The sequence below is a fragment of the Pristis pectinata genome, chromosome 5 (assembly GCF_009764475.1).
Source record: "Pristis pectinata isolate sPriPec2 chromosome 5, sPriPec2.1.pri, whole genome shotgun sequence".
Taxonomy (NCBI): domain Eukaryota; kingdom Metazoa; phylum Chordata; class Chondrichthyes; order Rhinopristiformes; family Pristidae; genus Pristis; species Pristis pectinata.
The window spans coordinates 98,566,655-98,826,016 of NC_067409.1; the positions used below are offsets into that span (position 1 = coordinate 98,566,655).

The 259,362-nt window shown below is 41.0% G+C and overlaps 1 protein-coding gene across 4 annotated transcripts; it reads left to right on the plus strand.

Moving 5' to 3' along the window:
- Window positions 1-80,803: 80,803 nt before the first annotated feature.
- Window positions 80,804-233,814, plus strand: LOC127570751 (cadherin-20-like). Of its 4 annotated transcripts, none has more exons than XM_052016558.1 (14): window positions 80,804-81,154; window positions 167,393-167,463; window positions 170,225-170,378; window positions 171,729-172,172; window positions 175,561-175,855; window positions 183,790-183,909; window positions 187,024-187,191; window positions 195,724-195,911; window positions 200,975-201,228; window positions 211,315-211,451; window positions 214,677-214,798; window positions 219,274-219,391; window positions 226,225-226,476; window positions 231,678-233,814. In XM_052016558.1, exons 4-14 carry the CDS (start codon window positions 171,969-171,971, stop codon window positions 232,172-232,174), a joined length of 2,355 nt encoding a protein of 784 aa, XP_051872518.1. In that variant the 5' UTR covers window positions 80,804-81,154; window positions 167,393-167,463; window positions 170,225-170,378; window positions 171,729-171,968; the 3' UTR covers window positions 232,175-233,814. The 4 variants fall into 4 exon arrangements, with proteins under 4 accessions (XP_051872518.1, XP_051872517.1, XP_051872520.1 ...); XM_052016560.1 differs by lacking the exon at window positions 80,804-81,154 and adding an exon at window positions 81,909-81,936; XM_052016557.1 differs by lacking the exon at window positions 167,393-167,463.
- The last annotated feature ends 25,548 nt before the right edge of the window (window positions 233,815-259,362 follow it).

Genomic DNA, 259,362 nt, shown 5'->3' on the forward strand with positions numbered 1-259,362 from the left:
GCATCCATGCTGGTTCTTCATGAAGTAATCCAGGTGGCAAAGTGAGATAAACATATGAGGAAAAAAGGAAATATGCTGATTTTATGAGATGAAGAGGGTGGGAAAAAGTTGGTGTGGTGTAACACAAACACCAGTGGGGAACTATTGGACTGAATAGCCTGTTCTGTGCTGCACACTCATTGAAATATTCAGTGGCAAATCCTCCAGCGATACAAGTTTTCCTTCACAACAATTACCTTTGCTGCTACAGGTTTCAAAAATGTTTAGGAAATGGCTGAAAATGAGAAACCTGTCTGAATTGGAAAAATCATCATTCAGAAGTTCAAAACTAAATTCAAAAGTTGCACCCATGTGTTGAAAATTCATTCCCCAAATAACCACACAATTATTAAGCCTTTTCCTTTTCACTTCAGCTGGAATAAGTATGAAAACACTAGGCATTTCTTTTTTGTAGCTTTGCATTACTTCTGTAGCTCAGTGTATAAAAGTCTCATTTTTCAGTTGGACTGCTTTTGCATTTAAGACTTATTCTAAAAACTTAAGCACAAAGGGAGGAAGTTCTACAGTGTCAGAGATGTGGCATCTCAGATGATATAATAAACTGAGGCCCAGTTGGTCTGTCAGGTGGATGTAAAAGAGCAGGAGGTTTCTCCCTGATGGCCAATATTTGGAAATTCCAACAACTTGGAAATATACTACTGTTCATTCATCATCACTGGATCTAACTCTTGGAATCTTCACCAGAAGGTCGACAGTATTTCAAGAAGGAGTTCACCACTACCTTCTCAAGAGAAATTAGGGATAGGGAATAAATGTTGGTCTTGTCAGTGACACCCACATCCTGTAAATAAACAAAAATAGATTGAACTAGAAATCTGCCTTTGGATGTCACATTATTATAAAATGGGCAGTATAACATAAGCTGCCCTTTGTACTGCCTTTCTGGCATTCAGTTACTTTGAACGTCAGGAGAGCAATATAATGGGTGGCTATACTATAAGACTCCTCAGCAGCTAGCACCCAAAGGTGAATTTCTGTTCCATTCTCTAGGTATTAACATATTCCATAAAATTGTCTGTTTGTCTTTTGTATTATAACAATCTTTCTACTTCAGAAAGAAGATTGAATTGACTGTAAAGTTCTTCATTTCATTCTGAGCTTCTGAAAAGTGCTGTGGAAATAATTTTTTCTTTCATAGATAATGAGATGTATGTTAACCATAGAACTGCCTACAATTGGACACCTAACACGTGCAGACATTAAATATATTGCCCATTGAGCAATGCAAACACAGACACACACACATGCACATACCAAAGCAGACCAACACAAAAGCAAGGTAAAATCAAAAGAAACAAAATTCTGTATCTCTAATGAATTATATTGCTTTATATTTCATCAATAAAAGGGAATGAACTAAAATCTTTGAAATTAGATTTGTTTGTTCAAAACTGCCAAATTGTGGCTTTGTTCGAACATAGTCATTTACTTTTGGTCTTCATCTCCAGAATCTAATTAATATAACTAATGAAATCCTGATGGATTTGCCCACAAAGCAGTTAGTTCAAATCTGATTCCTCTACAAATTGATGTATTCTAATGCAAAGTTGGCTCTTACTCAGTCCCACTACTGTGATTTGAATGCACAATGACAGATCTGGTTTGCTATAGCCCTTTTCACAAGTACGTTCTCATGAGCAGAAGTCAGTCTTGTCTGCATCACACCATGGTGCTGAGAGTCTCTGTAAACAACAACAGAAGAATTCTTACCACCCCCTGCCAACCCCCATCCTCAACCACCCACCTCTCCCACCACACCCCTCACCCTCCTCCCTTCTCCAACTCCCCACTAACTGCTGTGTTTGAACATTTGGCCAAACATTCTCTGTGGGTGCAAAGGTAAATATTAATTCAGCTCGAAAGACACATCAGCAAGGGAGCTTGTTCTCAACAACTTCTAACACGGCCTGCTGGGCAGGGAGTGAAAATTACCTTGCCAAAAGTCACATCTCCATGAAATGAGGCAAAACACATAGCCCAATCCACTGGAGCCTGCAAGTAACTCACTTGATTAGATAGCTCAGCACAGGGGCCGAAAGGTGAAGTTAAAATGCTCCTATGTTCCAAGTGGTACATAGGTTGGCTGCAGCTACATATTCAGACATATATACCAGTAAAAGAAAGAAAGCAAGTTTTGGTTATGTGATTCTGCTGAATTTGCTTTGATGTTTCATTACAGGGAAATGGGTATTGAGATAAAAGGTATGTGCAGTTTTATGATGAGGTGAAGCAGCTGTTGGAAGAACAATGACAGCCATTCTGAGGTGTTCGCAATTCTGAATTTCTCCTGAAATTAAAAGAGCACCCAATGCACTGAATATCAATGTTTAGGAATGCCTGCTTTCCATTTCATGCAGATGCTAGAGTGATTCATCACAGCTTAAAGAACTTGTTGTCAGACAGCTTTAATAAAGGGGATATATCATTCACACAAGGAAAGACTCCAAGCTCAGTGTCAACATTTGTTCTTGTGAATCAGGAGCTGATGAACCAGGGGTGCCACAGTGGCACAGCTGGTAGAGCTGCTGCTGCACAGCCTCAGAGACCTGGGTTCGATCCTGACCTCTGGTGCTGTCTGTGTGGAGTTTGCATGTTCTTTCTGTGACTTCTTGGGTTTCTCCCTGGTTCTTCAGATTTCCTCCCACATGTGGGTTGGCCACTGTAGATTGCCCCTAGTGTGAAAGTGAGTGGTAGAATCTGGCATGAGTTGATGGGAATGTGCGGGGAATAAAATGACATTAGTGTAGAGCTGATGTAAGTAGGTACTTGATGATCAGCATGGACCTGGTGTCTGCAGGACCCGTTTCCATGCTATGTGACTCTGTGATTCTAATAGTTATCATTGGACGCATTTCAGGAATTTTCATCATGTAACACTTCAAACATAGAACAGTACAGCACAGCACAGTAACAGGCCCTTCGGCCCACAACGTCTGCGCCAAAGACGATGCCGAATTAAACTAAATCTCTCTGCCAGCACGTGATCCATATCCCTCCATTCACTGCATATTCATGGGTCTAATAGCCTCTTAAACACCATTATCGTATCTGCTTCCACCACTACTCCTGGCAGCCCATTGCAGGCACCCACCACTCTCTGCATAAAAAACCTGCCTCGCACATCTCCTTTAAATTTTCCCCCTCTCACCTTAAGTGCATGCCCTCCCGTACTTGACTATGTGACCCCTGTCATTTGACCTTGTACCTCCTGTCTACTGGAATTACTGTCACACTAGACAAGCAATAGTTGACCAAGCAACTTCTGACCACATGGTACCACACTAATCAACATCCAATCATATGCAACCAGACCACAAGAAGTTTGATCACATGATGCATGACCAAGTGACACCTGACCACGTGTGCATGACCATTTGGTGCCCTAACACGTAGCAACGGAGCTCATGACACCTGATCATGTGACACCTGACCATGTGACAATTAATCGTGTAACAGCTGACCTTGTGATGTCTGTGCACACAATGACTGGCTATAGGTCATCTGTAAAAAATATCATGCCTGCAAATGTGATTGCTTTACCTTCCCTTTGGCCTTGCTTTGACCGCGTGAGGTCAACAGCGAACAGGGGGCTATAAACAGAGCTGCCTTTGCATAACAGCAGCCAGAACTGGTCAGCACACGGTAGACTGAAGCATACAGGTACAGAAGTCTGAAGTCCCACACCACCAAGTTCAAGAACCAACCGGCACAACCCTAATCACTACAGTTTAGCAACACTGTGACCCCTTTGATCACTTTGCACTAAAGTGGACTTTTTTTTTGCTTTTGTGTTCTATCTTGTAAAAATTGTGTATAATTTATGTTTAATTCATGTTTTTTCTTGTGAATGCTGTTTATATGATGTCATGTGCCTGTGATGCTGTAGCAAGTAAGCACTTCATTGCACCCATGCACACATGTACTTGTGCAGATGACAGTAAATTTGACTTTGACTTTAACTGAAACAAATGGAGAGAACTACAAAGGGCTTGGGTTTGGAAGGGTAGGGGGTTCTCAAAGGACAGTCATTGGAAACACAAGACAATTTTGAACCACTCACTTGACTCAATAAAGGAGTTTCATGAAATAGCATAAATTAACAAGAACAAAGCCATTCAACCTTCAGTGTCCATCCTTCCGCTCTTTGTGTTCTAAATAGTGCAGTGCCAGATGAACAATCACTGCAATCGGCTTCAGATGTTGTGTACTGATTAAACATAACTAGTTTACAAATATATAGGAAACTTAGGTAGAAGCAGGAAATATCCAAGAATGTGTTGCAGCAGTCTTTTGTCTGCAGATTCCCCTTTACCTAACCACCACTTTAATCACAAATTACATTCTCTAATGTTAGTACAAGATCACTCATTTTCTTGACACCTCAATGGCTTCAAGCCAAAGCATTACTTTGAAATTACTACTGACAAGGCTACTTCAGCTTTTATCCATTTGAAATTGTTATTCACTCCATCTAATTACCTTCATCATCTCCATTTGTTTGTGATTGGTAATAAAGATACATTCACAATAAAAATATAATTCATAGACTCTAATTTAGTATAATGTATTTACTGCACATATTGGAAAGAACTGATAATGCAGCAGCTTATTATTAACTTATTCCTGCCCTGTTTATGTGTGCTGTGTTCTCAACCACGGGCAAGGGGTCACAGCAAGAGTGAGTCAGATCTCCCCCAAGACACTGCTGCTCCCTTCATTGTACGACCTGAAGATGATCATTTGTAACTGATGACACAAATAACATGACGTTTCAATACAAATAAAATGACGTTTCAATATCTTTACACGTCGCTGTATATTCTCATTATCTCTTTGCTAAAGTCACAGAGGAGTCTTGGAAGCACTGGAGTAGGTGCAAAAAATTAAGTTCAGAATCAGAATCACGTTATTATCATTGACATACGCCGCAAAATTTGTTGTTCTGCGGTAGCAGTACAGTGCAAGGCATAAAAATTACCAGAAGTTACCATAAATAAATAGTGCAAAAGAAGAATAATGAGGCAGTGTTCATGGGTTCCGCAGTGTTCATCAGAAAAATGATGGCAGAGGGGAAGAGGCTGTTCTTAAAATGTTGAGTGGGGTAGTCAGGTTCCTGTACCTCCTCCACGATGGTAGTAACGAGAAGAGGACATGTCCCAGATGGTGAAGGTCCTTAATGATGGATGCCACCTTCTTGAGGCACCGCCTCTCGAAGATGTCCTTGATGGTGGGGAGGGTTGTGCCCATGATGGAGCTGGCTGAGTCTACAACCCTCTGCGATTACAAGGGTGATACCAGAACTGAGAAAGAAGAGCTTTCAGCAAGGACTGAACAGCCAGTTATTCTGCTTTCTGGAACATAAGAAAGGCTGAGGTAGTCAGCTAATAGAGATCCTTCCCAATTTTAAAGGGGTTTGACAGATAGACCTTGAGGAGTTACTTCTGCTGATGGGGAATTCCAAACTAAGGTTAGAGACAGCAATAAAATAGAAAAGTATGCAGCACTTTTAATGCAGTAAAACATTCCAAGGTTCTACCAAAAGACTGTCACAGTGTTATCAAGCTGCCCTCAAGGCATTGTCAAGTAGATGTTTGAGAATAGGGAAACACAATGGCAGATAGTCAAAAGTTGGTCAATTAAGTAGGTTTTAATGAGCATCTTAGAGAAAGAGAGAGAGTAAATTGGCAGTGAGATTTAGGAAGGGAATTCTAGGGCTTAGGCTCTTGGCAGCTGAAGGAACAGTTACCATTGGTGGAGCAACTGTAATTGGGGGCATGCATGAATCGAGAACTGGAAGAACATAGAGATCACAGGAGATTACAGGAAAGGAAAGTCTAAGGCCATGGAGGGATTGGAAAGCAATGAACAATATGTGACTTAATGGCAGCCAACTTTGGTCAATGAGCACAATGGCATTTGCTCTCCAGAATTGTAATATAAGGCAGAAATACTAATCACAAACCACCCAAACACTGGCTGGTGTTTTCTGACCATTTAAATGAATGGTCTGAAAATTTCACAAGCAGCACCCTAAGATTTCGTAGCCAAGCACAAAGATATCAATTTGCAGAAACTCACCCTGTTTTATTTTTGCTTTTAGTTGTTTTTGGAGATTTTAACATTAACTCTAACAAAAGCAAAATATAGCAAAAAATTTGAACTGAATACAGGAAGTTCTGGAATTACCCAAATAGGTCAGATGGTATCAATGTAGAGAGAAAAACAGAGTAAACTTCAGTGATCCCTCATCAGAACTGTAAAACTGACCATGAACTTGCCAGGAAATTCAGGCAATGCCGTGTCATACATAACCCAACCTGTCCACCCCCAACTCCACACAACCACCACCACCCTCCCGACATGAAATTTGGGATATCAGTGCTGGATTTGCTGAGCAGATTCACAGTTACACTCTGGCACTGAACTTCTCATGGGGTCCAACAGCAGAGTATAAACATTGTAGTCCCCTAGCCCTTACCATGGGAAACGTCTCACTGAACCCAAATTAGTTTAGAAATGGCAAATGCTCTCTCGAAATATGATTTGAGTATGAAATACAGGCTAAAAGGGAGAATTGTAAATATTAGCCCATTTAACTTTTTGTAATTAATTGAGTTAGCTTTAACGCCTTTCAGGTGTTTTAAATGCTATGAGTTTTTTTACTTTTTAATAACTTTTTTTCAATCTTTAATTGATATTTGATAGTTATTTTAATGTTTCTGATGAGACATTCAAAAGCAGTCAAAGTTATTGGGGAGAAGGCTAATTAGGAGAAAGCTAATTTCGATGGCATCAGACAGAAACTCACAAAAGATAATTGAGGCTGTTTGCAGAAAAAAGGGATATCTGGCAAGTGGGAGGCTTTTAAAAGTGAGATAAGAGCTCAGGGCCAGCATGTTCCTATTACAGTGAAGGGCAAGGCTGGCAAGATTAGCAAACCTTAGTTGACTAGGAATATTGAGGGTCTGGTCAGGACATATGACTCCTACATGTCAGGTAAAGACAGCTGGGATCAAGCAAGTCCCTTAATGAGTACAAGGGATGTAGGAGTCCATTTAGGAAAGAAATCAGAAGGCAAGAAGAGGCCATGAGATATCCCTGGCAGATAAGGAAAGGAAAATCCAAAAAGATTCTCAGAGTATATTAAGAGCTAAAAGTTAGCTATGGAGAGAGCAGGTCCATCTATGTGTGGAACCAAGGGAAAAAGGACAATGTTTTAAATGAATGCTTCTTGTCTGCACTTACTGTGCATAAGAACATGGTAAGAACATGGAAGCTAACAAGTTCAGGGGAAGGAATAGTGATATTCTAGAGAATATCAACAATATGAAGGAGGAGGAGTTGGAAATCCTGAAACACATAAAGGTGGATAAATCCCCAAGACCTTACCAAGTGTATTCTAGGATATTATGGGAAGCAAGGGAGGAGATTGCTGGGGTCCTGGCAGAGATTTTTGTAACACTGTTGGTCTCATGTGAGGTACCACAAGACTGGAGCTGATGTTTTGCCTTTATTTCAGAAGGGAGCCAGGATAAGCCAGGGAACTAAAGGCCAGTGAGTCTCACATCAGTGGTGGGAAAGTTATTGGAAGGGATTCTGAGGGACAGGATTTATATGTGTTTGAAAAGGCAGCATGCATTGGTGTGTGGGAAATCATGGCTCAATAATTTAGTTGAGTTTTTTGAAGAAATGACCAAACAGATTGATGAGGGTAGGGGAGTTGATGTTGTCTACATGGAACTAAGCAAGGCCTTTGATAAGGTGCCACATGATAGGGTGGTCTGGAAGGTTAGATGCCATGGGATGCAGGGTGAGGAAGCCAATTGGATACAACATTGGCTTGGTGGAAGGAATCAGAGGTGGTGGTGGAGGGTTGATTATCAGATTGGGGGCCTGTGACCAGCAGTACCAGAGGGATCAATGTTGGGTCCTCTGTTGTTTGTCATGTATATTAATGATTTGAATGAGAATGTAGGCGGCATTATTAGTAACTTTACAAATGACACAAAATTTGGTGGTTTAGTGGACGGTGAAGAAGATTGTCTAAGTTTACAACAGATGAAAAACACTCTAATGCTGGAGGAACTCAGCAGGCCAGGCAGCATCCATGGAGAAAAGCAGGGGGTCAACATTTCGGGTCAGGACCCTTCTTCAGGACTGAAGATAGGAAAAGGGGAAGCCCAATATATAGGAGGGAAAAGCAGAGCAGTGATAGGTAGACAAAAGAAGGGAGGCACAGTGGGCACAAGGTGGTGATAGGCAGATGCAGGTAGGAGTTAGTGATAGGCAGATGCGGGGCAGGAAGGGAGAGCAGATCCACTGTGGGATGGGTCAAAGGTAAGGAGAAAAAGAAGAAAAAAGCTGGAAAAAAGGATGCTAGGAGAGGGAAGAAGAGAAGAAGCATGGTGGCGGGGGAGGGGGGTATGAGGAAGGGGGGGTGGGGATTACTTAATGTGGGAGAATTCAATGTTCATGCAGTTAGGCTGCAAGGTTCCAAGATGGAAAATGAGGTGTTGTTCCTCCAGTTTGTACTTGGAATTCTCCTGGCAGTGGAGGAGGCCGAGGACTGACATATCTGTGGTAGTGTGGGAGGGGGAGTTGAAGTGACTGACAACGGGGAGATGTAGATCACAGTTACGGACAGAGTGTAGATGTTCTGTGAAATGGTCACCTGGTCTGTATTTGTTCTCACCAATGTAGAGGAGGCCACACTTGGAGCACCGAATGCAGTAGATAATATTAAGGGAGGGGCAGGTGAATCTCTATCTCACCTGAAAGGACTGTTTGGGTCCCTGGATGGAGGTGATGGAGGTGGTGTAGGGGCAGGTGTTGCACCTATGGCGGGGCAGTGGAAAGTTCCTGGGCTGGGAGTGGGATAGGTGGGTGGGGGGGGAGTTGGGGGGTGGTGATGGGAGGAGTGACTGAGGGAGTCGCAGAGAGAGCAGTCCCTGAGAAACACAGGAAGGGGTGGGGAGGGGAAGATATGCTCGGTGGTGGGGTCCCATTGCAGATGGCGGAAGTAACAAACTGCTTTTCTCCGCGGAGGCTGCCTGGCCTGCTGAGTTCCTCCAGTGTCATCGTGCTTTTCATCTAGATTCCAGAATCTGTACTCCTTAGTTTCTCTTAATTTACAACAGGACTGGTAACATCAACTGGAAAAGGGAGTAAAGGAATGGAAGATGGAATTTTAACAGACAGGTGTGAAGTGATGCATTTTGGGAGGTTAAACCAAGGCAGGACATACACAATGAATAGCAGGGCCCTGTGGAGTGTTGTTGAACAGAGAGAACTGGTGATACAAGTACCTTGTTCCCAAAAAGTGGCAAGGTGGTGAAGAAGGCATATGGTATGCATACCATCATTAGCTACAACATTAAGTAGAACAGTTAGGGTGTCATGTTACAGTTAGACATAATGTTGGTTGGACTGCACTTGGAGTAGTGTGTGCAGTTCTGGTTCCTGCACTACAGGAAGGAAGTGATTAAGCTGGAGTGGGTGCAAAAATGATTCGCAGGAATGTTGTCTGGACTGGAGGGCTTGAGTTACAAGGAGAGATTGGATAGGCTGAGTCTATCTTCCATGGAGCAAAGGATGCTAAGAGCTGACATGATAGGGGTTTATGAAGTTATGAGAGGCATAGATTGAGGAGATAGCCAGAATCTGTTTCCCACTGTAGGGGTGTCCAAATCTACAGGGTATAGTTTTAAAGTGAAGGGAGGGGTTTTGACAAGGGATTGGAGAAATACATTTTTCACGTAAAGAGTAGTTAGTATCAGGAATGAGCTGCCAGAGGAGGTGGTGGATGTACATAGAACACAGAACACTACAGCACAGTACAGGCCCTTCAGCCCACAATATTGTGCCAACATTTTATCCTGCTCTATCTAACCCTTCCATCCCCATAGCCCCCTATTTTTCTATCCTTCATGTGTCTATCTAAGAGTCTCTTAAATGTCTCTAATGTATCTGCACCCACAACCTCTGTAGGCAGTGCGTTCCACAGACCCACAACTCTCTGTGTAAAAATCTTACCCCTGACATCCCCCTCATACCTTCCTCCAATCACCTTAAAATTACGCCCCCTCGTGTTAGCCACTTCCGCCCTGGGGAAAAGTCTCTGACTGTCCACTCGATCCATGCCTCTTATCATCTTGTACACCTCTATCAAGTCACCTCTCATCTTCCTTCTCTCCAAAGAGAAAAGCCCTAGCTCGCTCAACCTATTCTCATAAGACATGCTCTCCAATCCAGGCAAAATCCTGGTAAATCTCCTCTGCACCCTCTCTAAAGCTTCCACATCCTTTCTACAATGAGGCAACCAGAACTGAACACAATACTCCAAGTGTGGTCTGACCAGAGTTCTTTAGAGCTGCAACATCACCTCGCGGCTCTTGAACTCAGTATCCTGACTAATGAAGGCCATACACCTTCTTAACAACCCTATCGACCTGAGTGGCAACCTTGAGGGATCTATGGATGTGGACCCCAAGATCCCTCTGTTCCTCCACACTGTTAACAGACCTGCCATTAACCTTGTATTCTGCCTTCAAATTTGATCTCCTGAAGTGTATCACTTCATACTTATCCGGGTTGAACTCCATCTGCCACTTCTCAGCCCAGCTCTGCATTCTATCAATATCCTGTTGTAATCTACAGCAACCTTCTACACTATCCACAACACCACCAACCTTTGTATCATCAGAAAACTTTCTAACCCACCCTTCCACATCCTCATCCAAGTCATTTATAAAAATCACAAAGAGCAGGGGTCCCAGAACAGATCCCTGCGGAACACCACTGGTCAGCGACCTCCAGGCAGAATACTCTCCACATACCACCACCCTCTGTCTTCTATAGGCTAGCCAATTCTGAATCAAGTTTCCCTGGATCCCATGCCTCCAGACTTTCTGAATAAGCCTTCCATGAGGAACCTTATCAGACGACCTACTAGGAACAGTAATAACATTTAAGAGGCATATGGACAGGTACTTGAATGAATTGGACATAGAGAGATATGGAATTAATGTAGGATTAGTATTGTTAGGCATGATAGTTGGCCAAAGAGCCTGTTTCCATGCTATGCAGCTCTATGACTCTATGACAGCTTTAACATCCAGCAAGTCCCACAGACACGTTTCCCGACTGTTAGTTTCTGTTGTGATTTTGTGAGCGAGCTCATTCTTGACCACCCTGGTGATAGCATTCTATTGCATGACCTGCTGCCACCACTGCAGATTGAGATGACATTTACTAGTGGGAAATTGACTAAAGGTAAGCCTTTTGTCTGCATTTATGTCTGCAGCTTTCCAGCAGAACAGGTTCTGGCCCATTAACCCTTCATTGGTATTTAATTCAGAAGTGAGGTCTTGGATAATGATAGAATAATGATTAAGTCACGGAATGAGTACCCTGAGGTTATGACCATTGATCAGGAGCCAAGAATTTGAATCTCACCACAGCAGCTGGGAATTTAAAGTGCAGTAATTAAATCTGGAATTCTTAAAAAAGAAAAAACCTCTCTCAGTAATAGTGACCATGAGATTGCTGGATTGTCATAAAAGTCCAGTTGACTCTCACTGATCCTTTCGGGAAAGAAATCTGCCATCATCATTCAGTCTGGCCTACATGTGACTCCAGGCCTTCAATGTGATTAGCTCTTATCTGCCCTCTGAAATAAGCAATCGTGGATGGTCAACACAGCTTTAGTCAGTCACAGAAGCTTTGTCAACAATGAAAAATAAACTTTACACAAATTCATTAACAATCCCAGGAACTCCCAGGATGAGGTAGTTCAAAAAAAAAGCTATCTATGTATGATCTGACTTTTTTGAAATAGGAAAACAACCTGATGGACAATTGGGAAAGAAATCAAGGTGAGGATGATGGATTGCACATGAGGCATTGTCTTGCAATGGAACTCCACTTAATTCAAGGGATTCTACAATGCACACAATGAAGGGTTCACAGATGATAAACATAGCACAGAAAGAGGTTACTCACTGGATCACGTTTGTGTTAACCAAGTAGGAATTCCCGCTTTCCTTTCATGGGTTATGATCCACCAGCTGCCCATCCAAATACCATTTAAATACAGTTACTGTTCTAGCTTAACCTCCATTTTAGACAGTGAGTTCCGAACACTCAACACTGTCTGGGTGAAACTAAGTTTCCTCAACTGATTCTTTTACCAATTATTTTAAATCAGCTTATTGTCTTCTATAAGGGAAATCGCTTTTTTTCTTTCCACTGCATCTAGACACTACATCATTTTAAATATTTAAGTTAAATCTCCTCTCAGACCTATTTGGAAGAAACTTAACCAGGAACCAATCTTCTCTAATAGTTAAATTTCTTCAGCAATATTCTTGTGAAGCTCCACTTTCCCCTCTCTACATCCTTCGTGTAATGTCACTAACTCATCAAGGTATTCATAGTTAAATGTTCAGGCAGCAAAGGCTTCTATAAAAGCTATAAGCCCATCACGACCCCTGAAGAATTTCTTTCACAGGTGAAGCATGGTGCTGTGAGCACAAATTTATAGCATTGCCTACAAATTGTCTCTGTCTTTCAGATCAGGACTGATTTTGTTACATCCTCTTTCGACGTGTTCCACTTTATCCATAGTGCAAAGATAAAGTTGATTTTCATTATTTATCACTGACAGTCACACATTCTCACCACATTGCACTGTTTATTTTGAAACATTTGGGAAGAATCACTGCAAGCAGGCATCAGAATCATGTAATTAATCCCTAGAATCATAATTAACCAGATAATAATAACTGTTCCCCATTCACTTGAAGGATAACTAACGATATTCCTGAATGTTAACCAGCCATCCACTAAAATGATAATTAATTATTCCCAAATGATTCTTATTTTGATGCATAATAATTAACTATTCCCCAGAATGATTACAAACTATTCCCCATAATCATCACTGACTGTTCCCCTGAAGAATGATAACTAACTTGTCTATTTCATTGTGCCATGGTCACTAAATTGAAGGCTGTCAGTGCGTCATTTCAAATTGGTTATTATTCTGGGATGTTTAATGTTTCAAATAGTTTCCAATATTACCTAGGATACAAATAAAGATTGATGTTTTAATAAAAGGGTTATTGGAGTGAATATTGTTTATTTTGAATCATCATTTATCTTCACAATTAACCCAATGAATTGCCAAAGATCATAACACTTCGTATGAATAATTAAGCTAGAATATAATATTTAATGATAGAATGTAGTACTTAGTATAAACATTAAGTAGCTGTCGCAGAAATTCTATTTAATCTATAATAAAGACAATAACTCCGAGTCTCGTTCCAAGGCTTTATTTAATGCATGGTACCATTGAGAGTGGGCAGCGATCTCCACCATCACCCAGACTCTAAATTACAGCTGGTTACAAGCACGGTAGCATAGGGGTTAGCACAACATTATTACAGTGCCAGCAATCGGGGTTCGATTCCCGTCACTGTCTGTAAGGAGTTTGTACGTTCTCCTGTGTCTGCGTGGATTTCTTCTGGGTGCTCCAGTTTCCTCCCACATTGCAAAGACGTATGGGTAGGTTAATTTGGGTTTAAAATGGGCGGCGTGGACTCATTGGGCCAAAAGAGCCCGTTACCACGCTGTAAATAAAATAAAATTTAAATAATATTTAAAAAAATTTAACACCTTATCCTGTGATTGTTTTAGTTACAGTTGTAACATACTTAATTCTTAGTCAATGTGTTACAAAAGATAAGATCTAGCCAGTTCCACTTCTCAACGCATCCAAGACAGGATTCACATCCTGTTTCTACGAAGGATCTAGCTTCAGCTGTTTCTGCAGGACTGCTGACTGTAGACCCAGTTCCCTCAAACAATGTCAAGTATCCCATCAGCCCCAGCATAGTCAAAGAAGGCTATTTTATTCTTTCACAGTAGCACTTTGCTGCAGACAATATATATTTATTCTCCCTATGATGAATCAGCTTAAGTCATTTGCCAAGATTCTGAAAGGATAGATGCTGACTCTCAGGATAAGTAGTCCACCACTTAGGACTGAGAAGAGAAATTTCTTCAGCCAGGGGGTTGTAAACATCTAGAGTTGTCTCACAGGTCTGTGGATGCTCAGTAGTTGATATCTCACAAATCTGAGATTGGTAGAATTTCAGACACTAAACGAATTATAGAATATGATAGTCAGGCAAGAAAGCAGGTTTGGGATGTAGGATTAGCCTTGATCTTATTGAATGCAAAAGACTCAAGGTGTCCCATGGCTTGCTCCTGCTTCTACTTCTCATGTTCTTAGGTTCTCACATTCTGTAGAGTCAGAGACCGATGGGGAGCAAACAGAATCTAATTTAATGGCTTTTTCCAAAGAGATGGCACAATATTAATGAAATTAATGGTTTTCTTTTGTGTTGTATGATCTTATAATAGGTTCTGAGCCTTACTTCCAGGGTGAGAGCAAGCGGCACTGAGGGAATGCCACTTGCTTACATGTTTCATAAGGAGTTCTAATTGCTCTTCAAACACTGATGAAAATGAAAGAGTGTCACTACTGTCAGAGTGTGGGTGCACAGTACAGGAGACAACAAGGGTGAAGTCTAGGTATGTAAAGTTGCCTAGATATCTTCTTAAAAGAAGTGGTGAGTAAGTTAATTTTTGCATTGGTTTTAGTTTTTCAAATTCTCTAGATAGAACATAGAACATAGAACAGTACAGCACAATACAGGCTCTTCAGCCCACAATGTTGTGCTGACCTTTAAACCTCACCTAAGACTATCTAACCCCTTCCTCCCACATATCCCTCTATTTTAAATTCCTCCATATGCTTATCCAGTAATCTCTGGGGAGAATTCCATTCATTTGGAAAGCAGCAAAGGCTACATTTTTGTTCAAAACCAAAGGGAGAGAGAAAGTGAGAAACTGCAGGCCAGTGAGTTTAGCATAGAGACAATGTTAGACGTTATTATTAAAGTCATTAGAGCAGAGCACTTAGAAAAATTCAAGGTAATCAAGGAAAGTCAAGGAAAGCCCTGTGGAAAGGAAATCATGTTTGACTAAGTTATTGAAGTTCATTGAAGAAGTGCTGTAGGCAAAGGGGAACTGATGGATACACTATACTTGAACTGCCAGAAGGCATTTGAAAAAGAGGCATATCAATAGTTCTTTCCAAAAATAAAAGCTCACAGCATAGGAGGTAACATGTTATGTTGTTAAATGAAAAGGAAGTATATTATCGAAATGGTAAGAGACTGAGATGCTGAGGGATCTGAGTGTCCGAGTGCATGAATTACGACAGGCTCGTATGCAGGGACAAGTTATTAAGAAAGCTAGTTTATCACGTGTGAAATCATATGCTAATGATTCAGTCATATGGGGCATTGGTAAAACCACAGTTGGAGAACCGCATAGATTACTGGACTCTTTAGTTAAGGAAGGATTTAAATGCATCGCAGAAAGTTCAGAGAAGGTTTACCAGGCTCATCCTGGAATGGATAGGATGTCTTCGGAGGAAAGGTTAGACAAGCTAGGCACATATACACTGGAGTTTAAAAGAGTGATAGGGGTCTTGATTGAAGCATAAGATTCTAGGCATGTTAACAGGCTGGATACTCAGAGGATGTTTCCTCTTGTGGGAGAATCTAAAACTACACTGATCAATGTAATGCACATCTAAATCACTGATTTGAATGAGAATGTGCAAGGCGTGATTAGTAAATTTGCAGATGACACTTAAATAGGTGGTGTCATTGAGAGTGAAGATAGTTATCAGGATTTTCAGAGGGACCTTGATCAGCTGGGTAAGTGGACTGAGGAATGGCAAATGGAGCTGTTGTCTGCAAGGAGTTTGTGCGTTCTCCCCGTGTCTGTGTGGGTTTCCTCCGGGTGCTCCGGTTTCCTCCCACATTCCAAAGACGTAATGGTCAGGAGCCATGGGCATACTATGTTGGCACCGGAAGAGTGGCAACACTTGTGGGCTGCCCCTAGCACATTCTCAGTAACTCAAAAAGAAGCATTTCACTGTGTGTTTCGATGTACATGTGACTAATAAATAAATATCTTATCTTATTTGGATAAGTCCGAGGGGGGTTACTTTTTGGGAAGACAAATGAGGGTAGGACTTTTACAGTGAATGGCAGCACCCTGGGGAGTGTTGTAGAACAGAGGGACCTAGGAGTACAAGTACATGGTTCCCTGAAAGTGGCATCGCAGGTAGGCAGGGTGGTGAAGAAGGCTTTTGGCACACTGGCCTTCATCAGTCAGGACATTGAGTATAGAAGTTAGGATGTTATGTTGTAGTTGTACAAGATGTTGGGGAGATTGCATTTGGAATATGGTGTTCAAATTTGATCACCCTGCTAATAGAAAGATGCCATTAAGCTGGAAAGAGTGCAGAGGAGATTTACGAGGATATTGCTGGGATTCGAGGGACTGAGGTACGGAGAGAAGTTGAGCAGGTTGGGACATTTTTCAATGGAGCATAGAAGAATGAGGGGTGATCTTACAGAGGTGTATAAAATTATGAAGGGCATAGATAGGGTGAGTGTGCACTGTCTTTTTCCCAGGGTTGGGTAATCAAGAACTAAAGGGCATAGGTTTAAGGTGAGAGGGGAGAGATTTAACAGGAACCTAAGGGGCAACTTTTTCACCTAGAGCGTGGTCAGTATATGGAACGAGCTGCCAGAGGAAGTGGTTGAGGCTGGTACATTAACAACATTTAAAAGGTACTTGGACAGATACATGGATAGGAAATGTTTAGGGAGATGGGCCAAACATGGGAAAATGGGACTAGCTTAGATGGGAATCTTGGTCAGCATGGACCAGTTGGGCAGAAAGGCCTGTTCCCATGCTATTTAACTCTATGACTCCATGAGTCTATGATTACAGGTCACCCATGTAAGTCAAAGATGAGGTCACATTCGTTTACTCAGAGGGTTGTGAGTCTCTGGAACTTTCTTCCCCGAGGGTAATAAAAGCAGAGTCTTTGAGTATTTTTTAGGTAGAAGTAGATAGAAACTTGATACCCAAAGGGATGAATGGGGAGATGGGAATGTGGAGCCATGATTTTGTTCAGTGGTGTCGCAGATTTGAGGGGCTGAAGGCCTACTCTTGCTCCTTTTTTGTGTGTCCATATGTTCTTCCTTTTCTCTTATTCCTAATTTTCTCAGTCATGGTCTGCCAGAAAGGACTTCAATGCAAAAGTTAGAGATCTAGCACTTAAAAGAAAGGTGATGGCTTGAATTGATAGCAAAAGCAATGATGCTCATTGCCATTACTCCATGAAAATGACAACAACTGCACATGCTTGGCTTAATGCAGAAAATCACTGACAGCAAGTTAATTCAACCCTGCAGATTCCATTGATGATGCATCCAATGTTTAAATTCACATGGAGCTCAATGAGGCAGTGTGAACTTGTGCTTATTTCCTGCTGCTTATGAAGATAACTCACTTGAAGATTTTGCACCAGGTTTGAATTGCTGGATGCAATTTGCATTATGGATGCTTTCATGTAAGAGAATAGCTGACAGTCCTTGGCAGGAACTTTTAAATGGCTTGCTGACTTAAAAATAACTTTACAAATCTCTCCAATGGCCTGTAATCTTATATTCAATTTAAACTTTCTTGAAGTTTTTAAAGGTTTTTTGAATTTTCAGTAAGTTTCCCAGAGATTTTAAAACAACCCAGGGTGACAAACACAAGTTCTTGCTGTTGTCTTGCCACCAATGGCAGAACCCATACTAACTTGTGCATACCAGCAATCCCAAACATGCATCTGAATTCCTGCAAAGAGCTTCCAAACCATGACAGAGAGCTTGGAAGAGCCCAGTATCATCTTGTGTACACATGGCATTGATATCTGGGACCAGCAAAGGAACATGCATTCTCCTGCTGAGCAATCATTGCAGTTCTTGAAGACATGGTGTCTGTCTGGAAAAGCTTCCAGAATGACTTTCCTGCATCCCTCTCTGGATTTGTGATCTCAGAGACTGATCCTGCTTCTCCCAAAGAGCAAGGGTATCACCCTCTGGGCAAACTATGTCCATTGGCAGGAGGGTCAGTTGCAATGACATAGTGATAATAGTGATTATCACTTTTTTCGTGATCACGACTATAGTAATTGTGAACAGAATCAGAAGCACTGGGCAAGATTTGTTTTTATGTGTTGAACTGTTGTGAAATGGCTGAAAGACCAGTAGGCGGAGAATCAATGGGAATTTTCAACAGGGAATTGGATATATATTTGTATGCAAAGTATATACTGTATAAGAATGTGGGGAAAGACCAGGGAAATGAGATGAACTAGGTAGCTTTACTAAAGAGAAAAGGCCACGTGCTTTCTTTCTAGGATGGATCACTTGTCAATTTCAGTGCAGTATTTCCTCCACCAATCATGGAATCAGTCATGTACTTAATCCTAGTGAGAACTGAATTCTGACAACGACTGATATGCCCTATGGCATGTTGAAATGAGCCAGAGGCAAAGAAATTCAAGGTTGCAATGACTTTAACTGTATTAGGCACTTGACTGCAAGTTTGAAGATAATAACATTCTGTTACTTCCTTCTTGGAGGAATGCAGTCTCCTCATGCATGCTTATGATTGTGGACCTCAGGAAAGGGAAGTCAGGAGAACACACACCAGTCTTCATTGAGGGGTCAGCTATGGAAAGGGTGAGAAGCTTCAAGTTTGGCTTCTACATCTCAGAGGATCTATCTTGGATCCAACACATTGATGCAATCACGAAGAAGGCACGCCAGCAGCTCTACTTCATCAGGAGTTTGAGGAGATTTGGTACGTCACCAAAGACTCTTTCAAATTTCTACAGATGTACACAGCATTCTGACTGATTGCATCACTGCCTGGTATGGAGGATCCAATGTGCAGGATTGAAAGAGGCCGCAGACGGTTGTAGACTCAGCCAGCTCCATCACGGACACAACCCTCCCCACCATTGAGGACATCTTCAAGAGGCGGTGCCTCAAGAAGGCGGCATCCATCATTAAGGACGCTCACCACCCAGGACATGCCCTCATCATGTTACTACTGTCGGGAAGGAGGTACAGGAGCCTGAAGACCCACACTCAACGTTTCAGGAACAGCTTCTTCTCCTCCGCCATCAGATTTCTGAACTGTCCATGAACACTACCTCATTATTCCTCTTTTGCACTATTTATTTATTTTTGTAACTTATAGTCATTTTTATGTCTTTATATCTTGCACTGTACTGCTGCTGCAAAACAACACATTTCGCAACATAAATCAGTGATAATAAACCTGATTCTGATTCTTCAGGGAACTGCAGACTGAACTTGGCTTCCACACATTAATGGAGGCTCCAAGTCCTGCAACCTCCTCAGCTATTTTCCTGCTTTAATTGAGTGTCAGCTGTGGTCTAGTGGGTAGCAACCTCAGCTCAGAAAGTCATGGTTACATGTTCGCACACCACCATTTTGAGCATAGAATCTAGGTTAATGCTCCAAGTACTGAGGGAGAACTGCACCATTGGAAATGCTGGTTTCCAGATGAGATGTTAAATCAAATTTTTCTCCTGCCTCCTCAGGTGCATGTAAAAGATCTCATTGCATCATTTTTAAGGGAGAGCACTGAACTTATCACTGGTTATCTGAGTAAGATTAATCCCTGACTCAACATTACTAAAGATTGCTGTGGGGGCATCCTGCTATGTACTACAGAAATAACTATGCTTCAATAATTACTTCATTGTCCTTAAAACATTTGGGGATGTCCTGAAAGTTGAAAGTATCCTGACTGGTTGCATCATGGTCTGGTACGGCAATTCGAATGTGCAGGAACGTAAGAGGCGGCAGAGAATAGTGGTCACTGTCCAACACATCACGGGCACACCCCTCCCCACCATCGGCAGTATCTACAGGACGCGCTGCCTCAAGAAGGCAACGTCCATCATCAAGATCCCCACCATAGGTTCCATCTATGGAAGTCCCTCAAGAGTTCAATGCATTCTGTAGCAACGACTGGGCAACCACAAGGAATTAAGCAAAAACAAGGCCAATGTTTCCTAAAATCTTCCAGCATTTTACCTGAGGGTATCTGAAAATGGCTGCATCCTGGCTCATAGGTTTTGCCTCAGTGAAAAACAGGCAACAGCAAATTGGACAGACAACATGATTTGATTCTTCTGCATTCTCAAATTTGTTTTGAGACCGAGCTCTGACCCCCACAGAACTGCCTAAAAAATCAGAATGGGTAGAAATGAAGCAGAATGGTCCTCTTATAATAAATAACCTCTCACTTCTCTCCTTTTGTGTTCTCTGATCCTAATTTCATGACATACTTTGGAAGTCATTATTAAGGAATGTTAGGTGGTGTTTTGATGGGCTAGCTGATAAATAACTGAGAATGGCCTGCAGTTTAAAAATAAATAAGCATTATATTTACAATAATTGAAATCAATCAACAGAAGAAAGAACAAATTACCTTGGTCCTTTATCTCGTCATTGTTTGTGGGATCTTGCTGCCATGTACGCAAACATTTCTAAAAGTGCTATTGTCCAGAAAGTATTTTGGAATGACCAAGGGCATGAAGTGTGCAGTATAAACATTATTTTTTTTTGCATCTAATCACTTTTTGGCAAAGGCTCTTAAATGTATACCTTGGCATGACATTTTATGTTAAATATTAGCTGATGAATACACAGGTTTTCTCCACACATTTAGATCTCTTGCATTTATCTTATTGCATTTGACTTATCTGTCATTATCAATCAGTATCAATTCAACTATTAACACTGAAATAAGTGCTGGTGGTAAGATGTCTGTGGTGTTATTCAGTCCCAAGATCTGTATTTCAACTATAAATAAAAAGTTGATATATAAATGGGTAAACTCCACAGAAACTGTGGCAATAACAGCAGTAATATTCTTCTCCGTTAATCGATTTATCAACTTCAGGTCAATTTCATATATTCTAAGTGAGCCAAGCCTAAGTAAATATGAAGCTAGAATAGGCTAGTCATATCAAAGAGTGAATTATGGTAATAAAATATAAATATTTTAAAAGCTTAATGATGACAAAAAAGTAACCCCAAGAAAATTAGAGAACACAAGCCAGACATCTCCATTCATAAATCTGCCTGTTGTGACAACAGTTTTATTATGATGTGCCCTTTACCGAAAGTTGAAACAAAAATAAACATCTTCATTCGAGTAGCCTTGCAGGTCAAAGACAGAGCAGCCAAAGTGGGAGCCAGAATAAGAAAGTGAAGTTACAAGCAAGAGGGAGCTTACATATGAAGTCAGAATGGAGGTGACCACTTAAACTGCATTTGTGTTTGACATGGAAGAAATCTCATTGTCACTAGTGAATAGATTAAACTAGATCGAGGCAACTTCAATTATTCAACAACTTTATGTTCTGTCATTTTAAGATTTTGTTCCTATACTATTATTTGAGTGAGTAATTTATCATTTTTATTATATTGTCCAATAAATATTGTGGTGCTCAGATATAGCACATTCTTGTTCCAACATTTTAAATTTGCATGCATCACCTGCAACATATTTTTTCGTTAACTATAAAGCCCTAACATACAGCACTGCAGACAGCAAATATCAATCAACCAGTAAGTAGTTAAATGAGGTGTCACTGTTCATACTGATATTTGTTTTGAATTTTAACCTGCTTTTTCCAGAGCCTTTCATTTTTTTTGTCACAGATTTATTTCCAGTGACTTATTTAATAATGGTTGAGCATGCCAGCTGTGTACGACATAGGTAGCTCTTGGGTAACAACTGTGCTCTTGGTGTACCATTCCTATGTCCATGGTCATCACTTTTACATTAACTATATAAGATGCCATGAGGAGAATTTAAATTCAACCCTTAGCCAAGCAATTGTGTGTAAGTTGGTTTGTATTTCTATTATTTGCTTGCATTGATGTATTGGAATTGGTTTATTATTGTCACTTTTACTAAGGTACAGTAAAAAACTTGTCTTGCATACCATTTATACAGATCAATTCATTACACAGTGCATTGAGGCAGTACAAGGCAAAACAATACAGAATGCAGAATAAAGTGTCACAGCTACAGAGAAAGTGCAGTGCAGGTAGACAATAAGGTGCAAGGTCATAACGAGGTAGATTGTGAAGTCAAGAGTCCATCTTATTGTACTAGGGAACTGTTAAATAGTCTTATAACATGTACATGCTTTCAGGCTTTTGTATTTTCTGCCTGATGGGAGAAGGGAGAAGGGAGAAGGGAGAAGAGAGAATGTCCAGGGTGGGTGGGGTCTTTGACTATGCTGGCTACTTTACCGAGGCAGTGAGAAGTATAGACAGAGTCCATGGAGGGGAGGCTGATTTCTGTGATATGCTGAGCTGTGTCCACAACTCTTTGCAGTTTCTTGCGGTCCTGGGCAGAGTAGTTGCCATACCAAACCATGATGCATCCAGATAGGATGCTTTCTATGGTGCATCAATAAAACTTGGTGAGGGTCAATGGGGACATGCCATATTTCTTTAGCCTCCTGAGGAAGTAGAGGTGCTAGTGAGCTTTCTTGACCATGACGTCTATGTGGTTGGACCAGGACAGGCTATTGGTGATGTTCACTCCCAGGAACTTGAAGCTCTCACCCCTCTTGACCTCAGCACTGTTGATGTAGACAGAAACATGTGCACTACCTCCCTTCCTGAAGTAAACGACCAGCTCTTTTGTTTTGCTGACATTGAGGGAAAAGTTGTTGTCATGACACCACGTCACTAAGCTATCTATCTCTTTTATGTACTCCGACTCATCATTATTTGAGATCCGGCCCACTACAGTGGTATCATCTGCAAACTTGTAGATGGAGTTAGAGCAGAATCTGTCCGTGCAGTCATGTGTATAGGGAGTAGAGTAGGGGACTGAGGATGCAGCCTTGTGGGGCACCAGTGTTGAGAATAATCGTGCCAGAGGTGTTGCTGCTTGTCCTTACTGATTGCCATCTGTTGGTCAGGAAGTTAAGGATCCAGTTGCAAAGGGAGGTGTTGAGTCCCAGGTCTCGGAGTTTGGCGATGAGGTTGCTTGAAATTATAGTATTGAAGCCGGAGGTGTACTCAATAAACAATAGTCTAGCATAGATGTCTTTACTGTTCAGGTGCTACAGAGATGAGTGTAGGGCCAGGGAGATGGCATCCGCTGTAGACCTGTTTCGGCGGTAGGTGAATTGCAGTGGGTCAAGGTTTTCTGGGAGGCTGGAGTTAATGCGTGCCATGACCAGCCTCTTGAAGCACTTCATGATGATGGATGTCAGAGTCACCAGGCAGTAGTCATTAAAGCACGTTACCTTGTTTTCTTAGTCTGTTACACAGTTTGTATGCAGTCTGTTGTCCATATCCAAACTCAGAGTGTTTCATTCACCCATCATCCACATCTTTGCCAACTGACAATGACTCCCAGTGTTATGACAATTCAACATTAAAATTCTCATCCTTTTGTTTCCAACTTCCTGCATTACCATTCTCTCCCTTCCTCTACAAACTTCTTTTGTTCTGAGATATCTATTTTCCTCCAGTTTTGGCATGCCTAATTTAATAAAACCATCATAAGCATTTGTGCTTTCAGCTACCAAGGCCCTAAACTCTGGAATTCTCCCCTTAAACTTCTCCACCTCTCTTCCTTCAAGAAGATCCTCAAAACCTGTCTATTTGGCCAAAATTCTGCCCCTTAGTCCCCTTTGAACAAACTGTGAAGAGCCATTGGGCATATCGCTACTTTGAAAGAAATGGGATTTATTATTGTTGAAAATAATCTCATTTAAATATCATACGAGACAAACATTACTTCTCTTGCTTAACCATGTTGCATTTCTTTATTTAAAATGCTTTTTTCAAATATACTTGCTCTAATGGGTTATATTTTTATTTATCGGCTGTTCACAATCCAAGCTCCTTCAATTTGATGAGGTCAAAATGATTACCTTAATAAAAACAGAAAAAGAAGGTTGAATTGCCCAGTAGATCAGGCAGCAGCAGTGGAGGTGGAGACCCAATTAATCTTTAATAATTATTTATAACCTGTTATGTCCTTTGATGAAAACTTGTCAATTTGTAATATAAACTGATTTCCCTTCCAACAGATGCTGCTTGACCTGATGACTATGTAAGCATTTTCTTTTCATATTTCCATTTCACAGCAACTGCAGTATTCTGCATATGGAGTGAATTACTTGTACATATTTTTGTAGATATGTATAAATCCTGAAGATATTGTGCATTGTCCTTTGGTTCTGGGCCAGAGTCATTCTATACAATGGAATATATCACATGTATATCAATCAAATGTTTGAGAAACAAAGGACTGCAGATGCTGGTAGCTAGATGAAAAACACTATGATGCTGGAGGAACTCAGCAGGCCAGGCAGCATCTGTGGATAAAAACAGGCTTGAAGAAGGGTCTTGACGTGAAACGTTGACTGCCTGCTTTTCTCTACAGATGCTACCTGGCCTGCTGAGTTCCTCCAGCATCATAGTGTTTTTTCAATCCAATGTTTGTCTTTCATATCCAGAGTACTGAAGCAGCAAATGAGCAATCAATATTGTTTTGCAAAATATCTTTGGATTGTTATCCACCTGTTCCCACAACTCCAATTACAAAAGTTTTGATTGCCCTATATCTTCTTTACCCACCACTTCTGGCTCAGAACTAATTAGCTATCCCCTGCTGTTTGTTGCCTTCTGTTCTCTGATAATTAAATGATAATTTTGCTTGCAACCATGAAGATCTTTTTCTCCCTTCTGTGTCTGGGTGGTGGGGCTTTTTTTTTAATCTTTGTCTTGATGAAGTATATCAGATGGGGAATGAACCATTTCCTACTTTTGAGACTCAATTACCAGGATCAACCATTGAATGTGAGAAGGACCGTGTGGAGGCTCTGACAATGTGCGCTCAATAAGACCAGAGAAAATTCCACCCTCCCGCTCTGTGAGACATTACTAATTCCCGGATCTGGCATCCTTGTGCTTAGTTTCAGTAAGATCGACAACTTCAACTCCAAGTTTCAGGTATCTTAATACTGTAAGGTTAAAGTGAGTCCATTGCATCTTGTGATGAGTCCAAACAACCAAGAGCGATGGCGAAGAGAAGTAGAGAGCTGGTACTATCAAATGAATCTGAAGCCTTATGGGGGGGGGGGGGGCGCTGGTGGTACAGAGGTGCAGCTAGAAGTGCTGCTGTCTCACAACGCCAGAGACCCAGGTTCAGTCCTGACCTTCTTGCATGTCAAATCTTCAACCACATTTCAGACCCAAAATAGGATATAAAAATAAACTCTAAATTATTGGGAGCAATGTTAATCCACAAATGATTGCCAAATTGACACCAACCAAAATCCACTGTAGGTGCTTGTGTTTGGTTTTGATGCTTTTACATCAAACCTATGGTCCAAGATTCTCATGGATGGTGATCCATGTGTTGATGGCAGGATTGTGCGCACTGTACCCATGTCTTTACCTGGACCCCAACAGAATGGGTATGCAACAAGTAGCGTGCGTAACTTTCGAATCACACTTCTCCCTGTCCCAGGGGCTGCTGAGAACTTCACCCTTCCTGGCAGCTCAGACAGAAGTGAGCTTCTAAAATACATTCTCTGTCATAAGGAAATCCTTCCACTTCCACAAAATAACCCAAAACCAGTGGAAGTTTGCCATAAATAATAGTTTATAAAGAAAATTTCCTTTCAAATTATCCATTTCACTGTGACTCCCACTTAACAGCTTCCAATTTTACAGGGCCACGCTTTAGGCAGAAGACATGACTCTGCCATGTAGATAGCCCATTTTGACAAAGGAATATCCTTGTGAGGGGTGGACAGAATGGACTAGGGCCCAGTGTACCCAGATGTCCAAGATAGAGTGCACCTGATTCCACACCCAATATAATGGTATTTGGGTCCAAAGCTTCCTTCGTCATTTTGGCAGATTGGACTAAAATCAGGGTTGATATCTTGGCACAAAAGCTCTCATGGGTCATGGAAGGGGAAAAAAATAATGTTTGTGAAATAGTTCTCTTCCTCCTCCATGACCTTTAAATGTCCTCAATCCCCATTGATTCTGATTGCCCGATTGCCAAGACGTTCCAAACCTTCACATGTCAGGAGTTTGCTTGCAGGTTTGTCTCCTCAATCCTTATGTTTTTGTTAAATTCCCTGCTCATTTCACAAGCGAACTTTCAATGTCTGAACCAAGCACAATCAGAAACAGGAATAAGATAAAATCAGTTAGGATCACAAATAAGGAGGACATTTTGCCCACTGTTCCTGTTCTGGCTCTCTGAGAGGCCCACTTTGTCCCATTCCCCAGATGCATCTATTATGGCCCTAGCTTGGAGGACAGGGGTGACAGAATAAGCCAGTCAGATTTAAGAATGAGTGAAATGTGTCCTAAAATACCAATGCACCTTTTATATCTCCTACAAGCCCAAAACACCCATTCCTTTTCCATTATGATGTGCCACCCAATGACTGCTCCACCGATGTTGATATTTGAAAATTAAGCTTAATTAAATGAAACTGCATTCATCTATTGAGCAGGATGGCTTATGTTCTTCAAAGTACTAAAGAAATGGTAAGAAAAACACTTTAATTATATGCTTTTCAAAAAGAATTATGCAGCGGTAACTAGCACTTTTCACCAGCATTATACTAGTTTTTAGCTCCGATTTACTGCTAGAAATAAATGATTGAACTGGGATATGTATGGACCTTGGACATTACCATGGACTAAGAAACCTAATTTACAAATACACAACAGGATCTAAGGACATAATATAGCTCTGCTTCAGAGCCTGGTTTCCTGACCCAAACCAAATGGGACCCAATTATTTGTGTCAGGTTTGGGTCAGGTCATGTATGAAAAAAATGAAGAGTCCTCAGGCTCATACTTGAGTCAGATCTGGTCAGGCCAGGTCAACTCTGTATTTTATGGTTTGGCACCAATTTCTCTGCCACCACGCAGGTGCAGTGAGATGGTTTCCCTGAAGTAAGGGATTTTTCGGAACATACGTTTCCAACCAGATATTGTAAGGGGAGCAATTTGGGAGGAGATGCAACTTGGGCCCAGGAGGCCCCTGGGATGGCTAGCCAATGAGATTGACCAGAAGAGAAGAGGAAAAGGAAAAAATGTACTTGAGGCATTCACATGGGGATGAACATAAGGACATAAGAAACAGAAGCAGATGTGGGCCATTCAGCCCTCAAGTTTGCTCCTCCATTCAAGACTATTTTCCTACCCTTTCCCCATATCCCTGGATTCCTCTAATATTCAAAAATCTATAGTTCTCTAGTTTTCTGACTTGAATGAAATCAATAATTAAATATCCACATGCCCTGGGGTTGAGGATTGCTTGGGTGGAGCAATTTCTCACTTCAGTCCTAAATGGCCTGCCCTTATTTCGAAGCTGTAACTCCTAGTTCTAGAAGTCTTAAAGGCTGGATGCTTATAGGTGGTCTGCAACCTTGAGTCAAAAACACAGGTGCTCTATGCCTGGAACAAGAGTCTGGAGCTTGTTTGAAGTTTTAATATTTACAGCTAAGATTGGGTTGGGTCATCAGATCAGTTATGATATATAAATTTTTGGGCTCAGTTTGATTTCAGATTGGCCATAGATGGGTTGGGTTTTAATCTCTTACTCAAGCAGATCACTCCTCTTTACTCTGATCTGGATCATTTCAGAATACATTTGCTTCTTGGTAATCCAATTGCATTGTGCAACATGCATGTGTATTGACTTTTGATGGGCGGGGAGGGTGAGTGGACTCTTTGAAAAATTTTTTTTCAAGATGCACTTGACCATTTACAAAGTTCAGCTTTGACAGGTTGAAGAATGGCAAGAATTATTTCTTATTTGTTCAGTGAATGTGGGCTTTGGTTGGTAAAACCAACCTGCTTCTTTGTCAATTAGCACAACGCTATTACAGTGCCAGCGATCGGGGTTCGATTCCCGTCGCTGTCTGTAAGGAGTTTGTATGTTCTCCCGTGTCTGCGTGGGTTTCCTCCGGGTGCTCCGGTTTCCTCCCACATTGCAAAGATGTACGGGTAGGTTAATTTGTGTTTAAAATGGGCGGCGCAGACTCGTTGGGCCAGAAGGGCCTGTTACCACGCTGTAAATAAAATTAAAAAAAAAAATTTTTTAAATTTCAAAGGGCAATTAACTGTTAACTACTGTGGCTTGGGAACCATGTGTAGGCCAGACCAGTTAAATTCCCTTCCTTAGAGGTATAGCAGTTAACTACATGGCTTTGTTTTTACTACAATTGCATGGTCACCATTACTGATAGAACTTTTTGACTGTAATTTAAATTATATGTGTAGAGGCGAGATTTGAAGTCAAATTGCGACATCATCAACCCAAACCTTTGGATTATTTTTCCTGTAGTATAATCATGATTCTACCATATCAATAAATTTGTACTCTCAACAAAAGAATTTCAATACCTCTGCAAAATGTTGTATTATGTACAACTGCAAGTGATATAGGACAGTGTACAAGTATCATGGGAGAATCAGTATCAGCCGTGGTATTTCAAATCAAAAGAAAACACTAGATCCTCAGCATGTCACCAGGGTAAAATGTGACCTTTGATTTAACGTGGATTTCTTGCAGCTCACTGTAACAGAAAAAACATATAATTCATGCCTTGTTAACAGCATGTTTTGACTGAAATCTTCCTGTTGCAACTAAAGTGAAATACAGATTTTAATGGACCACTTATGCAAAACTCCAGGTAGCAGATGTATAAACTGGTTGGATCTGCCCAGAAGGCAGAGGCTTTTCATTCTACAGAATGTTTCTTTTCTCCTTATTTAACAGTCCAGCCTTTTGGCTTCCTAACAAAACCTGGTGAGATTTATTTTGAGAGAGAGGCAGATCATTTTGACAAGGAAACTTGGGTGGATAAAGTCTTCCTGTGTGATTTATTTAAACAACAAAATCAGATTGGCAGGTCTTTAATAGCAACATTTCTGCCAGTAACCTTTCTGACAGCTAAACCATTGTCAGAAAGGTTACCAACAGAAGTTTTGTCATTAAAAGCTTTCCACTGTGATTTTGTTATTTATTTCTTGTATAAGAACATTGCTTTTCCTTTTGTTCTAAGCTCTCTATCTCCACAAAATTTGCTCAAACCTTTTGACACTCACTACTTTTGAAAGGAAAGGATTGTAATTGGAGTGCATGTTTGGATTAAGTGCACATAAATGTTCTTATCTTGAACAAATTGTTGCCACTCTTCCATCTTTCTTCCTGGTCAAAGGCTAAAGAATGTATGGGAATTAATCAATGAACAATCAAATAGTTCCTTTTGACATTTTCATCATCAGAATGCCTACTAACTGATGTACACTTCACAAAATATGTACAAAGCTTCAAATAAGAAGCTGATATCATATAATATGCCTAATTCAGTGGTAATTATTAAACTATACTTATCAGCATTAATACCAATTGCTAAGCTTTACCAATGGCCATCTGCCAGGTAGTGATATCAGTTTCTAATGATTTCAAGGCTGCTGCTTTATTGAAGTTATGAACTTAATGCAATTAAGTGTTACTTAACCTTGTGAGGGGGATAAAGAATTTATCACCTAAAAGCAAGATGTGCTCATATAATATTGCCAGATATTTATACATCTGTCATCCCTGTGCTTGTCAAGAAACCACCTTCCAGTAGAAATGAATTTCATGACATTACTGCCTGAGTACCCGAGGGACACTGAGCATTAGAGTTTCAATATTTCAAACTACTCAGAAAATGACACAATTTTCTATATAACAGATACAGGCATATTATTTCATTCTACTGGGAGGTACTTTCCTGACAAGCGCACAGATACCAAATGCATTATTATCTGACACATAAGTGCATTTTATCATGCATTGTGGGTGAGAAATCTTATTGCAGTCTCAAAAGGTTAAGTAGTTTTTAATTATAATAAGATCACGGCCCATACAAGCCAACATTCTGTAAAATTTAATGTTCTGTATGAACGCATATCAATTCCCATGGAATAATGCACAGCTCATAATATTGATTTTCTTCTATCAGTTTTCCACTTATGCATCAGGCAATCCTATCCAAAGTCTAAATATAGTGGCTCTGACAATCTGTGCAGAGTAGCTGATCCCTGTTTAAGTGAGAAATAGCAGAATCTCCAGAGAAAAATAGGATAAATACCAATGAACACTTTTTTCCCAGGGTCTTGTCAGTTGTCCAACAAAGATAAAGCAAGGAGATCAGGAAAAAGTCCACTGAAATCATAGTCCAGTGGAAGCAGTCATGAAGCAGCAGATTGGTGTTCCAACAGACAATGCCATGCCATCGCTCTCTGCTGTGCTCCAGGATTTGACTGGATTCCCCAACGTTTCAAAGCTGGAATAGCAAATGAGAGGGCACACATCCAATGCCCGATTTTTCTGCTGTTCTGGTGAATGCTCCCAATCACCATGCTAGACAATTCATGCTTGTATGGAGTTAACCCTTTGTGAACTTAATTGACCCTCATTTTCTGTAACATAAACCAAAACAATAGATCTTACCAGGCAAAATAAAATGTTGCAATATATTACCAGCAATCCATGGAACATAATAGACTATGAAGCAAAACTGTTCCAGCAGATACAACTCACCTCAGCCATGAAATTGCTTTTTGTTCATTAAGTCCTTCCTTCGAATCTTTTTATTACATTAAAAGGTGATCAATGATTTAAAGGCACATGTGTAAGACTCCAGCAGAGAGGTCTTACGATCACTACCTTCCCTTATGTTTCAATACTACAGAGTACTTATTACAATGTTAGAAATGGAAGTCATCATAAAAATAAGACAATGTACTTACATATCAACTTTTACTATCTTAGGATGTCTCAAAGAACTTAACCTTCACTGAAGGACCTTTGCAAGTATAGTCACACATTGAAAGAAAGAAAATGCAGAAGCCAATTTGTGCACAACAAGTTCCCACAATCAGCAATGACTGGATAATTATATTGTTTGGGAATAAATATTGCCCAAGTCACTAGGTAGAACTATCAACTTTTAACATACGGGAAATGTTATGTCCACTTGCGAGAGCAAACAGGGTTTTAGTTTAACATCTCATCCAAAAGACACTTGCTTCATGCATCTCTGCAGTATCAGCCAATTTTTTTTGCATTATTCTTTAAACTGAGACTTTCTGACTAAGAAATGAGAATACCATTTACAGAATAACAATTGGCACAGATATACTGCATTGAAATAGGTGGAATTACCTTGAGTTTACAACAGACGACTTGGCCCAATAACTTTTATGAGGGCCATGGATAGGGTGAATGCGCACAGTCTTTTTCCCAGCGTTAGGGAATCAAGAACAGAGGACATAGGGTGAGAGGGGAGAGACTTAATAGGAACCTGAGGGGCAACGTTTTCACCCAGAGAGTGGTGAGTTTATGGTATGAGCTGCGAGAGGAAGTGGTTGAGGCAGGTATTTTAAGAACATTTGAAACATACTTGGACAGGTACATGGATAGGAAAGGTTTAGAGGGATATAGCCCAAACGTGAGCACATAGAACTAGCTTGGATGGGAATCTTGGTTGGTTTCCATGCTGTATGACTCTATGACTCTTTGAAATTCAATCGCATTTCCCTCATTAATCCCCAATCTCCCCGGTCATTAACATCTTAGGGGTCACAATTGACTAGAAATGTAGGTGGATCAACCAAATAAAAACGTTAGCCATTAGAACAGGCCAAATGCAGTATATTCCAGAAAATTGAGCACAAAAGTCTAGGCACTGAGAGAGTGCTATATTATCAGTGATATAATTTTTAGTATGTGATATTAAGCCAGAGACCCACCTACTGTTCAGATGGATATTAAAGATCTCCTGGTGATATTTTGGCGAGGAGTGACAAACTCATTATTGTAGCACTGTTCATGGAAGCTTCCAGTGCCCAAATTGGCTACGTTACTCCATAGTCTTCATTCAAAGTATTCACACATCTATAAGGCACTTAGGAACAGCCTGAGTAGAACATGAAAGTTGGTACCCAAATACACCCCTCTCTTTTATTTTGCAGTGAGTGACTCAACTCCTGACTCTCCAAAGTCTTTCCACCACCTAAATGGCACATCACAAATGACAATGCCCAGATAATGTGATTTAGAAATGTTGAAACGATGAATGAATATTGCCCAGGTCACTGGAAAGAACTACCAGCTCCTCCTTGCTTCAAAATGCATATGATCTATCATATCCATTTGTGAGTCCAAACAGGTCTTCAGTTTAACATCTAATCCAAAATTCAGCACACACTGTCAGTGAGAGTACTATCTATGGAATCAGAATTGGCATCTTGCTTAGGATATGAGATAGTACCTTGAATTTATAGCAAAGAAACAAGTTATTTCTAAGTTGAGCAGTTCCAACAACTCCCAGGAACCTCCACACTATCCAGACCAAAGTAAACTGGTTGCTTAGAACCCAATCCAGCACTTCAAACATATTTCTGTCCATCACAGAAACACTGGAGTATGGCATGTAGTTTCCTCAAGATGTATTATGAAAGCTTGCCAAATCTTCTTTGACAGCACCTTCTAAACCCACAAGACAATCACCAAAAAAGGATAAGGGCAGCAGGCACATGGAAATGCCACTGTCTCCAAGATGCCTTCAAATAACATACCATCTTTCTTTGTCACTAAGTCTAAATGGAATTTACAATCCCAATAGTAGTATGAGAATACCTACATTAGATGATGGCTCACCATCAACTTCTCAAGCAGAACTAGAAATGGGCAATAAATGTTGGCCTTTCTAATAGCGCTCACATCCTACGAAGGGATTAAAAAAAACACAATCTCACACAGTACATTTATGTTAAAAATATTTATCTCTGCTCTAGTTCTTTTGGCAATTATCATAATGCTTTGTCTTTTGGCTACAGATCCTCCTGACAGTAAAAATATTTTCTATTTTTCGTCTTATTATCAACATAATTTTGGAATAATCTGCCCTTTACTTTCTACTCTGAGCAAAACAATTCCAGTTTCACTCTGTCTTAGTTTGCTGGTGAACTCTGCATTCCTACCAAAGCCTTGGTGGCTTCCCAAAACTTTGACGTGCAGAATGCACCAACTGAGAAAGATCTAACCATTAATTGAGAATAATTTTGCAGAATTTCCTTTCATATTTACCAAAAGCACCATGCTTCTTAACAACTCTTGTCAAGCCATCTTTAAAGACTTGTCTACAGTGTATTTTGGTGCAGAAACATCATCCCTAACCTGAACTTTAAACAACTCTTTTGATCTAATATGATCTAAAGCCTATGCATAACTTTTCATTGCGACTATGTTAGTAAAATAAGAATAGAAGAACTTGGGAGCATGAACAGGTCCAATGGCCCCTTGCACCTACTCCACCATCCAAGAAAATAATTCCTGAAGGTTTACCTCAAGTTATTCCTCCCACCCATTCACCATATCTCTTGACTCCCTAGTTGTATTACTTTATGCAACTCACCAATCAAGCATCCACACTCTTCTGTGCCACAAAGCTTCCTGAATGAAGAAATGTCTCTTCATCTTTGTTACAAGTGGCTTCCCTCTTATCATAAGGCTACACCTCCCTAGTTCTTGAATACCATTATGCTTCTCAAAATGAGTGTCCTCTACAATACACATCCAAAGAAGCTGAATAAAAGTTCAGTCAAACAAAGAGAATAAAAGTAAAAGTGGAGAAAATGTTTTATCTATTCATTCACATGACGTGGGATTCACTCATAATGCCAGCATTTCTGGCCCATCCCTAATTACCCCTGAACTGGGCAACTTTAAAAGGTGGCAAAGAGTCAATCACACTTATGTGGGTCTGGAAGCATTACTGGACAGAATGAATAAAAGCAGTAGACTTCCTTTGCTAAAGAACATCAGCGAATAATTTGGATTTTGACAACAACCAGTGGCTCCCTCATCACCATCTTTGATTTTAGCTTTTCATTCCATTATTTAGATAATTTAATTTAAATTGTCCCAGGTTGCCATTGTTGGATTTGAACTCATGTCCCTGAATCATCAGTCAAAGCCTCCGGATTTACAGACCAATAACCACTCTGCCACCATAAAAGAAAACTAACTGAAGATGTGTAAACTTAACTTAAAAAAAACTGGAAGGAAATTATAAAGTCAAATTAAATCCAAACTGGGAACATTGCAAGATGCTGAATTGGTTCTCCAGGAAAATATATTTTTGGATGCTGAGCAATGACTAATTAGTTTTCCAAAAACAGAGAGTGTTTGGATGAAAATTAAGAATTTGCAATTTTTGCACTTCAGTCCACTTAATCACTATCACTGCACTGAATCCTAACAATACAAATACCACTATCTCCACATGAGGCTGGCAGCGTACAGAGAATGAGTGGTGTATATTGTACTGACAATATTTAATGCATTGAGCCGTAAAGAACACAGGAATAGCTAATGCTTTAATAGAGAGAGCTAATTTAAACAGGAAACTAAATTCAGGAATATTGTGAAAACCAGAATGAGTAATGAGTACGACAAGTACTTATCTCAAATCAACTCCCTTTAATAACAGATGAACCTATCAGTCATTTTATGCAGAGAAAGGTTACACTGGCTGAATGGATTTTATTCCATACAAATTAACATAAAGGACAAGGTGGCTTTGTTAAAACAAATGAAACACGTCACATAAATTTTCTAATCTGAAATTCTTCTCTTTACTTTTCTAACCAAGGCAATAGCCATTTCCAAGGTGGGGAAAGATGGGTTAACAATTCAATTGATGGAAAGGAGCAATTTTTGATGAACTATATGCATTAGTAACCCAAGGACAGATTCTTGTTCAGTTTTCAGAACAGGGCAGCGAAAGTGATAGTGCTCTACTGACAGCCCTGTTCCTCCTCCTATTCCACCCACTGTTGTTTCCATTTATTCATGACAGTGTAATTGACAGTCTCAGGCAAGTGGCTCCTTAAGGTATGCAAATTAAGCAGTGGACATGGAAAGGAAGAGAATACACAATGAATGGTGGGATACTGAGAAACAGAGGGAGGAACAGAGAAAGCCTAGTGTGCATGTCTTTGAATGTAGATAATGCACACATAAATGGCATAAAATATACAGCAAAGCCATGCAAGAACAGAAGTAGTTAAATGACAAATGGAGTGTTTATGCACTCCTGGTCACCACACAACAAGAGGAAATTTACATGGACATTTCCAGGGCTGGAGAGGCAAGACTGGATAGTTGTGTGTTTTTTTTTGGAACAAAGGAGGCTGAGGGGAGATTTAATTGAGGTGCGTAACATTCTGAGAGGACTAGAAAAGGATGACGAACTTATTTCCCTTGAGAGTGGCAAATAATTACTGGACATGAAACTTAAGATATCTGGCGAATGGATTAAAGGCCAATTAGAGGAGTACTTTTCACCCAAAGAGTGGTAAGGGTTTGAAACTCATTGCATGCTCACACCTGGAGAAGCATTTGATGTGCCCACTATAGGGTTGAGGTCTGGGAGGTGAGATTAGGCTAAATAACCATCTTTTGGCTAGCGTGTACCCTGTGGGACAAATAACCTCCTAACTTGCTGTAACTTTCTAATAGACAACCATTCTACAAACCAATATTAAAGCTATCAATGGGAAAAGGAGGGAGGGACAGACAGACAGACAGACAGACAGACACACAGACAGACACACAGACACACACACACACACACACACACACACACACAAAAAGCAAGTAAAAGCTTTACAAATGAATCATTAATCTTCTTGCTGCTTCCAGAAAGATTCACTGCTCTATCAGGTTTCCAACTTGGAACTGCAGTAGAAATGTTTCACCTCTGTGAGTACTTTCCAGAACTGATGGAAGGTTATTGATCTGACTCCTTAACCCTGTTTCTCTCTCCATGGATGCTGCATGACCTGCTGGTATTTCCAGCACTGTCAGTTTTTTTATTTCAGCATTGTGAGTAAATTGTTTCACCTTATTGTAAAACACACAGAAAAACATCACACAAAATCAGAGCTTTGACACTCTCAGCAGGCCTTATGACATCCCCTAAAATCTTTCTCATCACGTTTTAAAACCCTTTCAAATATGTCCTAAAATATTAATAACATATCCTAAAATTCCTTTCAACACATTCCCAAATGTATAGTTACAATCTAAATATTTGACTATGTATGTTTTGCTTGAGAAACTCTCAGAAATATCTTAAGATCTACCATATCACTGCTTGGTGTAAGAGAGAGTTAAAATGAGGATGACGTGAGGTGGAAACACTCTTCACCATCAATCCATTTTTAGTGCACCATCTTCTGGCATATACTGGGCAGCAGTTAATAACACAGCGAGTGATGTATGTCACCTACAGAGCTTGTGCCAAGCTTCGTTTCCATGTTGCAAGTGTTGTTGAGATTCAGAATGATGTCAAGAGGAAGAAGAATTGTATAATAAAGCTCAGCTTGACTGTTATCTACCAGCAAATCCAGGTGGGTTGGAGACTGGAGTTTTCTTTGCCAAAAAAAGATCATGTGTCACAAGTAGTAATACAGGGAACAAAACAGTAAAGCTCTGTCTCTATTCATGCCTTCTATTGACCCGTGCCAAGCCAGTGCTGTGTAGCACTATTGTTTGCCTCCAAGAATGAATATACCATTTATTTTGTAACCATTTGATTTTCTGGGTGTTACATTGTCCTAACCTTCGTATCCCAACATCATTGTTTTGTGGATTGGATTAAAGAAAACTTAATGGGACAGATTTTGCGGGAAAATTAACTGAGAGGCTATTAGCAACAAGCAGAGTTAAATATGTAAATCAGGAAGTTTTTGTTTGAGATCCCTGCTTACCCCAGAAGCTGCAGCATCCTGCTATCTCATTGAGAGGCTGGCCATTCAAAAACCTTTAACAGCATGGAGTTTCTATTCTCACACTAGAGTACTGGCTGTGCTACTGAACTAGTAATCCAGCAATGCCAATTTATGCTCTTAATTCATGTGCTCGGAACAAATCACAGCAGTTGTGGAGTTAAAAATCGGTCAATTAAATAAATAATCTGGAATGAGATTTCTAGCATTAAGAAGACTATGAAACATCCATCTGTTGTCCCTAACCTTGACTTCCCTATGTATTACTCCAGAACAACAGCAATGCTGATGAGACTTTATTTCCCCTCTGAAATTTCTAAGCAAGCCACATAGTTACACCAAAACCGCCCTGTACAGTTGGAATATCTTCACCGCTTGGACTGCATTGTTTCAAGAAGGTGGATCATCACCAGCTTTTTAAGGGCAATCATAGAAGGACAATAACTGATGGCCTGACCAGTGATACCTAAATTGCATCATGAATTTTAAGAATAGCCTCATGGATTGTATTTGATAAAAATGGATATGCCACAAGTAAGGGACTTATCATTTCAACCTACAGCAGAATCATACATCTGTATCCTTCCACCGATCCTGTTGTCACGTTTGATCATACTTTGGTTCTCCAGGCAAACTCTTAAGCAGAGCTTTATACATAACTTCCACCCCTTAGTTTTCCACCTAAGTTGGTGAAGAAACCAGAGCTTGATGTAATTTTTTAAAATGAATTCACAGGATGTGGACATCACTGGCATTCCCTACATCTCAATTGCCCTTGAATTGAATGGCTAAGTAGACCATTAAGAGTCAGAAGTTGCTCACACATATGGAGTCATCAATATAAGGACAATGGATTTCCTTCCTGAATGGACATTGGAAGCAAAAAATCCTGCCGTATTGCTGTCACTATTATTGATGGTTTAATTCCAGGTTTATTTTATTGAGTTAACTGAATTTAAGTTTCCCCAGCTGCCGTGGTTGGGTTTGAATGTATCATCAGATTAATAATCTAGATCTCTGGATTACTTAACCAGCAACAAAACCACATAACCACTACACTACCATATCAGCACGAAGTAACATGTGTTGCATTCAACCAGAAGGAATGAAAGCACTTACGGAAAAACAGGACACAGTTTGTGGCTAGACAAGGATTTCAAACTGAGGAAAACTCTGCTCGAGGTTTTTTTCCACAGAAACATCCTCCAGGAATTATAATGTTTTATGTGCTGATCTATATATGTGCTGATGTTTTATGTAGGAATATGCAATTTTTAAGGACTATAAAGGTGGCTTTTGTCAACAACTTGTCAGAACTATAAAAATGTCAAGGTACTGACTTACACTGCTTTTGTATGGTTAGGGCAATATTGAGTTATTAATATACAAATATACAGACACATAAACTAGGAGCAGAAGTGGGCCACTCAACCCTTCAAACCTGTTCCACCATTAAATAAGATCATGACTCTTAGTGCAAACTCAGCTCCAAATTCACATCTATCCATGTGAACCATTCACCTGCTTGGTAATCCAGAATCAATACACCTTGGCCTTAAGATGTTCAGACTCTGCTTCCATCGTCCTCTGAGGATGAGAGTTTCAACTGTTGGATTCGACTGTTTTAATTAGTTTTTTTAACATGTATAGTGTTTAATACACCTCAAGTGGCTGCACAAGGAATGGCCGCTTACTAGCTTATTGGTTCATCCATCAGGTGAATATGTGGTTGTTTCATTGGTTGGTTTGGCTACAAGTATCTAATAGGTTTCCTGACTGGACTATTGTTAGCTAAAGAGTACCTCTTATCTCAGGTATAAAAGGTGTCACTTTTTGTTAATCTTTCTCTTGCTCTTCCTCCCCCCGGCCCGAGCTTTCTTTAGTTCCCTTGGTCTTGGCTCATCAAATCCAGTGCCATGTGCTCTGTGACTGTTCCTTTGTTTTAAACTTTTCCAATAAAACTTTGTGAAGCACCGAGTTGTTTTCAACTCATTCCTGGACTCCTGAAAGAACCTGTGGATTCGAAAATAACCGGATCTGACACAACCTATTTATTTCCTCCTGTGGTCTCCTTATGTCCTCTTCACAACTTACTTTCCTATCTATCTTTCTGTCATCAGCAAATTTAGTCATAGTAAATTGCTAAGTAGCAAAAGTAAATAATAAGTTTAGCAAATTGACCAAGTTGATAAAATCATGATGGGCATAGGATAAGATGAATGGTCACAGTCCTTTTCCGAGGGGAGGGAAGTCTAAAACTAGAGGGAATGGGTTTAAGGTGAGAGGGGAAAGTTTTAAAGGGACCTGAGGGGCAACTTTTTCACACAGAGGGTGGTGGGTACATGGAACGAGCTGCCAGAGGAAGTGGTAGAGGCAGGTACAATTACAATATTTTAAAGACATTTAGACAAGGACACGGATAGGAAAGGTTTAAAGGGATATGGGCCAAATGCAGGCAAATGGAACTGGCTCAGTTAGGCAACTTGGTCAGCATGGAGAAGTTGGGCCGAAGGGCCTGTTTTCATGCTGTATAACTCTATGGCTCTATGACTCTATGATTCTAGTACCTTTGGTACTGATCTCTGTGGCACAGCACAATCAAAAGAAGACCCATTCATTCATTCATTCTCTATTCCATGTTTGCCAGCTAATTGACATCTCCACTAATTCATTACCTTGTGTTCCATGAACTTTTATTTTCCATAATTACCTTTGACGCATGCCTTCTAGAAATATAAGTATCATACATCCTCGTAAAGATGCAGTTTAAAAAGGCATGTCGAGGTATGATACACAAAATGCCGGAGGAACTTAGCAGGTCAGGCAGCATCTATGGAGGGAAATAAACAGTCGACGTTTCGGGTCGAGACCCTTCATCAGGACTGGAAAAGACGAGGGCAGAAGCCAGAATAAGGAGGTCGGAGGAGGGGGAGAAGCACAAGCTGGCAGATGATAGCTGAGTCCAGGTGAGAGGAGGCTTCTTGTACTCCTCCCCCTCCCCCACTTTCTTATTCTGGCTTCTTCCTTCTTTCTTTCCAGTCCTGATGAAGGGTCTCGACCTGAAATGTCGACTGTTTATTTCCCTCCATAGATGCTGCATGACCTGCTGAGTTCCTCCAGCATTTTGTGTGTGTTGCTCCAGATTTCCAGCATCTGCAGAATCTTTTATGTCTCTGTTGAGGTATGATAGCAGGTTGATGACATCAGGGTCATCTAAGTGGACCACTTCAATTCTTCCATGATGTGCAAATACGAGGCAGGAGTTTGGAGTGAGGCTTAGTGACTGCATCTCACTGTGTATGCAAATTGGCAACTTGTACTGCACCATGTGTTCAATTAATATTCACCGCATCCAGTTCCCAGCTGAATTTGATTCAATATGTTCTGCTATTTAGGTTGCCGAAACCCAGAAGCTCTGCTATTGTAGACTCTAAAGTCATCAAGACTCACAAGATTCTTAAGGAATTTGACAGGCTAGATGTAGGGAGCATGTTTTCCCTGGATGCAAAGTCTGGGACCAGGTGCACAGTTTCGAAATAAGGCTAGGTCATTTACAACCAAGGTGAGGAGAAATGTCTTCATTCAGAGTGCAGTGAACCTTTGGATTCCTCTATCACAAGGGGATGTGGGGACTCACTCATTGTGTTCTCCCAACACAGAGATCGATAAATTTGTGGACATTGAGAGAATTGGGGGTGGAGGGGCAGCACTGGAAAATGGTACTGAGGTAGAAGATCAGCCAAAATCACAATGAATAGTGCAGCAGGCCCAAAGGGCTTTATGGCCTACTCCTGCTCCTGTTTCCTATCTTCCTAGTTCTTAGGTTCTTATTAATCAGATCTTTAACCATTTTTCTTGTTGAATACCTATGTTGCCAACTAGATTCCATGTCAAAGGCCCTCAACATCCAAAGTGTTTGATGAAAAGTTGAGCACCTATGAACAGAAGTTGATTTGTTTACTTCGTGGTGGGTAGTGAACAAATTATGTTCTTGTCAAACTCTTTCCTTCATGGACCGGGTGTTTAAAGTCAGCCAAGTGCAACTGAATCACTTGTCAGAGAACAAGGAGAAATAATTGATAACATTGGAAGTTTTAGAGTATGACATATCGCTCACATGGCAGCATTTACCTGTACACCAATGTATCTGGTCTGAGAACTTTGGCATCAGATGAGCACAGGACTCAGCTGAGTCTGTCCATGGAATAGGTGGATACATTTCCCAGGATATTCCAGCAACATTCTCCATAATGTGAGTTTGAACTGGGATATCTTTCATCATTATTTGGGTAGAAGATGACAAGAGCCTCACAGTCTTCCCTGCATTGCCCAAATACACAACAAATATTGGTCCAGCAGCTGAACTTTGATCTTCAAACTCAAAAGCACACAAAGAACAATGACAGTGGATCTGTTCGGGACCAAATAGATCATCGCTTTGAACCCTCACTCTGGGTTGTGTTGGGTCACACTAAGTTAACAAAATTAGTTGAATGATATGATGAGCTGCTCCCTACCCTATGCCAATTTGGAATTGATTAAGAAAATATGATACCATTTCTTTTGGTTACTCATCTTTTCCCAACTGAAAATTGATCTGTTGTGATAATTTGATTAAATAACTCAATCACGACTATCCTTAACAAATAGTTCTGCTGCCTATCCCCTGTTGTTGTCCAGAGTAATGCTCTTTTTGGATGCGGTCAACCATTCCATAGTTACTGGCATAACCCTCTCTGCCTTGGGTAAAAATCTTCTCAGCTGAGAACATAAGGAAATTTTGCTAGTCACTCTTTTGTTTTGATGGAAACTTACCTCAGAATTTTCCTTCACTCATTGAGGTTCCTTTAAGTCAGTAAGGGGAGAAAGGGGAGTTCTTAGACCTGAAACATGAACTCTATTCCTCTTTCCACAGGGGCTGCCAGACCTGCTGAGTATTTCAAGCATTTTCTGTTTTTTAGTAATAAAAAATAAGACAACAAAAAAGGGGAGAGAGGACCTCAGGATTTCAATAAGGTTTCAGGACTGGAAGATGGGGGAAATATGATAGAAACGATATAAATGACAGAAGGTGACTGCACACACCATTTTGCTTCCATGTTTTTTATTGCTGTTTAGGAGGAGACACAGAGGGAAAAATCACAGCTGCCCTCTGGAAATTTACCCCGAGGAAATTAATGCAAGTACAAATGGCAACATCTAGTGAGACACATTGACGAAGCTGCATTTTAAACATATACTGGCAATTTCCTGGGGCCTGTAAATTTGAAGGTTGATCAGCAGAAGTCCATTTCAGAATCAGAATTATGTTTATTATCACTGACATAGGTCGTGAAATTTGTTGTTTTGTGGCAGCAGTACAGTGCAAGACATAAAGACATAAAAATTACAGTAAGTTACAAAAATAAATAAATAGCTCAAAAGAGGAATAACGAGGTAGTGTTCATGGGTTCATGGACTGTTCAGAAATCTGATGGTGGAGGGGAGGAAGCTGTTCCTGAAACATTGAGTGTGGGTCTTCAGGCTCCTGTACATCCTCCCCAATGGTAGTAACTTGAAGAGGGCATGTCCCGGGTGGTGAGGGTCCTTAATGATGGATGCTGCCTTCTTGAGCCACTGCCTCTTGAAGATGCCCTTGATGGCGGGGAGGGTTGTGCCCATTATGGAGCTGGCTGACTCTACAACCCTCGGCAGCCTCTTTCAATCCTGTGCATTGGAGCCTCCATACCAGGCGGTGATGCAACCAGTCAGAATGCTCTCCAGCATACATCTGTAGAAATTTGCAAGAGTCTTTGGTGACACACCAAATCTCAAACTCCTAATGAAGTAGAGCTGCTGGTGTGCCTTCTTCGTGATTGCACCAATGTATTGGGCCCAAGATAGATCCTCTGAGATATTGACGCTCAGGATCTTGAAGCTGCTCACCCTTTCCACTGCTGACCCCTCAATGAGTACAATGAGTATGTTCTGCCGACTACCCCTACCTGAAGTCCATAATCAATTCCTTGGTCTTGCTGATGTTGAGTGCGAGGTTGTTGTTGTGACAGCAGTCAACCAGCAGATCTATCTCACTCCTGTATGCCTCCTGATCGCCATCTGAGATTCTGCCAACAACAGTGGTGTCATCGGTGAATTTATAGATGGCGTTTCAGCTGTGCCTAGCCACACTATCATGAGTGTAAAGAGAGTAGAGTAGTGGGCTAAGCACATCTTTGAGGTGCACCTGTGTTGATAGTGAGGAGAATATGTAACTACTGATACGCACTGACTGTGGTTTCCCGATAAGGAAGTCAAGGATCCAGTTGCAGAGGGAGGTACAGAGGCCCAGGTTTTGAAGCTTGTTGATTAGTACTGAGGGGATGATGGTGTTGAGTGCCAAGCTGTAATCGATAAACAGCAGCCTGACGTATGTTTTGCTGTTGTCTAGGTGCTCCCAGTCAGAGTGGAGAGCCAGTGAGATGGCATCTGCTGTAGATCTATTGTGGTGGTAGACAGATTGCAGCAGGTCCAGGTCCTTGCTCAGGCAGGAGTTAATTCCAGCCATGACCAACCTCTCAAAGCACTTCATCACAGTAAATGTAAGTGTTACCGGGCGATGGTCGTTGAGGCAGCTCACCCTGCTCCTCTTGGGCATCCATCTGGATACTATGGTGTCAGATGGAGAGACATGCCCCTGACTCCTCCCAACAAGAAATCTTCCAATGAGGTAATCCAAATTGGCATGTCCATGTTCAAACAAAATGCACACAATAGATTTGCAGCAATACCACCTTAATAAATTAGCCCCTGTCCTACTCAGAGAGGAAATAAGATTATTTCCCCAACTAAGACTCAGCTCATTTGTGCAGAACCCTTCATTAACACCTTTTCTTGTTTAGGTTAGACTATTCAAACACACTTCTGGCTGTCCTCCCTCATTGCCGGACCCCGGATCCCACCTCCCAAAACAAACTCATCCAGAACATTGCTGCCCAAATCCCAGTCACATAACCCCTGTGCTGCACTAGCTTGTGGTCAAGAAAATATCAGTTGTAAAATCCTTGCCCTTGTTCTCAAGTCTAAAACACTCCTTAAGGCTTATCGCTTTGATTAGGCTTTTTATTCATCTGCCCGAATATCGCCTTTACATGTCTTGATGTCAAATTATACTTGATAACACTCCTGTGACATGGCTTGAGACATTTTGCTAAATTAAAAGCACTATATAACTACAAGATGTTTTTACAGAGGAAGAAAGCATTTTAATTTAAAATACAATCACATTCTAAAATTGAGCTATAAAATAGATTCACTCCTTTGCACAGCATATTCAAAGTTTTGGGACAGTGCTTAGAATGATTCCATAAATTAAGTCATTCAGGAGTAACTCCATCTGCCGTTGATATGAGATTGGGACAGTTCTGAAAGTGGCAAAGCTCCAAATAATTAGGCGCCAATCCAAATGCATCCACACAGGTAACTTACAGCTTCATTAATTCTCACCAGGACGTCTTGCATCCCAAATTCACCTTAATGAAAAAACATATGATCAAACAACAATCTGTCTGGAGATAGATGCTTAATTTTGTTTGTTCAAGACATATTGCAAATGCATGAGAGAATAACTAGATAGGGAAAAATATGCACCTGTCACAGCAAATTCACCAACTTTGGAGGAAGTGCCTATAATTTGCACCTAAGACTTTGATTCATGATATTAACATTTTCAAAATCAAAGAGTGGCTGCAAGTATTTGTTTTCATAAATAACACAATGATTATTAACTAATAACAAATGTTATTCATCTTCATAATGACGGGACGACAGTCCATTTAAAATAACTAATCACAGCATCACATTGGATATTGCAGGGAGAAAATGACCTTCGCATCTTGGAGCCAAACAATTGTTCTTGTCAGGCTCTTCCTATGGCTCATTAATTGACAGCTTTGGCATTCTTTATCTTAAGAAAATGTAAAACAGACTGGACTCTGCCTGTTTGTTTACACCCCAGGGATTTAGCAGATGACATTTCCTCTGACTGATCACTGACATCCTTTACTACCTAGAACCAGGATGGGAAGCATTCACTCATCTACAGAAAGTCGAAGTCACCCTGGCCACACGTCACCACTAAAGGCCCCAATTAACATAGAGACTTCAATATTTGATTGATAATGGAGCAATGCAATATTTTATTAATGCTTATTTTTGTAGGTTACCTCATTACTTATCCCTGTTCATGTCATTCACAGGCAATGGATGTGTGTGATAATCATTTTAAAAAAATTTTCTGATATGCATATGGCATTTGTGATACCTGCCGTGTACCAATGGAAAGCTCCATTGAGAGGCATAACCTTCAGATTAAATCAAGACCCTTTAGGAGTGAAATTACACAAAGTGAAGCAGAAATTTGGAACTAATTTCCCCAAGATGTCCGTAGGTCAATTGAAATTTTCATGATAAAGATTGCTAGATTTTTATTAGGCAAGGGATACAGAACTAACAAGGTCAAATAGAGTTTAGGCACAAATCAGCTGTGGTCCAACAGCATGCAGAAGAAGTTTTAAATATTAAAATCCCGGGTTCTGTCCTTACCCTTCTTTTTCCATTGGTGGACAGCAAAGGAAAAATCTTACATTTCTAAGGTTAGCTAAGAGAGGCAGAGTGCTTCATTGTGAACCCTTTATTGTAAGATATTTAACAAGACCAAGGATATTTTAATGCTGTGTTCATAAAAGAAAGGTTTAAAGTAAATAAAATTAATATAAATCAGGCATGAATTTAATATTAACATGATAATAATGCAAATGAAAAATTTCTTATGCAGTTTTTTTTCTTAGTATCGTACAGATATCATGGTTACAGTCAGTAATAACCAACACTGCAAATGAAAATCAAAAAGCTGCAGATGCTGGAAATCTCAAATGAAAACAAAATGATGGAAAGATGCAGGAGGTAAGTCAGCATCTGTGGAAAGAGAATCAGTTAACATTTCTGGTCCAGCACCCTGCGGCTTTCAGAATTCAATACTGAATTCTCCAAGTTCAATTAACTCACTCTTGTTTTATGTCTGTATCAGAATTGACTATTTCTGCTTGTCATCAATTTGATTCTGTTTCTCTTTTTCTATTTTATAAGGTCTGGCCTACTGAACATGAGCCACAATCTTACTATTAGCAGATTACACGGATAAAGAAATATAATCCGATCCTAACTGCTATACTTAACTCTTTTGGTTTCACCCTATCAGAGGTATTCCCTTTGTTCTTCCCATTCCTCCCCCATCTTCTCTGTTATTGAAAACTAACTTGTTCCCTCTCTTTCCCAGTTCTGACAAAGGCTCCTGGATCTGAAACATTGATTGTTTCACTTTTCACAGGTATTTAAATTGAGTCTCATCTTAAAGTAAGAAACCTCTGACAACATAGTGCAGCAATCCCTCTGCACTAAGGTGACATCTTAGATTTCATGATTAAATTTCCTTAGTGGGGTTGAGTTCACAAAGTTGACATTATTGCCCACTGAGCCATAGCTGGCACTCAGCCCGGTTAATTTGATATAACCTACCCTTTATGAATTCATGCTTCCTCTCACTAATTAATTCACATTTAGCTGATCACTCAAAAATGTGTTGCTAACTAGCAACACCAAGTAATGCCACAGGAGAGAGTCCTATGTCCCAATGTCAGGTTCCAATATTGAAAGAGTATTTACAGATAACTGGAAGGAAGCTGACAAGCAATCTTCCTTGTCAAATAGGCAAGGACATCTTCCTGAAAGTGTGGTAGATAGACCGGACTACTCAATATGCAGAATGAATGGAACTTTAACAATTACTGGCCTATCAGCTTCCTCCTTTTCACCAATAAATTAATGGAAGGAGTTGTCAAAAGTACTGGAGCAAAACGTACTCAGCAATAATCTAGTCATGACCAATGGTTGTACTCACGTCGGCATACTTAGTCATATTGACTTCAATGGAACAGAATGGGGAGAAGTGATTACAACAGGTAGCCAACACTGTCACACACATTTAATGCCGACAACCATAAACAAATTCCTTCCCTGGGCAAATTCTTTCCTATGTTATAAATATTTTATGCATTTATGAAAACTCAGTTTATCTTGAAAGATTTCTTATAACAGACAACAGAGCAGCTATCAGATGGCATCATAATGCAAGTAATAAAATTTAACTCAACGGGATGTTAAAAGGATATTTTCAGGGAAACTTAGTAGTGTGATATACCTTTGATCTAATGTACTACGCAGAGCTATATTTCAATGGTTGTACAGAAAATTAGTTCTTGTCTTCAACCATGGCACTGCTTAATTCATTGTGAGTACACATGTCAATGAGAAGTAGTCTTAATATCAAAGGAGACCTTCCCGGTGAGTGGAAGCATTCAGTTGCAATGGAACATAGTAATGTATGCCTCAACGTTATTACTGTATCTCCAATTCTTACTCTCTTAAAGCATGGCACCTCACAGAGAGTGTGGAATAATTGGATTTATTTTTATATTTACTAGATGTAGAGCTGGAAGGCAGACAGGGTTCTCAATCATATTGCAGTTAGATTGGCTCACTTGGGAAGACTGATTACAACAACAACACATTTATAGTCCCCTTAACATCAAAAAAGTTCCAAGGTGCTTTGTAGGAACTTCAACAAAAAAAAATAATATTGCACAGGATACTGAGATGTGAGATCAAGTGGCAAGGGAGGTTTGGGAGTGACAGAGACAGACAGACAGACAGAGAGACAGAGAGAGACAGAGAAAGGCATAAACCTTTGGAGGGGGACAGAGGGGAATTAGCATGACATAAGGGTGAGGGATGGGGTTGGGTGGTAGCTGGCAAGGTTTGTTGGGTAGCATTGTTGCTGGGAGGTTTTGATAGACTGCTGTTACTTTTCTGTTATATCTCTGATTTCTCCACCAGGCTCATGGATGATGAAAGTGTGGCCCTTCTGCCAGCAGGAGTGGGCATCATTGTCACAGCAGAAGCGGTCTTGGGAAAATATTTCCAACTGTAGGACCTATATCCTAAACTAAAGGGAAACTCAGCTGACAGAGCAGCTACTCTTGACCATCTAGAAGAAAATCAGTGCTTAATTGAGTTAGTTTATGTCTGCTTACGCAAAGCTTAGGAGAGGTAGGAGAACTGTGACACTGAGCTGATCTACAAGTAAAGTCATAGAGTCATGAAGTTAAATAGCAATAAAACAGGCCCTTTAGCCCATTGAGTCCACACTGAACATCAATCACCCAGATACATTAATACTACATTAATCCTGTTTTTTTGTATTCTCCCCACATTCTCATCAACTCCCCCAGATCAACGTGAGTAAAAATAAAGAGCTGATTGTTGACTTCTGGAAGGGGAAGAAGGGCCAACATGCATCAGTCTACACTGGGGGTCGACGGTGGAGAGAGTCAGCACCTCTACATTCCTGGGCATTAATATATCAGATGACCAATCCTGGGCCCAGCACATAGATGCAATCACAAGGAAGGTGTCCCTATACATCTTTACTTTCTTAGGAGGTTAAGGAGGTTCAGCTTGTCACCAAACACTCTAACAAACTTTTACAGATGTACTGTTGAAAGTATCCTGACTGGTTGCATCATGGTCTGGTACAGCAATTTGAATGCACAGGAACGTAAGAAGCTGCAAAGAGTTGTGGACTGAGCCCAGTATATCACGGGCACATCCCTCGCCACCATCAGTAGTATCTACAGGAAGCGCTGCCTCAAGAAGGCAACATCCATCATCAAAGATCCCCACCATCCGGGCTATGCCATGTTTTCACAGCTACCATCGGGCAGGAGGTACAGAAGCCTGAAGTCCCTCACCACCAGGTTCGAGAACAGCTACTTCCCTTCAATCATTTGGTTCTTGAACCAACCAGCACAACCCTAATCACTACAGTTTAGCAATGTCATGATCACTTTGATCACTTTGCACTAAAATGGACTTTTTTTTGTTCTAGTTGTGCTCTTTCTTGTGAAAATTGTGTATAATGTATGTTTAATTTGTGTTTTTTTTGTGACTGCTGCTTATATGATGCTATGTGCCTGTGATGCTGCTGCAAGTAAGTTTTTCATTGCACCTGTGCATACCTGGACTTGTGCATATGACAATAAACTCCACTCTGACCTTGACTTTGAGATTTTACCACTCACCTACACACCAGGAGCAATACACAAAGATCAATTAACCTACCAACCCGGGCATCTTTAGGACATGGGAGGAAACTGGAGGATCTAGAGGAAACCCACAGGGGTACAAGGAGAACATTTAAACTCTACACTGACAGCAGCTGAGGTCAGGATTGAACCCGGGTCTCTGGCACTGTGAGGCAACAGCTCTACTGCTGAAAAACTGTGCCATCCATAAGGTTGCAATGATTTACATTAACTCATAGAATCATTAAGAAGTTATGAATGGAAGATTGTCATTGAGATGTCCAATGAACTTATTAAACTTTAGACTTCCATGCATGACTCTGCTACCTTGCAGCAGCTCATTTACAGGAAATTGATATCTATTTCTGTCAGTTTAGATTGTTTACTCAGAGAATGTCAATTGTTGATCCTTGAATTTATATTAGTAATACTGTATTGGTCACGATGCATTGACTTGCCAAATTATTTATTGGGAGAATAGATAACATTAAAGTTAAAGCAGTCAATTACTTTTGCAATGAGCTGTGGTAATTTGGGATTAAAATTGAAACAAATGAAGAGTGTTTTGCAAAGGTATGTATCGATTGGAGAACAGTTGATAAATTCCCTTATCTTGAAGGTGAATGCTAAACTAACAAATATCTGTCATAGTAGCACACAATCCATTGAAGTTGTCATTAAAGCAAGAATACTAGTCAATAAACTAATCAACAGCAAATGTGTTGATGCACACTGACTTTCTGCAAAAAGGATCATTGTGGCCAATTTGATATCGCTGAACATGGCGTGTTTCAGTTTTGGAACCAATGAATATACAATCAGATTTTATCAACAGTGAACACTCAAGATCTTATCTTAATGTTTGGAAACTGTGCCATCATGCAGAAATTATGACCATGCAGGTCATTTCTTCAGGAGCTGAGTGTATTTCTTAAAACTGCCCAAATTTGGATGACGGCATTTTGAATGGAGCCATAAAGATAGCAAGTTGCAGAAGCAATTTGGATCAATGGCATTACCATAAAGTTTCCTTACAAATCAAAAGGAAATGGAAGACAAAAGAAATTCTTTGGATCTGAGAATGCAGGCTCAAGAGTGTATTCGGAACGTTCCAGAAAAAGATCTTCATTCTGACAGCATCAGAAACATGCTCATGAAAGATTTTCTGAGGTCACAATTTCAGGTGAGATTTTAAATAAGTATATCTTAAAACAAGTTCATGGTCTTGTCAGAAAAACTGAAATCTCAGCCTGAGGTTATTACAGGAAAGCCACTTGCTATGCAACTGAAGCAATTTTCATTCCGCTCTTTCCAAGCTTGTTGGAAGATGTAGGTTTTTTATAATACAAATAAGACTGAAGTGATTCAGATGAAATTCATGTTTTGGATTTGGAATGATACTTGCATTGGGTGCAAGTGAGGAAATGACAGCCCCATAAATGTGGTTTACTAACCGTTAGTTTCCTTGGTGTAAATATCTCAGCAATACCTTTAAGATGAGTCATTAAAATGAACAGGCCATTTACCTGTTCATGTAAAAGATCTCATAATACTATCTGAAGAAAAGCAATGATTTCCCTTGGCGTTCCAGCCAATATTCTTACCTCAATGATAGCATCAAAAACACATTATGTGTCAGCTTGCTTACTTATTGCAGGTCTTTTTGAGTACAAACTTGTTATTTCATTTGCCTATGAAACAAAAGTGACTGCAGTTCAAAGCGAGTACATTGGCTGATGCTTGTCCTGAATCTAGGGAAGGTGCTAAATAAATACTCGTCTTTCTTTTTTATTGTCTTTTTTTTCCCTTCCTTTCTGAGAACACAACAGGCCTATTATTTTTAATATATATTTTCTAAACTTTCCGTTTATATTTTTATAAATAAAATTCCAAATTCACAAATGAATTTCCTTGGATTGACAAGTGAAGTGCTGTTTCTATATGGATATAAAGGTAGTACCTACATTAAAACTTCATCCATTGTAATTCATATGACTCTAATGCTAGACCAGGAACTTATGGAATTAAACTCTGTCATGAAAGTTAGAAAACCAAATTCAATATATCTAGTTTCTTGTACACTAGCCTCAGGAAGAATTGCCTTTAAACTACAGTGTTAGCATTACAAAAAAGTCTCAGTTGGCTCACTATTGTACTTCAGAAAAGTGAACTGGGCAGCTGGCCTGGCCCATCTGTGATTCTGGGTTGATACTAATTTATTGGACTCAAGCCTGAGTTTTAAAATTCCCATCCTTGTTTTCAAATCTCTCCCTGGCCTCAGCTCATCTCAGTCTCTCTAACCTCCGTCATCCTCAGAAACCTACGGAACCTCTGAACCCTGCCCTCCTTCTCGTACTTTGTTTTAATTGCTCCGTCATGCCTTCAGCTGCCTGAGCCCTGGAATTCCCTCCCTAAACTGCCTTTCCAATCAAACCTCATTCTCCCTCACACACCTCCTTTGGCTACTCCTTAAAATCTTCCTTTTGGATCACACTTTATGGGCAACTGCCGTGGTATCATCTTAGGTGGCTCAGTGTCAAACAATGGTCCATAGAGGTGTCAATCAGAAAGCATCACACTGAGTTTATCATTTTAAGTGTCCTGTTGTTTATCCGTAAATGCTCTGAAGAGATCATATCTGCTGTTCCATTAAATGAAGAGTGTTTCGTCTCTTTCTCCGGGTAATTAGGGATGAGGAGAAAATAAGGCCTTTGTCAGTATTTGCACAACCTAAAAACAAAATTAAAAATGAATGTCTCATTATCAGTCAATGCAACCCACAGATAGTCCTCCCAAGCACAATACGAGTCCTGATACATTGATATCCATTTACATTTAGTTGTAATTAGTAAACTCCCTCCAGCACCACAAAGCATCAAAACTATTAAACAGCACTTTCTTACATCAATTCCTTCTCAAGGCAAACAATGCAAGGTATCCAAAAATTCATAACAGAGCATTAAAGTTGTGCCCATTTTAAATTAGCATTATTAAATCTTTGGCCAAAACAATTTTCCAACTGTGACCAAACTCAAAACATATTAAAATCCTGGTAGGAATAGGAATTTCTCTTTTTCTATTTGTGCTATAAATTTGCTGATGACACCACTGTTGTTGGCAGAACCTCAGATGGCGACGAGGAGGTGTACAGGAGTGAGTTAGATCAGCTGGTTGAGTGGTGTCACAGCAACAACCTCGCACTCAACATCAGCAAGACCAAGGAACTGATTGTGGACTTCAGGAAGGGGAAGTCGGGAGAACACACACCAGTCCTTGTTGAGGTGTCAGCAGTGGAAAGGGTGAGCAGCTTCAAGTTCCTGGGTGTCAACATCTCAGAGGATCTATCCTGGGCCCAACACATTGATGCAATCACGAAGAATGCACACCAGTGGCTCTATTTCATCAGGAGTTTGAGGAGATTTGGTATGTTACCAAAGACTCTTGCAAATTTCTATAGATGTATGGCGGAGAGGATTCTGACTGGTTGCATCACCGCCTGGTATGGAGGCTCCGATGTGCAGGATCGCAAGAGGCTACAGAGGTTTGTAGGCTCAGCCAGCTGCATGACGGGCATAACCCTCCCCACCATCCAGGACATCTTCAAGAGGCGGTGCCTTAGGAAGGCAGCATCCATCATTAAAGACCCTCACCATCCAGGACATGCCCTCTTCTCGTTACTATCATCAGGGAGGAGGTACAGGAGCCTGAAGACCCACACACAATGATTTAGGAACAGCTTCTTCCCCTCCGCTCTCACCTGGACTCACCTATCACCTGCCTGCATGTACTCCTCCCCCTCCCCCCACCTTCTTATTCTGGCTTCTGCCCTCTTCCTTTCCAGTCCTGATGAAGGGTCTCAGCCTGAAACGTCGACTGTTTATTTCCCTTCATAGATGCTGCCTGACCTGCTGAGTTCCTCCAGCATTTTGGGTGTTGCTCCAGATTTCAGCAACTGCAGAATCTCTTGTGTCGCCAGCAGATTTCTGAACGGTCCATGAACCCAAGAACACTGCCTCGTTATTCCTTTTTTTTGCACTATTTATTTATTTTTGTAATTTATTCATTTTTATGTCTTGCACTGTACTGCTGCCACAAAACAACAAATTTCACGTCATGTGTCAATGATAATAAACCTGATTTGCTCTCTGATTCTGAAATTAGAAGTGAGAGAGGAAAGGGAAAGGGAAGAAGAGGAATGCAAAGAACTGGTGAGTTAGACAAAATCAACGTATTAAGGCCAAAAAAAGTTAATAGTCATGAAGTAATTAATCAATAGGTCCAACATAATATCAACAAACCATTACATGTCAATACAAGCTGGATAAAGACTAAGATAGAATATTGTGTGGATTATTTTAGGACAAAGCAATAAATAGGCTAAACATAATATTGATAGTCTAAAATTCTAAAGGATAACATTACTCATTACATTAACCTTTTTTTATTCAGTGTTTGTTACTATCATTTTCTGGTTTTGTGCAGCATTTCCAGTACTTGGCACTTTATTGTTGTAACTAGTCTCGCCAAATCTAGTTACCTAGTCTCATCAAATCACATTATCCCATGTGGTACTTCATCATATCTAACAGGAGAGTAGAACTTGCATTCCCTGCTCTGTATCAAATGAATATATCTGAGTTGGGGTACACAGTGTTCATTTTTTGGCCTCGATTTCCCTGACTCTAGAAGAGGAAGACTGAGCAGAATTCCCATTTCTGGTTGCAATCTTTTCTGTTAAAGCCCATGCATGTGCATGTGTTTTATTCGTTCATCTGCACGTGTTTGTATTGCATGTACATGTGAATGTGTAGATGTTTGTATGTAAATATGTATCTGTATGGGTTAAGGCATGTGTGTCTTTAAATGTCTAAATACAATGCATATGTGTTAATGTGTGAATTGATATTCCAAAGTTGAGTGTGAATGGATGTGTGTGTGTGTATGAGTGTCAGAAAGTGAGTGTGATTGTATTTGTGTGAAGGTCTGTGGGTAAATGCTAAAATACAAATTAAATGAACATTTGGAAAATAAGCATTAATGATAAGGAATCAGAAACTAAACCACGAACTGTTATTTTCTCTGTGTCTATTGAGGGGCAGTATAAGGGAGGGTTGCGTTCTTTGTGGTAAGCAGGATTTTCTTGGATTTGTGTCCAGAATGCCTTAACTGTCTGGAAACAAGAAATAATTATACTTTAATTTTATTGATTATGTCCTTTTAGAGGAATGTTCTGAAATACAGTGCACAGTGTGCCCCACAGTATGATGTGCCTGGAAGACAGTGCTGGAAACCTCCTCTTGTCCTTCGCTTGTAAGTGTAGGGAGTATTTCTACCATCCAGTACCTGAAGTGGGGAGTGAGCACGCTCAATGCACTCTCCATTGCTGTTCCATGTTGAGAGCATCAGAGCATGGAATCATCGCTTACATTGAAGTGGTTTATTTGCACATTTTTTCTGGACTCCCCACATTTTACCTTCTATACAATTTACTGCATCACTTCTTTTATTTATAGTCAGACGATAGGAAATGATAGGGCATAATGTAGAGTGCATTTACAAGGTGACAACAAACCAAGGGTCAAAATAATGTTATTGGTTATGAAATTAAAGCTTGAGTGGTTTATCAATCTAATATGACTTGGATAGCAATTATATCAATTGTTTTATTTTGCATCATGCATGCTGAAGCTAATAAATAAAGATGTGTAATGTTCCTAACATGGGGCCTGCACATGAAAAGGTAATTTGTTGATACCAAAACCCTTAGGATGTCCTGAGGTCAATAAAGACGCAATAAAAATGCAAGTCTTTCTTACCTAAAGGCTGACCACAGTAAATCTCAGCAATGCTACCTCACAAGATCAGATGAGTTATATTCACTTACATTTCCAAGGAAATTTTACATAACGAGGATCCTAATTCCCTTAAGTATGAGATTCTTGAGTTTAATAATTTCTAGGAAACTATTGTCTGTAGTTCTCCCTTCTGTTCTCTTTTGTCTTGTCTGCCTGGGCTTCTTTATGGGAAGTTGTAGCCATTCACAGGTTTCTAGCTTACACAAACATCCCCCTGAAGAAAGCTGAGCCCTTGGCCAGCAGCCCTATTCAAACATAGATCACTGAACTGATCTGAATGGTCCCTAATTCCTCACTCATGCCCCCCGAAAGCAAAGCTGACAGCTATCATATCATGCATGGCGGACATCAGTGACTTGCCATGTTCAATACAAACGTTCCTGGGAGATGCTTTTCACGCCATGAGAGGTTGCGATAACTCACTGGTGCAAAGTAGTCGCCCACAGACAACCATCTCCCACTTCACACCCCCTGTTAATAGAATCCAAAAGAATAGTTAATCCAATTTGGGAACTTGAAAGGAAGGCGGCAAGTTGGAGCTCAAGCGGACCTGAAAGGGTGATGGCCTAGCGGACCGTGTAGGGTGAACCGGGAATGGGGATGGACGGAGCGAAGGGGCGACTCAGCGAGGGATGTGCAACAGTAACCGGCTGCAGGGTGAGTGGAAGCGGGCGGCGGGAAGTGAAGAGGTGCAGGGTGACGAGCCAGTGCACCAGGTCGGGGGAAGACAGAGCGAAGCGAGAGAGAACTTCGAGGGCACGGAGGTGGCGGGCGGCGGGGGAAAGCGCAGAGGCAGCGGGATGGTCCGGGGTGGAAATGGCGAAGTGGGTGCGGGCCCGGCAGGATGTGGCTGAGGCGGGCCTGAAAGGAAGAAGCGGGAGGGGGGGAGGGGGAAGAGGTGGAGCTCAAGCGGACCTGAAAGGAACACGGCAGGGTGGAGCTCAAGCGGACCCGAAAGGGCGGTGGCCCAGCGGACCGTGTAGGGTGAACCGGGAGCAGGGATGGGCAGCGAACGGGCGACTACGCGAGGAACGAGCAACAGCAGTCAGCCGCAGGGAGACTGGAAGTGCACCGGGCACTGAGAAAATGGTGCGGACACGGCAGGGTGAAGCACAAATCGATGCGGGTAAATGGGATTAGTGCAGCGAGGTGCATGGGCGGCACGGATATGATGGACCGAAAGGCCTGCCTCTGTGCTATCGAACTCTAGTATTCAGTTTTCTGGATAGAAAATGATTGGATGGGGATGGGGGATGGTATTGCAAGGTAGGAAATAACTATTTCCGATGAGTATAACAAAATCTGCAGTTTTGGGCCCTTGCAGCCATTGAAAACCATTGAAAGAGAGATTCAACGGGATGATTTTAGGGATAGGAAATCAAAAACTGGATGCAGAAAATCTGAAATAAAACAGAAAATTCTGTAAACACACAGCAGATCAGACAGTATCTTTGGAGAGAGGAACAGGGTTAACCTTTCGGGTTGCAAACCCTTCATCAGTTCTGACCAACAGTTTTTAGTTCATATTAATATTATATTGGGACTGTTTCCATTGGAGCAGAGGAGGCCCAAGGGAGGCTAAATAAACAACTTCAAAATGTTCCAATAGAATGATCAAAGAAAAGTTATCTCCTCTGCTTATGAAACTTGAAATGGTCAGGTTGTTCATTTCCAAGGGAGTCATTGTACATGGGAGTGGGTAAGTTAAAGATTTTAAGGGAAAAATGATCGGACTAGCATCTGAAGCACAGAGGATAACTCAATCCCATAGGGCGAGAGCAGGATATTGGGATCAGAATGGCACAACTGAAGCAAAGAGCTGGGCAGCCCTGATGGGCTAATGCCCTTCAGTGGTGTTATTTTTTTGCCTGTGCACACAAAAAAATTCCTGAAACCTGCTCCCAGTCTAAACTCTGTGGGTGGTAAAATTACCAGTAATGCACAAGGCAAATACTGATTGGTGCTTGGGTTCACAATTGCATACCTGGGCAAGTGCTCTGACTCTGTGCAGTGTGTTTTGGCGCACCCACTTTTTCTTCTTGAGCTTTCTCATCCAAATCATTAATCTCTGCAAAGTTTAGTTCCTTGCATTTTTGGTTGTGTCAAGCAGTAACATTAGTATTTGACCAAACTACAAAACAGATATTAACAAACAAGCAGCATAATACTCCACACACAATTTTACATTGATTCAGTATCAATCAGTTTATAGAACATAGAACAATTACAGCACAATTCAGGCCTTTTGGCCCACAAAGCTGTGCCGAACATGTCCCTACCCTAGAAATTACTAGGCTTACCCATAGCCCTCTATTTTATTCAGCTCCATATACCTATCTAACAGTCTCTTGAAAGACCCTATCGTATCAGCCTCCACCACCATCTCCGGCAGCCTATTCCACGCACTCACCACTCTCTGAGTAAAAAAAACTTACCCCTGACATCTCATCTATATATACTCCCCAGCACCTTAAACCTATAACCATCACTGGAGACCAAATTCATCCCTTATGTGCTGCTCTGAAGACCTTTCCTCAGAGATACCATCCTGTGGCTCTTGGGACCATTGGGCAAAAGGAAAATTAGAAACAGCAAATAGGAATTGGATAGGGACCGGCAAAAGAATAATTTACAGGGCTATGGAGGAAGTGCAGGGGATTGGGACTGACAGGATTGGTCATTTAGGAATTAGCGGAGATTTAATGGGCCAAATGTCCTCCTCCCATTGCGGAAAAAAAATCCGTGATACATTGAAAAACAAAGATAAACATTCCAGTGCACCACTAATGGACTACTACATTGTCAGAGGAAACACTTTAAGCCTGGATCCCATTTCCTCTCTCAGGTGGAAATCAAAGATCCTATGCCAGCTATTCAACAAACAGCAGAGGACTTATGCTCAATCTCCTGGCCAGGCTTATTCCACAACCAATTTCACCATAAAACAGATCACCACATTGTTATCACATAACTGATTGTGATGCTTGCTCAGCATAAATTGACAACTGCATTTCCACAGGATAGGATTGACTACACTTCGAAAAGTACTCCATTGGCTGTAATGTTCCTCTGATGCCTGAAGAATATTGTTCTTTCTTCTTTCAACATCCATGGTGTATTGTTAGCATCGCCACGTTTCCAGCATCTCGCTGTGGACCTTCACTGTGGGAGGACAGTGTTGAGTGGGTTTCCTCCGGGTGCTCCAGTTTCCTCCCACATTCCAAAGACGTGCAGGTGAGGAAGTTGTGGTCACGCTATGTTGGCACTGGAAGAGTGACAACACCTGCGGGCTGCCCCCAGAACGCTCCACGCAGAAGATGCATTTCACTGTGTGTTTCGATGTACATGTGACTAATAAAGATGTCTTGTAATGGGGGCAGGTTGAGGACTTTTGTTCTCCAGATGTTGAGTGTAAGGCCCACCCTATGCATTAGGGATTGAGTCAATCATAGCTTGGAGTCTGACCTCTGAGCACACACAAACGCAAGCATCATCTGCATTTAACAGTTCAGCTCCTGAGTGTCATCACTAATATCCCAATTGGCCCAAAGATAAGTTCCAATCCTGCAAAAAGTGAATGAGAGGTGAGATGCAACATTGTGCCGAACGAGAATGGGAAAAGAGTTGGAGCAATTGCTCAGCCTTGCTTGTCCCTGATCTTCACTGAAATTGGCTTTGTTGTAGACCTGCTCATTAAAATCATGGCTTGCATGTCATCACAAAGTAAAGATAAAATGGTAATGAGTTTCTGTGGGCAGATGAATTTAAGGAAGGCGTTCCATAGTCCCAGTTACTTTTGTAAGGTTGAGAAAAGCCACGTATAGTGGAAGGTGCTACTGTCTGCCTTTCTCTCAGAGTCATCATGCAGTGAAGGTTTTGTCCATTTGCCTCAAGATGGACAGCTTCCATATCTTAGGACCCGTCTCTTGATGAAGGCAGACATCTATGATGAAATTATGCACCCGCCTTACTCTTTTCATCAAGGTTGCATAACCACATGTGGAACAGAGCACCATTCATCCTGACTAAAAGCAAGAATTTATATGGCAACTTTCATGGCCTTCTTAGGAAATTTCATACACTTCACAACCAATGAATTACATTCACTGAAGGTGAATCTAGTCTGTGGTAATGTAGGAAAAACATTAGCCAAAGTTAGCTCCTGTAACCAGCAAAAGAACAATCATCTGTTTTAATGGTATGTTTTCATGGGATAAATGTTATCTAGGACACCAGGAGAGCTTGTATGGTCTTCTTTGGAAGGCAAATCCTCTGTTCTTCTTCAAAGTAGTGCCATGGGGTTTTTATTTGCCAACTACAAAGGCCAGACAGGCCTTAATTTAATATCCTGTTGGAAAGCTGACACCCCTGACCATGCAGGGCTTCCTCGGTACCTCACTGAAGGGTCAACTTAGATTTTTCTGGCCAAGTGTCAGGAGCGAGACTTGATCACACATCCTCTGACTCAGTGGTGGGATTCCAGTCAACTGATCATCCCTTAGTATTCCTTTCAGTTCAGTTAACATCATTTTCTTCAGCACCCATCCAGCCATTCATTTATTTTTAATGTTATTTTTTTGAACAGGACCGAATGCAGTTAAATATCCAGAAGGCAAACAAACCTCTCTGACTTTTCAAAACAAAATGTAAAATGCAACGGTGAACTTTTCATTGACGGATTTCCTGTACACTAAAGGTTAATTCTCTAAATTTGTACTCTGGGGATAGAGCTGCTACTTCTTAGGTAATGCCTCAGAGTCAAGGATAACAGATAACCTGCTTCCACTTCAGTGCTGTGGGTTCCACCATGGCAGACACCACCACATGTGGGGCAGGAGGTGCTTGATGGATGGGCCAGTGAGTGAGTAGTTTCTGTGTGCTCCTGATAAAGGGACTCAAGGTTCTCAACGCCAAAATGGGCGCTTCCTCTCCATTTGGAGCAGTTGTGGGCCAGGGATTCCCACCAGGAAGGGTGAGGTTGGTGAGGGTGTTACACATTTTCAAGGAGGTTTTCGGAAGCTCCTTGAATCATTTCCTCTGTACACCTGGTCATTTTGTACCATGATGGAGATCTGAACAGAGTGTTGGCTTCAGGGGTCAAGTGTCAGGAAAGCAAATGTCGTAGCCTGCCCATCGGAGATGCCTGAGTCTAAGTCTCAGCATTTGGACTTTTTTCTGGGAAAGGCCACTACTGTTATTTTGCTTATCCTGCAGGTGAATTTAGAAGATTATGCAGGGAAAGAATTGATGGTGTCACTCCAGTGCTTTGAGATGTAGGTTGTCCATGCCTTAGAAATGTACAGGTGGCCGAGGATCACTGCTATCCAGCGGACCAGGTTTAAGGCTTTGATCTCCAAATACTCCTCCTAAGACAACCAAAGGCTCTGCTGATGCATTGAAGGCAACGATGAATTTCATCATCGATATCTGCTTGCATTGGGGAGTGGTTCCTGGCATGTGGGAAGCTGTCCACGTTTTCCAGGGTCTCATGATGGACCTTGATTGTTGGAAGCAGGTCTTGTAGAGTGAGGGCAGGTAGGTAAGGCTGTCAAGTGGGAGCACATTCTCCTGCATGTGTCATTGAATGAGTCAATGATGACTTGGAGATTGGCCTTCTGAACATGCACACAAGCAAGCACCATTTGCTCACTGCATCTCACTGAGTTAGGGCGATCTTGGTCTGAAGCAGGGGTGAGTAGGATTGAACACTTCCTCATTTGTCCTACAAATCCACTCCAATGGGAAGTCCATGGGAGGTAAGGTGCATCAATGTGACTGGAAGGGTTAAGAAAAACATCGGGGTGATCAGGCAACCTTGCTTGACACCAGTCTGCACTGGTTTTGGGTCCTTTATTGACCTGTTGGTTAAGATCATAGTTTGCATGTCACCATGTAGTGGAGATGAGATGGAGACAAAGTCAACTCTCGACTGACAGTCAAAAGCTTATGTGCAATAACCAAATATAATTTTTGTTTATTCAGTAGGACATGGGTACCTCATTAAATCAAGAAGGACTTGGAATTAGAAAGGAGCAATCAGCAACCCAGCCAATACCACTCAGAGATTGGGTGTAATCTGTTCCACCAAACATAGACCCACTGATTTAGTTCACACAGGGGAGATATTGCATTACTTATTTTGCTCAGGGCCCTCCCTCGTCTTGAATGAAAAATGCAGAAAACGCAACATCCATCTAACTTTACATCCCGTTGAGAAACTTTCGTGAGTTACCACGCAGTCAAATGTGACCTTGCCTGACACCACATATTAGAAAATTGTGCTATTTATTCCTGCAGTCATTTAACATGCACACAGAGCAGCAGAGTTGCTGGCTGTCACAGTATTATCATGAATGTTCGGCTTATCTGTCCCTGTGCAGTTGCCATCCTGTGGCATGAGATTTCTGTGATTCCAACAGCTCAGGAGCCTTCATGTTCCATATCGCATTCAATTATTTTTCTTCATTTCCACCCATATATCTCTCAATCCCATTTCCAACTGTATGTTCATGCAATTCCTTTTTTGAAAGCAGTTGATCATCTACTCTTTTAGCCGACTGTCTGTACCATGCATCTACTGCAGTACAGAAAGAAAACTGACCTGAATTTAAATAAAGTTGGTTAACTTTATTCTCAGCACGCGATTTGAATTACGTGGTGGGAGGAGGGAGCTGATTTCAGGGAGAGAAGAGCTTGGTGTGGTGGGGGGAGAGTGCAGTGATATAAAAGGGTGAGGGTTTGGGAGCGCTGGGGTGGGTGCAGAGAAGATGATGGAAAAACTTCACATAAATATGCAATGGAAATCTGTAATCTTCTCTCCCAAAAACCTATAGCTGTCGGCTTGGGTGAGGAGTGTGGGTGAATTGTTATTTTCAAGACTGGCATCAATGGGCTTCTGTAAAGTCAGAGTGTCAAACATCAAAGAGATGAGGCAGAATAATGAGGCTGAGAAATGAATCAACGTTCATGAGTCTTGAGGAGTTAATTGGCCTTTGTATGTTCTCATTATCGTATATTCTCAGGGTTACAACAGTTCCACATCTCCACACGACCATTCCACCCATGGTTTCATTGCTGGAGGTGGACCAATGGCATCCCTATGTTTTATAATTTGAAACAGCAACTCTTCCCTATCAACATCAAGCCCAGCCTTCTTCCCAGCTTTCTTAGGCCCTCTTCCTAAAGCTTGCTTGACACCCTCATTCAGTGAGTCCTTTAAAAAGAGAAACTATGGCCAAGTTCTACTCCCTTGATTGTCTGGGTCCCTGGTCCCACTGGCACCATTTTAAGTGGTTGATGCTGGAATTTCCAACAACAGAGCATTTGACTTTTTTTTCCAGCACAAGGCACAATCTGTCCCATTTATAACACCAAATCAGAGACACTGACGTTTCCAGGTGTGCATTATAGGTAAATGGCATGGGAGAAGCTGTGCAATTTCATAGCAAGGGAGTCACTGGTCTAAGTGTCTGAGTACACCTGTCTGCATCCAGTAACATCATCTGGATTTTTGTGACCAATCTCAGAATGTTCAAATATTGGAAGGTATTCCCTCCAGACAAGATTGGCGAACAGATAGATGAACAGTTTGATAAATGAATGAATAATGGGATGGTGTGATGTATGGATGAATTGAGGTTTGAGGGATGGGTGGACGGAGAGATGAGTGGATGAGGTTTAGAGGGATGGAGAGTTGTTGGATGGATGGATGGATGAAAGATTGGGTGGGTGCAGAGACAGTGGAGGTTTGGATTGATCGATGATGGGAAGTACGGTGAGGGATGGATGGAGGGTAGAGGGAAGGATGTTTGAATGATGGGATGGATGTCGGGAAGTGTGATGGAAAGATTGGATGGGTGCTTGGATTGTGGGTGGATGGATCGACGTGCAGTTAAACTCATGAATCAATAATTGGATGGAGGGATGAAAGGACAAGTGGAGAGATGGAAGAATGGATGGATGGATTGATGGAGGAATATTTGGATGAGTGGATGGAGGAACAAATGGAATAATGAAGGTATAATTGAAGGGATGAATGGATAGATGGGGTGAAAGACGAATAGATGGACATCTTCAAATGCTGCAAGCAATTATTTTAAGTTTTGCTCCACAAAGTATGCCACAGTTTCCTCTATGCATGTAAATTAGCTTCTAATGCACTCTATTACTGAAATCAAATGAGAACACAAAACCAGGTGTCTAATTTCATGAAACACCTCATCCATAAAAGGTGGTCACAAGCTAAATAGAAATGAGTTAGATGAACAGTGGCCTTAGTAATTTTGGGACCTGTCACATAACATGAAAGAAAGCTTTGAAAGCATTAACCATGCAGTCACATCCTAAACTACTGTTGTACAGTGATGCATTTCAGATTTTGTATTTTCATTTGCTAAAACTGGGACCTAAAAGCAGCTTCAAGATCAACCAGTCACCCAGTAATATTCATGCTAAATCGGCTCTGTGGATCAAACTGTCCAGATATACGGATCACACTATAGCTTTGAGCTTTCCTGTTTATTCAGCTTGAGAATGCTGCAGAGCTACATAAACATTGATGCTAATACTTCACATGGTTACATTGTAAGTGAATATCATTGGAACATCTCATGCATCATAAGGGAGGCACCTATAATTTGGCAAAGGTCTGAAGCCAGAAACCTCAGGTCAGTTTCAAATAGGAATGGATCTGTGGTATGAAAATTAAATAAATGGGTTTTGGATTTTAACAATTAAATAACAAAGATGATACAAGCTTCTTAGTAGTCAAAGTAACTTGCTGTTTAAAAAACCACAGAGGCTTTTTATTCATATTGCAGTAACTGCATGATCAACATTTGAATACATTCTCCCTGTAAGTATTTTTAATTATTCTTTTCACGTGTAGATATTGCTGGCACAGCCAGCTTTTATTGCCCATTGATAATTACCCTTGAGAAATGGTGGTGAGCTGCTTTCTACAATGGCTGCAGTTCGTGCGGTGAAGGTGCTCCCATAATGTTACGGAGCAGGGAGTCCCAGGATTTACATCCAGTAGCAGCAAAAGAACAGTGATGTATTTCCAAATCTTCAAGCACTTCCTTGTATGTACAATCAAATAGATTAAACCGTGTTTCTAAGGAATAAAAAAAAATCTGCAAACTTTACCCACACACTTAATCACTGATGAACTATTTGGTAAACCCGCATCACCCTTTAAGAATCCTAAACAAGAGGTGGATTTTATTCAGAAACACTTCACATTTGCAGGTGCTGTTGGAGTTGGGAATATTGGGAAGTAAGGGAGGGGAGTGAGGCTCCTTACTGAAACCTCCTTCTAAGATATCTGGTGTTACTTTTCACAGACTCTAATGCTTGTTCACTCTTCACAAGCAGTTGGTGGGGAGAAGGGTGTTTGTGCTGGACTGTTGAATCATCTCCTCCCCAAAGCATTGAGAATGGGCCACAGGATCTTCACTTAGACATTGGTGTGAGCTCAGGAAGTGGTGCCCATTCTCAATCCAGATACCTTAACTCCATTTGGACTATTCAGAGTTTGCCCTGCATGGTATTCTGAGTCTGAGGCTGCATAAAGAGTAGTTATTAAAGAAAACGTTGAAGGATTCTCAAAAAGAAAGTCCAAATTGCATTGCTAGCAGGAAGAAGTGTCTCTGTCAACACTATGGGTGCACGTTGAGCTGAAGTTCTGCACAGCCAGTACCTTGTAGACTCCATAGCATTCCTCAGGATCTGGCCTCTGTTTCCCAAGAGACCTTCCTTGCTGCTCTGGTAACTACCATTTCAATATAAACGAGATGTCTGTCTCACTTCACTACAACTAATAAACAAACTCAAATAAATAATTAGCCCTCTCTTCCATTACCACACTCTGTCAACACTCATTAAGGTTACGATCTTTTGTAATATTTTCCAAACATGACAATATCAGAACATTTTTCAGTGTGCTCCCATAATGGTTTAGAACAAAATAAGATGAGATAACCATCAATCAGCCCAGGGAGTTGAAATAACAATGGATTCTTTTTCCTTAAATACACATGCGCGGTAGTGTAGCGGTTAACTTAATGCTATTACAGCACCAGCGACCCAGGTTCAATTCCCGCCGCTGTCTGTAAGGAGTTTGTACGTTCTCCCCGTGTCTGTGTGGGTTTCTTCCGGGTGCTCCGGTTTCCTCCCACATTCCAAAGATGAATGGGTTAGGAAGTTGTGGGCATGCTATGTTGGCGCTGGAAGCGTGGCGACACTTGCGGGCTGCCCCCAGAACACTTTACGCAAAAAGATGCATTTTACTGTGTGTTTCAATGAACATGTGACTAGTAAAGATATCTTAATCTTATCTTAAGTTGCTTGTAGTTTTGAAGTACTAAAACATGGCTGTGAAATTCCTGACAGGACCTCATCTGATTCACACATTTCCCTGACACGTAGCTGTGCAGCATCAGAGAAGGGAGTGAGCTCTTAAAGGCACATTCCCCATGGCAGACACACAGTGGCAACCCACACTCTGGCTGCCCAGGAAGGGGCAAAGGTTACAGAGAAGAGCTCCGCTCTCCACTCAATAGCTCCACTATTCACAGGTAATCCTGGTCAACAAATACATGTATTGGTATTGGTATTAGTTTATAATTGTCACTTGTACCGAGATACAATGAAAAACTTGTCTTGCATACCGATCATACAGGTCAATTCATTACACTGTGCAGTTACATTGAGTTAGTACAGTGTCGGGAGGAAGGAGAAGCCACAAGACCAGCCAAGCCCTCCATAATTAAAGTCTGGCAGCAAGTGGCTACAATGATCTCCTCCAGGACCAGGAGACCCCACACAATGGAGCAATGTTGAAAGACATTTCAAAAACTCACAAGGGAAATCAAGGTTATCTGCACACCACTGTTTACACTGCAAAGTGGAAACTCTCAGCGAAAATGTATTTTATGCAGGGATCTGAGTTCTTTAAGCAAGGTATCACACATCAGGCATTTCAGAGATGCTGCAGCAAATCCATAAGATAGTAGAAGCAGGTATTCATATGTTACATTCTGTTCAGGTGGGCCTGCCCAGCAGGATGTGAGAGGATTTATGCTCTCCCTGCTGATGATTGGTGTGCCGATGTTCAGGAATATAATTTGGAGAGGATCACTTGGTTGGCATGGCGACTTTTATATTGCAGTTTCATTAAGTATCTCTTTGTTAGGGAGTCTCTTACATTCCATACACCCATTTTTCCTCCTCTGTTCAGCTGGGAGATGAGGCTGTTGACACAGAGCAAAAACATCCTACAGTGGCCTTCCTGTACCCTGTGATGCTCTTGCTGGTGCAGTTCTCCGGGCATAGCCTCATAGCCCTCAGGTTCTGAGTTTCCTTGATCTTTCTGCCCACTGTTTTCTATCAGTAAGCTTGTCTAGCATGTTGGAGAGAATAATGAAGTCTCCCTCAGCAAGGTGGTTCCAGGCTGATGCAGGCGATAAAATCTCACCTGGATGAGACCAATGCCATTTCCCATTATCATCCTAATACCTTCATTGCTCTTGCTGTATCGCTGCTCAGCTGCTGTAGTTGGAGGGTGAACTAGTATGAGTCAGAAGAGTAGAGGGTAACCCTTGTGCCCCAGGATCCATCCCTTCGGGAAGCACCAGTAGCTGATGATATGGTACTGCACACTACCTGAGTGTGAGGGAGTTATGTGGATTTCCAGTTCATGTTTTATAATGAGGAAATTCTTCTTCTGACCCACAATGAGCTGGATGTTGAGGGAGTGGAATTTCTTCCTGTTTACAAAATGGTTTGGATTATTAAGAGAAACCCTTGAGGGCAGATGAGTGCAGTAATTGCTGCCTGCACACATAGGAAGCCGGCAATGGCAGCAAATCCCAACCTCTGAGATTCACCCATTCATAGAAAATAGAACAGCACAGCACAGGAACAGGCCCTTTGGCCCTCCATCTTGCCAATCTAACTAACCCCATCTGCACATGGTCTGTATCCCCCTATTCCCTGCCTGTTCATCTGCCTGTCTAAATGCTTCTTAGACATTGCTATCATATCTGCTTCCACCACCTTCCCTGGTAGTGTGTCGTAGGCACCTACAACCCTCCGTGTAAAAAACTTGCCTGGCAAATCTTAAAACTTTTCCCCTCTCACCTTAAAGCTATGTCCTCTCTATCTGACTTTTTCCACCCCCGGGAAAAAGACTCGATTGACCCAATCTATGCTTCTCATAATTTTATATACTTCTATTAGGTCACCCCTAAGGCCTCTAACACCCCAGAGAAAACACTCCAAGCTTGTCTAGCCTCTCCATACAGCCAGTACTCTCGAATCCAGACAACATCCTGGTGAACCTCTTCAAAGCCTCCACATCCTTCCTGTAATGGGGCAATCAGAACCGCACAAAAAACTCCAAAGTTTTATATGGCTGCAACATGACTAGCCAACTTTTATACTGAATGCCCCAGCCAATGAAGGCAAGCATACCGCATGCCTTCTTTACCAGTCTATCCATTTGAGTTGCTGCTTAGGGAGCTATGGATTTGCACCTCAAGACCCCTTGGTAATTCATTGCTTCTAAGGGTCCTGCCATTTACTGTATACTTCTTACATTTGACCTCCCAAAATGCTATACCTCACACTTGTCTGGATTAAACTCCATCTTCCATTTCTCTGCCCATATTTCCGACTGATCTATATCCTGCTGGATCCTTTGACAACCTTCCTAACTATCCACAACTCCTCTTTCACATTGTCTATTCCTCAATTAAATCAAATAATACCTTTGGTAATTCAGCACCCAGGCATCCTCTCTGATGCAACAGTGAGCTTGGCAGTGGATGTTTAGAGTCAACATATGCAGAAAAGATTCACGAGAATGTTTCCCAGACTCGAGGGCTTGAATTGTAAGGAGAGGCTGGATAGGCAGGGAGTCTTTATCCAGGAGCGTAAGAGGCTGAGAGCTGACCTTGTAGAGGGTTATAAAGTCATGAGTGGCATAGATAAGGTGAATATCACAGTCTTTTTCCCAGGGTTGGGGAGTCTAAAACTAGAGGGTAAAGGTTTAAGGTGAGAGGGGAAAGATTTAAAAGGGACCTGAGGGGCAACTTTTTCACACAGAGGGTGGTGAGTATACCGAACAAGCTGCCAGAGGAAGTTGTAGAGGCGGGTACAGTTGCAATGTTTAAAAGACATTTAGACAGGGACGTGGATAGGAAGGGCTTAGAGGGAGATGGGTCATATGTACAGGGAAATGGGACTAGCTCAAGTAGACAGTCTGGACGAGTTGGTCTGAAGGGACAGTATCCTTGTTCTATGACCCTGTGACTCTGTGACCATAATCCCCATGAAGGGAGCATTCCAGACATGAGAGCAGAGATGAAAATCTTCCCACAGAATTCCACATTCAAGACAGCCTTTTGAATCCTGCAAATACATTGGTCATCACAAAGGTCCAGTAGGACGTGGTGTCTCTGGGTCTGGGATCTTTGCTGCTGGGCATGTGTTTGCCTCTTGTCCTGAGGTCCCTACCTCACCCTGAGTGGCCAGCAATGCCCAGTAATCTGCCTCCGGTAGGGAAGTGCTGCCATTGATGTCACCACTGACATACCCCAGTGGCTAACTGCTGGTAAAGTCACACTCTACAGACATTGCAAGATGTGTGCAGTCCAGTCAACTCTCTCAATGTCAGTAGAGTCTCTCTTCTAATAGCAAAAAAAAGCAACCAACTAACAGAACGTGCTCTTAATTTTACTGAGACTATTCCACCACAGTCAGCGTGTGGAGCTTTCTGCTCCAGTTTATGTTGGTACAGGCAAAAATGAGTAGATTTGAATAATGATGCCATTTGGTACATGGCTGTTGCTACAAAAATATCAGGCTGCTACTAAAGGTGCCCAGTACAATTTCATTGATTATTTTGGCTTTGGATTCATTTCATTCCATTAAGCTATACACTGGTAACCAGCAGACTTGGTTTAAGTATATAACGTAAGAGAGCAGGATATTGTGCTACATCCAATTTTGTATCTGGCATGATTTCACCCAGAAATGAGCTTCAGCATGCTCTCTGATCACTGATGATTGAGGCTGCTGGATGACACAAAGGTCGAGAGGGTTTAGGTCCCAGTGGCATGGTGAGGGACCAGCTTCACTGGTCAGTGGCACTTGTAAGCACTGGGCTGGCTGGGGAATGGTACCTCACAGGATACAGGTTAAGCTAGGAAAACACTAAAGAACGAGCCATTGTCTATGGACCCACTGCAGACCTGCATTAAGTCCCAAAGAACAGAGCAAAGATAGAGCCACATGTTTACGAGAAAGGCACCATTCAGCTCCTATTACCCAGAGCACAAGGCCAAATAAGGTTTCTTTCTTTTAGCATCTTAATCCCCAATAACAATTTTCATTTATATAGCACCTTTAATGTAGCACAATGTCCTGTTTTTTATGGGCATGAAGTTTATTTATTTCCAACATACAGCTTATTGGAATAAAAAAATCAAAACAAGGATAAGCAATGGACTTTGCTCTATTAAAGATGAGATGTTAGGATTTTGAACATCTTATGTTTTAATGGATGCCATACAGAGGAAAGCAGTTTTAGGCTGAGCCTGATATAATTTTCCCCATTGATAGAAATCATATTTGTTAAAAAATTCAGATACCTGTCAAAGGCATTGGACTTAATATAAGACAAGGGCTAGTTAGTTAATTATAGTGGTGCTTTGAAATTACTTCCATGGTCTGACAAAGTAGATGAACCTTTTATAATCTTTTATATATCTGTCAAAAGCAGGGAACCATGACATTTGATCTTGATTTCAACACTTTGGTGTCCTTGGTTAGTTAAAAGGCTTCTTCTAATTACCACAGAAGTAAATCAAGTCCCATTCCAGGAACATGAGGACAAAATCTAAGCTGGCATTCTAGAGCAGTAGCAAGTAAGCTCTGCCCTGTCAGAGACAGGGCCTTTTCTATGAGGCACTAAACCAAGGCCCTGCCTGTGCTTTCAAGTTCAGTGAAGAACAGGAGAGTTATCTGTGATATCATGTTCAACCTTTATCCCTCAGCCAATATTTTCAAAACAGATTATCTGGCTATTATCACATTTGTCGAAGTTTGTTAGCACATTTCTTATATTACAACAAGGACTATACTTGAAAAGTTCTTTATTGACTGTAAAACATGTTGGGGCATTCCGAAAAGGAAATGAAATGAACCATACAAGCTGGCAGTAGTTGTAGACGTCCATCTTACATTCAAACGGTTTGAGCAGTAATTAAATGGATAATAGTTCGTAAGTGCTTTTGGCTTTGTAGCTGCAAGTGCATCAGTGTCAATCTGGAGTTTAATGAATATTTTTGGAAACAGTTGTCATTCCCCCAACTGTTAATACTCTTGGTTGGCAGCCCCTCACAATTCACTGCAGTGCTTATATGATTTTAGGCTTGTCATCGGCAGTTTATCTGAGCATTTGGGCTTATTATAATGGTTTGTACTTTCTACACATATATCTTGTGATACGATTTTCTTCTTGCTATGCCTGTGTTTGATTAATTGTGTGATACAATTTTCTTCTTGCTATGCCTGTGTTTGATTAATTGGTTGCAATAACTTTAGGATCCTTTAAACCTATCTTTTCTGGAAAATATCTTGTTTTCTTTTATCACTTTATCCACCTTTGCAAGCTCATACAGCTTATAGAGCCTTATCGGCACCTATCTATGTAGCTCCCAGCTAGTTAACATTCTAGATTTCATATTGTCAATGTTTCTCAAGTAAGAATTGGCATTGGTTAATTTGGACATGATATTTGAACTTGATTTTTTGTCATCTCATTGTCTGGTAACATGTTGAAGATTTGAAATATTTATTTATTTGTTTAATTAAATGGCATGGCAATGTTTTCCTGTGTTGTTACCTTAGATTTAAAAAACATTTCAATATTCTGGGGATTCCAGTAAGGATTAACACCTGAAACATTATGATTTTTTTCTTTATAGACTCTGACAAATACTTAGTGAAAGTCAAAGAAACTGCAGATGCTGGAAATCTAAAGTAAAAACAGACAATGCTGGAAATACTCAGCAGGTCAGACCGCATTTATGGGAAGAGAGACAGAGTAAATGTTTTAGGTTGAAGACCCTTTGTCTGACAAATGGTTTTGAACCGAAAATATTAACTCTGATTCTCTTCCCACAGATGTAGCCTGATCTTCTGATAAACATGTTGCACATTTGATTTCCGTTTTAAATCACTTCAACTACTTTTTGCAACTGTCTTCTGAGGTGTTGTGCAAGAGCCAAAATCCTAAAGCATTTCATGGGATGTTATCGGGCAAGATCTAATGCAAAGTCATGAAAGCAGATCAAAGGGTGGGTGGCCAATGAACCTTGTTGAAGACCTGGGTTATAAGGAACTTCTTAAAGAAAGATAGAGAGATAGAGAAGCACAGTGGTTGCGGGTAGAATTCAGATGCTTATGGCCTCAACTGCTAGTGGTGAGAAGGTGAAAATTGGTGATGCGTTTGAGGCCAGAAATGGAGGACCAGAGATATCTCCAAGGGTTGTAGGGCTGGAGGAAGTATTGATGGTGAAATTAGTCTTACACATTGCACAAAAGAAAGTTAAGCCAGTCATAAGCTGAAATGCTGATTTTCTTTGGCCCGTTAAGTTCTGCAGCATGATCCAAGGCCATATTCTACCTTATATTTGTAGTTCATAAACTTAAGCTAAAATCTCCAAGTTGAATCTTTTACTCTGAGCTTCTCTGAGCTCAGTTTTTCACAATTTGGATTTCCTACTAGCTAGATGCATGTTAGCCTATGCATCAGCTTGCAGAAATTGACCAACTGATGTTGGTCAGAACATCAGAAATTGATGAATTTCACAATGTCTTTTTCCCATTGTGTGGTAGATTGATCTGAAACATGAAAATGCTGAGATCTGTTATCACAAGTACTTTACTGTAAGGTTTAGAAATTCTTGAACACAGAAACATAGCTCTCTGTCCAAGAAACAGGAGGAATCTAAAACAAAACTCGTTTCTACGGGTATTTCACTCTGATTAAAAAGCAGCTTTAAATTCTTGTATGTGGCAAGTATTGAAGGGTTTATGATGGGGGTGTGGATGGGTCTTTTGGCTGTTATCAGATACGCAAGTTTTAAAAGACATTCAGAACTCATAGGGTTAACCTGTTCCCCTTTCTCCTGGTGATACGTGCCAATGGCAAAGCATTTGATGTGTTTTTTCACTTCAGTTCATTGTAATTGTGACTTTGAACATCCTTCCTTTTTGTGAATCTGATTGCATATTAGCATGTCAATGCATTGAAGGTGTGGCCTTTCCCTTTTCAATTACTCCAAATACCATTCAACAGTCTGGAGCACGGAGAGTTTGCATGCAACATGTTTGAGACTGCCACACATGATTTGCAGGGAATAATTTCAAATGCAGCTTTGGTTGTTTTTGCTCATGTTTTATTTCCATCAATGGAGTGCAAACTGAAGATCTATTGGTTTATTATTGTCACTTATACCAAGGTACAGTGAAAAACTTGTCTTGCATACCGTTCGTACAGATCAATTCATTACACAGTGCATTGAGGTAGTACAGGGTAAAAACAATAACAGAATACAGAGTAAAGTGTCACAGCGATAGGGAAGTGCATTGGATGTAGACAATAAGGTGCAAGGTCATAACAAGGTAGTTTGTGAGGTCAAGAGTCCATCTCATCGTATAAGGGAATTGTTCAGTAGTCTTATTACAGTGAGATAGAAGCTGTCCTTGAGCCTGGTGGTATGTGCCCTCAGGCTCCTGTATCTTCTGCCTGATGGGAGAGGGGAGAAATCTCTTTCAATGGGAAATGGCTCAATGGCAGTAACAGGAAACCTGTTGGTGAAACAGTTTTTGGTACTAGAGGTAAGAGCAACCTCAGATAGAACAGTCCCCAACATGCAAAAAACAGCAACAGGCTCTGTATTGTACCCTAGACAGGATCACTACAGACTTCTCCCCCTAGGACCAGAAAGAAAATCCAGACACTTTAATAAAGGGAACTAAATGCAATGTTAAAAAGTAAATATTGTAATAAAGTAGGATCCCAAAAAGAGATGAAAATTTGGGATTATAAGATATTTGCAAACAATTTTATACAAACAGCAGGGGTATAGATACTGTAGAAGTAAAAAAAAGGGGATTGTGAGAAAAAGTAGCTTTACCCTTAATGGTAGACTAAGTATTTTGCAACGGGGAGGTTTGAATGGTTAAATCATCATATCCGAAGCCTTATTATGTTTCAGGAAGAAAACTGCCACTTATTTAAAGGCAAGAGGATGTAACAGATAATGGACAATCAACCTCTGTAGAATTATGTTTTATCAAGAAAATTCACCACAATACATTGGCGTTCACAGAATAAAAAAATCCTAACTCAGTAAAATGTAGTCAACCACCAAGTGATTCTATAGCAGTTGAACGGCAGTTTGCAGAATGCGTGTGCATTCATACATGTTTAGAGAGCGATCTCCAAGTCATTGTTAACTTATTCACTGAAGCATATGCATCAGCAAGGGTCCTCTGCCAGCTATCCACCAGAGCACAACACCACCCTCCAGCGTTAAAATTCCACTGTGAGATCCTAGAAAACATGGACTCCTTCCCAGATCTCTGGTTGACACTTCTCCATTTTCCACCTTTAAAAACCTGAAATCATCAAAAACTCGGCACCTCCATCCTAACTCCCAGTGTCATGTTCACCCAATCGTCCCTGCGCTTGCTGATGTACACTGGCATTTAGTACAGCAACACATCAATATTAACAACTTCACCCTCAGTTTGCAATCCATCAGTGGCCTCACTTTACCCTATATATGTAATCACTTCAGCCCTACAAGCCGAGGAGATTTGATTATGTTACAAACGTCAATACACACTATGCAACAGTGAACAAAAGAACAATTTTAATGAAGTATACAACAATCAAATGCACCGGTGTTCACATAATTGACTGTGTTCAGTAAGATGCAGTCAACCACCAGGTGATTCAGCAGAAGTTGAGCTGCAGTATGCAATCAATATTTGTGCATGTTCAGCGACTTCTTGAACATCCCTGATCATCATTCTGTCACCGACAGGACACCAAGATCCAGGTCTATGATGCAACTGTCATCCCTGAACTCCTCCGCCAACAATGCCTCTGGAAAATCCCAGACGTTAATGACATTCTCCTTGTTTTCTCCAGCTTTCCACGTTCCCTGCAACTCAAGATCTGTTTGATTTCTAATTTTTCCTGGATCTGATGAGAGGTCATCAACTGAAGTATTACTCCTGTTTCTCTCTATAAGTGCTGCAAGTATTTCCAGTCTTTGCAGTTTTCCGACATCTGCAGTTCTTTGCTTTTAGATTTGGATCATCTCAACTTGATTCAAGTGGGCGCAAGTTCATTGAATAAACTGCCCATATTTTGACATCAGTTGGTTCAGTGACTTCACTGTGAAATTGGTTTAGGAAGCCTTCTCCTTAGAACAAAGAAGGTTGAGAGGAGATTGGACAAAGGTCTAGTTTGCCTTGCCTTATTTGTAAATGTATGATGCATGTATGACATACGCATACATGCATAGAGTAGATGGGGAGAGCGAAATAAGCCAGATCGATGTATTTTAGCAGAACTCTCACTGATTCATTGCATTCCTAGCACCAAGTGCAGTTAGAATAAGAACCCATTCATACATCACAATAATGGCATGCTTAGGCCGGGTAAATAGAGAGAAGCTGTTCCCAGTAGAACTTTGTTCAAGGACCAGGGTACATAGATTCAAAATTATTTGCAATGCACACAGGAGCAGTGAGGGGAACCATTTTAGTTATGATGCAGGAGCACAGGGAAAGTTGGGGAATGGGACTGAAAGTATGACCTTATGGGTGGAAAAGCCTCCTTCCATGCCATAAAGAATCTACAAGTCTATGGCAATTGGAATCATTTTCACAGTTTAGGTTTCAGTTGGGCGACTGGAGCAAAGAGAAAGGAGGCTTCTTTTCCTTTAGTTAACAATGATTTAGTTAAGAATGATTCTGTGGTCAAGAAGAGAAAAATAAAGGTTTTTTCCCCACATTCTTCTCATTCCTCACCCTAATGAGCACTTAAATTTATGTGGTGACATCATTGGGGCACTTGTTGTGAAATCTTACTGAGCTTGGCAATGTGTGAGAGAGTTGAATTAACCATCAGTGGAGATACAGTCATTAACCCAGGCTGCTCAGCTTGTTATTTCAGATGTCAACTAATTCAAATCTTTCAAAATTGGGCTCAGTAACTTTTCACAGCCAGCTCCCTGATAATATAATCAGCATGCACCATTTAAATTAAAAAATATATGGAGGGAGAGGAAACAGTCAATTCAAGAAGGACAAAGGAAAGGCAAAGAAGTTGTTCCTGCTTAAAGAGATGGTGAAAAGGATTCCCTGTTAAAAACTCTAAGCGTTTTTTTAAGAACTCACATTGGGGATGCAGATTGTGCTGACAAGGTGAGTATGCAAGACAAGTTTTTCACTGTACCTCGGTACAAGTGACAATAATGAACCAATACCAATACCAATACTTAATACTCATCAGTAATTACCTCCCATGGATGAAACCCTTCTTACTCTGCTGTAGGTACCCCCAAGGGCCAAGATTTTGATCTAGCAACAATAAGGGAACACTTCCACATGAGGATGTCGTATGCCTTGGAAGGGGAGGGTTTTTAATGTTCTGAAATCAAAACCAAAGTCAGCATTTCTACCTGTAGCACTGATGCTTTCAATTTACCAGTTAACCAGACTTCACAAAATTTGCTTCCACAAAATTTTAGCACCACCGTTTCATTTAGACTCCGACAGCCAACTTCCCATTAGTCATGAACTGAAAATGAGGAAATAGAAAACACTTTGTACATCTCCTGATCCCAGATGTATCTCATGCATGACAGCTAAGACAGGGCTGATAACAGTTTTATGATAAATATAATTTGCATGTTTTCTACTGTGAAGATCAGGTGGTACTGAGAGGTATCTATTTCTATCTATATTCTCCCTCTAGTTTCCTCAGACTGCAAAACATGAGGGCCAAAAGGGTGGGATCTACTCTCAGATATCCACCATTCACCTTCGGAACTCAAGAATTGCAAGTAGTGAATGTCCGAGTGGCTCTCCTGCCAAAATTCCCTCATCACTTTCTTAACTTAATAACTTTCTAACAACTCTAACCTAGTTTGCACTTGTTACTTAGGGTAAGTACTTTCACTCAATTCCACTTCATGGGCATAGTTGAGATTTAACAGACAATACGCAGGAAGTATAAGGTAGCATACAGAATATACCAGTAAAGGAAATGTTGATCCTCTTTACTGGTGGAATTTAAAAGACTGCAGTGAAATGAAGGCCCAGCTTGTAAAGCATCAACTCACCAGATGTGCTTCATTGACAATGGAAACAGGGGAAGTCTGAACCACACACATACCGTCATAATTGCTCAACAGGTGACATTTGTGCAAAGAGCATTATTAACAAATCAGTCTATAAACTTGTCACCAAAATAACGTATGATTCCAAGCACAAATATGACTAGTTTATATAAACTGTAAAAAGGCCCCTAGCTGAGAAAGAGGACTACAGTTTAATCTCAGGAACAAGCTGCTTTGGAAACTACTGGAGCTTTCCTCTAATTGTTTCTGGCACTACCTTCAGCAAACGATTGCACTCTGTCTTGTTAAACATTCTCCGACATCTGTTGATGTATATCTGGTCATTCTAAAATTACAACATTAGTTATGCCAGTGGCATAAGTATAAATGCATGCACGTTCCACTTCTGAGCTGTACAATTTGACTCTCTGTCGATGGTATTTTATTTAGTCCAAATCAATCTTAACAACTTCAGCACATCACCCCAACTGCCATTTATTCTTTGACAACAACTTCTGTGGAAAGGAAAAAGGATATGCACATATATCCCTTCACATACACAGGATTTCCAAAAGCGATTTGCAACCAATAGGATTAGTCACATTTGGAAAGTAGGATGTGCATGAAACCTCCAGGAATAGTTCAGGGAATGGGGATCCTCCATTGTTTGCAGCCCAATGAGATCTTTGAAATACTTGAATTCTGGCTTTATATACATCCTCAATTTGAATACTTTCATTAATTCCTAGTCCCTGTACCCTGTAGACCTGCATGTTTCTACAACCCTCTGTCCTTTAAGGTGATTCTTAACTTAAATCTCTTCAGGAATGTTTGTTCACTTGCTCCAATATCTTTTTTCAAGGTTAAGTGTCAAATGTAGTTCACTTCACAGGCAATGGCTGCACTTATTGCCCATCTCTATTTGCCCCTGAATGGAGGAGGGAGTTGAGTCAACCACACTGGTAGGTCTAGAGCTACATTTTGAACAACAGATTTCCTTCCCTGAAGGATGTCAGTGAACCAGATGGGTTTTTACACTAAAGCATTAGTTTCATGAGAATATCTTTTTTGTAAATTCTGGATTTGCCTAATCATCTGAATGTAAGTTCACCAGCCACCATGATGGAATGTAAGCACATGTCAATGGTCCAGAGCTCTGGTTGCTCATCCAGTAAATCAACCACTTCCCTTTGACTATGCGCTAGGATAGTGCCGACCTATGGAGATACAGTCCAGGTCACTGATTGACCACAGGACATGTTATATTTGATGGTGCCTGGTTTCAAGAGGATACTTCACTCCAGTGGCTCCTCATTCCATCCAGGTTCATATATATCAACTCAAAGGCAGCAGGAGATCAAGGAACCAAAGGCAGTGGTAGCAGGCCAGTGGCAACATCAGCAGGGCAACAGGGTGAGAGCTCAGTGGAGGGAGAAGAGGGCATATCTGCTCTGATTTATGAGCTGCCACTCTTCTGGTGATACAAGTGCTGGCTGAAACTTTCCCTTAGTCTGATCTACTGAGGCGCACTCACCACCAGCATCAGGAACTAGCCACAGCCTGCTAGTAGACCTGCTACCTCACAGCGCCAGAGACCCGGGTTCAAGCCTGATCTTTGGTGCTGCCTGTGTGGCATTTGCATGTTCTCCCTGTGACCTCATGGGCTTCCTCTGGGTGCTCCAGTTTCCTCCCACGTCCCAAAGATGTGTGGGTTGGTAGGTGAATTGTCCACTGTAAATTTCCCCTAGTGTGTAGCTGAGAGGTAGAATCTGGGGAGAATTTGGGGTTAATGTAGGATTAGTGTGGTTGATGGTTGGTGTGGACTCGATGGGCCAAAGGGTCTGTTTCTATACTGTATCTCTCTATGATTGAAAAACAAGCAATTAGCAACTATAACCCAGCAGCGTCTCAATACCTTAGAGTGAGGCATTGTGTGTTACCAGGGCTCCTCATGACATAAACCATCAGGTGGGTGGAGCCATAATATTAGCCAGACCATTTCTCCCTTTTTTTCTAATATAGTCTTGGGTTTGAAAATGTGGTCACCCTGCTATGTTCCTATGACTCACCTTGGGGTTTACTTGATTACAGATGCCAGATACGGGCAAGCTGTTATTGAATTTTCCAAGGATGTCCATGAACCTTCCAGCAAGGCTACAGGAGGCAACTAGAAGACTATTGTTGGAAATTTGCCTCTCAGACTACTTCATGAATTGTAAATGGGATTGAAATTTTTACTGCAGTTCTCATGTCTTATGGCATCTGTGTAAACAATTTGCAACAATAAAATGTTAATAGGGAACCAATTGCTGTAGCAGGACATCAAGTTCCACTTGCACTTGTAGAATTTGGATTCCAAATGTTTCTTTCTGGCAAATTGGTATGAGTGTGAGTTGATATATGCACAGTGAAATTGTCCACTGCAAATTGCCTCTAATCGTATATGAGAATATGGGGAGAATGAAAAAAAGTGAGATCAATATGGGATTAGTACAAGTGGGTGGCTGGTGGCCAGCATGGACTCAGTGGGCTGAAGGGCCTCTTTCCTCTCAATGACCAGATCTGAAACTTTCTCATTGTTTCATCACCATCACTTCATCTAAATTCTGGAGCACCCAAGCTAACAGCATAGTGCATGCTCCTTCAACAAGCTGACCACAATGATTCAAGAAGGCAGCTCACCACCACCTTCTCAAGGGCAGATAAGGACGGCCAATAAATGCCGGCCTTGCCACTGACACACACATCCCATAAATAAACGATATCTTTCCTACCACAAGTGATCACAATGAATCAAGTACCAATAGCCCAGAAACAAAAACTGGCCTTGGACCTGTAATTGGAATCTGAGTCACTTTATGGAGAGGTAGTCCGGAAGGAGAGGACGCAGCCCACTGACTCCGCATTGGCTCTTTCCAGCAACAATTCGGTTAGGTCCATATCTCTTTACTGAGGTGTCCTTTATGAAAAGCATGGGTGAGAAAAGCGATTAAGCACAACATGAACAAAGATTAACTGTTTCTCTCCTATACTGTTTTATATTTTCTGTTTTTTTTTGTTTCTACAATTTGCGTTTATATGTGGCTTTCAATGGGGTAAAAAAACATCCGAAGGCACTTCAGGGGAGCTTTATCGAACGACATTTGACGAAGCCCCACATGTTAGTGCAGGCGACCAAACTCTTGTTCAAATAGGTAGGTTTTAAGAAGCGCAGTAAAGGAGGGCAGAGAAACAGAGAAGGTGGAGAGATTTGGGAAGGAGGGCCGACAAAATAATGGGTTTAACTTATCACAATTTATAACAGCCGTTTATAAATTTTTAATTTAAAAATCCTTTCGCATTATTGTCAACCTAATGATATTTGCCCGAATATTTAGTGCTGGTTTATATATGGAATCGGGACACTTTGAGCAATGATTCGGAAGAGCTCGTTTAAATTGTGACCAGCGAGGAGACCCCGAGTTCTACGACATGAACAACTCAGATACTTAGAAAGGATAAGGTTCCAGAAACTGTAACTGAAATATCCGCGGGCTTGACAACACTGCTGGGTGATCCTGTGTTATACTTATAAAACAACGGGCATATGTTAAGTATGCCTGCACCGCAACAGGCAGCAACAACTTTTCTGGGTAAGGTCGACCCCATCCCCTGCTCCATCACATCCCGAGGTTACCGCCGCAGGTTAGTTCTATGTCTCACCAGTAAACACACAATGGGAATGGTTTGATGGACTAAGTGAATATAAGAGTTGGACAAAGACTAATAAAGTGATAGTGTCGCCTTTGAAAAAGGGCGAGAGACATTTTGAGTGACACAATTGTCATTACGAATCTGCTCCCACAAATGATTCCCGACCAAAGCAAAGCAACAAACTTGTTTAAACGCGTTAAATCATTTTATGATTTCGGAAGTGTTAAAAACGGAATGTATTATTGAAGGCAGCGAATTCCTACTTATGAAACTTGCCCTAACCATCTCAAAGCCAGTGTTTAATGAATCTAAACCAAGCTATTCCACGCTCCATCCCTCATGTACTACACAATAAATATTCATTTAGACTGGGAATTCAGTGAAACGCATCTGTTGTCCTCGGGAACTGGCGCATCAATCGATTTAATCTGGGTTTGATATCACTTGAAACCAGTGCAGATTTAACAGGGTTAAATTATTTGCTTCATTGGAGCTTGCTAACAGAAAGTGAAATCTTACGCCCAGTTTTCCTTTTGATCTGAGGAGTGCGCTGACTTGAACGCTCGCACGTCTCAAGGCATTCCCTCGTCCGTAAACCCAGGTCTAGCACAAGGTGCAGAGCGGACACCGCGGGATGGCAGCTGTACAGTAATCACATTCACCAGCGTGTGGATGCGGGCAACTCCCCGGGGAGACATGGTGCAAATCTTGGCACCAATTGGCTAATTCAATTTAGTTCCACTGCATTCGCCCTGTCGGAATATTCATGAGGTGGAGAGTGAGTACCACTGGTACTGAGGGAGAAGAGTGCAATAAGGAGGGAACGGGAAGGCTGCAAGACTTTAGGCAAGCAAAAGCGATGTAGAAAAAGTTTATCATCTGCATTTTTCAGGCATCGCTCGCCGAAAAACATTGCATTTTCTCGGAAGAGCTTTCGATGCAACTTTTCTAAAGAGTCCTTGTTTAGTGAGCTGCAGGGGGCAATGAGGCCGGAGCAGGTTTTGAGGTGTGAAAATTGACGGGAGTTAAACAGGACTGTCGAGGTAATGTTGCATTTTATTACTTTGTTTAGGCGGTGACACCTTTTTATTGTTTTTGTAAACAAAGCTAACATTTTTTTCTGCATATTTAACTAGTGTAGTAATTGGCCGTCAATAAAGAAGGAAATACACGGTGTCGGTAGTAATTTTATAAGCTTTCAGTCTGACCCAACGTTTGTTCCACTTTCTGCTGATAGCAGTCTTACTGCCTGTTCTTGGTATGAATGTCACGTATCACAACCCTCTTTACTTGTTGCCTGCCTGTTGTAAAGGAAACTTCAATTATGATTAATATGTGTTGTCTTAGACAGCAAATATTCTTCCAGACAAATGAAGCTGCTGCTTATAGTGCAAGGGCACTGGGTTCTTTAGAATCATTCAGGGGAAGTCTTCCTGGAACAGAAAGAGCTTTGGAGGCTGAAATTGTGCGGAATAAGGTCGGAGAAAGGGGCCTGATTACTAGCAATGGTGCATAGTGAGCCAGGCAGCTGACAGCAACAGAAGCCAAAAGGCCACTTTTTATTCTTGTTTTCCTCTCCTTTGAGAATGGCAGTCTCTGCCAACGACTGTATTTCTCGACTGGATAAAGATTTCACTGTGGAAACGTGTGACTAGAATTAATTGCAGGACGAGGAGAGGAAAATAAAACCCCAGCACATAAATGCTGCGCTGTAGGGCTTTTGTTCCATCTGAAGTTGCTATATTTTTTAAGCAACTAGCTCCCGGAAGACAAATGCTCTTGATGTCTGAGCAGGGAGCAATACAGTTTAGGCCATCTCACTTGGGTAGGTGATCATCAATTTAAAACCTGTTCAACCCCTTTGGGTCTATGTTGACTGCTTAAATCCATGAACTTAATTTCTTGAGGAATGAAGAGCAGTTTGGAGTTTCTTTCATGTGGTTCTCCAGGACTAGAGTCAGCTCTGGCCAATTCTAGCAAAGGACCAAATCCCTGCTATTATTTGGATATTGTTTCTTTGACTTGTGATGTTTTATTGTTTTGGAACTAGTGAACGCGGGCAAGCATCAAACATTTCACCTGTCAACGTGAGACATATTATGCAGTATGTGAAGCTTAGCTTAAGTACTATTCTTTCACAAGTGTGATGAGACACTTTTAGCCAAGTCAGACCTGGGACAGTTCATTTGGTTAAGGTACTGGGCAAACAAATGGCCATCACTCTGTCCTTTATTTCTTTTTTTATTATTGAGAAAGAAGAATACAGAGGAGCAAATTAGTTTCAAGATATGTCTTTTCTATTTTTGCTGTGGTATTAACAAAAACTGAAAATGAAGCAGTTAAATCAAATCAATTCACTCAGGAACTGCTTTATTGCTGAATTTACCCACTCATTTACCAATTTAACCCTCTGTGCTGTATATTGTATGTGCATGTGTATACTTGTACAAACTACATGTGTGCATATTTGTGTGTGTGTGTGTGTTTATGTGCATGTAAGTAAATATACATATGTGGTGCTTATCTATGGATATCTGAAGCAGTAGCATTCATAAACTTAGGACCCTAGCTCATACCCTGTGCCTGTCCTCTGTGCCTGTATCCTTATGCTACTTGAATTCATATACAGAGATCATTTGAATTGCTTTGAGGACAACTACTGTATATTATTTCCTCTGATATAAGAAACAGTGCCAATTGGTTATCATGTTTTTATTTTTTTTTGGCTTGCTCGTACAAGCCCTACACTTGCTCATGTGCAGACATGCATGCAAAGTAAGTATTGTAAATTATTTTCTCTTGTTCATCTGTTCCTTTCCATTGGCATGCATCATTGCCCAGTGAAGGCAACAGGCCATTTGCCTATTAGACCTTCACCAATCCCATTCTTTAACCAACCAGCTGGAGTATTTGAGAGACCCAAATACATTGAACATTTAGGGATGACTGAATGCTAAAATTGAACACTGCAGGCCTATTCAGCAAGTGCCAGAGTGCTCTCCACTTTTGATTATTTCATCTCTCCACAGATTGACAATAAATATCTGAAGAGGGCAATTTTCCTATACTAACATTCTGCTAGGTCCTCCATTAGTTTCCTGCCTTTATGGCAGCTTGATGGATCAGCCAATTTTTAAATCTTCACCCTCCTAAATAATCTGAAATATCCTCTGTAGGTTAGAAGGTGTAAGTTGCTGTGGTTTTCCAGTCTCCGGGATTTATTTTTAAGAAGCACTTACCAATCTGTTATGCTGTGACCAGTTCAGATAAAGCTCGCCCCCTCAAGCTTTGATATTCACCCTTAGAAATTGTGGACTGAGAATACATGTAGTACCATCATAAATATGCTTGAAAAATATTTAAAAGAATGTTTCCATGCTCATAATGCTCAACAAATTATATTTGCATAGTATCTTTAATACAGCAAAACAACCCAATGTATTGCATGGGCAAGTTATCAATAAACAAAAAAAAAATGCAAGAACCATAAGGAAGTCTCAAGGTAGAAAAAGAAGTCGATTTTTCCCTGGAGCAGAGGAAGCAGAAGGGTGACCTGATATAGATATATAAAATAACAATGGGGATAGATAGGGGAGATAATAAAAATCTTCTTTCCATGGTTGGGGTATATACGACAAGAGAGTATAGGTTTAAGATGAGAGATAAAGGTTTAGAGGGGGGATTTTTTGCAATGCACTACCTGAAGAGGTGGTAGAGGCAGATGCTCTCATAACTCTTAAGGAGCATTTAGACGAGTACTTGAATTGCCAAAGCAGAGAAGCCTATGGACCTAATGCAGGTTAATGGGATTAGAATGGTAGGTACAATGGGGAGCATGGACATGGGAGGTTGATGGGCCTGTTTCTGCACGGAACAACTCCATGATTCTATTTTAAGAAATAGCTCAAAGGACAGCAGAGTAATAGAGAGGCAAAGAGGTTTCAGAATGGAATTCCAGAGCTTAGGCACAGCCAGCAGTGATAGAATACCTAAATTTCAGGATGATCAGGAAAATGGAATTGGAGGAAAACAGTTATCTTGGACAATTGTAGGGCTGGAGAAGATTACAGAAGAGGGGAGAAGCAAGGCCATGGAGAGGTTTGAAAGCAAGGTTAAGAATTTCCAAAACAAGGCTTTGGTTAACTGGGAGCCAACATGGATTGGTGAGCACAAGTATGAAGGATAAGCAGCAGAGTTTTTGAAGACAAGATTTATTTATAACCAGTCATCATGAGAGACAATGGGAAGCATCATTTTCCTTGCTGGGAACAATTAGGTTCATTTTAAGTCAAGCCGTTAGGAACAGAGAAGCTTCTGAGATTTTGTGTGGCAACACGTTGAGGCACTTCAGATGCTAATTGCCCTAAGGTTCCTGATTCCCAATAAAGGTTGCAGTGAACGTGAGCACACTTTGGGATCAGTCAATGTTTATATTCGTATTGAAGGTCCTGACAGAAAGCCTGATGCCCAAAAATAGTTCAAAGCTCATTCCACAAGACACATCCTCTGATTTTTCCTTCAGTCCAACTGACTTGATTCCCTCCTTATCTAGGCAGCACAGTCAAAATCAATAATTCATTTTTAGGTAAATCAAAGCAGAAAGGAATCATATACTCTCTACCTGTGATAAAGTGGCTTAATGTGCACAACACAGGCTCAATGGGCCATCCAGCCTGAATAATTTTGAGTATTTCTTTTGATCTCCTTAACCATGTACTGTATCAAAAATGTACTGTAAAGTGCTTTGCTGGAAATTCCATGTTAGGAACCTGAAATATATTTTGAAAATTGGATGGAATTCACAACAAATCATTTTTTTTCTTTCTTTGAAAGAATATTTTCTTTCTAAACTAAAACGAGCACCCTGGCTTTATTATACTGGCATGGTGGGGTCTCTCGTGTCTTTGTGGCCTTGTTGCCCAGACAAGCTCATGAGCAGAATTATAAGCCTGCAGACCATTTGGCAGGAGAGTCGAGAAGGGAATGTCTCTTAAAGAGCTTGCTGCTGAAAGGAAAAATAAGGCAGCAAGAAGATGGGTACCTTAAAAACAAAAGCACCATCTTGGAAAGGGTGCAGAGGCAATTTACCTATGTATGTATGGCATAGGATTGAGGTGTTTTAGTTGTTTGAAGAAATTGGGAAGTAGGGTTTCCCTTCTTTGAGCCGAGAAGATTAAGGCAAATGTAGTAGAAGTGACCAAGTGATGAGGAGTTTTCAGGTGATGATAGGGAGAATTTATTTCACTCAACAGGTAATTATCTTCTGAAATGTGCTGCCTTAAACTATGATGGAATCAGGTTCAGTACTAATGTTCGAAAAGGAATTGGATCTATCCTTGATAAAGGGAATATTTGCAAGAGTATGAGGAAGGACAGAGGTGCAGGAATAATTGGGTAGCTCTTTCAGAGAACAGGTACAGATAGGATGAGCCAAAGGACCTTCTGTGCTGTTTGAGACTATAATTGCTGAAAACGGTCCTGCAGTGAATTGTGAACCGGACAGCCTGAGGTCCTGATGCAGAAGATGCATCAAAGGAGAGAGGTCTTAGTGAGTGCTGAATGTAACCTTGAGCAAAAATGTAGCTGCAAGTTGCAGAGAGGGAGGTCACACAGATCTTTCATACCCTGCTAACAAATTGAAAATCAGTCTTCTGATGAAATTAGGGCTGCATTGTGACAGCGCTTTTCCAAGCCAGAGTGTATATGATTGGGTAATTTCCCTGTCAATCAAGTCTAATGACTAGATTGTTTGTCTTATTATTCATTCACAGGATGTGGGCATTACTGGCAAGGGCAGCATTTATTGTATCTTTCTAATTCTCCTTTGGAAAATGTTGGTGAGACAAATTTCCGATATGTTGCAGTCCATTTGGTGAAAGTACTCACACAATGTCAATGTGGTATTTATCACTGATCTTATCATTTGTGCGTGACTATCTTCCACTCAATGCATATTTCTAGAGAAATTATTCTGATTTTATTGAGCGCCAAATGGTAAAATGTATTTCACAAGCCTAAATTGTGCCAAAGATGGATCATGGCTCATCTGTCATGCTTTTAAGACCCTTCTCAAAACATATCTCCTTGACCAAACTGTTTTACCACCTTTCCAAATCACTCTGTTGGCTTCAGATCAATTCTTCTGTGGTTATGCTTCTGTGAAACGACTTGGAAACAACTCACGATATCAAGTGTGGTATCTTACTGCAAGTTGTTACTGTTGGCACACTATGCTTTCTGGTGAACATGATGGACACAGGAAATCAAACAGGTGCTTGGGTTTACAGCTAGAGGTTTGTCTTTTCTTGGAAAGATAAGCAGCCATGAGTGAATAAGTGAGCATAACATTCCCATGAACTATTACATCTATGTTTCTCCACCTTCCAATAACTGCATGTGTTCCTGCTTCCTGGTTTATGTCCATCAGTGGGCATAATGAATCCTGGTGCCCAGGATAGAAAGGCAGAGAGGTGAAATCATATTTGATTTGCATGGTGCTTATAAGTGGCATGAATCGAACTTTATGTCATAGTGAAAGTATGCATCGATCCATTCCAAGGCCTTTCCCAGGAAACCCACCCCTGCTCATGATAGAGTCAATGCCATGAACGGAAGCCCATGTCACGATGTTAATGACTCAGAATTATTCTGTTAAAGTGAGGTTGCTATGATGGTAGCAGAGCTTGTTGTCTTCCTTCCAAAACAGAACAAAATAAAAGGAGCCAATAAAGTCAAAATCAAACTCGAAAGTGCAGTAACATCACCTCCCTCACGAATTTTCTGATGTCTTTGTACCATGCTAAACTTACCAAAAATAGGGGGTGTTAACATTATTATAGACCAAATGGATTCCATTGGACCAAACTCCTTACTATTCAACCCAAGTCTTTATTAAACAAGTACATTTGATTACACACTTGGTTGTGCTTGTGGAACAGCCATGAACACATCAACAGATGGGCCAAAGAAAGGTTTCATGCATTGTTTCACTCTGAACATTTTATCAAGTAATCACAACAAGAAATGATGAACTTGCAGAAAAACAATTGCATTTTGCCTGAAGCTAATCACTACTTTCTTGGCTCAAACCTTACTCAGAAACTAACTTCTTGCATCTAATTTTAATTAGTTACTTGAAACAGAATGTTCTAGTCAATAATTTTAACAAACTAAAATAGATTGATTGCACATAGGAAAATGAGGAGTTAACAAATATGCATGTGTCATAGTAATCACAATAATATTTGTAAAAAAGCCGCATCCATATTGTGTCCTGTGGTCGAGTGTGCTGGTTTACCTTACTGCAGTATGTGTGGGGGAACGCAATGTTCTGTTGTGGGTGCCTAAATTCACTGCTTTGTGCGGGTACATTACATTTTTAGTTGTGAAGATTCCCTCTGAGCAATGTTCCTGGTAAATTCACAACAACCTTCTCTGAAGGACACAGTTCAGTTTAGGTAAGGTAACATGGTGGTTATATTATTGGTCTAGTAAACCAGGGGTCAGATTAATAATCTAGAGACATGGATTTGTATCCCATTACGGCAACTGAATAGTTAAATTCAGTTGATTAAGTATATTTAGGATGAAAGGCAAGCAGTGGCAGTGTTGACCATGAAGCCATTGGATTGTTGTAAAAAAATCTTGTTTCTTATATTAACAAGGTTTCATGTGGCAGGCTGGTCAAAAAAGTAAAAGCCCAAAGAATCCAAGTGAGAAAGGTAAATTGGTCCAGTACCAGGAAGCAAAAGGATATGATTCACTTGTGATTTTGTGACTGGAATTCTGTGTCAATGGGGCTTCACAGGTTTCAGGAATGTGAATGATTTAGATTTCAGTGTAGGAGGTCTGATAAAGACACATGCAAACAATACAAAATTATCCACATGGCTATCCGTGAGGTGGAAAGCTTTAGACTGTAGGAAGGATTAGGTGGTCTGGTCTGTTGGGCAGAAAAATAACACATTGAATTTAGTCTGGAGAACTAGGAAGGGCAGCAAGGCAAGGGACTACTCAATGAGGGAGGATAATGAGGGTGAACAGACAGTCCATGGTGTGCATGTCCACAGATCCATAAAGGAAGTACAACAGGTTAATAAGGTGGTTAAAAAGCCAAATGGAATACTTTATCAGGAAAGGCATCAAGTATAAGAACCAAAAGGTATGCTGGAACTGTATACAACATTAGTTAGGCCATGATTGAGTTTTGGTCAGCACAACACAAGAAAAACGTAACTACACTAAGGAGAGTGCAAAGGCGATTCATAAGGATGTTGCTAGGACTAGAAAAGTTTACCTATGAAGAAAGATTGGATAGGCTAGGGGTGTTTGTCTTGGAGCAGAAGAGACTGTGAGGAGAGACTTAACCAAGGTGCATAAAATTATGAGAGACATAACTTAAATAGCAGGTAGGTCAATGACAAGTAGAGATGGAGTTAAAGTAATTTGTTAGAGGCTTAGAGAGTAGTCAGGATCTTGAACTCACTGACTGAAAACATGGTAGAGGCCAAAACCTTTAAAGAACACTTGGGTGTCTATTTGAAGAGACGTGACTTGCAAGACTACAGACGTAGTGCTGAAAGGTGGGATAAGGTTGGGTAGCTCTTTTTCAACCTGTACAGACATGACTGACTAAATGGCCTCCTACAGTGTTGTAAGTTTTCTATTATCGTATAATGCACTTAAGGGATAAAATTCCATTCCTTTACCATTCCAGCCTATATATGACTACAGGTTCATAGCAATTACTTTCTGAAGTGGATGCATGAACTACCTCTTACTCATGAACAATTAAGGATGGCCTTCATCCATTGAATGAATATATTTAACAAATCCTAAGAAGAAGAACTACCTGAGGAAGGATATACTTGCAACGGATGGAGTGTGACAAAGATCGATTCTCGGGAAGTGATGTTTGATCTGAGGAAGGATTAAGCAAGTAGGCCTATAGTTCTGATGGTTCATAAGAATAAAAGATGATTTCTTTGAAAGATACAAAGTTCTTATGGGCTTTGGATAGGGAAGATGCATGATGATGATGTTCACCCTGTCTTGGGTGTCTAGAATTGAGGGTCACAGACTTAGAATAAAGGATTGGCCACTCAGCACTGTGATGAGAAAAGTAGTGAATCTTTGGAATTCTCTACCCAAGAGAACTGTGGTTCCTCAATCACTGAACATATTCTAAATTAAAGACTGAAAATTCAGGGAATCAAGGGACATAAAAGTGGTGCAGGTAAGTGGTACTGAGGTAGAAGATTCGTCATGATTTTAATGAATGGTGGATCAGGTACAAGATGCCAAATGGTTTAGTCCAGCTTCTATTTATTATGATTTTTATGTTACATTCATACAAACACTTACAAAAAAGAGAAGTTTTATAAAATGAATTACTTTGATGACTTTGATGTTGACAAAGCCAAACAATAAATGTCGCCCTGGCTACTTTTTCAATTGTGAATGAGATACTTGCAGTAGGAGAGACGTTAAAGAAGGATAGAAAATTACTTCACATTGTGCTGATTATATGAATATGGCCTTCACTCAGCTGAAGAGAGTACATTTTAATAGGGCCACTGGAATAGTTGCTTGCTACCTTTATAAAATGACAATACAAAAGCTAAGTATGGTGCTAGTTAATGACAGAAATAACATATAGTGAAATGCAGGGGAATCTGTTTTATATTTCACTTGAGGGTGAAGCATTAAGGGAAAGTTATATTACTAACTGTTGTTTCATCCCCACACACTAAACATGACATATATCTGCTTGTTGAAAGGCTTAATATACCTTGTTTATGAATGGATAACGTTCATTCTACTCAGCACCACCTGCAGTAGCATGTCCATAACAATCGAACAACTGAATCACCTTTGATATGTTGATCAATTAAGCACTAGTAATGAAATGATTGCCTTTTGGTTGACAGAAATTCTAATAGTGATATAGGTCTCACCAATGAAAACCATGCTTTGCATTAAGAATACTTTAAGATTGGGAAGTCACATTGTTTACAGCGAGATGTAAAAGACACCATATTCCATTTAATTGAATCTAATTGGCATTGTTTAAGGAAGTGAGGTACTCTCTCCCACCTGAAAATATTTCTAATCCTTTTCTCTCCATTTATCTTCACTTTAGAGGGGTAAGGAGGAAAGTCCAATCAGAGCCAAGAGAATAGGTCAATATGAATATGGATTTAAGATTAGGTATAAGATTGTGTGCAAAAGGAAAATTCCTTTTAAATCTTTAAGCTCCTATAGGTCCAGTTAGCTGAAATAGTAACTTTTTAAAATAATCAGTGCCAGCATTTATTGCCTATCCACAATTGCCCTTGTGAAGTGTGTGACCAGCCACATTTTTGAACCTTGGCTCTCTGTGTGGTAAATGTATTGTGCTTTGAGATGGATCAGTTCAGAAGCAGTTAAGAATCAGCCACGCTGTTGTGAGTCTGGAGTCACACATAGGCCAGATAGGGTAACATACCAGAACTCTTTACTCAAGATCACCAGCTGGTAAACAACAATCTGGTACTTTGATGGCCACCATAACTGACACTAGTTTTTCATTCAAAATGTATTTAGTTAACTGCCATGTTTTGATTTGAATTCACACCTCTTGCTCATTACTAGTTTAGACTGCATTTCCATTCCCTAGACATATAAAGGTAAGAAAAAGGATACACTCATTCATTTCCCCTTCTTCCTGCTCCACTTCTTACATTGCTGTGATATTTAATTTGTCACCCAAGTTGTGCTTTGGCAAAATCCAACCATCTGAGGCACAGTTCTGATTCTTTCCACTTCAAAAGTAAACCATCCTATCTCTTGATTTGTAAAGATATTTGTAGATGAAATTGCTTTCTTCAGGCAACTCCATATATTTTACACACATATAACCAATCTGTCCATATTTAAAGTCAGTTGAATACTAGGAAGTTTGTAAACTTTATTGCAGAATCTAAGTTATATTTAATATGTATTTCTGTGGATGACTTATATGCAGATAACTTTGACCAAATTAAACCCCAGATACCAAGAAGAAATAAAAACATTTATGAAGGGAAGAATGCAATAATCTACCATAGACCCACTGTGTAATGTGAATCATTGAGAAGACGTGATACTGACATCACCTATCTGCAATCAAATTAGATCTGTCTTTTTGATGTTACAGCCCTGTGCCATCAGTTTGTATAACCATAGATAAAATGGTGCAGAATTTGCTAGAGACTTGGGTCATTGAAAAGTGAGATCTGTGCTTTATCCTAATTTCTAGCCAAAGAACAAACATAATTTCTTTGGCTTCCTGCACCTCTCCTTTGATTTCTACTCATAGTAAAAAAGTAGACACTGCACTATCAAAAACTAAATTTGGCCATTACACAAACAGTTTTCTGCAAGTGATTGCCTTCTGCTTACAAGGAGGATTGAGATGAGTAGAAATATTTTTTATCTTGAGGGATGCAAATCTTTCAAAGGGCAATGGATAGGTAGTCATTAAGTACATTCAAGGTTTGGAGTTTTAGGTCGTTGGTCGACAAGGGAATAATGGTTGAGGAGATTTAGCCAAAAAGAGGACTTGATGTAAGGGATCAGCCTTGTTCTGACTGAATAGCAGAGCAGGCTCACAAAGCCTTACAGTGTAAATCTGCTTCTGTTTCCGAAGTTTAAGTTTTAGATAGTATGCTGGAGATGATCACCTGAGGGAAAAAAATGTACCTACCAATGTCATGTTTGGAGTATATGAACTGGCCTTTGGGATGTTGTCCAAGGTCATCTCAATGCCTGAAGAGGCAATTTTCTGATTCAGTTTTGAATGGGCATAAATTGAAAGAGAGACAAAAACAGAAGTAAACATTCTTCATTCCTGAGGGGCATTTGGAATTTGATCAGAAGGAGAAAAGTAACTTCAAGACCTCCAATTTTTCTATGCCACATTTCAGGAAATAATCAATGGAATGAACAATAAACATTTTATCACAATTTTATAGGGTTTGAAACTCAGAGTTCCATGAAACTCAGAATTCTATGACTTGGGTTATGCCAATATTAATTTCACCTAATTAGGATCATCAGAGCAGGTATGGAAGATCATTAACTGCAGCTCTTTGTCCCCTGAGAAACTATTATCCTGCTATAGCATTGAATTCAATCAAGGCTTAGTGGGAGGTGCTGTTTCTCAATTAGAAGGCTGAGGGTTCAAGTCCCGCTAAGAGTTGAGCACCAAAGTCTGGTTAACACAGACAGTTAAAAACTGAAGATCCATCTGCCCTCTCAGATGAGTGTAAAAGACACTTACGACAGAAGCTTGAAGAAGACGGGTGATTCCCCTGGTGTCCAGGCCAATATTTATTCTTCAATCAACAGCATGAGAAAACAGATCATCTAGACAGTTGTTTGTGGGATCATGCTGTCCACAGATTAAGCACTGCATTATCAGTTTTATGACAATGACTTCAAAAACAACTTCACTGATCGTAAAGCATGCTGAGATTGTGAGGGGTTCAATATAAATGCAAGGCTGTCTTTTGTTAATTCCAATTACTTTTCCATAGTTTAACTGTAAGTTCAATGTGTGGAAATCGATGGGTTACAAGATGTCATTTACAAAGGACATTCCGGAACACAAGGAATTTTGAGCTTGGCTTGAATCAGGTTAGGAAAAATAATTGTAAGTCAAATACAAAAGGTGTCATGTACAATCTTGTCGTCAATCTATTTAGCACATAATTTTCCATGATGCATTAATGCAGAGAAGGCAGTGATTTGATTTAAGCAGTGAGTCTGCACCATTTTGCCTGTGAAATTGTATCATACAATATCATTTCATAGCCCACACAAACCACTTAAGAACTGAGCATCTTTTTTAATAAGGAAAAGCTTTACTTGCATATTATGTTAGTAACACAGGAGGGGGGATTTATTTGACTAAGTGCATATTGATGTGAAAAGTCAGCATAAGAAAGTAACTTAGTCTGAAACAAGTTTGCAGATTCTAATTCTTTTCTGAAGAATTAAGCTAAATTTCTTGTTAACTGCAGAATGTGAATGTTACAGTGCTTGCTGTGATACTGCATTAGACCAAAGCATAACTATATATAATTGTCACTTTCAAACACCCTCTGATATAGTTGCTTTCAAAGCTGCCCAAGGTTAAGAGTCCGACTGAAACTGCATCATGTATTAGATCATAATTTGATAATGTACTACCCTACACATGTTGGATAGCATAACCTGCAGAAACTACATAGATGGAGCTATTATTTAATGTCTGATCTGAGGAATAGATTGAAAACAGAAGTATCTCCTTTACCGTAGTACTATTTCACATTGGATCAGAAAATTGGCCCACCACTCACCAGTCAACTTATGTGGATGCCTGAATGGGTGAAACAGAAAGTATCTAGAGCAAACTCAGAATGCCATAATGAAAACAAAAGTGCATAACCTTGTTTTGGAAATTTCCAGTTATCAGAGCCTTTGTTATGGAGTTTTTGGCTTTCCAGGTTTAAACAGCAGTCTGCAGGAACTGAACATCATGAGTTATGAAGCCTTCTGTCCCTCTTCAGCAGGCTAGCAGAAGAAAGACATTTTTTTCACCTGTCTTTGCTCAAAAGGCCTCTAATGTCCTGCTTGGTGACGGAAAGGATGCAGGTTTTAACAACGGAAATCTCTGGATTTCACTCCAGGCAGGGGCGCTCAATGGGTGTGGGGGGGGGGGCGCGGTGGCAGGGAGCAGGGTTTGGGTGTGGGTGCTAAGGAAAAGAGGGCAAGGCACTGAGAGTCTCTCTTGTCTCATTTGCACACCCACAGGCATAGCCCATCTCTAGACACAACCCTTCCTATAGGGAAATCCCAAGAAAAAGAATAAAAGTAATGGAGTCAATTCAAAGTGGTTGGTATTCCCTATTGCTTATTTTGCACAGAGCGAAATTGAAGTATATGAAGTAAACAACATATAGAGAAGGCTTTATAACAACTATAAGTATTCTAAGAAATGCTCTATAATAATATTAGTTCTTTCTTGCCTTGCATTATTTTGGTTCATTCATTGTGAAACTCCAAATCCCAAGCAATAAGACGAGTAATTATCCTTCTCTAAGTATTCAACTAAAGCTCAGTTACAATAACTAGTTTTTCAGAAGTACATGAGACTAGTCAGGGAATATTGTCATAGAACATAGAACAGTACAGCACAGTACAAGCCCTTTGGCCCACAATGTTGTGCCGACATAGCTAATCCCTCCGACCTACAGAATGCCCATATCCCTCTATTTTCCTCTCATTCATGTGCCCATCCAAGCCCCTCTTAAAAGCCCCCAATGAATTTGCCTCCACCACTCTATCAGGCAACACATTCCAGGCATCCACCACTCTCTCAGTAAAAAACATACCCCTCACGCCTGTTCTGAACCTACCCCTCTCACCTTGTCTACCCTGTCTGCCCTCTGGTACTGGATCGCTCAATAATGGGAAAAAGATATTGCTTGTCCACCCTATCTATGCGCCTCATAATTTTATACACTTCCAACAGATCGCCCCTCAGCCCCTGCCACTCCAGAGAAAAGAGCCCAAGTTTGTCCAGCCTATCCTGATAGCACATGCCCTCTAATCCAGGCAGCATCCTAGTAAACCTCCTCTGCACCCTCTCTAAAGCCTTGATATCCTTCCTATAGTGAGGTGACCAGAATTGCATGCAATACTCTAAATGCGGCCTAACCAGAGTTCTATAGAGATACATCATAACTTCTTGACTCCTATACCCCGATTAATAAATCCAAGCATTCCTTAAGCCTTCTTAACCACCCTATCTACCTGTGTAGCCACTTTCAATGAATTATGGACTTACACCCCAAGGTCTCTCTGCTCTTCAATACTGTTAAGGTTCTTGCCCTTAAGAGTGTACTGCCTCTGTGTCCTCTCACTTTTTTACCTTACTCTGTTCTTCTTGTAAAGTAAAATCAGAGATACTGTGGATTGAGCATTACACACTTTAATCCTGCCAACACAAATCACTAGAGTTCCTTCACACTGCTTCTTTGAACTGTCTGTTCTACAAGTAAATAAACTGTAGGTGCATAGCTTTCCAGTTGCAAGATGTGCCCTGAATGACCAAAGACCCATCAGCTAACTGGGAGTAAATTCACACCCACATAACATAATGCTAGAAAACAGCATTTTCAGCATCATAGGCAATAGTTTAAGGCTACCTAACAAATTCTATTCATGACACTGGGAGGAGAAATTCATCTTTAATTGCAAGTCTTTTACATGTGTGAGGGCATCAGTCACAGGTGATACTCAGCTGCTTACACCTAGTCCCGATGACTTCACTGGAACTGAATGTGTGGAGGCATGCACTACAGGCATCCACTACAGGCATCCAATACAGACACGTTTTGCTCTAGTGACTAAAGATGAACTTCCCTCTTCTGTTGCACCATGATTTAAACCAAAAGCATTAAGTGAGCCAATTGTTGTTGGGAATCCAATTCATTTAAGTCAATCTAATGTTTTAAAAGGTTACATTGTGCACTCCTACTAGTACTATAAATCACATGGAAATTTAAAATGCAAATACTGTCCTTCAATGTTGTGAAACAACACAGAAATTCATGAGGACAGCACTGTTTCTTCAGTGTCATGCACATTAAAATCATCAATTCAAGAGCAGGGTGCAATTCTGACCATTTCCAGGCTGAAATACATTATTCCAGAAATTTGACCAGGTACTTCTGGCTGCATATCTTGCTTGCACTAGTAACACAATTCTCTTTCCAGATATGCAGAGACTGATATAATTCCCTGTGAGCTACTCCTTTAGATGCTTTCTCAAGACATTTAGTCATGCTTTTAGGAGGTGTGCCTACTGTTGTGCATTTTTGAAACCATGAAGCTCTCTGAGCAAGTCCCAGCCTTGGACTGGGAACACATTCAGGTACCCTCCTTTATCTCTTGTCTTTTAGCAAACCCACCCCCTCAATGCTATTGAACCCACACCACCCTGAGACCATCAATCTCATCCCTGGACTCCTCAATCAAGGCCCTCATCTAACCTATGACCTCTAACCCACAGCTGAGGTCCCGATCTGACTCCTACCTGAACAGTTGACCCTGCCACCCCCTTTAACTCCAGACCCAGCCTTCTATTTACAAAATCTGCAATGTGTAGTAGATGGAGGAGTGCACTGAGAGTTATTCAGGAATGCCTGATGCAATACTGAACACTACTGAATTTTACTGACCACAACTGCTACTGGTGCACTGCACATCAAACATTTAGCATGCCCCTCCCAGCCCCAATGAATTTTAGACCCCAATATTTTGCAAAAGGACACTGGGGGAGAGGTAAAAATTGCAAAGTTGCACTAAGAAGATTAAGAATCATCTTTTATTAAGTTCCATGCCACATCTATTATCGTCCATTTTCCTTCTGATCTCTCTTACTTTCTACCTTCTCCATAGCTTGGGTGGGAGGGGAGTGCAGGAGAGGTGCACAGAAATCCAGACTCAGAAAAATTGGTACACTAGGGGCAGTTGTAGAGCTAAATTGGGGTGATGATACTAATTAGGATGAGTTAGTAAATTCAGTAGTGCTCAAGACCCATTGCATTAGGCATTACTGAACAGTTGTCGGAGTACTCCTCCATGCACTACACATTGTAGAGCTTGTAAAAGGAAGAGTGCACCTGGAGATGGTGGGGGGGGGGGTTGTTGGGGAGGAGTTCTCTGCCATCATCCTGGTAGCGGTGTACATTCCACCCCCGGCAAATGTCAAGCTGGCACTGGAGGAGCCGAGCACCGTGATCAACAGTCACGAGACAGCGCACCCTGATCGTCGCAGGGGACTTCAGCCAGGCCAGCTTGAAGAAGTCTCTGACAAATTACTGCCAACGTGTCACCTGCAGAGCCAGAGGAGTCAACACACTCGATCACTGTTACACCACCATCAAGGACGCTTACTGTGCCATCCCACGCCTGCACTTTGGCAAGTCCAATCACTGGCTGTACTTCTACTCCCGACATATAGGCAGAGACTGAAAACCACAGCACCAGTAGTGAAGACCACGAAGGTATGGTCAAGGGAGGCGGAGGACCATTTACAGGACTGCTTTGAATCGGTCGAATGGACCATATTCAGGGATTCATCTTCGTATTTGAATGAATATGCCATGGCCGTCACCGACTTCATCAAGACCTGCGTGGATCAGTGTGTGCCATTGAGAATGTAACGAGTTTTCCCAACCAGAAGCCCTGGATGAACCAGGGAGATTCACAGTCTGCTGAGGGCTAGGTCTGTGGTGTTCAAGATCGGCGATCCAGAACCCTACAAGAAGTCCAGGTACGACCTATGGAAGGCCATAGTGAGATCGAAAAGGCAATTCCATGTGAATTTAGAGACAATCAGATGCATGACAGCTGTGGCAGGGTTTGCATGTCATTACTTCCTATAAGGTGAAACCGAACAGCATAAATGGCAGTGATACTTCACTCCTCGATGAGCTCAGCGCTTTTTATGCATGCTTTAAAAGGGAGAATAACACTACACCTGTGCGAATCCCCACAACATCCGGCGACCCTGTGATCTCTGTCTCAGAGGCCAACGTCAGAACATCCTTCAAGAGGGTGAACCCTCATGAGGCATCAGGCCCTGACAGTGTACCTGGCCCTGTACAGAAAATCTGTGCTGACCAACTGGCTGGAGTGTTCAAGGACATCTTCACCCTCTCACTGCTGCAGTCGGAGGTTCCCACCTGCTTCAAAAGGGCATCAATCATACCGGTGCCCAAGAAGAGCGGGGTGAGCTGCCTCAACGACTATCGCCCGGTAGCACTCACATCTACTGTGATGAAGTGCTTTGAGAGGTTGGTCATGGCTCGAATTAACTCCTGCCTGAGCAAGGACCTGGACCCGCTGCAATTTGCTGACCACCACAACAAGTCTACAGCAGACACAATCTCACTAGCTCTCCACTCTGCTTTGGAGCCCCTAGACAACAGCAAATATACATCAACCTGCTGTTTATTGATTACAGCTCGGCGTTCAACACCATCATCCCCTCAGTACTAATCAATGAGCTTCAAAACTTGGGCCTCTGTACCTCCCTCTGCAACTGGATCCTTGACTTCCTTTTCGGGAAACCACAGTCAGTGCGTATCAGTAGTAACATCTCCTCCTCGCTGACAATCAACACAGGCACACCTCAAGGATGCGTGCTCAGCCCACTGCTCTATTCTATCTGCATTTATGACTGTGTGGCTAGGCAGAGTTCAAACGCCATCTGTAAATTCGCCAATGACACCACTGTTGTTGGCAGAATCTCAGATGGCAATGAGAAGGCGTACAGGAGTGAGATAGGTCAGTTGGTTGAGTGGTGTCGCAACAACAACCTCACACTCAGTGCCAGCAAGACCAAGGAATTGATTGTGGACTTCAGGAAGGGGACGTCGGATGAACACACATCAGTCTTCTTTGAGGTGTCAGCGGTAGAAAGGGTGAGCAGCTTCAAGTTCCTGGGCATCAACATCTCAGAGGATCTATCTTGGGCCCAACACATTGATGCAATCATGAAGAAGGCACGCCAGTGGCTCTACTTCATTAGGAGTTTGATGAGATTTGGTATGTCACCAAAGACCCTTGCAAATTTCTACTGATGTACGTTGGAGAGCATCACCACCTAGTATGGAGGCTCCAATGTGCAGGATCTAAAGAGGCTGCAGAGGGTTGTAGACTCAGCCAGCTCCATCATGGGCACAAGCCCTCCCTGCCATCAAGGACATCTTCAAGAAGCAGTGCCTCAAGAAGGCGGCATCCATCATTAAGGACCCTCACCACCCAGGACATGCCCTCTTCTTGTTACTACCATCGAGGAGGAGGGACAGGAGCCTGAAGACCCACACTCAACGTTTCAGGAACAGCTTCTTCCCCTCCCCCATCAGATTTCTGAATGGTCCATGAACCTATGAACACTACCTCAGTGTTCCTCTTTTGAACTATTTATTTATTTTTGTAACCTATAGTAATTTTTTATGTCCTTATGTCTTGCACTGTCTTGCACTGTACTGCTGCCACAAAACAACAAATTTCACAATATATGTCAGTAATAATAAGCCTGATTCTGATTCTGATTCCGAGTCCAGGTAGAAGGAGTCAGATTGGGACCTCAGTCATGGGTTGGAGGTCATTGATCAGAGGTTGATAGATAAACAGTATCCAAAATAGTACAGAAATTCAGAGAGAAAAGTTGAAATACTTAAATAAATCTTAAAAAGCAAAACTGGAGTTGCCATTACAATTGCCCCAGCTGAGGTACACTTCCAAAGGAAAAAGGAGCCTGCCATGTTTTAATCTTCCCAACTACATTTGCAACAGGTTACAATGAGGTAAAATGACCTCCTCTTCTGTGAGTTGATTCTTAAACGAAGTCTCATTTTTTTGAGACAGTTCTGATTCAGAACTTCAAAATAAATTTAGTTTCGGCTCAGTATTTTAATTATTGTTATGCTGATGGCTTCTGATGTGGGATATTATATTTCAAGTTCCAAATTCAATCTCCCACTTTTGAGTCCACTGATGTTTTACAACAATCTTGTGCACTTCATGGAATTTTAGTGCATAAGCTGATTTTGCATGTAATTTATGTGTTGTTTTCATCAGTCTGAATCTCACGCTCATCAGTAGTGATCAGGTCCCACGGATCTACTTGTTAAAATGTAATTTTGAATCTATTCAACAGCAGACTGATTGGATGTAACGGTAAGTTAGGGTGCTCAGGAACTATCAGTATAAAAGAGTGAGACATTCGCGGTGTTGTTGATGGATGAAGGTTGGAAAGTCTGGAATTCAGTATTGCAGCCCTGTCTTCAACCAACGGTCCCTTCATATCTTTCTTTCAATATGTGAATCCATCTTGTTCTCTGTTTGAGATGTTGTGCATATTAGAATCATCTTCCAAATCAAAATCTAAGCAGGAAACTTTAATTTGGAATGTAGTTGTTTGCAAATCATGCACAACACACTGGAACCTCCAACTTAAGCTCCCTTCTTGAAAGGCAGTATTGGAAAGATAACCCTCTTGTCTAAAAAGCCTTGGTGCCCAATGGTCAAAATGTAAACCCTCCTCCCTCCCTTACTTTTTAAGTCCAGCTAAGTCAGTCGAGAATTGAAGTAGCATATCTGAGGTATTGCCAAGGGTTTTGTAAGCCAACATTTTTAGTTAATTTAAGCTGATTCAGTATTTGCGCTGTAAGCAAGAAATAACTCAAATTGATCTTTTATTTAAAATAAAATACTGTTTGCTTTAACAATATGCATGCACCTTGGGCAAAAGCCAATTCTAATTGATCATTTTAAAAATAAATGTTGATTGACCCTTAAGGTAGCCTCAAATAAATTAGTTCAAAATCATCTCATTGAAAGAGTGCATTGAATCTCAAGATCAAAACTGGCTTTTAAAAAGCAGAAGTTAAATTCATTGTTTGTGTTAATACTTGTGCACTGATTGTTTTACAACCCCTCTATAACATAAATTGCTTGGTTGCAGCACAGGCTTTGCCCATTAGGTTTTACTGCAAAAATTGTAGGAAGCCTTGTAATAATATCATTAATGATACTTTTGAAGCTTCTGGTCATGAATTTTAAATAGCATTACTCCCATCATTTCTCTAATTCAGCATGGCTTAAGATTCCTTCCTTGGAACCCATTTTGATTCTCCAATAGACAGGAGGTTTTATACTTGTCATTAATGTCAGATCAATAGCACTGAGCCATGGGAGTACTTGCCAATTTATTATTTCTTTTGCATCTGGCTACTTGGAGCAATGGGTTTGATTTATATGTTGGGATTGTGGATCCATCTAATGGCATCAGATGAGGCAATATGGACAGATACTATGCCACTGCTAAGGATTGCTTAGTACCAGAATTCATAATGTTACCATAGACAGATTGCCGTAACTATGATTACAGGAGAGGATATTTCTCAGATCTACTTGTGTAGTCCATGGCCTTATCCTCCCTGGGCCATTCTCAAATTGTTTTCTGAGCAAGGTCAAAACCCAGGTCTGATACCAGAGCGTGTTTTTTTGAGGTCAGCAGTTAACCAAGAGTTGCACGATCTAGTTGAGGGTAAGTTTATCTTTAGAAAAATATTGACTGTGTTCCAGTAAGGTCTACCAGATTTGAGATGCATAGATGGAGCATTCCTAAGCTGCTCTGACACATCAGAAGTGCTTCATTTACTCCCAGCTGTTGGTTTGCCGGTGTTTGTGAGGGAATGCCAGCAGCAAGAACACGCAATGTCTCAACTTTTATTTGCACAGCAGTGAGCATCTGCGAAACAACTTCATCCTGAATGGTGAAACCTTTCCAACTTTGCTGGGTGTCTTGCATCAGTTCAAAGGTAAACCTGGCATCTCGCAGTTGTCATAATGTCAACCTGGCTGAGTACTTTAAAAAATTCTCAGAGAATGAACTAGAAAAAGAAACATTTTAATTATCATTTCATATATTAACATATAAATTGAAATATTTTACATTTTGAAATATTTATCTGAGGGGATAACAGTTTGATGTACAAAAAGTAGTTTTTCAAAGTCAAATAGTTTGCTAAGCGGTAATTATGGCTTAGTACACCATTAAAAAACTGACTTTGATCTCATGGAACAAAAGGAAGATTTTCACAGTATTTTACAGCAGGGCGTAAATTTACATTGTGTTGGAGGATGCTGCAGGAGGAACATTGCTGTGGAGAGCATTGAATCGCTGACAGTAATTTCAGGTTTTCTACATTAAACCACTCATGTACAGTAATCCCAAAGTTAGACAGAGAGACTCATATATCATGGAAACAGTCTATTTGGCACACCAAGTCCTTGCCAAACATCAAGCACCCATTTTACACTAACTCTATACTAATCCCATTTTATTCTCCCCACATTCCTATTAACTTCCCCCTACCACCCACCTACACATTAAGGACAATCTGCAATGGCCAATTAATTTATCTAACCACATGTCTTTGGGATTTGGGAGGAAACTGGAACACCCAGAGGAAACTCACACAGCTACAGGGAGAACATGAAATCTCTACATAACAGTGTTGTGACTGTGGACTGAGTCACTGGAAGGACACTGAAGCTGGTTGATATAAGAGGTCTTTATTCATCATGACAAGGAGGCATTCTCTTGGAGACACTTTCAGTAGAGTCTCCTCGAACTAAAAGTACATCAAATTTTCATACTCTTAAGAACAAAGGTAACAACAGGTGATTCAATACAAATTTCAATCACCACAATGGCATCATTCACTTCAATATTTTGAGTCTAACAATGCTTCCATTGAGTTACATGTCTACAATGGGAGACACCTCTGAATGTTCAAACACCTTTGCTGGGACAAAGTAATTCACACGGGTGGTCTTAAAGCTTCTGAGGACAGAGATGCCGGACATCCAAAAGTAATGTTGTGAGGGCTGACTCTGAGTATACAAATATTCTAGAATTGTTGGGGGGGTGGGATCCGTACTGGAGAGATTGGGGAAGAGGTGTTTGGCTCTCAAATAGAGGAGGCTAGGATTAAGTACCATAGGCAGGTGATAGAGAAGGGAAGTGTTCAGACAGGCTTGAGATGTGTCTATTTTAACGCAAGGAGTATTGTGAACAAGGCGGATGAGCTTAGAGCTTGGATCGATACTTGAAGATATGATGTGGTGGCCATTACGGAGACTTGGATGGCTCCGGGGCTGGAATGGTTGATTCAAGTGCCAGGTTTTAGATGTTTCAGGAAGGACAGGGAGGGAGGCAAAAGAGGTGGGGGAGTGGCACTGTTCATCAGAGATAGTGTCATGGCTGCAGAAAAGGTGGACATTGTGGAGGGATTGTCTTCGGAGTCTCTGTGGGTGGAGGTTAGGAACAGGAAGGGGTCGATAACTTTACTGGGTGTTTTTTATAGGCCGCCCAATAGTGACAGGGTTATTGAGGAGCAGATAGGGAAGCAGATCCTAGAAAGGTGTGAGAATAACAGAGTTGTTGTGATGGGGGATTTTAATTTCCCAAACATCGACTGGCATCTCCAGATAGTGAGGGGTTTAGATGGGGTGGAGTTTGTTAAGTGTGTTCAGGAAGGGTTCTTGACACAATATATAGATAGACCTACAAGAGGAGTGGCTGTGCTTGATTTGATATTGGGAAATGAACCTGGTCAGGTGTCAGATCTCTCAGTGGGTGAACATTTTTGTGATAGTGATCATAATTCTATCTCCTTTACGTTAGCACTGGAGAGAGATAGGAACAGACAGACTAGAAAGGCGTTTACTTGGAGTAAAGGGAATTATGAGGCTCTCAGGCAGGAAATTGGAAGATTAAATTGGGAACAGATGTTCTCTGGAAAAGTACGGAAGATGTGGCAAATATTCAGGGGGTATTTGTGTGGAGTTCTGCATAAACATGTTCTGATGAGACAGGGGAGTCATGAGAGGATACAGGAACCGTGGTGTACGAAGGCTATAATAAATCTAGTCAAAAGGAAAAGAAAAGCATACAAAAGGTACAGAGAACTAGGTAATGTTAGAGATCTGGAAGAGTACAAGGCTAAAAGGAAGGAACTTAAGAAAGAGATTAGGAGAGCCAGAAGGGGACATGAGAAGACCTTGGCAGGCAGGATTAAGGAAAATCCCAAGGCATTCTACAGGTATGTGAAGAGTAAGAAGATGAGATGCGAAAGGATAGGGCCTATCTAGTGCAGCAGTGGGAAAGTGTGTATGGATCCGAAAGAAATAGCAGAGGTGCTTAATGAATACTTTACGTCAGTATTCACTACGGAAAAGGATCTAGGGGATTGTAGTGGGGACATGCAGTGGCCTGAAAAGCTTGAGCATGTAGATATTAGAAAAGAGGTGGTGCTGAAACTTTTGGAAAGCATCAAGTTAGATAAGTCACCGGGACCAGATGGGATGTACCCCAGGTTGCTGTGGGAGGTGAGGGAGGAGATTGCGGAGCCTCTGACAATGATCTTTGCGTCGTCAATGGAGACGGGAGAGGTTCCGGAAGATTGGAGGGTTGCGGATGTTGTTCCCTTATTCAAGAAGGGGAGTAGGGATAGCCCAGGAAATTAAAGACCGGTGAGTCTTACCTCAGTGGTTGGTAAGCTGATGGAGAAGATCCTGAGAGGCAGGATTTATGAACATTTGGAGAGGTATAATATGATCAGGAATAGTCAGCATGGCTTTGTCAAGTGCAAGTCCTGCCTTACGAGCCTGATTGAATTTTTTGAGGATGTGACTAAACACATCAATGAAGGAAGAGTAGTAGATGTAGTGTATATGGGTTTCAGCAAGGGGTTTGATAAGGTACCCCATGCAAGGCTTATGGAGAAGGTGAGGAGACATGGGATCCAAGGGGACATTGCAGTGTGGATCCAGAACTGGCTGGCCCACAGAAGGCAAAGAGTGGTTGTTGAAGGGTCGTATTCTGAGTGGAGGTCGGTGACCAGTGGTCTACCTCAGGGATCTGTACTGGGACCCTTATTCTTTGTGAATTTTATAAACAACCTGGATGAGGAAGTGGAGGGGTGAGTTAGTAAGTTTGCGGATGACACGAAGGTTGGGGGTGTTGTGGATAGTTTGGAGGGCTGTCAGAGGTTACAGAGGGACATAGATAGGATGCAAAGTTGGGCTGAGAAGTGGCAGATGGAGTTCAACCCAGATAATTGTGAAGTGGTTCATTTTGGTAGGTCAAATATGTTGGCGGAATATGGTATTAATGGTAGGACTCTTGGCAGTGTGGAGGATCAGAGGGATCTTGGGGTCTGAGTCCATAGGACACTCAAAGCGGCTGCGCAGGTTGACTCTGTGGTTAAGAAGGCATATGGTGTATTGTCCTTCATCAATCGGGGAATTGAATTTAGGAGCCGAGGGGTATTGTTGCAGCTATATAGGTCCGTGGTCAGACCCCACTTGGAGTACTGTGCTCAGTTCTGGTCACATCACTACAGGAAAGATGTGGAAGCCATAGAGAGGGTACAGAGGATATTTACAAGGATGCTGCCCGGAATGCGGAGCATGCCTTATGAAAGCAGGTTGAGGGAACTCGGCCTTTTCTCCTTGGAGAGACGGAGGATGAGGGGGGACCTGATAGAGGTGTATAAGATGATGAGAGGTATTGGTCAGGTAGATAGTCAGAGGCTTTTCCCCAGGGCTGAAATGGTGGCCACAAGAGGACATAGGTTGAAGGTGCTGGGGAGTAGATATAGAGGAGATGTCAGGGGTAAGTTTTTTACTCAGAGAGTGGTGAGTGCATGGAATGGGCTGCCGGAAAAGGTAGTGGAGGCGGATACGATAGGGTCTTTCAAGAGACTGTTAGATAGGTACGTGGAGCTGAATAAAATAGAGGGCTATGGGTAAGCCTAGTAATTTCTAGGGTAGGGACATGTTCGGCACAGCTTTGTGGGCCGAAGGACCTGAATTGTGCTGTAGTTTTTCTATGTTTCTAATTATCGATAGAGCAAATATGTCTGTGACCAGTTTGATGTGCTAAATGACAAAATCAGTCTGGTCTGGAAGCTTCCTTGAATTCGGTCACAGTGGTTCAAAGTAACCTAGTCAGTGATGTAGGCCAATTAATATACCCTCATCGTCTTGCGTTTGACTGATGCATACACTTACGTCTCATGGTAACTTCACTTTGCAAACCATGTCTCTTGAGTAGCCAGCCTCCTGCTGTGGGCCAGTAGCCTGTGCATCGTAGACAGCACTGTTTGTTTACAAAGCTGCCCTTCTCAGTTCAAACTGATTACGGCTTGCAATTTACATGAAGAACTGAAGACTGGTTCTTGTTTGAATTAATCTCTGGTATATACATATAATTCCCCAACTCCTGAATCCTTAACAAATAGCATCGGAGGACAGGATTGAACTGGAGTTGGTACAGCTGTGAGGCAGCAGCTTTACTAGCTGTGGCACTTTGCCAGTCAAGTTGCTGGTATGGAGTGAGCATCAATGTCTCTCCATCATTCTTATTACAAATCTAGGTTAACACCTTCACAAGGATGCTGTATGATTGGTATTGTCCAAAGATATCAACCAAAGATTTCCTCTTCAGTCTTCACCCTGTTGAGATTTACTTCCATCACTCACGAGCTTCTCTAAAATACTTCCAAGACTTACAAATTGTTTGATCACTGAAAGTTATTTCTTTTGTTTGCTGCTTTTGTTTAATACATGGAAATGAGAATAAATGCTAATTAGCCTCAACAATGAACAAGTCCAAACAAGTAAGCTTCTCAATGACCATTGAAAACCGAAACAGAAGTACATTTGTTACTCATTCTAATGATGAGATGCATCTTTACTTATGTGCAAGTCAGGCATTTTAGACTATTTACCTAATTGATATGTGACACACCTGTATTCAAAATTATTTTGCAGAATTTTTTGTGATAATTTTATTGCAAGCTTCAAATTAATTCATTGTTGTAAGCTCCAGATTTAACATGTTTGTATTTTACAAGCAGCCAACAGCCCTCAGTGACACATTTGCAGCTGTTTGTAACCTTCTATTTCAAGTGTTTTAAGGTCTGTTTGACAGCATTTCCCATAGTATTTTTTTATTCCCTTAGATAACATAAATCTCTGCCAAAGTAGTAATTATATGATGAGGAAATAAACTCAAAGACACTGAAGTAAACATATCAACAATAATAACTTGTATTTCTGTTGTGCTTTTAATAACCGCCCTAAAGCACATCGCAGCAGCTGTTACCAAATAAAATTTGACGCTGAGGTGGTGCAAGCTAAGTGACCAAAAGCTTTAGCAAAGTGGTAGATTTTAAAGAACTCCTAAACAGAGAAAGAAGGACAGGGAGTCTCAGAATCCAGAGTTTTGTGTGTTGGCAGCTGAGGCACAGCCTCTAGTAGTGGATCAAGGACAAGTGAGGGCTTCTTCAGGATTTCCAGATTTCAGGATTTCTCCTCCTTAATGAATATATTAGCCAAAGCACCTGTTTCTGTGGAGGCAATGATCACCTGAAATATCTTGGGTCTGATAACTGGATTTGCAATTTTAGAATCTACTGCATTGTTTTCTCAAAAGGAATCAATGAAAATTCTCAGACTGAGAAAGAGTTAATTTGGAACTGTGAAATAACTCATTAAGAAGCTTCCAGCTGGACTGACATTTTGCCAAATAGTGCAACGATAACTGTTCCTTTGTGCTGTATTGTCAATATTTTAGTGGCAACTTGGAACTCCTTTGAATTCATAAATATCCTATCATCTCCAAGCCCCTTGCACCAAAGCCATTACTAATATTTGTAACAAACCCTTTCTTTAACCTTTCACCCTTCCCACACCTCTTACAACACTATCTTTATAGCTTTACTCAGGAATTATGTCTTTCCAAAAAGTGTTTATCCTTAAGCACAGTATTGAAGTGCTTCAGTCACAAACCCACAAATCACATTATCTACATCTAGGAAGAGGAGGTTTTCCAGGGGACCTCAGAGATGCTACAGTCCATCTTGACCATCTTCCCGAAAGGAGACAAATCTGACTGTGGTAAGTACAGTTTGTCACAGGGAAAGTCATCACCAGGATCTTCCTTAACCACCTCCTTCCAGTAACCAAAGAGCTGCTCCCTGAATCACAGTGTAGATTCCATCCATCTAGAGACACAGTGGATGTGATCTTCACCATGCAACAACTCCAGGACCTCATAAATCATTGACTCCGTCAGTTGGGAGGGACTGTGGAACACTCTCCTCAAATTCAGCTGCCCACAGAAATTCATCTCCATCTTACATTTGCTCCGTGGTGGCATACAAGCCATAATACCACCAATGAGCCTACAATTGAACAATGTCATTGAAGACCTGCGTTAAACAATGTAATTGCTCCAACAATTTCTCTTGCAACAATGCTGTAACTCACCTACCTCAAACTTCACAAGGCATTGAAGCTTACATTGACTACACTTGAGAATCAAGGTCACTCAAATTTCAGTCGTTGAGCTGCAGAATGCAGATGATACTTGTGTTTGTGCAAATTCAGTGACTAAGCTGCAAGCCATTGCCAACTCGTTCACCAAAGCATACAAGAGGATGGGTCTTACACTCAATATTCCCAAACACATCTCTCCTGCACAACACTGCCCTCTGGTAATAAAGCTTCACAATGAGACCATGAAAAACGTGAACTACTCCCTACATCTTGAGAGCCAACTCTCGGCAAGGCAGACTTTGTTGATGAAATTCGCCACCACCTTCAATGCTTCACACAGGCTTTGGTCAATTGTGGAAAAGGGGCATTGGAAGATTGGGACCTCAGCCCTAGCACAAGACTCATGATCTACTGGGCAGCAGTGAGCCCTGCCTCATGTATACTTCTGAGACATGGACTCCTACAGCAGCACTTAAGGCACTGGAAAAATATCAGCAATGCTGTCTCCTTAAAATCCTCAAGATTCATTGGAAGAAGAAGCAAACTAACACCAGTGTTCCCTTCCAGGCCAACATTCAAAATATTGAGGCTCCAAATAATCACTGTTGGCTGCTTAGGGCAGGTCACATCTCTTGCATACCCGAAACCAGACTCCTGAAGCAGACCCTCTGTTCCAAGCTCTGTCATGGAAGAAGATTACCAGGGAGACAGAAAAAGATTGAAGAATGTGCTCAAAGCCTTCTTGAAGAAAAGCAAAATCACCACTTGGCTCCTGGAAATCTCTAGCCTCTGACTGCTCAAAGTAAAGAAGGAGATGTAGGATGGTACTGAGAACCTCAATTTCATGCATAGGGAGCACATAGAAGCCATGCTTAAACAGTGATAGGAGTACATCACCTCACAATCTACCCAGCTGCCCATCCCCTTGCCCACCTCCTGCCCCACCCTTGGAGGAGCTGTGGTAACCACATTGGCCTCATTGACTCAGAACACATAAAACTGGCATGGAAGCATGTTATCCTCAATTCCTAGAGACTGCTGAACGAAAAGAAGATTTATATTCATTTTGCATTCTTATTAGTGTGTGTTTTATTTGACTTCTACTAATCTCGCTTTCCAGAACAAAATTGTCTTTTGTAATTGGTTAGAATTAAAGGATTAATCACCAACGACTCATCTCTCTCAATAAAAGAAACTTAAATGGCATTAATAATAATTAGATATTCTGAATCAGATCTAAAGAGAACACTTCATTACTAAAGTATCACGTGTTGGAATTGCAGACACATCTTATCGCACTATATCTTGCAGAACAGAACGCTGCAGGTTTGAGACTGCTGTCATTAATTGTGTGATTAAGACAAACTCTTCAGTCGAAGTTACATTCCAGTGAAGATCTGTGCCATGTTTATAGTGCATCTCCACCACCAGATAGGGTACTGTACATTCAATAGTTTGACAAGCCCCCTCAACTTACGTTGGTTAAAGTGTCAAGGTGGCATTGTGATTGTTATTGGGTTATTATCAAGTTTGGTCAATTGATCCAGAAATAAGAGTTCAAATCCCACTGTGGCAGCTGGGGAATTTAGTTTCAAGTAAGATGGTATTAATGATGATAACCACGTAGCTACCAGATTGTTACCAAAATCTATCTGGTTCACTGATGACCTCAAGGGAATGATTTGGACCACCCTCACCTGGTCTGTTCTGTGTAACTCCAGACCCAGAGCAACATGGTAGATCCTTAACCGCCCTCTTAAAACCACTCAGCTCAGCAAATGATTAGGAATGGACAATATATGCTGCCAAGCTCACAAAATGCATTGAAGGAATTAAAAGGAAGTACTTCAAGTCCATCTCATTTCAGCTTACCTTGCTGGCTAACTCTATTGCAATAAATCTGGTCTTGGCTTGATGTCATTTTTTGCCCAGTAGCTCACCTTGAAATGCCTTGGGATACTTTACTGTATTAGAGGTGCTATCTAAATGCAAGCTGCTGTTTCAATTTAGCTCCAAGTACCTGTTAAACTCTATTGTCACTTCAGCCCCTTTAGCAATAATCATTTTCTTTCCACAAGGGTTTAGAAAATCAGCAAGCAAGTGATATTTCCTTTTAAATATGTTCTGGTAGATTATTGCCATCAGGTAGATTTTTAAAGAATTGAAAGTCCTTTATGTGCAGGAATAAATTTTAACTAAATGGCTCCATAATGAGAAGCTGCCACATTCATGTCATACTGAGTGTTTGTAATTCATCATGGGGTGGCTGGCTGCTGCTTTTTGGAGAGATGACTGTCATTCCAATGCATATAAACTGTGGACTCAAAGTATAACTCAGAGTTCATGGTGGCTCATATGTGGGTTTGCAGACTGCGCCCCTTAAAAATTTGACCTTGACGATACCAGATGGTACTTAGTGAATGAGAATGAGTCAGCAATATATCGGTAGTGTGGCCTAATATTCCCAAATCGATGAAGAGAACCCGGCCTCACAGGAGCTACCTCCCATCCATTTGTAGGGTCTATTCCAGCCTAGTGGTTAAAAGAAATTTAGCAGATTGTCGGGCTTATGAGGCTAAGGACAACATGATTAGTGTCTGGGGTGATGGGGATATTAGGACAACCTTCCCTTCTAACAGCCGCATCAAAACCAGAGATTCTATAGTCAACATAATGAGGCACAACTACCCCCATTGCCTTCTCTTTGCAAGTAGGGTGTTGACCCTCAGCAGAGTCACCACTGAAAGGTACTTTCAGACATGATCATACCAGGATTATCATCTGAGCATCTTTGAGTCCCTGTACATTTATCAGGCTCACCATTAACCTCCTCATGTGAACTGACTGAAATGAATGGTGGTTTGCTGAGTACCTTCAGAGCATTTCTGAGTTCTCATTTACAAGAATATGAATCTAGTCATGAAATCTAATCTGAATTCCCAATGCCTCTTGAACAGCTGTGACCAATAGTAGTATGAATGGAAAACAATTAAAAATTAAAATCTTATGCAACATAAGTGAATTAATTAGCTCTTTCACGGGATGTGCTGGCAATGAAATTCAGAGCAGCATAGAGACTAAATATTCTATTGCAGGATTTTAACAGTCTGTCCATCTCTGGCAAGAACTCTACTTGAATGAAATTGACCATTTTAAGCCAGTTACACTGGTACACCACCTATCCGATTTGTTAAAGTGCTCTTGGTCCTGAAGTCCAAACACTGACATATAAATGGTGCACTGTACTGTAAAAAAGACATCCATTCCAGCAGCAAGTTGCTGTGCTGTGAACCAGGTACAAACCCCTGTGGCATTCCAGCAGCAGTAAATCTGTGATCTCATCGCTGCGCAGCTCAGTGAACCACCAAGGCAAAATGCATTAGATGCCTCTGAGGCAAATAGTACAGCAGCTCAGTGCTGAGATCTGGGGCTCAGGAATGCACCCTGGCCAGTGCAGTGGGTGTAGATGATTGTTTGGGGCTGATAGTGGCTGCTCTGTGTGTAGACCGACTGCCTGGATCCTACAGTCTGTCTCATCACCTCCTATTGGAGGTGATAGAAGCTGATGCAACCCCCCCCCCCCCCCCCCCCCCCCCACTTCTCCTTGTTTGGCTGAGCAACTCATCCCATTCCCAGCTTTGCCAATCTGTCAGTGCCTTTTCAGGAGCCAGGACTCAGCACTATGACACCTGGGGCCCAGTCATCATCCAGACCTGCTGCTGGACAGAGGGTATGGAGATCCAGCACTGCAGCCCCTCTCCATCCAGTCTAGGTAGGTTGGGATTCTGAGCAGTGAGTCTTGTTCAGCAAAACACAGCCCACTGCATTGTCCTAAGAGTGGTAAACCATGCAATTTCCTACTTGCAGGTCAGAATTTTTACCCATCAGTATTATCTTTTTATGACTTACTACAAGCTTCACTGCAGAATTCAGTGAAATACAAGAACACTGCCTATTATGTTAGCCAAAAATAGGTACAGGGTAATCTGCACCTTCTGTCTCTTTATCCAATGACTGACTTAACTCCCTTAAATTATGAAGATACATTCTTGCAACACATAGTATGATTGAATGGAAAAAAAATCATGATAGGAAGCTGCCAACCTGCCTAGATACTCATATTCATTATGCTGTGTTTATCTGTATGCTTAAATAATGAAGCAAAGTCAATATTACTTCTTTATACTGCAACACTGCCACTGTTGCCTGAGGACATCGTCACATTCGATCATTAAGGCTAATATGATCTTTTATGCTGCGCCTAAATGGCTTTTCTGCTGAATTTCCAACTCAAACCTCCCCGTGTTCCCTGTTCTTCAATTATTTGGTGTTAGTCTGGCCAAGAAAGGATATTCATCATCGTTAATCTTTGCAAGGCAGGCCAGTTCACTGTGCCCACTGAAAGTATTGCATTTTGTATTCTTGTTTGAAAAAAATGTGCCTTGCTCTCTTTGGAAGTTAGTTGATTGAACTGTGTATCAGCAAAAGATGAGGGAATTCAAGCACAGGGAACAGTGAAAGGGAAGATAGTTATCTCTCTCCTGGGCGGCATGGTGGTGCTGCAGATAATGCAGCTGTCTCACAGCTACAATGACTTGGGTTCGATCCTGATCTCCAGTGCTGGAGTCTACATATTCTCCCTGTGACCAGGTGATCCATTTTCCTCCCACCTACCAAAGATGTGGTCACTGGTAAGTTAATTGGCCACAGGAAATTATCCCTAGTGTAGGTGGTTAGTGGGAGAATCAGGGGTGATGTTAATGGGAGTGAGAGAGAATGGGTAACAGGGAAATAATTGGAGGAATGGGATTGCTCTGAGAGCTGACATCTCTGGGTGGGGTAAATCATCTCCTGTGTCATAAGGAAATATGGAAATGTATGGAATATTCTGCATTCTGTTATTGCTTGTCCTTTGTACTACCTTGATGTGCTGATGTGATGAAATGATCTGTATGGATGGCACGCAAAAGAAAGTTTTTCACTGTACCTCGATACATGTAACAATAATAAGTTAATTTACCAATTTATTTATTTCATTGAAATCAATGGGAATTAAAATTAGGAGATGTATGGGCTTGATATCATTTACATTTCTGGATTCTTTGGAGTTTAGAGGCATGAGGGATGATCTTATTGAAACATATAAGATCCTAAGGGGGCATGACAGAGTAGATGTCTAGACTTTTTCATTAATAAGAGGATCTTGAATAAGGCATCAGTCATTTAAAATTGAGGTGTGTAGAAATTTCATTTTGCAGAGGGTCGTGAATCTCTGAAACTCCCTACCCTAGAGATTTGTGGGGCTAGATCATTAGAAGTATTTAAAGTGGAGGCAGAAAAAAATTTGAAAGATCTGCAAAATGAGGGCGATGGGGATCTGGCACAGAAGAGGAGTTGAACTATGATCATATTGAATGGCAGGGCAGGTTTGAGGGGTGAAGTGGTCTTCTCCTGCTCCTACTTTCATGTGTCCTGGGGCTGGGATGATAGATCTCCAACAACCACAATCATCGTTCTTTGTGTAAGGCATAACTCCATCTATTGAAGTGTTCTCCCCTTGATGCACATTGATTTTAATTTAACCTGAGCTCTTTGATGCTGCACTCAGTCAATTTTTTATTTTCATATTAATTTTCAGGATCTGGATGTTGCTGGCAGGAAAGTATTTATTGCCCATCACTGAATACCCTTGGGAAGGTAGTGAAGAGCTGCCTTTTAAACTGCTGCGGTCCTTCTAGTGAAGGTACTGTAGTACTATGGGAGTACCTATAGTACTCCTTGGAGGGATCCCATGGTACTCCCTGGATGGAATTCCAGGATTTAGACTCTGCGATGATGAATAACGGGCAGTATATTTCCAAGTCAGGATAGATTGCAACTTGGAGAAGAACCGGCAGGAGGTGTTGCTCCCATGCAGTTGTTGGCCCCGGTGGTGGAGGTCAGACTGTATTTCAATTCCAGGAATCCAAATGAATTTTGATTTATTTCACAAAGCAAAGTTGTATTAGGGCATTAAATTAAGAAGCATTAGGGCATTTCAGCTAATCCATTGTCAAGACCAATTTTTCATTTCAAGCAGGCTTACACATTGAGAGGTGAAAGAAGTAAAATCAAAGAGTGGTGGGGAGACACAACAGAAGAAATACTCGGTGCGAAAGGGAAGGGATAATGGAAGAAGGAGGGAAAGGGGAATAGGAGCTAGGTGGAGAGAGTGAGCAGACTCAGGCAGAAATGAGAATACAGTTAGAATGCAAGGGCTAAGGAAAAGGTAAGATGGCAGAGAAAAGGACAGGAATGAAGCATGAAGTGAATAATGAAACTCTTTGGGGTAGAGAATTTCAGAGGTTCACTACTCTCTGTCAGACTTCAATTTAACCAGAGCTCCTTGATACCACACTCAATCAATTTTTTATTTACGTATGGAAGTGTTGACAAAAGATCTAACTGATCAGTACAGGGATGGAACAATTATGGAACATACAAGATAAATTTTGCATGGTATAAACCTGTTGATTTTTAAGATGTTGATGTCTCATTGGCATTTAGTTAGCTGAGTGCTGTGCCTGGGATATGTAGACATTGGGTGGAGGGGGATTATACTGGATTTGGCCCTATTGTTATCCATTGACCATGTACTGTAATTGTGCAATGTTTTGAATCCTGAGACCACTCAGCATTTTAAATGGATAATGAACATGATACTGTTGAGAATTCCTGCTTCAGTTTCTAGTCCTATATCTTGCTTTCAGGATCTGGACACATTGCCAGACAGTATAAGGTGCAGCCTCCTTCCATATGAGCAAGGTCAATTTTATGAAAGCATAATTTAATCTGGCAGTGTTAGAAAGTTCACTATGATATTAAGCAAATCCTTTTCACTTAGATTTTTTTTCCAAGTCTTAAATTTACCACATGTACTATCCCATTGAAATCTGAATAAAAGAAATGGGAAACTTTAACCTGAAACAGGGCTATCCAGTAATTCAGAAGAACAACTTGTTTACATATAGCATGTTTCTCAGAAATGATCTAGAAGATTTCATATACGGTCAATTGCTCTGAACTCAACAGACATTATGAGTCAAGCATCAAAGGTGCCACCAACAAGAGGATATTTAATTTTGATTTGGGTAGTCTGACTCCGAGACCACTAAAGTGTCTCTTTTATAATTTCACACTTGCTCAGAATAGCTTTCTTGCTTGGCTTCTGCCTTGCCATTGTTTATCCTTTATCCCATTTTATCCTGCATGAAGAGTTTATGTGAGAAATAACAAAGAAAACAACCATTCACTTTGAAATATCAAATTCTCCAGTTTAGTTAACCTATGGAAAAAATGAAACTGTTTCTGAAATCAAAGATATACCCATTCCATCTTCCTGACATTAACATTAATCATCTGTATTAAATGTCCTTGATATGTGAACGTTAGCAACTGCTGTTTGCTGGTTACAGGAATACGTGAGCTCTTGTCTATTTGGAGTATGAATTCAATCATGTTAAACAGCTCTTCATAATGTTTTGAAAAAAATAAATAACACACTGGTAAAGCAACTAAATTAAATCCAAAAAAAACCAATAGACGTTCTTTAAAAGCTAAAAAAAATCATAATGTGCCTTCGATGCAATCAGCACTATCAAGGTAAAGTCGCTGAATGGCATAAAACTGATTAAAGTTTATTTTCATTTTCCAATCTCTAGTGGTTCATTAGATTAGAGGCTTTTGATTAACATGTTGTCACCATCAGAAAACAGACTGTCGACCCAAGCAGAGACAGGCTTAGATATCCCTGACGAAATCATACAGGGAAAATTGAGGATATTGGCTCTAATTATCATCATTTCATTCTTCAAATGAGAAACAATAACATCATTGGAAAGGTTTTGTCAAGTGATTTCCCTGTTAATGAAGTTATTTAGCTGTCTTGTCACTTTGAAGGACTAAAGCTGACAAGCTTTTGGAATGTTTTTTTAATGTCTTCTCAGACTATCATATTGCAAGGCCCAGAAATAAATATTTATGATAAGAAGAAATTGAGTTTAAGCTTAGAATGATCATTGGTGAAAACAGACCAATTAATCTCTCTTCTTGAAGTAGATTGAAATATTGAAAAAAGTTTTGTCAAACACCTCCAACTTACTTTAACCAGCTGGTTGAAAAAATATTATGAATTTCATAGCAATTGTACTGAAATCTCAGCTCACAAATATAAACCGGACCCAGCAGAGAGGTCCTTGAGTCATTCTAATATTTACATTCCAGTATTGAAAATATTCATTCAGTTTTATCATAACTGCCTAGTTTCTATGTAATTAACTTGAGGTTACCTTCCTCTGATACTTCATGTGTTGACATTTAGGATAATGGAACTTTAAATTTCTGTTAATTCTAATAATCCAATAATTCAGAAGTAATTTCACTTAGTCCTTCATTTTACTGTGAGCTGGACTGTTGTGGTGATCTCTCTGTATAATCATCTCTTCAGAGAAGATCACAGTATAGTGGCAGATATTTAAATGAACTAATAACGTGGATATAGAGAAACTATTTCCATCAGTGAGAGAGTCAAGGACCACAAGCATAGTCTGAAAATTAGTACCAGACCTTTCAGGAATGCGGTTATGAAACATTTCAACATACACAAAGGGTGATAGTAATTTGAAATATTGATTGTCACATATGGACTTCTCTCTCATATATGACAATCAATGTGAGGTCAATTGTTAAGTTCAGAGAAGGTTCATGAGATTGATTCCTGAGATGAACAGGTTAACATCAGGAAAGGCTCAGCAGGTTGGGTGTGGACTCATTAGAATTTAGAAGAATGAGAGGTGATTTTATTGAAATAAAATTCTGAAGGAGCTGAACAAGGGAGATGTTGAGAGGATATTTCACCGAGTGGGGAGCAGAATTTCAGAATAAGGATCATCCACTTAAGAAAGAGAAGGAAGGATTTCTTCTCTTTACAAATCTTTGGAATTCCCCAGCCCAGAGAGCTGTGGAGGCTTAATCACTGAACATTTACAAGGTCAAGATAGGCAGCTTCTTGGTGTATAGGGAGGCAAAGTTTCTGGGTAGTAGGTAGGAAAGTGAAGCACAGATCAAGATCAAATCAACCATGGTCTTATTGAATGGTAGAGCAGGCTTAGCAGGTCATGTGGCCTCTTCAGCCCCTATTTCTTGTATTCCTGTACTCATGTCAGGGGGCCATCAGAGATTAGTGGAGGATTATGATTGATAATATCAGTATTGTACAATTCTTTCAGCATTGCACTTCAGTCCAGTGCTGATAATGACTCTGTGTTGTTGTGTATTGCTTCTGCAGTTGGATGCAGTGTTACCCAATGATAAAAAGAAACAAATTATAGAATAATACAGCAAAAGGGGATGTTCAGCATGTTAGCTGTGCCAATTGTTTTGGGTAGCTTTCCAATTCATTCCATTCTGCTGCTGTGTTCCTGAGCCCTGTAGTTCCTTTTTACTTCAAGTATTTGTCCAAATCTCTTGTGAAGGTTACAGTTGAATCTGTTTCCATTGCCCTTTCAGGCGGTACATTCCAGACTACAAAAAAAACAGTGCTAAAAGAAGGTGTTTCCTCAGACTAACTCTCATTCCTCTGTAAATCACCCAAAATCCGGGTCCTTGCTTCAATTGAAAACAGCTTCTCCATATTTACACAATTGAAAACAGCTTCTCCATATTTACTCTTTCAAAGCCATCCATGATTTTGCACGCCACTATTAAATCTCATCCTTGCCTTTATTTTCTGAAGGGGACATGTTCTTTGGAGCAAAGTCACCTGTGTGTAGGTGGAGAGTGTGGACTTTACTACTGCTATATGGCCAGGTATCATGGGAGTAAATGAGGCTGAAATTCCATTTACTTGGGCCAAATCTACTAGTCAATACACAAATTAGCCAGCAGGTCCAGAGAATGAAGAGTTACACCTCAGGTTACTAATCATCAGAATGTAGTTGCTTTACCATATTCAGTGATTAGCTTTGCACAAGTGCTGTCTTGTTCATAGCCTCTCCCTTATTTTTGACAGCTTGCTGGAGTTACACATTCATTGCCCACTTAAGGTGTTTTCTTCTTCTTCTCCTTCAAGGCAGTCCCTCGGATTGAGGATGACTTGCTTCCACTCAGGTTTGTGGGTTCTAAGATGGCCAATGTGGGACAGGTGGGTAGGTGGTTTATGAGGTGGTATGTTCCTTATGCCACTCTTACAGGGCATCTGTGTGCTCCTAATGCACGACATTGAGGTTTTCAATGGTATCCCAAATGCCTTTTCTCCAATTTGAGCGGTCTTGGCCAGAGGTCCCCAGGAGTCAGTGGAGATGTTGCATTGCTTTGAGGAAACTGAGCACATCCTTGATTCCTTTTCTATTTTCCACTGGTAATTTCTTCCCGTGTCACAGGTTGGGATAGACGGGTCTGTTTCGGGAATCTGGCCAGGCACGCAAATGTTATGGCCTGCCCAATGTGGCCAATGAGTGTGAATAGGGCCTTAGTACTGGGATGTTGACATGGGAGAGGGCACTGACGTTGGTTCACTTTCCCTTCCAGTGAATTTGGAAGATTTTGCAGAGGCGGTGTGGGTGGTATTTTCCTAGTGCCTTGAGATACCAGTTGTCGTTAGTCCAGATCTCAGAGCATATACAAGGGCTGGGATTACTGCTGCCTAGTAGACTATGAGTGTCAGGTCTGAGATCTTGATCTTTGACCTTTCCTCAATTGAGTGAAGACTGTACTAGTGCATTGAAGGCAGTAATGAAATTCAGCATTGATGTCTGCCTTCACTGAAAGTTAACTCTTGGTCCATGTTAGTACAAGTAGTCTTTAAACAGCATAATAGTTGCCATTGCAATGTACATCAGCCTCTTAGGCTTGGAAGCAAACAAAGTGTTTAATCTCATTCCTGCAAATAGTAAATTGTTACCAGAGATCTTTTTAAATTCTTTATTTCTGTCTTTTTGTCTCTCAGTCTCCAGGGATGTAGCCCTGAAGCTCTACTGCGCACTGCTCAGAAGAGTAATTCTCCACAGGGACATAGCTGATTGAATATCTATGACAGTGTATTAAGTGGACACTGGCCTAGAGCAGGCAAGCCATTGCTCATTTAATTTGTATGGTTAAATCTAATGTGCCTTAACTGATAGCTAGGACAACTATATCAGCATTCATATATTGAAGAAGCCGATTTCATCAATCAAGATCAGCCTAAAATGTGCATTTTTAAATTCATTCATGGGATATGGGCATCCTTGAGAAGATCAGTATTCATTGCCCACCCTAATTGCCCTTGAGTAGATGTGGTGAGCCGCCTTCTTGAATTAAAACATTTGGGTGTAGTAAAGGTAGTCCCATAGTCCTGTTGAGGAGGGAGTTCCAGCTGATTTGTAAGGATTTTCTTATCTTTCAAAATGTATCACCTCTCAGTCTTATAAACTCTGAAAGGTACAGGTCTGGCCTACATAATCTCTCTTCATAGAGCAAACTTCCCATCCCAGAAACAATCTGGTGAAACTTCAGTGCACTCCCTCTGTGGCAAGTATATCCTTTTTTAGGTAAGGAGGCCAAAACTGTACACACTACTCCAGGGAGGATGTCTCACCAAGGCATTATATAATTGAAGTAAGACATCTTTACTCCTTTGCTCAAATCCTCTCGGTATAAAGGCTAATATACCATTTGCCTTCCTAATTGCTTGCTGCTCCTGCATATTAGTTTTCGGTGACATGTTCAAGAATCATCAGCGAACTTGGAAATGTGAAATTTGGTCCACTCAGACAAATTGTTGATAATATTTGTGAATAGCTGGCACCAAAGGACCCTGTGGTACCTCACTAATCAAAGCCTGCCAACCTGAGGAAGACCTGTTTATTCCCACTCATTTTTTTTCTGTGTCTCAGCCAACTCTCAATCTATGCTGGTATATTGTCCCCAATTCCATTCGCTCTAATCTTCTGGGCCAACCTCTTGTGTGGGGCCTTACCAAAAACCTTCTGAAAATCAAGATACACCATATCCACTTGTTCCTCCCTATCTATGTTACTAGTTGCAACCTCAACCAAACATGATTTCCTCTTCATAAATCCCTGCAGACTTTGTACAATCTATTATTCATTCCTAGGTGTTCTGTTATTACATCCTTCATTATAGATCTCAGTATTTCCCCACTCTTGATGAGAGACTAATAGGTCAGTATTTATCGATTTTTTCTCTTGACTTTTCTCAAATAGTGTGATTACATTCACTACTCTCCAAACTGCAAAACAAGTCCATTTATCAAATTTTGAAATAAGGTAAGCAGAGCATCCATTATCTCTACAACCACCTCTCTCAAAACTCTAATGTAGATCATCAGGTCTTTAGGATTTATTTGCTTCCAGTCTCATCAATTCTTCTGGTACTGTTACTGATATCCTTCAGTTCCCCATTCAAAACTGACCTTTGATTTTCAAGGAGGTTTTTGTGTCTTTTTCCATGAATACAGACACAGAATATGTGGTTAGTTTCCCTGCGATTTCCTTTTGCCCCATAATAAACTTTCCCATCTCTGTCTCTCAGGCATCCAAATTTGCCTTCGGTAGTGTTTTCCCTTTTAAAAATACTCATAGAAACGCTCATACTCCTTTTTTAATATTTCTCACCCGTTTGCTCTCATAATCCACTTCCCTTTTATCAATTTCTTGGTCCCCCTTTGCTAGATACCAAAATAGTACTAATCTTCAGGCCTGCTGCTATTTCTGGTAACTTTATATGTCTCTTCCTTCAATTTGGTATTTCTTTAATGTCTTTTCAGCCGTGCACGTACCACATTTCTTGCTGGGTTTTTGTGCCCTAAAAGAATATATATTTTTAGCGAATGAAGTATTATTTCTTTGAATTCTGGCCATTGCTTTTCCTCCATCATACCATTCGATGTCTTCTTTCCAACCAACCACAGACAATGCTCCATCATTTCTTTATAGTTTCCTTAGTTTAGATTCAAGACTCTACTTTTGAATTAAGCTTCATCACTTTCAAACACAATGTAAAATTTTATTGGATGATGATCACTCTTCCTTTAAGTCTCCTTTAGAACAAGATTATTAATTAACCCTTTCTCAATGCACAATACTAGATCTAGAATGGCCTCTTCCCTAAATGGTTTGCCAATGTATTGATCAAGAAATCCATTTCACATACATTCTATGAATTTGTCCTCCAGATTTTTATCAATAACTTGTCTAGTTTTCCTCTGGTATCTGCATGTCTGATTTCCTGCTTTATGCTTGCCCAATATTACAACCACCATTTAGTGGCCTATAAGTGATCCCACCAATGTTTACTGCCCTTTGCTGTTTCTTAGCTCTATCTCGTCTGATCTCAATTCCACATCATGATCTCCTGAGATCACTTCTCACTACTGGACAGATCTTGTTCTTTATTAGTATTGCTACCCCATCCCCTTTACCTTTTTGCCTTCTAGTCAGTGGTTCCCAAGCTGGAATTTTCAAACCTTCAGCGAGATGTTGGGAGGGAATACCAAAGATTGCAAGGAGTCCTTCAGAATTTAATAATATTGGGCCAATTTAGAACATAGGACAGTGCAGCACAGTACGGGTCTTTCGCCCACGATGTTGTGCCGACCTATATAAACCTACTCCATGATCAATCTAACCCTTCGCTTCTACACAACCCAGAACCCTCCATTTTTCTTACACCCTTGTACCTATCTAAGAGTCTTTTAAATGTCCCTATCCTATCAGCCTCTACCACCACCGCCGGCTGTTAATTCCAGGCTCCCACCACTCTCTAACCTCTCCCCTAAACTTTCCTCTGCTCACATTAAACGGATGTCCTCTGGTATTGGCCATTGCCACCCTGGGAAAAAGGTGCTGGCTGTCCACTCTATCTATGCCTCTCATAATCTTATACACCTCTATCGAGTCACCCCTCATGCTCCTATGCTCCAAAGAGAAAAGCCCTAGCTCGCTCAACCTTTCCTCATAAAACATGTTTTAGTTAGAAAGTTCATGAAAAAAGAACTACTGGGACTGCCTCATCTTCTTGAAAGTACTAGTTCACGATGTAATTGTAGGGGGACACGAGGGACTGCAGACACTAGAGTGGTCCCACTCTTCACCTTGCTTTCTGATTAGATTCCATCATCTACAGCCCTTTGTTGTCTCCACCTATCACCTCCCAGCCTCTCTCGCTATCTCCACCCCTCCCTCCCCCACCTGACTCCATCTACCAATCAACCCCTCCTCACCTGGATCCACTATCGCTTGCCAGATCTTGCCCTACTCGTCCCTCTCACCCCTTTGTACTAGCTATCTCCCCTCCACTCTTTCAGTCCTAATGCATGGTCTTGACTTGAAATGTTGACCAGTCATTTCCCTCCACAGATGCTGCCTGACCCACTGAGTTCCTACAACACTCATTTTTTTGTATGTCATTGTAGGGGATAGGTGGTGGATATTTTCTGAGTATGAATAAGTGAGGCTTTCATTAAAATAAGGTTTGAAAACACTATTCCAGCTGTTCTAAGTGAGAGGAGTTATGCATTTGGTAGGACTAATTAAACCATAGGAAGTCGACCATGACAACGTGGCAGCCTATTTTCACAGTCACCATGATTCTCTGATTCAGGAACTTTATAATTTTTTTGTATTGATTTCTGGGAGAAAGAGAAAGAATTATCCATTCTGCTTGGAATTTTAGTCCTGAAAAGCAATGTAAAACATGAGGCAGCAGCACTCACAGAATTCAACAATCTGCCAGCCATTGCCAGTTTTATTGCACTTAGAAGAAACAGAAGTTGCATCAGGTAAATAGGGAAAATGATTGAAAGGAATAATTTAATATACAATAATGATAATCTGGCATGCACAGGACTTTGGTGGAGCCAGATTAGCAAATTTTCAACTATTGCATGCTATTCATATTAATATCTCAATAGACTTTTAGTTCATTTTTTAGATGTTTCTTAGCATTATAATAATTTTCCAAGTGAACCAGGTAAGTTTAAAGGGAGGGCAGGAAATGGGACCCTGGTCACTTGAAAGAAACCCTGGAAACCGTAGCCCCAGTAAATTAAATGGGGCCTTGCTGAACGGTAGGGAGCGTGAGAACCTGGGCCAGGTCAATTTTTAAGGGAGAGTGGGGACTGGAGCTCGAGCAAGTTGGAAGGGAGTGCGGGAACTGGTGCACAGTGAGTGAATGGGGAGCATGGGAATCAGGAACCGGTAAGTGGAAGGGAGCATGGGAAACAATACCTGGTGAGCCAAATGCTGAACCATTGGGATTTCTGAATGGTTGGATAGCGGATTATCAGAGTTTTGCTATAAGTACATGTTACAGGTCAGAACTGCAGAAGTGTGAAGGAGAGGTGGAATCTACCTGGAAGCATTTAAGCTAATAAAGCAAGGTGCAGTGGGAGCAGGATTCCACTGTACATAAACAATTGTTGATTCTGTGCAACCTGCCATATAATCCAGCCTGCCGAAGTGATAGATTGATACATGTGCATGAATTGGATCAGTTCCAACAATACTGCTATTGATTTCCGCACTTCCCATGGCCAAGAATGAAAACTAGCCTCGGGTGTCAACGAAAGCAAAATTGAACTTGCATATCCCTGAAGCAAAATTTGCGTATTCATACTGAAGCAATAAGATTATTCAGGTTTAGACATCAATGCCCATCCTTGGGATTTTTGGTCTCATTATTTGCTTTATGTTATGTCTGCTTAATGTTTGGATTTGGATGAGATGATAATGAGGAAGAAATTGCAAATTGATTGCAGTCTAAACACATCAGGGACTGCTAGGACATCAGAAGAAATCAAGTTTGTGGAAAACTAAACGGATGCCTTTTGATTCATTATTATCGTTAAATTAAGGGTACATTTTTAATACATTTTAATTTATTTTCATTAGCTATCTGCTTTTCTTTGGGGTTTCCAACAACAGATCTTATTTGAACCATGAGAGATTCATAAGTTGCAGGTGCCGTTTCGACTGGCAATGTCTATAAAGCTGCTTACTTAACGTATCTCAGGTTCATTTTATCAGTTAAAAATTGGGACAGATGTAAAACAGAGAGCCGAATCAGTTTGGCTTGCTAGTCTAAATGAATTCATGTGGGTACTCTGGATTCTTTTATGGTTCTTGGCTATTCCTTGTACTCCTAAAACCAGTGGCTCAATTGGTAATTGTATTGTCCAAGGAGAACTCTCCTTTGTGTTTCCTGACCAGTGGTTCGAGCACTACATTCAACAGGGTGAAGACTCACTCAGTGTTCTTGCTCTCAGTCATTAGGCAATAGTTCCTCACCTGGGAGAATTATATAAAACAAAATATAAAAAGCAGATACACAGGAAAAAATGCAAAACAAAATAGGTCCAAAATGATATATAAATTGAACAGGCCAGGGCTGATCTTTAGAAAAGGGAAGATCTTAGTGTCGAGGAAATGGTTTGATGGGCTGGACATTGTCCTTCATGGAGGAGAGCAGAACTAAAGGCCATTAACATAAGAAAATACCAGGGGACATTCATTTAAGGTGAGTGGAGGAAAGTTTAGGGGAGATGTCAGAGGTGGATGTCAGTGGTGGGTGCATGGAATGCACTGCTGGGGGTGGTGGTAGAGGCTGATACAATAGGAACATTTAAAAGACTCTTAGGTAGGCACATGGATGTAAGAAAAAGGAGGGTTATGGACTGTGCAGGAGGGAAGTGGTTAGATTGATCATGGAGTAGCTTTATATAGGTTGGCACAACATCATGGGCCAAAGGGCCCATATTGTGCTGTACTGTTCTATGTTCTAAAACCATTTACGATTCCTGTTGAACAATCAGCAAAGAGTGATTACAGTGTGGAATGTGCTCTCACAAGGATTAGTTCAGGAGAACAGTACAGATACATTTAAGGGGAATGTAGGTGAGACTTAAGGGAAAAGGTTTGGGAGAATATGTTGTTAAGTTTAGATGCAGAATTGTGGAAGGAGACCCATGTGAAGCATAAACATCAGCTTGAAACTGTTGGACTAAATGGGCTGCTTTTATGCTGTAAATACCATATAATGGAATAGGTGTCAGGGGATGGGGGTGTGGGGACTAATAAGGTTTTGGCTATAATCAATAAACTCAGCACAGAACCTGGAGTTGTACTTTCAGTTATTTAATACTGCAACAGGTGTTGGCTTTAGCCGCTTTGCCTTTGGGAAAATTAAAATGTTTTGCTTGCCAAATGTCATCTTTTACTCATAACCTCTTTCAGAGATTTTTGGCATTTTCCTTTGAGCTCAGCAACCACAGGCTTGGCACACAAATCACAGCCTCTGTTATGAATAACAGAAACAAGAGAAAGAAAAACAAAGGGCATCCTCTTTAAAAGCAAGCCTTGTTCTTGGATCAAATGCAAAATATAATTACACACTTTTGCAATGTTTAAACTTGACCCAAAAGAAGGAGAGGAAAGAAAATCTTCTGCAGAAGGACTTTTCCTTCCTTCTATAAAGAGAGAAAAAGCAAACAATATTGGGCAAACTGGTTGGAATATTCATTTTTAGTCACGAGTATGTAAGAGCGCTAGCAGCCACTGTACTCTTGTGAGCCTACGTGTGCAGAGGTAAATAGCACAGATGGCCAATACATTCAATCACATTTGGCATGATGATCAAAGATGAATTTCTCCCGTAATACAGGTAAAATAAATTTACATTTGCACAGCACCTTTTTACACCTCTGATCATTTCCAAGGGTTCTGTGATCAGAAGAATATTTTTTAAAATGCTGTTGCTGTTGCAGCCAGTTTGCACAGAGTGACCTCCCACAGAGGACATGTGCACTTTCTCAAGAACCAAGGGAAATTTTACATCCACCTACGAAAGCAGATTGGGCCAGCATTTAACATCTTAGCTGAAAGATGGCACTGCTGACAGAACAACATGTAGTGTAGCGGTTAGCATAACACTTTACAGTGCCAGTGACCTGGGTTCAATTCTGGCTGCTGTCTGTAAGGAGTTTGTATGTTCTCCCCGTGTCTGCGTGGGTTTCCTCTGGGTGCTCCGGTTTCCTCCCACATTCCAAAGACATACGGGTTAGGAACTTGTGGGCATGCTATGTTGGCGCCAGAATCGTGGCGACATTTGCGGGCTGCCCCCAGAACACTCTACTCAAAAAAAGACGCATTTCACTCTGTGTTTCGATGTACATGACTAATAAAGATATCTTATGTTACCTTATCAATTGTGCTGCTTTCTTAGTGTTGATTTTTGTGTGGCATGGTCCATCTCTCTGTCTCATGAATGTTGAGAATGATTGTGGTGCTCAAACCAGTGACCAGTGAATACAAAAACAAGAGTTCTCACTGAACAGTGCAGTTACCAATCGGATATAAAGAAAATTTTGGATAGCCGACAGCCATTAAAAAAATCAATGAACCCACACAAGTTCACATTTTCAGTGGCACAGTGGCACAGAAATTAGTACTGCTGCCTCACAGATCCAGTGACCTGGGTTTGATCCTGACCTTGGGTGCTGTCTGTGTGGAGATTGCAGTTCTCCCAGGGACTGTGTAGGTTTCCCCTGGCTGCTTCATTTTCCTTCCATGTCCTAAAGACATGGATGTTGATTAATTAGCTATGACATGTTGCTGTTCGTGCAGCTGGGTGGCAGGAGAATCAGGGGAAGTTGATAAACATATGAGAGAGAATAGCTTGCAGCAAAATGAGTGGGGGAATGGAACTGATGGGAATGCTCCAGGAGCTGACATACTCTCAACGGGCCAAATGACCTCCTTTTATGTCATAAACATGAGATATGAGAAAAATCTCTGGAGAGGGGCTTTGAATTCATTACCTTTTGACTTAAAGGCAATGATGCAACCAAATAAGCCTTACTTTTATATGGTGTAACCTCTGGTGTAATCGGATGCCCAAGCAAGTCATCATCAGAGTCTGTTGTGACATTTTGAATACAATGTTTTGTATTAGCAGTGTTCAGTTGCAGTTCGAATAGTTTTTAGAACTCCAGTTATCTGATGTAGCATGTTCTGAAAATAGAAAATAGAAAAGCAACTCAGCAAATAGAAATGTGTAAAAACTTAACAGATAAATTATAGGCCATTCAGAGAGCACCAAACTTATGGGACATGTTTTGTCCTTGTCAGTAGTTGGCCCTCTGCTGAAAATTTCATAAGTAGCCAAAGCCCAGTCACTGCATCATTGTGCTGCCATTGCTCCTTTCTTGGTTTCAGGAAGTCCGCATTGTTGAGGACCAGCACTTGATGTGCTGTTGGCGGTAGAGGGGTGGATATGGAAGGGCTGGGATTGGAATCAAGGCCAGCGTTTGTGATGGTGATGGGGTTTGGGTGGGAGGAAGGATGACGGATGAAGAGCTGAGACAAGGGCGATCACTGGGGTGACATGCTGGAGGTTGATGGAGTGAGGGGCATGAATGAAACCAAAGAATTCACTCACATGGCAGGTATCCAAGTTCAATGCTGCACTAGGAAACATGCTGCCCTTGACAGCTGTTTCCAGGACAACATGTATCCAAGAGGAAATTGCCTCAGGGTCACAAGGGTGTCTCCCACCTGAAAGTACCCAGTTGAAATTCTGGAGATGCAGAAATGGTCATTATTGTGTATCACTCAGGAAAACCAATACTACTTTCAATTGCATAATGTGGAAAAAAATGGCACTACACAGTTAAATTTCTTGTCACGGAGGTTATAAATAATGACAGCTTTTTTTTATATCTAATCAAAAATGAGAATGTCATCATTCAAAATAGAAGCAGTGTTCTAATGATGGATTCTCTGAAGTATCGAGAAGCAGCTGCATGTATCCAACAAGAAGATTCATGTATTTCATGACAGACCCCACATGTTCCCTGCCACAAACAGAGGTAGCAGTTGCAGGACTTACCAGGTCAGCTAACACCTGAAAATGAAAGATAAACAGTATGAGGACCCTTCATCAATGTTCTGACACAGCAATTAATGGATAATGAAAAGCTGGTTTAAAATTTAAAAGCATGTCACCAAATTTTCAAAGAGAACTCGTCACTTGATTTGATTTAAGTTGAAAGCAATGCCATCAAGGCACAGTGGTCGTTGGTGGTTGTCATGGAAACATTTGGAGTAATTTATGGTATGGCCCAAAGGGTACAGAAAACAGCAAAGTTTAGATTGTGTTCATGTTGAAGGACAAATTCAGCCCAGCCAATCACTTCACAGTTAGCTGAATTTCCATCATCAGCAAAATTAAAGAAGGAGTTATGAATAATAATTAGGTCAATGAAATTCAACTTCGGATGTGTGAACAAGGGTATTTTGTTTGGAAGAATGAGAAGACATACTACAAGCTCAATTTAATGGGATGCAACATTAGCAAGACCTGGAGATGTTAATATAAAATCTTTCAACATAGCACAACTTTAGTCATTAAACTTCAGAACAGAGTGGTGACACTGTGGCTAATTTACCAGAATAATAATCCAGAAGACTTAATAGTTGTAAAATCAAATCATGATATAGTTGCTGTAAAATTTGAATTTAGTTAATTTTCTAATCTGGAATTCAGGAAAAAGCTGCTAATCATGACTACAAAATTGTCATTAAAAACCTGTCACTTATACCCTTACAGGGAGGCAATTTACTGTCCTTACCCAAACTCAGGTGGTTGACTTAAATCTCCGTCTGAAACAGTCTACAATACATCCATTCAGTTGAATCAAAATCACAATGTTAAAACAGAATATGGATAAAACTGGGTTGAACATATGGCATTGACCTCAGTTCCGAATTTGGAGACAGCAATATTAGTCCCAGCTAAGTCAACCTCACAAAATCCTCCTCACAGACAGATGGGGTCTGAATTCAGAGACTTGTCTCACATATGAATAAAGCAATGGCCTATTGTAGTTGAATCCACAGAATTCTGCTCTGCAGACAACATGACCAGCTCCTCCATCACAATCCTGTTCCTCCAGCGGGACAGATGCATCAGATCCCATGAAGTGTCATGGCACCCGGTCAAACAAGAGTAATGAACTGATTATCATTTACTATCCTTCTACAGATAAGATACAGGAGCCTGAGGGCACGTACCACCAGACTTAAGGACAGTTTCTACCCCACTGTGATAAGACTATTGAACGGTTCCCTTATACGATGAGATGGACTATGACCTCACAATCTACCTTGTTGTGACCTTGCACCTTATTGCACTGCACTTTCCCTGTAGCTGTGACACTTTACTCTGTACTGTTATTGTTTTACCTGTACTACATCAATGCACTCCGTACTAACCCAATGTAACTGCACTGTGTAATGAATTGACCTGTATGATCGGTATGCAAGACAAGTTTTTCACTGTACCTCGGTACAAGTGACAACAATAAACCAATACCAACACCAATGAGGGTAGGCATGGCAGCATAGCGGTTAGCATAATGCTATTACAGCACCAGCGATCGGGGTTCAATTACTGCCGCTGTCTGTAAGGAGTTTGTACGTTCTCCCCGTGACTGCATGGGTTTCCTCCAGGTGCTCCAGTTTCCTCCAATATTCCAAAGACGTATGGGTCAGTAGATTAACATGGGTGTAATTGGGCAGTGTGGGCTCGTTGGGCCAGAAGGGCCTGTTATTGTGCTGTATAAATAAAAGTTTAAAGTTTAAAACGTTTAAAGTGCTCTCCCGTATTGGACACCACTTGAAAGAAGCACTGGAAGTAGAAAGGTTGTGGAATGTACTCTGGGTGGGGGCCTTCAATGTCCATCACCAAGAATGAATTGGTAGCTCCACCACTGGGTCAGTTCCTGAAGCATATAGCTGACAAAGTGGGTCTGCTGTTGACAGTGAGTGAGGAACAAACAAACTTGGCCTCCTCCAAATGAATTTACCTCATGCAGATGCATCAGTAAGAGCATTGCTAAGAACAACTACCACACAGTCCTTGTGGAGACAAAAGTCCCTTCTTCACACTGAGGACACCCTTTATTATGTTCTGTAATATGATTACTGTGTTAAATGGATTAAACTGAAGACAGATCCAGAAGCTTAAAACTGGTCATCCATGAGATGCTATGGATCATCATTAGCAGCAGAAATGTGCACTACCATAATCTGTAAAGTCATATCCCTCATTCCACCATAATAATCAAGCAGCAGATAAAACCTGGGTCAAGGAGGAATACAGGAGCGCATGCCACAAGCAACACCAGGTTTACCTAAAAATGAGGTGCCAACCTAGCAAAGATGCAATATAGAGTATGCTATACAACAAAAGTAACATGCAGCTGAACCTATAACTAGTGGATCCAATCAAAGATCTGCAGTCCTGCTACATGGAGTTGTGAATAGTGGTGGATACTAACAGGAGGAGGAGGCTCAACAACACCTCCCTCTCAACATTGGTGTGGCCCAGCATGTGAGTTGTAAAGATGAGGCTGATGCATTCACAACTAGTTTCACCCAGAAGTGCCATCTTGGCTCCCTCCTGAGATCCTCCCTATCACAGAAATCAGTCTCCAGCCAATTTGATTCATTCGATAAGACATCAAGAAATGTCCAGAGCTGGTCTGAACAAGAGCTTGTACTAAAGGCCTGCAGTCCAGAAGTGGTCATGTCTCTAGCTAAGCTGTTCAAGTACATTTACAATACTAGCATCTATCCAACTATATGGAAAATTTCTCAGGTATACCCTATTCATGAAAGCAGGACAAATCAATCAGTTAATTATCTCCCCATCGGTCCACTCTCAAACATCAGCAATATGATGGAAAGTATTTTCAGCAATACTATCAAGCAGCACTTACTCACCAATAACCTCAGTTGGGTTTCACCACCACATCACTGCCTGAGACTAAAATGAACCAAATTGCTATATTCCAGAAGTGAGAGTGACCGCCCATAATTTCAAGACTGTATTTGACTGAATGTAATACGAAGGAGCCTTGCTAAAACTGAAGTCATTAGGGATCAAAGAGAAGTCATTCCAATAGTTGGAGTCATACCTCACACAAAAGAAGATGATTGCAGCTGTTGAAGTATACTCTCCCCCCCATTGACATCACTGCAGGAATTCCTCAGGACAGTGTCCTAGGTCCAACCATATTCAATTGCATCATCAGATTGTTTGGGAATGAAGTGGCGATGTTCACTGACAATTGCACAATGTTCAATTCCATTCACAATTCCTCATTGAATTGAGCAACCCATGCTGGCATGTTGCAAGATCTAGTTGGCACTCAGACATTGGCTGATAAGTAGCAAGTAACATTCATGCCATTCAAGTGACAGGCAACAACTATCTCCAGCAAGTTTCCCATGACAACAGCCATCGTAAAGGAACTGGATAAATACTTGAAAGAGAAAAAATAAATGCAATGATATGGGGAAACAGCTGGGACCTGGAACAACCAAATTGCTGTTTGAAAATGGCAGCACAAACTTGATGTGGCTCATGCTATACTTGCCAGTAACCCACTCACTATCAATCTTTTTGGGTTCTAACAGGACCATCTAGCTAAAGATTTCATTACAGCCTTAGTTCAAGGTTGATGGAGACAGGGTGAAATTATCTGAAAGCTGGACTCATAATTGTGACAAAGAAAGATGGATTAGATTGTTGGAGGCCAACTTGTTCAAGATATTATTGCTCAGGCTCACATTCTAGTCACAGCTATCCATAGCTGCTTCATCATAGCATATGGTCAGAAATGAGCTGGCTACTTGCTGATGATTATACATGTTTCAGATAATGAAGCAACCCATAGCCACCTGCAGCAAGGCTTGGAAAATATCCAGGCTAGGGTTGAGAAGTAGCAATCAGCATTCACACCACACAAGTGTCAGGCAATGACCCTCTTCAGTAAGAGACTGCTTAATCACCTTTCCTGGATTCTCAGTTGCATCACCATTGTGAAATCTCCCAGCATCAGCATTTCCTGGATCACCATCGACTAGACGTTCAACTGCCAACAAGAGGAGGTCACAGGCTGAGCTATTCCGCAATGAGCTGCCCAGAGACTCTCCATCACCTGCACAGCACACAACAGGCTCAACACCATCCACCATAAATCAGACAGTGCAGTCAGCAACTTCCTCACCTGCCTCTATGTCTATTTGCTTTCCCACCAGTCCAAAATGGCTGCAGTGTGTACTACAACATGTGCTGCAGCAGCTAAAACTTCTTTGGCAGTCCCCCTCCAACCCCGCAACTTTCAACAACTAGAAAGATAATAATAAAAACAAGAGCAATTTACATTTGGAACACATTTTTAATGTAGTAAAACATTCCTAGCTGCATCACAAGCGTGTTAACAAACAAATCTTGACACTTAGCACATCAGGTGTTCATTCAACAATACAATTTCTTTTAGAAGTGGGGAGAGAGGTAGAGAAGCAGAAATGTTTGGAAAGAAACAGCAAAGCTTAGAAAGGCATGGGTGTCAGTGATGGAGTGATTACAGTCAGGGTGTGGAAGAGATCATACTTGGAGGAGTGCAGGGACCTTGGAGAATTGTAGAGTGGAAGATATTACAGAGTTAAAAAGAGATGAGGCCATGAGGGAATGTGAAAACAAGGAAAATAATTTTAAAATTGAGGTGTTGCCTACCTGGGAGCCAAGTAAAGTTAGTGATGAGTGATCACGACTTGGTACAAGTTAAGATATGTGCAGCAGAGTTTTGGAAGGCAAGAACCACAGATGTATGAAGATACCACTATCTGCTAAGTTCTCCTTGCGATAAGAAATAAAACATCCAGATTTAGACATATGTTGTTCTTCCTTCACCAATGTTAGATCAAATTCCTTAACTCCCTACCCAATAGCACTGTGGGAGCACCTTCATCACTTGGACTGCGGTGGTTCAAGAGAAGGTCAAGTGTCAAGAGGAATAAGTGCTCACCTTAGTAATGCTGTCTGCATCCTAACAATGAACTAAAAAAAAGAACAGCTACTTGAATAGCTCACGAGTCTTATTTGGTCCATGCAGATATAAATGTTAATACTTGGATTTAAATTTGAAGTAGTGACCCTAGATTTGGCTTCCACAAGTGAGTGAAATCTAGCTATTAATAATGTGTGGGTGTTCAGTTCTTTCCAAATGTTAATTCACTTTCTAAGCTTCTCACCAGATAATGAAACAGCCACTGAATCAATTGATTCATATATAAAAAAACCTGGAACATTAACCTTGGTGTGATGTTGAATGCAGTGTATTAAAACACTTTATTGAAAAGAAAATTTGTGAGTGCACCCACGAACTTTGTGTGAAATATTATGAATGCTCCATAATCAGTTTTTAATTGAAGTTCGCATTCCACTTGCCTTTTAATTCTGCATTGGCCACCTCATCTAGAACCTCCTTTATACAGTTTAAATTAGTAGAGGGTTCCTCCTGCTGCTTCTAAATGTATTTCCTACCCTGACATCCTGTGTTCATTTTAATTAACTTCTGCACATTTTAACTAAGGTTTTTTCACAGACTTTAAAGACAGGTGCTTCTAACCAAGCATGTTACCAGGTGCAGAGACAATATAATGCATGCCTTACAGACTGCCTCTGCTGCAACCTTTGCACATGTGTTACTTTGACAATGTGCCAAATAATCTTGCCTGAAACACTGATGAAAGAATTAATTCAGACAAACATTTATAAAATTAATTACTGCACTCTTTTTCTGGAGCAATCAAAAGGGTGCATCTGCAGAAGCTGGGCTGCAACCTGCAGAAATTATTTCAAGACTGCCTTATAAATAGAAATCAATTAAAAAAAAAGAAACAATCACAGCTGCTCATGGTAATTTCTTGATAAAGCAGTTGTAATAGTTTGTGGTAAAGCATTTTGTCTCCATGCTCTGTGAGCCATTGAATGTAGAATATTTCTTGGTAAATGTAAACATGAGATTATCAAAAACTCTGTGCCTGTGTCCCAACTCGCACCAACTCCTGAACCCTTGTGTTCACTGAGCTGAACTGGCTCTGTTAACCAGCACCTCCATTCTAAAATTCCCATAGTCGTTTTTCTATCCCTCAGTTGTCTTGTCCCTTCCCTTTCTCAATAATCACCTCCAGTGCTGCAATGCTCTGAAATCACTGTGTTTCTCCAATTCTGGCCTCTTGCTTATTTATGAATTTAATCACTGCACTTCTTCTAACTACAGCTTCAACTGCCAAGGTCCTAAGCCTAATATTCCACACCAAACCCTTTCCACGTCTCTGCCTTTCTTTTCTCATTAAGATTAACATAAAACCTGGACTTACTTATTGGCCCTAATATCCTTTTGTAGTTCAGTATTAATTTTTGTTTGATAATTTTTCTGTGAGGTATCACAGGTCAGTTTACTATATTGAACTTACAGAGGATAGAATAATGAGGGCTGGCCAGGACTATATTGATAAAGACAAGGAGAGAGGTAACAAGGGTGTGGATGAAGGTTTCAACAACAGATGAGGTGAAGTAGGACTACAGTAGGATACTGTTAGAGAAGTAAAAATAAACAGCACCTGTGAGGGCATGAATGTGATGTCCATTGAAATCTATGGAAAAACACACTGTATCTATGGTATACATCACTCAAAAATCTCCAGTTTACTGCCTGGATGATAATAAACAAAGTACAGTGAGTTTCATGATAGTGCCAGAGTGCCTCAGAGCCAATGAAGGACCTTTCAAATGTCATCACTGTCAATATGAAAGGAAACATTGCATTTATTTAAAATATCTTAGCTAGCTCATGCTGCTGGTGACAGATTAACTGATGCAATGCTTCCAGGTAAGTGATTGTAACATTATATTTTGAAGGACTTTTAGTTAATGAGAAATAGGTGATCTTGGAACAGACTTCCATTCGTAGGGATCTGAATCAGCCTTTTAGTGAGAAAAGTTCCTTGGAATACCTGCCAAACTGGAAAGCTAACAAAAGCTGATCAACAGTCACCAAAGCATGTTGACAGCTCAAAAATTGGCCGAATAAAAATTTGCAAGGTGCAAGGGTACAGTGAAAATGAGATTTTAACATAGTTGGATTGTACCCAACATATTCAAATACATGAAACCTGAAAGGGCTTACATGTGTTGAAACTCCGAGAGTTATCTTCCAGATTCCCAAAACATTGCTTTAATAACACCTTTAATTTATAATGAACCTTTAACATAGCAAAATGTCACAAGCTACTTGGAACATAGAACAGTACTGCACAGGAACAGACCCTTGGGCCCATGATGTCTTCATATTTTTTTATCAAAGTTTGACTTTTTATTATGATTTTTATCACCGTTTGACATCACAGATTAGGGTAGTTGACAAGCTTGGCCAAAGCAAGAAGATGTTTGGGGGATTTTAAAGGAGAGAAATAGTGAATTTTAAAGATGTAATTCCAGAGCTTATGTCCCCCAGCTGAAGGCACAGCTACTGTATTCCAAGTGCTGCTCTTGGACTTCACATGACCACCCCCCCCCCCACCCCACTTGTTCCCCACCTCCCCCACTGCACCTCACATTGTAGTTCCCAGCTTCCTTTCGCTTCTGAGTTTCTGACCCTGATTCCCCTAGCTGAGCAAAGGACTCCTTTCCTCCTTCCCTCAAACTATGTTCCCACTTTCCTCCCTAAAAGCACTGGACCTAACACCTTCCCTTTCTGCATTACTCATGGCTTCCATCTGTTTTGACGGTGACGTTCATAGCTCTCACTTCCCTATCTGTCCCAACTACTTTTCTCTCTCCCCTCCAAACTATCCCCGTCTGCCCAGTTGCCTTCCTCAAGATTGTACTCCCCCTCAGCAAAACTGCTCCAATCTTGCCTTCACCCAGAGCTCTCATTCTTTTCATCACCCAATTGTTGCTCCCAGCTCTTTGTGTTTATTCCCCTAAGCTTTGATCCCAAGTTCACTGCCAAACTACATTAGGAGAAAAAATAAAGTAGGTTTGGTTTCAACACTTAGAGTATGTGAAGGAAGTGTTTATTTTTGGTAAATTGTGATCATTAAATGAAAGACAAGAACTGACAAGAACAACATTGATCAAACAACAGGTGGGGAGGTTTTCAGACAAACTGAATTTCAGAGGTATAATGCACATACGCTCCACTATTGCATGTTTAGCACACACAGTTACAGGCATATTTTAACCTCATTGTTGGGAATATTAAGAATTAGTTTCCTACCTGTCACATTTACAGTTATTGGAACTTGTATTTCTACATTTGGAAAAATACCAAAGGTACTTTGTGAGGAAAATGGATGCCATGTTAAAGAAGGAGACATTAAAAAGGACAACCAGATTCAAGTGGAGACACCCAAGAGACTGTTGATGTGAGAAATGTGGGGCAACACACAAGATGCTGGAGGAACTCAATGGGTCAGGCAGCATCTATGGAGAGAAATGGAGAGTCAACTGGTCCTGATGAAGGTCTCGACCCAAAATGTCAACTGTCCATTTCCCTCCATAGATACCTGACCCGCTGAGTTCCTCCAGCATTTTGTGTGTTGAACTAGATTCAAGTATCAACTTTTATTAATGATTTTAAAGAAAGAAAGATGGGTTATTCCAGTGCATGAATAGTAGTGAAATTGTGGGTAACTTGGCCAAATTAACCATCATGCTTGCAGAATATTGACTGAGAGCTTTTGCAAATAAGTATGGCAAAACTAATCTTGTAGTTACTGTAGCATCAAGATGATGACCTCCAGCTCTACAGTTTACTGTTCATTGTCTCACTGTTTAGACTGTCAGGGTGCTAAGATAATGAAAGTGAGACTGTGACAAACACTAGCCTTCTCTGGACCAAATTAGTTCAGATGTCCAGTACTTTTTCATCTTTATAATCATGCCTTGGAAGTTTTAGCATTTATCTAAGGGACGGATAGGGTCTCAGTTTAAGATCTCATCACCAGGAGGCAACCTTTGACAGTGCAATAGGAGGGCACCTGACTAGGTTCTTGCACTTGGGTCTCCAGAAGGAACCTGGGCCCAGATAGTAGTGAATCTGTGGAATTCTCTGCCCAGGGAAGCAATAGAGGCTACCTCATTAAATATATTTAAGACACAGTTAGATAGATTTTTGCATAGTAGGGGAATTAAGGGTTATGGGGAAAAGGCAGGTAGGTGGATCTGAGTCCATAGCCAGATCAGCCATGATCTTACTGAATGGCGGAGCAGGCTCGACGGGCCAGATGGCCTACTCCTGCTCCTATTTCTTATGTTCTTATGTTTTTATGTTCTCTGACTCAGAAACAAGAGTACAAACCACTGAGCCACACTGACATTCAAAGGAGCCGAACAGACAAACGGAAATCATTTTGAAGTTGCAAATGTTCAATGCAGTAGAATCTGCCTGCTGCAGGCTTTGGCTCCTTCATTTGTGGATTCCTACAAGAAACAAGATGACACATCAGTGTAGTTCTGAGGGAGTGCTAAACTGGTGGATGTGCTGTTGCTCAGGCGTAATGTTAAACCAAGGCCCCGCCTATTCTCCTAAATGTTTGTAAAATTATTGATGGAAAACACAGCTGATAAAAAAAATCCCACTTTTTGTGCATCATTCAGCTGTACCCAAACATCTTTTGGGAAAACAAATTCAACAGCCACTACTCCTTCCAATGGAAAGTTGCAGCAGTTGCAGGAGCAGGTAGAAAGGCTGTCAGCCACTTACCTGTTGAGGTTGCCGAGAAAGATCTGTCCTGAGACATTTATTGTTCAAAAGAAAGGCATACGGAGATGCTAATAAAGTCACTGCACATTGCAAGTCTAAGAACATTTTTACTAGCAATGACCCTTAATATTAATGTAGCACTAAAAGCCCTAATCTATATTGACAGAATGTGGGCAAAAATACTTTCTGTGCAGTTCAATTGAATGTAAATATTAAGTGATGAATATTCAAAGCTGGCATGAACACTGTGTTGCACACCTGTTATAGGAACCAATGTTTCATTCCTCTGTACAATTACTGTTTATGATGCAGGCTAATATAATCTGTCAGAAATTCAAATGGGTTGGTACTCCCTGGTGTCATTTTCGAGTGCTGACATTTCAAGGTTGATGTTCACCCTGGTGCAGCTTCTGATGGATCTATGGAGCTCAATTTGAATATTTAAACACTAATTAGTGAGACACTTCAGAACATGTTTTCTCAACCTCTCATTTATATTTAAAACTTGGACACAAGGGTTGATTGAGAATGAAGGTTCTGCTTGAACTAGTTAACAAGAGAAAAAATAATAGTTAGAGTTTGCTCTTCAGGCACGATTGCTGGAATTGCCGAGAAAGACAGAAAGATTCATTTGCCAAGTTTGCAGTGCTACTGTGACATAAAACTGTGCTGCACAACCTACAGTCTTCTGCTCTGGGGACCAGCAAGACATGGTGATACATTTAATACCATTATGTTCACCTGGAATAATGGATTTAAGGATGGAAAACATTTGAAAAACTCCCTAATAGTAGTTAAAATTCTGCAACTTCCAGCCTGGTAGATCTTTCGGAGTTGATCAGTCCAGTTAGCTCCACACTTTCCACAGCTGTCAAACACGTGAAGCTAGTGCTGACAATAAGGAATGGTAATATATAGTGGCCTATTGAATACACCAATTCTTTATGCATGTGGCTTAGTGGGGCACACTCAACTCATAGGTTGTGGGTCCATTCCAGGCATATGAGACAAGAAACGAAATGACACATTCAATGCAGTTCTGAGGGAGCGCTGAACTGGTGGATGTGCTGCTGTTCAGATGTGCTGTTAAACCAAGGCCCCATCTATTCTCCTTACTGTTTGTAAAAGATCACATGGCACCATTTCAAAGAAGTGCAGAAGAGATTTTCCCAGTAAGTTAACCTGGCCAATATTTATCCCACAATCCATAACATTAAATCACATTATTTGGTCATTATCACATCACTGTTTGTGAAAGTTTGTGGTCAATAGTTGGCTGCCAAGTTTCCTACATTCCAACAGTTACTGCACATCAAAGTACTTAATTGGCTATAGAGCGCTTTGGGAAGTCCTGAAAATGACATTACAAGCACTATATAAATGCAAGCCTCTCTCAATATTGCTAGCAAGCAACATTAAAAGTTTATTTCAGTCTTTGCCAGTCCAATGTAAGCAAACTGCTATAGTATTTTTCAATTTCGGGTCTATGCTTTGTGTTAGCCTTGTTAGATTATTTGTTTAAACTTCATTTATTGTCTTGGAGAGAGAACTCCATTGTTAACACATTGCCCACATGATGCATTAAATCTGCACAGATGAAAGAAGCATTGGAGCTGAGGAAGACTTTCACAGGCCGGGAATCGGAAAACATCCATTTGTGCTGACAGGCTTCATATTGAGAATTGCTTTCAGTGCTCTCCTGCCTATTCAACTGGGCGTGCATAACTCCATCACTCTCCTTGAAGCAGAGCGAGGTTTTCCCCTGGTGTCAGTAGCAATAACCTCTGATCCATGCTCCTTTTTTGAATGCCGGGGTTTAGGTTGGAGGCTGACTTATTCAGATGCTGCTGAACACTCTAGTCAATCCTGTTGCTTCATTGGCTCATATACTGTGTGAGTAGAAGATCACACAATTTGCCTTGTGCAATTGGAAAGTTAATGAGCAGAAAAAAACTGCTTCCAGAAAGCATTACTAACCCACTGTTAACCCCTAGAATGGGCAACAAATCAGACGCAACTATGGTCTCATTAGTTTTACTTCAGTTCTGTGTTAATTAATGGAATCAACTAGGAAAAGCAGGCAGTGAGAAGAACTTGCCAACCATGCTTGGCTTCTTTGAAGAAGTAACTTCCCACATGAACCATGAGGGGTAAGGCCCACAGTGATTGAAAATGTTCCTAGCAAAATCATCCATTTGCCCAAAGTTTGTGACCAATGGCAAAGCCAACACACTCACTGCTGACCTTGAAAGAACTAGCAATCCTCATGGCAAGAATTTCTGTGCTTCCAATGCTTGCTGCTGGCTAGCATCACTTCATTGGGATCTTTGTCACTCAATAGTTATGATGTCATTGAGCTGAATGAGCAGCCAATCACATTAAAAAATTCTCAGAGACCAAACCAGAAAGCAAAATCTCAGTATTAAAGATTGAAATGTGCACATAAGTAGAAACTGAAATATAAATACATTTCTAAAAATATTAAAATCCATTACACATTGAAATATGCATATAAAGAAATTGCAAAGTTTAAAACTAGCTATTTTCAGGCCAAGTTGTAACTGTGAGGTACCATTAAAAATTTGTCAACCTCAAGTAATAAAGCAGAGAATTATCAGAGTACCTCAAAGTGAGTCATGTTCAGAAGTAGCCTGAGTGAGGTAAATTTCTCAATCTGCTCTCCAAACATTTATCCTCTGCCCATGATAACTGACCCTAAGGCCAGGTTACCACGACCTGCAGATCCGTGTTGGTTCACACCAATAACCTGAACTTGCCACATACTTCTAATGTAGACGGCACCCCGAGACTCTTTGCACTTGTGAAATCAAACAAGTGGTGTGTTAGTTACAACAAAATCTCTTCAAATAAAGGCGTGTTTTTGTGTCAGATTGTAAAGGAGACTGAGGGGGGAAACCAGAAGGGAGTCTGTACCTCTTAGACATTAAAGAGTGAAACTAGATTGGTTCACCAAGAAAATTCAGAGCTACATGTTTAGGCAGTTGCCTTATTTGCGGCATTATAAAATTAATTATATACAGTATATTTGACACACCTAATATTAGTGGTATGAAGTAAGGAGAAGTGGGGGAGATGCACAAGAGTCAGACAAAGCTGGAGTTCTGGGCGTTATCAGTCTGGAGGTGTTGTATGGAGCAGGGTGGTGGGGCACAACCATGGACGGGTTACACATGCAGATCTGGATTTTAGGTTTGACTCAATAAGAGAACAGGAGCCATGGAGAATACGGGTGATGGGTAAATCTGACTGGATATAGGATTAGGATTCAGACATCAGATATACTGAAGTATATGGGCACAGGTTGGCAATGAGATCTTTGAAACAGGGAAATCTGGAGGTGGCAAAGGCACAGATGTTTCTGCTAGTTCACCCTAAAGTTCGCTCCTTAAAGTCTAGGAGGTGCAGAGTCGGGCATTTTAGGCACAAATGGTTTAGGCATCCATCAGCTAAGCTGGCTAGACTACATCAAGCACTACCTGACCTAGAATAGAAATCAGAACAAGATTAGATCATATGGTTCCTTAAGCCTGCCTCACAACTCAATGCTAAATCAACTCCAGTTTCCCAGCCAATCCCCACATTCCATGGAGCCCAGGACGCTGTTGATTGCAGTCTTCAATATATTCATTGATACAGCACTCTGGGGTAGAGAATTTCAAAATTTGCAACCTTTCTGAATGAAGAAGCCTCTCTTCATTCCACTATGAAATGGTCAGCCACTCATCCTGAAACCATGCATCTAACTGTAGTTTTCTGTCCAACAGGGATTTGAATCCTTAACCATTTGGCTGAAGGACAGGAGTGTGAGCAGCCCAGCCTCCAGCTGGAGTATTGTGGACAATTCCTGGCCCCCCACTTCAAGAGCAGTTGCTAAAGGAGTTAACCAGGATGTCACTAGGGTTGAAGGATTGTGATTGCAAGGAGAAGTTTAAAAAGTTAGAACTGTTCTTCCTTGGAGTACAATGGTTAAGAGGTGACCTGATAGATGATTTCAACATGATGAGCGATTTTGATAGAGAAAGGAATTCCCTCTGGGTCAAAAGTGGCAGGTAATAAATTTTAAATCATTGGCAAAAGATCTAGAGGGGAGATGAGAAATTTCTTTGCTCAGCAAGTTGTCATGATCTGCAGTGCTCAACATGGAAAGCTGATTCCATGCTCTACATGTAGCTCATTCCATAAATTATTTAAAAAGAGAGCTTGGCAGGTACTTCAGGAACTTACAGGATTATGGACAGAAAGCAAGGCTATAAACAACTGCATTTTCAAGGTCTCCTCCTGTGCTGATTACATATCACAAAATGCAGCCTAAGACACCCCTGACCCCCATCCTTCCTCCCACTCTCCCTCACTGCCATCGTGTAGAGGGAACAGCCATACAGTAACAATCAAGTTTCCTGCCCTCAGTGATTACAGCTTCTAGTATGTAAACCATGAGCCCCTTTCCTGGTTCTTGTGTAAGAACTGGAAACAGTTATTTAAATAATGAATCACCTCACACGTGGCTTGCTTGACAATAGATTGAATTTGGGTGTCCTCCTGCTAATTGGATCGTTGTTTGGTCTAGGCTGGCACTCCTGCCAATTAATTGTCTTTTTTATGTGTATAATATCAAGTATCATTCCAATGGCCCAGCAGTGTAGCGGTTAGCATAATGCTTTACGGTGCCAGTGACCCGGGTTCAATTCCGGCCACTGTCTGTAAGGAGTTTGTATGTTCTCGCCGTGTTTGCATGGGTTTCCTCCAAGTGCTCCGGTTTCCTCCCACATTCCAAAGACCTAGAGGTTAAGAAGTTTGTGGGCATGCTGTGTTGGCGCCGGAATTGTGGCGACACTTGCGGGCTGCCCCCAGAACACTACGCAAAAGATGTATTTCACTGTGTGTTTCGATGTACATGTGACTAATAAAGATATCTTATGTGTAAACTTGTAGTTGATCGTATACAGCACATACTTACTGGCCCAATTCTCACCTTTGTAAACGTCACTGTGTTAATTATTGATCTCAGTGGATTGGTTCAATACTTCATTACCCTTTGAATATCAGAGTCTAGTGGATCTGAAAGTCATACTTTTAAATGGGCACCTCATCCTCAGGATAAAAGCTATTGGCAGGCACTAAGGACTCCATCAATGCCATGGGAATTATGGACATCATTGACAAGATAGTCAATATCTTGTGGGGGCAAAATCAATCAGCTAGTAGAGGCCAGTAGGACTCCCCTGATAGGTGTACCCCAAGCACCTTCACCCAAAGAGGGGACGGTCAGCATGGCATCCCCCATCAGGTATCATCAATGCCTATAAAGTGCCAAATATTCATTTGCTTTAAATGTGACTTGTGTGAGAACATCCAGTGCTGACAGGTGCATACTTCAGATTCACCGGAACCTTAACAGGCCCCCAAGTTGTTGAATTGTGTGCATGGATACATAAAATAGGCTTGCATTCCTTGGAATATAAAAAGGTTAAAAAGGTGGTTTGTTTGAGGCTGTTGGGATTCAGGGAAAAAAATCAGTAGCACAGAGAGAAAGCGACTGAGAGAGAGAGAGAGAGAGAGAGAGAGAGAGACTATTTCTGCCTTTGGGCTCTTCAGCCTAGGAAAAGGGGAAAATAACCTTAACCATTCTGGAAGGAACTTAGGTTGACATGTAGAACTCCCTCCCACTTAAAAAAGTGGATTATAAATCTGAGATTCATGGATTTTTTTCTCCTAGCCCAGGAATGCCCTATAACAGACCACTGAAGCTGACGGTTGCCTTGGGGATAGGGAGGTGTAGCGGGTTAAAAGTTCACTGACATCTTCTTCAGAACTGGAATAGACCAGCACCCTTACTGGGCTCAATTGAACTCAAGTTTTTGATACCCTTCGGGCCAAAGTTTCATCTTCCCCTCCCCTTCCCCACAAAGCATATGAACTTACCCCTCAGATCTGTGGAGCCAAGGGTCATGGAATCATGCAGCACAGAAACAGCCCCTTTGGTACACCATGTCCATGAAGCCCATCAAGTACCTCAGAGAGCCATGGAATCACAGTGTCATACAGCACAGAAACAGGCCCTTTGGCCAACTGTCAGCTCCATGCTGACCATCCATGCTAGACCCATTTAAGAGGTTCAGAAGTATCACCTTCCGGAGAGAACAAACAAGTTTCAGCCATTATTTGGCTATTAGAGAATGTTACTTTGAAAAAGAATTGCTTTCAATATGCAAAATCACTCCACCATATAAGTTTTGCTTCCTGGGAGGAGAAATAGGCACACTGGTAGTATAACTGACCAACTTAATATTAAGATGTCTTATTGCTAGTTTTTTTTTGTGCCAGACACAAACATAAGCTAATGGTTGTTTCAAGAAATAATGTAGACTTTGCCTGCTGCTATTTTTATGCTCTTATTTAGGAGCTTCAGCAACAGATCTAGCCAAATCTCAACCCAGTTGAAACATCAAAAATTGCCAACAAAATTAATAATACATGATTATAGCCAACTCTCTATGTGCTTTTCTGCCTCTCCTTGAATTTCGAGTTGGTTCAAAAATGATCAAGTCAACTCATGAACCATCTGAGGTTTAGCTGGCAACACTCTTTGAATCATAAGGCAATGGGACTTGCACCAAAAAGCCTGGCTAGCACTCCAGTGCAATACTAGACAAGTGCATTACTGGCAAGGATACTCTCTTACAACTGGGATGTCAAGCAGAGGGCCATTTTGTGCTCTCAAGTGGATAGAAAAGATCACATGGCAACATATCAGAGTAGAGCTGGAGAGTTATTCCCAATGTCCTGGCCAATATCTATTTCTCAAACAGCCCCGAGAACAGATTATCTGGTTGTAACAGTACTGCTTATCAGAGCTTGCTGGGTAATTGGTAATCGGTTTATTATTGTCGCATGTACTGAGGTGCAGTGAAAAACTTTGTTTTGCATGCCATCCAGACAGATCATTTCACATCATCAGTGCTACCTCAATGTACTGATGATGTGAAATGATCTGTCTGGATGGCATGCAAAACAAAGTTTTTCACTGCACCTCAGTACATGCGACAATAATAAACCAACTACTAATTACCAGTTACCAATTAGTGCAAGCTGGCTAATATTTTTCTTGCAAAAGTAAGCTAGAAAAGAGACTTTTCTTGTGCTGAACTCTGAAAGATGCCGTATCAATGCAAATCTTTTTACCCCATCTAGTGAAACAAAGCAATCAAGCCTCTGGATAGGGCGCAGAGAAGATTTTTAGAATAGTTTAGAATAGGATTTGAGATTTCAATTACAGGGATAAGCTAGAGAACCTGGAGGACCTCTTTGGATCAGAGAAGGCTGAGAGCAGATTTGTTAGAGATGACAAGATCATGATAGGCTTTCAGAGGGTGGATGGAGATAAACTGTGCCCGTTAGCAGAAGGGCTGAGACCTGGAGGCGACAGACTTTTATTGGTAAATCCAATGGTGACATGAGGATTAGCTGGTTTTATGCAGCAAGAAGCTGTGATCTGGAATGCATGGTCTGAAAGTGTGGTGCACACGAGTTCAGTTCCAACTTTCAGAATGAAATAGGATAAATATTTGAAAGTGAAAACGAAATTGCAAGACTATAGGAAATGATGGGGTGTGCAACTGGCTGGATTAGTCTACAAAACCTGGTTAGTTTACTAAAATTCACAGGAGACAGTGTCACCTTTCATTTAGAAAGGCACAAATTCATCAGGGGCAGTCAGCATGAATTTGTTAAGGGCATGTATTGTCTAACTAACTAGAATTTTTTGAGGAGGAAACATGAAATGTTAATGAAAGCAGTGCATTTGACCACGTGGATTTCAGCAAGGCTTCGGACAAAGTTTCACATGGCAGCCTGATCAAAAAAGAAAAGTCCAAGAAATACAAAGGGGAGTGGCAAACTGGATCAGAAGTTTACTCAATGCCTGGAAGCAAAGGGAAATGGTTGATGGGTGTTTTTGTGGCTGGAAGGCTGTTGCCGGTCGGGTTTCACAGAGCAGGGTACCCTGTCCCTTGCTGTTCATAATATAGGTTCATGATTTAGACTTAAAATAGGGGAAAGATTTTAAAAAAGTTTGCAGATGCTACAGTAGGGTGTGTGGTTGACAGAAGTGAAGAAAGCTTTAGGTCAGTTTGATGGACAGGAAATTGGCAAATTATATTTAATCCGATGAGGTGTGAGATAATGCATTTGAGGTGGTCTGATAGGTAAGAGAATATGCAAGGAGTGTATGGCCACAGATCCTTAATAAGAGATGGAGGGTTCAATAAGCTAGTTGAAAATGTATAACTGATGCTTTCCTTTATTAACCAAGGCATAGACGATAAGAGCAGGGGAGGTTATGCTAAAAATGTATTCAACGCCAGCTTGAGTACTGCTGGTCACGTTCCAGGAAAGATGTGATTAAACTGGACAGGATGCAGAGGAGACTTACAGAACATTGAAAATTGTAAGTATGAGGAAACATTGGATAGGCTGAGGTTATTTTCTTTGCAACAGAAGGTGCTGAGGGGGCATAATTGAGTTGTTTAGCATTACGAGATAAGTAAATAGGAAGAAGCTATTTCCATTCGCAAAGGGGTCAAAAACCAGGGAGTATCGATTTATAGTAATTGGTAGAAGGATTAGAGGGGAAAACAGGAAACCTTTCTTCACCTTGAGGCTGGTAGATATCTGAATCTCACTGCTTGAAAGGGTTATAGAAGCAGAAACCTTCATCACATTACAAAGGTATTTGGATGTGTACTTGAGGAGCTGTGACCTGCAGGGCTACAAACAAGATGGGTTAGGTTAGATACTGTAGCTTTTTTGACCAGCATAGATATGGCAGACTGAATGACCTGCTTCTGTGTCATAAAATATCTCTGCTTTTAAATCTGATGTGCCAAATGGCCCCATCTGTGCTGTAACAGTTCTTTGATTCTAATCTTTCTAAGTGTTGATACTGCTCAGATTTCTGCCCTCCCTTCCATCCCATTCTGGTTCTAATATGTAAACTTTCCTAAATTTGATTTTACTATTACCTTAAATAGCAACTGTTTTCAATCTATTCCTACACCACATTCCTGAGTTGCCTCCATTTTCATGGTGACAAGGGAAAGCTAGGGAAGGCTGTAATTCAATTTGTTCTGGCAATTATTAGTTTGCATCCACTGTAAAGAAAGGCAAGCCCTCTAGTTCAGAAGGCCAATCAACCACACCACGTGGAGGCGGGGAAGTGGTGTGGGGAGTTTAATGGAGGCAGTGGCTGAGGGGACAAAGGGACATAACCCATTCTGATGATTCAATCAGGCATGTGGAGACAGATTGCCTGGACCACAAAACCACTTGTTACTTCCCGAGAAAGCAACATTTGAGGAATGAACATAAGAGCCAGCAGAATTAGATATATTGTTCAAAGGAAAATATTTGATCAATAGAGAAGAATTGAAAAAATTAAAGCCTTTGACCAACTGTCTCTGTCTGATTGCACTGCAATTTGGAGGCCATTATCTATGTTTTGACTTCTCCGACACTCTAAATTACTGTTCTGTGCAGTTTAAATTACTTTAAGAATAGAAGACCTGTCGTTTTGGAAAAGGGAATTGTACTGTCTTACAGTTCAAAAAGGGTACAGTTTTTTGACAAGATTGTGAGAAAAATCAATATTTAGAATCTTAAAAGCAATTTCTTTCCAAAATGTTCAGCTTTTTAGAATACAGTTTCATTCATAAAGACCAGTTATACATAATAAGAGTTCTTTTGTTTTGTTGCATACTAATGAAATACTGACTCACGTCATTTCTCTGTGATGTGACTTCTGTAATGAATGGGCAAATAATGAAAGGACTTTGAAACAAGATGGTTGGAAAATTAGAACACACTTGTGATAACGTGACAGGGTTGGCAGGGCTATTTTTTTTCTTTCTCCTCGTCTTTAAGTCCCTGAGACGAAAGAGTCAAACCAACGGATGTTTCCTTCACTTGAATTGCAAATACTTTAACATGAAATAGACTCTTTTGTTCCTTCCGTCCTCCCAAGGCACTGTTTTTTTTCCATCGGTCTGCCTTTCTATTACCAGTGGCTGCTATCCGTGCATTTCTGAATGTAGTTTGCATCCTAACTTTTCACTAATTAACCTCTCCCTCTCTCTGCCACCACCCCAGCCCCCTTCACTCTCCCTCCAACATTAAAAATATAGCTTGTTCAGACTGGTTTTACTTCAGGGAACCCTTGTCAAAGAAAGTCAATTTGATTGTCAAATGCTCGCAAATTATTTCAAAGGCAGCTGCATTAAGGAGCTGCAGAGCAGGAGAGTGCTGAGGGTAGTTGCTTCCAGCCAGAGCCCAGTGATGAAAGATGTGCTGCAGAGAAAGAGCCACTTGTTTTTGCAAGCTTGGTGCTAAAATGAAGGCTTTCTTACTTAAGCCAAAATGAACGTATTAAAGATCTCCATCAGCTAGTATCCCATGAGGTAAGAATTGGTTCTTGCTTTTTAGCAAAATGCTGTGATATTGGGTCAGGTCCTCAAGAGAGAACTTCGAAAGTTTCATGACTGTATTTATACCTTTATTGTCTGTTAGTGGGGTAATAGGATAATGTTATGAAATTGTAATGATTTTTTCTCGCTTACTGTATTCTGATTACTTATGAATTATTTCTGAGTTGCGTACAGAAATTGCAGTTAATAACTCTCTAAAAAGGGATTGAAATTCACAGCTTTAAATGCATGCTGGCTGCTCAAAGCTTTTCACAGATTAAGAAAGGAAGGTGAAAAGGCAGAAATGAAGACCACGTGCTGAACAGAGGTAGAATGAAATAAAAGGATGGACGAAGAAGGATAAAAATGGATATTTGGGAAATCAGGGAAAATGGTAATTATTAGAGGTGAGGAACTGAGATAACATTAGTAGTGGCCATTTACACTTCCATGACATCACATACTTCAATTCTGCCTTGACCCTATCTGCTCTTGAAACCCTCACCCATACTCCTGTTACCTCTGGAATTGATTATTCCAATGCATTCTGTAAACTTGAAGCTATCCAAAAGTCTGCTTCTCATCTCCTAATTTTTATGTTAGAACATGTCTATGCTCACTTCTGTTATAAAGTTTTCACCCTCTTTTCAAATCCCTTCCTACCACCTCCAGAGCTAGAGTCCTAGAACATATTTGCCCTCCTCCAACTCTGGACATCCAATCATCCCTCAACCCAATTGCTCCTCTATTGGTGGCCATGCCTTCAGTTGCCAATGCCCTTAGCTGTGGAATCCCTCCCTGAAAATCTCTGCCTCTCAAACTCTTTTCCCTCCTTTTAGACACTACTCAATGCCTAATCTCTGAACAAGCTTTTTGTCATCTCCCCAATCACTTCCTTTACTTGCCACTTTAGGGGTATTTGGTTTACTTATTATTGTTTTTTTATAGTTACATGTGCAGAGATGCAGTGAAAAGCTTTCGTTTTACGGGCCATCCAGACAGATCATCCCATATATTATTATATTGAGATAGTAAAAAGTAAACAGAATATAGTGTTGCAGTTACAGAGAAAGTGCAATATAGGTAGACAAATAAAGTGCAAGGGCCACAACAAGGTAGTTTGGGAGATCATTTTTTAGCATATGAAAGGTCCATTCAAGAGTTTAATAACAATGGGATAGAAGCTGTTCTTGAGTCTGGTGATACATGCTCTCAAGCATTAGTATCTTCTGCCCAACAGAAGAGGGGAGAAGAGAGAATGACCAGGGTGGGAGGAGTCCTTGATTATGTTAGCTGCCTTCCCAAGTCACTAGAGGGACGGCTGGTTTACATGATGGACTGGGCTACATTCACAACTCTCTGCAATTTATTGCGGTCTTGGGCAGAGCAGTTGCCATACTAAGCTGTGATGCTTTCTATGGTGCATCTATAAAAATTGGTATGTCATCGGGAACATGCAGAATTTCATCAGCGTTCTGAGGAAATAGAGGTGTTTGGGTGCTTTATTGACCAAAGTGTCCACTGGGCTGGACAAGGACAAAGTGTAAATGATATTTATACCTAGGAACTTAAAGGTCTCAACCATCTCCACCTCAGCACAATTCTGCCACACTAACCTCACTATATAAATACATTGTATGCATCCCATTACTTTTTTTCTCTCTTTCTGATTTCCTTACTTTATATATAATCAAGCACAATTTCTCACTAGATGGCTGCAGGAAGGTGCTAAGAACAACTCTCCTCTTTAACTTCCTTTCCCATCAGGGAAGAAATTTTACTTCCATTTCCTTCCTTTTGTCCACAGAGGATCGTGGACCTGTGGGCTGAATGGCCCGTTTTCATGCTGTATACCTCTATAATTCAGTATCCTTGTAGAGAACCACAAGAATCTTTGGTACACCTGTATGAGCTACCCTAACTGTTCACTTATATCCTGTTAGGAGGACCTTGCTGTATAGCCTTAAGAACCAGGGAAGGCTGCAATGTCACTACCTTTGGCAATTGCAAACAACATTCTGCATGCAGGATACTCTCTCCTATATCCTCCATAAACAATTGTCAAAAAAAATTCCCAGATTCAAGATTAACAGAACATCAGTTGCTTTCATGGAAATTTGTTCTATCCTCTGCATGAGGATTTGTTTTCTAACTTTGCCCTCAAAAGGCCTTGCTCTAACTTTTAGGTACATCTCCTAGTCCTAAATTTCCCAACCACCAGAAAGTGTTTCTTTCGTATCAGTCAAGATGGTTGCTGCTTCATTTACAGCCCATATCATAGAGGCTTCTACTGCTTTCTACCACTTAACCTTGTATCCATGTTCTCAAAGGCAAGCACAGTAGTGTAGCAGTCAGCACAATGCTATTACAGCGCCAGCGACCTGGGTTCAATTCAGGCCGCTGTCTTGTACATTCTGCTCGTGACTGCGTGGGGTTCCTCTGAGTGCTCCAGTTTCCTCCCACATTCCAAAGGCGTGCGGGTTAGGAAATTGTGGGCATGCTGTGTTGGCACTGGAAGCGTGGCGACATTTGCAGGCTGCCCCCAGAATATTCTACGCAAAGATGTATTTCACTGTGTGTTTCAATGTACATGTGACTAATAAAGAAATCTTGTCTTATTATCCTACACCTCTTAATCACTGAAAACTGAAGTTTCCAATCTCCTCAGTCCCATCCCTTCATTTTTGGCATGAAACAGAAGTGCTGTTGGAACTTCCCAGTACCTGGTATCTACCTAATCACCCCAGTTAAAAACATTGTGTTTTTGAGATTGATCTGTTTAATGGGTATACATGACTCCTTTCAGAGTGTTCTTCAGATAGTTCTATGCTAATGAATATCCTGGTATATATCACCTTGTGTGCTTCATATAATTGGCTCTAGTCTGAAAAAGACAGCTCCAAATTTTCAAGTCTGTTGACTTGTATTTCCTCATACCAGACAGAATTGTGGTGAACCCAAATCACACCCTCTCAATTACCTCAGCGTTTACAATCCAAAACTATACATAGGATTCCAGCTGTGATTTCACTAAGGTTAAAATTCCATTAAATCTTGGGGGTTTATAATTTATAAGTTTTACCATAAAAATCAGCACTACATTTTGTTTCATTACCTGGCCCAGTTGAGGAACTGGTCTGAACGTTGCATGAGCATGGGATGTGGCAGCATAGTGACTGCATTACTGGACTTGCAGTCCATGGCACTGTTATGATTTCATCTCACTGCTGCTGCTCTGACATTGAAATTCAGTCAATCAAATCAATTTTGAATTTTAAATATCAGTATTTGTAACCACAAAAGCACCAGATTGTTATTAATATCCCACCAGGCTCATTAATGTTCTTCAGGGAATTAAATCTGCTATCCTTAGCCACTGTGAAAAAGTCTAGCAAGCCGTAGTTACATCAAAACTGTTATGCATTGAAGGGACTTCTTCAAAACATGGTTTGCAGTAGTTCCAAAAGACAGTTTACCATCACCTTTTCAAGGAAGGTTAGACAAGCTGCACTCATCTTTAAATTGAATCAAACTCCATTGATTTTCCACACTGGTAAAGTTTCTCTCATTCAAAACTTATATTTTTTGTCACCAGAATTAGCACCTGACATATCTGGGGATTAAATTACATCTATGACAATGCTACCTTATCAATATTCTAAAGCACCAACTTATCAAGACCCCATTTACCATTTTATAAATACTTCTTATAAATAGTATCAATACCCCACTGTAGTATTTTACCAGTATCCCATTTGACCATTTTATCAATACCTACTTCCAACATCTTTTGGTATCCAATTGCACCATATTATCAATGCTCCGTTCCACAATCGTATCAATGCACCCTTGCAGCTTAACAACTCCCATCACACCACCTTATCAATTTGATCAGCATGCAATTGCAAGATCTCATCAAAACCCCATTGCACCATGTTATTAATAACCCATTGTACCATCATATTCCCATCACAGTGTTTCATGTTATCAATACCCCATTGCACCACCTTGTCAATATTCCACTGTGCCACCCTACTGAAATCTCATTGCACCATCTTATTGCAGCTTCCTTCAGTCCTCAGCATTATTTACTTTGTATTTCATTTTACTGTTGTGTGCAGATATTATTACTGCTCCGTCTGACCATAAGTCCAAGTTAATCTGAATGGACCATAGTCCTAGAACACATCCTTTTAGGACATCACAACCTAACACTGTCACTCTTAGGAATTACCCTAGCTCTTGTATCCCCCATTCTCCCCTTCTCACTACCTTCTAATCCAATTGGCTCATTTTCTCTTTATTCTGTACTTATCTTTCCTGTGCTCTCTTGTGTGGGGTCTCGTTAAAAGATTGCTTGGTTCCTTTGCTAAATGCAATATCAAGAAAGCAAAAGAAATAAGTGAAGATTCACCTGCTGGGCTGATAATAATGATGCTCCAATTGTCATTTCAGTGTTGTTCCCTTAGAAAGTTAGGTTTTGGAGTTTATTAAGATAGACTTGGGAGCTGGATGAATGTTCTAAACACAAAGCACACATGATTGAGGAAGCACATATGGCAGAACTTGTTAAGGCATTTCACAGTAATATGAGTATTTAGGTAGACAAAATGATGCAGATGAACCTCAGTTCCCACATTTGATGTTCTGCCCTTCTGCAGCACTGAGCAGAGCTGTTAATACACCAGGACTGAATTTTATTCTTCACAGTGGATCAACATCCAGAGCTATGCACTGGCTCAGAGCTCCATTTTGTCTATTTTCAGTGTTTCAAGCTGCTAAATGCATATCAAACAAACAACCGATGGCAAATTGTTGTGATGTGGAAAAGTTCCATATGGCTCTTATAGGAAGATGTACAAATTGAGAAAAAAAATCAAAAGCCAGATGCACCTTGAGATGAAAGGCAAGAGGTGTAATAAGAACAGAAAATTCTGGAAATGCTCCATAGGTCAGGCAGCACCTATGGAGAGGAAAACAGACTCAATGTTTTGGCAGAACTTGGGAAAATTTAGAAAACAGGGAGGGGGAGGGCTGGGAAGAAGAGAGGAAATGTCTGTGACAGGGTGGATGCCAATAGAAAATGGACAACACAGATTGGCATAAGAAACTGGTAATCATTATTTTATGCAGTGCAACCATACCTTTCTCTAGTTTCTTGTCTATCTCTCTTCTTACTCTCTCCTACATCCCTAGTTTATCAATCCCACCTCCTGCTCCCTTGTTCCCATTCTTATGGTACAGCTAATCGCTTAAGTTCACCCCCCTGTACCTCGCTCCCATTCTTGCTGACAGACATTTTAACCAGCTTCCTCTCCTCAAGTGTCATTCCCTCTCCCCTTTCTAACCTCTATTATAACAAACAAACGCAATTCTTTCTTTTCTTCATATTATTGGCTCTTCACCTGAACACGCCTCCGCACAAACAAATGATGTGTTTCTCCAGACAGGCTGTCCCTGGGTTAAGAATGCCCAACATAAGGACACCCCTACATATGAACAAGCTCCAATAATATTAAATTTAAAAGTACATATGTCAGAACTAGTTCTCTTTCTCTCCCTCTCCCTCCCTCTCTCTCTCTCTCTCTCTCTCTCTGCTTTAAGTAATTGTTCTTATCAGTCTTATGTGATTCTTATGTGCTTCTTATCAGTTTCTTACCTTATCAGTTCTCTTGAAGGGCCCCAGATCTGAAATGTTAATTGTTTCTCTTTTCACAGGTGTTGACCTGAACCCTTTCCCAACATTTTCTGTTTTTATTTCAGGTTTCCAGCATCTGCCCCCGTCACCCTGTTTCTTTCCCTCCTCCACGCCTTCATCTGCTCATCACTCACACAATTCTCCCACTGGTTCCCCTCTCTCCACTGTTCCCGTCTACAGCTCGGCTATGCATATCTAAGTTTTCACTTTGTTACCATTAGTGTTGGCATAGGATTCGACTGCAGCCAAATTCAATCTCCTCCACTCAATGTTCAGTTGCGCAAATTCCTTGCTACATAGACATTAGACCACTTTTGTAATCTCTTGCTCCTCCCAGTTTAGCTCAACTAGCCAACAAAAGCTCCTTATTTTATGCAAGTGAAGAAATACACATAATTTCCCAGCATACTTGATAGATTGTCGCTTCGACATCAAGTCAAGAATTCCACCTACTCAACTCTCCACGTTGCAGTGTTCTACACAACTGTGTTAAATTTAGTTCTCATTAAGGGAAATATTCCTAAAATAGAATGAGGAGCAAATTATTATTATTGATTTTTTCCATGCATTGGAATATCATTCTGCAATCAAAATATACATTGAGGAAAAGGAATATAGACTTAACAGTACAGTTAAAAAGTGCTGCAGGAACAGAAAGACATACACAAGCCTTTTAAGATGGCAGGACAATTTAAGAAGACTGTTAAAGGCATACAAAAGATTTGGCTTTACAAATAAAAGTATAGAGTACAAAAACAAAGAAATTGTACTAAACCTTTACAAACTAAAGAATATGCCCCAGCTAGTGTCTGGACACCAGACTTCAGGAACTATGTCAAGGGCTTAGAAGGATTTATTGTGAAAGACTTTGGTTACATCAAGCAACAATGGTTGTAGTCCTCAGAGCATAGAGAGCTTAGCAGAGATTTGACATATTTACTGCTTATTTTTCCTTACTCTCTATCCAAACCCTTTGAAATCCAGGGTTTGAAATGAGTAAATAAGAAGAAACTGTTTACAGTAGCAGCAAGGTCATTAATCAGAGGAAACAAATATAACATAATTGGCAAAAATTATCAAAGGCAACATGAAGGAATGTGTTTCACACAAAATTGCTGTGATTTGGGATGCAGATTACATTATAATTTTGTAGAGGGATCTGGATCAATGCTCAAAAAAGAAGAAAGATTCCAAGGCTGTGAGGAAAGAGCAGAGGGGCAGGAGTAATTGGAAAACTCTTTTAAGTGTGAGGTTGAATGTCCTTCGTCTGTCCTGTACATCAGGGCCAGCATGATAATTTAAACTTGGCTGCTTCTGCAAAACTACCTGCAAGCTTCCTTGAAGCCATGGAATGAATGTATGTGTGAACGTGTGTCCATCACTGAATGTTTTATATGTACTGTTTGGATTGCCCTGCTCCTACTTGCAACAACCATTAGCTAATCTAATAAATAGAGGAGTGGCAGGGCACCTCAGATCCATGGAGTGCTTCCTTTTTCCAGGATGACCACAGTTGTAGGAAATGTCGTCAACTTGAGCACTGGGTTTTGGAGCTTGAGTAATAGATTTTGTCAGTATGGTCCATTCGTAACGTGAGTGTTTCCTGGAGAACATGATTCAGGAAGTCAGTAGTCTGCAACTCAAGGGAGTGCAGGAGAGAGGGAATGGGTAACTGCCATACAGATAAAAAAGAGCAGTGACGTAGTTAAGGAGACCCCTGAGGGCACTCCCAATGGTATTGGTGGAGACAGATCCAATTGCTGTTTTCAAAAGGGAGATGGATGACTATTAGAAAGGAAACAACTTGCAGGATTATGGGGAGATAAAGAGGGAATCAAAAAAATATGGAGTTAGTGCAGAAAAATGCTACTAAATGATTAGCCATGAAAATATTGAATGATGGAGAAAGTGTGAGAGCCAAAGCCCCACCGCATCTAGTTCTTTACCTACTTATTTTCTGATTTTCCCTTATCTACATATTATGGCAATTTATAATAATGTATGTGCTTTAAACTCAAGGATAATATTGTAAAGGCTGATATGGCTTTGCCAAGTCTTTATCACTGTTGGTAAAATGGATGACCTACAGAGCAATTGACTATATTCAATTCATTGGGTTTGTAGCAAACTGATGGTCTCTAAGATCAATGTGGGAGGAGAAAGAGAAAAACAGCTTTGTGGGCATTGAAAACTTCCAATAGCTGCATTCACAACCACTGACTGGAAACAATTAGAACACCATTGGGAATAACTTGGCAACTTGGTATTAAGCAGTAGGACTATAGGTAATGCAACTGCTTACAACACAATTGTCATAAAAATGCTGGTGAGAAACAACAAACACTAATATGTGCTTGGAGACCTCCAATATTTACTGCTTTTAGGGGATAGAGAGAAAAAGATTGCACATTGGTTTAATAGCTTCGTGAAATCACTGATGAAATACAATTGCTGCTAAGGCTGTTAACAGTGCAAATTCTGTGCAATTAGTTTAATATTAACTTAAGGCTGTATCACAGTTATTCCACATTGAATTCAAGTAGCATTTGAGTTACATATCAGCTGTAGATCTTAGTAATTGTAGTGATCTTATCATTGAATAGGAGGCCAGAGGTTCAGGTCCCACATTGGGAATCTATGCTCAAGTATCTTCTCTGAAATTCTGGTGCTCTGCTCAGAGAGCGCTCCATTGTTGGAGGTACTGAGATTGAAACTTGTCCTCAATAGCATGCCATTCGCACTTTATCATCAGCTCAATGCAATAATAAAATTATTCCTGGAGTTCTGATCAATATTTATCCATCACAACATTGCTAAAACACATGATTTAACTCATTTCCCACTTGCTCCTTGTGGAAGCTTGTTGTCTGCAATGTGGTTGTTACTTTGCACATTACAACATTGACTACACTTCAGAACTTCATTGGCATCATTAACCCTGAAAGGGAAATGAAAGTCAGCACGAAAATGCAAGTCTTTTTTATTAATTTAACACAAAACTGTTAGGTATAATGAATAAATTTGCACAGGTACTTATTCTTTAGATGATCCCTCATGTGTGGAAATTGCAAATGTTCATATTGGATAACACAAGGTTAGCTTAGTTACAAGGACTGCTTAGTTACAGAGAAGAACAGAACAGCTCAGGTGTAGCTCTATCATTTGTGAGTTATGTGAATATTTAAAATTTTTGAATGCCAGACTTTTTATCACTTTATTCTTTGCTTTTATTAAAGATTCATATAAAGTGTTCAGAATATGCCCATACAAGGAACCATGCAACAATCTGTAGCCTATTCAGTGCTGAATGTTTTTTGTTTGTCAGAATTGTTATTTCTCATTACCAACAATAATGAAATCCATGGTAATCTTTGTAAACATGCAAGTTATTTGATTTTATTTTACTTTAGAGCAGTTTACCTGAAAGTGATTTGATATTTTTGTGTTGCAACTCAGCTTGTGTCTTGCATGTTGTCAGCTTTATTTCCTTCATAATATCTTGATTTGAAAAGACTACCTCTGTGTGACACAGCAGGGAACTGTTTTGCTTGTTATAGGTTCTAATCTGCCTTCACGCCTCAGACATACAGATTCCTTGAGACAGAAATGCTTTAATAATAAAGTAAGAGAGGTAAAACATTACTGCTCATCAATCATGGGTCTTTTAACAGTTACCAGGTTAAGCAACACACGAGGAGGTATGCGCAGATCATAGCTGTGACACATTTATAACTTGTCTTAGATCAGAAGGTTGTTGCTAAGATGGTCAACAGAATTCAAAGGCGTTGGTATCCCATATTTGGGATTTACCTGGGATTTTTATTTTCCTTCACAGTCCCCTAACATTCTTTTCAAATCTTGCTAAGTATTAAAGCAGACCTTTGCTCTAAAGACAGACATCACATTTGTTGCCATTAGGTGGTGTCTGCCAACTTCCTGACACACAAAACCACTCATCCGTCCACCTCATCTGACTTTCAACGCAAGCACAGCGACCCTTCCATCAGTAGCCCCACAACAACAGAGATTCGTCCATCACATCCACAGCAGCACTAATCATTAGCTGATGGGCATACCAATTTTTGTTTGGTTAATTGAAATATTTGCATTTGCTGCCCTTGCCTTTGATTCGGGTGACTGTGGACCAACTATTTCACGGAGACCAATGAAAAATATTTGTGTATTGTTAAAGCTATGCATATGCTGGGGATTCTTTCTATGCATTATCCCAGCATAGATATGTGGATGCACTGGGAATAATCAAACGAAATGGAAATTGGCTGGAGTATGAAGCGGGTGGACAAACCTCTGTTCCCATTTGCTGTAAAGATCATTCTCCGATATTAGTAAATAAGAGAGAACTAACATTAGTTCAAAAAAGGCATTAAAAGTACATTTAAAATCTACCCCAGCTGATTTGGAAGCATTATAATCTTGTACAATTGTATACAGCAGGAAATAATGAATCAATAGCTCATTTTATATTGGTTGCTGGTTTTATTTCCTTTAACATTGGTAGCAATAAACATCAGTGGAGATGTTAAATGGACTTTCAGTTGAAGTCAAAAATCTTGTCAAGTTTACATGAACAACCAATCCAGTATCTCCCCTTTACAACCTTGTCAAATGCCCTACATCTGACATTGGCTAAAGTGTATAACTTCTTAATTGATGAGAAAGTAGGAGAGATTAACAATTAGTTTGGCAAAAAAATTGTCAAACAATTCAGGGAAAATACATACAAACATAGAAAATAGGAGCAGGCATAGATCATTTGACCCTTCAAACCTTCTGCAACATTCAATATGATCGTGGCTTATCCTCTATCACAATACCATATTCCTTTTCTCTCCTCATACCACTTGTTGCAATTTGTGTCTACAAATCAATCCACCTCCTTCATAAATAATTTCAGTGACTTGGTCTGTACTAGAGATTTCCACAGGTACACCATCCTCTGAATGAAGAAATTTCTCCTCATTTCAGTTCTAAATGCCTTGCCCCAGACCCTGAAACATGGGATCCCTCATTCTATATCCCCCAGCGAGGGGAAACATCCTTCCTACATACGGTCTGGCTAGCCCTGTCACAATTTTGTACATTTCAATGAGATCTCCTCTCATTCTTCTAAACTCAGTCTAAACTCACTCCACTATTCCAGAAAACAATCTGATAAACTTTTGCACTCCCTCTATGACAAGGTTATCCTTTCTGAGGTAAGGAAATAAACACTGCACAAAATATTCCAGGTGTGGTCTACCAAGCCCTGAATAATTGCAGTAAGAAATACCCTTGTACTCAAAACCTTTTTGCAGTGAGGCTCACAATACCATTTGCCTTCTTAACTGCTTGTTTCATCTGCTTGCTTGCTTTCAGAGACTGGTGTAAGAAGATCAAGTTGAGTTTATTGTCATATGCACATGTATGCACAGTTGCAATGAAAAAATTACTTGCAGCAACATCACAGGCACAGGCAAGGACATCCAGGCCCCTTGGTATATCAACATTTCGCAATCTAGCATTGTTTAAACAGTACTTGTCTTTCTATTTTTCCAACTGAAGTGGATAACTTCACATTTATTCACATTATTTTGCATGTGCCAGACATTTGCCCACTCAGTACCTTGAAGCCCTACAAATATGTTACGATACTTGTTTGTAGTTCCCTGCTCTCTCCCTCCCCCCCCCCCCCCCAATGGGGTTACATTTGCCACTCCCCTGCCCCCACCCCAACTGCAAAATGGAGAAACCATTCCATTATCTCCGGAATTTTGGAAGATGACAACCAATGCATTCACAATTTCCATGGTTACCTCCATTAGTATCATGGGATAGAGATTATCACCCCCTGGGAATATATTAGTTGTCAGTGCCATTAATTTCTCCAGCATAATTTCTTTCAGTTCCTCCATCCCATTCAACTCTTGGTTCCCTAGCATTTCTGGGAAGTTATTTATGTCTTCTTCTGTAAAGACAGAACTTGTTTAACTGCTCTACCATTTCTTGTTCCCCATTATAAATGTCTCTGTTTCTTAATATAAGAGACTTGCATTTGCCTTCGCTATTCCTTTTCTTGTTGCATACAAAGAGTTTAATAACTAATAACTATGTCTGGATCTATCAGCTGTCAGCTATTCCATGTCCAGTGTGTGCCAGACATCCATCTGTGTGTGTGTTAAAATGCAAAATCTGAAGTACCTTCATGCCAGGGCTTCTGACTTGCAGCTTCCTCACTGGACTCACTATTGAATCCAGCATCAGAGCACTGAACCACTGAACAGGGGCTTTGAATGCACTTTCCATCTGGCCCTCGGCTTTACTTTAGGGAGGGCTAGTATGGGAATAGCAACACCATTCATTTGAATGGATTGCCCGCCATTTACAAAAAAGTACGTGCTTTACTTATTATACTATATTTTAATGTATTTAATTGTTAGTATTTTAATGTGCTTAATTACTTTTAAAAATATTTTAACTATTTTAATTATTTTAATCAATAATAGTTCTTAAATATCTCTGATTCTGAGAGATATTTAAAAATTATTCAGAAGTCTTTGTCAGCCATAAGCATTCAGAACCATGTCAGGGCCTAAGGATGGCAGATAAAGTTACTCTGGCTGAGGCTTGGTTACCACTTGGATCTCACTTAGCCTTACAAGATGTGTCTTGGGTGTTTATGGTCAGCTCACAAATAGAAAAACTATGTCTGGGCAGGAACCATGGGAGCAAGTCCAGACAGCAGGCTGGGTCCAGCACAGTCTGACTTGTTGTCTCTGTTTTGTTATGCTTGGCGTCTACTGTACAATACAGTAATTTAGTTCTTAAAACCAAAAAACAGAACCAAGTGTCATCCTGTGTTGGCACAAGACAGAAATAGAGGCTAAAATGATAAGAATGTAGGAATTTGAAAAGAAAATAGGTAAGAGTATTCATTAAGGGTTTCAGATGAATTTTTAATTCCTTTCTCAGAATTCCTCCTTATTGGCACTCTCAAAGGTTTACCCCCCTAGTCTGGGTTAAGGTCACCAATTCACTCCTTGATTAAATTAGCCCGCTACACAATTAGTTTAAGCAGCACTCCACTCGGGCTCTGTGCCTCCTCAATATTATATTAACAGCTTTCCCCCAACGTATACAAGGTATGGTGACAAGACCCAATGTGTTTGCAAAGTAATTAAATAAGACAAGATCTGCTTTCCATTATGATTTTGTTCTGATTTCATTTGATTATAAAGGAATCTCTGACAACATACTAACTACAGAAGAACAGAATGCAGCCATGCATTATAACAAATCACAGTTTTCCTTCCGTCATCAATAGTTGGTGGTCGATGGCATGAAAGAAATTTTTGGATTTGTATAGCATCTTTCACAACACTAATGCTTCAATCATTGAAGTAAGAACCAAAGGAAAAGGAGCAGCCATATCCCACAAATAGCAATGTTACCGTGTCCATTGTTGATTTGAGGGTTGAATAGTGGCCATGACACCAGGGGAAACTCCCCTTCTTTGCAAAGTTCCTGTACATTATATTTTTGATTATGCATGAGTAGACAGGGTCTCAGTTCCACAATGCCAACAACTCAAAGTATTGCAAAGGAGTATTGGTTGGAGTTTTCTGTTTAAGTCTGAAGTAAAAATGGAAGCCACGGTCTTCTGACTGAAAAATGAGAGTGCTGCTCACTGAGTGCTGGAACGAGCAGAGATAGTTGTTTCTCCTTCATTAATTAATTCCAATAAGGACTGAAGATAACCTTGTGACATTTGATTGTTCACATTCCTTAAGTATTGTAAAATCTTATCAATGGATTGTTCCAAATATTTAACAATTCCAAATATTCTACTGCTCTTAATGCTCTTCAAACACTTAAAATTATTTAAAAATTGACAGTCCCTGAAGATGGAAAAAAAGAGTCAAAACAGAATTTTTGCACCTGAAGAAACCAACCAGAAAGTTTTAAAGTAGAATATTGCTGATGATTTGTGAAGAAATATGTTGTTTACAGGATTTGTGTTTAAAAGAAAGGCAAGATGGCACCCCCTTGTGTTTAATGAGTGCAGATGACTTCTCTGCCGTCGTAAGCAACGGCAGTCTGAATCAACACGACCTGAGAACTATTTTAATATAATCCCCATGATTGGAAATTACAACTGCAGATGAAATAATCACGTTAATAAAACTTTCCTCTGCTCATTATTTCATAGCATTTATTAACTTGTTTGTGTTAACTGGGTGAACGCCTCCATTAAAATACAAATAAAGGGAATAAACGGCCTTGCATTTCAGAAAAGCTTAAAGTGCTACACAGCTGCTGAAGTACATTTGAAGTGTAGCCATGGTTATAACACAGGAAATATGGCAGCCAATTCGTACAGGCGCCTGCAAACAGTAATATGGTAATAACCATATAATCTGTTTTAGAAATGTTAATTCAAGGCTAAATATTGGCCAGGATGTTTAGGCTAACTCCCCTACTATTTAAAGTGGCACCATGAAATCTTATGTAGCAGCTGAGAGAGCAGATTGGGCTTCAGTGCAACATCTCACCTGAAAAGCAACACCAGCAATAGTACAACACTTCTTCAGTTCTACACTGGAGTTCAGTCTAGATTTTTGTGCTTTTTTAAGTTGAATCCACAATTTTATGACTCACCAGCAAAAGTGCTACCAGCTAAGCCACACAATCCAATTTACAACTTTATCTGCATGATTTCTCAGGTTACAAAAACTTATCACTGATACTGTGCCCTTTTACTTATTTTTTTCAAAATAAAGGATTTAAAAAGTCTCTTTCAAAATTCAATGCTATTTTACTTTCAGAACAAAGTATTAAGAATATTGTGCAGTTATGGCCCAGAATTTCTTGGATATGGGTGTCTTGTGGTTTTCAAATTTACTAATTGAATTCTTCATATTAAATTTTTTGAACAGCAAATTGCTACAAGTACAAGCTTGGAATGGTTTAGCGAGGGCAGTGAGCCACCGAGGGCCTTAGTGAACTTCCTCAACAAGAGATTCACAGATGGTGAAAGATTTTGAAGGTGAAGGAGGAAAGTGATTGAGAGTCAATTAGCTGTGAAAAGAGAAAAGAAGGAAAGAAGGATTAGATGAGGAGAGAGTGAAAAAGAGACAGAAAGAAAAAGAGGAAAATAAAGTATGCAATCTCCTAAAACAATTTGTTGTGTTTTCTTCTATACATTGGTGAATTCTGAATGTCAAGACAAGGCTGACATTTTATGCCCATCTCCGAGTGCTCTTTGAGCTGAATACATTGCTAGACTTTATCAGAGGGCAATTAAGAGTCAACCACATTATAGGTCTACATCACATCAAGGCCTTATGATGTAAAGGTGGCAGATTTTCTTCACTAACGACACCAGACAACCAAGTGGCTTTTTAAAATATCTAGTTTCATGATCACCGTTACTCATACTTGCTTTTTGCATTCCAAATTCTTTTACTTGAATTTAAGTTCCCTAATCACTAAGGTGCAATTCAAGTTTGGATCTTCAAATCAATAATCTGAGCCTTTAGATACTTGTCTGGTAATCTAATGACTGCCAGAAAAAAGACTGCAGATTTCTAATTATTGCCTCTCTGAACCTTCAAGGTTGTGACATTGCAAAAATAGAAATGGCATCACTAGAAGTCCTAAATTTTACACTAAATTTGTTTAAATAGCTCAAATATTAAGGGAAGATTGGAAGCAAACTGTCTTTTCATGAGGCCACAAATGAAGCCATGCACATTATCCAATAACTTGAAGGGAGGTGCAGTTTACGGAGTATCTCTTCCTGACCACAAATTGCTGAGTTATTTATTCACTAATTTTAGCATGTGCTTATCACCATTATTTTCTTGGGGAATTCTGGACATGTGATTCTGATGTGCATGGTCCTGTGCCTCCTGACTGATTAATTCTATCAAACCAATCATGGTTAGCCCAGAGACCAGCTCAGGGAGAAGAGAATCACGCACATTCATCTTGATTATTCATTATCATACTGCTAAATATTTCAGCTTATCCAAACTATAGTACCTCTGCACTGCAGAGAATGTTAGGCAAGGTTCTAGAGTTATAGAGTCATAGAGTACTACAGCACAGAAGTAGGCCCTTCAGCCCATCTAGTCAATGCCACCTGATCTTCTGCCTAGTCCCATCTACCTGCACCTGGACCATATCCCTCCAAACCCCTCCCAACCATGTACTATCCAAACTTCTCTTAAATTTCTCTTAAGAGCATTTCTTGAATCCTCCCAATCAAAAGGTGCATCTAAGTGAGCTATGGCTGAGGTGGCTGGCTAAGTTATTTCTTTTTTTGTGTTTCCAGAAACATTTCTTGTAAAGTGAGGCACTTAGGTAGGGACACCAAAGCCATAATCAAGCAGAGCACAGAAGTGGTGCTTTGATGGTGCCAAGATTGGGGCATTAAAAGTCAGTAGCCGGTTGCAACAACTCATCCATTGACAAAGTAGCTGTGCTTTCATTCATGTTCCTCAGTAAAGAGGAAAATAAAGTACTTTCCAGTATATAAATCGAGGAGGATGTTCTGGTGAGGTGAGTTTTGCCTTGGTTTCTTTTACTACCGTGACTCATCATATGGGTCCCTGTTCTTACACATTCAGCAGTAACCAATTGACCCAACTGTGGTTTGCTTGTACAAAGGCTATTCAAATCCAAGGCCATGCAGATAGAGAATGTTTTGTGCATGCTGAATAAATAATAAGCTTCAATGAATAGAGCAACAACAAAAAGCAGAAGAAAGATTGTGCCTGAACTAGCTGAAGTCTCAGGCTAATTTGAATTGATCTTAACAAAAGACCCTCAACCATTGAGAAAATGTCTTTCTTGAGATCAGTATTGCTATCAGGTTAGAAAGATGCTGAAGGAAAAATATGTTAATCTTCACAATGTGTAACCATCAGCATCCTGGGGTTCTCATTATTTAGTGATAATGATATATTGGCATATACTTTAATAAAAAAACAGTGAATTGTCCCTGAATGCTATACTCCAAAGTACATTGCATTCAAGAAAAAAACTCATTGAACCATTTCTTGTTTGTTGACACACTGAGCAATCACTAAATCAAATTGAAATGCATTATGCTACGTGTATAATTCCTTGTTAGCAAAAATGTTCTCCTCCCTTCCCAAAAAAAGTTTCCAAGGGAGATGCAAAACTGCACCTCTGATCAAATCAGACTTGAGAATTAAAATGGATTAAACTATGTGTTAAATTTAGTATGTAAATCATCCTAAATTCTATGACTTACTTTCGGGTCCTCATTATTTCATAAAATCCAATTTAAATCACAAACTAAAGTCAGGAAAATATATTAGGTTTGTTAAACTTCCTGGGTAGTGTACAGATTATTCAAAGGGAACAGTAAATGCTTTTTTTGGCTCTCCACCTCTTTCACTTCTTTCTTTTTATGCAGCTCAATGTCAAATTTTATTTGATATGGCTACTGAGAAACAGCATGGAATCTTTTTACTGTGTTGAAGGGACATATAAATCCATGTTGTTGTTGATGTAGTTGTACAGAAGGCAGCCCAGCAATGTTCTTTTCAAAGTAAACAGCCAAATACTTCCAAGAAGTGCAACTATCTGAACTGAACCTGGTTTACAGCTCATGAAAGGCACTGCCCAATTCAGGAGCTGTACTCTTTTAGGTAGGAACTGATTCCCACCTCATTTCTGAGGTATAAATTTTCCACCATTAGTTCAAACTGGGAGCAGAAGCCACTGCGTTCTAATGAAACAGAATAGCATTGTGATAACATCATCCATCTTCCATCATGACTGCCTTGTTTAACATTCATTACGAGGAGCTTACAGTATAAAAACAGGGAAATCCTTCTGAAAGTGTAGTGTGCTTTGGTGAGAACACACCTGGAATATTGTCTGCAGTTTTGTTCTTTCCACCTCAGAGAGGATATACTTGCTTAGAGTCAGTGCTATGTAGGTTCCTGAGATAAGGGAGTATCACATGAAGAGAGATCGAATAAGACTGGCCTATGCCCACTGAAGTTTAGAAGAATATGAGGAGATCTCATTGAGACAATGCAAAATTTTGATGGGCACGGCCAGGGTAGATGTTGGCATGGCAGAGTTACTGGCACGGTCTCATGATAAAGGATCAGCCATTTAGGACTGAAATGAGGAGAAATTTATTTGTTCAAATGGTTTTAAAGCTTTGGATTTTTCTACCTCAAATGTACTTTTTGTTGGGTGTATTCATGGCAATGAGGGATTCAGGGATACAGGGAATGAGAGAGATATCAGACCAAATCAAACTAAGGTTCTAATGCTCTCTAATGCTCCATGGGGTCCTGACCAATACTTATCCGTCATTCAGCAACACAAACAGATTATCTGGAAATAATCCCATTGCTGTTTGTGGGAGCTCACTGTACACAGATAACCTGCCATGTTTCCTACATCATAACAATGACTACACATCAAACAGTATTTTATTTGCTGCTCACTGCTTTCAGACCTCCAGAGGTCATGAAAAGCAATATCTAAACTCAGTGGCATGTCCAGGAGTGTGGGGTGGGGGCCAGTTTACCAGGTGTGCAGGCCTTTCCCCAATAATCTGGTGAGGTTATTGGAGTGCACAAAGACTTTAGGCCAATAATAAGGATGAGTACATTTGTCCTCCAATAATCAGCAAAGTTAAAGCCCGACGCACACCCTGTACAAATGCAAATCTTTCTTCTTGATACTCAAGGAGACATACAAGAGAGCTGATCTGATATTGGCCATGTAGATTCCAAAATCAAAATTAACTGCCTTCCTCCTTAGAGTTGGTCAGACAAAAACTGCATTAGATGCAGTGATTTCAACATGATTTTTCACTGTTAGGTCAATTCACACCACTGCTCAGAATTAAATTAAGATCATGTGAAGCATCGAAATACACAGTGCAATATTTCAATGTTAATGTTGCAAAACTGTTGAGTCATCACTTATGGTTGATTTTTGAACAACATAATATTCCCTCGATGTGCCATTACCTCAGAGTTTTGTATGCAAAAATACCAAATCTAACACGATGTAATTTGATATTCTCAGAAATGCTTAGTTACTAATTTTATGGGGGATTTCTACTTCCTGCAGTAACTTGCCTGCGAATGTACTGTGCTGTACTGTTCTATGTTCTAATTTCTACTCATTAAACAGAAAGCAGCCAGAAGAAAAATTGAGAAAATCTTGGCTAGGCAAATTGAGCATCTCAATGCATTTTAAATAAATTTTAAGCAATAGGCAAGTTACATTGGGTTAAACCTCAGTGAAAAAAATTAAGTTGAAATATTGCATTCAAAGCTGTGCACTCTGAATTGCTTTAACCAATGCTTCAATTCACTTAATAGTATGAAGAGGCATGAGACTATTCAGAGGAGGCACTTGAAGTGTTGTGAAGATAAGATCAACCTCCTTTTGTTTTCCATTCATTTCTGTCTCATTTTTAAAAGCCAAAGAAATTTCTTATGTTCATTCACAGATGTGGTGCTGTCGGCATTTTCTACTCTCCATAATCATTCTTGAACTGATTGGCTTGGAAGGCAGTTTCAGGTCAGTTAAAAGTCACCCACAATGACCTGAGTAACACATAGGCCAGACTCAGTAAGGGCCATAAATTTCATTCTGAGAAGGGCATTTTGAACTGGATTTATTTTTTTACTCCCATAGTTTTGTGGTCACCATTACTAACATTAGTTTTTTTTAAATAACCTTAGTTCATTTAACTATTTAAGTTGCCCAGCTCCTACGGTGAGATTGGAAACTACATCTCTGAATCAGAATCAAAATCAGGTTTATCATCACTGACATTTGTCATGAAATTTGTTGTTTTGTGGCAGCAGCACAGTGCAAGACATAAAGACATAAAAATTACTACAAGTTACAAAAATAAGTAAATAGTGCAAAAGAGGAATAACAAAATAGTGTTCATGGGTTCATGGACCTTTCAGAAATCTGATGGTGGTCGGGAAGAAGCTGTTCCTGAAACATTGAGTGTGGGTCTTCAGTCTCCTGTACGTCCTCCCCAATGGTAGTAACATGAAGAGGGCATGTCCCAGGTAGTGAGGGTCCTTAATGATGGATGTCGCCTTCTTGAGGCACTGGCTCTTGAAGATGTCCTCGATGGTGAGGAGGGTTGTGCCAGTGATGCAGCTGGCTGAGTCTACAACCCTCTGCCTCTTTCGATCCTGCACATTGGAGCCTCCATACCAGGCAGTGATGCAACCAGTCAGGATGCTCTCCATTGTACATCTGTAGAAATTTGCAGGAGTCTTTGGTGACATACCAAATCTCCTCAAACTCCTAATGAAGTAGAGCCACTGGCGTGCCTTCTTCATGATTGCATCAATGTGTTGGGCCCAAGATAGATCCGCTGAGATGTTGATGCCCAGGAACTTGAAGCTGCTCATCCTTTTCATCACTGACACCTCAATGAAGACTGGTGTGTGTTCTCCTGACTTCCCCTTCCTGAAGTGCACAATCAATTCCTTGATCTTGCTGATTGTGAGTGCAAGGTTGTTGTTGCGACACCACTCAACCAGCTGATCCATCTCACTCCTGTACGCCTCCTCATCACCATCTGAGATTCTGCCAACAACAGTGGTGTCATCGGCAAATTTATAGATGGCGTTTGAGCTGTGCCTAGCCACACAGTGATGACTGTAGAGAGAGTAAAGCAGTGGGCTAAGCACACATCCTTGAGGTGCTCCTGTGTTGATTGTTAGCAAGGATCATTAATCTAGCCCACTGGATTATTAACCCAGTAGCATGAACTCAGTTGGAGTAAAATATTTCATTTACATTGGAGGAACCAAACACAGATTCAGTGGCTGCAAGGCAGAACACCTCCATTCAGCACACAAGCATGACCCAGAGTTTCCAGTCACCTGTCATCTTAATTCACCAAACTACTCCCAGCCTGATCTCTTTGTCTTCATCCTCTTACATTCCCCAAGTGATGCCCAATATAAACTGAAGGAACATTAGCTCTTCTTCTTTTTCACTCATTATAACCATCGAGACTTAATATTGAACTTAACAACTTCAAATAACCACCCTTTTATTTCTCTCTAGATGTGGCTGTATCTTGCCGCTTCAAATGTTTTTTTTTCTCTTTGGTTCTCAATTGCCAGTGACTGCAGCTTTGGTCTGCACCCTATCACAGATATTCCCTCTGTTCTCTCCACCCCTCGCCTCTCCTCTACAACTTAAAAGCATACTTGTTTTCTCCTTTTTCCAATGCTGGTGATAGGTTCTTGAGCTGAAACGATGGCTCTTCCCAAGGATGCTTCCTGACCTGCTGAGTGCTTCCAGCATTTTCTGTTTTTGTTTAGCATAACCACCACACCCTTATATATCCTATGTAAGGAAAGACTGATGAGCTGGTAGGATTAGATCTGGTAAACAGGGCAAGGAGAAGGCTGGGGGCTGGGAGGTCATCTGGGCTTGCACTGAGATCAGGCTGTGCAATAGGATTGACTGGGAGAATGACTCATGGAGAGACAGCGTGGAGCCTCAGCAGAAGGCAGTGGGGACTGAGGCTGAGGGAACATGTGTAGCTCAATGGAACTGAATTCCAGAAACAGAGTTTACTGTAATTCACAGACGATACTAGGTTGTGCACTTAATGCACACAACAGACTACACATCTCTCTGCCCATATGGTCTCACAGGGCAGCGTTGAGTTTTCCTGTGGTGGTATTTGCCAAGGTCACAATTGTCTACTATCCTTCAATAACTGGGCAGATCAACTTCTGTTGGCTTCTGAAACTTGGCTACTGAAACTTTTTGGGTCATTTAATTGAGGTATAACTGATGATCAAAATATTCAGAAAGGAAAAATACAACTGACTTGAAAACAAATAAACCACACAAATAATTAATCAGAATAAAAGATAATCAGAAGTACTGCCACATTGACAACACCATAAGTATCCTTTCTTTAAACAGTGATAACATTGCAAATGATTACCAACCTCAACAGCAAGAGGGAATGGGGGGAACATTAGCATTGCTACAGTCATTAACCTTATAATGCTGCAGTATCTTTGTGTGTATGTTAATTAAGCTCCATCTAACCTTAAATTAATCATATAAGGCAGTTCTCGTCTAATCCTGTTGTTTAAAAAAAAGCACACTCATAAATCTTTGTAGTTTGTTGTCTTTGTGAAAATGATTTTGAAAGTGAGGCTTCCTCTTGTAAGTGTCCAGCATAAGTGTCGTAGGAACTAATGGGCTATTTTATCAAAGTTGAGATCAAGACATTCTATTAATTCATGTGAAAGATTATTGTTACTCTCTTGTGCCTGAACAGCTTGTGAATTGCAGAAGAAAAATTGCCAGAGCATAAAATTGAAGTACTTCCTTCCCCCGTAGAAGAACTGGAAAGAAAGATAGACAAACAAAATAAGCAGACTTTCTGACGAATGCAGAACACAAGCTACCAAGGTGTTATCCTTACAGTGAAGGTAAGGCTGTGGCCAATAAGTAGCGCTTTACCTCTGAGTCGGAAATATTGTTGGATTTAGGTCCCACTTCAGAGACTTACAAAAACCTGACAGATATACCAGTGCAGTACTGAGGGGGAGTGCTGGACTGTCCAAGATGCAATCTTTTGGATGAGAAGTTAAACCATAGGCCCATCTGCCCTCTCAAGTGGTTGCAAAATATACCATGGCCCTTTATTGAAGAGGTGTTTTTGGTTGATATTTATCCTTCATTCATCTTTCCGAAAAAGGGATTGTTACATTGCCGTCTGTGTCTAAATTAGCTGTTGCAATTCCTACGTAACAATTGTGACTTTATTTACAAATGTTTGATGTTTGTAACTCGCATTAGGACATTTTGAAAGCTGGTATGTAAGGGCAAATATAATTTTTGACTATCTGAAACTGTCAAGGTGCAATATATTAAATCTTATGGTTTTCAGCTGTACTTTCAATGGACAGTAAAAGAGCTTCTCCTAACTTAACTCCACAAAGATATGCAGCACCAGCTGACAAAAGGAAGATTTGTTTGCCTTGCGCTCAACACGGCCTTTGCCTCATGTTTGCCTTTTACGGGATGCCCTTGGCCACACCAGGACTTTGTGGCTGTACAGCATGAGACATCCTCCTGACCTTGCTGCTGTTGTCAATGGTGCCATCCACAAGCATCAGCCATGCCACAGACAGCAAGTGCCAAGGCAACACCCACTGACCCTGACCACCCTGGTGGGCTTCTGACGGTACACGATTGTCAGAATTTTCCACTATTTCTAAACATTTCTGATGACTAATCTCACAAATAGATGAAGTGTATTGGGCAAATAGTTCAGTGCATTACAGAACCACTGATGGACTTGGGTCTGAGTCCAGTGGTGATACCATTTAGGTTGGGTTGGGTTTTTTGTGTTGGAACAGAGCCATTGTATGTTATGAGGTGAGAACAGATTCAAAAGGGCGATTTTAAACTTGTTAGCTGTGTTTTATGAGCCCAACTCTTATCATCAAGAAAGACAATGACCCAGATGGCACCTCCATGTGACCTCCAGCATTTTCGGACCTTCCTGCTGCAGTGCACAGGTGTAGAAGTCTGAAATGCAAAGAGACACACAGTGTACTTTACCATCAATTCACTATGGAGACACTGGCTAGCAGTTACAGCAAACTGGCCCAATATCATATTCCATGTTCAGCCAAGGTAGGTTAAAAGGATATTCACCAGTCTAACGCCTCTCTGGTCTCCACCATGCATGCAGTGTACTGTTTGGAATGCATGTTTGCTTTACTTCATATTCCCAACAGATTCTTGAAAACTGCTTTATGGTTTCTTTGCAGGTCTAGAACTGATGAAGATTTTCAGGATTCATTGGATGAAAGACTTTATATTTTCCTGGCAATCAAGTGAAAAACTCTTCTCTGATGAAAATCACCTCAACTCAACACTCAATAAAGATATTATTTAACCAAAGACTGGTACACCTAGTTTCCAAAAACAGTTTGCAAAGTCTGAGCCCCTTCCCTTTTAATCTTCACCCACTTTTCTTGTAACGATTGGCTGTGGTAATTTACAATATAATGGGTAATAAGTATTTACAGGGATCATGCCTATTTCTGTGTCTAGTTGATTTAGTGCAAGTACTGAATGTTCAGCCAGCAACCACAGTGGAGAACAGCCAACATGATAAGATGCTGCATCATCGTGTGAAGAGAGGTTGGGTATGGAACCAGTTTTTTGTGTTGGAAGAATACACTGGAACAGAACCACTATACGTTGGCAAGGTGAGAACAGGATTTTGGAAGCACAGATTGAAAAAGATGATGTTAAACTCATTAGCTACTTGTTATGAGCCCACCTCCAACCTTCTAGAAAGACATTGACCTGGATTTTATGAGAAAATATTGGCTGTTCTCTGCACAGCTGCCAACAATTCCCAATGTAACTATAATGGGGGCTTTGGGACGTTCAAGCAGAAGCAGAAATCCTGAAGTTATTGGCAGATGTGTGAGGTATTTTTTGCAACAGTACTTTGACATTAGTGAAATTCAGTGAGGGAGTGCAAAGCTGTGGCCATTTACCAAGCGTTATAATGGGGAATTCATTTGAACAACCTGTGTTAGGTAGACCAAGGAAGACCCAATGCAAAGATAGATTCCTCATTAATTTCAATGGAGGTAAATGCCTGTAAGGCATTAAAGTACTAGTATTTTCAGATTTTTTTTCCTATTATTTGAGTTTTGTTAAATGCTTGCAGTATGGATTTTAGCAAGGCCTTTGACAAAGTCCCTCATGGTAGGCTGATCCAGAAAGTTAGAACACATAGGATCCAAGGTGAATTAGCAAATTGGATACAAAATTGGCTTGGTGATAGGAGACAGAGGGATGTGGAGGACTGTTTCTCAAAATGGATGCCTCTGACCCGTGGTGTGATGCAGGGGTCTTCAGTTGTTTGTCATATATTAATGACTTGGATGGGAATGCAGGTGGCAAGATTAGGAAATTTGCAGATGACACTAAAATTGGTGGTGCAGTGGAGAGTGAAGAAGTTTATCTAAGGTTACAACAGGATATTGATCAGCTGGGAAAGTGGGCAAAGGAATGGTGGATGGAATTTAATTCAGACAAGTACGAAGTGATGCGTTTGGGAAATTAAACTAAGGAATTTCATACACAGTAAATAGCAGGACCCCGGGGAGTGTTGTTAAAAGGGAGACCAAAGGGTACAAGTACCTATTTCTCTAAAAGTGGCAACACAGGTAGGCAGGGTAGAAGGTGACAAACATTGGTTAGGCCACACTTGGAGTATTGTGTGCAGTTCTAGCACACAGTGCCGGACTATAGAAAGGACATGATTAAACTGGAGATAGTACAGAAAGTATTAACAAGGATGTTAGCTAGATTGGAGGGTTTGGGTTATCAGAAGAGATTGGATAGGCTGGGTTTGTTTACCCGGGAGCTGAGGAGGCTGAGAGGTAACATGATAGAGGGATATAAAATAATGAGGGACATAAATAGGATATATATCCAACATCCATTTCCTACAGTAGTGTGTCTAACTAGAGGGCATAGGTTTAAGGTGAGAGGGAGGTTTCAGAGTACTTGGAAGCTCATAATAAAATAGGCCAAAGTCAGCATGGTTTCATTAAGGGAAGATCTTGTCTGACAAATCTGTTGGAATCCTTTGAGGAAGTAACAGGCAGGATAGACAAAGGAGATTCAGTGGATGTTGTTTACTTGGATTTTCATAAGGCCTTTGACAAGGTGCTGCACATGAGGCTACTAAACAAAATAGGAGCAAATGGTATTACAGGAAAGGTACTAGCATGGATAGAAGATTGGCTGACTGGCAGAAGGCAAAGAGAGGGAATAAAGGGGGCCTTTTCTGGTTGGCTGCTGGTGACCAGTGGTGTTCCGCAGGGCTTGGTGTTGGGTCCACTACTTTTCACGTTATATGTTAATGATCTGGATGACGGAATTGATGGCTTTGTGGCCAAGTTTGCGGATGATACAAAGATAAGTGGAGGGGCAGGTAGTGTTGAGGAAGCAGGGAGTCTGCAGAAGGTCTTGGACAGGTTGGGAGAATGGGCAAAGAAGTGGCAAATGGAATACAGCGCAGGGAAGTGTATGGTCATGCACTTTGATAGAAGGAATAAAGCCGTAGATTATTTTCTAAACGGAGTCAATTCAAAAAATTGGAGGTCCACAGGGAGTCCAAGTGCAGGATTCCCTAAAGGTTAACTTGCAGGTTGAGTCGGTAGTAAGGAAGACAAATGCAATGTTAGCATTCATTTCGAGAAAACTAGAATATAAAATGCAAGGATGTAATGCTGAGGCTTTATAAGGTCAGACCACAGTTGGAGTATTGTGAGCAGTTTTGGGCCTCATATCTAAGGAAGGATGTGCTGGCATTGGAGAGGGTCCAGAGGAGGTTTACAAGAATGATCCCAGGAATGAAAGGGATTATGTATGAGGAGTGTTTGATGGCTCTGGGCCTGTACTCACTGGAGTTTAGAAGGATGAGGGGGGATCTCATTGAAACTTACCGAATATTGAAAGGCCTGGATAGAGTGGATGTGGAGAAGATGCTTCCAGTAGTGGGAGAGTCCAGGACCAGAGGGCACAGCCTCATAAATAGAAGGACATCCCTTTAGAACAGAGATGAGGAGGAATTTCTTTAGCCAGAGGGTGGTGAATCTGTTTAATTCATTGCCACAGACGGCTGTGGAGGCCAAGTCATTGGATATATTCAAAGTGGAGATTGCTAGGTTCTTAATTAGTAAGGGCATCAAAGGTTACGGGGAGAAGGCAGGAGAATGGGGTTGAGAGGGAAAAATAAATCAGCCATGATCGAATGGTGGAGCAGACTCAAAGGGCTGAATGACCTAATTCTGCTCCAATGTCTTATGGTCTTATGGGAGGAAGCTTTGAGGAGATCTGAAGGGTCAGTTTTGCACACAAATAGTAGTTGGTCTCTGGAATGAGCTGCCAGAGGAGGTGGTGGGAGCAGGAACAGTAATCACATTTAAGAGGCCTCTTGACAGGTACTTGAATGAACAAGGCACAGGGGGATATGGAATGAATGCAGGCAAATGGATTGGTATAGATAAGCCTAATGATCGGCATGGAAGCTATGATCCAAAAGGCCTGTTTCTGTGTTGTACAATTCTATAACTGTATAAAACCAGAAAATAGTGGAAATGCTCAGCAGGTCAGGATTTTGGTAAATCTAAACAATTAATTGCACTCCCCGGCTTTTCTGTCAAAGCCTCAGCATTACATTTCTTTCATTAATTTACTCAGTAGTCTTTTGAGCATCATGAGTGAATCAGCTTTCAGGCAATGCGTTCCAGATCACAACTCACTGAGTTAAACAGATATTTCCCCATGATACCTCTAGTTTCCTCTTAATTGCTTTAAAAATATGTCTTCCAGTTATCAATCCTTCAGTCACTGGAAAAATACTCTATTAAGACTATCTGTGATTTTGAAAGCTTCTCCCCTCTAAAGGTATACGTAAACAGTGGGGATCAAATCAACGTACGCAGTAGTTAGGAACTCCGTGTCCCATCCTCCACTGATATACCAACTGAGAGCAAAAGGAAGGCAGAGGGGTAGAGAATGTGAGGGAATCACTATTAATAAAACCAATTTATCATTGTGTACTTTTAGCTTCATTCAGACATGGACAAAGGAGAAGGGTCTGTCAGATACATCCTCTCTGGCGATGGAGCAGGTACTGTCTTCACGATTGATGACAACACTGGAGACATTCATGCAGTGCAGAGATTGGATAGGGAAGAGAAATCTCACTATACTCTGCGTGCGCAAGCATTGGACAGATGGACTGGTAGACCAATGGAACCAGAGTCTGAATTCATCATCAAGATCCAGGATATCAATGACAATGAACCAAAATTTCTCGATGGACCTTATGTAGCCAGCGTTCCTGAAATGTCCCCAATAGGTAAGAAATCATTCTTACAACCGCTTCTTTAAGGGAAGTACTAAATTTAGTACATTCCTGTAAGTTATCACGTAAAGCCCAGCACAAAACTTGGAGTCATGTCCCTTTAACAGTATTGCAAGCATAAGAGTGATCACCTATGTAACTTGTAAAAGTTAATTAAGCCAGTGTCATACATACAGTGAAAAAGAGCGCTGAAAATACTCAGCAGGCCAGGCAGCATCTGTGGAGAAAGAGACAGAGTTAACTTTTCAAGTCAATGACCTTTCATCTTTTAACTGGGAAAAGTTAGAAATGAAGCAGGTGTGAAGTTGCAGAGAATGTGGAAGGCACGGATGGAACAGAAGGAATGGTCTGTGATAGGGTGAGACCAGGAGAGTTTGAATGGCACGAGTAGTGATGGTAAAAGCATGTGAATGATAAAAGGTATATCTCAGGGAAGTGTAAGTGGAAGGAGATAGCTGAAATTTGAGAGAAAAAAAGAACTATAAATGCTGGAAATTTGAGGGACAAAGTTGGAATGGCTGATTATTTGAAATTGTTGGAATCAGCGTTGAGACCAGAAGGCATTTATGTGCCTAGAGAGAAGTTCCTTGAGATTACATTGAGCAATTTTAAAACAATATAGTAGGCCAAAGACAAAGAAATCAGACTGGGACTGGAACTGAATTAATATGACAAGCAGCTGGAAACTCAAATTTGCCTTTGCAGAGTGAGCATGAAGTGTTCTGTAAAGTGATTGGTATTGGTATTGGTTTATTATTGTCACTTGTACTGAGGTACAGTGAAAAGCTTGTCTTACAAACCGATCGTCCAGGTCAATTCATTACACAGTGCAGTGACATTGAGTTAGTACAGAGTGCATTGAGGTAGTAGAGGTAAACACAATAACAGTACAGAGTAAAGTGTTACAGTTACAGAGAAAGTGCAGTGCAATAAGGTGCAAGGTCACAACAAGGTAGATCGTGAGGTCATAGTCCATCTCATTGTATAAGGGAACCGTTCAATAGTCTTATCACAGTGGAGTAGAAGCTGTCCTTAAGTCTGGTGGTACATGCCCTCAGGCTCCTGTATCTTCTACCTAATGGAAGAGGAGAGAAGAGAGAATGTCCCGGGTGGGTGGGGTCTTTGATTATGCTGGCTGCTACACCAAGACAACGAGAGATAAAGACAGAGTCCAAGGAGGGGAGGCTGGTGTCCGTGATGCACTGGGCTGTGTCCACAACTCTCTGCAGCTTCTTGCGGTCTTGGGCAGAGCAGTTGCCATACCAAGCCGTGATACATCCAGATAGGATGATTTCTATGGTGCATCGGTAAAAATTGGTGAGAGTCAAAGGGGACAAACCAACTTTCTTTAGCCTCCTGAGGAAGTCGAGGTGCTGGTGAGCTTTCTTGGCCGTGGCATCTACGTGATTTGACCAGGACAGGCTGTTGATGATGTTCACTCCCAGGAACTTGAAGCTGTCAACCCTCTCGACCTCAGCACCATTGATGTAGACAGGTGTATGTACACCGCCCCCTTTCCTGAAGTCAATCGGTCTTTGGTTTCCACATCAGGAGCATTAAATGCAATAGACTAGACTGGAAGAAGTACAAGTAAGTCGCTGCTTCACTGGGGAGGACTGTTTGGGGTCCTGGAAGGTGGGAAGGAATAGATAGAGGGGCAGGTATTACATCACCCTATGGTTGAACAGGCAGGTCCCTGAGAATGGAGTGGGAATTGGTGCTGAAAGAGTGAACCAGAGCATCCTAGAGAGAAGGGTCCTGTGTCTGGTAGTGAAAATTACAGAGGATGTTCCATTGAATGTGAAAGCTGCTGATGACAAGATCTTTCCTCTGGGTGTGAGTTGACAGGGTGAGAGAAGAAGTGCAGAAAATAGAGGAGATGTGTTAAGAGCATCATCAACTATGGTAGAGGGAATATGACAGTTGCAGAAAAAGGAAAACATATTGGAAGCACTGATATGGAAGGTGACACCAAATGAATGGATGCAACAAAGGCAGGGAAACTGAGAAGATGCAATGGAATTCCTACAGGAAAGAGGTTGGAAATGTAGTCAATGTAGCTGTAGTCAATGTAGCTGCAACCTTTCTGTTTCTGTTTAGAAACTAAACGGAGCACTCATCAGACACTGTTGCCTTTTATAATAATGTTAACCCATTCTATGGCTGCATATCACACAGTGTGCCCTGTTTAAGAATGAAAGTACTTTAATCCATCTGTGAATGGAGTCAGGCAGTTCCTCAAACCTAAGATTCCTTTCATTTATATTCTGCCCACTGTTCTGACATACCACATTTAGGACCTTATAGTGTCACACTCACAAACAATATTTTTTGTGCTATTTTAATTCTTTCAAGAGATGTGGGTTTCATTGGCAGGGTCAGAAGGTAAAGCTTTATTTTCCCTCAAAAATTGCCTCAGCATATGCATTGAAGGTACTCCCACAATACTCTTAGATGGAGAGTTCCAGGGTTTAGAACCCACAGTGTTGAAAGACTGGTGAGGACCTGGTGGAGCAGTCACATGGTATTCCCATTGCCCTTGTCCTTTGAGGTGGTATAGGTTGTGGATTTGGCATCAGGCTAAATTTTCTCCACGTTGGTTTGCTCCACAGAAGAAAAGAAGCAAGCTCAGTATCCAACAAGGACAAAATTACAGTGACACATTATTAACAATACTATACAATTGATTGCATCAGAGGTCGAAGTTAGATTATAGTATGAGAAGAGACCAATAAATTCTCTTCGTAAGAAATCTGCTGCTGTCCCAACACATGCAGTAAAATAAAACACTGTTCAGCTTCACTTCGCCTCAAATGCTACAGTTTATCATCCATCACTTCAGCAATACTGAATACAACAGGTCATCCTTCCTCTCATTTGGTGACCATTTGCACTTGTTGCATTGAAGCTAGGATTACAGTTAGAATCAATTATGTCTCTGGTCATCACATTTTTTCACTTCACGTGGGTGTGCTGACAGGGTTTTTTATTTCAAAATAAACAATTCATTAAAAAAATCATGTTCTAAATTACATTTTAAAACAGTATGTAAAGTAGAACAATTCAACACTTTCGTAACAACTCGTTACTTAACGTTAGCAGATCACCAGTTATCATTCTCTTACAACCTTAAAGCAAATAGTTCATGGGGATTTGATGCAGACTTCATCTAATTTTTATGCAGAGGCGGGAGAGCCTGAAATGTGGCCCTTCCCTAGAAAGCCTTTGCAGTGGCTGCACCCACCTTCAGCACGTCCCTCAGCACATGGTCCTGCCAGACCATGCCAGTTTGCAGCACTCGATCATGCACAACACCTTGCTCTGGAAGACCAATGAGTTTCAGATAGACCAGAGGGCATTTTTAACTGCGTTGATGGTTTCCCAGCAGCAGTTGATATTTCAATATGCATCCCTGACAACAGTCCGTACAATGCAGAGTCCTGTGCCATGCAGCTGTTGTGAACAAATCTCGACAAACAACTCTGTGCCTCTTACCAGACCATCCCAACAAAGATGGATCATCTAAGGAGACAAAGTTAGCATTTATCACCCATCTCTAATTGCTCTTAAACTACATGGCTTGCTGGGCCTCTTCAGAGAGCAGCTTAGAATTGATCCCATTACCAAAAGATCAAATCTCAAGTACACTGGGTGAAAATGAGTGACTTCCTTCTTCAAAAGATATGATTGAACCAGATAGGTTTTTATAATAATCCACTAGTTTTATGGTCATTACTGATGCCAGCTTTTCATTTTGTATTCAATTAATCAACCAAATTTATATTTCCCTGTCATCCTGATGGGATTTGAACTCTTGTCTCCAGATTATTAGACCCAGCTTCTGGATCCAAAATTGTAAATACTCTGCTCCCATACATCTATGGTCCAATGATCAGCGAGTGATTTGCGTTTCAAGTGTCTCTGTGTAATCAGTTAGAGGTCTGAGCTATTCTGATAGTCAGGTCTTGACTAGCTTATGCCAGTGAGTTGGAGCAAGGGGCAGAATGTGTAGGAGCTCCTACTCTGGGCCAGGTTCCGCCAAGATTTAAGGTTATTAGTGAGGGTGAGCAGGAGGCAATGAGAGGGGACCAGGAGTGGATCAGAATATTCCTGAAGTCAGAGGCTTTATATTCCTCCTGATTATGGACAGGGATAGGAGCAAAGAGGATGGGAAGATATTTAAGTGGGGAAAGGCGAATTATGAGGCTATAAGGCGAGAACTTGAGAGTGTAAATTGGGATGACATTTTTGAAGGGAAATGTACTATAGAGATGTGGTCAATGTTCAGGGGTCTTTTGCAGGATGTTAGGGATAAATTTGTCCCAGTGAGGCAGAGAAGGAATGGCATGGGTGACGAGAGGTGGAAAAACTAGTTAGAAAGAAGAAGGCAGCATACATGAGGTGTAAGCAGCAAGGATCAGAAAGGGCTCGTGAGGAATATAGAGTAGCAAGGAGGGAACTTAAGAAGGGGCTGAGGAGAGCGAGAAGGGAACATGAAAAGGCTTTGGTGAGTAGGGTTAAGGAGAATCCCAAGGCTTTTTACTCGTACGTGAAGAGCAGAAGGATGGCTAGAGTAAAGGTAGGTCCGATTAAAGACAAAAGTGGGAAGCTGTGCCTGGAAGCTGTGGAAGTGGGTGAGGTTCTCAATGAATACTTCTCTTCAGTATTCACCAAGGAGAGGGGTCTTGATGACGCTGAGGACAGTGTTGGTAAGGGTAATGTTCTAGAGTGTGTAGATATCAAGAGAGAGGATGTGTTGGAGCTGTTAGAAAATATTAGGACAGATAAGTCCCCGGGGCCTGACGGAATATTCCCCAGACTGCTTCGTGAAGCGAGGGAGGAGATTGCTGAACCGTTGGCAAGGATCTTTGAGTCCTCGTTGTCCACGGGGATGGTACCGGGGGATTGGAGCGTGGCGAATGTTGTCCCCTTATTCAAAAAAGGTAATAGGGATAGTCCAGGGAATTACAGACCAGTGAGCCTTACATCTGTGGTGGGTAAGCTGCTAGAAAGGATTCTAAGAGGTAAGATCTATGATCATTTAGAGAATCATGGACTGATTAGGGACAGCCAGCATGGATTTGTGAAGGGAAGATCTTGCCTCACTAACCTGATAGGGTCCTTTGAGGAGGTGACCAGGAAGATTGATGAGGGTAGTGTAGTAGATGTGGTCTACATGGGTTTCAGTAAGGCATTTGACAAGGTTCCGCATGGTAGGCTTCTTCAGAAGGTCAGAGGCCAAGGGATCTGGGGAAGCTTGGCCGTGTGGATTCAGAATTGGCTTGCCTGTAGAAAGCAGAGGGTTGTGGTGGAGGGAGTGCATTTGGATTGGAGGTCTGTGACTAGTGGTGTCCCACAAGGATCGGTTCTGGGACCTCTACTTTTTGTGATATTTATTAATGACTTAGATGAGGGAGTGGAAGGGTGGGTTAGCAAGTTTGCAGATGACACAAAGATCGGTGGTGTTGTGGATAGTGTGAAGGGCTGTCGAAGCTTACAGAGGGATATTGATAGGATGCAGAGCTAGGCTGACAAGTGGCAGATGGAGTTCAATCTGGAGCAGTATGAGGTGGTACACTTTGGAAGGACAAACTCCAAGGCGGAATACAAAGTAAATGGCAGGATTCTGGGCAGTGTAGAGGAGCAGAGGGATCTGGGGGTTCATATCCACAGATCACTGAAAGTTGCCACACAGGGTAGTTAAGAAGCTTATGGGATGTTAGCTTTCATAAGTCATGGGATCGAGTTTAAGAGCCGCAAAGTAATGATGTAGCTTTACAAAACTCTGGTTAGACCACACTTAGAGTACTGTGACCAGTTCTGGTTGCCTCATTATAGGAAGGATGTGGAGGCGTTGGAAAGGGTGCAGAGGAGATTTACCAGGATGCTGCCTGGATTAGAGAGTATGGATTATGAGGAGAGACTAAAAGAGCTAGGGCTTTACTCATTGGAGAGAAGGAGGATGAGGGGAGACATGATAGAGGTATACAAAATATTAAGAGGAATAGATAGAGTGGACAGCCAGTGCCTCTTTCCCAGGGCACCAATGCTCAATACAAGAGGGCTTGGCTTTAAGGTAATGGTGGGGGGGCAGTTCAAGGGGGATGTCAGAGGGAGGTTTTTCACCCAAAGAGTGGTTGGTGCATGGAATGCGCTGCCTGGGCTGATATGTTGGTGGAGGCTGATATGTTGGTCAAGTTCAAGAGATTGTTAGATAAGCATATGGAGGAATTTAAGATAGAGGGATATGTGGGAGGAAGGGGTTAGATAGTCTTAGGTGTGGTTTGAAGGTTGGCACAACATGGTGGGCCGAAGGGCCTGTATTGTGCCGTATTGTTCTATGGTTCAATCTCATTAATATCAGCTGTGGCTCAGTTCGTTACACTCTTTTCTTCTGAGTCAAAAGTTTCCAGGTTCAAGTTAAACTCCAAAGTCCTGAGAAGAAAAAAATCAAGCTTGGACCTCAAGTGTAGAACCATGGGAGTGCTACGCAGTTGGACAGGTTGTCCTGTGATTGAGAGATAAAACAGGTTTATTTTTTGGGTAGACACACATAGTTCGATGAAGCCAAATTTCAGAATAGAGTAGAAGTACTGGATAATTAGTGCCTTTGACGCAAGACAGGTTTCTGCCTTGAAAAGTTTACATGAGAGGAAAGGCAAGGCCATGGAAAGCTTTCAAAGGCAGGATGAAAAATTCAAATTTAAGGCGTTGTCAGAGCAGGAGCCAGCGTTGGTCAGGAGTGATGAATGAGTAGGGGGCAGGGTGTCAGCTTGGATACAGAAAGCAGATTTTTGATGAGGCATAAACACAAGGATTAAGGCTGGTTAGAGGAGAGTACCAGATTAGTGAAGTCTGCAGATGAAAAAAGCATGGGTGAGGGTCTTACCACAGCTGAGGTGAGGCATGGTACTGTTATCCAGATGGAAGTAAGCAGCCTTTCTGTTGGAATTGATAGATTTGCCCATCTTTCCATGACCTCAATATTATTTGGAGCACTGAGTCCTCGTATCACCTTCTGCTTTTTGGGTTGACTTATACTCCTCAACAAGGTCCACACAAATGAATCATGACTGCCTTGCTCATGAATTTGAGAATGGTCACTGATTTTCTACTTATGGCCATAAACAGATGGCATCACAGAATGCGGTCCCCAGATAGATATGTAACAAAAATGGAATATGACTCATTTAGCCACTATGAAGATTATTCATTTAACTCTTGTAACTCTTTGGACTCCTCGAGATTGAAATTTGTCTTTGCTCACATGTACTAATTGCCACGTCTTGATATTCATGAGAAGCAATAAGTTGCCTGAAGTAAATATAATTGATTTCACGACGCTGAAGAAATGTCCTATAGCTCCTGTCAGGGATAAGTGGATCGATAGGCGATTTTCCACCCAGTTTGTGTTTTCTAAAACTCTGTTGTTCACCTTAAATGGTTATTATCAACATCAATGTTAAAAATCTATGAAGTGTGTTCACATGCCATAAATATTAAGCTGCATCATTATCTGATGTTGTGAAATCAACTGAGTGGGGCCAGTAAACCTCTTCTCCAAAACAGGCAAGCAGCCTTTGCATTCTGTAAAGATTTAGACAAAGCAGGGATCATTTTTTTTGTTCTGTGGGAGTGAATAAATGAGAACAAACTTGAGGTCCAGATGAATGATCTCAACCCAAAATGTTGTCTGTCCATTTCCCTCCACAGATGATGCCTGACCCACTGATCCGGCAGCTCTTCCTTTTGCTGCAGGGGGAAATGTAAATATGTTAACAATTCACCACCACCTGTTTTACAGGATAGTGCCATCAAAACTTCCCCCTACAATTTCCTTAAACTAACAAAGCTAAAAAAAATCCTGTAGCACACATTCTTCCGTTCCCAAGGTGACAAAGCCGTGCTTCTCTTTTCCCTCTCTTCAGGTACATCAGTAATACAACTTACAGCTAGCGATGCTGATGATCCCACATATGGAAACAGTGCACGAGTGGTTTACAGCATCCTTCAGGGACAACCATACTTCTCAGTGGAAGCAAGGACAGGTATGCAATAACTCAGAATTCGTGACTAAAATTGTGGGGTGCTCACGTGGTGTTTGCTGTGCAAGCACAATAATGATCCCTTGTTGAATAACTCTTTCAAAGTCCCAGAACAGGTGTGACAGGCTGCTGATTTTCTGTGCCACAAGATTATACATATTAACACAACACAGCACAGGAGCCTGCAACTATATGGGGGAGCGATGTTCTACCATCCATAACATGTAACATATCGTACACAGTGGAGTCAAACATACTGAGGTTAATCACAGATAAGATGCAAGGCTCAAACCTTCTGCCGTGGTGAGAATTCTTAATTAGCCTAGCCACTTGTCAGATGTCAGGTATCTCCGACAGTGGAGGGGACATTGGTTGTTGGAGGTGAGCAGCTGGGTCAGGCATCATAGTGAGTGGACTCCTTACCACTAGCAACTGCAGAGACCACAGGGAGAAATATAGAATGGTTATCTCTGGGGAATGATTATGCGCTGTCAAATTCCTGATCCGGGTTGAACAGTGAACTCCGCTTCTCCCATGTGAGGACCAACATACTGGCCAGGAATTTGGTGAGTAGGACCAGCGACCCACCTTCACTGCTGGGTTATTCTGTTCCCCTGATCCGACCTTTCCTATATCTTTGAAGAACTTATTGGTTCAAGTGGGTCCTGGACCCAAAGTCTTGGACAAAATTTGAGCCTGGAGAGATGTAATTAGGTCATGTGATTGGGCCAGAGTAAGCTCATCCCAGAAAATTCCGGAGGAATCCTTGACAGAAGGCAACTCCAAGCCCCCAGCTCTGCTGTCTATCAAAGCCGTCAGGGTTTCTCAATGCTTCTCATTGTCTCTGGCAGTAAGAAGTATTAAAACTATTAAAAACAACTTCAACAAATTTAATGTTATTAAAATTTCACAAAATCCTCTTGAAAATGCATAAAATAATCCAAAATAATTAGAAAATGCGTGCAGACACAAATAAGTTAAAAGCACATAACCCTTATTATTGTTGCCCACTTGAAAAGAAGGAATAAAACCAAAGGACCCAGAGGAACAAGGAGACAGAAATATAATCATCAGTGTCAAATTTATTCTTAGGATTCAAAGATGAATCCTTAGAATAAATTATCCTACATCATGTTTGTATTAAAACAATGTGGCAAGCCATCCGATTGCTGGTTTTGAAAGTCGCATAAAGAGTAAGAACTTCATTTGCAAGATTTGCAAAACAGTATTGTCAGATTTCCCTGTATAACACCACACTGAAACTGACATTATGACATTTATCGTTGATTTGTAGCAAGGTCTCAGCGTGTAGCACAGTAATTGCGATCATTGCAGCCAACTTTTAAACATATACACCAGAATATACGCAATACTCATCACAAGAATGTGAGAACCTCTTTGCACCCACTCCCCTGTTCAGTACAATCATGGCTGATCTTTTACCTCAGCACCATTTTCCTGTGGTAACACCATTCTCTTTAATGTCTTTAATGTCCAAAACTCTATTGACCTGTGTTTTGAGTATACTCAGCTACTGATCCTCCATAGCTCCCCTGAGTAGAGAATTCCAAAGACTGATGATCCTCTAAGTGAAGAATTTTCTTCGCATCTGCTCCTGAATTACTGATCCCTTATTTTGAGACCATGGCCAGAGTTGTAGACACCCCAGCCAGGAGAAACATCATCCCACATCTACCTGTCAATCCCCATAAGAATTTTGTACATTTCAATGAGATCACCACTCATTCTTCCAAGCTCCAGAAAGTACAGGGCCCAGTCCACTTAATCTCTCTTCACAGGACAATTCTCCCATCCCAGGATTCAGTTTGATTTGAGCTTTCTTTGGGTGCTGCCCATATGCTAATACCCAAATAGGTAAAACAGAAGAATCACAAAATTGGGGAAATTTACCTCCAAAGTATTGTTAGGTCTGTTTTCTCTCTGATCACTGCTTTAAAATCCAATCTATGCAGTTCCTGACAACAGCTGCCTGCACAGATCGCAGTCACTGCATCTTTGTTGGTAGGAAAGCCCCTTTGATGTGCAACTTGCTCAGAAAAAAAGTGTTCACAGGAGGGTCATTTTCTAGACTAAAGGTCTGGCATGAAGTTTCAGGCCTAGTGAGAACAAGAAGAACCATCTGAATACACAGCAGCAGCAGGCAGCTACGAAGTATGAAAAATGTTTTATTCAATGAGAGCGTCTCATCCCTAATTGCCCCTGCAAAGATAGTGGTGACCCACCTTTTTGAACCAAAGTGAATCATCAAAAATAGAATACTGCAGATGCTGGAAATCTAAAACTAAGGAAGAAAATGCCAGAAATACTGAGTATGTCAAGCAGCATCTGCAGAGAGATAAACATGTAATGTTTCTGGTCAATGACCTTTCAGGCCATTTCAGATCAATGATCTTTCAGGCACAAGAGTCTGTCACATTACTGAGAGTTATGTTTCAGCCAGACTGGGAAAGAACAGCAGATTTCTTCCCTAAAGGGTTTTACAACAGATCAGTTCATGATCAGCATTGCTGACACAAGCATTTTAATTCCAGATTTGTTTAGTTCACCAATTTTAAGTTCCCCACAGGCTACGGTGTGTGATGTCTGACCATCAGCAATTCAAGCCTCCATATCATGACTATAGAAATATAACCGATATGCTACCATACCCACAAGATCATAAGGAAACCCAACAAATCCTTGTCAGCAACACAATGAGCTCACTTATTTACACAAGTTGTGACACCTTACTCTGTATTCTGTTATTGTTTTTACCCTGTACTACCTCAATGCACTGTGTAACGAATTGATCTGTACGAACAGTATGCAAGACAAGTTTTTCAGTGTACCTCGGTACAAGTGACAATAATAAACCAGTACCAACACATTTTTTTTTTAATTTTAAACACTTCAGAAACTTTAATCACAGTTTTACTGATAATAATCAACTTGACAGCAGTTCTTAAGGTTTGCCCAACTAAATTGAGATGAATTTATTCTCTGCATTGCTGTTAATCCACTGCTTCCCTGAAACAGTACTGGTGCCCTCTGCTGATTGTTTCTCAAAACAGACTTTTACTTTAGCAGTGATAAATAATGTTTGTCTTACTTCCCCAGGCATCATCAGGACAGCTTTACCATACATGGACAGGGAGGTAAAAGATGGATACCTAGTGGTTGTACAAGCCAAGGACATGGGTGGACAAATGGGGGGATTATCAGGGACAACGACTGTAAACATCACCCTGACAGATGTCAATGACAATCCTCCTAGATTCCCTCAAAGTAAGTACCCGTCTCATTTGGATCAGTGGGTTCTCTAATGAGCAAATGTTTATTGGTCGGAGGTTCCACGCTGAACTTACAGCAAGCCTTTTGGTTGAACAGGTCCATGATATTAATTGTAATCCACAAAAAACTTCTCGCATAATATTTCACCCTATCAACACATCATTCTATTTCTTATTGCCTTACAGATGACTTATTGTTCCTCGTATCTTCACGAGTAAATGATATTCGTACCATATGGTCAGTTATTACAATCAGGCCGGTCATTGCAGTCTTCCCCCAGCCCCTCTCACAGCTCGCTGGCTACTTGTTGTCAGCCATCCCCCTGCAACAGTACACTGTGCCACCTTATCAACTCTGATGATCCAACTAGTCATTTTCCATAATATCCAGTTGTAACTGATCTTCAGCAACTGGCATTACTTTCCTTCCAACAGAACAAACCACTTCCCCTCAATAAATTTCAAAATGTCCCAGAAAATAGTCCTAGAAAATGAGCTGGTAGCAAATAGGAAAGGAGGCTTGCAGGATGGCATCAAGAACTTTGACTCCCTTTGTCAGTAGCATGCAGATATCCATGCTAAATGATGGGAGCAACGTGCCACCTCTTAAACTACCGACTCACCTACTCTGTTAAGAACCTCCCGTCCCACCTGTGGTGTAGACTATTGGCCCTACTTTGTCCTCATCAGACACATCGGAACCCACAGAGGAAGCAGGTCATCCTCAGCCCTAAGTGACTGCCTCAGAAGAAGGAGAAGGACTGAACACCAATTGATCCCTTCAAAACTGCTGGCCACAGCCAGCTTGATTCATGCTGTGGTTTTTATTCATTCGTGGGATGTAGTTATTGCTGGCCATGGTAGCATTTATTGGCCATCCCCAAATGCCCTTGAACTGAGTGGCAGCCATTTCAGTGGGGTGGTTAAGACCAGCCCTCTAGTTTTGTATCTGAAGTCACATACAGGCCAGACCTGATCAAAATGGCAGAACTCTGCCCAAAGGACGTAAGTGAATTAGATGGGTTTTCATGCCAAAATGTTAGTCATTATCCCTGCTACCGGATTTTTATTCTAGATTTTATTTTCAATTAATTGAATTTAAATTCCCCAGCTGCCTTGCTGAAGTTTGAACTCATGGTTCCGGTCACACCCCAGGTCAATGGATTATCAGTTTAGCAACATAAATATTGTAGTAATGTTTATACATTTCTAAAAATTAATTCTCTAAATGTGGGAGTTTATTTTCCATTCCAGAATGCCAAAAGAAGTTGACATAGGACTTCATTCTTGAACTGCTGCCTTCTGTTTGCTCAGTCCCTTAAACAGCCAACCATGTTGTCCTGGGTTGGAGTCATTTTTGAGGTAGAACATAATTCTCCTACTATAAAGGACATAAGTGATCAAAAATCTGCTGGCTTCTTGGTCACTTGTATTCACATCAGTAATAGTGTCTCTGTTACATGGCCACTGTATTGCTAATGAGGAAGAGCTTTGGGCAATATTAGTTCACCCATCTCTGCTCATTGTTTCCCGATTCTCCTGCTAACAAAATGAATTTATCTTTTATATGCCTTTGACTCAACTTACTTTTCGTAAACTATTTACTATTTAACAAACCTCTGGAGAATCCCCTTTTAGAATCACATTCCCATCTCCAGTATCCAAGTTGCTCTTGTCTTTCCTAATACCAGTGACAGGGCTCTTTTCCTTCTGGATCCATCTTGCCTTCTAGTTACGAGGTTATTATCCTGCAAATACTCCTGAATATTTCTCTTGATAATTAACTCCATGAGACTAATGGCCTGTGATTGTTTGAGCCTCTTTTAATCCCATTTCGAATATAGGTACTATATTTTACTGCTATCACAATGATTCACAGTACCTGGTCCCTAATCTATCTCAGTTATTCAAGATGTACCATCTTTCTTTGGGTATTTGTTTATTTCTATACTTGCTAGCTGGTCAGGAATTTCAATCATATTAAGTTCAAGATATTTAATCTTACTTTAGCCAACCCTGTTTGGAGAAAGCATATTCCTAACATTGTTCCTGTGACTACTTGATGGAAGCGGTCCCAAATATTATTTTGTGCTCATCCTTGATTTTGTCTGTTTGCATCACTTGATTTTCTATATTTTCTAATGTGAAGATAAAACCGAAAAATATTTGCTTAAGTTTTCTGACGTTTTCTTATTTCCAAAAAGTAACTTCTCCAATCACAGATTACAATAAACCAACGTTAAGAGTAGCCAATCATTTTCTTTTCAAATATCCCTGGAAAAGTTTATATCTGCTTTTATGTTTCTCACTAGACTACTCTCCTATTCTACTTTCCATTGTCATTTGTCATCCTTTCCTGAATTCTGACATGTTCTCAATCCTAAGGCTTATTGCTTTTTTGGCAATGTTATAAGTCTTCTTGTTTTATCTGTTACTTTGTTTAACATCCCTTTCACTGCTGGGCCACTTTTTCTGCTTTTGTTATTGCCTTAAAGGAACATATATTAATTGTAAACCATGTGTCAATGCTTTATGTAAAAATTACTTGTTTACTATCACAGCTAACTCATGCCTGTTTCCTTTATAGTTTGCTTTATTCATATTTAAGATCCTTGTTTCAAATTGACCTAAATTATTTCCATATTTCATATAAAATTCTATCATATTTTGGTAATTGTTCCCTAAAAGGTCCCTTAGCTACCAGATCATCAATTAACCCTTACTCATTACACAATACCACATCAAAAAAAACTTCTTCCCTCATTGCTGCTACAACATAGTGAGCTATGAAATCACCTTTCATGCAGACATTCAGACTTCTACTGCTAAGTTGGTTTTCCCAGTCTATATGTAGATTAAAGTTTACCGTAATATCCTTCATACATGCACCCTTAATTTCCAATTTATACTATGCTCTGCATTATCACTATTCTTTGGGGACCTATTTACAACTCCCACCAATATTTTCTGCCCCTCGCTGATTCTTCACTCCATCCACATTGATTTTACTACTTGGTTTTATGAGCTGAGATCCTTCTTCCACCATCTTAATGGGAGTGATGTAATAGCCATTATAGAGACAAGATTGCAAAATGACTGTGGCTGGGAAATAAACCAGGTTGTTTAACTTTTAGAAGAGATGGGCAGAATGATCATGAAAGGCACCCTGTAAATTCAAGTCTGTCTTTCATTTAAGTTAATTTTCCATAGTTTAAGTGCAAGTTAAAGGTGAGGAGATTGATGGTTCACAAGAAATCTCCCATCATTTACCATCCCAGGGAATTTTGTGTTTGATTTCAATCAGGCAAGGTAACCTGATATTAAAGGATAGGATAAAGATCAGAATCAGTATTAGATTTCTGTCAAAGCAACAAATTTCACGCCATATAAGTCAGTGATAATAAATCTGATTCTGATTTTTATTTCCCAGCCACAGTCATTTTGCAATCTTGTCTCCATAATGGCCATTAGATCATTTATGCCATTAATTCATCTATCTTGTTACTGGTGCTGCATGTATATTCAGATAGAGAGCCTTCAGTGTGTCTTTTTACCATTTTGCCCCACTCTGACTATAATGTTTGCATGGTCTCGCCCCTCCTCAGAGTCTCTGGTTATCAAATCATCCATTTTGTTCCTCTTTGCTATCGCCTTGTCTTTTCTCTTTAACTTTGTAAATATCTGCTCACCAGAAGCCATTATTTAGTTTAATATCTTATTTACAACTCTAGTTACTCAATTTGCTAGGATTCTAGTCCCATCCTGATTCAAGTGAAGTCCGTTCCAATAGTTCAGCTCCCTGTCTCCCCTGATACAGATGCTATGTCCCATGGAATGAATCCCAGTTCTCCCATATTGTTGACCAAAGCATTCAATTTACCTTCTGAATTTGTCTCAGGTAGCAATTCAGAGATTATTACCTTTGTGGTTCTTCTTATTGAGTGTAAACAAAATATTCTCCTGTTTCTGATAAAATAAAATTTCTATACTTCAGCAGGTACTATTTTTCAGCTAGGGACATGTTACCAAACCCTCACAATTATTTAACAATTTAGCCAACAGACACAATACATGTATTTTCTACTATAATTACAATTTTAACACATTTATCTGTAAAAAGAAATATCTTCAATTATAATAACTGATAAAAGGCTAATACATTTGACTGGTGATATTATTTCTGGACAATGGTAACACCTAAATGGTTAGAAGCTATTTATTTTAAAATAAGAAAACTTCACATTTATATTGGACCAGAACTTTCTGCCAACGATTAGCCACTATTGCTCATCTTCATTCTGTCTTAAGAAAGTAATTACCTTTTCCAAATATTGCGGTGCCAACTTGCTTCCCAATCCCATTCAATTTCAAATGGTGATGCTACAACTAGAATAAGCCCCACCCAGGAAACAGGAGACAGTATCTCTGAAACCCAATGTACCATAATGTCAGCTAAGCAATGTGTCAAATCTGTCTCACACATTTAATTGAGCTTTTTTTGAGCAGGTGACCAAGATTATTGAGGAGGGCAGGTCTATATGGACTTTAGCAAGGCTTTTGACAAGGTCTTGTGTGGTAGGCTGGTCTGGAAGATTAGAGTACATGGGATCCAGGTTGAGTTAGCAAATTGGATACAAAATTATCTTGAAGGCAGAGTGTATTAGTGGAGGATTTCTCTTTAGATTGGAGACCTGTAACCAGTGGTGTGCTGCAGGAAACAGTGCTGGTCCTTTACTGTTTGTAGATATATTAACAATTTGGATTAGGAGGTAGGTGGCATGATTATCAAGTTTGCATGTGATACCAAAATCAGTGGCATAGTGGACAGTGAAGAAGGTTGTCTAAGTTACAACAGGATCTAGATCAACTGGGAAAGTAGGCAAGGAAATGGCTGACTTAGACAAGTGTGAATTGATGCATTATGGGGAGGTAAACTAGGGCAGGACCTGCACAGTGCATAGCAAGGCCTTGGGGAGTGTTATTGAACAGCAAGACCTTGGGATACAAGCACATAGTTCCTTGAAAGTGGCGATACAGGTGGACAGGATGGTGAAGGTGGTATATATTATCTTGCCTTCTTCGGCCAAGGTATTGAGCATTGGAGCTGAGACCTCATATTACAGTTATACAAATTGTTGGTTGGGCCGCGCTTGGAGTATTGTGTGTAGTTCCGGTCGCCACACTACAGGATGGATGTGATTAACCTGGAGAGGGTGCAGATTCACAGCAATGTTGCCTGGATTGGAGAGCTTATAAGGAGAGATTGGATAGGCTAGGACTGTTTTCCCTGGAGCAAAGGAGGCTGAGAGGTGACTATCTAGAGATTTATAAGATAATGAGGGGCACAGATAGTCATAGTCTTTTTCCCAAGATAGGGGAGTCAAAAACCAGAGGGCATAGGTTTAAGGTGAGAGGCAAAAGATTTAAAGGGGATCTGAGGGGCAAAGTTTTTCGTTTTGGGTAGATGGAATGAGGTGCCAGAGGAAGTGGTAGAGGCAGGTACGATTACAACTTTAAAAGACATTTGGACAGGTACATGGATAAGGAAGGTTAAGAGGGAATGTGGGAAAAGGCATCTTGGACGGCATGGACAAGTTGGGCAGGAGAACCTGTTTCCGTGCTGTAAAACTTTATGAATCTATGAATCTGTCAAGAACTTTGCACGCTTCTAATTGCCCTGAGTTTCATTCAAAAGCTTGAAAAAAAATGACTAAAATCCAATGAAAGAATGAATTTTTAAAAGCTACTTATAACAGTAAAAAACTTTTAAACCAGTTCAATTAATTAAAAAAAAGATGTAAATTACCTTATGGTAACTTTGCTCCCTCACAATTGTTCCTTTTTGTTTATTATATAAACATTTATTCGCTAAAGGCACTACAAAAAGACAACCAGTGTCAATACACTACATCTAATACAGAAAAGAAGAAACTAAGCAACGACATAACTACAGTAGAGAATGCAAACTAATACTAACGAAAACACACACGCAACACTACACCCATTAACGCAATACGCAACACTTCAAATAAGAATCACGTTTGTACAGTCCACGACACACACGATCCCCTGAGGGGCCCACCGAGCGCAGAACTCAGCTAGGGTGCCCGCGGAAGCCGCGTGCTCCCTCTCTAAACACATCTGCGCGTGCACGTGAGCACGGAAGACAGGCAGGCAGGCAGACCGGCCAGTACCCTCCACCGCCCGCCGCCGCGTCCCATGGATGGCCAGCTTGGCCAGGCCCAGCAGAAGACCCACCAGGAGATCCTCCGCGCGCCCCGCCCCGCGCTGCACCGGGTGCCCGTAAACCAACAGCGTCGAGCTGAAGTGCAGCCAGAACTTGAGCAGCAGCCCCTTCAGATACGCAAAGAGGGGCTGCAACCTCTCGCACTCTGTGTACCCGTGGTACACCGTCTCCTCCTGACCGCGGAAGTGACAGGCGGCCGGGTTGTCGGTGAACCGGCTCAAAAATCGTTTGCACGGCACAGCCCGGTGCAACACCCTCCACCCCAGGAGCGAGTACAGCAGGAGGACTCCCGCGTAGAGAGACCTCCACTGGGGACCACCCTCGCTGCCCACTGGGAAGACGGACCGCCACGGCGTGTCCGGCCTGCAGACTAGGGCGAGGAAGTGAAAGGTGTGCAGGAGCAGCCCGTACAAGAACTGCCTCGGCGCCTCGCGGAACGGCACCTTCGGCATGTCCTCCAGGCAGCTCAGGTTGTGCCGCGCCGCCTCCCGTGAGAGACGCCGGGTCCTGGGCCCGACCAGCAACTCCAGCAGGGCAGGCGCCAGCACGGCCAGGACCCCCCCCCCCCGGCGCCTGTCGCGACCGGAGGGGGAGCAGCCACGCCGCACGACACCACACCCCACACCCGCATCAGATCCCGGTAGAACCCGGGCAGCTCCCACAGAGCGGCACGGCTGACGCCCGCCACTGAGAGACGCGCTCCCTCCCGGAGGCAGCCTCCCCGTCAGAGGAAATAGGTGGCCAGCGTGTGCCACTGTGGGGGGTGCTCGGTATACAGGTATCTCTGCAGCGCCCGGAGGCGGAGGGCCGCCAGCTGGGTACGCACACACACCAGCGACTGACCCCCCTCCACCAAAGGCAGACTTAGGACCACCGCAGAGACCCAGTGCCTCCAGCCGCCCCAGAAGAAGTCCGTCAACCTCCTCCGCGTGGTGGCGTCAAAGACGTTGGGCGGCACCAGCGTGGCCAGCCGGTACCACAGCATGGAGGCCACCAGTTGGTTGATGACCAGCACCCTGCCCCGGTACGAGATCGCCCAGAGCAGACCCGACCAGCGCCCCAGCCGGGCGGAGACTTTCGCCCCCAACTCCTGCCAGTTCGCCAGCCAGGAGCCCTCGGCCGGAGACAGGTAGATCCCCAGGTAGAGGAGGTGCATGGTGCTCCACTCAAAGGGCCACAACTCCTCCGGCAGGGAGTCCACCCGCCACGGACCCACCAGCAGACCCAAACAATTCGCCCAGTTGATCCTGGCGGAGGACACGGCTGAGTAGACCCGCTGGCACTCGCGCATCCTCAGCAAGTCCGCCGGGTCGGTGACCACGAGGAGGACGTCGTCGGCGTAAGCCGAGAGGACGACCTCCGTTGCCGGCTCGCGCAGGACCAGACCTGTCAGATGCTTCCGAAGAAGGCACAGGAACAGTTCCGCGTAAACAGTTGTTCCTCCACATTCAAACTAAATCTGTTCTAGTGCCCAGTCTAACCTGATGCAAGTTCAGCAAGCAGATTCCCCAATGTGGGAAAATGCAGCATTAATGCTGCAGTGCTGAACTCCTGATGTCCAGTGTCCAGTGTCAGAGTACAACCAGGGAATTGCCAGTGAACAGTGGTCAGCTAGATCTGTGTTCACATGGGAATCCTGAACTTGGTATCTCTTATGGCTTAGACACACCAACAGTTCGCCTTTGAACTGCCAGCATTTCCCAGCAAGTTTCAGCCTGAAAGAGTGTCTCAAAACATCCCAAAGGGCTTCAGGGTGGTGCTTAACTTCAGTAGTCCCTTCACAGCTGCAACAGTTTAAAAAAAAGAAAATCACAGCGCCATATTTGAAGATTTACATTTGTTGCTAAATTTTTGGAGCGTGAAAATGGCAGAAGCAGCCAAGATTGGAGATTTCCTCTGGTGCCACTGGGGGGAGACCTGCTACTATCACTGACTCTCACTGTTCAACGCTTGTTCCTCCAAATCAGGTTTCATTTCTAATATAAATGTTGGCTTTCTGGAACTCACTTGGCAGAGGAACAGAGGCTCCATCCATAAATAAAACATGATTGCATCTCATCACTTAGTGCCAATTTTTAACGGCCCATTACTTTAATGAGTACTTCCTCATAAAGTAGGAAGTCCAAATTGTTGGCACAGAATTCTGCATCAAGCACTAAAGTGAGGCACAGGGCCCTTGACAGGACGATAAATGTTTACAGTTGTTTGTTTAAAGAGCAAATCTTTGACCGTAATAGTTTGCATGCATGTATCTATGTGTATCCTTTTGCCCTGGCACAGAGCTATACCAGATGAGCGTGATGGAGTCAGCGGTGGTTGGCTCAGTGGTGGGAAGAATTCTAGCTAAGGACGCAGATGAGGGGTTAAATGCAGAATTGAGCTACAGCTTCATCGATGGTGATGGGATGAACGTATTTGAGATCATCACAGATGAAAGTAACCAAGTTGGGATCGTCACCTTAAAGAAGGTGAGGACTTTGCCAAATCGAACTCAGTACAGCACAGAGCGGCAGCAGAGTCTGGAGCTGTGATGTGCCATTCCTTTGCCTTTTATATCTGCAAACCTCTACCCATTGGCTTTTCATCTCATCTCACTGTCAGCAACCAACTAAACAACAACAACTTGCACTGGCGTGGCACCTGTAACCCAGCAAAACACCTTAAGATGCCTCATAAGAATGAAATTAGAAAGAATTAGGCATTGCAGCAGTGAGTTGCATTTGTGTCTATCAGGGGCATGTGGAGAGGGAGGGATCTATCAAGAAACTGGGGCCTTGGGGCGGGGTCGTGTGGTGGTCAGAATTGGAAGAATGTAGAGACTTCTGAGGTTTGCAGGGCTGGAGAAGGTTGCAGAGATAGGGAAGGGTGAGAATTGAAGTAATAAATTGTGCCTCATAGGTACACTCTCTTTGTAAAATTATGAATTAAAGAAAGTGACAATCTGGCAAGAAGTGAAAAACATGGTTTTGCAAATCAGATAATCTTTTGAGAAGGACATACATGTAAAGAGGTTTATTGTTTGCACTAGTTCTAACCAATTAGTGTAGATCCCATTGAAAAATGAAGCACAAGATGTATTTCTATCATTTTTTACATGCTTAGAAACACAGAAAACATAGAAGAGTACGGCACAGGACCTTCAGCTCACCTTGTCTGCACCGACCATGATGCCACATTAAACTAATCCCAGCTGCCTCCACTTCATCTGTATACCCCTGTTTCCTGCCTGTTCATGTGCCTGTCTAAATGCCTCTTTTGCCATCATATCTGCCTCCACCAACACCCCTGGAAGCACATTTCAGCCATCTATCACTTTCTGGGTCAAAAACTTGCCTTGCAAAGCTCCTTTAAACTTTCCCCTCTCACCTTAAACCCATGCCACTGTACTTTGGTACATGTGACAATAATAAACCATTACTAATAATAAACCAATACCAATTTGACGTTTCCACACTGGGGAAAAGACTCTGACCATCTACCCCATCTAGGCCTCTCATAATTTTATATGCTTCTTTCAGATCGCCTCCAGCACTCCAGAGAAAACAACTCAAGTATGTCCATCCTCTCCTGATAGTTAATATTCTCCAATCCAGGCAACATCCTGGTGAACTTATTCTGCACCCTCTCCAAAACCTTCACATCTTCCCCATAAAGCAGCAAACAGAACGGCACACAATACTCCAAATGCAGCCTAACCAAAGTTTTATGCAGCTGCAACATGACTTCCCAACTGTTATACTCAATGCCCCCAAGTAATGAAGGCAAGAATGCCATACACTTTCTTTACCACGCTATCCACTTGTGTTGCCACTTTCAGGGAGCTATGGACTTGGACCCCATGATCACTCTATACATCCACGCTGCCAGGGGTCCTGCCATTTGCTGTAGACTTTCTTCTTGCATTTGACCCCAAAACGCAACACCTCATACTTGTCTGGATTAAACTCCATCTGCCATTTCTCTCCCCTAATATCCTGCTGTATCCTTCGACAACTTTCCTTGCTATCCACAACTTCACCAATTTTCATGTTGTTTGAAAACTTATTAATCAGACCACCTACATTTTCATCCAAATCATAATTATATCTCAAACTGGGGTCCCAGTACTGATCCTTGCAGAACACCACTGGTCACAGACCTCCAGTTAGAAATACACTCCTCTGCCACTACCCTCTGTCTTCTATGACTGAGTCAATTTTGGATCCAATTTACCAACTCACTGTGGATCTCTTAATCTTCTGGACCAGCCTACCATGAGGGACCTTGTCAAGTGCTTTACTAAAGCCCATGTGGACAACAGCCGCTGCCTTACCTTCACCAATCATCTTTGTGGCTTTCTCAAAAATCTCAATTAAATTTGTGAGAAATTACCTCCCCCAAACAAAGCCATGCTGATTATCCTGATGTCTATGCTTTTCCAAATGCGAGTAAATCCTGTCCCTAAGAATCTTCTCCAATAATTTCCCTACCACTGTTATAAGGCTCGCCAGCCTATAATTTTCTGGTTTGTCCCTGCTTCCCTTCTTATTCAATGGAACAACAATGGCTACTCTCCAGTCTTCTGGCACCTCACCCATGGCTAAAGAGGATACAAAGATCTCTGTCAAGGCCCCAGCAATCTCCTCCGTTTCTTCCCTCAGTATGCTGGGATGGATTCCATTAGGGCCTTGGGGCTTATCCACCTTAATGTTTTGCAAGACACCCAATACCTCCTCCTTCTTAATGTGCCTCTCACAATGTTCCATAGCCCTTTATAGCCAATGAAGCACACCAGCGAGCATAGTCACTGAAATATTATGAGGATTGCAGGCTTAGAGGTTAACTGTGCAGCAGGGTACAGCAAACTGCCATTGCAAGGCACAGTTGCAAACCTTTACTCATCGGCTCACTGCAGCAAGGTTAATTTATGCACGAGGCCCAGGGGCCTTGGGAACTGCCAAAAATATTTACACACTTGCCTTAGAATGCCGTGCCATTGTGGGACAAGTCTCGAGTAAGTGAGAGAGCAGACCCAAAATGTTGTGAGGGATAGAATCAGCAGTTGGAGGTTTACCTCTGGGGTGGGATTGGATGTTTGATCAGATCTGGGGAGTGTGGTCGGAAGTCCATCAGGACTGGTGGGATTTAGGGAAGGGGTTGGTAGGTTACCGTTGGAAATCTATTTGCGACTTCTGGGAGGGTAGGGATCTGGGCAGAGAGTGGGGATTTGTGAGGAAGTGGTCCACCGATCACATCCTGGGTACAGAGATCAGGGCCTTGCATGGCATGTCCGGAAATCAAGCTCTGGGGCTGGAGACAAGGATTCGGAGATCATGACTGAGTGAGGGTCTGCAGGCAACAGCTTCTCTCCCACTGATACCAGACTCTTGAATGGACCTCTCATATGCTAAGGAAAGATTCTTTATCTCCCAATCCACCTTGTAATGACCCTTGCAGTTTATTTGTTCACCTGCACAGTACTTTCTCTGCAGCTGCCACACTGTATTCTGCATTCTGTTTTCCTTTTAACTACCTCGATGCATTAATATATGGCATGATCAGCTTGGGTGGCACGCAAACCAAAGTTTTTCATTGTATCTCAGTACACGTGACAATAATAAACCGATAATGGTGGAGGGGCTGGTGGTGGAAGCAAGCAAGTTAAAAAATTAAAAGAGCATACCTGAGTCAGTTTCCCATTGCAGGGCTGGGACCTGCTCCAGAAACCCCTTTAAATGATGTTGCTACAGTGCGCTGTGCTATGATAGCATGTCTTCTGGGAATGACCAATGATACTCACTCTTCATAACAATCTGACTCAATTTCCTGAGCAACAGGGAATGATGTCGCCCTGTGCATATTTCTCGCCTCATTGGTACAAAGGTAATTTGTGATTGGAGATGCCCAGTCAAATTTCTGGACTTGCAAGATTCAACTCAGCAATCACCACAAGCAAAATTTACTCAGAAAGAAATTATTTTCAGCACATAGCACTGAAGAAACAGTGCAATGCAACTGAATTTCCAGGCCATGTAGTGCATCAATGGCAAATTATAGAACATAGGTTTGTTAAAAATATTCTATCAACAAATTATCTCTCTGGCTTTGAAGTACTGGAGCCCAGAACATCACTGTCAAAATGGTACCTGTTTTTTCCTGTTTTTTTGGAATCCCAATGCTTGTTTGGATTTTAAATCACCCTTCTATCAGCCACAGCAAGGCTGGACCTCAGGAATACATCTCTGTGTTAGACGCTACGTTGCAGCCATTTGCCTTCAGCAAGCTTACATGACTTGAGCACAAAATCCTGTCCATTATGTTTTCTAACTCGTATTCCCAAATCTCACTGAGCGTAACTAATACCTTGCAACCGGTCTGTTCATGAAGTGAGAAAAAACAGTACACAGGTTTGTGAATGTGTTAAATAAAATGAACAGAGGAATTTCACTGAAATCATTAGCCACTTCATAATAAAGAGCAAAGAAAGCACTATCACATTTATGATCCCCCTCCAGAATATAGCATAGTATTGCACAGAGGGAGGCTTCTCAGTTCATCAAGCCTGCTCTAGCCCTTACAGAACAATGCAAAACTGGGCATCCAGGCCCCATTTCTGAAGCAGACCTTAGTTGTTTGGTGTGTCCTTTAGCAAGGAGGTCAAGCTATTGGAGAGGGTGCAGAAGAGACTCATTAGACTGGTACCAGGAGAATGAGGGACTTGATAAGATATGTGAAAAAGTTGGAGAAAATTAGTGTTGTTCTCTTTAGTGTAGGGAAGATTAGGGAGCATTTTAATAGATATAGATTCATTGAGCCACCCAGCACAGATACAGGTCCTTTGGTCCACCATGTCAGTGCCAACCATCAAGTGCCTATCCATACTAATATCATTTACCATCACCCGGTTCATAACCTTCTATGCCTTGGCACAAAGTGCTTGTTTAGATATTTCTTAAATATTGTGAGAGCAGTTGCCTCCACCACACACTTAGGCAATGCATTCCAGATTGCAACCATGCCCTTGGTGAAAAGGTTCTTCTTCAGATCCTCTCCAAACCTCTTACCTCTTAACCCTTACCCTAAACCTATGCTCTCTGGTTTTAATATGGGAAGAAACTTCCTACTATCTACCCTATCCATGCCTCATATAATTTTGTATACAAAGATTTGTACCTAAGATTATTTTTCAAATCCATAATGGGGTTTGAAAATTAGAACTCAGTGGCAGGATGGTCAGTAGTGGATGACACAGACCCAAGGCGATAAACGAAAGAACCAGAGGATAAATGAGGAGAACTTTTTGAGAAATTAGATTTCATGATCTGGAATGTGTTGCCTGAAAGCCCAGTGGAAGAATATTCAAGGATGACCTTCAAGAAGAAATTGGATAATATTTGAAATGGAAAGGTTTAAAGAGCGTTGGAGGACATGCAGCTTTAATTGGATTGCACCTTCAAATTGGCATGGTCAAGATGGGCTGAATGGCTTCCTTCCACATTGTGCGATGTTAGTGAATGAATTCCTAATGTGATTGCTCATCTCATGATTCCAGCCATTAGATTTTGAAACCAAGGACAGCTATGCATTGACTGTGGAGGGCACCAACACCCACCTGGACCTTCGCTTTCTAAACTTTGGTCCATTCCGAGATACAGCCAGGGTGCGTCTGACAGTCGAGGATGTGGATGAGCCTCCACAGTTTGATTCTCCCTACTACATGGTGGAGGTGTACGAAGATGTCACTATCGGAACCACTATCCAAATAGTTTCAGCAAAAGACCCAGATGCAGCCAACAACTCAATCAGGTATGAAGTAACTTCAGCAACAAGCTTATATCCAAAGCCCTAAAAGGTGATCTCATGATGGCCAACATTAACCCAGCATCCCAACCAAAGGATTTCCCACAATAACAGGCCCACTGAACCTTGACCAATTTCATAACATATCCTCCCACAAGTCCAATGTACAAGCCACAGCACGCTATGGTTTATGTAGCTCTTTGAGTGCAATTTATATACTAGTGCATTACCCATTTTTCTGGCTGGTCATATAGTTTAAAAATCATTAGTTTGATCAATGTGCAGAGATCCTCAGCAAGAAAGTTTGGTTGCAGACAGTCGGACTCACATTAAGTATAATGTGATCCCAGTTCCCTCTGCCACATTTTTGGCCTATCTCCAGATCCTCTATAATTTATGGTGCATGGATTTTTTTTTTTGCTGCGGTTTCTTTTTGCTCTCTATTTACTCCCATGCTGCAAAACACAGAGGATGTTAATAATGAGTTATTCCAACACCTCTGCGAGTGCTGCGCTGGAATCGCTCCCTAGGGCTGTTACCACAGTGTCTCCAACAGCCTAACAATTCTCTTGATAACCTGCTCCAGATTTGTCCTTCTGTTGTGTCAGTCTCTTTGTTTATATTATCTTTCGATTTGCAGTGTTCATGTAAATTAATTTGACACAAGTAAATCCAGGATATATTCAAGACTCTTCATGTAGTTAATCCAACAGAAAATATATAACAGGTCAACATTTCAAGATGTTGGTAAGAATATATTTTGAAATAAGTGATCTGATAGACACAACTGGTACGATAAAGGGACTTGAATCTTTGCATAGAGGAAACAAAACAAATTGCTTTGGGATAATGAAAGGTGATGAGATTGATCTGGGCACGTCTTCTTTTAGTAAGACCAGTGCAAGTACTCTCTGTCCCTGCAGCCATCAAAATTAGAAGCATCAAGAAAACAAAAGGCTTTGTAAATAATCCTTGGCCTTTGCAGAGGTTACTCAAAGCCACATACATCCTCTTTTTAAAGTCCTCGTTTATTTATGGTTGTGCAGAATCCTCTGACCATTGATTAGATAGTTTCAATAGGAGGGTGAAACAGAGTTTTAAGTCAATGACCATAGATTTGCATTGTTAATTGTTCTTCTCAAAGATGCTGCTCTGCTAAAAAAATTCTAGCACTTTTAATTTTAATTTTCCAGCATGCACAATATTTTGCTTTCGTTCAGTAGGTGGAAGTTCTTTATTGTCACCACACCAGTTTTATGAATCGTCTCTTATTTTCTCAATGTACCTAATGTTGCTTTTGTTACAGCCATCTCCTCGAGCCCCACAACCCTGCAAGAACATAGCTTTCATCTAGTTCTAGTATCATATTTGTTCCTGATCTTAATCACCACCTGCCAAGACCCTTTTTGTCAAGCACCTTCATAGAACATAGAACATTACAGCACAGTATAGGCCCTTCAATCCACGATGTTGTGCTGACATTTTATCCTGTTCTAAGATCTATCTAACCCTTCCCTCCCACATAGCCCTCCATTTTTCTATCATTCATGTGCCTCACTAAGGGTCCCTAATGTATCTGCCTCCACCACCCCTGCTGGCAGTGCGTTTCACGCACCCACCACTCTCTGTGTAAAAAACTTACCTCTGACATCCCTCCTATACCTTCCTCCAATCACCTTAAAACTGTACCCCCTCATGGTAACCATTTTCGCCCTGGGAAAAGTTCATGTCTTTCCACATCTTACCTTTCCTATGACACTCTTAAGGGCATTCCTCCTTTACCAAGCTTTGAGCACCACTCCTGGTATTCCCTTACAGTGTTTGACAGCAATGATGTGAATGCCATGATACCTACCTCTGTTTCAGCTCAATGTTCAAGTAAAATTGTGACTAGAGTAGACAGTTGCACCGATGAAATTCCCTGCTTAACTTGTGGGTTCAATACTTTGAAAGAATTCTCTTATGTTTTATTCACAGACCCATTTTATAGTCGATATGTGTCCTCCCCAGGTTACGAAAACCCAACTTATGGACACTCCATACATACGAACGAGCGTCTGGGAGACCAGTGGGATGGATGGGGATGGATTTGCTGGTGGCTATAAGGCTGCAGCCATCATCTGTCGGGTGGTAAAGGGCCACTTCTGCATGTCTTGTCTCCCCAACACCCCCACCGAGCCACAACAATCAGGAGCTAGGTCAAGCCGAGCAGAGCTGGGAGCACTGAGCAGACTCACTCATTCACTCACAGAGTCAGTGAGGCCGGCTGGCGGCCACTCTTCCTGTGCCTGCTCCCTCTCCCGTCACAGCTGTTACTGTGATCTATTCGCACACACTGTTCTTGTTCATTTGTTCGGGTTACAAACAGTTCTCAGGAAGGGAATCCTGTCATAACCTGGGGGCTGCCTGCATAAAGAACTTAAGCTCACTGTAAAAGACAAAAATATTTACATTTGCGTTGCATCTTTCACATCCTCAGTATGTCCCAAAGCCTTTTACTATGAGTTTGGTTAGCAGTAATTCTAGTTTAGTTTGCTATTAAAAAATCACATTCCTCATTTAACAGAAAACATTTTTAAGGATCTTTAGAGAAGCTAGAAAAATAAAAAGTGAACATCATTTCTAGTGATTTCTCTTGTCTAAGAGAAGGCAACAAGCAGCATGTCCTATACAAGACTGCTGAGTCGCTGTCAGCAACGGAGGTTTCTGTGTTAAACTCTGCATGTGTGTAAATACAGAATTGCTGCCAGAGTCATGAAACGTCAACACTGATAGTTGTGGCATATTATTGCCATAAAATCCAGGCTGTTAATTTTCACATTGACACCACTATCCATGCCGTTGGTCATTGACCTAAATAGATAGACTTTGACTTAAGGCAGCTGGAGAGTGGAAGACAATTAATTTTGAGCTTCTGGCCAAATAGGCCATTCCCATACATCACCACTGCTGCCTGGAAGGTCAGTCATGGGAGAGGGGTTTGCAGAGATAGGAGGCCTTGATTATCTTTGTGCAAGCTTGATGCTCTGGGAACCTCAAAAATAATTGCCTTGATTGATGGAAATGGTGGGTGCCTGTGCTGTATGGTTTTCAGCCAGCTCCAAATTAAAATGCAGCCAACCTAACAAGGTGGGTGGCTAATGCATCAGCTGGATCCCAATTTATTTACAAAAACAGGTGTGTCACCTGAATTGGATGAGTACTTTGCCATCTGATGTGCGGCCCCTCAAAATGTATCTATATAACTGTTGGTAACAAAAGGTTGAGGCAATGGGCCCCATTTTAAGTCCAATACTGCCCCGTTGATGCAAGATAATGGCCTATCAAAATCAACCCCAGTGAGACTGTCTCACATAACTGAATCATTGCTAGACTCTGCCTCTAACCTTATTGGCAATAACATTTTTTTTTAACAATCATCACCCAAGAGAGACACAGAACTGGACAAGTGTCCCTGCTGCACTAAAATAAGTTATTGAATCACACTCTCTTTCTATGTTTCACTTGCTATCTGTCCACTGACACTTTGTGAAGAGATAGCCACCACCTGTCTACCATTCCCGAGAGTTCAACTCCCATGCTGTCCAGAACATTGAGCAATATTCTGACAGCTATTTCATCAATGCAGACACTGGCTTGTTAACTTGTTCTTCATTGAAAAATCAGCATCAGAACTGTGAACTTCAGAACTAGCAACTTGCCCATTCCCTGAATGAGGCATCAGGTGTGTCAATTCTAAGACTACACATTGTGCAAAATCTGGACCAACAGGCTGTTGAAAACCACCTGATGATGTTCTGCCAGGATTCCACTATCATCTATTTTAACCCATTGTTCTCATCAAATCATGATATCTGTCTGCAGTAAGTGGGGAGCTTTAAATAGTCAACAACAGGTGGCACACAAACTTTACGTACATATGTAAACCATATGAATTAGGTGTGGTCACCTGATCCCCTTGAGCCCTCCCTACTGTTTAACAAGATCGTAGGTAATCTGACTGTAAACTCAATTTTGTATTCCCACGGTAATCTTTATCAAGTATGCAGTATATCTATTTCGGCCTTATAAATATTCAAAGATTGTTTCCACTGGTCTCTGGGGAGAAGGCTTGAGGCGCTGAGTGGCCTTTTCCTCTCCTAAGTCATATGTCTGTTTGTTCAGTGACTACTTCTAAAAGAATTCCAAAGGCGCTGTAATTGTACCGGCCTCTACCACTTCCTCCAGCAGCTCATTCCAGATACTCACCACCCTCTGTGTGAAAATCTTGCTCTTCAGACCCCCTTCAAATCTTTCCCCTCACACCTTAAACACATGCCCTCTAGTTTTAGACTTTCCTACCCTGGGAAAAAGACTGTGGCTATCTACCCTATCTATGCCCTTCATTATTTTATAAACCTCCATAAGATCACCTCCTAGCCTCCTCAGCTCCAGGGAAACCAATCCCAGCCTTTCCAATCTCTCCTTCTAACTTAAGCCCTCCAGTCAAGGCAACATTCTTGTGAATCTTTTCTGCACCTTTTGTAGCCTACTCACATCCTTCCCATAGCATTGTGACCAGAACTGCATACAATACTCCAAGTGTGGTCTAGAAGTGTAACATGACATTCCAAGCCTTATACTCAGTGCCTCAGCCAATGAAGGCAAGCATGCCATATAGATACATTCATCACCACCCTGTTTCTCTGTGTTTCTGTTTTCAGGGAACTATGTACTTATAGCCCTAGGTCTCTCTGTTCAACAACGGTCCCCAGGGCCCTGGTTTAATTTAACAAAATGCATCATTTTGCACTTGTCTGAGTTAAATTCTATCTACCTTTCCTTCACCTGCCTTCCCAGTTGATCTAGATCCTGTTGTAACCTTAGACAACTTTCTTCACTGTCCACTATATGGCCAATTTTGGTGACATCTGCAAACTTACTAATCAGGCCACCTGCATTCTCATCCAAATCATTCATATAAATGACAAACAACAGAGGATCCAGCACCGATCCCTGCGGCACACCACTGGTCACAGGCCTCCAGTGTGAAAAACAGCCCTCCACTACCACCCTCTGACTCCTACCACCATGCCAACTTTGTGTCCAATTGGCCAGCTTCCCCTGGATCACATGTGTTCCTGACCAGCCTAACGTGCACAACCTTGTCAAAGGCCTTGCTAAAGTCCATTTGGACAACATCCACCATCCAGCCCTCATTAACCTTCTTGGTCACCCTTCAGAAAACTCAATCAAATTCATGAGACGTGATTTCCCATGAACAAAGCCATGTTGACTATCCCTAACCAGTCCTTGTCTTTCCAAATGCAAATAAATCCTGTCTCTCAGAATCCTCTCCAGTAACTTTCCCACCACTGATGTAAAGCTCACTGGCATGTAGTTCCCTGACTTGTCCTTGCACAAAATTAGCCATTCTCCAGTCTTCCAGTGCCTCATGAAGATACAAAAATCTCTGCCAGGGCCCCAGCAATTTCTTCACTTGCTTCCCACAACATCCTATCCACCTTTATGCATTTCAACACTTCTTTTGTAATGTCGATATGTTTCAGAATATCACGATTCTCTTCCCTGAACTCAGTAGCTTCCATGTCCTTCTCCATGGTATATACAGCTGGGAAGTATTAATTTAAGACCTCACCGATCTCCTGTGGCTCCACACATACATCTTCAAGGAGACCTATTCCCTCCTTAGCTACCCTTTTGTTCTAAGTATACTGACAGAATCTTTTAGGATTCTCTAGAAGGCAGTAACTGCATAATGGCAGTAAATGGGCTTTGTAACTGGAGTATAACCTCCCTACTTTTGAATTTGATTCCCATAGCAACAAACAATAACATTCTGTTAACTTTCCTAATTACCTGTTATATCTTCATACTAGCTTTTTGCATATCTTACACAAGGATGCAGATCCTTTTGTTTCTCAGAGCTTTGCAATCACCTAATATTTAGATAATATGATCCTTTTATTGTTTCTGCCAAAATGTTCCATTTTACATTTGCCACACTATACTCCATTTACCCAGTCACTTAATCCATTTATATCCCTTTGTAGCCTGCCTGCATTCTCTTCACAACTTACTTTCCTACCTTTCTTTCTGTCATGAGCAAATTTAGCAACTACACCTTTCATGCCTTCATCCAGGTCATTTATATAACTCACCATGATCTGAACGGGCCCTAAACCTCAGCAGGCCACTATGGAATCCCCTCCCAGTTAAAGACAAGGGTGAGAGCATTGGAAGCATAACAGACCATTCAAGAAAAGTAATTTATTGTCAAAAAACAGAAAGTGCTGGAAACACTCTGCAGAACAGGGGGATATTGTGAAGACAGAAACAGTGTTAACATTTCAGGTCATTGTCCTCTCATCGGAACCTTTTCCAGTGCTACTTCTGCAGGCTAGCAGACACTGGACAGAGTTAATATTGCCTCGGCTTCTGCTTGTCAACAGTAGGCAGGAAATTACCAGACTGAAATCAGAGGCAAACATTGTGCCTGGTTGGGAAGAACTAAGTCCCACCCTGTAAGACCTGGTAAGCTGCAGAAGGTGGGCCTTGTTAAAGGAAGAAGAAGAAAGGGGAGTGTATGCTGTGAGTGCAACCCTTGATGTTAAGGGCTGGGCATTAGATATTTGGTTAGCCTCAGACTTACAAGAGTAGAACGAGGAAGATTGTCAAGAGTGCACTGGAATAGTCACCTCCAGAGGTTACTGAAGCATTATGAGGGTTTTAGCAGCAAATGAGCTGAGGCAAAGGCAGTGTCACATTGTGTTATGGAAGTGGCTCTTAGTGTAATTTTATGTGTTGTTTTGCATAAACTAAATGCACAGTCTTGCTGAGTGACTGCGGTTGTACCACTAGCAATATATTACAATCAAAAGGCTGGTTCAAAAGGGTTTTTTTTAAAACACAGATTGTGGTTAGAATCATAATATCTCTGCCAAAAACCACTGTTGATGCAGCAAACGTAAATTATTTACACAGGGAATTCAATAGCTGTTTGAGAAAGAGGAATAATAAATAGTATCAGGAGCCAGCAGGGGAATGAGATTAGACTAGCCAGGACCCTTGGAGATAAACACTTGATAGACATGATTGGCTCATAAGACTCTATGGAGTCAATTTATTTTTTTTTAATTATTTTTGCCTCTGGGAGTAACACTTATTTCATATTGAAATCCTAAGTCTCTATTCCCTCTGGCATTTCAATTGGATTTTTTGAGACAACACTTAGGGTTGAAGTAAGGGTCTCTGCCCAACAAACACAGGCCCAGTGTTACACTGACAGCAACAATGGGTACAGTCCAAGACTTGCAGTCCCAATTTCCTGTGCTTGATATCCATTGTGCCAAGGGATGCCCAAGGCCGCCTGCAGCCATTCTTGGGCACTGAACCCTCCACCCCACCACTCTGTGATCGGGTTTAATCATCCTTACACCCTCTAAATAACGAAGGGTGAACAGAGGACCAGGCAGAAGCAGGCACTTCCAGCAACAGAATGGAAAATGATTTCCTACTTGCCTAATTCTTATCAGATCTTGAGGTGACAAGAGGAAATGAAATAAACATGCAGCAAATGACTGTTCACTGCCTGAAGGGAGAGTAGTGGCAGATTCAATCGTGGCTTTCAAAGTGAAAATGGACAATTGTCTCAGCTTCAGCGACTGAGGGGCAGTCTGTAAGGAGTTTGCACTTCCTCCCTGTCTGCCTAGGTTTGCTCAGGCCTACTGAGATCTACTCATTGGTAAATTAACCATAAATTGCCCCAGTGTAGGTGAACGGGGGAGGGAGGGGGGAGGTGCAGGAGAATTGGGGGAAGGGCTGTGGGGGATGGGGGAGGAAACAAATGGGACGTGTGGATGGGTGTTTGATAGCTTGGATACGATGGGCCGAAAGGTCTGCTTCTGTGCTGTACGACCCTATGACTCAATGACCATGACTTGAAGATAAATAGCTTACAAAGCAGGAGAGATCTTTTATTAATTAATACTTCAGGACGAGAGCATCCTGGGGAATGCCAGCAATTATTGCCCATCATCAGTTGCCCTTGAGAAGGTTGTAGTGACATGCCTTCTCAAATCATCACAACCCTCCTGGTGCAGGTACTTCCACAGTGCTGTTGAGGAGGGATTTCCAGGATTTAGACATAGTGAAGCACAGAAGCACAGGAAAAGCACCTATTTCAGGAGCAACAAACAATCTGCTGGAGGAACTCAGCACTCTGCAGCATCTGTGGTGGGGAAAGGAATTGTCGACATTTCAGGTCGAAACACTGCATTAAGTCTCGTCGGTATATTTCCAAGTCAAGTTTCCATGCACCTGAAGCCTCGCCTTCTCGGTAGAGATCATGGGTTTGGCAGTCGCTATGGGAGTTGACCAGGCGAGTAACCATAGTGCATTTTGTAGATGATATGCCCACTCTGTGTCATGAGGCCAGTTCAATAGGTCTTTCACAGGGCTGCCAAAAGCATGAAGGCACAAATGGTCATGGTAGTGTAGCGGTTAGCATAATGCTTTACAGCACCAGCGACCCGGGTTCAAATCCGGCAACTGTCTGTAAGGAGTTTGTACGTTCTCCCCACCTCTGCGTGTGTTTCCTCCGGGCGCTCCAGTTTCCTCCCACATTCCAAAGACGTACGGGTTAGGAAGTTGTGGGCATGCTATGTTGGCGCTGGAAGCGTGGCGGCACTTGCGGGCTGCCCCCAGAACACTCTACGCAAAGATGCATTTCACTGTGTGTTTCAATGTACATGTAACTAATAAAGATATCTTATCCTTCTGTATTATTCTATAACTCTATGATAAAGAGACCATGAGTGGAGATATTACTCCTCCAAACTACATGGGGAAATTCACGGTCCCAAATGCTTCCCTGTCAGTTACCTGCTTACTGAAGAGGTCTTCCTGGGGTGATAACTACTGTTTGCTGAGTTCCCTATCCTGCCCGCTGGTCACAATTTTTGAGTGGCCAGTTGGAAAGTGAAATGTAGATAAAGCATTAGCAGAATACAAGGTGCTGTTCTTCTAGGTTGCGTTTGACCTCACCCTGGCAGTAGAGGAGGCTGAGGACAGACAGGTTACTGTGGGAATGGGAAGGGAATTAAAATGGCCGGCAACCAGGAGCTTCAGGTGGCCATTGCGGACAGAACGCAGGTGCTCGGCAAAGCCGTCACTTAGTCTGCACTTGGTCTCATTGATGTAGAAGAGGCCACTTCAAGAACACTGAATGCAATCCGTGAGGTTGGAGGAGTTACACCTCCTACAGTTGAAGGGAAAAGTGCCTAGGGAGGGGGAGGGATGGTTGGGAGGGCTGAGCGAACCAGGGAGTCATGGAGGGAGCGCTCCCTGCGGTAGGCAGAAAGAGGTGGGGAGGGGAAGATGTGACTGGTGGTGGGATCTTGTTGTAGCTGGTGGAAATGTCGAAGAATGTGTGCTGGATGCGGAGGTTGGTGGGGTGAATGGTAAGGACCAAGGGAACTCTATCCCTGCTCTGTCTGGGGGAGGCGAAGTGAGAGTGGGAAATGGAGCAGATGCGGGTGGGAGCTCCATCTCACATGCCCTGAAATGGAAAGCCTCATCTCGAGAACAGAGGCAGATAGAGAATGCAGAGGAAAGGATGGCATCCTTACAAGTGACAGGCTTGGAGTAGGTGTAGTCTAAGTAGCTGTGGGAGTCAGTGGGTTTGTTGTAAATGTCAGTGGATAGTTTGTCTCCTGAGATGGAAAAAGAGAGATCAAGAAAAGGGAGAGAGGTGTTGGAAATAATCCAAGTGAATTTGAGGAGAATTGGAGAGTGTAAGTTTATCATAATCATGTAGTGCAGTTTATTGAGACTCGTGAAAATAGGCATGACACTTGTAAGGATACGAATCCTGTTCCTTTCAAGGTATTTCTCAATATTTGCACATGAAGAACCCACTGACTTTGAAACGTCAGGAAACAATACTTGCACAAGGAAGTTTGGAAACAGAAGCAATTACCTGGGAAACATGTCTTCATCGTAAATGACTTTTAACTGCTTTCTGCAGGTGCAGAAAAATGAAGAGTATTGTTAAGAAGGTATTTTCTTCCTTTTCTGACTTCTCATTACAAGGTATTCAATCGAGCGATCCACCGACCCCACTAGATCCTTCTACATTGATATCGCTTCAGGAGCTCTAATGACTGCAAAATCACTGGACCGAGAACATCTTTCTTGGCACAACATCACAATCCTCGCAATGGAAATGAGTAAGTATCTGGTTGGTGTTTGGCTCAAAATCATATGCTCTTTTCATTGCTGATGTTCTGTTTAATTAAGTTGAACTTGCCAAATGGCAAGCAAGCCAATAAGGACAGATGGGGCAAAAAATGTATGGGAGAGGGTGAAACAAGCCCAATTTTCAAGGAGCCTTTTGAGCTTTTTTAAAATTCATTCATGGGGTGTGGACATTGCTGGCAAGTTATTACTCATCCAGAAATGCCCTGAACTGTGGGGGTTGCTATCCCATTTCAGAGGGCAATTTAAAGTCAACCACATCGCTCTGCATCCAGAGTCAAGTGTTAGGCAGACCAGGTCAGGACAACAGATTTCCTTCCCTATCTGTGTGAATAAACCAAATGGGTTTTTGTAACAATCTGGTAGTTTTGTAATCATTGTTACTTGTAAGTTTTTAATTCCAGATGTATTTAATTGGATAAATTTCATTTCTCCAGGAACTGTGATGGGATTTGAACTCCCCTCACTGGGTCATTTAGTCAATGCTATTAGACTATTAATCCAGCTAATTAACAGCTTTTCCACTATACCACAGAGTTTGCAATAATTAACAATCATTCAATTTCAATAGTAAAGCATGGGCATGAATAGAGTGCTTTTTGATTGATAGTTTGCAATGTGACTGCATTGGAAGTGAAAGCCAATGTACTTTCAGTGTAATGTGCCCTTTAGAGGAGCACATTATATCCTTTTTAATGATGTTGTAGCGGTTGCTACCGCGGAATAAAACAAGACTCTACTCGGAGGATTGCCAAACAGAACTGGTTTATTTTCCCGCCTTGCACGGGCCCTTTAAGGGAGAATGTTCCCGCCCAAAAACAACCGGTAATGACGTAAGTCCTACGTCATCAGGACTTTCCCGCGCGCGGGTTCTCCCCGTCGCTCGGAAAGATGAGGCCCGCCGCCATCTTGGGCCTCGTCGCTCCGACGCCGCGCGACCCGACTGCCGAGCCGGTTCGCCCGACTAGACGGTGAGTCGCCACAATGTCATAAATATCATACAGCACGGAAACAGCCCCTTCAGCCCACCATCCGCACCAACCATTAAGCACCCATTTACACCTGTCCCATTTTTTATTCTCCCCACATTCCCATCAATTCCCCCCAGATTCTACTACTCACCTACACACTAGGGACAATTTACAGAGGCTCATTAACCTCCCAACTGGCACATTTTAGGGTATGGGAGGAAACTGGAGCACCTGAAGGAAACCCATGGGGTCACAGAAAGAACACGCAAACTCCACAAGGACAGCTCCAGAGGTCAGGATTGAACCCAGATTGCTGAAGCTGTGAGGTAGCAGGTCTACTAGCTGCACTACAATGCTACCCATAGTGGCCTGGATCTTCCTGTTATATTCAGCACAAAAAAAACTACCACTATTTATCAAACTTATTCTGCAAAAGCAACTGCAACTTTGGGATTTCCTTTCATCCAGAGTTTGAAGCAGAAATTCCAAATGTTGTCAGTGATTCAGTTCCCTTCTAAAGCCTACACCAATCTGTAGCCTTTGCAAGGAGATCACTTGAACTGATGAGAATTTCAGCTATTCACAAACTAGTGCTGGGGTGAAGTTCTCTGGATACATTTTGCTTGTTTATCTGAAATCAATAATTGAAACAATTATTCTTAGGTATGCATATTGTAATTTCCACACATGAATATCACAAAAAATAAGGATTTTTAAGCTTTTATTTTTTTGAAATTATTTATGATTATAACTTTAATCTTATGTGTATGTCCCAATCTACATTAAGCATTCGATATAATATTTAAATAGTTGTTGAATAATGGGATTTTTTGCTTCCTGGTTTGCTAAATGTGAGGGCTCTTTAATGTGATCGGTTGTTAAGCCAGCTTGATTACATTATACTACATGGATGCTGTTGAATTGACATCTGACAGCAGCATTGGAATAGGGGAAGCTCTCTCCACAGGAAATGTTCGGTTTTCATTGGCATCTTAATTTGAGGTCAGCAGTGAGCATATTACTATGTAACTGACATTAAAGTCAAGATTACTAATTTGCAGCTGGTGGAAAATCTTCTGTTTTAGAAACAATACAGTGAAATTTATAAAATAGCGTTCTGGCACACGGCTATGCACAGCTGTCAAGATTAGCACATTCCAAACAATGCAATAGAAATCAGTAAGCCTAGCACTGGGAGGATTGATTAGTAACATGTCCCCTTACGCCCCTTGTGGGGCAGCACTGTAGTGTAGCGGTTAGCATAACGCTATTACTGCACCAGCGAACTGGGTTCAATTCCCACCACTGTCTGCAAGGAGTTTGTACGTTTTGCCCATCCACGTCTGCGTGGGTTTCCTCCGGGTGCTCTGCTTTCCTCCCAATTTCCAAAGATGTACGGGTTAGGAGCTGTGGGCACGCTATGCTGGCGCCGGAAGAGTGGCTACACTTGCGGGCTGCCCCCAGCACATTCTCAGTAATGCAAAAAGACGCATTTCACTGTGTGTTTCAATGTACATATGACTAATAAATAAATATGTTATCTTACATGCTTCTGAAGCTAAAGGCCTCATTCCACAACAGAAGCAACAGTTTTCTCTGTCTCTTGTTGCATGACATGTAAAACACAACGGCTCAACAATCAAATGATCAGGCAGGATTTCTTAACTTGAGAGGACTATGGCTTCATGAGCTTATCTTTGTTATGTGTAAAAAGGCTCATGTTGCCCTCACACAACAGGAAATTGCAACATCACAGCCTTCTAATACATGTTGTGGCTGGGCGAAACTGTTGTGTGCTGGCAACATGACACGTATGTGGGTTTCCAATGCCTGCACAGGAGAGCCAGGACTATAATGTTGAGGTTATTTTGATTCCTGAGACAAGTTATGTTTACTTGCTGTACATAAAAAGCAAGATTGCAACTGTGGCTTAGAGGATGGAAGAAATGCTTCTAAGCCAGAAGACAGTGGGTTCAATTCCTGAAATTAAGGCCCTCAATCCCAGGGAGGTGTTATTGTTCAGGTAAAATGTTAAAGTGGACTGATGTCTGTGTTTGCAGACGGGAAAATTGTGGGGAGGTTTGGGGTCACAGGAAGTGAACAGAAGTGTCTGCAAAGTGGTCACTGTGTTTGGTCTCCCTAATGTAGAGGGGACTGAATAATGAGCAGTTTTGTGAAATTAGTCAAATAGTTTACATTCCCATTTGTAAGTGTGTTTCCTTTCAGAGAATCCCACACAAATTGGGAGTGTTTCAGTCACAATTAAAGTTCTCGACATCAATGACAATCCACCAGAGTTTGTGAGGGATCATGAAGCATACATCTGTGAAAATGCTAAACCTGGTCAGGTAAGCAAGGGGAAGGGTCTGTTGCTAACATATTCACCAACCTTATGCAATTTGAATTATGCAGCCGAGTTTATAAAACTGACTACATTATTTCTTCACAAGACAACCTAATATTTTGTTTAATGCAGGGAAATGGTTTGCAGATTTTGTATGCAGGATTAATCTTTAAGACCACAGTTCTGGTACATAGAGCCTTTTCTCTTAGGAGCTCATATCTGGAAACTGCACATTCACAGAGCCATTCTGTCCATGAACAGAGAATTGTTGGCCAGGCGCTCACGGTTTCCCAAGTATTGCACCTAATGGGACTGCAATCACAAAATAATTTATATCTCGGAGACACAAGAAATTCTGCAGATGCTGGAATCTGGAGCAATACACAAAAAGTGCTGGAGGAGCTCAGCGGGTCAGGCTGCCTGACCTGCTGAGTTCCTTCAGCACTTTTTGTGTATTGCCTTTATATCTCAACCGCTGGATAAGGCCCAATGTCACATTATCCTGAGTTTTCCTTCTGGAAGAGGGAAAAAAATAGATCTATGGGGAAAGAGGAGTGGAGTGGAATTAATTGGATTGTTCCATGAAAGAGCCAACACAGACATGAAGGTTGAATGGCCTCTAACCATGCTGAATCTTTTTGTGTTTCATTGACTACTGCTCTACTCTCTATACACACATGACTGTGTGGCTAAGCACAGCTCTAACGCCATCTTCAAATTCGCTGATGACACCACTGTTGTTGGACGAATCACAGGTGACTCTAGTGATTTGGGTTTTGCCGGTTGGTTCAAGAACCGGATGGTTGAAGGGAAGTAGCTGTTCTTGAACCTGGTGGTGTGGGACTTCAGGTTTCTGTACCTCCTGCCCGATGGTAGATGCAAAAAGATGGCACATCCCAGATGGTGGGGATCTTTGATGATGGATGTTGCCTTCTTGAGGCAGCGCCTCCTGTAGATACAACCAATGGTGGAGAGGGATGTGCCTATGATTTATGGGGCAGAGTCCACCACTCTCTACAGCTTCTTAGGCTCCTGCGCATTCGACTTGCCATACCAGGCAATGATGCAACCAGTCCAGATACTTCCAACAGTACATACGTAGAAGTTTGTTAGAGTGTTCAATGACAAGCTGAACCTCCTTAACCTCCTCAAAAAGTAAAGATGCTTCCTTATGATTGCACCTATGTGCTGGGCCCAGGACAGGTCATCCAATATGTTAATGCCCAGGAATTTAAAGTTGCTGACTCTCTCCACCACCAATCCCCCAATGTAGACCGGCGCATGTTCGCCCTCCTTCCCCTTCCTGAAGTCAACAACCAGCTCTTTAGTTTTGCTGACACTGAGCGAGAGGTTGTTTTTGCAGCACCACTCAACCAGATCTTGTGCAATATGATAATGAACTGGACTTTGACTTTGACTTTGAATCCCTTGATTCCGACTTCCCCTTTCTTGTTTACAATTTAAAATTGAAAGTGCACCAAATCTTCATTAAAAAAAAAGCAAACATTCAAAACTAGATAGGAGAAATTTGCCCTTAGTTGCCGGTGATATTTGAGTGCAAGTGAATGGGTCACCGCATGCACTCATCTCCCCACTTTAGTTCCATTGACTTCAAAGAATGTATAGAGGTGAATATAATCAGCAGCTGATACTTCTAAACACTATGTAGCACCAGTGTTCAAAGATGCATTTCACCTTTTGTTTATAAACTGCTACATATTCATGACAAATACTATGAATGCACGTTGTTATCTTCTGATACTTATTGACAGAAGATGTACTTGTTCAACACACCTACTCTGTCAATTGACTGCTGAGAAACAGTTCATAACCAAATGTTTTAGCACCCTTCACATTTGGTTGGAAGCCACCAAACCAGATGTGGCACTGCCTTTGACAAGTTGCCCAAGGGATTGAGTTCCTCTTCAACAAATACAATGCTTTCCTTATTCCACTAATGAAAGCGAAGGAATCGGGACCTCTTGAGCATGCATTTTAGTAGGTCATTAATCTAATAAAACAATCTAGATTTTCTGCCACTTCTGATTAATAGAGAGATTCCTTCCTTTCAGAACAATATGTTTGCTTTCATTGCTTTTTCAAAAAAAATCTTAATTCGGAAAGAAACTTGAGGCTTGTGCTAAAATACTAAATGTAATTAAGAGTTAGTTACATCAATCGGTATGATACTCAGCTACACAGATCAGAAGACTGTGGAATCAGTTGCAGACCTTTCCTATCTTTGTAGAACTTCATCAGCACAACAGTTGGGGTCAGTGCCACAGGACTGGAAAGTGAGGAACCATCAGCCAGGAGCTATTGGCCATACAGCAAAGAGTGTGTGGGCATTGGGTATGGATGGGTTTAGGCCCAGTTCTAGTTCCCTCACTGGTGGATCAGTCGATCAGCAATCTATTTCTGTGTCTGAACATGAAACAAGCAAGAAGGAAGCAATCAGCACGTGTGCTGACACATCCTAGCAAGAACTGTTGAATCCTGCAAACTGGTGATTGGAGGAATGCAACTGAACAGGAGTACAAATGAAATTGTAGTCTGGAGAAAGGAGAAACTAAAAAATGCATAGTTGTATTAGTTCTGAAATTTGAAATACTCTGCCCTTCTGACTCTGTTATTTCATTAATGTAACTCTATTGTAATTCAGAGCCAAGAGTGCAAAAACCTGGGAATCAAGACCAATAAGGATTAAATATTGAAGTAACACCAAAAATACACACATCTCTGTACTTCTTACACACATTTGGTATTGGATTTGAACAGCATGGAGGCTCTCCATTCCACCTGTTAAGATATTCCAATGTCAAAAGGGTTTGGCCCTTTGCCAACCGGGGTAATGTTTGCGTTACCCATAATTCAGCCCTCAGAGAAACCATGAAGTTTTTGGTTTGAATAAGCCTTGTTGAAATGCTTCAGAAAGAAATATCTAATGTGGGAGTAGTTAAGGGGGAAGCAGTAACTAAAGTTGGAAAAATACACAGTTATTCCTCTCAGAAGTTCTCTTCCACTTCCACAATATGTTTTTCTTTCACATTCCTGAGGTCTGAATATGGAAGGCGTCATCATCATCAAAACTTTAACTGCTGGACTTGAATCCACTAGACATAATATGCACTCCATAAATTTAAGGTCATCCAAAATTCGGTTGCCTGGTCCCAATTTTCCTAAAGTCCATTCACCCATCATATGACTGCTGATCTCATTGACTCCAGATTATGCAACATCTCACTTGTAAAGTTCTTGCCCTTGTTTTGAGGGCCGTTCCCCCCCCCCACCCTATCACCACCACCCTCCACACACACTTTCCTATCCTTGTAATCTCCTCCAGTCCTACAACCATTTCTGATCTCTGTATTCTTCCTATTCTAGCTTCTTGATCATGTTCAAATGTAACCTTTCCATCCGTGGCAGATCTGCTTTTAGCTGTTTCAGACCCTAAGCTCCGGAATTCCCTCCTTAAACTTCTCAGCCTCTCTATCTTTCTTTCCTCTAATAGACATTCCTAAAAACTTATCTTTGACTAACCATTTGGCCTATTTCTGCATATGTCAAGGATCAATGTTTTGTTTGATAACATTCCTATAAAGTCCCTTGGGGTGTTTCTGTTACGGTAAAAGTGCATGTTATATAGAAGTTTCTGTTGTTATCATTACGTGTGCATAATCTATAGTCTCTGTAAAAGAAATGCATCATATAGCAGGTTAATCATATTTCATTTCTTGAAATCAGTTGAGTTGTCTGACAACAGTGCTATTTTTTGAAGAGAGACTGCCACTTCTGTACAACACAGAGTGAGGATATATACCCAATGGCAGTGGATTGAGCTGATAGCTGAATCTGAGACACAGTTGAAATATCATTGTTTTAGCTTCAAGAAGAATTATATGAAATTCTTTCTTACAGCGATAGCGTACTGTGCCAACCACTTGTTAGTTACAGTAATAGACACTGCATTCATAGGTTCTGAGGCAGTCATGACCAGCATATGTAATTGCTTGGAGTGAATGAAAATCATTCCATTGTGAATAAACAATACGCACAGAACTAAGCACAAAAGTCTTAAAGAATAATGAGGTGGTGCTCCACTTGCGGGTGGGATGTTATATCAAGGATAATGTCTAGTCTGTTGGGTGAATGCAATAGATACCACAACACTATTTTGAAAAGAAGGGGATTTCTCACCAACGTCCTGACCAATGTTTATCCCCCACTCAACAACTGGTTTATCTGGTCATTATCACATTGGTGTTTGTGAGAGCTTTCTGTGTACAAATTTGCCATTGCACTGCATCACCACAGTGACTATACTTAGTAAAGTATTTCATTAATTGTCATTTTGGGATGAACTGAAGCTGTGGAAGGGGCTAGGTAAGTGCTAGTTTTCTTTTTCTTTAGTATGAGGTATCTTGCATTGATGCAAGAATGACTTTTGAAAATCAACTTCAGTTTGATTCTTTTCAACAGCTGATTCAAGTGGTCAGTGCAGTGGATCCAGATAACCCTCAAGGGGGTCATCACTTCTACTACAGCCTGGCTCCTGAGGCAGCTAACAACCCGAACTTCACCGTGCGTGACAATCAAGGTAAATCAAGAACCACTGCATATTACATTCATAACACAGCATGGGTTAACTGTTCACTGAGTGATGTACAGAAGAATCATAGAGTTAAACAACATGGAAACTGCCCATGAAAGCTGCACTGGCAATCAAGAACACATTAAACACTAATCCTACACTAATCCCATTTTACTCCCTTATTTACTCTTCAGATTCTACCTCCTACCTACACACTAGGGACAATTTACAGTGGCCAATTAACCTACCAACCACATGTCTTAAGGTCATGGGGTGAAACTAGAGCACCTGGAGGACACCCACACTGTCACAAAGAGAACATGCAAAATCCACACAGAAAACGCCAGTGATCAGGAATGAACCAGATCTCTGGAGCTGTGATGTAACAGTTCTACTAGCTGCGCCACTGTGTCAACCCAGAGATAAAGGAGCAGCTATGTATTGTATCCATTTTTGTAATTAATTTCCAATGAAATCAATAGCAGCACAATAGCACCTCAGCTGGAGCTGCTGTCACATAGCTCCAGTGACCTTGGTTGAATCCTGACCTTAGGTACTGTTTGTGTAGAGAGTCTGCACGTTCTCCCTGTGACTGTGTGGCGTTCCCTCAGATGCTCCAGTTTCCTTCCACATCCCAAAGGCATACTGGAAGATTAATTGGATCCTGTAAATTACCCTTAGAGTAGGTGGGTGACAAGAGAACAGGGATTGGGGGAGGGGGGAGAATTGAAGTGCATGTGAGAGGGTATGGGCAAGTAAAGGAAATGGAGGGGATAGAATTGATGGGAAAGCTCTGAGGGTCAGCTTTGACTCAATGAGCAAAATGGCCTCCTTGTACGTTGTGGGTAAATATATAACCCAGTAGCATCTATATATGATTTTAGCACAAGGTACCAAACATGAATTTCTATCCTTTTGTCACAACCTTAAACATTGCCTCTGATTCTCCCTCTCAAGATGCTAGCAGGCCCATGGGTTTAGCATTTTCTGTTTTTACGACTTTGTTTGTAAAGTTCCTTTTTGAAATACTTTTGATTTTGTTGTTTCTTTGTCTGTATTTCTTGTTTGAGAAAAGGTGAGGAGGAGTGTTTTTATTCTATAGGGAATTATGGTTTTGTTTTAAATTCTACATAGCATTTTCCACGTGATTATCTGAATAGCTAAGATTGGTAATTTAAAGCAGTCTAGAACTGAAGAGAAATATTATTAGTTTCTAAAGCATTAGCAGTTTTCTTTGAAAAACGTGAAGACTGGGACAATTCAAAGTGACCCAAAGGAAAATATTTGTGTTTTATATAATGCCAAGCAACAGAAGGCACATATTCTTTATCGCAGTACCAGGCACACACTCCTTATTGTATTACAATGGTATTTAATCACTTTCGTCATCATACTAGTTGGATTTCACAATCTTCATTGTCAACTGACTGCAGAATTGTGGACCATACTTGGAATCAATATCACACCACTTTTAATGTTGCCAGAAGGGACTGATAATCTCGTTCTATAAACAAGTCAATGGGTATTTCATTTGTGAAATGAAATACTCTGAGATATTCACAAAGCAATTGAGTAAACAACCTTAAAATGAGCTCTTATACATGCAGCATGAAGGTTATTTTGTGCAATATGTTTGTTTTAGCTCTGCATTCATGGACACATTCTTGGTGGAAAGGGCTTGATTTTTTTCAATAATCTACCCAACAAAAAGCACAAACATTTGTATTACGGATCCATTGATAACCACTCTATCGTCAGAGCAGGCAATTCCACTGTGAGTTTTTGACTTAAAATGTTGGACCAACTGAAACAAGTCCTAATGACAGTTTTAGTCCTAAGACCCTTTAACTTAATTAAAGGCTCAATTCCAGATTTATTTATGTCATCTATCTTGAAAAGGAGTCAGTCCTTGCTACAGGAAGCTTCTGCACCGGTTTCAGGCAAAACAACCATCTGTGTTTACGTAATGGTGGTTTTGGGAGCCAGGTTGTTGTATCACTAAAGTCAGCATTGCAGCAACTCCTGGTTCAACATGTACCCTGCCTGGTGTGGTCTCAGACAAAGCCTAGAAACAATTGAAGCAGAACTACCCTGGACCCAGAAAATCCACAGGGGTCAGTGGTGCAGCCATAGCCAGGACTATGATGGAGCAACATACAAAAAATGCTGGAGGAACTCAGCAGGTCAGGCAGCATCTATGGAGGGAAATAAACAGTTGACGTTTCAGATCGAGACCCTTCCTGATGAAGGATCTCGACCCGAACGTCAACTGTTTATTTCCCTCCATAGATGCTGCCTGACCTGCTGAGTTCCTCCAGCATTTTGTGTGTGTTGCTCCAGATTCCAGCATCTGCAGAATCTCTTATGACTATGATGGACTGGGTTTACATATGGACACAAGAAATGGAAACAGGAGTGGGTCATTGAGCCATTCGTGCCTGTTCAGCCAATCAATAACATCATAGCTGATCTTTTACCTTTGTGCCGTAACCCTTGATTCCCTTAATGTCCAAAGCAGAAGAAATCAGCCACTGTGCACACATATTACTTCTGTATTGTTGCTTAGACAGCTTCATCAAAATCATCTGGCATATTTCATTTATATTTTTCTGCATTTGGATTCTGTTAGTTCAACCATATCCAACACTGATCGGTCCTCAAACTAAACCCAACTCCCGGTAGAAGCCCCTGATACAATTCAGGATGACTGAAAGCTAGAATTAACCTCACTGCTACCATCTTACTTAGGAGACACAAACAGCCGCAGATGCTGGAATCTGGAGCAACAATCTGCTGGCGGAACTCAGTGGGTCGAGCAGCATCTGTGGGGGAAAAGGAATTGTCAACGTTTCAGGTCAAAACCCTGCATCAGGACTCATGCAGGAGCCCAGTCCTGATACAGGGTTTTGACTGAAAATGTTGACAATTCCTCTCTGCCAATAAATGCTGTTCGACCCACTGAATTCCTCCAGCAGACTGTTGTACCATCTTATTTATATTGGCTGTTTATCCACTCTGATCAACTTGCAGTTGTCCAGCTATCCAGCTATAATACGAATAATAGTGAAAGAATAATGATTAATAAATAAAGGGCATATTGAAATTCAAACTGTTTTATTAAAAAGAATGAATTTACAGTCAAAATGGAAGACACAGGGGCTCCTTTGTGCACAAGAGTTTTAATTATTGTATTCTTTCAAACTTTGATAGTGTGGTTGATAGTGAGAAATAAAGTTCGAGACTGAAGGAAGATATCAGTGGCCTATGGCGGTGGGTATGAGAGTGCCAAATGGAGTTCAATTCAGAGAAGTGTGAGGTAACATATTAAGTCAACAAGGCAAAGGGATACACAATAAATCGTAGGATTCTAAGTGTGTGAAGAGATGGAAGGATATTATAGTTCATGTCCACAAATCCCTGAAAGTAGCAGGCCAAGTAGATAAGGTGGCTTAGAAGGCATGAGAGATACCTGCCTTAACTGGTGGGGCATAGAATACAAGAGCGGAGAGGCTATGCTAGAACTGAATAAAACATTAATTAGGTCACAGCTGGAATAGTGTGTACAGTTCTGGGCACTACACTGGAGGAAGGATGTAATAATATTGGAGAGAGTACAGAGGCGATTTACAATCTTGTCATGATGGAAAAATTATAGAGTCATAGAGTCATACAGCATGGAAGCAGGCCCTTCGGCCCAACTTGTCCAAGCTGTCTGTGTTGCCCAGTGAACTAGTCCCACCTGGCCAAGTTTGGCCTTCTAAACCTCTCCTAGCCATGCACATATCTAGATGGCTTTTAAATGCTGCTAATGTGCCCTTCTCAACCGCTACTTCTGGCAGCTCATTCCAAATACGTACTGCCCTTTTAATGAAGAAGCTGTCCCTGATGCCCCTTTTAAATCTCTCACCTCTGATCTTAAACCTGTGCCCTCTTGTCGATGGTTGTATAGTTATGGGGAGAAACTGTCTAGATTGTGATTATTTCTTTTGGAACAAAAAAATGACTGAGCGGCGATTGAATTGAGATGTACGAAATTATGAGAGACCTAGATATGGCAACAGAAAGGACTCGTTTCCCTGAGGACAGGTGAGTAACTGGGGAACAGAGATTTAAGTTAATCAATGTAAGGATTAGAGGGGAGTTGAGAAATAAACTACTTCACTCAACAGGTGGTTGCAGTCCAGGACTCACTGTCTGAAAATGTGACGGAAGCAGAAACCCTCAACGGATTTCAGAAGTATGTCGATAAACACTTGAAGGGTCAGAATTCCAGGGCTATGGACCAGAACTATAGTATCAATATATATTTATTGCATACATCATGTGCCCGACACTAGACTCCCAAAACAGACATTCTGTTGTGGGAAGGGATTACCGAGGCAGACGAAGCCTTCACAAAGCCTCCATGGAAAAGTGCAACATCCCAACTGACTCATGGAAATTCCTGGCCCATGACAGCCCAAAATGGAGAAGGAGCATTCAGAATGTATTGAGAACCGCGTGGCCATGCATCAGAAGCACACAGAGACTCTACCTAAGCTGCAGAAGGAGCGCACCACCTAGTTACCCACCCATTTGCCCAGCTAACCACCACCTGCCCCTTCAGTGGAAGAGTCTGTGGTCCCCACATTGGTCTCTTCAGTCACCTCAGGACCTGCAAAACTGGATTGAACACAAGTTATTCTCAATCCCGAGGGACTGCCTTAGAAAATCGCCAACAGCACTTCAAAGTTGTTTCTTAAATGTGTTGTAAAACATTTCTGCAGAGTGGTGATAAAGTGCTTCATAAATGCAAGAATGTTTCTCTCTGCATAAAGACCAATGGATTTCTTATACAGCCTTCTGAGAATTCTGTGCAAATTTTAATCTAACAGGCAACTTATCTGCTTCACCTGTGATTTTCCATCTGTTGACATTAAAGCTCAAAGTTCACTCGAGTGTTTAAGTTACTTAGGATTAATGCATCAGCCATTTTTCTACTTGTACGTGGGACGTGGGTGCCATTGGCAAGACCAACATATATTACCCTGCTTTCAATTGTAAATAAGAGGAAGGGGCCTCTCAGGAAAATAATGCAAGAATAATAGCTGTGGAATTGTTAAAATATTTGGAATTTTAAATAAAACTGGCATCAGTACTGATGGTCGTGAAACTACTGAATTGTCACAGAAGCCCATCTGATTCATGATGGGCCTGAGGATAGGACCAACAGCAACGTGCCTGACTCTCTGAATGAAATGACCAAGGAATTGTTATGAAGCTGGCTCACCAAGGTCATTAGGGAAGGGTGATAAATGCTGGCCTTGCCAGTTACATACATGTACCATGAATGAATGAAAAGGAACATTTAAATGGTAGTCCCTCAAGTTATGAATGAGATGAAGAAAATACTCACACAACCAAATGCTTAAACTTCTACTTAGCCTCTGAGTCATGCTTTTCCTATGAATATCTTCCTTGATTTATATCGACAGCAATAGTTACACCTTCTAACTCTCTACATGTCCATCATCACCATGTACCCAATGGTGGGTGTAGTCTATTGTTTTGAGTTGTCTCCTTTGCTGCAGAGGGCTGGATTCAGTGCCTTGAATTGATAAGGTGGGTTCTGGCTGCCAGGGAAAGTCAAGTCAGGAGGGGTTTATAACTAAGTAGGGAGAAGGTCAGCCCTTCCCATTAAAATTTGGTTAATTAGGGTTGACTGTCGCCAATAACATCTTGAAATTGTTACATCTTGCTGTTCATTGTCAAAACTAACTAATTGCATTACTGTAGATAGTGAATGCAAACTTTGGTAATAGCTCATTTAGAATAAACGTAAAATAAGCAAGTCTGGAATGCTCATTGAAAAGCATAAAGCAATCCTTATTTCCCTCTGAGTTCTAATTTTGCAGATACAAGATTAGCCTATGTAAGATATGATATGAAATATTGAGTACACTGCAGAGAAACAATGAGAATGGAAGCCTTACCTCTCAAATGCAGTTGAATCCAGGCCAGGCCAATGGTTTGAGTTTTCTCCCATCATCGCTTACCAGCAACAAAAACAACTTAAATGGACCCATCCAGTCACAGCTTTTTATGGTTCTACCGAAGAATTGATTCTCAGTAGACAATTCCGTTGAGGGTCATTAAGGATGGCTCCTGCTGAACATCCTAAAATATCACGTTGTTGCAGCAAGGGGAGATAGTCATCTGATGGAGGCTGAGCTGTGTCAATTTAACTCCTCGTTGATGTAAGAGATTTGCAAGTGTTGGATGCTGAAAGTGAGGAAAGGGCTTTATACTGATGAACACAAAAAAACTTTTAAAGCAGGCAAACATTTCAAAAATGAACAAAACCATTGTTAACTGAAAACAAATCTATTCATTGATGGGGTTAGATGAAGAAGAGGTGAGAGGAAGCTGAGGGGAGTATACACACTATTCATCGGCCATTCAGCCCAACTGGTGCTCATACTCCACACAAGCTTTCTTCCACCCCGCTTCATGTAATTCTATCAAAGGAACAACTGGCCTTTTCTTCTTCAATTGTTTGTCCAGCTGCTCCCTAAATTTATCCATCCTGCCTGCCTCAACAATTCACTATGATTGCAAGATGCACATTCCAACTACTCTCCAGGTAAAGAAGTTAATTCCCTTTTTGTAACATATTAATGGCCCCTAATTCTGCTCTCCTCCGGTGGAGACATCAGACCTATGTCAACCCTAAACACCAGGATGGACCCAAAGAGTCAAGTGGCCTAAACATGTACTGCAAACGTGTAGTAATTTGCAGTACTCTGTAAGCTGTTCATTAGCTATGTTACATATTCCATACCATTTTTTTCCTCTTTTAGATAACACTGCTTGGATCCTGACCAGAAGAGGAGGGTTCAACCACCAGGAACAGGGCACCTACTACCTGCCCATTCTCATTGCAGATGATGGGCTTCCAATGCAGAGTAGCACCAGCACCCTGACAATTCGAATCTGCGGCTGCGATACAGACGGAAATGTTAGGTCCTGTAATGTTGAAGCCTACAGTCTTCCCATCAGCCTGAGCAGAGGGGCACTTATTGCAATTCTCGGTTGTATCTTCATCCTTTTGGGTAAGCAAATAGCTTTGCTAAATGGATCCCAAGCCCCATGTCTAGATATGAATAATTGATTCACGGATAACACTGACGGATATTCAAAGCTGCTTCCCAACTTATTGTGGTTAAATCCATAGCACAATTTAGAAGTTTAGGGGTGATCAGCTTAAAGCTTTCATTGAGGGGAATTCCTGAGAGAAACCATTTTTGCTGTTGTGGAACTTGGGACTTGGGAGATTGGTAGAAGTGGTGGGAGAGACATAGTCTAATAGTTAGACCCTGGCCTTTCAAGGCTGAAATAAGAACATACTTCCACAGAGGGAGGGTGGAGATTTGAAGATCTCTTTCACAGATGGTAATTTACGATAGATCTAAATTTGAGATTAGTAGATTTCTGATAACCAACAGTACTAATGGTTACGGGTAAAAGGCAAGTATACAGAGTTGGGGCACAGATCTACCATAGTCTCAATGAATGGCAGAAGAGACTCGGGGCAGTTGAATGGCCTCCACCTGGTCCAGTTTTTTTTTGTGTTCCCAGCAGTAGAGCTACAGCCAGCTTCACAAAAATAATCAAGATTTTCATTTGTACTCACAGGGCAAGAGCCATTCCAAATCCAAACCACCTACACATCAATGTGTTCCTTATTCTTGACAAGCTAACCTAGTCTGGATTCTTAATAAATTTCTCAGCAGGTTATATTTTTATCTAAGTCAGAGTGAGAATTGAATGATGTTCACTAAGTGGGAATTTAATTCTGCAAAAACATTAAATGAACAAGCAAGGCCAAATATGTCTTCCTATCAGGGGCCCTAATGCCCAGTGGGAGAAGATATTGGAAAAATGTAGGTTCGTTCTCTGTGTTTTTTCAGCCACATCCGCATTGATTTTATAACTAAAATTGTGGGATATAACCTGGTGAAGGTAATGGCTGCATTTATTAACTTGGCCATCTTTTCAAGTTAACTCTATCAAGTATTCTGCAGGTTGCAGCCCTTGCAGGGGTCATCAGGTAGTAATGAATCCTATCCTAACACTTCCTATTTATTAAAATCAGTGGTCACTGTTTCCCAAAATGCAGGCACCAGATCACGGCAATCCTGCCCATCATATCTATCTAAAGAAATAATACTCTGCAAGTTTATTAAGGATTTCCACTTCCATTACATTGAAAATTGTTATATCATTATGCAAAATGCTCAAAACTCCATTTATCTTGAACATCACCACAAATCAAGCTCCCTCACTTTTGCTTACTGTTATTCACACCAGCTAATATTTTGCTACTTTGATACTTAATCCCATTGCACTCAATGGAATTAAGTATCAGGCACTGCAAGTAACAGCCAAAAGATCAGACGCCACCCTTTTCTGTCAGGCCCTGGATGAATTTCTATATCCAAAGCTTTCCATGCTATAGTGATAAACTTGTGTATCAGTCATAGCTGAGGGAACAGTTTAATTTCTCTTCACTTCTACAGATTACAGTTAGAACGCTGCATGAATTTTCCATTATGTGAAACTATTCAACAAAGATATTGAGAGTGAGGCACCACCATCTGGGCTTATTATCAAAAAGAGTATTTACTGATGACACTGCATCAGCCAATGAGATGGCTGTAGGAAACAGCATATGACATTCAGCAAACAATCCATTGTTCACCAAACAAGACAAGTTACTCAGAATATAGAGTCTAATTCAAGAGCGGAAAAAAACAGAAACTTTGCCCAATAAAGAGGAAAAATGCAAAATTTTGGAAAGAAAAATGAAAAAAGATGCATAATATCTAAATGGTGGGAGATTGCAGAACTCGAAGATGCAGACAGATCTTGGTTCCCAGTGCATGACTCACATAATTCATTACTTGTATGTTTGTATGTTAATGTTTTTTTAATAATGCAGTGAATGGAGGATGGGTACACCTAAACTATTTGTGTAAAATTTATCACTGTCATTTACATTTTATGCAGCCCTTGTCAAATTGTCACCTTAATTTACCAGCTCCCAATATTTGATGAGAATATTGTCCTTGTTCTACTTAGATTTTCTGCGGATGAGGAAATGAACAGCAAAAGATATGAAGGGAAAGTAGATAGTTTAAAACTCCGATACATTTAAAAGCCTACGAGATGGGGATGGAAGGTATTAATTATTCAGATTCTCTGTAACAGCATTGCTGATGCTGTAAACACTAATGGTTTATACAGGCAAGTTTTGCGTCCTGAACTAACTCTTCTGTCCCATATGGTGCACCTTTCATTCATTCATAGAATATGAGCATCACTGGTAAGGACAGAATTTATTGCCCATCCCTAACTGTCCTTGAAAAGATAGTAAGCCACATCCTCAAACTGCTGCAGTCCAATTCCTTAAGATACTCTGGGTTTCAGGATATTGATGCAGCGACAATACAGGAACAGCGGTATATTTCCAAATTAGGATGGAGGGAAAACTTGCAAATGGCACTGTTTTCGTAAACCTGCTGCTCTTATGCTTCCATTGGACAGTACCATGCTGTCAAAAAAGCCTTGGCGAGTTGCTGCAATGATACGTACTGCAGCCATGCTATTCCCGTGGTGAAGGGAGTCAATATTTAAAATGACATGTGAAGTGCTAATAAAGGGCTGCTTGGTCCTGAATGGTGTCAAGCTTTTTGAACGCGGTTGCAGTGATCCAGGCAAGTGCGGAGTATTTCTGATATGCTTCATAGAGGTCAGAAAGGCTTTACAGAGTCAGATTTCAAGTCACTTGCTGTATTATACCCAGCCTGAGACCTGGTCTCACAGCAAAAATATTTGTGGTTGATCCATCTAAGCTTCTGTTCAATAGTGATGTTAACTAAGGGAAGCCCAGAAATTCTACCTGGTAAGGGCATAAGGGCAGCAAAGATAAAGAGGTTCCCCTCCTAAACATAGACTATCCAGACCTGTAAGTACATTGCCATTCTTTCATTGTTGCTTGCTCTAAATCCTGGCAAAGTTGTCAGCATCGTGGGAGTACCGTCACTGCAGTTGTTCAAGAAAGCAACTCATCACATCCTTTTTATGAGCAACTAGGAATGAGAAATAAACGTTGACCTTGCCAGTGATTACCACGGAATAATAACAATAAAAGGGTTAGCCAATACAGGAGGAGTGGTGTTGTGGCAGCATGCGTATATTGCTGTATTTGTCACCTTCTCTGCCTTTTGTCACCTTCTAGCATCCCCTGTATGGTATAAATGCAAAAAAAAACATAATGCCAATATTATTGTGGCAGTTCAGTGGAACCCGTAATACTGTATCTCACAGAATAATCCATGACTGATCTTCCAACTGCTTATAAGGGAGAGGATACCCAATACAAGCAACCAGATTCCAGTTACTATCATGAGAATATTTGAAACAGAATTGCATTACTGATGTTCTGGGATTAGTTTTCATTATTACCTTAAGATTGGAACACACTTCGAATAGGGGAAGGATGTCATTACTGGATCAGGACCATCTCCACATTTGCTCTTCAATTCACTCTAATTGGATTTAGAACTCTGAATAAAGGAGTCAGGGGAAGAATTTGGTGAGACCATACCTAAAGTACTGTGTGCAATTTTGGTTTCCTTACTTCAGAAATTATATACTTTTCTTAGATCAGGTAAGACAAAGATTTGCTAGCTAAATTGATTCCTGAGAATAGAAGGTTGTCCTTTGAGGAGAACTTGAGTAAGACTGGACTATGCTAACATCAATTTAGAAGAATGAGAGATAATTTCATCAAAACATTTAAAATTTTATTAACTTGACCTGTTAAATATCTGGAGGCTGTTTCAACTAGTTGGGGAGTCTATAACCAGAGGTCATAATTTCAGAATAAGAGAGTCACACAGTTAACGATGAGATGCACAGAAATTTCTTTGGTTGTGAAGATATGGCATGCTCTACCCCGGAGGGAAGTTCAGTGTATTCAAAGCTGAAATCAATAGAATTTTGAACACTAAAAGAATCAAAGGAGATGGGGGTAGGATGGGAAAACAAAATTGATTTAGAAGTTCAGTGCAGATCTTTCCAATGGCACTGGAAGCTCAAGGGGCCACTTGGTCTACTCCTTCTCTGTTTTCATGAGTCTTCTGACGAGTTAATTAACCTTGGCAGATGTGAAAAATGAGTGATATTGAATTTTTGCCCATCTTCCATTGACTTTATTTGTACGGAAGTGCAGCTTTACCTTAGATTTATACATATTATGACACAGAAGGAGACCATTCAACTCATCAGTTCCAATATGTAATAGGTAGTGATTGCCCGTGTTATACTATCACATAAATTTAAAAGAACCCCTTTCTTTACTCCAGTGTTTAATCCAGACAAGTATAAAGTGATGCATTTTGGGAGATCAAATGCAGGAGGAAAGTATACAATAAATGGCTAGCAATCATGTACAGAGGGATCTTGGGATACAAGTCCATAGCTCCCTGAAACTGGCAACACAGATGGATAGGCTGGTAAAGAGGTCCTGTGGCAAAGTTGCCTTCATCAGGTGGGGCATTGTGTATAAAAGTCAGGAAGTCATGTTGCAGCTGTATGGAACTTTAATTGGGCCACATGTGATGGGCAGTTCTAGTCACCACACTAAAGGAAGGATGTGGAGGCTTTGGAGAGGATGCCAAGATGTTGCCTGGATTGGAGTGTATTAGCTATTAGGAGAGGTTGGACAAACTTGGATAGTGTTCTCTGGAGTGTCGGAGGCTGGGGTGTACAGGGTGGCGACGTAATAAAAGTATATAAAATTATGAGAGGCATAGATAGGGTAGATAGTCAGAATCTTTTTCCCAGGGTGGAAATGTGAAATACTACAGGACGTGGGTTTAAGATAAGAAGGGGAAAGTTTAAAGGAAGTGTGCAAGGTAAGTTTATTTACACAGAGAGTGGTAGGTGCCTGGAATGCACTGCTGGGGGAGATGGTAGAAGCAGAAACAATAGCACTGTTTAAGAGACATTTAGACAGGCAAATGAATAGCTAAGGAATAAAGGGATACAGACCATGTGCAGGCAAAGATTAGCCAGATTGGCATCATGGTCAGTGCAGACACAGTGGGCCGAAAGGCCTGTCCGTGTGCTAGATTGTTCAATGTTTTTGGATCCATTGAGAGTCTTAATGTCAACTATTGTCTATTTTTAAAATAATACAGTGGGCAATCTTAGCTAACTTGTACCAATTGTTCTGTTTCCCTTTCAGTATTGATATTGTTTATCTTAACAATGAGAAAGCACAAGAAACAATCCCTTATTGTTGACGATGAGGAAAACGTCCACGAAAATATCGTGCGATACGACGATGAAGGCGGAGGAGAAGAGGACACAGAGGCCTTCGACATTGCTGCCTTGTGGAATCCCAGGGAAGTTCACTTGACAAAGTCCAGGAGAGACATGCTGCCAGAAATTGAAAGCCTGTCCAGGTACGTGTCGCAGAGCAGAGCAAGCAATGACAATGTAAACAACTACATTCTGACAAAGTTGCATGATGCCAACACGGACCCCTGTGCTCCCCCCTTCGACTCCTTGCAGACTTATGCATTTGAGGGGAGCGGCTCTGTGGCAGAATCACTGAGCTCCTTCGAGTCAACCACAACAGACTCGGACATCAATTATGATTATCTCACTGAGTGGGGACCTCGGTTCAAGAAACTGGCAGACATGTACAGAGGCTCCGAGAGTGCTGAAGACTCATTGTAGCCAGCGGATGGGAGCTTCTTGATCTACAGCAACCTCTGTTCAGCATGGAACTCTGTCCATTTTGGTCAAAAAGCCCATAGTCAAGATGAAGCATCTTTGACTTTCAACTGGGTTTAAGCAAACCACGTAAAAGATACTGAAACTGCAGTCTTGGCAGTGCAGACATGCAGAACACATGACAGAAAGGACAGGAAATAACCTGAATCGTTAAAGTCATTATTTGCCTGTAGGGAAGGACAGAAAATAAAACACATTAAGGTATCTCAGCCTCTGAGAAAAAAAAGTGATTATGTCTTGCCTCTGTAACACTGAAATCTATTCTAACACTGAGCAACGAGAGCTCACACACCACCCCTCCCCCCACCTCATTTGCTGATGCATCTTAAATCAGAATGAGACTGACCTATATTTGAGACTTGCTTATTCATTTTCAAAACTCACTGTAAATATCTGGGCAGGAACGTTGCTTATTAATCAGGCCGCTGCTGCAGTCACACTGTAAGCAGGCTTATTTTTAATTTGGTAGTTCATGCAATGGCATACTGTTACCCCAGTGGATTGTTGAGCTATGAAGAGCTCTGCCTTTCTGGTTTAATTACATGTCAACAAAAAAGCAGTGCCCTTATATGTGAAAGAATCATACAAGCTGATGAGATAGCTGTGCATATGCCTGTCTGAAAATCCAGCAAGATTCAAGCTCTCCATATGAATACACAAAGGAGGTTCATCGCTTCAGCAAGAGGGCCCCTCCCCCCCCCATCCAACATCCATACGATGGCAAATCAGAATCTGAAAGTGAAGCAAATCTGGATCCTTTCCTTCTTTAAAACTTGCTTTCCATTCATAGTCAAACCCTCACAGTTCGCATTGTTCAGCAGCAAGTCAGAGAAATGGAATGGAAGAGTGGCTTTGTAGGTGGAGAAGCGTAAGCCTCAGAGATGTCTGTGAAACAGCTGCTTACTGATGTACTGAATTCAAGACACTAAGACCTTGGCTGAATCAAACGGTAGAAAGCAGTGGGGATCAAACAAATCTACATTTTAAAATGTAACAGAATAGATTTATCTAAACATAGGATGCAAAAATAATGACATTTAAGTCAGTGTGAAAAATGTAAACCTCATTATTTCCCTGGCTGTGCATGCAGTTAAAAGTATACTGGAATCAGATAATTGTAAATAGATGAGCAAAGCTTCAATGAATTATTGATTCCACTGTCCTGGATACAGGAGATGTGTCCAATGACGACCAATGCCTTTGAAAATGGCTACTAATCTGTTCAATATGACTGGACCAGGTCACATTTTGAAAACAAATCGTTTTAGTCTGGATTTACAGTGCACATTGGAGTCGAGATGTTTGGTAGTCAGGGACTGCTGCCTTTGGTTTTGTGAACTTGCTGCGCAGAGACAGAACTTTCTCCTCACCGTGTTTTATCTGTATGGTGACCATTGAACTTGTAAAAGGTACTCTGATTTAAAGGAAGAAATGGTGAAGATGTGCATCTTTAACAACAAAAACTGTATTTTCTTGTTTATGGAAATTTTTTGTACATTTGTTAATTTCTTAAAAAAAATGAATATTGATGTGCTGCTTGTCAGGACGTTAGCAGTTGTTTTAATAAAAGTAAGTAAATCATCGATGATTCTGTCACTCCTCTCTGTGAAAGTCAACGATCTCCTCCATTCAAGTCCTAGAGTGGGAGCTTTTGTCCTGTTGAAATCAGTCACCTTCCCCCCTCCCTTTTACTCACCAGTCCCTCCTCCACCCCACCCCCCAAACAGCTGGAGTTGCCATCTTTGGTTGGGCAATATTCTAGCATTTGCATTGCTTGTTTTCCTGCTCAATCCGTCTCACCCACACCTTCCTGCCACTGGGCGCCGAAGGTTCCTGTCCTAGCACTGCATCACATTCCCAAGGCCAGGTAGGAAGCACAAAGGCTCTGTGACTGTATGATTCCTGCCTTGTCAGTCAACCAGCCAATAACCTCCCCAAACACAATCTTTTTTTATAACTAATGGACAGAAAATGATAATCCCACAATTTTTTTAACATCGCATAGAGTTATTTCCCTGTGCTGCTCAGAACAGATTTCAAGACATTAAACATCTCTTCCTGGAAACGCTAAGCCAATCTCAGAGGGTTGGCAACACTCATTCCAGTATTTACTGCAGCAAGGCTCCTGTGACAAGGGGAAGAAATTAAGGTCTGGGTTTAGCAGCATTTTTTTTAAGAGTAAATTCCATACATGGAACCCAGTCAGATTGACAGTCTTGTTCCCTGCTAGGAGGGAATGCTGCAGAGGTACTCAGAACCTCGGTTTAATTCTGTTGGAGGCAGAGAGCATGTGGAGGGAGAGGTCAGTAGATAGGAATTTAGGGAGTCCAGTCTGATGTCAGGGGAGCCCAGGGGAAAATAGGGGCACAGGTGGGCATGTCAGGGAAAAATGGGGTTAATTATGGTACAATCTGGGAAAGAGCAGGGATCAAAGGGGAAGAGATATTGAGGAAATCTGAAATAAAACCAGAAAAGGCTGGAAACACAGTGGTTCAAGCACCATCTGTGGGAAGAGAAGCAGAGTTTCAGATCGAAACTGGGAAAGTGAGAAAAATTAATTGTAAATTGGAGATAGGACAGAGGAGAAAGTGAATATCTCTGATAGAGGGAAGTCAGGATAGCCATGAGGATAAGCTGTAGACGGACCCATCCAGTTGTTAGACTGACATGAGGGCAGTTAGGGAGAGAGAGCATAAACAACAGAATGTTACAGGAATGAAATGAGGGAAGTTAGAGAGCAAGAACACAAACAAAGGAACATAAAAGCTGTGAAATGTAGAGCTGCAAGAAATGACCAGCAGGTCAAGCTGTGCCCGTGGAGAGAGGAAAACTGAGTCAAGATTATAAATGAATGGCATACAGCAGAAGTGAACAGAAAAAGGGAGTTACCTGAAGAACGAAACATGCCAAGAGAGGAAGTGAGGGGCTCTTCCTCAAGCTAACATTGGTCCTCATTATAACAGTGCAGGAGACCACAGACATCTTTGAAAAATCACTTGTTTCCACCCTAGCACTTGTCCAACTGCTGCCACAATCCTAAACTTGACTATTCCAGTGCTGTCCAGGCCTCCTTCTTGGCTTCTATCGTCCCTAAACTGGATCGCATCCAAATCTCTGCTGCGTAAATCCCAACTCACACCAAATCCCATTGATCCATCGCCCCAGTGCTGATTGCCCCACGTTAACCTCAGTCCAGTAAAATTTAGGTTTAAAATTCCCATAAATAAGCAACACAGCAAAACAGCTAGGGCAAGAGAGCAGGGGCAAACAAGACAGAGGCCATTTCCTGTGTTCCACAGAAGAGCCACTCACAGAATAAATCTCTCATGTATCACTTTGTGGGATTAAAATAGGGTATGTGTCAGCAGCCCGAAGTTGTCTAAATTCAGCTCCCTTACACAGCTCTTCTGTTGGACCCAGCCAACATCAGACAGTTGATATGACCTGGGATATGTTCACTGGGAAGGAAGTAATTGGGTGTTAGGAAGGAAAGGAGAGTGCCTAAGAGCAAAAGCCATCAGATTTCCCGAGGAGCTTGGAGTTCTACCAATATTTCATGATGCCACAGCACTGAAATCTTTGGCTTTTTCTTTTGAGCAGCTCAGAGTTGTTCTTGTGATGAATCTGATGAGTGGATTTTACAACTTGGGTCTGAAATGGGTTCAGGCATCTTGATACCATTCCAGTCAGCCACCAGCCCATGCAAAAAAAGCTCCCAGTTGTTTATCAGGGACTAGATCATTCTGTAGATTAGGTACACTCCTCTACTCTGCTCATATTAGAACCAAAATCACAGACTCATCATTCTGGACTCACCCGCCCCTCAGCTGCTAAGCTGCTACAAAGTGAATTTCAATAAACTCTGTGTAAAGAGAATACTTTTCCAATTCGTCAGCAAGACGGAATTTTCAGGATATTTCTTAAAGATAGTGTGGACTTTCTTAAGGCAATTTAATTAAACGCTATCTCTTTCTCCTAGAGATTTGCTGACTTAGGGCAGAAATAACTTGAAATATCTCTTTTGTCAATGAAATCAGGACATGCTACATAGACAGTGCCATCTTATAATGATGCTAAAACCTCTAGGTGCTGGCTAGTGACTGATGTTGCAGCTTGATGCGTGCTGTGTTGCCAAATGAAACTCGAACTTGGGGAAGGACACTGATTAATCAGGGCTGCCTAGAATACAATTTTATATATTAGAAAATGTTTTTTTTCCTTGGGTGTCTCAAATCATTCAAAAAGGTACAAATGTGTGTTTTCAGCATTTAAGAAACCTTCTAAGTACTGAAAAGCTGACCTGCAATTTAAAAATACGCAAACATTTTTTTTCTGGAAATACTCAACAACTTTGTTATCCGGAGAAAAGTTTATTAACCTTTAGGGCATTCACCTTTCATTGGAACCAGGAAGTAAAGTGGAAGAGAATCCCTTAGTGGGACTGAACAAAATACGGAGTGGGTAACAATATCAGCATTCTTTTCACAAATTCAGGGTATCCCAAAGTGCTTCACAGCCACTGAGATGCTTCTTAAGTTTCAGGTGGAATATGGGGCAACAGAAAGTTCCTACAGATAATCTGTTTTAATAAAAGCAGAAAATGCTGGAACACTCAGCAGGTCTGGCCACAGCTGTGGGAAGAGAAACAGGGTTAACATTTCAGGCCGAAGACTCTTCATCAGAAACGTTCTTCAACCCGAAATGTTAGCTCTGTTTCTCCCCTCACAGATGCGGCCTGACCTTCTGAGTATTTCCAGCACATTTTGTTTTTATTTTAGGTTCCCAGCATTTGCAGTTTTTTTTACATTTTCATCTGTTTTAATAATGTTGATTGAGGGGTTGATCTTAAGCAAGACAATAGAAATTGCTCTCATATTCTTGCTCAACAGAACACCATGTGAACACCTATTAAACCCATCTGAGAGAACCGGTGGGGACATCCTGAAAATTAAATTTTAAAAATGTATAAGTGACACCTTTAGACTCAATGGTATTCTGATACTAAATTCTGCCCAATAAACTAAAGAGCCAGGAAGACTGTATCATCATTCCAGATGAAGGCAAGACAAAGATTCACCTAAATTGGCCCATAATTTCAAGGACATTTGAAATACTGCACCTGTAAGCATTAGATCCAACCTATTCAATAAACTAGCTCTCGCATAATGTTAACATGTCTAATCAGTCTAATTCCCTAAATAGATCTCACTGATTGACATCAATCCCATGCTTGGATTTGTAATAACAAACATTTGATGCCATTTGTGGGTAGATAAAGAATCTTTCAGTTGCTGAGGTGATGAGGGCAGGGGTTACTAAAGAAGTTTAGGACAATGGGACATAATCCTAAAGTCAACATTGACCTATTTAGAAGTGCTCTTAAGAACAATTCTTCACATCAAGAGTGCTTGACATGTGGAACTCTCTTCTAGAGAAAAAACGCAGTTGATGTCAATGTAATTAATAAAATTAAATATGTGCTTTATGGATTTTACTCGACCAGTGAGCCAAGAAAACATGCAGATCAGTCATGAAGATCAAAAAAAACTGCAAATGCTGGAAATTTGAAATAATTACTGCAAGTAATGGAAACACTCAGCAAGTCAGGGATTATCAGGTCACAACCCTTTCATCAGAAGTGGGAAAGTGAGAAAATAATTTAGTTTTCACTTGCAGGGAGGATTGGCGGATGAAGGAATGGATAGGACAAAGCCAATATCTCTGATAGGATAAGGCATGGATTGCCCAGGTGATCCCAATATTTATGGAGGATGTGGTTCATAGACTGAGGAAAGATGTTAGAAAGGCAGAAAACAAACAAAGGAAGATGCTGAAGCAGTGAAATACTGTTTCTAAACCTGAAATCAAAATAGAAAACTGGAAATGCCCAATACATCAGGAGGGAGAAAACTCAGTTGATAGATACTACAGATAAATAACCTTACAGCAGAACTGATCCTTTCCAATACAAACAGAGGAAAGTGAAATTTTGAACACTACAATGTGCTCAGGCAGGACACGAGTTGCTGTACCTCAGGCTTACGTTAGGTCTCATTATTAAAGACACAGACAGCTAAAAGTTCAAGGTTTCCCTTATGGACTGAGAGAAGACGCTCTGCAAAATGGTCACCCAATCTGCATTTGACTTCTCCAGTGTAGAGGAGACTACATTGTGAATACTGATTCAATACATTAGATTAGAAGAATTGTAAGTGAATCGCTGCTTCACCTGGAACGCCTGTTTGGGTGCTTGGACGATGAGGACAAAATGAAAGAACAGGCGTTGCATTGCCTTCAGCTGCATGGGGAAGTGCTGCAAGATGGAGAGTGGTTGGTGGAGATCACAGAACAGACCAGGGAGTCATGAAGGGTACAGTCCCTTCAGAATAGTGAAAGGAGAGGGGGGATCTCATGGAAAGCTGCGACAGGCATCAGGGACTGGTTAGCCAAATACAGGTGTTTGCAGTTACCATAATTTAACCGAACTACCTTTGCTAGCTTTTATGTTGTTAATTAATTCCATCTAGTAATTATTTGCATGCTTGCTGTCTAAGTTGAAATATGCCAACAATGCTTCTAAGGTTAACAGACAACTGTTAGTTCATTACTTTGCAGAGACTGTCATTTTGGAAACCAAGGCATTGTAATATCTTTCATTACTAATTTAATATCCATTATGACAAATAAGTGGGAAGCTATGTTGATTTTTTTCACAATTTAGAATGGGAAGGTTTGAGCTTCAGGTCACACCTTCTCAAGGAAGGAGAAGATCTTCTGTTAAATGGAGCCAGCCAGACAAATGATCTTACCTGTGTACAGATACCTTTGCCTCAGTTTGGATGCAACAACGTTCTGCTATATTGATTCCTTGGATGAGAGGAAAACTCCACGTGGAGAGATTGGGTTGAATGAAATTTTAGGATCTTTGTACTGTATATCAGGGCAAGAGAAGAGTCCGCTGCCTTATTCCAAAACTGTTACGGAATATAGAATCTAATCTAGTACACAGTGGTAGATACCCCTTTGTTAATTAAATACTGTTCTGTTATGTAAGCAGCATTTGTGAATCTGGGTTTTGAAAGGAATGACTGGATAAAGAGAAACTTTCTCTGTAATAGGTTGGCTTAGTATTTGGAGACAGAGCCTAATGTTGACCAGCAAGAATTTAGAATGAGGTTCTTCTAAAAAAGATTGACTGACATGTGGAATACTCTCCCTGAAGAAGTCAGTAGATGAAAATTTGATTAATAATGTAAAATCAGAGGTTGATAATGGTGAACGCACAATGCATTGTGATTTGGCTGTCTGCAAAGAAAGTCAACCTCAGGGTCCTCCCCCATCACCTCCTCCAATTGGCCGCACCCTGAATCACAGTGTAGTTTCCATCAATGCAGAGACACAATGGATATGGTCTTCACTGCACAACAATTCCAAAAAGGTACTGGGAGCAGCACTAACTATTCCACTTGACCATTTTCAACCTAACCAAAGCCTTTTACTTCTTTTAACAGGGGTGCGGGAGGGGAGGTGGAAAGGGTGGGAGGAGTGGGGGTTCAAGGATCATGGAACACCCTCTTCAAATTCAGCCGTCACAAAAATTCATCTCCATTTTACGCTTGCTCCAAGGTGACATGCAAGCCTTGATATAAACTAATGGGTCTACAGCAGAACCATTCTTAGTGAAGACTGGTGTCAAACAAAGTCGTATCATTATCCCAATACTTTTTTCAATCTTTCTTGCCACAATATTGCATCTCACCTCCTACAAACTTCCTCCAAAGGTAGAGTTAATCTTCAGAATCAATGGGAAGTTTTCAACCTCTGGTGCCTATAGTCCAGAGGCAAGGTTACCCAAATCTCAATAGCTGAGCTGCAGAATGCAGACAATGTTTGTGCTGGCACACACTCAAAGGCTGAGCTCCAAGCCATTGTTGAAGCTTATGAGACACTCAATACCTGAAAATATTCAGCAGTTAATACTTCAGGTTGATGAAGATACAGCTGACAATATTTAAGATGCAAAGAAAACAGGAGAGGAGGAAAGATCAAAAGGGAAGGGAAGCAGGATAAAATGTCAGCACAACATTGTGGGCTGAAGGGCCTGTACTGTGCTGTAATGTTCTATGTCTGTAACAAGATGGTAGGCAGGAGAGATAGCGGAGGCATTGGTGATAATTTTCCAGGAATCGATAGACTCCGGCATGGTTCCGGAGGACTGGAGGGTCGCAAATGTAGTTCCACTGTCTAAGAAAGGTGGGAGGGAGGCAGCATAAAGGAAATTACAGACCTATTACTCTGACGTCAGTGGTGGGAAAGTTATTGGAATCGATCCTTAGGGATGAGGTTATGGAATACCTAGAGGTGCAAGGCAAGATAGGTCCTAGCCAACATGATTTTGTGAAGGGAGGATCCTGTCTGACCAACCTATTGGAGTTTTTTGAAGAAATCACAGGTAGGGTGGATAAGAGAGAGGCGGTAGATGTTGTGTATTTAGACTTTCAAAAGGCCTTCGACAAGGTGCTGCATAAGAGACTGATTAATGAGAGGTCATGGAATTACAGGTAGGATAACAGAATGGGTGGAGCATTGGCTGGTTGGCAGGACGCAAAGGGTGGGAATAAAAGGATCTTGTTCTGGTTGGCTACTGGTTACTAGTGGTGTTCCGCAGGGGTCGGTGTTGGGGCCGCTTCTTCTTACCTTGTACATTAACGATTTGGATGATGGAGTAAATGGTTTTGTGGCTAAGTTTGTGGATGACACCAAGATAGGTGGAGGAGTAGAGAGAATTGAGGAGACAGGAAGGTTGCAGAGAGACCTAGATAGTTTAGGAGAATGGGCAAGGAAATGGCAGATGAGATTCAATGTTAAGAAATGTGCAGTTGTACACTTTGGAAACAGAAATAAACAGGCAGATTATTATCTAGAAGGAGAGAAAATTCAAAGTACAGAAGTACAAAGGGACTTGGGGGTACTCGTGCAGGATACCTTAAAGGTTAACCAACAGGTCGGATCGGTGGTAAAGAAAGCGAATGCTATGTTGGCATTCATTTCGAGAGGTATATTGTATAAAAGTAAGGTAGTGTTGATGAGGCTCTACGGGGCACTATTGAGACCTCATTTGGAATACTGTGTACAGTTTTGGGCCCTATATCTTAGGAAGGATGTGCTGATGTTGGAGAGGGTTCAGAGGAGATTTACCAGGATGATTCCTGGAATGAAAGAGCTTACATATGATGAGCGTTTGTCAGCTCTTGGACTGTACTCACCGGAGTACAGAAGAATGAGAGGGGACCTCATAGAAACATTTAAAATGTTGAAAGGACTGGACAGAGTAGATGTGGCCAAGCTGTTTCCCTTGGTGGGTGAGTCCAAGACCAGAGGGCACAATCTTAGAATTAGAGGGTACAGGTTTAAAACAGAGATAAGGAGAAATTTCTTTAGCCAGAGGGTGGAGAATTTGTGGAATTCCTTGCCACGTACAGCAGTGGAGGCCAGATCATTGGAGGCGTTTAAGGAAGAGATAGATAGATATCTAATTAGTCAGGGTATCAAGGGATATGGGGATAAGGCCGGAAATTGGGGTTAGAATAGTCTTTTTTTGCCCCCCCCCCCAATTTCTCATTTCTTTTTCTTTTTTCCCTTTACTTTGGAGCAGACTCGATGGGCCGAATGGCCTACTTCTGCTCCCTTGTTTTGTGATCTTGTGAAAATGGAAGTGCTGTTCCATTTTTACCCAGAGTTAAAGAAAGTGAGCACCTTGAAATCTCATTCTTTTTTGACCTACTTGTTACCCACATACTGAAGGGAGCATGGCAAATTATCCAAGAATCTCGGCTAATGTCCAACACATATATGGATTTTGATGCACTTTAAGTAGATTAACAAAAAGGTCAAGATTTGACCTTTCCCACATACATAATTACAACTTCCACTACATGTTGGCCCTTGTCCATTTTAATTGGTGCAATTAAGAGAAAATACTTTATATTTTAAAAAACAAATGAAATAATAGGCATAAGTTATGACTGGCTTTCACTTTTTGCACAAGTGTGCAGTTAAAGGCTGTAAACATTGAAATTACAGGCCATTGCCTTGCTGGTTTGTTGGCAGGAAGTGATTTGCTGTATGTTTCTATAACGAATATGCTATTACTAAAAACTCATTTCACCTACAGCATGACCTTTCCATGCACAAAGCACAAATGGCCAAATGCAAGAGCACACCATGAATCAGGTCTTTAACTTCTGTCTTTAAAGGTGACAAGCACTGATCTATATTGTTCTACAATCTAACTCACTGCATAATCAATCAACCATTATTTTAAACCAGTTAAGCATTGCATTCCAGCCATTTAACAATGAAGGATAAGTTAAATGCATACATTTCTATTGCCAACTGGAACATAGTTCATGAATGAGTATCAGCAAGATGGATTATTTTCTGCTGACCCATCATTAATAATTTAATTCTCACAAGAGAAACCAATTTAAAATGTTTTGGGACACTTGAGTAGCATGCCAAAATCACTAAACTGAGTTTAGTTAGCTGATTAAGCTGCAGGCATTTCAACAACCTCTTATCCTGTGAGCAAACAGTAAGAAGGAACAAAACACTCTCCTCTCGATCTGTTCATCTCTCTCGATCACCCTAACCAGCGGTTTGCTCAAATTTCAGCTAATTGGCCTCTTAATTCCACTCCAGCTAATAACTGCAAACCACAGTCATTTGATTCAAGTCCTTCATGCTGTGCAGCTCGCAGCCAACTTAGAAAGGTTATTTACTAAAATTTTGATAAGCATGAAGTATAGCAACAACAAATGGAAAATCAACAGACTCACCAGGATTGAAAACGCAAAACTCATTAAAGTTTTATCACCAACCAAAATACAAGTGATTTCAAGTAAATCTTATCCAAAATTAGAAATCCTACTACATCAAACTGTGTAGCATTTTGTAAGATAATCAAATTTAACGCTGAGAAGATTTTGACAAGTGAGATTTTACAGTTGGGTTTGCTTGAGGAGTCGAATTCATAAAATCCCCTGATCTGCAGACTCATTAGAGATTTTTTGTCTCATCATAACTGAAACAGCCGAGCAAGCTGTTCAGTTCAAGGGCAAGTTGGAATGTGCAATAAATGCCAGCTTTGCAAGAGACACACATTGTGTGAATGAATAAAATAATTCCTTTGTCTGTCACATTAAGAGTAATGGTAAATACTGAGCTTTCTTATAACCAACCATTTCATTATATGACTTTCCTGGTCAATCAGTCTAGAATAAGACTGTCTTTCAAGATGTGGTGTTGTGGCATAAGAACATAGGCTGTGTGGAATCAATTTTCAAACATGGCATTACCACGCAGAAACCCTTGTAGTTCTTCTCTGGTGACATATTGTTTCTTCAATATTTTTGAACACTTTAAGGATATTCAACGTTATTTGTTCACCACATTATTTAGGGGCTCAATTAGTGCATTACAGATTCAAGGATAGTCTGAGGAAATCTGAACTGAATAGCCAGTGATCTGGTACGTTCAGGATACCATTTGAATTTCTTTGCATTCAATTACCGGAAAATGACTTGGAAAGTTTCAGAATGAGAAGCGAACCAAGTGGATTAAAACTGCAATTGTACAACTCAGCTCTCATCATCATGCATAGTAAAAGGTAATTTTCCCTTTCACCTCTTTGAATACCTGTGAGAAAATAAATATGAGTTGCAGTCTTCATAGCACGCTGCTTATTTTGCCTAACACAGTATGTAACTTTGAGTGAGGAATTCATTATGTTTGCTTCTGCCATAATCCATAAAATAATGGTGCCTGAAGGTCAGCACAGACTCAGCAGGCAAAAGGGCCTATTTCTATGCTGTATCACTCTGTCTCTATCAATCTGGTCATGATCCTGCATGAAACAGTTCCTCAAAAACAGGTTTTGTAATTCATAACTCTGAATTTGTGGTCAATGATGAAGTGATGTCTCTCATGCAGAGTTCAAAGAAAGCTGGCCACAAAGATCCAGCAACTGCTGCTTCGCCAATTTCTATCATTCTCAAAGGTAACAAACCAGGACGTCAAATGCACATTCTACAAATTACATGAAACACTTTGCACAACATGAAATAAAGATGGGAATATTTACATGGTGTTAAGGTAGAAGCTGAAATAACAGAGTTTTTAAAAGAATAGAATATTGAAATAATTAAGTGAAGAAATGAAAATCCACACTTAGAAGTTAGATTTTAGGAGTGAGAGATTTGTTAAGTCTCTTAGAGCACCACTCAAAACCCATTTGCAAATCAAACGACTATGTGTTAGATTTTCAGGTTCTTTTACAAGCTGGTATCCACAAAATACATTAAGTTCTTGGTAGATCATTGATATCTGGTAATCACACTGAATCAGGTTACCAAACAGTACACCCCATGAGGTACAGGTAATCACTGTCAGCAATATTATTGACTACCCATTAAACTGTACAGGTATCTACTCTGGAAGTTGCACTCCATTTCACAGTATAGTGATAGGGATTGTTGCCAATTCTACTGTTGGTCCAACTACCAAATATTGGTAACTGTCTTGTAATATCATCAACTGGTTAATGCTGCATATACCTTACCTTTCTCAGCTGTGGCTAGATCGTCTTTTTGGCTTCAAGGGTTGGTCAGGTAGTACTTGTTAATCAGGCAGTTTTTACAACCGTTGGATATTCTGCTCTACTATTCTTTAATGCATTTTGATAGGACCAAACTTGCACCTTGTTCAAATTGCAATATTTCACCCTGCTATCTCTTTTTCATCTGAAACTTTCGATAGAACAATAGATTACCAATTTTGAAAAGTGATTATTTTTGGATTCTATTGATTAGCCAGTTTGTCAATGTTTCACTGAAGGAGAGATAAATACTCTTGAACCAAAGGTTCTAAAGAATATGCTCAGCTTTCTTTATTCTCATTTGAAAATTAAACTACTGTAGCCTCAGGACTGATTCACTTTGAGTTGTTGCATCAATTAACCAAGAGAGTCACTCTGAGGCACACTGAAAAATTCTCAGCAATGCAGATTGGTATTTTGGGGATTGCAGCACAAATGTAGATTAGGTGCAGATTATTCAACCGCTGAGTCATTCCCTGTGAGGAACCTTAGTTAAAACTATCTGTTTTTCTGAAAGACTTAAGTCTCTGAGTAAAATTGTTAACAAGGGTACTCAAAGGTACAAAAGGTAAATACTACAAAATGTGTCAATTTTCACCTGTCAGCGATGGGTCAGACTCTGACCTCTGAGATAGGAAAACAAGCACTTAAAAAATACCTAATAAGACAGTCAAATGGAGTACTGAGGGAGTTCTGAACTGTCAGAGGTGCCATCTTTCAGATGAGACATAAACTGAGTCCCAACCTTACATTTCAAGTAGAGATAAAAATCATACTGCATTTTCTCAAAGAAAAGCAGAGGAATATTACCCCATTGTTATCAATATTTATCCTACAACAGATTGTCTTGTCATTACACAACATCACACTGCTGTTCGTGGGAAGTTGTTTTGCACAAATCTACTGCCATGTTTCCTACATTACAGGAGTGACTACATCTCAAAAACATTTCATGTTCCGTAAAAGGGGTTGAAGTGTCCTGAGGTCATGAAAGTACTATAGAAATTCTAGTCTTCATCTTTCTCCATTTTCTTAACCAAATTAGCAATCTAATTTCATGTTTTTCTTGAGCTGAGATAGTGAAATGGTTGAATAAAAATCTTTCTGGAATATAATTGCAGTGAAATGTTTCAGTTTCTGCATATTGAGTGATGGAGTTTCTTTTATTGTTCATTGTTAAAGAGCTATAATTTGTTTTTCTTTTAGGAAAATGCAATTCCAATCAGAGAAGACACTAGGATTTGCATTATGCACTTTTGATGCCTGAAACTTGGCAGACAGTGGTGTTTTTTTTAGTTCTTTCACTGCCATGGCAAAGCCAATATTTGTTACCCAGAGAAGACAGTGATATGCAACTTTCTTGACAACATGGTTTCAGTGGCCATTTAAGAGTCAATTACATTGCTGTGGGTCTGGAGTTATGTACAGGCCAGACCAGGTAAGAATGGCAAAATTTCTTCCTAAAATGAAATTAGTGAATCAGATGAAATTTTACACATCAACCCAATATTTTCATGATCGCCATAACTGAAACAAACTTTATCTTCAGTACCATGGTGGGAATTGAACTTGTGTCGCTGGATCATCAGCCCAGATTTCTGATCACTGGTACAATTACTTAACCACTTTTCCAACATATCTTGACATCTGAAGTCTGTGCACAAACCAACTAAAGTAGATTTTATTTTATTTCCCCTTTCAACTGATCCCCAGCTCATTGGTTAAGAAAGTCAGATAGCCCTCACTAAGGACACTGACAAGCACATGGGAATCCGGTTAAAGTCATCCAGTGCAGGCAGGCATGTCCTAAATATTCATCAGAACTGGGATCCAAATTTGGGCCTCTGATTGGAAGCAGAACACTGTTGTATTAGAATTATCAGCTGGAACGTTAACACATCATCACACCAACACTGCTCTTTCTAGCAAATTATTAGGTTGGTACCCAGAGGTTATCCTCAGAAGTAGCAGAGGCAATTATTATGTTCCACATGATGGTGTGTCAAGAGAATTATATTTCCAGGGAACATCTATTTGCAAGAAAAAATATGCTTCTAGTTCCATTTCAGCTGTGATTTATATCATTTAGTCCCTCTGCAGTATTCTATACAGTGCATGACAAGAAGCAATTATACATTAACAAATACTCATATTTTGTCAATTTCTAGCTATGTGTTTCAACTATAAGGATAACACACTGAATTTAGACTGTTACTCAATGGAAAACAACAGCAAAAATATGAATTTATATATTTCATAATATCAATGCCACAATAAGTTTTAACTCCATACAACCATTTGCATTTACTATATCATAACCATTGTGAGACCTGAACCCACAATGGTTATAGGTTCAAATCTCATTTTGGAGACTTGAGCATAAAAACCTAGGCTGATAGCCCAGTGCATCACAAAGGAAGTCTTGAACTTTTAGTGATGCTATCCATCAGAAGAGGCATTGAACAAGGTCCTGTCTGTTCCGTCAGATAAATGTAAAAGATCCCAAGTCACCATTTGAAGAAGAGCAAAGGGTTTATCTCTGGTGTCCTTCATCATATTCATCTCTCATTCTGCATTGCTGCTGAGAAAGGATGTTTGGTCATTTATCATGTTGTTGTTGGGAGCTTGCTATGCACAATTTGGCTGCTATGTTCATCTCATTATGATGATGCCTACACTTTGAAAGTACTTTGTTACTTGTAAAATCCTTTGAAACATCATATAAGGAATGTGAAAGGTGCTATAGAAATGCAAGGCTTTTTTTATAATTGTAATCATTGAATAGATTTGTAGACTTCCCTTCACATTTCAGTTGTCTTTCTTCATTTCACTATTATGTTCAGAAAATAATTTGTTTTTAAGTGAATGTATAGGATCTCATGGCCCTATCGTAAAATATTTATCCATCAATCAACACTACTAAAATCAGAATAACCCATTAGTAACAAGTTGCTATTTGTGGGAAATTCCAACGCACGGATTGGCTGATGTTACAAGAGAGATTGCATTCCAATATTTCATCAGCTGCGAGGCACTTTGGGGTGATCTGAGGCCAAGAAGGCTTGCGTGCACATTTCACCTTTTACATTTCTTTCAACATGTCACAAGATACTTTACAGGTAATGAAGGAACTTTGAAGTGCACTTACAATTGTAAAAAACAGAAGCAGAGAGTCTTTTTTAAGTAATGTTGTATGAGAGAAATATATTGGTCAGGGAACCAAGATAACTTCTCTATTGTTAATAATATTGTCAAAGGATCTTTTATGTCTACATAGGAGGATAGACATAGTTTGACTTTAACACAACAAACAAAAGACAGCATCTGCAACAGTGCTGCACTTCGTTAGTAATGCACTGAAGTGTCAGGGTTCATGTCTTTGCTGTGGGACTTGAACTCACAACCATCTGATGTACATGAGATTGCTGATGAACATGAGTTTAACTAAGGAGTAGGACAAAAAAAAATTTAGAAACCACATTACATTGGAACCAGCTAATGATTGATGAAATGCTGTTTGGATTGTTGTCTCTCTTGACTTTAAAGGATCCACTTTATAGATCCTACCTCCCAACCAGTATGACAGGCTGTGCAGCATAGCGCTGATAATTAAGCACATCAGATTTATGGGTAGTATATCGGCACAACTAGTAGAGATGATCCTCACACTCCAGCAACCCAGGTTTGATCCTGACCTCCGGTGCTGTCTGTGTGCAGTTGCATGTTTGTGGGTTTCCTCCCACATCCCAAAAATGCGTGGGTTGGTAGATTAATTGGCCACTGTAAATTGTGCCCAGTGTGTAGATGAGTGGTAGACCATCGAACATAGAACAGGACAATATAGGAACAGGCCCTTTCACCCATGATGTCTGCGTCAACCATGATGCCAAATTAAACTAAACCTCGCTGCCTGCACATGATCCATATCCCTCCATTCCTTGCCTTTTTATGTGTCTGTCTAAATGCCTCTTAAACACCACTATTGTGCCTGCTTCCACCACCATCCCTGGCAGCACGTTCCAGGTAGCTACCACTCTTCGTGCAAAAGAACTTTCCCCCTCTCACCTTAAAGCTATGCCCTTTAGTATTAGACCATAAGACATAGGAGCAGAATTAGGTCATTTGGCCAATCCAGTCTGTTCTGCCATTCAATCATGGCTGATTTTATTTTCAACTCTATTCTCCTGTCTTCCCCCTGTAACCCTTAACCCCCTTAGCAATCAAGAACCTATCAATCTCTGCCTTAAATACACCCAATGACTTGGCCTCCACAGCCCTCCATGGCAATGAATTCCACGAATTCGCCACCATCTGGCTGAAGAAAATCCTCCTCAGCTCAGTTCTAAAGTGACATCCCTTTATTCTGAGGCTATGCCCTTGGATCCTAGACTTTCCTACTAATGGAAACATCCTCTCCATGTCCACTCTATCCAGGCATTTCAGTATTTCAATGAGAATCCCCCTCATCCTTCTGAACTCCATCAAGTACAGGCCCAGAGCCATCAAACACTCCTCATATGTTAAGTCTTCCATTCCTGAGATCATTCTTGTGAATGTCCTCTGGACCCTCTCAAGGGCCAGCACATCTTTCCTTAGATGCTCACAATATTCCAAATGTGGCCTGACCAATGCCTTCTAAAGCCTCGGCATTACATCCTTACTTTTATGTTCTAGTCCTCTAACACTGTACTTGCCATGCTAACACTGTACTTGCCATACTAGCACTGTACTTGCCTTCCTTACTACCAATTCAACCTGCAAGTTAACCTTAGTGGATTCCCGAACTAGGACCTCCAAGTCCCCTTGCACTTCCGATTTCTGAATTCTCTCCCCATTCAGCCTTATTTAGCCCTTACTCTACACCTTTACTCTTCCGACCAAAGTGCATAACCCCACACTTCCCTACGCTGTATTCCATCTGCCGTTTCTTTGCCCACTCTCTTAACCTGTCCAAGTCCTTCTGCAGACTCCCTGCCTCCTGGCATTTGACATTTCTTCCCTGGGAAAAAGACTCTGACTATTTACTCTATTTATGCCTGTCATAATTTTATAAACCTCTATCAGGTCTCCCCTTAGCCTCCGATGCGCCAGAGAAAACAATCCAAGTTTGGCCAACCTCTCCTTATATCTAATACCCTTGATCCAGTCAGCACCCTGGTAAATCCCTACTGCAGCCTCTCCAAACCTTCCACATCCTTCCTGTAATGGGTCAACCAGAACTGCACACAATGTGGAACTGCACAGAAATTAGGGAAGCATTGGTGGCAATTTGAGAATAAAAATGGGTTTGAGTAAGATTGCATTAAACGCAGGTGCTTGATGATCAGTGTGGACCGAGTGCTGGAGGGCCTGTTTCAATGTTGTATCTTTCTATGTCTCTAATTTTAAGATTTAGAAGGAACAGATAATCAATCCAATATTTGTGTAAGATTAAATACATTTTTGTACATTATTATGGCTTAAGTAGGTCTGAAAACAGATCCATTTTATTTAAATGAAGATAAAGGTGCACTGACAATTTCTGAGCACCACCTTAAATTTTTCAGGAACATTTTCCCTCAGCCACCACACTCAGCATTCTCTCCCTCCACTTCTGTGGCATTGACTGCTGCGTGCATCATCTACAAAATGCTCTCACTCTTCCTAGATTTCTTTAACAGTATCTTCCAAACCCGTGGTTTCTTCCACCAGGAAGCACATGGCCTGCAGGTGCACAGAAACACCCAACTCCCCCCTTAAGTCACACAGCACGTTGCTTTCTAAGTATAATGCATGTTTCTTCAGCGTCGCAGGGTCAAAATCCTGGAACTCTCTCTCCCCAACAGCACTGTGAGAGTACCTTCACCACAAGTTCAAAAAGGTGGCTCAACACCGCCTTCTCAGGCACATCATGGAAACCAGCCTCCCCTCCATGGACTCTGTCTATACTTCTCACTGCCTCGGTAAAGCATCCAGCATAATCAAAGACCCCACCTGCCCCGGACATTCTCTCTTCTCCCCTCTCCCATCAGGCAGAAGATACCAAAGCCTGAAAACGCGTAACACCAGGCTCAGGACAGCTTCTATCCCGCTGTTTTAAGACTATTGAATGGTTCTCTAGTACAATAAGATGGACTCTTGATCTCACAATCTACCTCGTTATGACCTTGCACCTTATTGTTTGCCTGCACTGTACTTTCTCTGTAGCTGTTGCACTTTATTCTGCATTCTGTATTGTTTTACCTCGTACTACCTCAATGTGCTGTGTAGTGAAATGATCTGTATGAATGGTATGCAAGACAAGCTTTTCACTGTACCTTGGTACACATGACAATAATAAACCAATTCCACTTCCAATAAGGATAGGCAATAAATGCCAAACCTTTCTAGCAACAATCATACTCTGCAAATGAATTAAGAAACAAAAACACTACTCATTGTTCATTTATGAAAATCAACTTACTTATCCTACTGTTATACATCTTAACAGGCAAAATTCCTTGTTACAATTGATCTCAGGCACTTGGAGTAATATTGACTCCAAAAGGTTCCTTTAATTGTGGATCCTCACCCTTCTCCTGCATCTTCATACAAAATTTGTTTTATATCGCATCAAACAGCCTTATTCCTTGATCCATTGTTCCATCAATGACAACACATGCTCATGTTGTAAGATTTAGTAGTTGCTTTATATGAAATCTGTTGTCGTTTCATTGGGCTATGAAGTCTTGCCATCTTTCATGTCTGATGCTGCACTGCACTACATCTCAACAACCAAACCTACTGTGAACACCTAGGGCTTCATGTTTTGATAATGTTTATCCAGTGACTGCAGGATCTGACTTACCTTTCTTGATAAATTCTCCAGAATGCCCAGATCATCACTGCTGCCATCTCATTCATGGCAGTGAGACGGAACTTGCCTTTTCCATTGCATCAACTGAATACAGGCCATCCCTGGGTAACGAATCGATTCCATTTTTACAGACACCTGTAAGTCAATTTTGTCCTTAAGTCAGAAAATAAACAAAAATCAGTTGATATGGTAACCATACCATCACAGTATTGTAATGAATGGCATGAAAAGCACACAAGACTGATAAGGAAGAACAAGTACTAACAAAGGAGAGAGAGGAAACAAGTTTTGCCACTCGTAGGAACGAATGAACATACCTACATTGGGCTTTTGAATTTAATAATATTATGGGAGCTCGATCATATGCAGGGGTGTCCACAAGTTGGATGTTCATAACCCAGGGACAACCTGTACTCACTAGAGCTTTTTCTTCATATCTTCCTAAGTTGGTCATGGAACCTTATGCAAATCTTAACTGTATCCCAACATTGCTTGGAGACCACTGCCTGACATTATTTTTCTGCCTAGCATATATCGGCCCATAATTTGCTACAGGAGTGAATTTAATGAGATCAGCCATTAGTTAAATTTGTCTTGTTTAATCACAGCAATATTTTGCTGGCAAGCTGCTGTTAATAGCAGAGCAAAGAAAAGCCAGGCATCTGGAATCTGCGAGAACAGGAAAAGCAACTTTGTAACTTCTCAAACATTCGATAAGGGATTGTGACATAAATAGTTCAGGTCTAGCACCAGGGAGACAATAGTGAGATGACATATTCACAATACCAACAGTATGCCAGCGCATCTTGAACAGCAACTTTTGGATCTCTGTACTTACTTGTTCACCTCCCCTCACTGCAGCACTTACACAGAAATAACAGCGGTCACTATTAGCCTCACCATTATTTTGACAGGAAATTACAGCTGTCACTTTTGAGCTAGCAATTTGTTAAATTCTGAGCCTGATTTGACATAGAATTTGCTCACGCTAATTAATACTTCCTTCCCAGTCCCTGTTCTATTCAGTTTGCATGTGATACCAAACATTTTGTATTCAGATAAAACAACAGGGATTTGTACATTCTAATAACTTTTTTCTCTTTCACTTACAGATAGTCAAAGATGGTGCTTTCAGAAACTCTATTAATACCATTTGAAAAGCAATTTTACTCTTTCCTCATGACAAAACTTAGAAAGAATAGAAAGAAGGTCTTCCCTTCCTCTAACACTTTTCATAACTTCAGGACATCCCTTAGTGCTTTTATCTATTTTGCAGGATGTGGGCATTGCTGGCTATGTCAGCATTTATTGTCCATCCATAATTGCCACTGAACAGAAAGGCTCACTGGAAAATGTCAAGAGTCATATGGGTCTGGAGTCACATATAGGCCAAACCAGGCAAGTTTTCCTCCCAAGAAGGATTGGTGAACCAGATTATTTTTTATGACAAACTGATTGATTTGTGATCATCAGTACAAAGACTAACCTTGCTTTGTTTTAAATCCAGATTATTAACAGAATTCAATTTCTATAACTATTTCAGTTTGCCAATGACACTAAACTGGTGGGGTGTGAGAAGGATGCAGAGAGGCTTCAGGAGGATTTCGGCAGATTGAGTGAGTTATCAAAAACATGGCAGATGCTGGATAAATGCAAATCTATCTAATTCAGTGGAGAAAACAGAAAGGCAGTGTATTACTTAAATGGTGTTAGTTTAAGAAGTGTTGATGTGCAAAGGAACATGTGTGTTCTTCCACACCAGTCACCAAAAGCAAAATATAGGTGCAGCAAGCTCTGTCAGGGCTGTCTAGAACAACAGAGTCTCAGGTTACAGGACTGAGATGAGGAGAAATTACCTCACTGGTGAACCTGTGGAATCTTCTATCATATAGGGCTGTAAAGACCAAACCACTGAATATACTTGAGCTGTTAAGCTAAATAATATAGATAAGACAGATAAGATTCTAGACACAAGTAGCATCCAGGCAAATGGGGAGAGAGCAGGAATATGGTACTTCATTAGATGGTCAGCCACTGTCACTTTGAAGGGCAGTTCAAAGAACATAACGGCCTACTCCTGCACATACTCTCTGGATTGTGAGTTCAGGGTTATTTTGGATTACTAGTCCAGTAAATTAACACGTGCACTACCATCATACCAGAATGAAATATTTTGCAAGAGTATTCACCATTGTCATGTAATGTTACAGTTGTACAAAATGTTAGTTCAGCCATACTTGGAGTATTGTGTGCAGATCTGGTCGCCACACTGGAGGAAGGATGTGATTAGACTAGAAAAGGTGCAGAAAAGACCCACAAGGATGTTGGCTGTATTGGAGGGCTTGAGTTATAAGGAGAGATGGGACAGACTGACTCTGTTTTCCCTGGAGCAAAGGAAGCTGAGAGATGACAAGACAGAAGAATATAAAATTATGAGAGACGTATATAGGGGAGAGAGCCAGAGTTTGTTTGCCATAGTGGGGGTGTCTAAAACTAGAGGGCATAGGTTTAAGGTGAGAAGGAGGTAAAAATGGGATCTGTGAGGCAAATTTTTCACAGACAGTGTGGTTGGTATCTGGAATGAGCTGCCAGAGGAGGTGGTGGAGGCAGGAACAGTAACAATATTTAAGAGGCATCAGGACAGATACTTGAATGAGCAGGACATAGAGGGATATGAAATGAATGCAGGCAAGTGGGATTAGTATAGATAGGCATGATGGTCGGCATAGATACGGTGGTCCAAGGGCCTCTTTCTGTGCTGTGCAATTCCATGAGTCTGTGACAAACAGTGGTCAAGATGCACACAGCAGGCTCCTGCAACTAATAATGGGTTGTTGACTTGATAACTTGCTTCTGCAATTTTGATTTAGGAATAAATATTGACCAGGATTTTAGGGATAATTCCCCTGCTCTTTTGTGAATTGGATCTTATTATATTCCCTTTAGAAAGCAACACTGATATAGACCACATGCAAGCAGATGTGCAGTTTAAATTGGCACTATGGTTGGCACAGACATCATGGGCCGAAGGGCCTGTTCTTGTGCTCCACTGTTCTATGTTCTGTGTTCTGTATTCTAATGCTGTTGCCAAAAACTCTCCACATTCATTGGGAGGACATTGAACCAATGTTAATTCCCCTCTCAGATCAACATCCCAGCTATTGAGGCCCACTTCACACTCAGTCAGCTGTATTGGATGGGTTACAATGTCCATTTCTGAAAATATGCCCTCAATTCAGAACTCTACCATAGTAAATAATCTCCAGAAAGGCAGAGGGAACACTTCAAGGATGTTCTCAAAACCCCCTTGAAAAATGCAACATCAACACTCACATGAAGTCCTGCTTCCAAGGCTACTCAAAGCAGATGAGAAGCATTCAGAAAGATGCAATGCATTTTGAGTTAATCTGATGGGAGCATGGGGAAACTGAGAGCAAACGTTGGAATCAACCCACAGCAGCTCATATCACCCGTTGACCCACCTTGTCAATCATCTTTCCTCACTTTCCCTAGGAACTCTAAATTTCACATGGTACTCATCTGCCACCTCAGGACCAGTGGAACCCAAGTGGAAGCTGTTACTCTTGACCTCAGGAGATTGCGAAAGATCAAGGAGCAGAGAGCATCAGGCTAAATGTTAGCAATGAAGTCTCCGGTGCATGACCCAAAACTATGAACTTGTGACTCGCAATGAGAGATTGATATCACTGCTGGGGTCAACTGCGATCAAATAAGCCTCCCAGCCACAAGGATGAAGCTAATAGCTTTTGTCAACCAGAACACAGGACTTTAAATATGGTCAAGGCAGTGTTATGACATTGTTTTCTTCTGATCAAAAGACCAGGTATCACATTTCTGATATTGCCCATGATTTTACAGTCACATTTTGTAAGACACTTTTTTTTTGGTAATCCTTTACAAAACAGTGATTCTGACAATGATATCTGGGATAGATGTAGCATTTAGTCATGCTTTTTGTATCCAATAGGAAGAACAGAATGTTTTTGTTCTACTTACTATACACATTGGAAGATGTTATTACAATTGTTTCACTTTGTGAACTAACCAATAATCATACAGGTTTAGTGTCCGCCATGGCTTAGTTAGTAGCTTTCTTGCCTCTAATTCAAAAAGTTGTGAGTAGAAACTTGAGCACAAGAAGTTCTAACCTGACATTCCAGGCATAAGTGAGGGAGTGTTGCACTTAATGGTGCCATCTGTCAAATGACCCATTCAACTATGTTCCTGGTTACCCTCTCAAATATCTCAAGAGGCCATTTTAAAGAAGAGCAGGTGAGTTTTCCTCAGTATCCAAGCCAATATTTAACTTTCAATCAATATCAATGAAGGTGCTCTTACCACATTGCAGTCTGAAAATAAGCTGCTGAATTGCTTACATTGCAGTAGTGAGGGTAATTTGAAGATATATAATTGCTGTAAAGCACATTGCCCTGATAACAACATGAAGGGTGTTGTATAAAAGCTTCTGTTTTTATTCAGGAAGTTAAACTTATATGGCTTGTTTTCAGGTGAGATGAACACTGTGTCAAAGTTGCAAAATACAGACATGTTGAGACTTGCTGGTGATGCTAAAGAACTCAAGCTCAAAGCCTTGTGCAGAATTAGCATAGTTCTTAAAATTGAAGAGATATTCGCATAAATAATGTTGCTTCAATTACAATGGTTAGCCCCTTGGCCAAGAGCTGAACACAATGAAAGTTTTACATTAATATAGCATCTTCCTGAGTCTCTGGATATCCAAAAATGCTTGAAAGTCGACAAATAAGTTTTAATAAGTAATAAGTTTTGGGTAGTTTTTGCAAGCGAACATGGCAGCAAACATGTATGCAAAGGTGATTAAATTTCATGGTGCTTAAAGAAGAACGTCACTCAAAAATTCTCCTTGTCCTTTGAAAAGATGCCTGGAGGTCATTTACTTGCTGAACAGGCAGACAGGGCTAGAGTTTAAAATAATATTTGCTCCAAAACTACAGCATCACCCCACCCCCTCCTCCAATTCTGCACTAAAGGCTGGGGTGGGGCTAAAACATTTTCCTGATTGAAAGAATACAATCATTGAACCACACTAATCTTTAACATTGGCCAATGCTTTAAGCTTTATTTTCAAATATAAGCAGCATTATTTCCATGCAGCTTCAAGACAGCAAGTGAGATCTTAATGCATTCTAGTAGAACTAGCAAAACCATCTGATAGTTCTCTGATTTTTAATCAGGATTTCAAAAAGCAACAGACTGTGATTGAGCCCAATAGTTCTGGTTAATTTCCAGTTCACATTTATTACATCATCTTCTGCAACCATCAAGTGATCATTTGGATCAATGCTCATTACACAGACCACTATAATGTGTGAGAAGCTCCATAGATTTACATGTGGAAATATTGGAAATAATGTGCAAATCCTCACACATCTCACAGAGTGAGTAAACAAAGAAAATGTTTAGAGTTCTGACGAAGGCAGGCATCACATAGTTAATGTTTCAAGTTAATGACCTTTCTTCAGAACAAAGATAAGTTAGAAAACAAACATGTTTTGAGTTCTAGAGAGGGGGAATGTAGGAGAGAACAAAAGCTTTGACTGTGATAGAAAAGAGACAAAGAGAGACTGGATGAACAGGTGATGTTGATGAGACAGGGTGGTGAAAGCTTGATAATTGTAGCTGATCTGCCCGGAGGAGGTGGAAGAAGAGAGATGGCTGAGAATCGAAGAGGACAAACAAAATACTGGAACTGTGAGATACAGAACAAAACATGTGGCCAGTTCTGACACAAACTGGAAAGGCTGGATATCTGAAATCATTGAATTCAGTTTTGAATCGTGAGCGCTATAGCATGCCAAGATGAGGTTCTGTACCTCAAGATTATTTTGGGCTTTATTGGAACAAGTTAAGAAACCAAAGACAAACAGTGGGATGGAGAATTAAAGGGACACACAACTGGAGTTTCTAGGTTACCCTTGCAGACTGAATGGATAGTGTCTGGTTTGCAGCAGAGACACGTTGTGAGCAGCAAATGCACTACATTGAATTAGAAAAATTGCTCGCGAATCACAGCATCACCGAGAAGGAACGCTTGAGTCTCTGGATAGTGGTGGGGGGGGGGGGGTGGGAAAGAGGTAGAAAGACAGGTGTTTAGTCTCCTGCCATCACATGGGAAAGTGCTGTAAGAAGAGGATTGGGTGCAGATGGAAGAGTGAAACAGGGAGTTGTACAGGGAACCATCCCTTTTGACTGCTGAAAAGACAAGGAATGAGCATCTCATTGAAGATGGTGGAAATTATAGAGGATAATCCATTAAACATGGAGTCTGATGGGGTGAGAGACAAGGACAAAAGGAACCCTGTCCTTGCTCTGGGTGGGAAGAGAGTGAGTGAGAGCAGAAATGCAGTCAATGGAATGGATGCAATTAAGCAGCTCATCAACCATTGTGGAGGGGAACCCATGGCTGGTGAAAAAGCCAAGGTGAGCATTACCCTGTTTTGTAATTCTTAATAGAATGCAAATATTGTACATTTAAGCCATTTGATGTATATTCAAACCGTTTGTGTACCACAAAGATGAAGAAGCCAACAATGCATTTCAATTCAATGATTCACAGGGGATACACTACAGAGCTGGCAGCCAGCTTTCTGCTTCTCACTAGACAAAAAGATGCACTGTTACAATTTTTCTATCCCTATCTTTAATTCAGCAGCTAAGTAGTCAAAGTGAGTCAAAATTGGTATATTCATTAGCACTCACAATTAGATGTGGAAAGATTCTGGCTAATTTTTCCAATTTGTTTCCACCACTGAAGAAAATTCCAACAAGAATAGGTAGTCTAACTTGTTAAAATTTTTAGTATGGTTCATATAAAGATGATGTTCACAAAAGTAGGTTAAGAACCAAGTTTCCAGTGCATTAGGTTGCATTCCTCATTGTATAAACAGAGATAGTCACATTAATGCAAACTTAGTTTCCTTCTCAATGTAGCCCAAGTGACTTTGTTAAATTGCAATTTTGTTGTCCTGATCAAAAAATTATTTCAGATTTTGTACTTCAGAAATCTCCTTTGGTCAAACACCTGCTGGAAGATTTATTCCACAGAATTGCAGGATATTACAGCCTGGATTTTGTGTTTGTACTAATGGAGAAATTACTGATAGTTGCCATCCTCACATCGTGCAAATGATGTGGAATTCCTGAATGCTGTCAGCGATTCCTTTGTCATAGAAGTGACCCTACTACAAAAGTACTTCATTGGCGTTTTTGGTCTTCGGGGCATTATGACAGAGGCATGAAAGGCACTAATTAAACGTAATAGTTTTTTTCCCTCTCCTCCGTCTGATGCATATTGTGCAGCCTTCTACTTTCCAATTTCAAGCACTACTGCAAATTACCCTGAAATTATTATCTTTGTTGTACTGTTTTTATCCATTTACAAGTATGGATATCATTGTCAAGGCTAGTATGTACAGCTCATCCATGATTGCCTTTAAGGTGGCAGTGGTGAGCCACTTTCATCCACCTTCCAGAGAAGGTACAACCATTGAGAATGTTGGTGCAGAGCTCCAGTACTTAGACTCAGCAATGATGGATGGATGGCAATATGTTTCCGAGTCAGGATGATGTACAACTAGGAGA

Coding starts and splice junctions, on each gene's coding strand:
- LOC127570751 (XM_052016558.1), top strand. CDS start 171,969: ATGGGTAATAAGTATTTACAGGGATCATGCCTATTTCTGTGTCTAGTT. Junction 183,910..187,023: donor CTCAGTGGAAGCAAGGACAG/GTATGCAATAAC, acceptor TTACTTCCCCAG/GCATCATCAGGACAGCTTTA. Junction 226,477..231,677: donor TTGTATCTTCATCCTTTTGG/GTAAGCAAATAG, acceptor TTTCCCTTTCAG/TATTGATATTGTTTATCTTA.